Here is a 288,358-nt window from a genome sequence, read left to right as displayed (position 1 = left end):
CTTTGCACTGTGGGCTCCGATTATGGAGGAGAGAATGGCGGTCAACTCCCCTGAGCCACAGCGCAAGAACACCGGGCAAACCAAGTCGGTTAATGTTCCCCCCCGTGAACATTCTTTCGTGGGGACCCGCCTGGTAAAATTTCGCGGTACCCGCGGAGGTCGCAGAGGAGGTGGAGGTGGGCGGGAGGAGATCCCGTTCCATTACCCGTTCTGGCCGCACATCGATCCAGAGGTTTCCCCGCAGCAGGCTCCACCTAGTCCAGAGCCGTCCACTCACCATCAGAGACGGCGGAGGAGGAGGAAACCTCTCGGCCTCGACCACGGGTCCGAGATGATGCCCGTACAGCCTGCTGTCACGCCAGAGACTGTTCACGTCACATCTGCCCAGCCAGAGACGGTTCACGTCACGTCTGCCCAGCCAGAGACGGTTCACGTCACGTCTGCCCAGCCAGAGACTGTTCACGTCACGTCTGCCCAGCCAGAGACTGTTCACGTCACGTCTGCCCAGCCAGAGACTGTTCACGTCACGTCTGCCCAGCCAGAGACTGTTCACGTCACGTCTGCCCAGCCAGAGACTGTTCACGTCACGTCTGCCCAGCCAGAGACTGTTCACGTCACGTCTGCCCAGCCAGAGACTGTTCACGTCACGTCTGCTGAGCCGGTGTCTTCGGACAAGATGTCCGCCGCCGAAAGTGTTCCCGTCACGTTTACCGAGCCGGTGTCCATGGACAAGATGGCCGTACAGCCTGTGTCTGAGCCGGTGATGTCTGTTCCTGAGCCCTCAGTGACCGCGACACTGGCCATTATGGCCACAGCCATGTGGTGTGTGTGGGCTACGCACACACTTGAGCCGGTGGTGTCTGTTCCCGAGCCGGTGGTGTCTGTTCCTGAGCCGGTGACATCTATTCCTGAGCCCTCAGTGACCGCGACACTGGCCATTATGGCCACAGCCATGTGGTGTGTGTGGGCTACGCACACACTTGGACCGGTGGTGTCTGTTCCTGAGCTGGAGCCGGAGCCAGTGTCTGTGTCTGTGTCTGTTCCAGTTCCTGAGCCGGAGCCAGTGTCTGTGTCTGTTCCAGTTCCTGAGCCGGAGTCTGTGTCTGTTCCTGAACCTGAGTCGGTGGGGCCAGTTCCAGTGCCAGTTCCGGTGGTGCCAGTTCCAGTGCCTGAGCCGGTGGTGCCAGTTCCAGTGCCAGTTCCGGTGGTGCCAGTTCCAGTGGTGCCAGTTCCAGTGCCTGAGCCGGTGGTGCCAGTTCCAGTGGTGCCAGTTCCAGTGGTGCCAGTTCCAGTGGTGCCAGTGCCAGTTCCGGTGATGCCAGTTCCAGTGCCTGAGTCGATGGTGCCAGTTACTGTTTCTGAGTCGGTGGTGCCAGTTACTGTTTCTGAGTCGGTGGTGCCAGTTCCAGTTCCTGAGCCGGTGGTGTCTGTTCCGGTGCCATGGCCGCCCGAGGGAAAGTCTCCGCCCTGGCCGCCCGAGGGGTCTTCTCCGCCCTGGCCGCCCGAGGGGTCTTCTCCGCCCTGGCCGCCCGAGGGGTCTTCACCGCCCTGGCCGGCCGAGGGGTCTTCACCGCCGTGGCCGCCCGAGGGGTCTTCACCGCCCTGGCCGCCCGAGGGGTCTTCACCGCCGTGGCCGCCCGAGGGGTCTTCACCGCCGTGGCCGCCCAATGGACTGTTCGCTTTGCCCCGACCACCCGATGGACTGTTCGCTTTGCCCCGACCACCCGATGGATTGTTCGCTTGGCCCCGGCCACCTGAGAGACTTTTGGTTTTCCCCTGTTTCCCCATCCTATTGTCCATGTTTCCCTGGCCCCTGTCTTATCCTAGTTACCCCGTGTTTGTTCCCCTGCATGGACCTGGTCCCCCGTCCCTCCCCTGGATCCTCCACCGTGTTACCTCCCTCCTGATCTCTTGGTTTGTTCTGTGTTCCGTCTTGGAGTGTCTGGGAGCCACTCCGTAGAGAGGGGGTCATGTCACAGTGTCTGGTTGTGTTTCCCCGGGTACCCACTAGATGTCCTCCTTACCCCCACGGTGTCTTGCACTAGGAACTTCATCTCCCACAATTCTGTCTGTGATTTGCACCCAGGTGTCTGTATTTTGTATCACCAGCTGTCTCTTGTTATCCCCTTGTCATTCATGTATATAAGCCCTGTTTGTCTTGTGTTCTTTGTGAATCAATGTTTAACGTTACACCGCGTCTGTTGCCCGAGTTTTTGCCCTGCCTTGTCTGTTTCTGGTTTTTGTTATTTGCCTACCTGGATTCTGACCTTTGCCTGTTTTGGATTTCGCTTTTTGGATTACCCTTTTGATATTAAACACCTCACTTTGCTGCACTTTGGATCCTGTGCTTATTACCTTGGCGGTCGTGACATCCCCACCAGAGGCCAGACTTGTTTTTTCCAGAGGTGCATGAAGAGCTGACCAAGTCGTCAAATCTGTTGATGATTCATCCCTCATCCCTCTAAGCCCTGCAGGGCCACATCGCCCCTGGTAGCCAGGGCTTACACAACAGCCGGCCAAGCAGGATCCGCCCTCCATACGATGGCGGTCCAGCAGGTTTTACAGGCCAAACTCCTTCCAGTCTATGGACGAGTCAGGCCTGGATCCATCTGCCTTTAAGGTGCTGTGGAGCGCGACCGACCTTAATCTGCGTGCCAAGATGACGGCCCAAGCAATTGGCCACGCAATGAGCAGCCTGGTGGTCCTTGAGCGCCACCTTTGGCTGAACTTGACAGAGATCAATGTGGCCAACAAGACAGCCCTCCTTGACTCCCCGGTCTCTCTGATGTGCCTTTTTCGGCTTGGTAGTGGAGGGCTTCGCCCCAGGTCGACCTAGCAGCCCATCAATCTGATGCCAGCATCTGCTCAAGCCCAGCCCAAAGCAGAGCCTGAAGTCAGGCACTGCCTCCCGGAGCATTAAGCGCTATCCATTCCTCAAATGTCAGGGCCCTCGCCCCCAGGTAGTGCTGGACCCTGAGCAGCAGCCCGAGCAGTCCTCCTCACTGTCAAGGTCCTGGGCAGGGACGTCATTAGGCCTATTTTAGGGGGGCTGAAGCTACCCCAAAATGTTCCTAAGCCCCCCTAAATGATAATAAGAACAACAATAACAATTCGATTTATCAATAACCGATAATATATAACATAGCTGGAGAACAATTATGTCACATTTACCTCAGGAAAGCCATTTAATGAACATAATATAGGCTATAACACGTAGTTGGCAAGAAAAAAAAAAAGAGCTATAGAGAGTATTTTGCTAAATATGTGTTCTCTATTACATATTTATTATATTTTTACTTATATCATTAAATAAAGTTGTTATTATAAAAAAAACGAGAAAAATTAACGCCCATTTTGTGTACCTAATATTTATCCAAATGAGTGAATATTAAATCAAATCACAAGAATTGAATTGAAATAATAAAAAAGTGTAGCTTACCAGAAATTGTACCATGCACCATAAAATTTACATATAATTTTACACTTATGCTATACTAAAGCCTGAAATGGGCACTTTTTGTGACAGCAACCCTATAATTTTTGATCAAAGATGTGGCTTAACTTCAGAATTTGAACTAAAATCAGTATTCTTATGATTGCTCTGAACATTTCTGACTAAGTTCAACAAACATTAAATTACTTATTCATAAACTTAAAAAAAAAAAAAAAAAAAAATGTAGGTGTGACGGGGTTGAGACTAACCAGGTTGAAGATGGTAACGGGGTTGAAGAGACAAATACAGCTAAACATATACATAGTTGTTTTTTACTCAAATTCACTGTAAGATTTTCTATAAACGCAAGTTACAAATACCCTGGGGGCTAAGCCCCCCCGTCTTCCAATCCTAGTGACGTCCCTGGTCCTGGGAACAGAGCATTATCCCTGGACAAGGCTTGCAGGGCCTTTTCTCTGCCTTTTAGGCTAGGACAGTCCTGCGCTAATAACACAGCGCTGTTGGATTGCGTTCCTCATTGCGTCAGCTACTGACACAATGTCAAGTGAACCATTATTGAAAGATGAGATGGGACTGAGATGGACAGGAATGAGACATTGCATACCCTTGCCGTGTTATTATGCTTGCACTGTTAGCGGTCGCTTCTCCGCTTTCCTCAGTCGAAAAATTATGATGAAATGCCACTCAGCGGTGGCTTATATACCCATTGCGGTGCGCTAAAACGCCATTTGTCTGTGTTGTTACACAGAGGTGATTTAATCAGGCTTCAGTATTTTGGAGAAAGAGACTTTCCCCATAGCGTCAGCTACTGCGCAATGTCTCAGGGAACCAAGGTTATGTAAGTAACCAAAACGTTTTTACTGTATATTTGATCAAATACAATAAATGCTGCTTTGGGGAGCATAAAAGGTTTATTTAAAAATCTTACTGACCCTAAACTTTTGAATGGTATTTAACAAGATTTATTAAGACAGTTAATGTTTTAAGCATAAACCTTGATAAATATATTATATTTTATTTCTTATTTTATAGCCTTTTCTGTGGTGTGTGACTTAGGAGAGATGTTATATTTTCTATTTGATTTGTTTTTAATAATAAAGTAATTGTCTAAGTCTGGACTGTTGAGGAGAGTCATGAAATGGTTTTAGTATGTTTGTGAAGCTGAAACTGTGAAAGTGTAAATAAATGTCATTTAAATTACATACTCTCTGCATTCACTTCTTTCTGTTTACCAGCACTTCTTTGTTCACATAATTACAGGTACTTACAGAGAGAGAAAAAAAAAAAACAGAAAAAAAATCATGGTTCAATCCAAAGGAGAAGTTTTACAATAATGCAGTGCATTGTTGTGTCCTGTTGTTATTAGATCATGATTTGAAGACTGATACACAAATGGTACGAAACCATTAAGGAGAGGTTTTGCCACTGGTTTGTTTCATTAAAGGAGATCAGCAATGGTGCTTCTGTACCTTTTAGTTTTTCTTTGTCATATTGTGTCATTGTCTTATATGTCCTCAGCAGTGACACAATTGATTTGCTCTTCAGAAAGTGTTAGCGTTTGGGGCAGCTACGATGGTAAGATCTTTTTGTTTTTCAATGATTTACTTATTTACTCAGTTTGATCTACCTCAGATCCTTAGCTACCAGCAAAAGATAAATGATAATTATTAAAAACTCAATGGATGTTTTTTTAAATAGATTTTTTCCCCAAAAGGTTTCTTTTGTTTTTTTTATTTCAATTTACGTATTAATTACTGTTTATTTTACAAATGATGTTTATGAATCATGAGTTCATGAATCACCTCATGTGGGATTTGAATATCTTTTCATGATTCTGTTTGATGTCATTGTTATGTAAATTAAAACAGCCAATGCTCTCTTAAATCAGGGCCATTGTATTACCTGTCAGTGACTGCATCCCCCTGCTCTATAGGAATGACCTCATACAATGTAACATATACAGTAATTCCAAGTAAGTTGAAAAGATGAAAGATGAATGCTTTATATTGGTTACATTATGCATATAATAATGTTTACTTTATGAAACTGCCCTTCACAATTCAAAACTTATCCTGTTTAATATTTATAATAATAAGTACACTTAATAATAATAAAAAAGTTATTATTAATCATTATTATTATCAATAATTATATATTTTTTTATTAATCATTTATTTGCTTTGTTTTGTCCTTCAGTGTTCACAACCACACGTTTGGGGTTTCATGCTCTTATTTACTACAAAGGTCAGCTGTGGTTGGATCACATGCAGCCAGATATTATTTGTGAAGATTTTAAAATATGTGACATCATCAAAGGAGGTACTGCATATTAGACTGTTTTACTACATCCCTTACAGTGCCTAGTGTTTCAGCAGTGCATTAATACATCTCACTAATGAGACCACATTCTTGTTTTAGAAACACTTCATGAAACAATTCCAATTTATGTGAGGACATTTTATCCCCCTGAGGTGAGCAATCAACAGTAATGCTTTATCTTTTCCAATACAAATGACTTTTATGATTCGGATGTATAAAAATATATAGCAAAATTATATAATAATATATGTCATATAACAAATTTTCACCACAGGAAACATTTTTTTCCGGTCTAGGTTTCAACACTAACAATTTACTCTTTCCAAAATAAACAATGTGTTATATATTTATGATCAAGTCGAGAAAAAAAAAGAATTGATGTATTTTGCCTTCTAGGGTGAATTTCAGGTTTATGTGAATGTGACATTTGTTGATGACCTTGAAAACATGCAAACAGTCCATTTCAATATCACTGGGCAGGTGAAAAACCATGATGTTATGAGCAAAAGTTTTCAACAGATGGGAGGGATGTAGGACAAGCTAAATATGGTATGCTGTTTCTTTTTCTCTTTTTCTCCTTTTTTTTGAGCAGATATTCCATTCTGTGGTTTCTGATAAGATCAAGTGATTGTCAGTGGTTAATTCATATTCATAAATCATTAAAGCAAAGCCATCTCAAAGTATTGATAATGTTTTAATGGCATTTTGATGGCAGTAAAATTGACATGGGCACCGGCTTTGATCAGACTTGTAAAAACCCATTATACTCTGGTCGATGGTTCTAATGTCTTTGTGTTTCATATAAAACAACCTAATGACATTTATAAACTTTTTTTTCCCTATAGGTGAGAAGTGTTGACTAGTCCAGCAGTGTGATGCCACACTTCCTCATGTGAACAGCAAGGAGAAAGGAAATACCAATTTGTTGTTTCAGTGGACTATTGTAATACATTAAATATTTGCAGAAATTGTATGTCATGTACATCATGTTTGTGATGCTGAAGTATAAAACTGAATAAAGTCATGCACATACGGTACCCACTACATTGTTTTGTGATTTCATCTCATGGACAAACTTCCTTTTTTCAACAGTTCCTTGTTCACAACAAAAAACACTGCACTTAACAAAACACCTGCGGTGGGTTTCAAACCAAATGTGTTTTACAAAAGTACACTACAATGCATTGTTAAAAGCAAGAACTTTTTTTACAGAATAGTTGTTCTGTTTAAATCCCAGCCTCTCAACTTGTATATAACCATTCTGACCATGAGAGTTTTGGCCACTGGTGTTGTTCATGAAGGATAGCAGATATGGTGCTTTTGTGCCCTTCAACTTTTCTTTGTTTTATTGCATTATCTTGTGTGTCATCTGTGATTGCAGAGAGAAGATTATTATGCTCCTCAGAACATCTTACTATCTGGTACACATTTGATGGTAGGTGGAATTTCAAATATTTGTAAAAATCACACATTCTCTCACACACACGCACATATATATACAGTATGTACATATCAAAAGTACAGTAAAAACAGTAATATTGTGACATATTATTACAATTTAAAATAAATGTATTTCTGTGATGACAAAGCTGAATTTTCATTTAATCTTCAGTTTTACGTGATCCTTCAGAAATCATTCTAATGTGCTGATTTAGTGCTCAAGAAAGCTTTCTTATTATTATCAGTGTTGAAAACAGTGCTGCTTAATATTTTTGTGGAAACCATGATAGATTTATTCTTTGATGAATAGAAAGTTCAAAATAAATATAAATATTTTGTAACATTCTAAATGTCTTTAATGTCACTTATAGTCAATTTAATGTGTCCTGTCTGAAAAAATAAAAAATAAAAATAAAAATCAGATTTTCAAAAAGTTAAAAAAAATTACTGACCCCAAAGTTTTGACAGTTTAGTTTAAAAATATAATTGGAAACCTACATATTATTAATCCATAAAAATATATATATATTTCAACATTCAGTATTTGAGATGTATTTTCATTAAAACTCTCTCTTTCATCAGGACCGTTGTATTACCTGTCAATGACTGCTTCTCCCTGCTCTCTAGGAGTGAATTTGTTCTCTATAACTTATACAATAATCCCAAGTAAGTTTATGAAAGATTTATACTGATTATATTACATAATATGGAACAGCCCCTGTTTAATTTAATCTTTATAATTAAATTGATATAGCTTAACTAACTTTGATGTGAGCTGATGACATTTGACTGGTTTTGTGTTTCAGTGTTCACAATCAACCGTATTGGTTATCATGGCAGTGTTTACTACAAAGGTCAGCTGTGGTTGGATCACGAGGAGCCAGATGTTCCTTGTGAGGATTTCAAAATGTGTTACATCATCAAAGGAGGTACAACATGTTAGAATGTTTACTGTATTATCTTGCACTGTAGTGATGCAGCTGGGATATCAATGAGATTGCTTCCTTATTTTCAGAAACACTTCATGAAACCTTTCCATTGTACATAAAAAAGTTGAGTGGCCCTGAGGTGAGCAGTCAATATAATGCTTTATCTGCTCCAATTTAAATGTGATGTATTATTTTAATTTGATTCCTCAGAAATGAAGTATATTAAAATATGTGACCCTGGGCGACAAAACCAGTCACACGGGTAAAGTTTTTGAGATTGAGATTTATACATAATCTGAAAGCTGAATAAATAAGCTTTGCATTGACGTATGGTTTGTTATGATAGGACAATATTAAGCCGAGATACTACTATTTGTAAATCTGGAATCTGAGGGTGTAAAAAAAATCGAAACATTGAGAAAATCACCTTTAAAGTTGTCCATTTATGTTCGCGATTGTGCTGCATTCATTCACAAAAATAAATGTTTTATATATTTACGGTAGGAAATTTACAAAATTTCTTCATGGAACATGATCTTTACTTAATATCCTAATGATTTCTGGCATAAAAGAAAAATCTATAATTTTGATCCATACAATGTATTGGCTATTGCCACAAATATACCCGTGCGACTTATGACTGGTTTTGTGATCCAGGGTCACATATACACTATATTAATATAAATAATAATAATACAAAATAGAAATACGATTAAAAGCTAATTAAACAGATTGCCGTATTTTACTTTCCAGGGAGAGTATCAGATTTATCTGACTGTAAACGTTGTTGATGACCTTGGAAACAAAGTGACATTACAATTCAATGTCTCTATAGAAGCAAAAAATGATGGGAATAAGAATAATTTTTTTGTCCCACAGCTGGGAGGACTATAGGGCAAAATACATGGAGTATACAGCTTCTTCTTCTTCTCTTTTTTTTCTTCTTTTTTTGAAGTAGATGTCATTATTTATTCTGCATTTTCGGTTTTGTTTTCTGAGCAGATCAAGTCACTGGTTAATGCATATGAGCATCACTGTAATGATTGCTGGAGTTCTTAGTCATTCTAGTAAATTAATTAAAAAAAAATTGGCATGCACACTGTTTTGATACCTGGTAGTATCAAAGATTTGAATTCTAAATAACATTTAGATTCTGCCAAATAGGAAAGACTGCACCCCTTCAGCCCGCACAGCAGTCTGTCAATTAGGAACTTGATTCTCCTTCCTGAATGGCGCATTATCAGCTGCTGAGTATTATCATTAATTCAGAATCGCCGTCCTATTTGAAGTTTAGACAGACTGAAATAAAGGAGGTTAAAATAAGAGCCCTGGGCAGCTTCATTCACAGTGTCTGCCAGCAACCAAGAGTTGCTCTTACTCATTTCTTCTAAATATGTGATTTGTGAGACATTACCTTATGGCACTGGATCACAGAAACACGAGTCACCATATAATATATTAAGTTAAAAGTTATGGTTATGTTAATGAATGTAAATGAGAATAATTTGTTAGTATATCTTTTTGAAAGTGTTTCTGTGTGTATTGATTGATTGTCCAATATTCTAAAACAAACATTCCATAATAATAAAGTACTTTAATAATTATAAAAGCGTATACTAGTGTATATATGTACTGTGTGTGTGTGTCTGTCTGTCTGTTATGGGGACAAGGGTGGCAGTATCCAAAATCCTTGTCCTTGTGGGGAATTTATTTTTGGTAAATTATATATGTATATAACATGTGATGCTGGACCACAAAACCAGTCACATGGGTAAAATTTTTTGTAAATAAAGCCGAATAAATAAGCTTTCCATCGATGTATGGTTTGTTAGGATAGGACAATTTTTTGCCTGAGATTCAACTATTTGAAAATCTGGAATCTGAGGCTGCAAAAAAATTGAAACATTGATAAAATCACCTTTAAAGTTGTCCATTTATGTTTGCGATTGTGCTGCATTCACTCACAAAAATAAATGTTTGATATATTTACAGTAGAAAATGTACTAAATATCTTCATGGAACATGATCTTTACTTAATATAAAGATTTTTGGCATAAAAGAAAAATGTATAATTTTGACCCATTTGCCACAAATATACTTGTGCTATTTGTGACTGGTTTTGTAATCCAGGGTCACATATATAAATTATAAAATTAGTATTATTGCATATTATTATTATAACTTAACAACTAAGAAAATTGACTGTTTTCTATGTTAATATATTGTAAAATGTAATTTATTCCTGTGATGGCAAAGCTGAATTTTCAGCATCATTACTTCAGTCTTCAGTGTCACATGATCCTTCAGAAATCATTCTATGATTTTTGTGCTCAAGAATAATTTCTTATTATTATCGAAGTTAAAAATAATAATGCATACAATAATACATTTTTCAGGATTCTATCTGTAATGACTTTAATGTCATCTTTTTTTATTTATTTAATTTGTCCTTGCTGAATCAAAATATTGTCAAAAAGGTTTTTTTTTCCCCCAAATGTTTCTTTCGATTTTTAATTTCAATTTACGTATTAATTACTGTTTATTTTACAAATGATGTTTATGAATCATGAGTTCATGAATCACCTCATGTGGGATTTGAATCTCTTTTCATGATTCTGTTTGATGTCATTGTTATGTAAATTAAAACAGCCAATGCTCTCTTAAATCAGACATTGTATTACCTGTCAGTGACTGCATCCCCCTGCTCTATAGGAAGGACCTCACACAATTTAACATATACAGTAATTCCAAGTAAGTTGAAAAGATGAAAGATGAATGCTTTATATTGGTTACATTATGCATATAATAATGTTTACTTTATGGAACTGTCCTTCACAATTCAAAACTTATCCTGTTTAATATTATAATAATAAGTACACTTAATAATAATAAAAAACAATTATTATTAATCATTATTATTAGCAATAATTATATATATATATTTTTTTTTATTAATAATTTATTTACTTTGTTTTGTCCTTCAGTGTTCACAACCACACGTATGGGGTTTCATGCTCTTATTTACTACAAAGGTCAGCTGTGGTTGGATCACATGCAGCCAGATATTATTTGTGAATATTTAAAAATATGTGACATCATCAAAGGAGGTACTGCACTGCACACCACATTCTTGTTTTAGAAACACTTCATGAAACAATTCCAATTTATGTGAGGACATTTTATCCCCCTGAGGTGAGCAATCAACAGTAATGCTTTATCTTTTCCAATACAAATGACTTTTATGATTCGGATGTATAAAAATATATAGCAAAATTATATAATAATATATGTCATATAACAAATTTTCACCACAGGAAAATTTTTTTTTCCGGTCTAGGTTTCAACACTAACAATTTACTCTTTCCAAAATAAACAATGTGTTATATCTTTTGCCTTCTAGGGCGAATTTCAGGTTTTCAACAGATGTGAGGGATGTAGGACAAGCTAAATATGGTATGCTGTTTCTTTTTCTCCTTTTTTTGAGCAGATATTCCATTCTGTGTTTTCTGATAAGATCAAGTGATTGTCAGTGGTTAATTCATATCCATCCATCTTCTTCCGCTTATCCGGGGCCAGGTCACGGGGGCAGCAGTCTAAGCAGGGATGCCCAGACTTCCCTCTCCCTAGACACTTCCTCCAGCTCTTCCGGGGGGACACCGAGGCGTTCCCAGGCCAGCCGGGAGACATAGTCCCGCCAGTGTGTCCTAGGTCTTCCCCGGGGTCTCCTCCCGGTGGGGCATGCCCGGGAAGGCGTCCAGGAGGCATCCGGAAAAGATGCCCGAGCCACCTCAGCTGGCCCCTCTCAATATGGAGGAGCAGTGGCTCTACTCTGAGCTCCTCCCGAGTGACCGAGCTTCTCACCCTATCTCTAAAGGATCGCCCAGCCACCCTGCGGAGAAAGCTCATTTCGGCCGCCTGTATCTGGGATCTTGTCCTTTCCATAGGTGAGAGTAGGAACATAGATTGACCGGTAAATCGACCGCATTACTGCAGAAGCTGCACCGATCCGTCTGTCAATCTCCCGTTCCATCCTTCCCTCACTCGTGAACAAGACCCCAACATACTTGAACTCCTCCACTTAAGGCAGGAACTCTCCACCAACCTGAAGCGGGCAAACCACCTTTTTCCGACTGAGAACCATGGCCTCGGATTTGGAGGTGCTGATTCTCATCCCAGCTGCTTCACACTCGGCTGCAAACCGCCCCAGTGCATGCTGAAGGTCCTGGTCTGATGGGGCCAGCACAACAACATCATCCGCAAAGAGCAGAGATGAAATCGCGTGGTCCCCAAACCTGACACCCTCCGGCCCCTGGCTGCGCCTAGAAATTCTGTCCATAAAAATTATGAACAGATCCAGCAGCCCTGCCGGAGTCCAACATGCACCGGGAACAAGTCTGACTTACTGCCGGCAATGCGAACCAAGCTCCTGCTCCGGTCGTACAGGGACCGGATAGCCCTTAGCAAAGGGCCCCGAACCCCATACTCCCAGAGCACCCTCCACAAGATGCCACGAGGGACACAGTCAAATGCCTTCTCCAAATCCACAAAGCACATGTGGATTGGTTGGGCAAACTCCCATGAACCCTCCAGCACCCTGGAGAGGGTATAGAGCTGGTCCAGTGTTCCATGACCGGGACGAAAACCACACTGTTCCTCCTAAATCCAAGGTTCTACTATCGGCCGTATTCTCCTCTCCAGTACCCTGGCATAGACTTTCTCGGGGAGGCTGAGAAGTGTGATCCCCCTATAGTTGGAGCACACCCTCCGGTCCCCCTTCTTAAAAAGAGGGACCACCACCCCGGTCTGCCAGTCCAAAGGTACTGTCCCCGACCGCCACACGATGCTGCAGAGGCGTGTCAGCCAAGACAGCCCCACAGTCGAGGTCAACAGCTGCCCACCTCCACTGTAAACAGCGTTGGTAGGGCACTGCTTCCCCCTCCTGAGGCGCCAGACGGTTTGCCAGAATCTCTTCGAGGCCGACCGATAGTCCTTCTCCATGGCCTCACCGAACTCCTCCCAGGCCCGACTTTTGGCCTCCACAACCACCCGGGCTGCAGTCCGCTTGGCCTGTCGGTACCCGTCAGCTACCTCAGGAGTCCCACAAGCCAGCCAGGCCCGATAGGACTCCTTCTTCAGCTTGACGGCATCCCTTACTTCCGGTGTCCACCACCGGGTTCGGGGATTGCCGCCTCAACTGCACCGGAGACCTTACGGCCACAGCTCCGAGTGGCCGCGTTGACAATGGAGGTGGAGAACATGGTCCACTCGGACTCAATATCTCCAGACTCCCTCGGGATCTGGTCGAAGCTCTGCTGGAGGTGGAAGTTGAAGATCTCTCTGACAGGGGATTCGGCCAAACGTTCCCAACAGACCCTCACAGTATGTTTGGGTCTGCCGAGTCTGTCCAGCTTCCTCCCCCGCCATCGGATCCAACTCACCACCAGGTGGTGATCAGTTGACAGCGCCTCCCCTCTCTTCACCGGAGTGTCCAAGACATACGGCCGCAGGTCAGATGAAACAACCACAAAGTCGATCATCGACCTCCGGCCTAGGGTGTCCTGGTGCCATGTGCACTGATGGACACCCTTATGCTTGAACATGGTGTTCGTTATGGGCAAGCCGTAACTAGCACAGAAGTCCAATAACAGAACACCACTCGGGTTCAGATCAGGGGGGCCGTTCCTCCCAATCACGCCCCTCCAGGTGTCACTGTCGCTGCCCACGTGGGCGTTGAAGTCCCCCAGTAGAACGATGGAGTCCCCAGTCGGAGCACTTTCCAGCACTCCTCCCAGAGACCCCAAGAAGGCCGGGTACTCTGCACTGCCGTTTGGCCCATAGGCGCACACGACAGTGAGAGACCTATCCCCGACCCGAAGGCGCAGGGAAGCGACCCTCTCGTTCACCGGAGTGAACTCCAACACATGGCGGCTGAGCTGGGGGGCTATAAGCAAACCCACACCAGCCCGCCACCTCTCACCATGGGCAACTCCAGAGTGGTGAAGAGTCCATCCTCTCTCAAGGAGTGTGGTTCCAGAGCCCAAGCCGTGCGTGGAGGTGATCCCAACTATCTCTAGTGGAAGCTTAATTCATATTCATAAATCATTAAAGCAAAGCCATCTCAAAGTATTGATAATGTTTTAATGGCATTTTGATGGCAGTAAAATTGACATGGGCACCGGCTTTGATCAGACTTGTAAAAACCCATTATACTCTGGTCAATGGTTCTAATGTCTTTGTGTTTCATATAAAACAACCTAATGACATTTATAAACTTTTTTTCCCTATAGGTGAGAAGTTTTGACTAGTCCAGCAGTGTGATGCCACACTTCCTCATGTGAACAGCAAGGAGAAAGGAAATACCAATTTGTTGTTTCAGTGGACTATTTTAATACATTAAATATTTGCAGAAATTGTATGTCATCATGTTTGTGATGCTGAAGTATAAAACTGAATAAAGTCATGCACATACGGTACCCACTACATTCATTGTTTCGTGATTTCATCTCATGGACAAACTTCCTTTTTTCAACAGTTCCTTGTTCACAACAAAAAACACTACACTTAACAAAACACCTGCGGTGGGTTTCAAACCAAATGTGTTTTACAAAAGTACACTACAATGCATTGTTAAAAGCAAGAACTTTTTTTACAGAATAGTTGTTCTGTTTAAATCCCAGCCTCTCAACTTGTATATAACCATTCTGACCATGAGAGTTTTGGCCACTGGTGTTGTTCATGAAGGATAGCAGATATGGTGCTTTTGTGCCCTTCAATTTTTCTTTGTTTTATTGCATTATCTTGTGTGTCATCTGTGATTGCAGAGAGAAGATTATTATGCTCCTCAGAACATCTTACTATCTGGTACACATTTGATGGTAGGTGGAATATCAAATATTTGTAAAAATCACACATTCTCTCACACACACGCACATATATATACAGTATGTACATATCAAAAGTACAGTAAAAACAGTAATATTGTGACATATTATTACAATTTAAAATAAATGTATTTCTGTGATGACAAAGCTGAATTTTCATTTAATCTTCAGTTTTACGTGATCCTTCAGAAATCATTCTAATGTGCTGATTTAGTGCTCAAGAAAGCTTTCTTATTATTATCAGTGTTGAAAACAGTGCTGCTTAATATTTTTGTGGAAACCATGATAGATTTATTCTTTGATGAATAGAAAGTTCAAAATAAATATAAATATTTTGTAACATTCTAAATGTCTTTAATGTCACTTAGTCAATTTAATGTGTCCTGTCTGAAAAAATAAAAATCAGATTTTAAAAAAGTTTAAAAAAATTACTGACCCCAAAGTTTTGACAGTTTAGTTTAAAAATATAATTGGAAACCTACATATTATTAATCCATAAAAATATATATATATTTCAACATTCAGTATTTGAGATGTATTTTCATTAAAACTCTCTCTTTCATCAGGACCGTTGTATTACCTGTCAATGACTGCTTCTCCCTGCTCTCTAGGAGTGAATTTGTTCTCTATAACTTATACAGTAATCCCAAGTAAGTTTATGAAAGATTTATACTGATTATATTACATAATATGGAACAGCCCCTGTTTAATTTAATTAATTAAATTGATATAGCTTAACTAACTTTGATGTGAGCTGATGACATTTGACTGGTTTTGTGTTTCAGTGTATACAATCAACCGTATTGGTTTTCATGGCAGTGTTTACTACAAAGGTCAGCTGTGGTTTGTTCACGAGGAGCCAGATGTTCCTTGTGAGGATCTCAAAATGTGTTACATCATCAAAGGAGGTACAACATGTTAGAATGTTTACTCTATTATCTTGCACTGTAGTGATGCAGCTGGGATATCAATGAGATTGCTTCCTTTTTTTTCAGAAACACTTCATGCAACCGTTCCTTTGTACATAAAAAAGTTGATTTGCCCTGAGGTGAGCAGTCAATATAATGCTTTATCCGCTCCAATTTAAATGTGATGTATTATTTTAATTTGATTCCTCAGAAATGAAGTATATTAAAATGTGACCCTGGACGACAAAAGCAGTCACATGGGTAAATTTTATGAGATTGAGATTTATACATAATCTGAAAGCTGAATAAATAAGCTTTGCATTGACGTATGGTTTGTTATGATAGGACAATATTAAGCCGAGATACAACTATTTGGAAATCTGGAATCTGAGGGTGTAAAAAAAATCGAAACATTGAGAAAATCACCTTTAAAGTTGTCCATTTATGTTTGCGATTGTGCTGCATTCACTCACAAAAATAAATGTTTTATATATTTACGGTAGGAAATTTACGAAATTTCTTCATGGAACATGATCTTTACTTAATATCCTAATGATTTCTGGCATAAAAGAAAAATCTATAATTTTGATCCATACAATGTATTGGCTATTGCCACAAATATATCCGTGCGACTTATGACTGGTTTTGTGATCCAGGGTCACATATACAATATATTATAAATAATAATAATACAAAATAGAAATACGATTAAAAGCTAATTAAACAGATTGCTGTATCTTACTTTCCAGGGAGAGTATCAGATTTATCTGACTGTAAACGTTGTTGATGACCTTGGAAACAAAGTGACATTACAATTCAATGCCTCTATAGAAGCAAAAAATGATGGGAATAAGAATAATTTTTTTGTCCCACAGCTGGGAGGACTATAGGGCAAAATACATGGAGTATACAGCTTCTTCTTCTTCTCTTTTTTTTCTTCTTTTTTTGAAGTAGATGTCATTATTTATTCTGCATTTTCGGTTTTGTTTTCTGAGCAGATCAAGTCACTGGTTAATGCATATGAGCATCACTGTAATGATTTCTCTGGAGTTCTTAGTCATTCTAGTAAATTAATTTAAAAAAATTGGCATGCACACTGTTTTGATACCTGGTAGTATCAAAGATTTGAATTCTAAATAACATTTAGATTCTGCCAAATAGGAAAGACTGCACCCCTTCAGCCCGCACAGCAGTCTGTCAATTAGGAACTTGATTCTCCTTCCTGAATGGCGCATTATCAGCTGCTGAGTATTATCATTAATTCAGAATCGCCGTCCTATTTGAAGTTTAGACAGACTGAAATAAAGGAGGTTAAAATAAGAGCCCTGGGCAGCTTCATTCACAGTGTCTGCCAGCAACCAAGAGTTGCTCTTACTCATTTCTTCTAAATATGTGATTTGTGAGACATTACCTTATGGCACTGGATCACAGAAACACGAGTCACCATATAATATATTAAGTTAAAAGTTATGGTTATGTTAATGAATGTAAATGAGAATAATTTGTTAGTATATCTTTTTGAAAGTGTTTCTGTGTGTATTGATTGATTGTCCAATATTCTAAAACAAACATTCCATAATAATAAAGTACTTTAATAATTATAAAAGCGTATACTAGTGTATATATGTACTGTGTGTGTGTCTGTCTGTCTGTCTGTCTTAAACCCTATGTTATGGGGACATGGCAGTATCCAAAATCCTTGTCCTTGTGGGGACATTTTTTTGGTAAATTATATATATATAATATGTGACCCTGGAGCACAAAACCAGTCACATGGGTAAATGTATTGTTTGTAAATAAAGCCGAATACATATGTTTTCCATCAATGTATGGTTTGTTAGGATAGGACAATTTTTGCCTGAGATACAAGTATTTAAAAATCTGGAATCTGAGGGTGCAAAAAAATCGAAAAATTGAGAAAATCACCTTTAAAGTTTTCCGTTTATGTTTGCGATTGTGCTGCATTCACTCACAAAAATAAATGTTTGATATATTTACGGTAGGAAATATCTTCATGGAACATGATCTTTACTTAATATAATGATTTTTGGCATAAAAGAAAAATGTATAATTTTGACCCATTTGCCACAAATACACTCGTGCTACTTGTGACTGGTTTTGTGATCCAGGGTCACATATATAAATTATAAAATTAGTATTATTGCATATTATTATTACAACTTAACAACAAAGAAAATTGACTGTTTTCTATGTTAATATATTGTAAAATGTAATTTATTCCTGTGATGGCAAAGCTGAATTTTCAGCATCATTACTTCAGTCTTCAGTGTCACATGATCCTTCAGAAATCATTCTATGATTTTTGTGCTCAAGAATAATTTATTATTATTATCGAAGTTAAAAATAATAATGCATACAATAATACATTTTTCAGGATTCTATCTGTAATGACTTATGTCATCTTTTTTGTAATTTAATTTGTCCTTGCTGAATCAAAATATTCTGTCAAAAAGGTTTTTTTAGTAGAGAGAGAGAGAGAATTGCAGCCCTATATTCCTCATATGACAAAAGACAAGTGAAATCACCACATAGCAGACAGATGCTGTATTTGTCAGTGTAATATATACAGTATGTGTGCTGGAAACACTCTTGTCAAGAGGGTTGGGTGTGAGGTGGCATACTCACAGTGGGAGTGTGGGTGTTGCAGGCCTGACAAGAGAGAGCAGGTGTCTCAGGACGGGCTGACCTCACAGCTTTGACCCTTGGGACCTATCAATCTAGATCTAATGGCAGGGAGGGGGCAAGGAGGGTTAAGAGTACAGGGTTAATCAGGGAACTCCACTTTGTCCACTGTATGTTTCAAAAGGGAAGTTGAGGTGCAAAAATGTTTTCATTTGTCACATGTACATGTCATTTTGAACTAAGGAATGATCATCGTCTGTGCCCTCGAGCGTTTGTGATAGGACTTTAAGTTAATTACTTTAATAATTTAATAACTTTTTTTTGGGGGGGGGGGGGGGGGGGGGACATGTTGGAGCATATATAAATCTAAAACAATTTGCTTCTTGTTAGAATACCACTGAAAAAAATCCACTCCATTCATAAATGGCTCTTTACCGCAAGCCTTTTCTTTAGAAGTGATGACCTGTGAAATATGAGCCGGTGTATGTAGCTTGAGATGGTTGAGGTTTCTCACTCTCCCATTCGCATGCCACAAATGTTTAACCTTGGCAATTCCCACCAAAATATTTCTCAAACTACACAGGTTCTAAGTTTGTCTCAACCATTTGTGCGAGAGAACTTTTTCAAAAACGATGCAAACAATGACACGACCTACTGAAGTTGGAGGAAATACCAACGCGGCTGACTCTGATGTCATGTGACTACGTGACATACAGTACCTCTGTGTGATCCTCTTCCTGTTCGTGCGTCAGCGGGAGGTTTTTGAGGTAAAATGTCACGTGAGATTAGACGCTAATGGCTGTGGCTGATGAGCAACAGAACTTCCGAGTGTTATGCCTGTTGATCGAGCCTCTATTTAAGGTTCTTTCTATATTAACTGTAGTCCACTATGGGGTCCATGTTCATATACTAAAAGAGAGGAACAAAGCAGCTGGTGGGTGACCTTCCACTCGCTCCAGTGAGCTCAGAGGAGGAGAGCGACGACATAGGCTGGCGCAACTCTCATGGTGCTCAAATACGACCCTCTACCAGCCAACAGCAGCTGCTTCGCACTATTTTGGTCTTAGGATCACCAAAGCAATCCTCTAGACAAGGAACAATTTTCACACTCGAGGGGGAAGGACCGCTCTAAAATAAAGCATAGCCTACCTGCACTTAGAGAGGCAGTAATGGGAGCCCCCTGTCTGAGCTGTACTCTGTCTAATAATTTTATGTTTTAATCTGTATAATCATTTAAAACTCTTCTTTGACTTATAATAGGTTATTATATGATTTGGACTGGGTGCTGGTCAATGAAATGGGATAAAATAATGTCAGGACATGCATCAAGACTTTGCAAAGTCACCTTTTTAATTATAATTTTTATCAATAATTTCCAAAAAAAAAAAAAAAAAACATTTCTTCATATATACGTTTCAGTGTCATTAAGGTGTGTGGGACAGTTCATATCAAAACTTTCATCAACCTTTAAAATGAAAACAATACATTCAAATGAGTTTGAAAATGTGAAGATATTACATTGACATATTAAAGCCATTTCAAATGCCGCATTTAACCCTTCCGTGCTGTTGCAGATCCTTTTTTTTTTTTTTTTTACCCGGTTTATTCTTTAACAGATTTACTGCAACTTTTTAGCCTAAAACTTCAATGCAGCCTGGATTCTTCCGCTGTGAAGTTTTGTACGCTCAATTTGACCCAGTAAGAGCTACGCTGGATCTTCAGTCGTGACAGCACGAAAGAGTTAAATGCTGTTTTACACCAAAACATCTTAAATACTTGCTGGTTTTTTTTTTTTAAATACAGAAATTTTAACTTTGCTTGGTAAAAGAGATGCTTAGAAACAAAATGACAAAAATCTTTATTTGTTTAACAAATGCCAAATTTCATGGGGAACTTTGAATTACATCTAATATGCATCAGGTCAGGGTGGAATATAAACAGAAATAGAAAACAAACAAATTAAAAATAGCCATGTACATAGCCGATGAGTGTAAATCAATGGCGTTTTCCCCCTGCCACAAAAAGGAAAAAAGAAATAATTCTTTAAAAATAAGTCTGTTCTACATTTGAAGATTAATCTCTCTTGTCAAATGACAAGCCATCATCCATTCTGATGCTCTTCTCTTCCCTCCTCCTTCCCTCTCACATACTCTCGCAGTCTGACAAAACCTCTGTAAAAATAGTCAGCCTGTTACTGCTGAAATTCATTCTTCACACGACACATACAGCCCCACATCCGTGGCCACCAAATACAACGAGCATGCAGGATGTTCGAATCAATCAGCAAAAGATGCTGTGCTGTAATTTTAGTCAAGGCCATTAAGTGTCCAACTGTTGACTAAATATATTCTGACTTTGTATATAAAATATATCTATTTATATGTATACATTTGTCATTTAAATACTGGTGCAAACGCACCATGTGCACATTAATTGCAACCACATCCTCATGCACCACCAGACTAAAATAATGGAGAATAACAGCAGATTTCCACAAAATTCCTAATTAAGACAGCATTTCAGAAATCACATATTGTCTGAGGTAAACTATAACACTGTTATAAATTCTTTAAAGGCAGCCATCTCTACATTCGCATTTATAACCAGTGGGTCGACCTGAATGTATTCAACACAATTTCGCAGGCATAATATTGAGGCAGGTACCGCTCTGCACATGTCAAGTTAAGGGGTAGAGCGAGGGGGTGTAGTGGGGGTGTAGGGAGGGGGAAGGGAGGGGTGGGGTGGGGGTTAGAGGGCACAGTATATCAGGCCATGAAGATTAAAGGTGCAAAATGTAACATTTAGTCATTTCTCAAAAAATAAAAGCCATGCATTATACCCTACAGTAAGTACAATGTCAAACATACTACAAACATACCATTCTTTTTTTTCTTTTTAAGAAAAATACACACAATTTTAAAATAATACTTCAAATAAATATATATTTTTTTAATCAAACCACGCACTGTACTTGCATTTTTCAAAAGCCAATATTTAAATAAATAATATTTGATTTTGTTTTCTCAGTAGGTCATCTTAAAGTTACAACTGTAACGTGCTGTTATTTTCAAGTTTGATTTCTGAGAATGAGAATACAACAGGCTAGAGATATTTTCATCATCTTTAGCTACAGGTGCAGAAAAAAGAACACAACAGAAAGAAAAACGTCAAGACAAAGTTGTTAAACCAGTACCATGCACAGGCGTGTCATGGATGAATCTCCTAAAACAGGAGCAGATGTTAGACAAGGCTGTAGAGATGGGTAATGGAATAAGACTGGCAAGTGACCCTTTCAAAATGTGCATGGTGTTTTGAACCAAGTGGAAAGCGGACACTGGTACACACTCCTGCTGCCCAAACACACTGGCAACCCACTGCACATCTCCCCTTTAAAACGTCAGTTGGTAAAATAGTAAGGCAGCTGTTTGCTTCTGTCAACTAAAAGTGCATCTCCGAACATATCCAGTTAAGTCCCCCCATTCCACCCCTCCCCATAGCAGCGGGGGTGGACATGCACTTGACTGGGTACGGCTTGGATCAGCAGATTCTTTTTCTTTCCCAACGACTGCTTGCTTCAGCTTTCAGAGCCCAAGCGAGTAACAAATCATCGCCAGAGGAACTGGGTTGGCTCAGGTCGAATGGTCCGGGTTTCGTCTTTCTCCCATGATTTGCTCTAATTCCAGTCGTCCAGTCCTTTGCCTGTGTCTGAGTCTGACTGGCGTCATTTTGTTTTAAAGGCCATTGACGCAACTGCGGAGAATTAGGGGCCTATGCCGCTAGTTTTCATGAACTCACTGAAGGGTCGAAACAGTTAGAGGGTAAGTAATTATGTTGAATAACATTCAGGCACAGCTGCAATTACATGGCAAGAGTAAGGTAGACTACATTAGTTGGTGACTGACATGGGGCAAAGATCAGGTTCTATGGCAACCTGCAAAATCCTCCATTTGAGTGCGAGAGTCTTACCTGAGTTTAATGTTCCGTCAAGTGAGAAAATGGACAAAAATAATTGCCAGTCCAATATTTATCAGCATCACTAGAATGACCAATATTGAGTTGGGACCCTGAAGAACCAACAAGAGACAAAGCTGTAGATTAGCAATTGAACGCCACCTGCTCTCAAATAGCAACTGAAAATATTCTGGCCAATAATCATTTTCATTTTATGGTCGATAAATGGCCAATATTTAAATTCTATAATATTGTGTTTAAATAAATGTAAATGTAAAACTAACAACTAAATCATTTTATATACAACAGGTACAAAAGCTGTCACTGGGGAGCTACCCTTTCAAAAGGTACACCTTTGTACTTTATTTACCCCTAAAGGGTGCATATAAGTAGTGAAGGGATGAATGATATATCAGTACCATATTGATTTATTGGCCAAAATTAGATATTTTCTAATGTATTGGTATTAGCCAATATTGTATATTTAATAGCAGTATTACATTCTACTATTCATACCTTTACCGTCATGTAACTAATTTAAACTAATTTTAAACACTAAGGGCCCTACCTTGCACCCAGCGCAATTGACTTTGTACACCGACACATGTTTCATTCCTATTTTGCACTCGCGCACAGCGGACTTTTCCCTCGGCAGACGCACGTTGGTAAATTAGGAAATGAACTTGCGCTCCCGGGGGCGGTTCAGCGAAAAGAGGAGGCGTGTTCCAGCGCAAACGTTCCCTGGTGCTATTTTGCAGTTCCAGAAAACAATCCCGCCACTGACCAGGAAAAACCTAGTCTAAAGTCAGTGGCGCGTTTTCAGTGGCGCGTTCAGATGCTATTTTAAGGGCGCATGCTTGGCCATAATGTAGCGTGTGCACAACGCGCATACACTTTGCTTCTCTCATCTACACAGATGCAGCAGCTGACATTTTTGCAAACCATACATAATTACAAGGAAAAATATTCCACATGAGGGAAATCATTGTGGTGTCCATGAAGATGTGAAAAAATAGGCATAAATCTAGCTTACATATTTACCCAAATTATTATACGCCTGTTTAACCAAAGCTTATTTGGGTGGGTTTCTCCCATCCCCATACAATGTCACTAAATCTCTGTGTTTTACGGCCCTGGCGAGAACGTCGGTCTCCTCGGCTGTGAACCGCTCCTGGCATGCACCTGGCAAATCCGCCGTTATAATAGCAATCCGCCATGGAACAAACGCGTCTGCTCTTAAAGGGAATGTGAGATGATGCTCTGATTGGTTTATTTCACGTTACGCCCAAACCACACCTATGAATATTGAAGCTACTTCAGACCAACCCATTTTAGATTTGCGTTGGGCACAAGAGTCATTTATCCCGCCGTTATAATAGCAACAGCGCCCGAGATCCGCCCACAAAGTTACTTGCGTTTCGCGTTTGATACTTGCGTTTCAGATCGTTAAAATAGGGCCCTAACTCTTTAAAACATTAATAACGCAGCTAAATATAATCTTTAGGAAATCTCAAAAATCTATTTTTTTTTAATAAATAATATAGAATTTTAATATTGATTATATAGATATCATGCATCTGTGAAAAATAACATTTTCGACATACTGTGCAAAGAGCACAGTTATGTTATTCATTATGCAGTCAAGAATAGTCATTTTAGCAATAAATGTCATGCATATTGCAGCTACTTACTGATTCCTCCTCAACAATGTCAGTAGTAATTTCCATGCTGGCTTTCTTAGTTTCTGCTAGGCTCTTTGGCTTCAATGATTCTTGTTTCTTCAGTTTGGGCTCGGGTTTGCTCTCTTTGGCCATTACTGGTTTGGGTGTCGGTGCACGGTACTGCTTTGCGGGTGGGGGCATCCTGGCAAGAGCAGTCGGCATTACATGGTGTTCTTCATCCTCCAGATCATCAGGTGGCATCATCACCTCAGCCTTCACAAAGTATCCATGATACTGGGAGTGCAGCTCACCGTTCCCAGGGCTGGAGGCATTGGCGACCGGCGCCGGCGGCTTGGAGGGTTTGGCTACAGGTACTACATCCTGTTTTACTTCCTGTTTTTCTGATATCCTGGAAGTAGCCTTGGTGACGCCCGCTGCCAGGTTTTCGGCAGCAGGGGGCTTGTTTTCTTTGATGGCTTTAGGGGCACTTCTGTTAAAGAAGGGCTTTTTCTTGCTGAGGGGGGGTGAGGGAGGTGGTGTAGGACCGGGGCTTTGGGAAGGAGACTGGTTTGGTGTTGTGCCTTTGCGATAAAAGTGCGGACTTCCTGAAGGTGATTTCTCTTTCTTTTCTTCTGGTACTTCTTTAATCTCAATGGGCTCACTGGAGAATCTCTGCTTGATATAGTCAGGGCCTTAAAAAGGTATAAAGAAAGACAGAATTAGTTTTATATTTTATTACATTTTATTTTAGATATCAATATTATTTTTTTATTTAATATGTGTATTTTATATCAATTTAATATTTTGTTTTATTTTTATTACATTTTATATAGACTCAACATCTGAATCTTAATAAAACCCAAATGGAATAAGATCAAATTATTACTGTCTGACAAAAAGGCCTTGATAGATCTAAATGCGGCTCAAATGCTCAATACTCAAGAGTGCTGCTTGTGAATATCAAGCTCAGAATAAACTGCCAGCACAGATGCAATTTCACATTTTCAAAGTCTCAGTCTGTTAGTGTATATACAGGGATGGACATTAAGAACGTTGCCACTTGCTTTTATGATTCAAGTCTGAGCTTCCAGTCATTCTCCAGATTCTCTAGACCACGGGTATGGCCAGAGTGGCCTCACAGCTGACACAGATGGGCTTTCTAGAACTTGCACTGGATCGTGTCCAGGGCCAGGCTAAGACTGCGAATAAATCACACCGTTTATCAGCCTTTTTACAAAGCTGAAGTGTGGAACAGCTCATCTGCGGAGAGCCTTGACAACAAGCACTCTCAAAAAAAAAAAAAAAACTGTAAGTACATTTCAGGACCCTTTCAGTCCATGTTGTTCCCCTGAGAACATTATGTTGATGCTATGATGAGGCAAAGAAAATCATTTTAATATTTCTGGGAGAGCCTGCATGTCACATGAGAATTTATCAGCCTCACTGCATTGAATTAAGGTGATTTTTATTAAGTCTGTAAGATTCATAATGTGGCTTTCAAATGTACTTGCAGCAGCCTAATGTGAAAAACGTATTGTAAACTAAAATGAGTGTGTCTTACTAATATAAATATTTGTAATTTTTATCCCAATTTTTTTAAGACGTGATTTCTGCAGCAAGATTATATTGAAGAAAAATGAATGAGCCTGACTAGACCTGGACAATATTTACCTAAAACATGTCCGAAGAATCGTCTCCATTTCAATTCATGAGTTGGAATGTAGACTGAAAATGACGGAGCATATAAAGGGACATGGTGATGGGGGAAAACTCTTCATAGAGAATTTTTCCCCTAAACAGCAGATTTAATCCCACTGTGATTGTTCTGTCAAAACTGGCTATTGTGCAAATAACTGACTGCTGTAATAAACTTGTTTGACTGCAACGACTAATTTGTTTTTTAACAGCCGCTATTTTGAATCCTGGAAGTAGAGATCCAAAGTATTTCAGGAAGCAAGAATAGTTTTGAACAGCCGTATCCGTAGTGATCCACAAAATGTAAAATACATTTAACTTCATAAGAAAGATGTCACTGGCCAGCCATGCAGACCTGCAATTGAGTTGGGGGGTAGGGGATTTAAGGAGTCCACTTGGAGTGTTTGGGAATTATCCCGAAACCATTTGGTAATGTATGGACAAATGCCAAAGGCTTTTTGGCTTTAAAAAGGCTTTATATGAGCAGAAAGTGGTTGAAGAAACTCTGGCCTCCCTGAACTGAGGTTGATGTGATATTATTGATATGAATCATACATGCATGGGCCATGTTACATTAATCACATGCTAACGTACAGTGGTGGACACTGGACAGTAAAAAAACATTTTTACTTTGTTACTTTAAGTATATTTTTCTAGTATCTCTACTTTTTCGCAAAACTTTTAATTCACACTAAAGCATATTATTGTGCTTTTTACTATATTTCAAAAAAACATGTTCCTCATTTCGAACTGAAAAAAACACCACCCCCTCTGAGACATGAAAGCGATGCCTGATTCATAACCAAGCTGTTTCTTTCCAATGAACCTGATGAATTGTTTCACAAATCACACAGAACAATTCCTTTGTGAACCGGACTGATCTGCTTGCAGCTGTTCTTTAATCAACAACTCACTGATTTAATGATCCAGTCAAAATGAGCCAAGCACCAGGATATCTTCAGAGCTTGAATATGCGCGAGACTGATGGCGTGAAAAGTAAGTTATAATGCCGAATTTACTGTAAATTGATTACAATAAATGAAATCATAAAAAAAGCTTTCTTTTTTCACATTGAAATTCTTCAGTGTGGACATGTCACCATCTGTTTGATGGTTTTAGGTCAAATAACGAAAATTTATGTCCAAGCGTCTTCCCCACTGCTGTACAAGTTTCAAATGATATAAACTCATATGTTTGCAATTAAATTAAAATTAAATTTTAACATAGTTTGCCCTGTGTGTCGTCTGTACATTGTATTGTATTTGTGGCCACATGTTTAGCTACACAAATTAAGTTTTTCCTCATTTTTTAATTACTCTATGGTATATTATTTCACTTGCTTGCATACTCAAATTATCAGTAACTTATTTTAGTATACTGAAGTTTAATGTTTTGCTAGTGTATAAGTGGGTTTGGGTAAAATAATAAAAAGTTTGCTTATTTGCAAATCAATACATATTTTATAGTCTGCACTAATCTTTGTTGACTAATGACTATTCATACTAGTGCTGGCTAGAATAATTAATAAACATGGTTCATGGATCAGTACGTTTTACTTTTAATTCTTAAGTACATTTTACTCAAGTGAAATTGAAAGTGTGTACTCTTACTTGTACTAGAGTAATATTTTTTTAGGGTATCTGTACTTTTACTCAGGCACTTGATGTGTACTTTGTCCACCACTTCGTACCCAGTGGTTAGGATAAAAATGAAATGTTATATAATAAAATATACAGACAATGTCATGCATACACCTCTTGACCGTAATGTTTTCTTAAATAATCTGCAGGCATTAAAAGCAGTTGGAGCTGGGCTCAGAGAAGCAGTAGATAATTTATGCAAATGATATTCCTCCCCTTCACAACTCATTTGCAATTGCATCTGCTCTCTTTTTCTTTGCTTGACAGGGAGGCAAAAAAAGAGACACTTGACCCAGACACAAAGACAAGGACACAAAGGGAGTAATTAGGGAGGGGTGAAAGGGCATATAAAACGTGTGTGTATGCATGAGAGAAAGCGAATGTGTGCATGGATGGTGGGATACCTGGTTGATGGAAGTTGGGGGACAGTTCTCTGGCCACTGCTCTGGCGATATCAGAGTCCTGGCTGGCAGACAGACCGGCCTGGTCAGCTGCCTCTGCTTTGGCCCTGGCGTGTGCGGTTCTGGGTAAAGCAAAGACACAGAGCTGGAGTCAGACAGCTTGGAAGATAAGATATGGGAGAAGAGTGCATCATTTTAACACTGCCCCTGGCACTGTCAGTCACCACCACTGCAGTGGCTGCATGGCCAGAGTCCACAGAGCTGCTCACAACAAGCACACAAAGATGCATTCATTAACAAGCGAAGAATCAAGTTACTATTTATAAAAAGCGAATGATGCTACAAATTGAACTAATTGTTGGCATTAAACTTTGGAAAGAGTACAAGACTGTCCTCTGTCAATATACAAATATCTAGGGCTGAGCAATATATACATATTTATTTTAAAAGATCTTAAGCTTTTTCAGTCTTTTGATAATATTTGATAAACACTATTAAACAGTGTTCAACATACATTACCGTTTAAAAGTTTGGGATCAAAAAGATTTAATTTTTTTTTTAATACTTTTATTCTGCAAGGATCATTAAATTGATCAAAAGTGTCAGTAAAGACATAATGTGATGTTACAAAAGATTTATATTCCAAATAAATGCTAACTATTGAACTTCCTATTCATCAAAGAATCCTGAAAAAAAGTTATTACCGTTTCCACAAAAATATTAAGCAGCACAACTGTTTTCAACACTGATAATAAGAAATGTTTATTGAGCACTAAATTAGCATTTTAGAATAATTTGTAACGGATGATGTGACACTGAAGACTGAAATGATGCTGAAAATTCAGCTTAGCCATCACAGAAGATGTCAAAAACATTACAAATCTTACTGACCCCAAACTTTTGAACCGTAGTGTGTCTTAATATATTTATAGTCTTGTGATAATGTTTATATATAGGTATTTGCTATGAAATTTGAGTCTGTCAATTTAACGAATCAAACACTCTCTAAACTCTCAAACAACTCTAAACACTGGTTTTCCTACTAAAGCTCAAATCAAATAAATGATCAAACCGTCTCTGTATTAATGGTCTAGTACATAAGACTTATAAAAAAGACTTAAAAAATAAACTTTTTAGGACACTATAAGAGCAATCAATGTAATATGCACAAAGTTTTATGGTGCCTCCAAAGCCATTGTAAATATAGTGTCAATATTTAATATACAGCAAACTACTCCATATTTAATCCACAAAACGTTTAAATATAACTTAGTATTTTGTATCAGCCCAAAAATGTCTTAAATAACCCATCGGATTAACACCCGTTAAGAGGATGTATGCATGAGTAAGTCAGTTAAGACAGTTGTGTATACAGATGTATGTTACAGTATAATGCCTTCATATACAGATATGCAGTTCCATGAGCAATGAAAGGCCTCATGACATCAAACCTATTTTTAGTTGGTTTAAACATATCAGTCAAACTGGTCTGTTCTTCTTTTAGGCAGTGTCCTACTTAAAAATTCCCATCGCATATACAGAGTAAAATATGAATATTAATACCATCTTCTCTCTCATTGTAAAAAAATTGCATTAACCATTATTGTTTTTTGTATTCTTTGCACCAATATTTTACCAGGCCATGTAATCTTAACATGAATGAAGTCATAAAGTGTTACTTGAGTTGTCATGAAACATTCCAATCCAGACAAAGTATCTTTTGAAGTCCATCCACATTGCAACTGTTATGCTAAGCTTGCTTTTAAGGGATCATAGTCTTTAACTGTGGTGAGGAGCTTTCGGGACACATTCTAAGAAGAGCTGTGCGAGTAAATAATTGAATCTAAAGCTCTGGCTGAATGAATTAAACTAGCCAGCCTTCTATTTTCCTTCTAAAAAACAAAGCTTGAGTAATAAGGTCTGCACTGTATATACATGGCACAGTATAATTGAGACATATAACACTGGTCCTCTGCTGAGAATTGCAATAATGATGATAAATGAAACATTAAATAGGAGGAAGATATATAATGTAAGCTTGATTTAGAGAGTCATGTCATGGTGTGGTAGCACTAAAACAAATATACTGAGGGTCTGGCGCTTGTACAGAGCAAAAGCAGTTCTAATACTCTGTGAGAGCGAGATGAATGCTTTATTATGGTTCTGCCCAAACCATCCCAGCACAGATCAGCTCACATTCAAAGGTTGAACACAACATTCAAAGGTTTGGGGTCAGTTTTTTTTAAATGAAATTTAATCAGGGATGCATTAAATTGATCAAAAGTGACAGTAAAGGGGAAAAAAAAATACAGTTTTTTGCTTTTCTATTCAACTTTCTATTATTCAAAGAATACTGAGGAAAATGTATTACGGTTTCCACAATAACTTTAAGCCGCTTTCAACGTTGATAATAATAATGTTTCTCCAGAATTAAATCATCATATTAGAATGCTTTTCTGAAAGATCATGTGACCCTGAAGACTGAAGTGATGCTTAAAGAATAAATACAATTTTTAAATAAATATTAAAATAGGAATCAGTTATTTTAAATTGCAATATTCCACAATATTACTGTTTTTTGATCAAATAAATGCATCTTTGTTGAGCACAAGAGACTTCTTTCAAAAACAAAATCTTACAGACTTTATACAGTAGTGCATATTGTAAAAGGAATTTAAAAGGAATAGTTTACCCAAATATGAAATCTTCAAAAATCATTTATTTACTATTGTTGCCACATTTATGCATGTGGAAAGACATCAATAACATTTAGTGGTATAGATTCTCAGTGAAAATGTACTTCAGTTTTGGTATAACAATGCTACGGAGGCCCTAAAATGACATGCGGGTGGAAAAAAAGTATGAGATGGGAGGAAAAATAATAAGTCAATGTTCATGAATTTTCATTTTTGAGTGAACTGTCCCTTTAAATATGACTACTTACTACTGATTAGAATTCCAAACTATTTAAAATAAACAAGCATGGCTCCTTTAAACACACAAGACATGTATAACATTAATATAATATTAAGAGAGCATCTACACTCTATTTGTCAGCCAAGTAATAAGCAGTATCTTCTCTAGGCGTTAATAGACCTAATGTAATATTCTTTGGAGTTTGAGCCAGGGAACATCTCCTAGGCGACAGATGGAGCACTTGCAGAAATTCTGAGGGTTTTAATTTGGCAGTGTCTCCTCACATTCGCCCACTCTATCACACACAAGAGCTCAGATAAAGATGTGAAAAGGAGCACATCCTCCCAGCTTGAGCTCACAGCAACTCAACACGTGTCTCGGTTCTGATCTGTCCAGTTAGCTTTTGCAAACGTACATTTCTGTACATATTCTTATAGTAGGCCTACTAGTTTATAAGATATTCACATTGATGTGCCAGACTACATTGATAAGTTATTTTCACATTAGAGGGCTGCAAATAACTACAAATGTTTTATCGTGATTAATCTCATAATTCTTCTTCATTATATATAATGAACTGAATGTGTTAACTGAAGAAGAATTATATTATATTATATTATATTATATTATATTATATTACTATTTTTACTGTATTTTTGTTTAAATAAATGTGGCCTTGGTGAGTATAGGAGAATTCTTTCAAAAACATTTTAAAAAATCCTTCCTAAATTTTGGAATGGTAGCATATTTAATTAATCGCATATACAAAATGTTTGCCTTGGACAGACATCAAACAAGCATAAGTGTGCATATGGGAACTTTACAACATAAAATTAATTTTCGCAGTCATCAAACCACTACAAAACAGAGCATATAAAGTAGAAGAAAACATTTATCTACATAAACTGTTGTGGAGGACAAACTGAAGATTAAGAAAGATGGTTAATCTGTTCAGGTAATCCCGCCTGTTAAAGCCTTGACCAAATCTACAAATTTGCAGGATCTTTCATAAAATCAACTTTTTTTAAAAAATCACCTAAAAAAAAAAAAAATAATTAATAGTTTCCACCAAAATAATCTCCACAGTCTCCTCACCACTGTCGTTAACAAAAAGTATTGAATAAAATGAAACTAAATAACATACAGTATACAATAATAACTATTATATTTTGGCAGGAATTATGATTGCCAGGTTAAAAAGTAAGTCTGTGATGACAGGATAAACGCACACATACACACGGCTCTAAACCTGAGTGCTCTAACAGATGATAACAGGACGCAGACTGGCTACTGTATCAGTGACGGCTGCAAGAGCAAGACTATATTCTTGTCAGCGATTGAGAAGGCAGCTCCTGCCTTGCCTTATTTAGTCAGGCTCAGTGCTGACACAGTGTGCACATGTGTGAGAGAGCACAGGCCGGAGAGCCGGAGAACCCTCTCTCGCTCTTTTTTTCTAGACTCCTTCAAGGCAATCTGAAGCCTCAGACTCTCTGCACATTCCCTGAACCCTTACAGTGCTTATCACTTCTCTCCCTAACAATCTTCAAAGGCACTGAGATATTTTATTCATCCAGTAGCTCTGGGACATATTACTATTTCATTAGCTACATGGACTGTGCAAGCCTCATTACAGCAAATTTCATTAAAATTCATACTCTTTCAGCTATAAGAAAGAAGCCCATGGTAATGAATGAACAGGACATGGACACAGTTTTTGTGATGACAGAAAGAAGTAAATAACTGCATTAATAGAGCTAAGCAGAACGTTCAAGCTAGAAAACAATGAAAAATGCAATAAAGTAATACTAAATACTGTTAGTGAAGTACAAAAAAGAATAGTGTGTCATTACTTTCTTTCCTTCATAAATCAAAAAAGGAGAAATAATGCACTGGTCGCTCTTGAAATTACAAAGAATTAGGACTGGAGCCTTCAAGCTTTAAAAAGATCTGAAATCGAGAACCAGATCGGTCTGATTCATTGAACTGTATCATTCAGATCTGTTTTGTGAACTGAATCAACTGATTCACAGAAAAGCTCAGACTCAAAAGAATAATTCATTCACAAATCTGACATCCCCACTGAACTCTTTTGAACACAGCAAGGAAAGCTGGGGTGAGTGTAATGTTTTCCAGCATATAAGTAATATGGATAATTTTTATGATATTTATGGTGCTTTTTAACCATTTTAGAGCTTGACAGCCCCAGCCCTCATTCACCCATTAAAAAGAGAGCCGAGGATATTCTTAAAAGATTCACATATTGTGTTTCACTGATTTCAAACAGTACAAGTTTGGACCAACATGAGGGTTCAATGATGACAGAATGTCCATTTTTGGTTATGAGTTTTGAGTTATCACTCTAAGCATAACGTTGTCATTCTTACTACTATCTGGTGCCTTTCATGAGAGAGAAAAAAAATGTCTGAGGAAAAGAACAAAAATGAATAACTAAATGTGTGTCTCAAATTGAAGTGAAAAAACTTCCTAAACTTCAGAATCAACACCATGCCAGCACTAGCGCAAAGGCTCACATGTCCTAACATAAATCAGAAGTACCACTCAGCTCACACAACATTATTGAGTTCCTGTTTAATACACTCTGATCTTCACAACCTGCTTCAACTTGAAAAAATCGATCTGTGCCTTTAGCAAGCTTTGTCAATGAATTACAAGAGAAAAAATTAACTTTTAGTGGTTTTCTAAAGTGGGAAAATGCCATTTAGAAAACAGTAATGGATATTCCCTTAATCATTCCATGTGTGACTTAATTGATAATTAAGTGTTATGTATGATAGATATAAAAATAACTGATGGTAATTCAATCCCAGAGGTATGAAGCAGCGTCGCCTTTGAAAACGCATTTGCAATTTGATTTGCACATCCCACCACACCATGAAGTTACATAAGTATCTCCTCTGAGCTCGATACATCTGTGCTTAACTTCTCTTAGGAACATATATGCTTAATCGGCGTATGAGCAGTACCATGCAATTACTCCTCTAAACATTTTTTAAATGATTATAAATGTTACGACTGGCACCCCTGATTCCTCTGTGACTTCATTCAGTGCATCCATTCAGTACATCCTGTTGGCTCTGCATTGATTATGTGATCAGCATGAGAGCTATGGCCGGGAGGCATGTGATGGCACTCATGCAAACAGACTATTCATTGGGGCTCTTCTGCACAATAGCTGCCTGCCTGTTTGCCTGGTCACTTACCTGCTGCGTTTCACTCATTCACATGAGGGCGAATGAGCAGCATTTAGCTCCTTTACAGTTTGGGATAGAGCATGCATGTGCTATGTTGGTTGGAGGAATGTAATTATTGTGAGCAAAACTGTTAGTTAGATGTAGATACTTATGTCTTATGTGCAAGATGAAGGAAAAAAAGAGATCAGAAAGAGCTGAGATGTTTTCGTAAATAGATGCAATTGAAAGTGTGGTGTAGGATTAATCTGGAAGAAGTATTAACCTTGAGGTGGCAATTTCTACTTTTGTTCGGGAAATGGCAGACGCTCTTATGGCTCCCTCAACGGCACGGTCCACTTTCTGCTTTGTCTTGGTGTTTTTGAGGGGAATAAGCTGCTTCTTGATACCACGCACCAAAACGTTATTTTTGTACTTCCCCTCTTCTTTCGTCCCATCAGGGAACATTGTGCACCCATAGCCATGCCGCTTGTTGTTTATCCACTCCCCTTCGTATTTCATCCCATTGGAGCGCTCGCTGACACCGAAACCATTCCGCTTGTCATTCTTCCACTCGCCCATGTACGACTCGGTCGTGGTGGCATCGACGTTGTCCTCAGTTGGCAGGTACTCGTCTGCCACTTCTCCATCACCAAAACTAATGGTGGAGTTTGCGTCGCTAGAGCTTATGCGGCTCATGGTGGCGTCACTTCGCGCCGAACTGCGCTTGCTGGATATGGAGGAGCGGGAGTCGGACTTCCTAAGCTGCTTGAGGCTCCCGAACAGCGAACCCCGTCTGAAGAGGCCCTTTTTTTTGCCGGAGCCCACTTCGCTGTCGCTGTGGAAGTTCAGGACAAAGCCCCCGCGGGTGCCAGCGGGGCTGTCGGACATGTGGTCGTGCAGGACAGAGCCGTTACTCTGCTCGCTGCGGAGGGAGGCCAGTGAGGTGCGCAGCGGGGAGCGGATGACAGTGGCCATGCCGTAAGGCACGCTCTGACGTACGCCATAGCCGTGTCGCATGCCACCCATCCACTGGCCCTGGTATGTACCTGGCAAAGGGATTAGAGAGACTTTAGACTAGATATTGCATAACACATAATACAGGGATTACATACAAAAGAAAACACTAGAGAAACTAACATGTCTAGGTGCTTTGATATTTTGAAGGAATGTTTAGATTTTTTTGATTGAGGCATCACAATATTTCCAAGCTAATTAGATTAAAAAATGAACTAGATACATTTCAATGATTAAAAAATAAATAGATTTTTTTTTTATAAATAATTTATTCATTATTTATATTTTATTTATTTGCATTCCATGAATACTGAACACAGTATTAGTGAATGGTATTTCCATTTCCTATTTTAAGGAGTATTTTAAGGACTACACTGCAAGTACTAATCATAGACCTTCTTTTATTATTTCCTAAAATCTTTAAAAAAAAATCTATTAAAAGACTGAATTCAAGAATAAAGACAGCTTGCTGGACGTAAGCGTCCACTAATTGATAAATCATTTTAAGAACAATTTACCATAAGAAAAAGTGAATATAATCTTTCAAAACACACTAATGTTTAAAAGTTTTTAATGTTTTTGAAAGAAGGCTCTTATGCTCACCAAGGCTGCATTTATTTGATCAAAAATACAGTAAAACAGTAATATATTTTATTGCAATTTAAAATATCTGTTTTCTATATATTTTAATAGGTACTTTATTCCTGTGATGGCAAAGCTAATTTTTCAGCATCATTACTCTTAGTCTTCAGTGTGACATGATCTTTCAGAAATCATTTTCATATGCTAATTTACTAGTGCTAAGAAAATTGTATAATTACTATTATTAATGTTGAAAACAGTTGTCCTTTTTAATATTGAACTTTTTTAAGGATTCTTTGGTGAATAGAAAGTTCATAAGAACAGCAATTATTTGAAATATAAATCTTTTGTAGTATTATAAATATCTCAACTGTTACTTTTGATCAATTTAATGTGCCTATGCTGGATAAAACACTTACTGACCCCAAACTTTTGAACAGGTCATACATGTACACACTATTCAATATAAACATTAGGCATTTTTTTCTCTATTGCCACCATGTCTAGGAATGAGTTTTTGTTTTTTTATTTTTTATTTATTTTTTTATTCAGCAAACATGCAAAATGCTAAAATGCATAAATAAAAAAACATCAGATTATAACTGAAGAAATTATCATCAGGCAAGTAATATACAGATGTAATCTTATCCACGTTATGACGGTGAATTGACGAAGTGAACAGCTCTCCCTCCTATATCTCATACGCCAGGCTGTCAGACCTAACAGCTTCAACAGCAGAGCCAGCACTATTTTAAAACATGGGAGTAACCTGAGCTGTTGTGAAGTTTGTGGCTCCAGCCAACCATAACTCTTATTTATCCATTCATTCCTTATGATATGCGTATGTCTTTGAAGAATCAAAAATACAAAGGTGTGCACAGCCCACGCACCCTAACTGGTAGCAGCCATAACTCAGGTGCAGGACAACAAAATAACAATAATGAAAAAAAGAAGGATGTCATCGTCAAGAATGTCATTGTGTCTGATGAAGACCTTATAGTCGAAATGTTGCGCTTTCAATAAAAAGCTGTTTGGAGCTGTTACTTTCAGTGTGCGGACATCACACTTCTTTTTTCCATTCTGCGTATGTCATTGCCTCTAGAGAAGCAATGTTGAGAAGCTAATATTCAAATAACAGGTAAAATGGCAGAATGGAAGTGACTTATGGTATATATACTGTGCACAGCAGCACTCTGTCTCAGCAGCCTATAGCTGAGCTATCAGTTATTTCAGGACTTTTTGCAGAAGATGAAAGTGAGTTATGAGTAAGTGGTAATGTGTGACCCTGCCTAATAAATTCGACAGTAGGCCTAACTCTCTGACGCCACCACATTTCAAGAAAACTTCATGGTTCTTGCCAAAGTCTTGTCTAAATATCAAATTACCTTGGATTAAAATGTTCTTCTTTAAAGACTTAATAATGTACTGTGCAATGTTAAGTTATTTGAATAGTAATGTTGTTTATGCACTTTGTAACTTAGTTATATTTAATAAACCAATTTCTGAATGTAAGCAAATACATTTTGACTATATACATTTAGCTATTTTAAAGATGTTGCAATATCAGGTATTAATTTTATTCAGGTAACATACACTGTAAGTAATGTTATTAATTATAACATGTATATTATATATATGTATAACATGTATTATATATATATATATATATATATATATATATATATATATATATTTAATAGGACAATAATTATAGAGTGAAATTCTGAGAATAAAAAGTTTTAAAATATATACAGTGTAAAAAAAAAAATATTTTACAAGGCAATACACATGTATTTACAAAATAAATGCTAAAATTATGTTTTTGTTGTGATTTATAATATGTTGCTTGATTAATGTTATAGCATTATTTAATTAATTTCAGTTCATCTTATGGCCTTCTATTTTACCACCTATTTGTCTGTTTTTCAATACAAAGCACATTCAAGTACATTTGTAGATTAACATGATATTAGTTAACAATATATACAGTAGCCTATGCTTATGAACTGTAAAATATACACAGCCACCAAAATGCCACTTGTAATGTGTGAAACATTGTCACTGTATTTTTAGGTGTTTGAAGAAGTATAAATTAAATTAACTGGTGGACAATTCCACACTTAACTTCATTTTTAAATAAATGCCCATTTTACTATATTTAACTTCCAGCGACTGAAATGAGGGCACATAACTTTCATGTTACAATATGTTTTGCAAAAGGAATAAGTTGAGACAAGAGTTTGTCTGCTGGTCTACTAGTCTGGAAAACTTTCATTTGACATGTTGCAGATGTAACTATTATTAGCCATGACCTCTATGAGCAACTTCTGCTGACCAGTCCAGTTATACGCCATTCATCAACTCAACTGCATGGGCAAACTGCTTCATAAATCTGTAGACCGTGATTTATAGACAAAATCTAACAGTCAGGCAGTGGGAATAACTCAAGGCACAATCTTGCTTTGATCTTTCACAAAACGAGAAGAAGAAGAAAAAAAGAATCCTTATATTATACATAAGAGGCCTTAGTTTTATAATGATAGCCTATATTACAAAACAGAGACCTGATTTCACTCAGCAGCAGCAGCAGCAGCAGCATCATCACATACACGCAAGACTTTAAAGAACATTAAATAGGTCAAGTGATGTTTAGCTGAACTCACCCCCGTCCCCGTATGTCTCGACCCCATATCCATCTTGCAGTCCATTACTCCATGTGCCTTCATACCTGGCAGGTGTATTGAGACTCTGGCGAACCCCATACCGACCCTTAAATCCGTGACTCCACTCCCCGCGGTACAGCCACCTCCCCTTGGACTCCACGCCGAGCCCGTGCCGCTTCCCCTGAGCCCAGTAGCCCTTGTATGTATTCCCACTGGGCCAGGTGTACACCCCGACTACCTCAAACCCGTTGGACCAGGACCCGGAGTATTCGCCCTGGCCCTTGGGGCCGGTGCAGATGCCGTGTCCGTGGGCTTTTCCGTCATCCCATCCACCGCAGAAAGTGCCGCCATCGTCGAAGTCGAACCGTCCGCCCGTCATTCAGATGAAGGGTTGAAATTAAAGTGTTTGCGTCTCGATGGTTGGTTGGTCGTATGTCGGATGCTCAACAACAATAAAATGGGGGGTAAATATCAGACTGCGGGCGCAGTGGTGTGATGTGGTGGTGTCTGGTGGAGATGGGTGAGCGCGCGCATTGGTGCGAGTGTTGGAGGATCGCGCACAGGCGCCGGAGCCGGAGGCGCTGTCACTGTCGCCGTTCCTGGCTTTTTTTAATGATCCTCTCCCCCCTGTTCGCTTCACAGGGAGGGAGAGAGCGAGGAGACAAGAGCCCAAAGTCGGGCGAGAGACACCCAGCTGATGACGTCAGTACTACAAGCCCGCCCTCACGCTGTACCACATTCACATCGTTTCACATTATGGGTGGGTGAACGCTGCAAGTTTTAGTTTTTGATCAGAAATAGGACCAGGAATCGAATGTTTAACCATATTTAGTAAATATCTATTTCCCTAGTAAATAACATTATTTCCCTTTCCATATTTTTTCAGCTCGTCCCTTTTATTTTATTTCGCCTTTTTTTTTTTTTACCTTTGTTATATAATGTTTTTTTTTTTTCATTTATTATTTTCTATACACCGTGTTTTTGTAATTTGTACGATTTGTATACTGAATACTGTAATTGTAGATAGATAGATAGATAGATAGATAGATAGATAGATAGATAGATAGATAGATAGATAGATAGATAGATAGATAGATAGATAGATAGATTTGTTGTGACAAAATGGCCTGCAAGAGGACCTTCAGATTTATGGATCTGGCACAGACTTTTATGGTTTCTAAGTTCTCCCACCAACAGTCAGACCAGTTTAGTCCACAATTAAGTCTATAATTATGCAGCTTACCTTATTGTAACTACTAAAGAAAACATTGGTAATGTTGTCACAACAAAATAGTCGGCCACCGTTATGATCAGATGTGGCCCACGCTTGTCCTGGGTGGATTTATGGCAGCTTTAGTGGTGGAAGTGATTGGCAACTACACTCTTCTAGCCAAAAATAGATCCTGAAAATGTATCATTTATCTGTGGCATCAAAGTCATTTAGGTTACAGAACTGCCAAAACCTTAACCCACGTGTGCCATCTGAACACACTTCTGCAGTATGTCGCCATGCAGATTGCAATTTCTTTATAGAATGAGTGCTCAGATGATGTCAGACACTTGCTGAAAGATGAATGAACTTGTGCCATGCAAAAGGTGACAAAGAACGTCATCAGTCCTCAGAATAGAAACACTGATCCATGTGGACAGTATTTTACAACAACACTAAAACAATGAACGCAGAAGTACATAGCCTACTACCCCTGCTGTGGTAAGTTACTATCCTGGGGGATACAAACATTTGAGAGGCTGTGGGGAGAGGCAGTGAAAGTGTAGGTCTCATTTCTTGGTTTCATGTTGAAAGGGTGTTTGTTGTGAATATTTAGATCTGGTGTCTTCATTCATACATTCCTTGTTTAGCTAGTGGGTAGCATTTAAAAACAACATGGTCACTTGTAGTGGGAAATCTACTTACATTCAGATAAAAGTTGATATATTTCACATATAAACACATGCATATACAAGTGTGCATGTATTTTTGGTTGTGTATCAAATTTCATACACACGTGTGTGTGTGTGTGTGTGTGTGTGTGTGTGTGTGCCTGCTTAACTATGTTTTGGGCACAAATTTATACCCAGAAGTGACCAAAACCTTACAAAATCTCCAAAAATGAGGGATGTCCTCATTTGTAAAACTGGTAAAAAATATTAAAGGCTTTTTAAAAATGTAAAAATGCAGAAAGTTTTGTGTGAGGGTAGGTTTTGTAACACGCATTGCCAAACAAGCATTTTTTTTCAATTAATTTATACCACCAAATTGGCGATGTATCCTGGGGCAGGGACCCCTTTGTAATAACAAGAAAGAAAAAAAAAGGATGACATCTAGTCGAGAAGACTAGTAATAATATTCACTTTAATCAGATATTGGTTGTGTCAGAAATCGCCCCTACACCATCATATCAATATCAAATTTATTTCTAGAACACAGATCCAGTTGTGGGATTGAATGTGAGATTGAATAAGTGCACTCAATAATATCCACAATGGTTTCGGACACCCAAATGGCTGTTCCCTCAAATAGTGCCCTATATAAAGTCTCTATGAAAAGTTTTTTGGCTTTTAGAATGAATGTTAGCCTTACTGTTATCTTGTGTTCCCTTGGTCTCCACTAGAGGTCCTCTTTCCCCACGGTGTCATTCACTCATTTGACTACATTTCCCATCATCCTGTTCTGTCTATTCATTGATCATTGCACACAGCTGTTTCCCGTCACCTTGTTAGTTTCTGTCTATTTATACCCTGTCTGTTTCTGTGATTGTTGTGGATTCCTTGTTTTATGTCACCTGAGGGTTGTTCCATAAAAGACGCTTAGAAAAGCGGGGATTAAACTCCAAAACCGGACTTGAATGAGCCTAACAAATAAGTTGGGGCTAAAGTGGTTCCATAAAAGGTAATTGAAGTTCACGCAATCTCACTAATTTGATCCAGGTTTATCTAGTCTAGATAATTGTGTGTGCACGCGTTTCTTAAGCAGCCCTAGAGGTCGATCGTGGATCAGATCGATCCACCATCAAACAGCGTATATTTTGTGCTGTTTTATGCGTTTGTGACATGTTTTTTTTCCCCCTCAGTGCAAAACTTACATTTTACAGTTATATTCTGCATCTGTAAATGTTAGAAAGTCATGCAAATGTATCCATTTTGCTGCTAATCTTCATATTGAACGAGCGCTGCTGCGCGCATGCGCGCCAAATAGGAGCGCAATAATTCTGACTAAAATATACATTTTGCTTGGAAAATTAATATGCAATATTTTATAACACTAGAAATATCTTCTAATTATAATAATTTATCTTTAGGATGTTGGATAAGTTGCAGTGAACTTCTAGCGAACAGAAGTAGCCTAATTAGGGAAGATTTTTTTTAAGAAACTAAATATATAAAGATACAAAATATAGTTTTGGGTATAGGACCTATGCTACTTAATAAAGATGATGTATACTTATTTAGAATGCTGAGAATTACAGCTTTTAATGCAATATTTTTTTGGAGAAAGCAAGAATCCCCAGTTTTAAATGAGTAGATTTAATTTCTAAAGTACATTATAGAGAGGATAACATGAAATTAAGAGCAAATGTATACATTTTGAAAAGATATGTGCAACTCTAAAATCAAAGAATATTCCATAAAATAAAGGAATATATATTAGCCTACATTAACTACATTTTTATATAACCCTCCCTCCCTTTTATTTCTAGTTATTTGTTATTTTATTTATTTACTTATTTAATATTGAATATTTGATATTCAAATAATATTACTTGAATAACTATTAGGAATTATGTGTCATTATAAGAGTTTGATATAAATATGTGAATGTTAAATGTTTCTTAATATTTATTTATTGTTTTTTGTCTTTTCCCCCTTAAATCATTATGTAAATGTGTCTATGTACTTTTTGGTTATTGTTCTAATCATGTGTTTTTTAGGCTATGTGTTGGTGGGTATTATCACAAAAGAAAAATAGTAGAAGGAAAAATAAGGAATATTTATTGGGGGGAAATATGATGTCTTTAAAGGAACTGTCAATTTGTATAATTGTGTTAAATGTGTTTGAATTGAAAGACATAAAGTACAAACAAACAAACAAACAAACAAACAAACAAATAAATTTATAATATATATAAATTTATTTATATATATATTATGCGCTAATATTTTAGCGCATAATATATATATGCGCTAAAATATTTGTTATTTGGACATTAGATGTGCCTTATTTAGAATTTTAAACCTACAAGTGTATTTTTATGATAGCAATAACTGTAAAGGGACTATTGTAATGGGGTAAATCAAATGTAGGCTAATATACTGTCAATTACTAAGCTCAGATTCATCTTACCAGTTAAAATTTATACTGTGCTTTTGTAATTGTTTATTTTTAATTTTGTGATTTTAACTTCTGCTTTACAAAGCTTTTTTTTAGATTGTGTTCTAATGTTCTTCTAATCATAAACATGTACTACAGCTGCCAAACAAAACCAGAGAGAAATGTATTCATAAATCAAAATCTAATTAAATCTTGGGCACAAAACATTCAGCCAGGAAAAAAAGAAAACCTGTAGTATATATATTGTATTTAGGCCTATCTATCTATATATATATATATCTATATATATATATCTATATATGTGTGTGTCTATTTTGTCTAATTTATCATTGTAGCCTTATTTAAGTTGATTTTCTGTATACTGAGTATTTATTTTTGGATAGTGGTTAATAAAGTCCAATAATGGCATGAGAGAGTGTCAGTGGTAATATCATTGTGTTCCTATTGGTCAGTGTTAGAGGATCCGTGTAACAACTGAGGCTTAGCCTGACAGTTAGCCTGCCCTGGACCAGGCTAGTTTCCCAGCATAAGTTGCCAGGGTTTACTTTATGAAACAGAATCCACCGACAATAAGTCTGACTTACCAAAATAAGCCTGGCTTGTATTCTAATCTTGTTTTATGGAACAACCCTCTGCACTTCAGAGATCGTTTGCCTGTTTTGTTTCTTGTTTTGTTTCTTGTTTTGTTTCTTGTTTTTTCTTGTTTTGTTTCTTGTTTTGTTTCTTGTTTTGGACTGCCTTTGTATTGATTTTTGACCCTTTGCCTGGATGACTTACGATTACGGATTACCCTATTAAACTTGCGATTGGATCTTACCTTTTCCCTGTGTGTGTATCGTGACAGAAGGAATCCACCAATATAAAGATCCAGCAAGTACGGCGGAATTAGAGAACGGACTGACCAATATGTGGATACCGCGGAGTGAGGTTTTTCCATCTGGAGGAGATTCAGGGTCTCATATTTCCCTGTTTGAGTATTTTTCCATGTGTGCACGAAGGACCGCGGAGATTGTTGGGCCTCCAGAGGCGGTGGGCTCGATGCCACCATATTGCCGTCGTAGGCGGAGGAGAGGGAGGAAGCAGGCGTCCTCTGTTCCTCAAGACATGGAGGTCGTCACGACTGCCGATCCAGAGACAGTTCACGTCACGTCTGCCGATCCAGAGACAGTTCATGTCACGTCTGCCGATCCAGAGACAGTTCACGTCACGTCTGCCGATCCAGAGACCGTTTACGTCAGGTCTGCCGATCCAGAGACTGTTCAGGTCACGTCTGTTGATCCAGAGACTGTTCACGTCACATCTGTCGATCCAGAGACTGTTCACGTCATGTCTGTTGGTCCAGAGCTGTCCACCATCAGTCCTGTCATGGCCAAGAGGGCTGTTTTCACCTTCTATGCATTGGCTGTTGTGCATGCATGGAGGAAGCATATGAGTTCTGCCGATCCAGAGACTGTTCACGTCACGTCTGCCGATCCAGAGACTGTTCACGTCACGTCTGCCGATCCAGAGACTGTTCACGTCACGTCTGCCGATCCAGAGACTGTTCGCGTAACGTCTGTCGATGCAGAGACCGTTCCTGTGCCGGAGGCTGTACCCGTCAGCTCTGCCACGGCCAAGGGGGCTGTCTTCACTTTTTATATGGTTGCTGTCCTGCGTGCCTGGGCTGCACACACCACCAAGATGGCAGCCTCCAGTCCAGTTGGAACCACGGACACTGTGCTGGAGCCGGTGTCTGTGTATATTCCTGAGCCGGTGTCTGTGTATATTCCTGAGCCGGTGTCTGTATCTGTTCCTGAGCCGGTGTCTGTGTATATTCCTGAGCCGGTGTCTGTCCCTGAGCCGGTGTCTGTCCCTGAGCCGGTGTCTGTCCCTGAGCCGGTGTCTGTCCCTGAGCCGGTGTCTGTCCCTGAGCCGGTGTCTGTCCCTGAGCCGGTGTCTGTCCCTGAGCCGGTGTCTGTCCCTGAGCCGGTGTCTGTCCCTGAGCCGGTGTCTGTCCCTGAGCCGGTGTCTGTCCCTGAGCCGGTGTCTGTCCCTGTTCCTGATCGGGTGTCTGTTCCTGTTCTGTGGCCGCCCGAGGGGTCGCCTCCGCCCTGGCCGCCCGAGGGGTCGCCTCCGCCCTGGCCGCCCGAGGGGAGGTCTCCGCCCTGGCCGCCCGAGGGAAGGTCTCCGCCCTGGCCGCCCGAGGGAAGGTCTCCGCCCTGGCCGCCCGAGGGAAGGTCTCCGCCCTGGCCGCCCGATGGAAGGTCTCCGCCCTGGCCGCCCGATGGACTGTCTGTTTTGTCCTGGCTGCCGGCTAAGCTGTTCCCCCGTTCCTGTTCCCCTCCACGCCCCCTGATCCTCCACCATTTCACCTCCCGTCTGGACTCTTGTTTTGTTTATTGTTGGGTCTTGGAGCGTCTGGTAGCCGCTCCGTAGAGGGGTTGTTTTATGTCACCTGCACTTCAGAGATCGTTTGCCTGTTTTGTTTCTTGTTTTGGACTGCCTTTGTATGGATTTTTGACCCTTTGGCTGGATGACTTATGATTACGGATTACCCTATTAAACTTGCGATTGGATCTTACCTTTTCCCCGTGTGTGTATCGTGACATAAGCTAGTGTGCTCCAAAACAATGACAAAATTCGCATTTAGAAGACCAAACCCAGCGTTGAAAATGAAAATCAGGTTGATGTCAGAATCCAACATCAGATTGACGTTAATCTCCAGCGTTGGACAGACGTTATTGTATTGTGGTTGAAAATTAAAATCGGGTTGACGTCAGAAACCAACATCCGTCGGGTTCTGACGTCAACCCGACTTTCATTTCCAACCAAAATCCAACGTCTGTCCGTCGGGTTTTGACGTCAGTCCGACGTTGGGTTCTGATGTCAGATTAACGTTGGGTTCTGACGTCAGACTGACGTCGGGTTCTTGCGTCTTACGCCGACTTTCATTTCCAACCAAAATGCAACCCCTGCAACCAAAATCATCCCCTGACTGATCTTATACTTTCTACTCAAGGACCTTGATAGAAATTTAGTGGAGCAAAAAGTACAATATTTGTCTTTCAAATGTAGTGAAGTTAAAGTAAAAAGTTTCCAGGAAAAATAACACTCAAGTAAAGTACAGATACTCAAAAAGTGTACTTAAGTACAGTATATTCAAGTAAATGTACTTTGTTACTGTCCACCTCTGCCTGGGGGATACAAACATAAGAATCGTGAAATTCTATTATTTGTGTCCTAATAAGGATCCTAACAATAATAATAATAAATAATAATAATAAATCCTAACAATTTTCTGATGTCTCTTTATGGTCTTGCCCTTTTTAGCGTTAACTAAAGCTAAGTTTAGTTACAAGATTTGTGCGATACTTGTCAGATATAGGTCATAAAATAATGAATATATTGATTTTCATTTAATTTAACTTGAATCAGATTTTACCCAGTAGAATGCTATTGTATTTTCTGACGCCTCCTATCGCTGACATTTTGAATTCTTAGTAACAGGTGTTGTGAATGAGTAGGCTATGAAATTAGTCTCACAATGTATTTGAGCAACAAGGAATGCAAATAGCGACCCCTGGTATTCATCCATCATGTTTCTAAGCTCTCAATGCCTATGTATGCAGTACAGTATGTCCAAATTATTTAATCTAAGGAATTCAATCAAGATTCAGTTGTGTGACAAATATGACATCCATAATATAAAATATAGCCTATCGGAAGAAGCTAACTGCTATATAATATAGTTATATTATATGTAAAGATGTATTAATGTTTAAATGTGAGTAATGTGAGTTGCTTTGCTTAAGTTATTTAATTGTTAAAAATAATTGCTTTATGGCCAATTAAGAAAAGTAAAATCTTGCTTCAGGACATTTTCCCATAATCCACCACAAGGTGTCCCTGTGTGCTTGGTACATTTCCCATTGCGTGTGGAATACACTGAAAATGTCACTTGTTACATTACATCTATTTTATGAAGTATGAAAACCTATTAATACAGATTTCCTCTTTTATGCCTCATTTTGAACACAACCATTGGTTCTAAATACACATTTGGTTTATTGCCATGTCCGAATGACTGTTTCAATCATTTCAAAAAATTATATGAAGTGAAGTATAGGCCTCTTGCTGGTTTCATTTGGGCAAGCGTGGTTATGATGTCAGCGTCCTTTCCCCCACACAGCAGCTGTGTTTAAATAAACAAGCAGAGACAGAAGAACCACTCCCCAAAACAACAACGCATATTCTTATACCTAAAGCTGATGCGTTAAGCAAGAGAGAGTAAAGTTCAATTAACAACAAGAAAAAAATAAACTCTATTTTATAAGAACATTGTTTTATGCAATAGTCATATCTCTGTTTTGTTCTAACGGGAAGTTTTTGTGTGTTGTAGGTTACAGCAGAACAGCTGAATGATTCTTCCCTGCGTCATAAACCAAACATGACCATTTATAATCACTTGAAAAATTGATTGTTCGCACCAGGAGCTAATTTGGTTGCATCATGGTTATCCAATAGTTGCCAACATGGTTATCCAATACAATATTATTCTTATATACATGGCCACCTGACAAAATAAAGCACTTTGGGCACACCAGCTGGTCATTTAAAACCTGTTTCGTGCCTCTCGAGGCACTAGTTCATGGTGGTTCTCACAAAGGCTGGGCCCTCTGTATTTGTTTGGGGGCACTGCAGAGAGTTCAGGCCTCAAACGGGAGGGAAACGGAACAGCAAGCCAACAATAACACTTGCTAAGCACTTAGATGGAACAAAGACAAAACCAAGGCTGCCAGTATGTCCCAGAGTGCATTGCAAAGCCAGACTATTCCTATAGATAAAGCCATCAGTTCACTCTGTGTCTTTGTAGGCGCTTTGTTCCACAAAGTGCCTGTGCTCCTATGTGCCTAAAGAAATATTGCTGAAGATAACGCATATCAAATATATTTAAATTCTACTGTGCGTTAAGAAGTATAAAAAAAGTATTATCATGACATACTAAGACAATGCCATATTGCAGTGGATTTTCCACAGTAACCCCTCGTCAAAGATTGAGTGCTCAAATATCTCAGAAAAACAGTGAAAGTGCGCAAGTGGTTCTTTTTCTAACTTCGCTCGGTGTTTCACTATGGGAATCGCCTTGGGCATGACCAACTACGGAAGCTCCTATGCCACCACGTCTGTCTTTGACAGACAGGTCGACCTGAGTAATATAGGTGGGGGCGGAGCCTGATCTCAGGTCGACCTGTCTGTCAAAGACCTCTACGAAGTCATTCTCGCTTTCTTCCCGTGAGGGACTACAACAAGCTCTCTCAGCACGTCCGACCTTGTCGCTGATTTCGCTTAACTGTTCAACAGGCGGGCCGTCATTGGATTACGCCACCGAACGCGACATCAGTGGATTGGATTGGGGATGTGTTGAGTGTCACACCGAATAGTGTCCGCGTCAAGGCGAGCTATTCTGTTCGGAATATCGCGTTATCACGATGGTAGAATTTTCAGTGGTGTCAAGCCACCGTAGGCTTTACGCGTCAGGCGAGCCGCGAAAAGGGCTAACTACCCTGTGAACCATCGATCGGACTAACGTGTTGTGACGAGTCTTCGAATCACTCCTTCTCTCTCCAGCCGTTATGTCGACAGTCATTACCCCCGCCAAAGGGAATGAGTCGAAGAAGGAACCTGCACCCCGCCCGTGTCCATCATCATGTGGAGCAACCGTCTCGGGCAGGGACCCCCATCCCATGTGCATCGTGTGCATGGGCGCTAAGCACGCTCAAACGTCGCTTGCGGACCCACAAACGTGCGTTCACTGTGCGTCATTGCCAGTTAAAATTTTGGAGAGAAGGCTGAGAGTGGCGGTGGCTAGCCAGCAGGACCCATGTCTGGCCGGAGCCATCGCGAAACCTAAGGCTACCGATCATCAGCGAGCTACCACGACGAGCTGGGCTGATATGATGGAAGCCGAATCCCCGGATATGCCTCCTCTGTTCGATGGCCTTCTCGCACACGAGGAGGAGGAGCCGGGGGACGAGGACGCGGAGGGCGATGCTAACTCTGACCTCCTCGACTTGGACATGGACGACGAGGAGGAGGAAGACAACTCTCTCTTCCCTGTTCAGCAGTCTAGACCCCCTAGCGCGACTGACACTGGCTCTCAGGCAGACAGTAACCTGCACGAGGTATGCAAGCGAGCCGCGGCAAAACTGGGCCTAGCGTGGCCCGTGGCCCAGGATTCAGAAGGAGCAGAGAGGGACCTTTATGACGGGAAAAGGCTACCGCCTGCTCAAACCACAACGAGACAACTCCTACCCGCCGTGCCGGCGTGCATGAAGGAGATGTCCCGCCATTGGGGTAGCCCCTTTAAGAGCAAGCTCCCGACCAAGGGATGCTCTAAGCTTGAGATCCAAGGAATGGGAGCGCTGGGACTGGCCGACCCCCAGTCTTCAGTGGCCTATCACCTCCATCCGAATCGCCGATCTATTTCTGCCTCATCCCAAATTTCCGTCTATCAGAGGATGTACAAGTATGCGGCGCAGTCAGTGTGCTCGCTGAACGCGGTGACTTTACTGTCAGCGTACCAGGCAGAGATTTTGGAGGAGATGGGGCGACAACTAGATACAGGAGTGCCGAACCCAGCACTCAGGGACGAGATATGTGTGGTAAACGACCTAATTCTCCGCTCTTCTCATGTCGCGGTTCAGGGCTGTGGCCGTGTTATGGGCTTGGCCGTTTCAGGTGAGAGAGCGTTATGGCTGAACCTGTCTGGATTAAGCGACGCTCAAAAAGCAGAGGTCATGGACGCTGCGTTCGACCCAACTAAGGGCCTTTTCGGACCAGCTCTCGAGAAAATGAGCTCTCTTCAACTGCACCAGCTGGCAAAAGAGCTGATTGTGTGGCGCGACATAAGGCTTTTATCCATCAGGGCAACCCATGTTCCAGGGATATTGAACAGGGGGGCAGATTTATTGTCCAGAGGAAATCCCCTGTACGGAGAGTGGAAGCTTCATCCCCAGGTGGTGAAGCAGATATGGCAGAAATACGGCCAGGCGGTCGTAGATCTCTTCGCCTCGCAGGAAAACGCTCAATGTCCTCTGTATTTCTCTCTGGCAGACGGAAATGCACCATTGGGTGTGGATGCTTTAGCCCACCCATGGCCAAATGTCCTGCTGTATGCATTTCCCCCTCTGAGCCTGATTTCACCCACTCTAGCCAGGGTGAGGGAAATGGGGTTGTCGCTGATACTGATAGCTCCACGTTGGCCATCCAGACCTTGGGTGGCCGAGATAGTTCAACTACTGTCGGGTCAGCCGTGGCCCCTCCCTCCCTGGAGGGACCTCCTGTCACAAGCGGGGGGGGAAATCTACCATCCTCACCCAGACAGGATAGCTCTCTGGGCCTGGCCCGTGAGAGGTGGAATTTAAGTGCAGCAGGTCTGCCCCCATCAGTCGTACACACTATACAGAGTGCAAGAGCCTCTTCCACTCGTTCACTGTATAGTAATAAATGGCGAGTCTTTGAAGGATGGTGTGGACAGAGTCATATTGTCCCTTTTCAATGTTCAGTGAGGGACATATTATGTTTCCTCCAGGATCTGCTAGATAAAGGGAAAGCTTTTTCTACGATAAAGGTATACTTAGCGGCTATATCTGCTTGTCATGTGGGTTTTGGTGACAAGACAGCAGGTCAGCACCCTTTAATAAGTCGCTTTATGAAGGGGGCACAACGTAAGAGGCCAGTGGCCAGGCGAATGGTCCCATTGTGGGATTTGTCTACGGTTTTAGAGGCCCTTTCTCAACACCCTTTTGAGCCGTTGGAAGCTATAGGGTTAAAGTTTCTCTCTCTTAAGACAGCACTACTGTTAGCGCTGGTGTCAGCTAAGAGGGTGAGTGACTTACAGGCTCTGTCGGTCAGCCCGTCTTGTCTGCAGTTTTCTACAGGGTTTACAAGGGTTTCCTTTCGCCCTAACCCTGCTTTCATACCTAAAGTAGTGGATTCGTCATATAGATGTCAAACTACAGATCTTGCAGCTTTTCACCCTCCTCCGTTCTCTTCTCCGGAGGATAGGAGGTTGAATGCCTTGTGTCCTGTAAGGGCGCTTCGTGTGTATGTAGAAAGGACAGCAGGTTTCAGGAAAAATGACCAGCTGTTTGTGTCATGGGCTACTCCTCACAAAGGGAAGCCATTGTCACGTCAGCGACTGTCCCATTGGATTGTAGAAGCTATTTCCTTAGCATATGAATGCAGAGGTTCCCAACCTCCCGAGGGCTTAAGGGCCCACTCCACTAGGGGCATGGCTACATCATGGGCCTTACTTAGGGGCGTTTCGGTCCAGGAGATCTGTGCTGCAGCAAGCTGGGCCACACCACACACTTTTGTGCGATTTTATAGACTGAATGTGTCTGAGCCATCCTTAGCTCATGCAGTGTTAGGAGCCAGCACGTCAAGTCCCATATGATGAGGTATAGCGTACGTTGCAATCCGGGAGTGGTCTATATCTCCCATAGTGAAACACCGAGCGAAGTTAGAAAAAGAACGATGGGTTACTTAACGTAATCCCGGGTTCTTTGATAACAGAGTGAGGTGTTTCACCAACACTTCCCTCCTTGCACAGGAACGGGAAGAAATCTCTCTATAATGACTTCGTAGGGGTCGACCTGAGTAATATAGGTGGGGGCGGAGCCTGATCTCAGGTCGACCTGTCTGTCAAAGACAGACGTAGTGGCATAGGAGCTTCCGTAGTTGGTCACGCCCAAGGCGATTCCCATAGTGAAACACCTCACTCTGTTATCAAAGAACCCGGGATTACGTTAAGTAACCCATCGTTTTCTTTCCCTGCTAAAACAACGTAATTGTTACAGCACAGTTGGCATGGACTTTGCCATGTGTGAATGTGAGATTTGTTGTATACACATGTACTGTACTGTATGAATACATACAGATACAATAGGGCACATAAAATACTTGATGTATGCATCGGATGTTGACGTCAGTATGTCGTTGGGTAACTGACGTCAACCCAACTTTCGGCACAGACACCTAGAGTGCAACTTTTTTGCAAAGTACAACGTGAAAGTGCAAGGCTGATGCTCTGTAGTGGACACATACATGAGCGTCGCGAAGCAGTTTCATTTCGATTGAAAGGACGCAAAACACGCGAAACCGCACAGCACACTCCCAGAATCTGAATGGTGCGTTTCCACTAGCCTAGCGCGGAGCAGAGTGAGCGTTTTCAGTTCATAGCCTAAAGAAGTTTAGCTTCACGCTCACGTGCGAGCTTAAAGCTCAACTTCCATTGGAATTAATTGAAAACACTCGCTCTGCTCCGTGCTAGTGTAATATGGGCATTGAAATGAAACGCGCGTGCTCACGCAGTAGTGTGAATCTGGCGGTAGATCGCGCGTCCACAAAAAACAACAACAACAAAAAAAACTATAAAATAATGAAAATAAGAAGCTTTCAACAAAACATTCAGGGAATTTAGAACGTTCTGATGAAAGGGTGTATATAGGCCTAGGCTAGAAATACGTTTGAGAATGAATCACTTGTTTTAAAAGAGAAAAAAAATATTTGCGTGGTCCCTTTGGGCACTTGCCCAAATGGCCCATATGGTTAATCTGCCTAGGCTATGTGTCTTTGGTCTTTATCTCTCTGAGCTGTTTCTCTATACAGTTGGTCATTATCTAATTTAAGTCAAGTTTTACACTTATCCATCAAGTGCACAAAAATTATAACAGAACTGCACAATGTTTCCATAATTATACACAACACAAAGATAAAACAAAATCTGTCTGTGAAGTGTAGTCATAAATTGATGTTGTGCTGATGGATTGCATCATTCAGGTGGAGGGGAACATTTGATATGCTATTCCTTATCGGACCCCTTGTATCAACTTGAAAAACATGGTTGCATGACATCATGTCCTTTTTAAAACTATGATTTCAACCAGTACAACATGAGCTCTTGCCATTATGTCAGCTGTTATTGTTAAAACTAACCATTTTAAAAGTAAGGGTTGACTGTTACTGTTCTTTTCATTGATGGTCTCTGACGCATAAGAATGAAATGTATTGCTAGTATTAATATTTTAGTCATAGTTTCATTTTATAGGTTTTGCATGTCATCATATTGTGTCATTCCTATAAACAGTTGTAGTGGTGGATGATATAGTCATGCAATAATCTTCTGCATTAATAGTTTGAATGTTTTTAAATGCCGCCTGTTAGTTCTATTTTTGTAGTTTAATTCTATATATGGTACTGAGAGCTCTTTTCTTTTCTGGCATACATGTGAATTGAGGAAGAAAAAAGATGTTGGAATGCAGAAAGAACTGTTACACAAGCACAAGCACACTCATAGACACATACAGTTACCATGCTCTCATTGAAATTCATACCTACAGTGCAACCCATTTGTTATGATGTTTCCGAAGGCTCTGGAGATAGATTCAGACATTTGCATTTATATTAATGCATTTGGCATTAATCCAAAGCAATTTACAATGCATTTAAGTTTTCTTTTGGAGCAACACTTAAGATATGGAAACAATTCTACACTATAATTTTGGTTCAAATATGGTGTTGTAATGAATGGAAGATTTAAAACAAGTGTCCACATGTTCCTCCCACACTGAAAATGCGGCCCATTGCCACTTCCTGTCTAAACCAGACAACTGACCAGCCCAGTGCACCATCACTTTAATCACTGCAAAAAAAAAATACTCCTGTATTTTCGGTCAAGACCACATTAAAATTCCCTTTGATGCAACATGACATTTTACAACATTCAACATTAGTTTAGTCCATGCTGTACACTATAATTCACTTTTATTTAAAGTGCTTGCTGCTATGGTTTCTACTGTTTAATGTTCTGGCCAGAGCACCAACAATACAGTTTGTTATTCAATCTCACTTTGCTTTTAACAATAGGTTTAGGATGGGATCGTCCCAAAGGTCATTCAAAGACATTCAGTGCTTGACCGAGGCAGCTGGTCCTGCATGTCTTTTTCATGTACATGTCATTAACCTAATTTCATTTCAAGACTTTTAGTTTGCAGGGTTTTTGGTGATCTTGCCCTCTTGTTCTCTTTGATATGCTGGTTATAGTCTTTTAGTATTTTCCTTAAAGAGATCAAGTTGTACACGCTGCAGAGTCAAATGACGTCCAGCTCCTCCTCTCTGGACCTCTAATGGGGTGGAGGGACAGAGTTAGATAGGGTTAAGCAGTGGTTCTCAATTCCAGTCCTCGGGACCCCTTGCTCTGCACATTTTGTATGTCTCTCTTATCTGACACACTCAGTTCAGTTCATGGAGTCTCTCCTAATGAGCTGATGATCTGGTTCAGGTGTGTTAAATAAGGGAGACATACAAAATGTGCAGAGCAGCGGGTCCCGAGGACTGGAATTGAGAACCACTGGGTTAGGGTGTATTCTATCTCCACCCATTAGGACCAAATTACATTGGCTCCTCCTCACTGGATGTCTAGCTCCACCCATTTGTTCTGCAGCGAGCAGCCTCTCGAAGAGATTGGCGTTTTACACACACTGTGATTCAATTATTTAACTTCTGACATATTAAAGCAACAGACATATCACAAGAATGTAACTATGTAATTCAGTCACAACAAATGACCCAATGACTTACTTATAAAGCCACTTGTTTATTTCTGAATTAATCTGTTTTAAACAAATAGGTTGAATAGTAAATGATTCAATTGCTCATTCATAAAGACAGCGGCTGTGTCTGAAATTGCATATTCTCTGAGTAGGTAGGCCTACATCTTTTGAATAAGTGTTCTGCCTTGAATGAACCAGTGTTTTATAATGAATTGTTTGATAATTGAATAACTTACTCACTCATTGCTCATTCCTAAATTAATCTGTATTTTGAGGGAATCGTTTGAATGAATAATTCAATGACTACGTTTACAAGCTGTTAAAATTCGGGTTATGGTCGGGTTAAGGTCACTATTTGGGTTTCTGAAACATTCGGAATAACCCGTTTACATGCGTGAGTAGAGAGAGTTACTCCTGTATACATGGAATTTGTAATCAATTGGCAATATCCCGATGTAAACAGCGACGCACGGTTAGCGTCTGGACGTACGGACAACCTTAAGACGCAATATGCGTCATTTCCGATTCTTCTTCCTGTATCCAAAGACAACAACAACAGCAGCAGTACGCGGATAATGAATAGTTCGGGGCAGATAGCGATCGCCTTTGTTTGCGCTTTCCTCCTCGCTCCAAAAGTGTGGTGCTGTGCTGCGTCTCGCCATGTTTATCTCTAACGTTACTTCTTGTTTACTTCCGGTATACTGCACGCGGAGTTTTGTATGCGCCGTCTCTCCTCAAAAGACCAAGATTCCTTGCGAATAGAACATGCGCAGAACACAAATCAATGTTCCTTTTGATGGGGATATGCCGATACGCGTTTACATTACCAAATATTCGGGTTAGAAAAGGGGTACCCCAGGTATAATATCCGGGTTTTTAAAAACCGGGATATGAGCATATCCGGGTTTTTGCCGGTGTTTACATGGCCGTGCGCGACCGGGTTATTGCTAATATTCCGGTTTTGAACGGGTTATTGGCTGCATGTAAACGTAGTCAATGACTGTCACTTGTCACCACTAACCTGCAGTATCACTGAAAAATCCCCATCATAATGTTCAGTCCATAGGGCTCAGACTGACTCAAGTGAGTGAGTGATAGGCTACAAACAGCGAGTTACTCGACCATTTAGATTTGAAGACTGAAATTAACTGTTAGGCCTAGGCTATATAAACGATATTATAAAAAGTTAGGAGCATATACCGTTCATCATCATTGTTGGTGAATTTTCGCTGGCAAAATCCAGTCATTTCTAGCTCCTCTTCGCTAGATGTCCAGTGAGGAGGAGTGAATGTAATTTGGGCCTAATGGGTGGAGCTAGAATATACCCTAACCCAGTGATCTCAAACTCAATTCCTGGAGAGCCACAGCTCTGCACAGTTTTGCTCCAACCCTAATCAAACACACCTGATCCAGCTAATCAAGGTCTTCAGGATTACTAGAAACTTCCTTGCAGGTGTGAGTTGGAGCTGGTTGGAGCTAAACTGTGCAGAGCTGTGGCCCTCCAGGAATTGAGTTTGAGATCACTTCCCTAACCCTGTCCTAACCCTACCCACAACTCTATCCCTCCACCCCATTAGACGTCCAGAGAGGTGGAGCTGGACCAGGAGTTTTGCACGAGGACAAAAGTCTTTCCATCGCAGATTTCGGTTCAAGTCGGTCAAGTGGATTTGCAGCTTTGTGACCGCATCTTTGCTCGTTTGCACAGAAATATAATGTGCAGCAATTTTCCATGGCATCAGTTTTACAAACGGAAATATTCCGTTTTTAAAAGTAAGTAGAAAAGATGCTGTTTGTTCATTTGACCAATATCTGCGTTGTAGCCTAAAAATTGATTACACTTGGGGCCACTGGGTTTACAAAGAATGTCCTGTAAATAAATCTAATGTGTGAAATCCTTCTCCACATGATTAGACCACCATTATCTTGGTCTTGCCAAAGACACAAGATTGCCAAGCCACAAAATAACAATTTATTGCTTAAAAACCACATCATATTTAATTTTCTTCATTTAATTATAGATTCCCACATGTGGATGATTTTTGGAGGTTGTGTGGGATTCATCTCTGGGAGGTTTGGCCATCTAATTTGCCATTAAAATCCTGATGAGAAAAACATTGCACTGCATCATGGGGGTCACAAAATGATAGCCAATACAGGAGTCCATTATTGATATCAGCATGAACCGTAAGAAATTAAATCAAGGATTACATATGGACTAGAGAAACAAACAGATAGTTAATCACAGCATTAGTCTGAGCCAACGTCACTGAACCATATGACTCTTTTAAAGAAAAATATAATAGTGTTAATGAATTTCGGCATAGAGAACCCAGAGGTTGTTTAGTGATCTCCCAATAATGCTTTATGAGATTTGACCCCAGTTATAGACATTAATGTGCTTCATTTGAAATTGTTTTCATTACAGTGCTCATAAACCTCACACGTTAATAAATTGCCCCCCAAAAAAGTGTATCTTAGATGATGATGTGATCAAAAGCACTGCAGTTTATAGTTGATAGAAAGGGAGGTTTTCAATCTTTTTTTTGTTTCATATCTGAGCTATAGTCCAGTGCTTTTATGGAGTACTGAGAGAGTTGTTGTGCTTGGAGGTTCCCTTAAGGGGGAAATGGCTTTTCTCTCCCTACTCTGACATTTTAAAATGTCAATAAAATAAAAGCAAACATTTATTTTTACTTTGTATCGTAATTGCTAGTTTCACTGTCATCCTTGAGCATGAGTTTATTCTGAGCACAATTGTTAGCAAATAAACAATGAAGAACAAAAAATTATGTCAGAGATGTTTTGACATTCTGCAACAGAAGATTTTTCAGAGAATAGATGTATTTGATTAAGCAAATATCAGATACAGAAGAATGTTTGCCATGACTGACACACTGTTTGAGTGCATGTGACAAAGTTTTTTTTTTTTTTTTTTATGTTTTTTATTACAAGCTGTCATGTTTGTCATGGTACCCCCCCCACGGAAATCAAAAACTTGATTTCATTTTAATTTTACTTAATACGTTTTAATGTGAGAGGGAATGTTTAGCTGAACTTTAGCATGTTAAAGATGACCTAATATTGTATTTTTTGTGGTAACAAAAAAAATTGGTTTAGGATCAAACATCAATTGGTGGACTCCTAGAACTAGACAATGTTTTGGCACATCATCTACAGAAATGTTGCACAACTCCATTATGTCACAAATCATTGTAACATTATAAACACCCACCCTAACTGTATGCAATAAAGCTTGCTTAAGATATAGATGTATTTTGGATGATCTCTTCATTTTGTCAAGGAACGTATCACCCTGTTGCAGTGAGACATATTTCTTCATAACAAATGAAGTTGTAAATTTGTCTCTGATAACCATTCAAATTACCTGTTGCTGATCGATACCACACGTCCCTGTCTCTCAGATGTCTGTGAGCGCGCCAAATTTCTGTTCAAAATTTCAGTTTGTTAAAGAATCCTGATTTTTTTTTTTTATCTTGGTTTCCACAAAAATATTCATAATAAATGTTTAATAATAATAATTGTTTCTTGAGCAGCAATTCAGCATATTAAAATGATTTCTGAAGGATCATGTGACACTGAAGACTGGAGAGTAATGATGCTGAAAAATCAGCTTTGCCATCACAGAAATATATTACATTTTAATATATATTCAAATAGAAAACAGTTATTTTAAATTGTAATAATATTTCACAAAATTACTGTTTTTACTAGCATATTTTTATAATGCAGCCTTGGTGAACAGGAGATTTTCTTACCAACCATTACAGATCACACATATACCATCCCCAAACGTTTTAATGATAGTGCATGTTCGCAAATGCATTTGTTTGCATATACATTAATAATAGATGTTCTTTACTGAAATAATGTTGAGGACCCTTGTTACAACAAAAAAGTGACCGAACAATAAACTGTCAGTATATGAGCTGTTCAGTGATGGAAATGAGCAGATATCAGCGATTCAGCATGGTGAATAGGTGAATGAACACAATGTTCCTGTTTGAGATTTTCATAGGTCCCTAATGAATAATTCAATAGTATGTCTCTTTTTATCATTATAAGTTGTTGCTACAAATGTGTTTCTAGCCAAAAACTTTCAGTTCAAGATTTAAAGACTGAATGAATGGTGATGAACCATTCGACCTAATGACCTAAGATTTCCTCATGCTCACACCTGCATATTGAACTTGATCATTTGTTTCTTTAAATGTATTTATTGTGTTTTGACCATTATGGATTTTTTTAATTAAATAGGGTAGATTTAAGTGTGTGAATGAGTTTTGACTATAAAATAATGGTAAACAGTGGGAATGAAATGGATAATGGCTCCATGTAATGAAGATGCATATGCACAAAGCAGTCTTTCAGAATGCAAAGTAAGCATGGCTATATGTAGCTTTTCTGGGACTTTTTTTATTACTGCAGAATTCACAGAATACAAGGCACATAAGTAGGTTGCTCGAATAATCTTTTTAGAACAAAATAAACAATAGTTATATATAGAAGCCATTGGCTTTAGTGAACCTCTGATTACAGGTTTGTCATTTGGAAGTTTCACTGGGACAGTTTTTACCAATAAGGCACAGGGAAATGAAGTTGTTATGCTGTAACTACTGCCAGTTAGTAAGAACATCATTGGGTGGAGCACACAAATGCTAAGCAAGGATACTGATGGCTTGTTGGCAGTAGACCTTCTCTTTCCAGCTCCCACTCTTCGGCTAAACAGCACCAGTCCAAGAAGTGAATATGCACTGTAAAATTATCAAATATTAATTCATTATTAAATATGAATGAGGGGACATAGGGGTTTAATTAGCATAAGACTGGGTTAAGGCCAACATACAGAAGAACTGCAAAAGATTTCATTTCATATCATCTTACTGCATAGCTCAGTTTGTGTGAAATGTATTCTTAAACAGCCCGAATGGTTTCTCCATTAAAATCCAATACTCTGCACAGGTGAAAAGAAATCCATAAGATTACATTATTCATCTGGTTTCTTGCATATGCCGTTTTATCTTTTACCACAGATACACAGACACAGATATCCCATCTCAAATTATGCAGTTTATAATTATTTTTATATTCTTTAAACATGTTTTGTCCCTCATACAGTATATGACATACTTTGGTTATTCTGACTTATTGTAGGGTCTTTCTGCAAAGCTGAAAAAGAATGAGTCAAGCTATGAGTGTCACTCTATCTCTGCACTTGCTTCTGTTTTGCTGATTTATAGCAAATTACTATTTTGTGATACAGAAGGCAAAATAACATTTGTTCATTTTATAAAGGCTATCAGTGAGAGTTTTAAATAGGAAAATGTACCTGGGTCCTGTGAAAAGGGGGACCGAATAAGATCCTCTATCTATGGTATAATCCACTCATTTGGCCTGCAAGAGGAAGCAGCTGAAAAAGTTGCAATGAGATGAGATAATGTAATGCATTGCCTTCATTTAACCCAATTACCCAATTTCAAATTTTACCCAAAAACTTAACTTCTAACTTAGGGCTAATTACTTCTTGGACATAGTAAAAATCTCACTTCTGGACCAAAGAATGCATAAGTAGTAACACTCAGTTCCAAGAAAACCTGCAAATTCACTGTTCAGTGGAAAAGGGGAGGAGAGTTAACGGGGGAGTGGGGTCGTATGTGCGTCACGTTGCTCTTACTCAGCTTCCACCTGCCAAAGAAAACGATATGCTTCCAAAGGGCTTCTTAACTTGGCTCCACACACATGCTGGCAAATGGGCTCTTTGGACTCAAACACTGAACAAGTGTATCTGTATAATGAATAATAGAAGAAAATCATATATAATACAAAAAACATATCTCACTGACTTTCTAAGCTGTTAGCCATACTAAGAAAGGTTAATTGTGTCTATTAACAAGATTTTAGCCTCCGCAAAGGTTATGCTATACATTGATTTTGTAAAATTTGTCTTTTTTAAGGAGACAAAAAATGCATCCAGTAGCATGGTATATTTTCAGTGCAACTAATAGCAAACTATGATTAATTAGTTTTATTACAAGCATGGAATAGCCTACTTATATTTCCTTTAATACTTGTTTCTGAATGATTGCCTTTGTAGAACACTGTAGATCCACCCATCCGGGAATCCCGTCTTTCCCCGGTCTATATCCTAATAAGCTAATAAAAGTATTTATATTCAAAATATACAAAATATAATATAAAATATATTTCTAATGTCTATTTATGTGTTTATTAGTTAAGTAGCAGTGTAATAATGTAGCTACAGCCAGCACGTAATTATAAAAAAATAAAATAAAATAAAAAAAAGTTCACTATACTGCAATTAAAAAGTAGCATACAGAGTGTAAGATAGTGAGCTGGCCTCATTCTGGTGTTCAGGTGGCCGGTCGCAGTCAGAGCACCTTGCGCTTGCCTCCTGAATCCCAGCAGCACAGTATAAAAGCCAGAGGCAGCAGTGGACGGGATGAGAGATCTCCATCAGGATAACTGAGACTCACAGAGCTGCTCCGCACACTCATTCAGAAACGAACGATTCAACGGTACGATGTTGATGCAGGAATCTTACACACACTTTTTAAATAGCCTATAATTAAAATATCTTTGTCTCTCTTTGTATCAGTTATATTTCATGTAAATGTTCATGAGTATTATTTTACTTGCAGATAATCACTGATTAGTCACCAAAAGAGGGATGAAGACCATCAACTTTTTTACCGATTTGTTTCTTGTATTCGTAGCCAGTGATGCGAGCGCTTGGATTATCAGAAATGCGACTGAAACGCTCACCGGAACCAATCTCACTATCAATAAATCGGAAATGGGTGATGACGGATTGCCATCCATACCCAAATCAAGGCGAAAACGGTACATTTCTCAAGATGACATGATAGCAATTCTGGACTATCACAACAAGGTGCGCGCGAATGTTTTCCCACCTGCAGCAAACATGGAGTACATGGTAAGCATCCTACTCATTTCCAAAGAAACAATATGAAGCATTTTACCCCTCACTATCAACATTAAATGAAGCAGATTAGATTGAAATGCGGTGCTGCATTTAATTCATCCGACAGCTCCTCCTGCTGGATACAATAAAATATTATAATAGTTTATTATAATAGTCTCAAATCATTTAATCCCACCCGTAAATGTACTTTTGGGTTTAAAAGGTATTAAATACTCGTTGATTTATTTTACACAGAATTTGCGAGTATACAATATTGATTTAATGTAGCCTAAACATTTTTACGTGGGTGGTGTAAATAGTCACAAGACCAGAACAGGTTAATCCCAGCTTGTTTGCAATTACTACAATTAAGTAGCCAATTATAAAGTAAAACAAGTATGCCATTTACACACGCACGCGGGATTAAACATCTCTGGTCATGTGACTAAATGTTCACATGAAATCACACTAGGCTGCATCCAAAATCTCATACTTCCCTACTGTAGGTCACGTGATAATGACAACTTGTCGAATGTAGTACGTCCAGATTACATTCGTACACACTATATAGAACATAGGCCTACTTTTAGTAATCGTGAAATAATTACTTATTCAAAATAAGTAGGCCTAGCCTACTCAAGAGAATGTGATTTCGGACGCAGCCTAGGTGTGTTTGACTTGAAGTGGCACTGCGCAGACCGATCGGTGTATGACACCAAAGTACCACGAGAGCAATTAGAGAGCAGACATTAGCAGAAAGTAGGGCAGTTTAATCTTAGGTCTATTTGACATGGATTTTATATGCTTTCCTCCATGGTTTCAAATGTAAAAAATGTAAAATAATAAGAATAATTATAATATTTTTTATTGCACACAATTACCTCTGTTTTAATATATTTTTTTAGCTTTGGGATGAAGGCCTGGCCAGGTCAGCAGAAGCTTGGGCAGCCACCTGTATTTGGGAACATGGACCTCCTTACCTTCTCAGATATCTGGGTCAAAACCTCTCAGTCCGAACTGGCTAGTAAGTCTTGCAGGTGAACAGTTGTTTGCCATTGACAGAAAAACCTCTCATATCTTTAGTGTTCCTTGAATAAAGAAGAATGGTGCTCATTTAAGACTTAAAAATGTCACTTTGGCAGCATTATCAAATTACAAATGATGAACAAGACTCAAGGCATCAGGCCAGACCAGAATTGTGTTTTGGATACAGTCCAGTGTATAATACTGTCCCCCCACCCCCCACCCGCCCGCCCAAATTGTGCTCCTGCCAGTTACCGCTCCATTCTTCAGCTGGTTAAACCTTGGTATGATGAGGTCAGAGATTATGCGTTTCCATACCCGCGCGACTGCAATCCCCGCTGCCCGATGCGCTGTTATGGACCCATGTGCACACATTACACACAAGTGAGTTTGGTTGCAAGTCATAATTCAGATGAAGCAAACAGCAAAAACTTGCATGTCTGATGCTCTCTGAATGTTACAGATGGTGTGGGCGTCATCAAACAGAGTCGGATGTGCCATCCAAACCTGTTACAATATGGTAGTGTGGGGCGCCGTGTGGAGGGAGGCAACGTACTTGGTCTGCAATTATTCCCCAAAGTTAGTCATGTTTTTATCCTTTAACGTGACTCTAGCCAGACCTTACACTCTACAAGAGCACAGAGTGTGCCATTCTTAGTCTGATAATTCCAGAGCATGACTAAAGTGTTACGCATGCTTGTCTTTGTGGCATATTTTTAAAAGAATCCTATTTTTCAGGGGCAACTGGATTGGCGAAGCACCTTACAGAGTCGGTGTGCCATGCTCAGCCTGTCCTCCAAGCTATGGGGGTTCATGCAGCAACAACATGTGCTATCCTGCCATCAACTCAAACTTCATGTACTGGTTTAAATAAGCTGTCTGTCATATGTTTAATGCAATTTTACAGTAATATACTGTGTAATATATCTTTTAAATATGTATGCGTTTTGTACAGCAGATTTAGCTGCTTTTTTGTATGTGATACTATCGATTCCAGAAATGGTGCTAATGTTAATACAATCTTAACATGACTGTTTTAGGATCAGCCATCATATTGATGCTCATGGATAGTAGTTATAGTTTCTTCTGGTTCACAGATCAAGTCTGTACTGATCACTCTATATAAGAATGTTTATATATTCCACTTTTATACGCTTTTCTTTTTTTACATCCATTACGTCAGGGTTTTTCCAAGGTGCTTAGACATAAAACATTCAAGCTATTTTTTGTTTTTATAGCTGTACATGTATTTTCAGTAGCAAAAACCGCTCTGAGGTTTTTGTAATGATAACGTTGAATGTATTTTCAACATTTTTATTTGGTTATGTAAAGTTCTCATGTTTAGTTATATTATATGGTGTTTGTGCGCGTGTTACATTTAACTCTATCAACTGGCAATTCATGATAAATGATCATGGAATGGTGCTTTTCTGTGTCGAGGATTGCTACTCTGAATTTGATTCGCTTTTCTTTTTACGTAATGTTTGCTGAACAGTGATGTTGCCATGGTTACACTAACATGACCTCAGATTGTGACCTCTACCAAACTCCACATCCTAGCTTTTTAGTTCTCTGGGAGAGAGGAGGTGCATCTAAGCTATTAAATGTATGATTGTGTCATTTCATATACAATGATATATAGTGCATTATTTTGTGCCAGCATAAGAGCTCCTTCAATTGGTGGCTCACTGAGATTGAGAATTATTCGTTATACATTCCCAGCACATAGTAGCGGTATTGTTTTCTTCATGTTCTTCTTCTTTTTAAATGGGAGATATATATTGTATGCTCTTATGTTATTTTATCTCCCTAAACACAAGATACAGTAGCACTACTAGCACATATTGCACTGAGATTGTTAATATTTAGCCCAATATGCAGTTGGTGTAGTTTAAGTGTTTCTACAGTTTTGTGCTGAAAATATATACAAATAAAGAATTCTTTGCTACTTGTGAGTGTCTGTTTTGGGGTACAGTTTAAGGTGCTTTGTATGTGTGTGAAGTGTCATTCAAAGGTAGTTTTAAGTTTACTGAAAAATTGTATTTGCAAATGCACAGTGACATTCAAGAGATGTATTGGGTTCATATGGAAACACATTTCTAAGATTTTCCTGGCACATGTTACTTCACATTGTTTCAGTGTCTTTCAGAGACTGCTGCATTACTTTATGGATTGTGTAAACATGTGTCCATGAAGCTAAATGGTTCCAGTTTTCCTGGACAGTTCTTCAGCGATTCTCCTCATCCACTTTTCAGATTTAGTTTTGCATTATTTCTTCTTTTGTCAACCTCTTGTGTTACTTTGAGTGTAGGCCTATGCCTTTCTGTTCTGTTTCTGTTGAAAAATTCAGAGCTGTCTTCAAATCTGCAGGACTCGATTATAATAGTTTTGAGACACCTGAAAATATTCCTGATCACTGTGCAAGACTGATCTGGTGAAAACATTCTCAGCATTTCTGTATGTTGATAAAGCTGAAATACGAGACATGGTAAACCAATAGTATGTTTGCTTAGGAAAAAAACAATATACCCCTGTTTTTATAATTTTGCAGACCATCGATATTGGCTGTGGATGTGAGCACAAAAACAAAACAAAACTGAAAGACTTCCCCCTTTCTACCACCAAATAACAAACATAACAATCCAGCTCTCTCAGCAAAATATAGGTCAAAACCACTGCATACATTGCAGCTAGCAGAGAGGGCCTGCTAAAGGCAACAGATACATCAAAATAATCATTATTTTATTTATTTTCACACTAAAGAAAAATCATCCTTTACCAATTGCGTGACCTCTTCTACAGATGTGCTTATTTTAAAGAATACCCTTTAAATTACTAAGATAAAAGGAAAACGTATTATGTGACTTTGCCAGAAATACTAGATTATCATGAGACAAATTAGAAAGCCTCTCAAATTAAAATTCAAGCTGTGGAAATCAGTTTTGTATAGGCTAAATGTAATCAATATAATCATCCAGCCCAAATGTTTCATCATCCAATCATCCATGTCATGTTTATGGAGAGTTTCCACAGTTAGTTTTATCCATATAGCGAATGCTTAAAAAATCACTCCATGCTGCCATCTAGTGTTGGTTTGGGCTATTACACAGATACACAACACTGTACACAGTGTACAGCAAAGTCAAATAGATAGATAGATAGATAGATAGATAGATAGATAGATAGATAGATAGATAGATAGATAGATAGATAGATAGATAGATAGATAGATAGATAGATAGATAGATAGATAGATAGATAGATAGATAGATAGATAGATAGATAGATAGATCTTCATACGATTGGGCAGTCTTGATTTTTTTTAAAGCATTTATGGCAATCAAAAAAAACACACTAAAAAAACACAGAAACACAAATGAAAATAATTATTTTCCACTCTGACTAAATTACTAGAAATACAGGCAAATGCACCGGTATATATACCTAAACGCTTCTGTGCTGTGGGTGTGTTTGTGGGCGTGGCTTAAAAGTACACTATAAATGAGAAACGCAGAATCACAAATTTAAACATTTGAACGTTCATTATTTATCCGCACGATGACCCATGATGACTCATTCATAAAGAAACTTGCAAGCAGATCAAAACAGATGGGCTCGTGCATTTGAAATGCAAAAACTGCAGAGAAACATTATTTCAGTAGGCTAGGTCAACACCGGATCTAAACGTCCACGCGCAGAACCGCATAAGGTAAAATGCTGCTTACTTTCAGTATAAAGAACACTTAACATTTTTTCTGCAATATGTCAAAGGAATTGATGCTACTACAAACTTTATAAGGGTAACTCTAGTAAAGATAATAATATCATTATTTTAAGAGATAGCATTAGAGTTACTCATAATATATATAGGCTATGATATGCAGACTTCAAAGACTTGTGTGGTTGGTTTTAATGCAGGACACGACTGTATGAAATATTGCATGTGTGTGGCAAAAGGCGTACACAAGTCTTTGACAAGTTGTGAAAATGCTGAAACTGCACTTTTCAGTCAGGCTTGTGAACTGATCTATAGCTGAGCATCCATGCGAACCAATCCACATAATCAAATCTAATTATTATGTCATTCTGTTACACCGCATTATGTATAAATTTAATACAAAAATGTATATAAAAATATACATTTATGTGCGTTAAAATGTAGATCTGATTACAATCATTTTGATTTCACAGACAGAGGACAGATACCACTTTGGATTTTGTTGCTGACAGATGTGAAGGAAACATGAAGTGTGGACATGAAGATTTATTTAGTGGGTTTGTGCTGCTTGTGATTGTCCAAACGGTGGTTTCCATGGTCATTCCCAATGCCACCCACTTAGAAGCCATCCTGGAAAAATACATGGATAAGGATGAGGCTTGGTGGCAATCCAAGCCAAGGGGCAAGAGAGCAATTTCACAAAGTGATATGCAACTCATTCTTGACCTACATAATAAGCTTAGGGGTCAAGTGTACCCCCCTGCCTCAAACATGGAGTACATGGTAAGATCACATGATTCTCCCTCAGTCACAATCCTGCTGAATCATGTTCCTAACCTACACAGATTTATCATGATCCAATATATATTTACTGCAGAAGGACTTACAGAAATTGAGGGTCAGACTTTGTACCTGCTAAATAGTCAATAAAAATAAATTGTCTACTACCATTATAATTTTGTCTAAATAAATGAAGAACAAACCACTAAACTTAAAACAATTGGTTTCAATGGTACAAGTGATTTTAGACATATTTCCATTATAGTGTTGAAAATTTATATTTTAAGATTGCAGTGGTATTAAACTATTAGTGTTTTTGCAGATTAACTTTAACTGAGCATTAGATAATGGCAAAAGGAATGTACATGTAAATATACATTATCTGCTGATAAATATCAAATATTATTGGCAGATACCAATAAATTGAAAATCTCTCATATCGGCTTATAACTAATATGGTACTAATATATCGTTCATCCCTTCATTAAATCAAACTACCGGAATAAAATATCAAATGTAGGCATTTTCAAAAACTAGGCTACTGCAAATGTGAAAACCTTCTATAAGTTGTCTTGTGACTTTGAAAAGACTAAAAAGTGTGCTTAAGTGCAACTTTTCCTTTGAATTGGGAGTTAAAAGTCTATTTGAACATTGGTGGGGTCATGAGGGGGCTCATAAATTTATCAGATGGCTCTGCCAACCAGTATTGGGTAACCAACCATAACCGCACTTTGAACAAATGCATTCAAACACACTGAACTACAGTCAAGTTTGTGGTCTACAACAAATAGTTCATCAGGTCCATCAGGGAGGCCAAAATGCAGCTTCTCCTTCCCACGTTCTGTGGCTCACCTACTGTATATGGCACTCAGCCAGACCTCTCAATTGCTTTCTGGCCAAAAATGGCCTGATACTTCTTAGAACCGTCTATGGTTTGCTGCTGCTGCTGCTGCTTCTTCCCACTGCATTGCAGTTGGCAGCAATGGAGGCAAATATTGACTCGCACTTCAAAGACAGAATAGAATAGAACTCTCTAAATGTTCAATATATCATTAATTTCTCGGCACTGCGCATGGATCATTCCATATGACTGACACTTGCAATCAGCTGTAAGAGAACCGTTTCAAAACATTCTTAGTCAATTACTTTTGAGTTGATAACATCTGTGGCGCTCTGGGACTCTGAACAATTCAGAGTTAAATCTGTCAAATGCCTCCAGCCTGTATCCCTCAGCAAAGTTGAACAGAATGTGTCTTTGTGTGGGGCGCAGGTAGGGGAGGAGACATTAGCTACCTCCATTCTGTGCAGTCCTCTGGGTAATTACTCTGAAAAGGAAGTGGAGGGAGTCACAGAGGATGCATATCTCCCTTGGAATGCACCCAGATGGTCGCTGTAACAGCAAATTAGGCATCACAACAAATAAACAATGTCAAGATGGGTCTCAAAGGCCACATAAAATGCCAGCAGGCTTTGCATCTCTATGCTGGTTCTGCTCATATTCAGAAAGCTTGCTAGGCTTATATGCGCCTTAAAGACCGATATTACATTTACAATTATGGTAAACATTTCAAGTGCATGTTGACGACAAGACATATTTTATACAGCTCGCATTAACATCATAAACAGCAGGAATGCCATTTAAGTAGCATCTAAGTTAGATTAAAATGAAAAATATTTGATTTATTTATTGTGCAATATAAAAGAATGATCAAGGTGGTTCAGCAATAGCATTTGTTGAGGACTGCTGGAATGGAATGCACCAGCTCTGCACACATGGAACAGATTAGCGCACTGGCAGGGCAGCAAACGACGTATATGTCATTTTAAATGAAACTGCTGTGTATTGAAATAATCAGAGCCCTGTGCAGAACAGTACACTGTGTTTTCTTTCATACAAAACAGTTTAAACCTGTAGCAATCCTAATGGTAGGTTTAATGTCTTTTGTCCCAAGTTAGTGAAACAGAAATGCTTTATGGTTTTTAACTTCAACTGCCCCACTTGTAGATTTGTATCAATCTACTGGTCAGAAACAACCATGCATTGACGTACATAGGCAGAAGCAGGTTCAACCATATGCCAAAAATGTTATCAGAACATCTTTCTGAGGTGCTTTTTCTGCAAAAAATTACGACAGATTCAGCTGCTGTGTTACCTATATTCACACAGTCAGTGTTTGGGATCGGCAACCGCATTTCACAACAGGTGTTACTCAACCTGTACAATACATACAGTACAGTATTGAAGTCGCTACTAATAACCTATGTATTAGTATAAGTTATCACAAAACTGATGAGAGTAGCTCTGGTGGAAAACAGTGACACCTAGCTCATTCGGTCTCTGCAAAATACCAAAACCACACATGAAAACACGCAACACAAATTAGATGCGCGCGTATGTTGTACAGTTGTCCAGTACAGTTATATTCACTTGAAAATACCTTCACAGGTCGTCCATCTTGTAAATAACCAAACTGTTTTGAGCACTCAAATACAGGACAGATAATTATTTTATGTTGCTTTGTGAACGTGGCTTGTGTTTCTACGCTGTTACAGGTGTGGGACAATGAACTAGAAAGGAGTGCTGAGCACTGGGCACACACTTGTCTTTGGGAACATGGACCGTCTCACTTACTGACCCGGATTGGCCAGAACCTGGGAGCTCACTGGGGCAGGTGCTGTATTAAAAATGGATACAAACAATATTGAGGTCACATCAAATAACAATTGCATCTCATGCAGATCTTATACAGTGCATTAACTGTCATCTTTAAATATGATTTTCTTCAGAGACAGACCCCCGACATTTCATGTCCAAGCCTGGTATGATGAGGTGAGAGATTTCAGTTACCCCTATCCACAAGAGTGTAACCCTCACTGCCCCTACAGATGCTCTGGACCGGTCTGCACGCATTACACACAGGTAAAAACACATTCACGTTACCAAATCAACAATATCCGCAAAAAAACTGGCAGGAAAAATAGTCACCAGTTTACATTTAGTCAATTTTCTTTTCAAATGTATTTTCACAATATACATTGTTTCAAAGCACCTTTACAGAAACACATGATGTTAACTCTTTCTCTGCCAGCATTGTTACCATTTTATTCTAGCTTCATGCATTCTTTTTTTTAATCAACACTTGAATGTGGATAGGTTTCATAAAAAAAGCAACATTGGCGCCGATAGCCTTGTGGTTAGCGCCGACATAGTGCAACTGCGCCTCCTGCGACCCAAGTTCGATTCCCAGCTCGAGGTCCTTTCTCTACCCCTCGCTTTCCTGTTAAAATCTCTACTGTCCAATCCAATAAAGGCACAAAAAGGCCAAAAACATAACTTTAAAAAAAGCAACATTTTGAAAAAAAAGGGATTCATCTGGATCAGATTCAGAACAATGATTAAAATATAGTAGATCGAGTCCATCAAGCCCTCAAAGCTTGCACAGTCTATAACTCGTCCTGCGTCGACATTTCATTCAGTAACATTAGGCAGTTTTGGTTTATGCTGTTTAATGTTTGATGGCCTGTGTAAGCAATGCTTCTATTGCTTGTTTCTGATTCTTCTTCGCTGTGTTTTGATTGTACCGTATAAAAGTTAAAACATGGATTGCCGGAAATTTCTCATCAATAGCAGGGAAGCGTTGCGTTCTCAATTCTCTCAATGGCGGGGAAAGTTAATGTTTATAATATCTTAATATCTTCATGCCTTATAGTCGTATTTAGCAGATTAGAGCTGGGTGATAATATAGTTGACATTTTGTGACAATACAAGCAATCAAGCAGGTGAGATATGCAATGTAGTAAATGTTATATTATGATTTGTTCACAGCTGGTTTGGGCCACAAGCAGCAAAATTGGCTGTGCCATCAATGTGTGCTACAACATGAATGTATGGGGGATGATCTGGACCAAAGCCGTGTATCTGGTCTGCAATTACTCTCCCCCGTATGAACGTTCATCTTTTTTTCTTTTTTTTTTTGCAATATGACATAGTTCTAATAAAGCACTATTATTAGCTTTTGCCTTGTGCCATCCTTTTCTCAGAGGAAACTGGTGGGGACATGCACCATACAAGCACGGGACCCCTTGCTCTGCTTGCCCACCCAGCTATGGCGGCGGTTGCAGAAACAACCTCTGCTATAAAGGTACTAAACTGACTATATTATTCAATTGATGTTTAATGTTCCTTTTTTTGTTACGTATTTAAATATAGTAACATAATGTGTTAATTTAGCATGATTAAAAAACAATGAAAAGAAAGAAAGATAAACAAATTTCAATTCAATGTCAATTAATTATCTTGAATTATATTGGCAGCAAATTGATATGTGATTAATTGCGATCAATTTGATCCATTATCATGACGTACAGTAATGGCTGAAAGAGATGTCTGGAGGGGTTAAAATGAAAAATGAGGAAAACATTTTTTAAATATTTTAAATATGAGGGAAGAATAAAACACTAAACTTGGTTAAGGTATTTATCTGATAAAATTATTTGGCAAAAATCAGCTATTATTTTGACAGTTCTCTCTTGTTTTTGCCCGTGTGCCTAATTTCTTTGTATGACAGCCTGGCCAAAAATTATGTTTGCGCAATTTGGCATGTTTCATTGCGTTATCACAAATAAAACAATTGACGCAAAGCACAACTATGCAAAATGCTTACAAAATCTTTAACACGTTTTTTGAATAATACTTCAATAATAATAGGTCAATTTTCCTAGGCCAAACATCACTTTTGGCCACTACTGTATTATGCAGTTAAACTATTTTCATCCCTAAACTAGTTATGAAAACAATATTTAGCTAACATTTGTGAAGGCTGTAAGTCATTTTTTTTTTTAAAGTAATTAAATTGTGCTCTCTTCAGATGATGGCAGTCATTATCATTACACCCCTGAGGCAGAGGAAAACAACTATATCGAACCAGAGCCAGTCCGAAGCCACGACACTCACTACAGGGATGAGACCACGACTCCGTCTCCCAATGAGAACATTGAGAGGAATGAAGTCATCAGTACTTCCCAGATGTGTAAGCTACTTTAAGCTCATTGATTGACTTAAGATATTCAAAAGTGGGCGGGGCTGTAATGTCTTTGCTGGGTGACATCAGAAGGTATGTATGTTTCTATGTACATTCTCTTGGGGTATGTTTACAAGCAGTGCAATATTGAAGAAAGAGAATCATGTCATTCTCTTATTTAGCACATGAAAACCCATTACTTAAAGGTTAACCAGAAAATACATAACACATCTTTGTTTGTATATATTTTTCTGCAGCTCAGCAAGTAGCATGTGATACTAGATTACGTGATCAGTGCAAAGGAACTACTTGTAACAGGTATAATTCACACATCAGTTACTAAACAGTGTGGTTGGGTCATGCTACTATGAATTATTTTCATGACTGGTCAATCTTTAATCAGGTACGAGTGCCCGCCAGGCTGTTTGTACAACTATGGAAAAGTATTTGGATCAGGTCATTATGACATGGTAGGTGAATACATTTGCTTTGTATTACTTTTTATCTCAATGTGGCATCAACTGTCAAAGATTTTCAAGTTGATTTTTCCAGTTACACATTTATATACTGTATCAGCTCTGTATTTATATATTGTGGTCAGCTCAGGGTCTCTCTTATTAATGTTGCTGTTTTTCCAGCAATCCAGTATCTGTGGCAGCGGCTTGCATGCTGGAATAATAGATGATGATGGAGGCTGGCTGGATGTCACAAGGGTGGGCAGAAGGCAACGATTCTCAAAGTCCTTCAAAAACGGAGTTCAGACTCTGGCGTAAGTCATAGAACCCACATGCTTGTTTCATGCTGCTGGATGTAGGTTCAACATTGTTCTCACAATTTTTTTCCAATTAATGTTAATCCTCAGGAAAAATCAGAGTGCCAATGCCTTCACCGTATCAAATGTCCCAGGTCAGTGCACGGATGATCATTCATAATGAGATAAAGTTGCTAGAGTTTCAGAAAAGAAATTTAAAAACAAATATTTTGTGACTTCCAGTGAAAGCAGTTAATTGTGAAACTACGGTGGCACAATTCTGCCCTTTCAAGAAACCAGTTCAGCACTGTCCCAGGTGAATTTACTTTATAATAAAAAATATTATTGACCGATTACACAAGATACCATGTAGTAAATTTGGAAAAAGCATTTTGTCGTTAATAACGCAACAGCTAAGAAGATGTTTTTTTTTGTTTTTTTTTCAGGTTGTATTGTCCTCGTAATTGCTTGTATGGCAGCTATGCCCGAGTAATCGGAACCCGCTATTATTCAGATGTAAGTCTTAATGCCCATTTTCACACAGAACATGTTTTTGCATTCCATAGCACTGCTTTTCCATTGTTTTTCTATGTAAACATGCACTAGATGGTCATTTTTTGATTATAGCTCTCATATCTTTAAAAAAAACGTGCCACTTAAATTAAAAGCAGCATCTAGGGACACTGTGTTAGAAATGAAAAAAATAACACAATGTCCCTAGATGCTTTTAGGGCCTAGGCATTGTGTTTTTAAGCACAAAAATTATGTTATGTGAACAATTTTGATTCTGTGTTTTCTACAACTATCTGCCCTGCTATAAATATTAAGAAGTCACTGCTATCTTCTAATTACATTAGAACACCATTATATCATTGAAAAAAACATATGATAGATCTTTTTTAATATCTCAGTTGTCTCTCCTAGCCTGCAATGTTGAAATGGAGAGCAAATACAGACTTTTACCAACATTTTCTGCTTCTCAGATTCTACTTCTGAGAAACAAACCATAGCAATCTCACAAGTTGTAAACTATCAAAAACGATTTCAAATTGCTCAGATTTGCTCTGACACCAAAACTTAATTTGACTAAAACTATCCACATTATTTGTTATAGCTGTATACCAATATTATATGTAAAAAAGTTGTGTCTACTTTTAATTCCATTAAGGAACTTTTAAAGTTTATACTTAAACATAATTGATTACTCACATAGGTCTCCTGAGCTATAAAAGAACGATGTCTGAGCAATGAAATGTTCCTATGGGTCGCTATATAGCGGCTATTAAGTCACTGTTTTGTTACAACTGCAGTAGAAAATGGCCGTATTTCCTCTTTCTGTCCCACTGAGCAGAATTCCAGTATATGCAGGGCAGCTATCCACGCAGGGGTGATTCGAAGCGACTCGGGAGGTTATCTGGACGTAATGCCTGTAGACAAAAGGAGGCAGTACAAGGGCTCCTACCAGAATGGCATCACCTCAGAGAGGTACTGAGTGTGTTGAGTCAGCTTTTGAGCTACTACTTCTGTGTAGATGATCTTTCCTTCTTGGCTTCTGGTCTTCAGACTAATTATCTAATATCCCTGTATATGAGCTTGGTTGGATAATGTAATCATGTTATGGGTGGCTGAACCGTAATGTTATAAACCATCTGCAAAATAAAACCAGACCACCAACACAGCCTGGTTTTATTTTGCTTCATTACATAGCATGTTGAGGGTATCATGAGTATCTGAAGAAGTGATTAATGAATCATACTAGCATATAAACCATATATATTTCTATCCTGCTGGATCTGGATTAATATTGGCCATTATTCTTCCATTTAGCCTACAGAATCCCTCAGGAGGCAAAGCATTCAGAGTGTTTGCGGTCATTTGAAACCATCCTCCAAGGACGGATGCAAAGAAATAGAGCTCTTGGTAATGTAACAGCCGGTAATTACCGTGCATTTGGTTTGCTGGTCTTGCTGGGCTGGATTTAAGGCCAGGGCTGTCACGAAAAATATCCTCAACAGGAAAAAAAAGACATTGACTTTGACACCATCTGGTCCTGAGAAAACTGAGTCTCCATGATTTTGGTCTGCATGTAAATGTCATGTATATACGAGTTGTAAATACAGTTTTTATTCATTGCATTCATTCTTGTATGTTTTATATAGGTATATGTTGTTATTTTAAGCACATAAAGATATTAAGCATTCCTTAAAGTAACAAAATAGGCAATTGTGCATGCGAACACAACAGTGTTAATCTCTGAACATGTCAGATGTGTAGAAAAGGCCATATAATATTACAGTTTATATTTTTGTAAACATATTTTTTTAATCAGTGTTCAGAAGCTGCTCATTGGTGTATTGCGCTTTACAGTATATTATGCTGCGTATGTTCAGAATTTGATACTGTAACAACCTGGCAGGCCAGGAAATCATTATTGCTTTAGAAGAATTTGAAAAATGTACCACAAAAGGAGCAATATGGAAAAGAAGAGACTTTTTTTGTGTTATTTATTATCATGCAATCTAAAATAAAGATATTTAGACTCATAATTCTTCTGTTGCAAATATTACTATAATATCCTATTATGACTTTGACTGTGAACATTTTGAGTACATCTTATTGCGGAGAAAGTACATTGAAATATTTCACAATGGTCCCATCACAATGTCCAGTTTTGATGTATTATGTATTTGAATTTCTGTGATTGTTGGCTGAACACAGCTGTGAGGTTACTTCAAATTCAAGACTCTGAAAAGCACAGACGGAGCCTCTGCACCTTGAAGAATGAAAACCCAACGTGCCTCATGTGAAAATACTCAACTTCTGCTGGCAGTGCACCGGCACCACAGACAAAGAAGGACATTGTGTGTATGCTGGTGTGTGTGATGGTTTTAATCTCACTTCCTGGAGTGCATTTCCTCCATGTCAGGCACAGATGTGGTTGAGTGGTAGTAGCAGGCTCTCTGTCACTCACCTTGACCTCTCTCATTTCCTGTCTGCCCTCTCAGGCTCTCTCGAGATCGTTGCCTCCAGGCGTAGAACCCTAGTTTATCACAAAATCACAAGTATGTTCCTGCCTTGTTCATATAGAGGTGCACTCATTAAATGTCTCCTTATTAAAAAGTTTTACTCAGGAAGAAATGAGCAGTACACTACCATTCAAAAGTTTGGGGGCCGTAATATTTTCTTTTAGGAAATGAATGCTTTTATTCAGCAAGGAAGCATTAAACTGATTAAACAAAAGTGACAGTAAAGACATCTATAATGTTATAAAAGATGTCTGTTTCAAATATATGCTGTTCTTTTGAACTTTCTTTTCATCAAAGAATCATTATATATATATATATACACACAACTGCTTTCAACATTGATAATAAGAAGGAATGTGTATTGAGCACCGAATCAACAAGTTAGAATGATTTCTAAAGGATCATGTGACACTGAAGATTTGGAATAATGAATGTTAAAAATTCAGCTTTACCATAACATGAATATATTACATTTTAAAATACAGTAAAAAAAACAACAACTTTATTTTAAAATGTAATAATATATTTTAAAATATTACTGTTTTTATTGTATTTTGGATCAAATAAATGCAGTCTTAGTGAACATAAGATACTTCTTTAAAAATCTTACTGACCCCAATAGTGCGTGTTATGAAAAATTATGTACATTCATTATGAGAATAAGACTTAAGTCATAAAAGTAACCATAAAAAGCTGTTTTATTTTACATAGAGCAGGTCACCTCATGGAGGACACCATGTTGAAATCACATGACTAGCAAAACACTCTCTTTTCATCTCAGTAATCGTTATTGGAGACTTCTGATGGTAGAATAAAGTCATGATGACTGAACTATCTACAAAAGCATTTGTAACAGAAAACATAAAAAACAAGATCCATAGTCAAGAATCTTTGTGAGGTCACAAATGTTAAGCATACATCTTGCTTATATTTATCAGCTTTTGCAAAACAATTTGCTATAGAAGTTACACATTGCAGTAGTTATCCATCTTTTGTCAACCCACACTTTGAAGCAAGCTTTCTAAACAATAGTCACCAGCCTGTTGACAGTTACCTGGAGATGGAAGCTGTGTTGTGGAGGAACCAGAGCAGATCTGTATGATGGTATCCAGAGAGAAGAGGCATGCATCAGAGCTCTGTCAAAATTCACAGGCCAGTGTGGCAGAAGCTGGAGCTGGAACAGGATAAGGACACGTCTGTACTCAAGACACAGAGGATGGCACTCCAATCAGAGAACTGATTCTGCACAAACAGTGTATCATGAGTTTATCTACAAAAACACAATGGGATTGTTCCTGGAGGTTTTTTTCTATTTTTTTTCACATTGACAATCTAAGTCTCCCAAGTGTCAACCCCAGCAAACACATGCCTATATATCCTCAAGATATGTTGTGGACCTTTGAACGTGGGCAGCGAGTGTGAAGCAACACAGGTTTCACATGCTCATGTGTTCTTGGATTAGATCCAAGGTCTGAAAACAGTGTGACTTTATTTGCACCCAACAGACTATTGGCTGGATGCATATAAACTGTAATGAAAAATCAAAATGAATAATGATCAGTACGCCACCAAACACTATGAGCATACCCTGTTTTTTCCTAATAATGTGGTTCACTGCCATGAATTTAAGAAATATGATTTATCTTAAGCATTTATTAGACTGAGAAAGACCCTTAACTAAATTATATTCATGATTACGGTCTAGATCAGGGGTTTTCAAAGGGGTCTGGGGGCCACACGGGGGTGCTAGGGGGTCTACGGAAAATTTGAGAGAATTTTTGAGAGAAATTTGAGAGAACAACATGTATTGTTAGGACTGCCAAATTCACCATGTTAACTTAAAATATTAAATACACATGTGTAATGCAGTACTTTCTTTATTTGTAACATCTGATAGTCATGTTAATTAAGTTAAATAATATCAAACCCTTAAATGCATGAATGTTTCGCCAATTATTATTACATATTCGGGTCTTTAGTGACCCGGATTTATATCTAACACGGAAGGATCTCTACCTGTCGAGATAATATAAAACTCTCCTGATATTAGAGTAACAATTACAGAAGAATCAAATAAAGCATATTTTGTTACTTTTTGGAGCTTGGAAGGGTTCAGTTTGAGCAGAATCCTCGTCAGTGTCACGGTGTGGGTTTTGTCTTGTCTGTCACGTGATTCCCTGTTTGTCATGTGATCCTGCCATGTGTCTTGTCATTTTGTTAATTGTTTGCTCATTGTCTACAGGTGTCTCGGATTTACCACGCCCCCTTGTTATCTTGTTTTTAGCTTGTCTGCTTGTGTATTTATACCTCTGTGTTTCAGTTGTGGTTTGTTGGTCGTTGAAGTTGTTTGCTGTTGTAACTGTTCCTGAGTTCCTTGTTCTGAGTTCTGTTGTTCGCACTGTTTGTTTTCATTAAATTTAGTACTTGCATTTGGATTATCTCCGCTTTATTCCTGCCTCATTGTCACAGAACGACCGACCAAAATCATGAATCCAGCAGTATGGATCTCGCCTGATCTTCACAGCATGAGCCGGGAGTTCGCTGGACAGATCGCGGCCTTGGCCCTGGATAGCCTCGATCTGTTCCAGTACACCTGGGGGTTTGTTCCTCTCGCTGCCTCTTGCTCTCTGGGTGACGAGGCAATTAAGATGTGTTACCGGCTGGGGGCTAAGGAGGTCGACCCGAGGGAGCTCCCCGATCTCTCCGGTCTAGATTGGAGAGAGGCACTCTCCAGATGTCTGGAGAGCTTCCTCCCGTGGCACGCAAAGCCTGATCTTCACGTCCCGTCCAGTCCTGCCGAACCTTCACCACTGGTCCCATCCAGCACTGAGCCTTCATCGCTGATCCCGTCCAGTTCAGAGCCCTCTTTGCCGCTGGTCCTGCCCAGCGCTGAGCCCTCTTCGCCGCTGGTCCTACCCAGCTCAGAGCCCTCTTCACCGCTGGTCCTGCCCAGCGCTCAGCCTTCTTCGCCGCTGGTCCTGCCCAGCGCTCAGCCTTCTTCGCCGCTGGTCCTGCCCAGCGCTCAGCCTTCTTCGCCGCTGGTCCTAACCAGCTCAGTGTCCTCTTCGCCGCTGGTCCTGCCCAGCTCAAAGCCCTCGCCGCCGCTGGTCCCGTCAAGCTCAGAGCGCGCTGATCCTGAGCCAGAGACTGTTCACGTCACTTCTGCCGATCCAGAGACTGTTCACGTCACGTCTGCCGATCCAGAGACTGTTCACGTCACGTCTGCCAATCCAGAGACTGTTCACGTCACGTCTGCCAATCCAGAGACTGTTCACGTCACGTCTGCCAATCCAGAGACTGTTCACGTCACGTCTGCCAATCCAGAGACTGTTCACGTCACGTGTGCCGAGCCAGAGCTTCACGCCAGTCCAGCCGAGCCTGCACTTCACGCCAGTCCAGCCGAGCCTGGGACTGAGAGCGTCATGCCCGCCGAGCCTGAGACTGAGAGCGTCATGCCCGCCGAGCCTGAGCAGGAGTCTGTGAGCGTCGTGCCCGCTGACCCAGAGTTTCACAAGATGCTGGTCCCGTCCAGCCCAGAGTTTCACAAGATGCTGGTCCCATCCAGCCCAGAGTTTCACAAGATGCTGGTCCCGTCCAGCCCAGAGTGTCCGGACAAAATGGTCCCTGCCGAGCCAGTGTCTTCGGACAAGATGACCGCCGTTGAGCTGGTGTCTGTTCCTGTGCCTGAGTCGGTGTCGGTTCCTGTTCCTGAGCCGGTGTCTGTTCCTAAGCCGATATCCACTACTGTTCCTGAGCCATGGCCACCCGAAGGGACGTCTCCGCCCTGGCCGCCCGAGGGGTCTTCTCCGCCGTGGCCGCCCGAGGGGTCTTCACCGCCGTGGCCGCCCGAGGGGTCTATGTCACGGTGTGGGTTTTGTCTTGTCTGTCACGTGATTCCCTGTTTGTCATGTGATCCTGCCATGTGTCTTGTCATTTTGTTAATTGTTTGCTCATTGTCTACAGGTGTCTCGGATTTACCACGCCCCCTTGTTATCTTGTTTAGCTTGTCTGCTTGTGTATTTATACCTGTGTTTCAGTTGTGGTTTGTCGGTCGTTGAAGTTGTTTGCTGTTGTAACTGTTCCTTGTTCTGAGTTCTGCTGTTCGCCCTGTTTTTTTTCATTAAATTTAGTACTTGCATTTGGATTCTCTCCGCTTTATTCCTGCCTCATCGTCACAGTCAGAGCTTATTTCCCAGATCATTCAGCATCTGGCTCATATTTGCGATCTCGAACATATTCTCAACCTCTAATTTTCAACCTCTTCAAAATCAATATTTTGATCACTGACTGCTTCTCCACCAGATCCATCACCTGACAGTGACACTAATATTTTCTTGCGTTCAGTACTTGCTCTGCAGTAATTGGCTGAGCCATTTCAAGTTTTGCTCTCAATACTTCCTATTCTTTGTTTTCTGCCTGCGGTAACTGAGTGAAACGTCACTTCATCGTTGTGTATCAGACATTGCCACATTGTGGAATAAAGGTGATTGGCACTTATTCAGTCATCAAAGATTCAATTATTGTTGGCAGAAAAAATATACTTACATTGTTTTTTTGTTTTGTTTTTTACAAAAATGAATGATTTTTCTTGTTATATTAATAATTAATTGAGGAATACTAAGAAGGTTGATGTCTAACGTTAAAAAATGAATGAGGAGGAGGGTGGTGAATGACGTTCCGGGTCACTAAAGACCCAATGTATGCGTGTAAAGGTAAAAAATGTAAATACAATTTAACAGTTTTATTCTAAATATTAGACAGAAATCATGAGATTATTCAAGATTATTTTATTCTATTGACATAGTTTTTAACATTATGAAATATATAGGCTTTTGTAAAAAGCACTAAAAAAATAAATGTTACATTGACTTGAGAATTTTTTAGCAATATTATTTAGTAATAATATAGTTTTAGAATTAACATGTCTTTATAATATCAAACAATATTCATAGTATCAGTTAAATGTGTCTTTACACATAAAAAAATTATAATTTCCTTTATATTTTAGGAGAGTGAGCATCTGCTGACAACCTACCGAACAGTAGGCTACCAAAACTGTTTATTGCACAACATGTAATTTCAATGGTTTCATGCTCTCAGCAGCCAATAAATCACAGCGGAAAACACATTGTGGGTTTCACAAACCACATTAATCCAAGCCTGGGTCAAATATTCTGTTACCTTGTGTAATTGTGTTTATAGTTTTCAAAGATGAGGACATGTCACGCAGCCTGCCCTTGCTGCCCATCATATAGCCTTTAGATTTAATGGGCATTTTCCTCCATCTTAACTATGCATGATTATATGCATAGTTGCATTTCATTATTCGTATTTAGCGTTGGATTTTCCCTGCTACACACACAGTCCTTTCAGAACAAACCTGTGACCCACTAGTGGTCCAGAGAGAGATGACCACAGCATTGAATAGTGAGGATGTCTATTTGTGACCAATCCATTTTTGATATCCACAGCCTGCTCACTGTAAGCCAGTTTCTAGAAATGCCTCACACATTCATATGAATTCCTCAGAAGCCACTCTGTTGAGTGGACGTATATGATGTGTATGCGGTCGACAATAAGTACCTTCACATAAGAGCTTGCAGAGGCCGTGTGCGAGCTCACCACCACAGCAGATTTTAATGAGTATTATTCTAACATACTTACAGCAGGAACTTGGTGATGAGGGTGCTTTTCTTTGCATTGCTGGTTTGTATAATAATAATGGAATATTTTTAACAGTGCTTATATACATAAATATCCAGCTCCTAACCCACAGAAGTGTCATATCTGGTTCCAGATGTTTTCATTCTATACATGTAAGTGTATTTCTGAAAATAAGACATTGTGCATGGGCTTGCATGGGACAGAATTACAGGAAAACTGTTGTAACTTGATCTGAGAAACGTTATGATTCCAAAATGTTGGTTGCAGATGTTGATGCCCTTTCTGATGGGTGGAAATCATTTTGATTACATATAGTTTCTATACACAAAGAGGGAATTATTCTGAAAATCTTTCAAACTGAGGCCACACCATTTGCTGATATGCTGAAATATTATTCACCTTAGAGGATTGTGTGTGTGTGTGTTTTTCACCCACACACTCATCTTATGCCAACCCTCCCGTTTCTCACTACCCTAAATCTTTTGCGTTTCCCCCTCCCGGTTGCGATATTGGCTGTGTTCTAAGATGTATTTGTCAAGATCCCACACACACTGAGGTTGTGCCAGTGTGGTGGTTGTGCAAGTTTTCCCTATGTTCACACAGCAGTAGTAAAGCAAAGAGCTTTCTGCCCACTCCCTGTACCCCCACTGTATGTCCTCGAAGAACCTGAGGAAAATTTTCCGCCATGGCTAAAATAGGCATGCTAACGTTTGGCACGAGCCCTTGGTGCCCTCCTGTCGCTGACCTGAGCACACAACCGAGCCTATATTTTGATCTTAATATTTATGAATTTCATTAAATTGTATATTTTGCTTCATTAGGAGCACACACCATCTCTTGAAATCACGACAGAGGGTTCGTTTTTGTCAGCTTGTGTGAAGCCAACCGAAAGAGAGTGGTTTGTTTGGGTTGGATGCCTCAGTGGGTCATTTTGATGAGAATGTCCTGAATTAATTCAGGCACTGATTATGTGTTGTTTTATTCATCAATATTCTTACATTTATCAGCAGTACAAACATTGATGATCTAAATCAATGATCATCAATGTTAATTAATTAATTAATCAATGAATTAATCAATTAATTCAATCTCAACTTTGTTTCTTGTGACTCTGACTTTACAATGTGACTTTAGCCTAAATCTCAAAATTATAACTATATATCTCACAATATATATATATATATATATATATATATATATATATATATATATATATATATAATGTCACAATTAATAATTTATACTGTATCTCATAATTGTGACTTTATATCTAACAATGTCATGCTATATCTCACAATTCTGAATTTAAATCCAATAATTGCGACTTTATATCTCACAATTATGACTTTATATCTCACAATTGTGACTTTATATCATATAATTATGACTTTACATCTCACAATTATGACTTTATATATCATAAATTGTGATTATATCACAATTATGAATATATATCTCACAATTGTGACTTTATATCTCACATTTATGACTTTATCATAATTGTGACTTTATCTCACAATTGTGACTTTATATCCAACAACATGAGTATATATTACATATCTGTGACTTTATAACTCACAATGTAATGTTACATCTCACAATTCTGCATTTTAATGAACAATTATGACTTTATATCTCATTTAATTATGGCTTTATATATCACAATTGTGACTTTATCTCATATAATTATGGCTTTTTATCTCACAATTATGACTGTATATCTCATAAATAATGATGTATACATCACAATTATGAATTTATATCCACAATGTGACTTTCTTTCTCATTTTAAACTTATCACAATAACCTTTTTTCTTTTACTCTGAGGCAGAAACAGACATCCACAATATCCTATAGGAAACTAGCTTATAGTCAAAGTCAAACTGCTTATAACATTACTGGCACACAGGTTTCTCATGTATTTAATTAGTGAGGTCCTAAACCACTGGCAAAACATTACAGATTTTGTATGCAAGGGAGCATTTCAAACCACACTATCAATTATTCTACAGCAGAAGATTTACTAACCATTTCAGAAAACAAACTTTTTGCTGTGGATGTGTTGCTCTGTCTTCAAATATATGCCCTGTGACTGAATGCTTGCTGACTGTGCAATACTTACATAAGTGCACTGTGCAGTGTGTACACATGCGATGACATGATTTCATCCAAGTCGTGGTGTTTATATGGGTGCTGGGGTTTCTTTCGCCAAGGGTAAACAGCGAGAGGTGCTGCTTATAGAACTGGACTGCTTAATGATACGGTCAGGAGAGGTGCTAATCCTCACTCTCCACGTCATCTCTGACCTTTTTTCTGTTTGGAGGAGGTATTTGATTTCACCTTTTTTTTCTCACGTTCACACATAAACCATTGTGGACAGTGGGTGAGTGTAAAATAGTAGCTTTGTTTTGATCTGATGGAGGTGAAGCAGTCAAGGCATCAAAGCATAGCACACAACCAACAGGAACGCCAATAAAAATCAGTTTTAGATACAAAATGATTGTATCTTCTGATCTGTTCCTCTTAGAGTTTAAGACAACATACTGAGTGCATCATTCCAGTCCAGTCTTCATATTTAAATTGATGTAAATGCATGCTTTATGCATTCCCATTTAATATAACCTGAAATTATTTATTTTGTATTAAGTTGACAGAGTAGGCTATGATTAGGTCAGGATAAGGCTACCTGAACAGAAATAATTCAATAAAAATCTGATTTATATGTAAAGTGCTTCTCACAAGTAATATACTAATATTTGTATGTGTTTGGACATAAGATTTGGACATGTTTGTGTCATTCAGATCAGTTCTCCAGTGCTCGTTTCATCTAGCATAACGTGTTCACGCTACAATTGACAACATATGACGAAATATATGTTATATACAAGCACAAACTACCTGTTCGCCTAATCTATTAATGTTTTTTATTTTATTTTTATTTTTTTTTCATAATGTGGCCACCAAATTTTTTGTAAAACTCCTGATGGTCTGTCAGCATTCCCCATAATGGACGTATTAGCATTGCTATTCAGTTGCTTCCCAACCGCTGTTTAAAAGCAACACTGCCCTCTACTGGACTCTTTGACTTCATTTCCTCCTGTTGTCATTGCCATTTTCATTTCAATTAGCCTTAAGCACAAAAATCCTGTTGTTCTACAGATGTGATAATTCATTATCACAAGGAAACCCACTGGGTGGTTTGGAGCTATTCCATCTCAATCCCACAAGCAATATTTTATAAGCCGACCGTGACTGCACTACAGAAATGTTCAATCATTTCATAAAAGAAACCTTGCAACAGATATCTATTGCAGTGTGTTTCATATTATAAAGCCAAAGAGAACAGTCATAACCTGTTCTGCATTCACTCGTGCTTGTTCCGCAAAGGAATGTAATGAAAGTGCTCAAATTGTCGGGTCTACCTATACGCTTGACGAAACATTATGGTCTTTTTTTTTTCTTTTTTTTTTTGACCTGTTTTCAACCTTTAAATTTAGTCTCATCAAAGTCTTGGATAACAAGGGAACCCTTTATAAGGGGACACTGGGGGCACAGTCAAAGCTGGTCTGTGTGGAAGAAGCCAAATTTCGTTTCGCTTCAGGGAAGTTTGGCACAGTATATACTGCTTTCTTCCTGATAATCAAAGAAAGAGCAAATGCAGCAGAACTGTGAGTGTAGACCACAGGGAACCAGTGGGGTTAAGCTAAGCAGAAAGAAAATAAACCCCATTTCAACAGACTGGACGCCTATGGCCTCATAGACCCACTGTGGCACCTCAGATGTGCAGCTTCAGCTCCAAAATATATTCATTGTGGGTGCTGATTATATTTTTGCATACCTTTTGATACAAATGCATTTCCTAAATTTTCCAACAAGAAAACATATTAAGTTTAAATTTCTCAACTTTTCGTCATCTCTCAAGCATAGATGCAGTGTCTCTGTTCTTGCTTAGTCCACTATATCATATTAGGTAAATCAATTCTAGGCCAGCTATTGAAGATTAGAAAAATCTTGAGGTTTGCATACACAAACAGTCCATTAAATACAGCCAAAATAATCACACATGACTTGTGATTATTTACTCACTACCTGATTTTTGCATTCGTGGATGGCAATGCACCAGTGTGCCTATTAAACCTAGGGGGTAAATGTCTGGCAGGAGTCCCGCAGCGGTTGTTGACATGTTTTCCTGTCTGTAACCACCTGAACTAATGGCAGTTTCAGCATTTGTGACCCAAGCACATTTCCTCTGCATGTCTTATTTAAAAATGGCATGACCTGTAAAGATCTCAAACACTATTATTTACGGTCACTCATTTAGTCATACTTTCATGGATTGTGAGTAGATGTTAAATGTGCAATTAATGTCTTAATCTTTTTTTGACATGGATACATTGATGTTACCTTAATTGTATTATTTCTTAATGAATCTGTTGTTTATTAATTATTAATAGATAAAATAAAAATAAAAATATTCTTTAGAGACATAGTGTCACGAACTGCTCAGAGACACGAAGTAGGAGAACCAAATGCAGCTTTATTTTGTGGGGCAATCCAGAGGCGTAATCCAATGTACAGGCAAGGGTCATACACAGGCAGGCAGTCAAAACAAAGAAAGAAACAAACAAACAAACAGGCAGGGACCAGAGGCAAGAGAGTAATCCAGGGAACAGGGCAAGATAATCAGAACCAAGAAACACGAAAACTAGGAGAATAATCAGAACCAAGAAACACGAAAACTAGGAGAATGCTCAGAAATGCAGTGAGACACAAACAAGACTTCGCGGTGAGTGAATGAACAAGGTATATATAGACTGAGACTAACAGGATGATAAGACAAAGGTGAATGCAATCAGTGAATGAGGTACAGGTGAATGTGATCAGTGATAATGAGTCCAGGCAGTGAGTTCTGGGAAATGTAGTTTGAGAGTGATAATGGTCTTATGTGGAGTGCCCTCTGGTGGCTCTCAAGGGCAACTCCAGCTGGTGATCGTTACATAGCCCCCCCTTTAAGGAGCGGATTCCAGACGCTCCTAAAACTGTCCAGGAGGGAGGTGGAGCGGAGGCGGACCCGGGGGCGGGACGGAGGGCCAGGCCCGTGCAGCGGAAGGGGACCTGAAGACTCTGGCAGGGCGGCAGGCCAGGGCGGAGCAGGCTGTGCAGGCGGCCGGGGCGGAGCAGGCTGTGCAGGTGGCCGGGGCGGAGCAGGCTGTGCAGGCGGCCGGGGCGGAGCAGGCTGTGCAGGCGGCCGGGGCGGAGCAGGCTGTGCAGGCGGCCGGGGCGGAGACGACCCTTCAGGCGGCTGGGCCGGAGACGACCCTTCAGGCGGATCCAACGGTTCAGGAACATGAACGGGCTCAAGAACAGGAACGGGCTCAGGGGATGCGGTGGCCATCTTGTCCGAAGACACAGGCTTGGAGTCGGCCATCTTGTCCGAAGACACAGGCGTGGAGTCGGCCATCTTGTCCGAAGACACAGGCGTGGAGTCGGCCATCTTGTCCGAAGACACAGGCGTGGAGTCGGCCATCTTGTCCGAAGACACAGGCGTGGAGTCGGCCATCTTGTCCGAAGACACAGGCGTGGAGTCGGCCATCTTGTCCGAAGACACAGGCGTGGAGTCGGCCCTCTTGTCCGAAGACACAGGCGTGGAGTCGGCCCTCTTGTCCGAGGACACAGGCGCAGAAAGAGGAAGAGGAACAGATTCAGGCTCAGGATCAGATTCAGGCTCAGGAACAATTTCAGTCTCGGCGGGACGAGACTCTGGACGGGCAGACGTGACCTGAAGCTCTGGCTCTGGTTTGGCAGGACTGACGTGAAGCTCTGGCTCTGGCTCGGCAGGACTGACGTGAAGCTCTGGCTCTGGCTCGGCAGGACTGACGTGAAGCTCTGGCTCTGGCTCGGCAGGACTGACGTGAAGCTCTGGCTCTGGCTCGGCAGGACTGACGTGAAGCTCTGGCTCTGGCTCGGCAGGACTGACGTGAAGCTCTGGCTCGGCAGGACTGACGTGAAGCTCTGGCTCGGCAGGACTGACGGGAAGCTCTGGCTCGGCAGGACTGACGGGAAGCTCTGGCTCGGCAGGACTGACGGGAAGCTCTGGCTCGGCAGGACTGACGGGAAGCTCTGGCTCGGCAGGACTGACGGGAAGCTCTGGCTCGGCAGGACTGACGGGAAGCTCTGGCTCTGGCTCGGCAGGACTGACGGGAAGCTCTGGCTCTGGCTCGGCAGGACTGACGGGAAGCTCTGGCTCTGGCTCGGCAGGACTGACGGGAAGCTCTGGCTCTGGCTCGGCAGGACTGACGGGAAGCTCTGGCTCTGGCTCGGCAGGACTGACGGGAAGCTCTGGCTCTGGCTCGGCAGGACTGACGGGAAGCTCTGGCTCTGGCTCGGCAGGACTGACGGGAAGCTCTGGCTCTGGCTCGGCAGGACTGACGGGAAGCTCTGGCTCTGGCTCGGCAGGACTGACGGGAAGCTCTGGCTCTGGCTCGGCAGGACTGACGGGAAGCTCTGGCTCTGGCTCGGCAGGACTGACGGGAAGCTCTGGCTCTGGCTCGGCAGGACTGACGGGAAGCTCTGGCTCTGGCTCGGCAGGACTGACGGGAAGCTCTGGCTCTGGCTCGGCAGGACTGACGGGAAGCTCTGGCTCTGGCTCGGCAGGACTGACGGGAAGCTCTGGCTCTGGCTCGGCAGGACTGACGGGAAGCTCTGGCTCTGGCTCGGCAGGACTGACGGGAAGCTCTGGCTCTGGCTCGGCAGGACTGACGGGAAGCTCTGGCTCTGGCTCGGCAGGACTGACGGGAAGCTCTGGCTCTGGCTCGGCAGGACTGACGGGAAGCTCTGGCTCTGGCTCGGCAGGACTGACGGGAAGCTCTGGCTCTGGCTCGGCAGGACTGACGGGAAGCTCTGGCTCTGGCTCGGCAGGACTGACGGGAAGCTCTGGCTCTGGCTCGGCAGGACTGACGGGAAGCTCTGGCTCTGGCTCGGCAGGACTGACGGGAAGCTCTGGCTCTGGCTCGGCAGGACTGACGGGAAGCTCTGGCTCTGGCTCGGCAGGACTGACGGGAAGCTCTGGCTCTGGCTCGGCAGGACTGACGGGAAGCTCTGGCTCTGGCTCGGCAGGACTGACGGGAAGCTCTGGCTCTGGCTCGGCAGGACTGACGGGAAGCTCTGGCTCTGGCTCGGCAGGACTGACGGGAAGCTCTGGCTCTGGCTCGGCAGGACTGACGGGAAGCTCTGGCTCTGGCTCGGCAGGACTGACGGGAAGCTCTGGCTCTGGCTCGGCAGGACTGACGGGAAGCTCTGGCTCTGGCTCGGCAGGACTGACGGGAAGCTCTGGCTCTGGCTCGGCAGGACTGACGGGAAGCTCTGGCTCTGGCTCGGCAGGACTGACGGGAAGCTCTGGCTCTGGCTCGGCAGGACTGACGGGAAGCTCTGGCTCTGGCTCGGCAGGACTGACGGGAAGCTCTGGCTCTGGCTCGGCAGGACTGACGGGAAGCTCTGGCTCTGGCTCGGCAGGACTGACGGGAAGCTCTGGCTCTGGCTCGGCAGGACTGACGGGAAGCTCTGGCTCTGGCTCGGCAGGACTGACGGGAAGCTCTGGCTCTGGCTCGGCAGGACTGACGGGAAGCTCTGGCTCTGGCTCGGCAGGACTGACGGGAAGCTCTGGCTCTGGCTCGGCAGGACTGACGGGAAGCTCTGGCTCTGGCTCGGCAGGACTGACGGGAAGCTCTGGCTCTGGCTCGGCAGGACTGACGGGAAGCTCTGGCTCTGGCTCGGCAGGACTGACGGGAAGCTCTGGCTCTGGCTCGGCAGGACTGACGGGAAGCTCTGGCTCTGGCTCGGCAGGACTGACGGGAAGCTCTGGCTCTGGCTCGGCAGGACTGACGGGAAGCTCTGGCTCTGGCTCGGCAGGACTGACGGGAAGCTCTGGCTCTGGCTCGGCAGGACTGACGGGAAGCTCTGGCTCTGGCTCGGCAGGACTGACGGGAAGCTCTGGCTCTGGCTCGGCAGGACTGACGGGAAGCTCTGGCTCTGGCTCGGCAGGACTGACGGGAAGCTCTGGCTCTGGCTCGGCAGGACTGACGGGAAGCTCTGGCTCTGGCTCGGCAGGACTGACGGGAAGCTCTGGCTCTGGCTCGGCAGGACTGACGGGAAGCTCTGGCTCTGGCTCGGCAGGACTGACGGGAAGCTCTGGCTCTGGCTCGGCAGGACTGACGGGAAGCTCTGGCTCTGGCTCGGCAGGACTGACGGGAAGCTCTGGCTCTGGCTCGGCAGGACTGACGGGAAGCTCTGGCTCTGGCTCGGCAGGACTGACGGGAAGCTCTGGCTCTGGCTCGGCAGGACTGACGGGAAGCTCTGGCTCTGGCTCGGCAGGACTGACGGGAAGCTCTGGCTCTGGCTCGGCAGGACTGACGGGAAGCTCTGGCTCTGGCTCGGCAGGACTGACGGGAAGCTCTGGCTCTGGCTCGGCAGGACTGACGGGAAGCTCTGGCTCTGGCTCGGCAGGACTGACGGGAAGCTCTGGCTCTGGCTCGGCAGGACTGACGGGAAGCTCTGGCTCTGGCTCGGCAGGACTGACGGGAAGCTCTGGCTCTGGCTCGGCAGGACTGACGGGAAGCTCTGGCTCTGGCTCGGCAGGACTGACGGGAAGCTCTGGCTCTGGCTCGGCAGGACTGACGGGAAGCTCTGGCTCTGGCTCGGCAGGACTGACGGGAAGCTCTGGCTCTGGCTCGGCAGGACTGACGGGAAGCTCTGGCTCTGGCTCGGCAGGACTGACGGGAAGCTCTGGCTCTGGCTCGGCAGGACTGACGGGAAGCTCTGGCTCTGGCTCGGCAGGACTGACGGGAAGCTCTGGCTCTGGCTCGGCAGGACTGACGGGAAGCTCTGGCTCTGGCTCGGCAGGACTGACGGGAAGCTCTGGCTCTGGCTCGGCAGGACTGACGGGAAGCTCTGGCTCTGGCTCGGCAGGACTGACGGGAAGCTCTGGCTCTGGCTCGGCAGGACTGACGGGAAGCTCTGGCTCTGGCTCGGCAGGACTGACGGGAAGCTCTGGCTCTGGCTCGGCAGGACTGACGGGAAGCTCTGGCTCTGGCTCGGCAGGACTGACGGGAAGCTCTGGCTCTGGCTCGGCAGGACTGACGGGAAGCTCTGGCTCTGGCTCGGCAGGACTGACGGGAAGCTCTGGCTCTGGCTCGGCAGGACTGACGGGAAGCTCTGGCTCTGGCTCGGCAGGACTGACGGGAAGCTCTGGCTCTGGCTCGGCAGGACTGACGGGAAGCTCTGGCTCTGGCTCGGCAGGACTGACGGGAAGCTCTGGCTCTGGCTCGGCAGGACTGACGGGAAGCTCTGGCTCTGGCTCGGCAGGACTGACGGGAAGCTCTGGCTCTGGCTCGGCAGGACTGACGGGAAGCTCTGGCTCTGGCTCGGCAGGACTGACGGGAAGCTCTGGCTCTGGCTCGGCAGGACTGACGGGAAGCTCTGGCTCTGGCTCGGCAGGACTGACGGGAAGCTCTGGCTCGGCAGGACTGACGGGAAGCTCTGGCTCTGGCTCGGCAGGACTGACGGGAAGCTCTGGCTCCGAATCAGCGCGCTCTGAGCTTGACGGGACCAGCGGCGGCGAGGGCTTTGAACTGGGCAGGACCAACAGCGAAGAGGGCTTTGAGCTGGACAGGACCAGCGGCAAAGAGGGCTTGGAGCTGGGCAGCGATGAGGGCTCTGTGCTGGGCAGCAATGAGAGCTCTGTGCTGGGCAGCGATGAGAGCTCTGAACTGGACGGAACCAGCGGCGAAGAAGACTCTGAGCTGGGCGGGACCAGCGGTGAAGGCTCTGGGCTGGACGGGACCAGCGGTGAAGAGGACTCTGAGCTGGACGGGACCAGCGGTGAAGAGGGCCTTGAGCTGGGCGGGACCAGCGGTGAAGGAGACTCTGGACTGGACGGGACCAGTGGCGAAGGAGACTCTGGACTGGCGTGAAGTGCAGGCTCGGCTGGACTGGTGTGAAGCTCTGGATCGGCAGAAGTGACGTGAACAGTCTCTGGATCAGCAGAAGTGACGTGAACAGTCTCTGGATCAGCAGAAGCGACGTGAACGGTCTCTGGATCAGCAGAAGTGACGTGAACGGTCTCTGGATCAGCAGAAGCGACGTGAACGGTCTCTGGATCGGCAGAAGCGACGTGAAGTGCGGGCTCAACCTCGCCCACTATGAAGGGAGACCCACAAAATAGCAAAACAAAATCTATATATTGAACCAGAGTCCATCTGGGGTCAGTCTCAGGCAAATAAAAACTCACGTCCTGATCCAGTCCCATCCAAAAGCAATCCTTGAGTTCCCCGTCGTCCAGCGGGGCCAGGTGGCAACAAGCCACAAACTCACCCACATAGTCTTCTATGGGGCGACCATCCTGGAAGATGGAGCAGAGTCTAGTTACTGGGTCCATGTTGTCATTGCTGCTGGATCTGGGTATGGCGAAGTCTTCTGTCACGAACTGCTCAGAGACACGAAGTAGGAGATCCAAATGCAGCTTTATTTTGTGGGGCAATCCAGAGGCGTAATCCAATGTACAGGCAAGGGTCATACACAGGCAGGCAGTCAAAACAAAGAAAGAAACAAACAAACAAACAGGCAGGGACCAGAGGCAAGAGAGTAATCCAGGGAACAGGGCAAGATAATCAGAACCAAGAAACACGAAAACTAGGAGAATAATCAGAACCAAGAAACACGAAAACTAGGAGAATGCTCAGAAATGCAGTGAGACACAAACAAGACTTCGCGGTGAGTGAATGAATGAACAAGGTATATATAGACTGAGACTAACAGGATGATAAGACAAAGGTGAATGCAATCAGTGAATGAGGTACAGGTGAATGTGATCAGTGATAATGAGTCCAGGCAGTGAGTTCTGGGAAATGTAGTTTGAGAGTGATAATGGTCTTATGTGGAGTGCCCTCTGGTGGCTCTCAAGGGCAACTCCAGCTGGTGATCGTTACACATAGCAATAGACAGCTGTTCAGTGGCATATATTTAATTTGAACATTGCGTGCATGGACACTGTGAAATGAGTGTTAAGCAATATTTATATTTTTAATATTAATGCACACATATATCTATATAGTAATATTCACTATGATTATATATTTCATTTAATAATTTAATTTAATTTGATGTGATACAATCTTAGGCATTTGAGGGACTGATTTCATAGGCCTATGTTCTGTTTATTTCAGAAACATTGCACTATTACTATTACATTTTTACTAAGCAATCATCAAAAACACTGCAATGCTTCATGTAATAGGCTCCATATATATATATATATATATATATATATATATATATATATACAGTATATATATATATACAGTATATATATATATATATATATATATATATATATATATATATATATATATATATATATATATATATATATATATATATATATATACTGTATATATATATATATATATTTATGTTTATTTTTCAAAATAAACAATCATTTTTTCAAACATTTCCCCGACCTGCCCCAATGTCGACCACACATCGACAGAAAACCTGATTTCATTATTTAAAAATGAATTAAAGTTTGCTTAACAAGTTTGTCATTGTGGCATACAGTAAAGTTATGTCTGGAATATACTGACTGTGTGATATTTATAGTTGACTAACAACTGTGATATACATTTTATTAGCCCACACAGTTCTGCACATTTTCGTTCAGTTTGCATTTGCACAAACATATAGCACATTCTTCGCATAAGACTGTGCAGTTTGCAAAAGCGCTTCGGTCTCAGTCACAGCAGTGCATAACAGCTACGCAGTTTAAATATTTAATTCCTCCACGGAGGTGCTATCACACCTCTTGATGGCAGCATCCCCCTTTCCCTAGATATTTAAATATCACAAACAGACAGGCCCCAGGGTAACAGTGCCAGTCAGGAGGAAACGGATACACAAGGGGGGCAAAACAACAAACAAACCCTGGAACCGGTACAGGAAGCTATATGAAAATGAAGCTTGTCCATTCCTGCCGATGTTAGTTACTTTCAACTGTAGCCTAAAGCGTTGTGTTGGTATGAATAAAATAAGCAGAGGTACATCTGAAGGAGGCGATTGAGATACCGGTGTCTGGTGCAGATAATGAGGGGTACCAGAGAAATCTTAATTTCAGCATTATTTTCACTTGCAGACAAAGTGGAAAATGAGAAATCAAGCAAAGCTAGCAGTGGAGAGACATATCAAACAGTGAGTTTGAGAATGCATTTAATGCTTCGGCACATTTCAGGGGCGTGTCTGGGTGAGACATCGAAATGTGTTCTGCTTCTTACAGGCAAGATGCTGTTAAAATAGCTGTTAAACCAACAAAGAGCACTTTGCATTTGTTTACAATTTTGTTCTGCTTTGTTTGCTTGTAAAACCTTATTGTCATTCATTTTGTATTTATTGTTAGTAGATGATGTTTAATCAAATGACAATGACAAGTGCAGCACACACCAACAACTCTCAGTCCTATTATTTGAAATGTGCTTCAGCTCTTTAACTTACAATGGAAAAGCACTTGAAGAGAACCAATAGACCAAAATATCCTCTAAAGTAGACAGTTTATTGTATTAAACAATACAAATTCTGTGGAATTTTACAGGAAAATCATATATTTGTTTTGCAGTAGGCCTATATTTTCACAAGCACTGTGGTGTCTTTTATGATTCATCATTGTCATTTTCCGCAAGCAATCCACAAGTATTTCAGTCAAGTCACATTGATTTATTTAGCACATTACAATACATATGGTTTCAAAGCATACAAAAATAAACAGTATTAAATGTTGCAAAGTTCTTCAATTATGAAACAAATGGAATTTCAGCTGTAAAACAGCTATAAAAAGACAATAGTGTTATTATTCAGCTCTGCTCAATTTAGTTGATTCAATGTAGTTCAAATACAGTGTCAGTGTTGAAAAGTTCATTTTCAAATATAAAGCAGCTCCCAAGAAGATAAGTGTCATTATTCAGCTCAAGTCGGTTCAGTGTTGATTCAGTAAAGGAATCTAATATTTTAGCACCTCTCAAACTGGAGTCAAAGCTCTTTTCCTCCGATGTTAATGTCCTGTGCTGACGTGCGCCGCTTGAGCTGTAAAGGAGACTCGGGTCAGCTCTCTCAGTTGAAGAACGAAATGAAGCCTTATGTCGACAATCAGCCCTGATTTGCGATCCTTCATTCACATCACTCCATCACACAGGGAAGACTTTTGCAGTGAATGAGAACAGCCAGTTGGGTGAGTCATCACACGTACCCTCACACTGGGCTCCATCGCCCCCAATCAAACTCATTGTCCTGCTGCTCACCAGCCCTCTGCGTGCACCTGCTAAAGGATGGCCCGTCATGACTGCTTAATATGACCTTCGACCCTCGCGAGCATGTCAATCACTCTTGCTCATGTTTTCCATCTGGCCTCGCCGCCAATCGAGGCATGAAAACATGTCAGATGACATTGAGTCCGAGGCAGTTAATGCTATCACGGGAAAGTAATGCGAGCTGTCGTGGCGGTATTTGTCACGTCACTGTTCAAAACTACTGGAGATTATTCGTTTGACATACAGACAACGTAACGTATAATTCTGAATGGCCAAACAGTGTTTGTTTACAGATCACTTCATTCAATTAGTGAAAACTAAGCTTTATTGAGTGGATGATCAAAATACAGTTTTTGACATTTGTATTCAAACAAAAAACATTTTTTTGGGAAAGACTTTGGGAAATTTGGGAAAAAACTGCAATATCCTGTCAAATGACATCATCCGTAATTCTGTGCCAACAAGGCAGGGATTTATTGCATAAATAATAATACTAAAACAATGTTCTAAGTAGAAGTCATTTTCTCTAAAATGCATTACAGTAAGAGCAGAACCCATTGCGATGCCTATGAGAGAGGTGTTTGTTTAACTCTTATCACTGAAGGTAATTATCCCTCTGCAGAGTATCTGTCTCCTTGTTGTAGCTTTCAGTACACCTGACCACAACAGCCCACAGCTCTGTCAGTTAAACAGGGCGGAAAAAACAACACAGAGAAAGAGTATGACATCAATTAGCCTGGCCTTGGCATGCATAGGCGCCCTCTAAATATTACTGACACTAATTAGACCACACTTTAATCATCTAAAAGTCTGATGTGCAAAAGCACAGCAAAAGGTTTTTTTTTGTGTTTTTTTTGAGCAGCAGTTAAAAAGACTGGTTTGCTTTTCCTGGGTTTCTTAAAAGAAGTACCAGTAGCTTCATATATACAAATGATCAAAAATGACCTTAAGGTTTGATAGATTGAATCTGTTCCCAATAAAAGTAACCCTGAGAATATCTATATTTTGTTGTTTAAAATTGTACAATAAACAAATAACAGCTCTCCAATTATGATCACAATAATGTCACAAAAAAAGTATTTTTTGTTAAATATGAAAAACACATACATTTAAATAATTAAAGAAATAATTAAATTCAGAATCAAAGCTATATTCAGAATGAATCGATATTCATATAGGACTACACATAACCTTGTAAAATATGTTGGTAGTATTAAATCACCATGAAATAAAATTTTAGAATTCTTAGTTTTTTATAGTTGCAGTTGCAGTGATTATTATAAATGATTCATCCATGTAGGCTACATCATTAAAAAAAAAGAAATCATATGCCCTCGTAATCTTTAATCAAACACGTTAACCTTCTCTCCCCTTTAAAACGGCATCTGTTCTCTTCATGACATAGTCTATGTCTCAGCGGAGGGTGGGACTAAATAGCCTATCCTCCGTAACAGCAAACTGGCATTCAGATCTACATCCATTTAGTTAGAAATTATGATTTGAACAATTCCCGAAGAACTAAATCTTATCACGCCTTACATTTTTCTCATGCAGAAGCAGTTTCACTCTTATATAGCCTAGCCTAGGCTATGTCACAATAGGGGAGAAAGACAATCACAATTTCTGGTTCATGCCAACTTTAAACAGCTGAAAAATAATTTAATCCCTGTAATGATGAAAGCATTTACCTGTTGCCTTCTTCCATAATCAAGACTAAACATTGTAGGGGACTAAAGGGCTATATTTTTCACACTTTATAGCCTACACCAATGTAAAATTTGGAATGTGTTTATTTTTGTTTATATCTATGAACAGTCTTGAAATCTCAAACAGAAAAAAAAAATATTACCACCATTATCCATCCATCCATCCATGTTCCTTATTCCCGCTCATTTGCAGGGTCCGCTTCACACGCACATTTGATTTAGTAATACAACCACTGAGAGTTTTGGGACACTCACACACAATTTGGCATTATTGTTATCAACCAAGAAACAAGATACTGTTCATTTAAAAGGGCTATATGTAAAAAATTGTATGTATTAGGCCTACTCGCTTATGTGTGAACAGCTTATAAATAAACTTAAAAAATAAGACTTCCCCCGACTTCCTATAGGTTGTCTTAACTTGTCTATGAAAGCCTGTTGACTGATTTTTACGTGAAGGATTCAGGACATTTTTGATGGGAAAATCAAAAGGATGTGATGTTTACATGCGCTCCTAAGAGACTCTCTTCCATTCAATGATAGGCCTACATGAACTGAATGCTTATGCAATGTAAAGAAGTAAAGTGCTATTTTTTTTAAGCTGAAACCATAAAATGCAAGTCAACGGCTGCTGTCACTTTAAGAGTCAAATAAACATAGGCTACAGGCTAAACAAAATGAATACCTATGGCTCCTGTCCTGATGACATAGCCTATATGAGGTCTTATGAAGCGAAATATTACAAAAAATTACAAAAACATGATTGTGTTCGCCAAAATAAACTGGAATTACAACAAATAAACGTGACAACATATAAACGTGACAACTGACTTGGCATTTATATATATATAATAAATTAAATAATAGTATTTAAATAATATTTATGTGGTTTCTTGTGCTCACCAAGTAGACTGGTGTTCCGACGAGCATCAAAGGTCTCCTCCCCTCTTTCACATTCACTCCCATGATGCAACAGCAAACAAAGAGGGCAGAGGAAAGAGACATTATATGGAGAAACGGCAGCTAGCTAGAGAAAAGTTTCAAACGCCGAAAATAGACACAATTCAAAAAGTCCACAGCGTAAGGTGTCACTTCATCGCAAAACGCGGTCATAAACTGCCCATTATTAATCGTCTCTGTGAAAATTGAGTTCGTTTTTGCGCTGTTTTTGTAAGTGCAGGTATCAGCTAACGTTAGTCGTGAAGTAATAATGTCTCTTAATGTGATTTCATAACTCTCCGGACACTGATATGACCACTCCTGTTAGTTGACAGTGTATTCAAGGAACATCAGGTAATGTATAGTTAATATATGTGTGGAAATATTGATGGCTAGTGTTGTAGCATTAGATAGAAGTAATGTTTATTATACAGGGCCTGTACAGGTTAGCCTGAGTGCTAACTGCTCTTAAAGCGTTAGCTCGCTCATATTTATGAATTCAAGAAGTGTTTTATTTTGAACTTTGAAATGTATAACTTGTTAGCAGGGTGACAAATTCATATTATAGATCTATTATCAGCTGATTAATCACTTTGTTCACTTTACATACTAGATTTAATCCCTGTCAGACAGGCATCAATCAGACATAACTACTTAACCTACTGTAAAATAATGCCAGTATTTTGTGAACGTCAGCCTTCCTTGATAACAAGACATTTGCTTAGATTAAAAACGCTGTTTTGTGTGCAATATGGTTTCAGTTATTTTGAGTTAATCTGGTGAATCTCGACTGAATCTGTGCTCATCTATTGAAAAAATAGCCCTCAAAGTCAACATGAATTAAAAACCCTTGTAACCCTGTTTACTTTATTGGTTCATGTGTCTGATCTTAGTGTGTGTGTGTTTAATTTGTGCATGTTACGTCCATGTTATCTCTTTGGGTAGATGATTTGAAATACTTTCGTGAAGTTGACATGTCCTTCTGTGCTGTACTCCATCTAAATCTGTTGTGCAGTATTTAGATCCCATTCATAATTATGTGTGCAACTTCTATTAGAAAGAGACTGGTAATCGTGTTGAACAATTTTTTCATTTATTTTTGCTGATATTTCCGTTTCAGCTTTACCATTAACTCTACTTTATTACTGACTCTACCAATTTAGACTACGAATACCAGCCAACAGCAACATTCTTAAGGGTATTTTGATAAGTTTGGAAACTTCCCCTGCTCAATTTTTTAAATTTGTTTACCTATATTTTTTTCTGACGAAAGACAAACATAAATGTTGATGAAAGCCAAAATATTAAATGTCACAGATGTATATTGACTGAGTAATCCACTATTTTGTAGAGGCCTAGAGGGGGGTCAAAATGATAATTTATACCAGAGATTTGGAGCCAAATTACAGGGGGTAAAATTACTTTAGAAAGATGGCAGCATCACTATTTTATTTTTACACAGAGATTGCTAGGTCTTTTAGTTAAATCTGTTGACTTTAGCAAGCTTTGTTGCATTAGCCTATATGGCAACAGTGAACGTTAAAAAATGGGAAAAAGCACTTCTTGTGTTTTTTGCCCCAAGTTTGCATTACTGTAACTCAAGAAGTATTAAAGATATCTTAATATGATTTTAGATGCTGATTATTAACAAACTTTTCTTCTGAAATCTTCCAATCCCATAGATAAGGGGATCTCAATGCGGCTTAATGTTCAATTTGTTTTGGTTTTTTCCATTTTCATTGGTCAAAAACCAAATGTGGTTCCCTTTGCACACAGCTGATACTTTTTGCATTTAATGGGGAATGTTGTAAATAATAAATAATGTTGAAACTAGAAATGTATCTTGTTTCCCTCTATCAAAACAATTGCATAAAACACACCTCTCTGAGTGCTCCGGTGAAAATTGTCATTTTGTCCCCCCTCTACAAAATACAGTATTTTGGCTTTCTTCTTCATTTACGTATTTCTTTCACCAGAATTTTAGCCCGGGACCTCTGGTTTAGTTGACACGGAAAGACCTATAAGTTAAAGTAATATATTTGATCTATTGTTTAGATAATTACTCAACTAGCCTATTTAAATAAGTCATTTATTTTCAAGTGAGAATACACTATCGTTCAGAAGTTTGTTGTTTGTAAGATTTTGTAATGTCTCTTATTCTCACCAGCTTAATATTTTTGTAGCAACTTTTGTAAAAAATAAAAATTGTAACGATACAATTTTTTTTACTGTCACTATATTAATCAACTGAATGCATAGCCTACTTGCTGAAAAAAGTATTAGTTAAAAAAACATACTTACTCCAAACTTTTAAACCGTTGTGTATGTAACTTAACAATTGGACATGACCCAAAACAAAGACGAAAATGTGACCATTTAGACCAACCATTGATTGTAGTCTAATATTCATTTAATTATTACTTATTAATTTATTAGACACTTGACAGAATTGTTGTGCTTTTTTGTCACTGCGTAGGACCTCTCAAGATGAGCTAGTCTAGGCAAAAAGGTGTATAAACTGGTGAAAACCTTATACAATTGTATTGATTTTATAGTCTCATTGCGAAAGTAACATTAGTTGCGATCATCTTTTTATCCTAAATATATTGAATGTTTATGTAAGATTTCTCTGTGTTTTACTCTATATTAATGTCTTTTTCAATCCTCTCTGTTTTGTAGGTATGGCAGTTGTGGGCCTTATGTGATCAGCTATGTGTAAGTGTTCACAGTCATCTCCCTCATCCCAAGAACATCACGCGTAATCCCCCTCCAAATCATTAAGGGGGATCTTTCAGAATGAAGAAGATCAGTCTGAAAACAATAAGAAAGTCATTGAACATTAAAGGCAAAGAAGAGAACGAATATGCCGTATCGCAGCCGGACCTGGCAGCCAGTTTCTCTGCTGAAGACTCTCTGTTTGGAGGATGCTACAGCAAAGATTTCGTCAGCAGCGACCTGGATAACGAGGACGAAAAAAGATCCAAAGTCCGATCTAAGAGCGAGGGTCTCATGGGCACCTTGAAAAGAAGACTATCGGCGAAACAGAAACCAAAGGTCAAGAGTGGTTCTCCATCTGTATGCTCTATAGATGATGATACCTTCTCCTCCTCTTCGGCACCCATTACTCTAAGTGACATAAAATCCCAGCGTTCCTCCCGCTCCACATCCGTCCATAGTCATCATTACAGTCCCACCCCGTGGCCTCTCAGACCAGTGAACTCCGAGGAGATGTGTGTCAAAATGGACGTTAAGGCATTAATGAACTCCTCAGATCCAAGTCCTTCTTTCAACGGTGTGCGCCAAGACATCCTGAACCTCCAGAGAGAGTTTGAAGAATCTAGCAATTCGTTGAAAATCACCAGACGTGTGCCAGACCACCATTCTGGTGCTCAGAATGCTGATTTGCACCTTGAAATGGATGAACATGTGCCTGTTGTCATTGGTATCGCAGCTCAGGATTATATTCAGTACACAATGCCTTTAGATGATGTACTCTATCCTGACGACGAAGGTTCGCACTCCTTTTGCTTAGATGGCCCCACACCCATGGACGTTGTTCCGCAGTCAGAAGGATCTCTTCATGTGGATGAGGAGCCTATTGTCCAGGACCTCCTGTCACCAGACATCTTCATGGAGTCATCATCGGTGAACCAGCTCTTTTTAAACACTGCAAATGTCTTACTGCAGGGCTCCAGACTCGAAGCCCCTCTTTCCCCCATGCTACCTCCATTGCCCGATAGTTATCTCCAGAGAAGCTTCTCTCGGTTTGGTGGTACTCACGCTCAGGTTGCAGAGAGAGTGATGCAACATCTCAACTTTGACCCCAACTCTGCTCCAGGGGTGCAGCGGGTCTATGATGCTGTGCAGAACAGCGGACCCATGGTGGTTACTAGTCTCACAGCTGAACTGAAGAAGCTAGCCAAGCAGGGTTGGTATTGGGGTCCCATCACCAGATGGGAGGCAGAAGAAAAGCTGACAAATCTTCCAGACGGTTCTTTTTTAGTCCGCGACAGCTCCGATGATCGATATCTCCTAAGCTTGAGCTTTCGCTCACAGGGTAAGACGCTCCACACGCGGATTGAGCACTCGAACGGCAGTTTCAGCTTCTATGAGCAGCCTGACATTGAAGGCCACGTATCAATTGTGGATCTCATTGATAATTCGGTCAAGGATTCAGAGAACGGAGCGTTCTGCTACTCCAGATCCCGCTTACCGGGTTCCGCCACCTACCCTGTTAGACTGACCAATCCCGTTTCAAGGTTTATGCAAGTGCGTTCAATGCAGTACTTGTGCCGTTTTGTTATTCGCCAGTACACGCGGATAGATCTGATCCAGAAATTGCCTTTACCGAACAAAATGAAAGATTACCTGCAGGAAAAGCACTACTGAACGCAGTAAATCCGGACTTGCTACTTGCACTTTTTGGATAACACACCGAAGCAGGTTTCGCAAACATTTCAAGAGTTTTGTTACCATTCAATTACACGTTTTGTTGAAAGAAAAGATGTTTGTCGGTCTGGTAGAGTAGATAATTCAGTGGTTTGTGAAGAAACGCAGTGCCAGAATGTTGTTAGAGTGTTTGGATCTCAATGTCGGAGCATTTTTCGCATGTTCTCTTAGTACTGTAGCATGTGATTTTGTTACAGTCAAAGACAGTCCAGTAATTTTCTGCATATCCCACACTATGAAATATCAGCACACAACTCCAAGCTCCAGCTTATTGTAGGGCATTTAGAGATTCTTGGCAACAATGCACAGAGGTATAGATGCCTTAATAATGGCCGCATGTTTGTGAATGCATAGACTACATTCCTCCTCGCCCCTTTTTTGAACACACGACTTTTGTTGTACTAGCCATTGTTGTGTCATGACCTTATTCAAAGGGAAATGTACTATACAATATGCCAAATTATGTCCTCTCACCCTACATATGATCTTACCCTTCTGTGGAGTTACTCTAATAAGCTATATTAGCTGCTCATATTTGTCAGATCATATTGTCAGATCACCTTTTTTTTTGCATTTTTTAGCACATGTGATGCCAAGGTTGGGTGCCTTGCTGAAATTCGTCTTTGCTGTAGCTCAGTGGTTCTCAATTCCAGTCCTCGTGACCCACTGCTCTGCACATTTTGTATGTCTCCCTTATTTGACACACCTGAACCAGATCATCAGCTCATTAGGTGAGACTACATGAACTGAACTGAGTGTGTCAGATAAGAGAGACATACAAAATGTGCAGAGCAGTGGGTCACGAGGACTGGAATTGAGAACCACTGCTGTAGCTAATTGATTTTGGACTGTATGATTTGTTCTTTATAACAGTCATCTTTTAACAGGCATGCAGTTATGTTATAAACGCATCTGGACTTTTCCCCCTTGCATTGTTTAAGTGTTCATTAGAATAACTTATCATTGTTTTAAAACAGAAGGGTTTCCTTTTATGGACTATGTCAATGGTACAGTTTAAAATCATCTCTTTTTGGGAACATAATTTGCTTACTGATATGTTGTAACTTGAACTTGTTCTCCAGTTCAAAATAAAAGTTTTATATGGTTAATATCTGTCAATTCCTTCTAATGTAAAACTACTTGACTTGCATATAATCCATATCTTTAGAAATTCAGCGATCAACATTTGACTTATTTGGTGCACTAGAACAGAATTAAATGTGGTGGGTTTAGATTGATGGTCAGTTGTGCTCCATTGAGATGCTGCAGTGCTGTTAATTTACTGTTTTTGTATGTGAATTAATGGTCTTTTGTAAAAGTGGGTAGCGTGTGGGCTTTAATATTGGTTGCCAAAGAGGCTTTGCACTGTTTACTCCATCCAGCGCATATGCACATTTTTAATAATTTCTTACCCTTTTCTTTCTTAATTTATATTAATATTATTACTATTACCAAGCAATTTGAGCCAGGATAATTAAACTTTGTATGTTTTTGTTTTGTTGACCTCACAAGACCAACAACTCCTTTACAACAGCTTTTGGCTGAATCAAAACGTGCTTTTTGCAAACACAGCGTCACATTCCATCAAAAAGATATGTTGAACACAGAGATGCAGTTCTCTTCAGACTCCAAAGACATTTTTTTAAGTCAAATGTTTTGTTTTAGTAGTTGGACAAACCATCTCATTTTCATTTTTTTGACCCGCTCATAGTGATGAAAACGTTTAATTTGATGCCGCCATGAGAGAATCACAGTGTCTGTCCGTCACCATATGGTGTAATGTAGAAGAGCAAAGCAACATTTTGCTGATGCCAGCTTTTCTTTTAAACCATAAGACAGCTGTTAACTTTAAGTTTTGATAGTACATTTCACTGCCTTTAAAAGACCTGTGGTGGATGAAGAAAATCTTACTCCTGTAAAAGTATTAAGTACTCCTTTTTAACTTTACTTGAGTAAAAGTACAAAACTACTTCATTTTTAGTGTACTTAAAGGAGAACTCCGGTCAATTTTAACATTGAGCTAATTTTTTTGTAAATTTGGAGTGCTGTCAGTACAGAGAACAACGACAAAAATCGGTGTTGCCTACACCATGTTATCCTCTTTTTAAAATTAGCACCCTGTTGACTTCAATGGGGCAAGTTTTAAACCTGCTTTTAGCCTCTTAACATCCTTGATGTGTCATTACAAGTGCCCAGCCAATGTGAGTGATTCCTTCAGAGTGAACGCGGTGAATCTGACTGCAGTAGATGTGAAAGATAAGAATAAAAATGTTAAGTTAATTCGGCCAGCGCTCATACCTGTTTATTTCCTGTTTTCGGTCGAAGTCCACAGTAGTCGATTGTCGAGTTCTCCACTGTTGCTTAGTTACCTATGATCACGCGCGTGAACTCGTCAATCGACTACTATGGACTTTGACTGGGGTGGGGTGGGGGCTGTTATGGCTTATTTGGTTGCCCTATAGGCGAATTCAGCCATCACCCCAACCTCTCCACCCAAAATATGTATAAAGATGCAACAACATTGCATTGACATGCTTTTATTATAGAACTAAAAAAAAAAAAAAAAATGCACCAAATAAAATAATTTTGTAAATACCTATTTACAACTCAACTCTAATAACTATTAAATAATAAAATATAGAGAATTGACTCAAATCCGCTTGCTTCCATTTAGTGGGATTACACTTCACCTGAATTTAAAATGTAGCACTTCTGGTCTTCATTGATGCAAAGTCATCCATGACTTTATAATATGATAGCAGTTTGTATTATTCTAGGGAGGTGTTGCACAAGGAAACGTATTGAAAATGTTTGTTTAGTGAGTGGGGCAGTAATGACAAATGCTGAGAGCGGATTTCCTCATCTCGCACAAAATTGGACACTCAGCTCTCAAATATTAGACTAATCAGATATATATCAAATATCCGGAATATACTTCCACGATTGACCATTGAAATAGTGTACCTTTAAATTGTAAAGAAATGTGTAGGATCCATCTTTGTAAGTCCTGACCTAAATATATATTTTTTTTAGGCCTGCAATAATAAATCCTAAAATTCGGCATTAGTAACTTTTTGCGCCATCAGTTGGGAATGCACTCAAGCTCTGAGGATCTCCCCGTGGCTCATTTTCAGTCAGACTTGTGAACTGTTGAGATCTGGTCAGAGAGAGTCAACACTGTTGACTCTCTCTGACCAGATCTCTGTATTTTAAGTTATTAGGTGTGTTTGACCTAAAGCGGTGATGCGCAGACCGTTCGGTGTATGACATCAAAGTACCACGTGAGCGATTCGAAAGCATATGAGCTTCTTCTCTCTAATCGCTCTTGCGGTACTTTGATGTCGAGAACAGATGCAAACGGTCCATTTCATGTATGAATCGTTCAGTGCGGAGTAAAAAGTATGATATTAAGCTTTGGAATGTAGTGAAGTAAAAGCAAAAGTACAGATAGGCCTACTTGAAAAAAGTTACTTAAGTAGGCCTATGGTAATGAAGTAAAATATGTCCACCATTCATTTAATGAAAGCCAACATCTGCCCTGGTGGAGGTGATTGTTGCTCAGGGGGTGTGATATTTACATGCCCTGGACTTGAGAAAGCATAAGATCCTTAGTTAGTTGCCCTGTAATATCTTCTGAACAAGAAAGACATGAATCATTCAATACTATCTTAACCAGCATCCTTGCATATTGCTTTAACCCAACCAACTGTAATCCATTGTCAGTAAAGATTCACTTAGAAAGCTGCAGAAGTATTTTTTATCTCATTTCGTCATGTTGGCTATTATGTTGTCAATGCATGATTTGTCAATCCCCTACATCACTGTGACCCTATAGTAATCCATTCTGTTAAGGCTCTGGAGGACGCTTTATTACAGGTGGTGAAGGATTTCTGGCTCTGTTTAATACTCCCTCCCTTCTGTTTTAATTGGTTTCTTTGGAATTTCACATCAGACTCCTCTGAGAGCTTTCTCCACTCCACTTACCGGTGCAAATGCCTTCTATGTTTTAATCAAAATTACCACTTTGGATATGTTTGTCTATTGAGGTAACTCAGGTTGTTTGACATAAATTACACTACATACACTTGTCATTCACATAATCTGAGCATCAAATCACTGTATTTAAATGTACAAATATATAAAATAATTAATTGAGAGACAACACAAAATTCTCATATTTAATCATTTAGTCATATTGGGTTAGCTATATACTCCAAATACTATTTCTACTACTATTTCATTGTTCCTGTACACTTCATCCTCTTTTATTAATAACTTCGGTCTGACAATCAGTACAGCTTCTGGATGTTTTTGTAGTATACTCCACCACTCGCATTTCAACCTTTGACTGTTGTGCATGAAAAGCCCTGCTGACATGCATCCACCAAAGCTTATAACATCCACCATATACTTCTTTCAAAGTCACAATTCTTGCGCATTCATCCTTGAATTTCAAATATAATTCTCAGTTTACTCTCTACCTGCTGTAAATAATGTGGTCTGGGTACACGTACCCTGTTATTGACATTATCATCTGTTTGTTTTGTTTGTTTTGTTTGTTTCATTTAATGGCAATGGCACATGATAAGACTGAATGCTTCTTCGGTTCACTACTGATGTGCTCAATATTAGGGTATATTCGTTAACTTCAAATGCTACATTAGAGATTAAACACTAAATTAGGTTTTATCCTGTCTTCTCTGGAAAACTCATGTGAGTTTGACTGGCAAGGCCAAGTTTTTTTTGAAGTATATGAGTACATTTGAATATTTCACAGAGGAGCGAAATGTCACAGATGAAACAATCCAATCACATTTCCATATAGCCCGAGGTGGCGTTTCTCTCCTGGCTTGATGATGAGGAAACGTTATCTGGACCGACACCTACGAATGTCAAGTCAAGTCAAGTCAAGTTTATTTATATAGCGCTTTTCACAATACAGATTGTATCAAAGCAGCTTCACAGTATTAAATTAAAATAATACATCAATGCTTGTTTCTAGTGGAAAACGTCCACATTTGGTAATGCTGATCAATAGTATTGTTGATTGATTAATTTAATTAAATATCCCCAAATATACCCAACTGAGCAAGCCAAAGGCAACAGTGGCAAGGAACCGAAAAACTCCATCAGGTAACCTAATGGAGAAAAAAAAAAACCTTGGGAGAACCCAGGCTCAGTCGGGGGCCAGTTCTCCTCTGGCGTTTATGAACTAGAATGTTGTTTCACACTGAATAAATATTGTAGACCACCTGTTATGTATTCATTTGACCCTGTGGCCTGTGCAGTACCTTCAGCCTCAGCCTTTGTAGAAAAACAACTATAGTCCATGATTTTGTATTTCCTTTAAAGATCAGTAACACAGAAGAACTGCTCTTTAAAATTTGCTTCTTGAATTATTTTTATTTATTAGATATATGAACATCATATCTGCATTATTTTAATGCACTACACCTCAACATCTCAGATTCAGTCTCTTTAAGAGCATAAAGAGCAAAAATTGAGTCTGTAGTAAATCACAAAGGCATTTGCAGCCTTACAGTGGATCTCTACTAGAGACCTGCGGAGTTGAGCTTTTTGTCACATTGACGCTGTCTTTATCTGTGAGCCATGCCATCTGTCAGAAACCCCAGAAGACCTCTTTCTGAGCACACCATGTGTCTCCACATAAAAGGGTGGCTTAAACAAACAGTACTGCGCGGCACCATACCTCACTCGCTTGAAGATTCATTATTCTATGAGATTACCCTAAGGGCATTTCCAGATGTGGCTTTATATAACCCAGAATTCACCTGTTGTTCTCAGTCGTATACATCTAGCCGATATGACACTTTAAATCATTAACATCGAATTAAGTTAAGCTTAAGCTAAAATGTGAGAAGATCAGATGGTCTGCAAAGTTTTAGATGTGGTTTTCCAGCTGTGTTTTGGTTTCAGGTGAGCTGTTTTACTAGCATATTAATGGGATAGCCTGCAATCGTGTCCCATGAGGATTCTTGCTCAGTTTGATAGCATCTACAACACTCCAGCGTCACTTTTTCGTCACTTTCTGACATTCGTCAATATCCGACGCACAAAGCACCCTTTAGCGTCCATATGAGACGCATAACCCTACCACATACCTAAACCTACCCATAACCGAAGCGTCTCATATTGACGCTAAGGGTGCTTTGTGCGTCGGATATTGACGAACTTTCGAAAGCGTCAGTTACCTGACGCCTAAACCTACCCATAACCGAAGCGTCACATATGGACGCTAAAGGGTGCTTTGTGCGTCGGATATTGAAGCATGGTTGAAAGTGACGCTTTGGGGTGAGAATGTGTTGAACACTCTGCTTTGCTTGTTGCTAATTTTCTCAAAATTTACAGGAGGGGAACATTAAATGATCATGATCACAGTATGCCTTATCTGATTAAAGGATGCTGATTACAGGAAAATTCTCACTAGTAAACCTTCTTTCGCAGATGGAGATTCACTTTTCACAATTGTGCATCAGCTAAGTAAAATATATACTATATAAAATATATGAAGAGTTCAGATGCAAAAGCCTCTAAGTGCCATCTGAAATTTTCTTCTAGAATGATCATTTTTTTATCAAGCTCGTATATTTAAGTTCAGTAATTTCACTTAAATGACAATTAATAGGTAATCTTCATTGCCATTTAAGTGAAATTACTGAACTTATATATATGAGGTTGATAACAATTATCATTCTAGAAGAAAATTTCAGATGGCACTTAGAGGCTTTTGCATCTGAACTCTTCATATATATATATATATATATATATATATATATATATACTATATAAAAAAAATATATATATATAATTTATTTAGGTCCATAAAAATGGACTGATCTTTCAATAACTGATATTTTTATGACTTAAGGTGGATGTTTGTTGTCTCCTTTTCGGGTTTTTTTGTAGAGAAACCAGATTAAAAACAATTCCCACTGTACATCATGGAAGATCTATAGCAACAAACTTAAAATTTCAAACTCCTGAAAGCCCTCATTTTCATTCTTTTGATTTCTTTCTCTTTTTTAAATACATGCCTGCTTATTTAACAGCTAGTTGCTTGGTTTAAATATTTCATAATCTGCAACTGCAAACCTTCTCTGAATTATTAGCGGAGCAGGTTGCTTGTGATTTTGATGAAATAAGAATGTGCACCATCCATAATGCACTACACATTAAACAAAGTCTTTTATTGCTGGTGCAGCAGGTAGCCTCTTTGGGATCAACTTGGATGCAATCTCTCAATAAATAAAATATAAATGTGTAATTTCTCAGGAAACAAAATACTTAAATATCAAGCTAAATATGTATGTAAGTGCTAATAAATAAAGACAGTGGTGTGTGATTAAAAAAGAGGTCTGAAATGATCAATCATGACAAAGTTGTGAAAAAATCCTTTTTTTAAAAGATATTAATTTGGTGCTGCCACTTTTGCAGGTGTTTGAGATTCACACTTCTCGGCAATAATAAATGTGTGGTTTCATTAATTTAATGTGTCACCCAGGAGATCCTTCCTTAAGTCTGGCCTAAATTATGCCAGAATTAAAGAGGTTATCGTAATTCAAAAGATTTATTAAAACACTATTAATATTAAGCTGCAATTTTGTTTTTATCTAACACAATAATATAGCATTACAAAACAACTTAGCTGTTTAAAACAATCCGGTGATGGTGACTTAACAATATTGTCAATAGTTTCTTTGTTTTAGAGTAACAATAATTGAAAGCATAAAAATTAATAAATATCCTTGGTTATTGTTATATTAACTAATGTTAAAATATACAACCTGTAAAATGTTTAGTATATGAAGAAATGAACATTAAAGTCACCATGAAAAAATCAAATCAAAATAGATCATTCTTATTTTTTTATGGAATATTAAAGTATTAATGTTAAATTACTTAAATTAAATTATTTATCTGTCCACATCATTATTTAAAAAACATTCATGTGCCCTCGTAATCTTATCACTGAAGTGAGCTCCTCAGCAGACTTTTACCCGAGAGTCAAAGCGGCTCGTTGGAAGACTTCGAGTGTTGAGGGTGCCATTTGGGACAGGGCCTAATCTCTGCTGCCACGTCATCAAGCACCGCTGAGGGCCGGCTCAATTTGAAGGATCCTTGGAAGGCAGCCTTAAGGCCCTGTCCCAAATGGCACCCTAAACTTGTGCGGTGTTCTTACAAGTCGACATTTTCGGGACTTAATGCTGCTTTGACTGCGGAGCTCGCTTCAGTGCGGGCTCGACAAAAGTGGGCATCGAGGGTGCACACGAGCACCCTTCTGAAACCTAAAATGACAAATGGGACACCCTACAGTCTTGTAGACAGTCATTGTAAGTTCACAAGACCGAAAGTGCATAAGAAGTGTGCCATTTGGGACAGGGCCTTAGTTTCGCGTCCTTCATTCAGCTCATTCTGAAGGATGCATCGAGTGTATCATTCGCATCCTTCAATCACTCACTATATTTTGCTCACATTCCAATTCACGAAAAAGTAATGACGAAAAACGAGTCGGCACTGAGTTTGTCTGAGTTCATTATAAAATGTAAGAAAAAATAATAATTTTTTCGGAGATTAATGCATGTTATCTTTTGTAGACAGTTGTCATTCACTGTAATGCATTAATAAGAAGCCAGTTTATAAAGTTTTTTAAAGTCCCCCTGTTGTCAATAATTGTATCCCTTAAAACTCATCTTTGATCACCAAAATTACATATTTAAACGTTTTTGAAACAAGAAAAAAAACGTTTTTTTTTTTTTTTTCAAAAAAACTTGCCTTTTTCTCGTAAGGCAAGAAAAAAAAAGTCTTCATGCCTTAATATAGCTTGAATGTATCTCTACACCCTTGCTTCATTTAATATACGCAGATACATGAAAATGCAAATGAGCCCCGCCTCCACTCACTCACACCAGCTCAGAGATCCACTTGGTCGACTTAACTGATAAATGCGGCACAATCATGTCACTCTTTACAACGTTGGACACATAAAGGTAATTAATATGATTAGCCTTTTGCTTGATTATCAGACAGCTAATAATGTGTAGCTAATGTTTCACAAACCATGTTCCCGTTCGCCATCTCAGTCTGCCTTCTAAAAATCAGCATCCTTAGAAATGCTTTGTATAACTTAAGATCGTCAGTGGAGAAAGGCATACAGTTCACCATAACAACGTCATATACACAATTCACCTGTTATATTGATATATATTATGAATTTGCACATGGTTTGTCTTAAAGCATATTAAAAACAGCACATAGACATATGAACAACATTGAAAACATGATTTTAACCACAGGGGGTCTTTAATAAAAAAGTATTGTTTCCAACATTTAAGTTTTAATAGTATTTTCATGTTGTGACTATCGCAACTTCTATTATAGCTAAACACTCTCAAAGCATGCATGCCTATTGTTCATGTTAATATGTTAAGTATCGGCTGACTGCACATTAGCTCGCTAATATAAAAATATACTTAACGAATACTAATACATGGACATGAAATATTGATTTGAGTTTAAAGTATTTGATTTTACTTCTATATCCGTATCTTACCTCTATATCTATCACTTCCTCTACAAACAATGTATGAACACTGCAACAATATTACAGTATAGTAATACTGTAATACTTCTACACTAGTATTAATACTTATATTAAAATGTTCTTTAAGATCATTTTCTTTACAATCAACAACTGAGATGCATGAAAGAGATCCGAGTTTAAAGGAAACGTGAATCTGCAGTGTGATATGAGATGTGAAAATAGTGCCGGTTTCAGTTATCCAGATGAGCAGATTGACAGTTTTGCTGTAGAAGATGCTGAATATTAGAATATTATATGTAATCAGTGTTTTTAAGAGAGTAATAATAATATTAACATATTCAACCTTGATGTTACCGTGAATAGAAAAATCTATGGGCTAAACCGAAACTATGAGATTGTTCAAGCATCATCAGCACACCATGTGCTCATCATTGTGACAATAACTAGAAGTGAGGAGTGTGCTCTTCTCTCAGGCTCACTGACTTAATGAGAAGTAAGTAAAGGGTACATAACAGGAACCAGCAGATGCCCTTATTTATTATTTACATACAGCCACTGCCATCCTTTAGAGACAGCTTCTCAGTTGGCATCACGGTCTACAGCTTACAAGACAACCAGGAGGCTCTGAGAACAGAGGACAAATGCTCAAACTGGTCTCTTGTGCTGGTGATTGTGAGATTATTAAAGATTCGCTTTAATGCATTTGACAAAATAACTAAATTGCCAAGACACCAGACAAATTTTGTTTGTATTGTACTTGCATTCAAAACTGAAGTGCTCCTCTGAGGACTATTTTAAAAGATCCAACATTACTGATTTTTGGACATTACTCTTCTAGAATTGCTGTCCCACGCATTTCAAACCGGAGCAAATTTATGACCAACTTTTTTTCAACAGATTGGACATAAATTTTATGATAAGCCATACTCTGTTAAGCGATCTGAAAATCACAGCAGATGGGGTATGAAAAAAATGCTTTAGATGCAGAAAAATGAATGCTGTAATGTCAATATGCTCTGGCCAAGTTTGACACCATAAACCATTGTCTGCGACGGAGCCAGCATGCAAAGTGAACTATTGCATTCAAACAACCTGTTCAGAGGCCATAAAGTGAGAAACTGTTTGGGGCCACAGGACAAAGGATACACACTGATATATTCACACACTATATTTTACCTAAACGTTAATTAGTAGGCTATTAAAGTTCTTGAGGATTTAAAAGTATTGTCTTTGTTTATTATTATTATTAATACATTAAATTAAATATAAATTATATAAAATTATATGATTTTAAAATCCTACAAATGATGCTTATTTATTGACAATAATAATAAATTATATATATATTTTTTTAAACTATTAAAAATATATACATTTAATTTATTAAATATAATATAAACAAATAAAATATAATTAATTTTTCCATACAGATATTTAATCATTGGCATGTGCATTGTACAATTATTTACATATGTAAATAAATATATAGGCCTATATACAAATCGTATGTACATGTGAATATACATGTGTGTCTGTGTGTAGCATTGTTTAATATTTAACTTTAAATAAATGTATATTTAATATGTATATTTAAAAATACACACATATATGCATATATATATATATATATTTTTTTTTTTTTTTTTTTTTTTTTTTTTACAAAAAAATGTAAATGATTACAGCATATTATGTAAAAACACTGTTATATGGGAAACATCAGTACTGTACAGTAGCTTATTCAGCGGGTTAATGCAATGTCAGGGTGTAATGAAGATTGATGGTAGTGTTCCAGGTGTAATGGAGGCACAGAGGAGCCTAACATCTAATTATGTTTTAATTACTACAACTGTAAGCATCGTGCCATCAGCACAATATCTGCCTCTTGCAAGCAGAGTTGCATTCTTTTTTATTTTATCATCATCTTTACAGTAAAATCATTCTGATTCAAAGACAATATCTAGTGTCTCAAACTATTTTGTTCCATTTCAATTGTCTAATATCTTGCTTGGGCTATGCGTGCTCCAGCACAGGAAGCAGCAGGCTGAGAGTTGATATCCTGATGCAGCTAAATGCCCGGTAGAGATGGCCGTGGGTTCTTCTGTCCCTCATGTCTGTAAAGGCCAGCTTGGCGTGAGTCTGCAGTGCTCGGGCTGATTATGGAGCTGCGTATGCCATGTGTCAGTGGGTCACAGATTGGACCAATGCTTTGCCACTCGGGCTCTCCCAGCATGCATCCCACAAGGGGTACGGACATCAAAAGGCCCCGTGTTGCACTCATGCTGGAAAGATGAGGAGGCTGTGCCTTTACCATCTGAACGGGGACGGAGGACACTAACACACATTACAGCCCAAAGATAGATGCAGCGACATGAAATATGTTCCTGTTGATGGCGAGAGAGAGGGACAATGGGAGAGCTTGAAAATTGATTTGCATTTGCTTGATAGGTCATTTAGGATTTTTCACCCTAGACAAGAGAGGTAACACGTTTAACTGAGATAACAAATGAGAATGTGTTTTTCAATGGGGTGTTAAGCGTAGAATCTGGTCAATAAATCATTCATTGCACAACTCCCTGCTCTGCTGGGTTCTGGTCTGTCACTAAACCATCTGATCAAATCTATTTCAGTAGATCAATGCAAACACACAATCAGACAATATTCATTTGGGCAGCTACACTATCACTGTCAGTAAGATTTTTCTTTAAAGAAATCATACTTTTATTGATCAAGGATGCATTAAATTGGTCAAAAAGTGATAGTGAAGACATTTATAATGTAAAAACTTTTGAAAATCTTTTGAACTTTCTATTTATCAAAGAATCCTGAAAAAAAAATGCTTCACTGTTTCCACAAAAATATTAAGCGACACAACTGTTTCAGGATTATAATAAGAAAAAACGTTTCTTGAGCACCAAATCAGCATTTTATAATGATTTCTGAAGGATCATGTGACACTGAAGACTGGAGTAATGAAACTGAAAAATCAGCTTTGCCATCACAGGAATAGATTACATTTTAAAATAGAACATTTTAAATCGTAAAATTGTATTTATTTTTTATTTCATATTTTTTAATGAAATAAATGCAGTCTTGGCGAGCATAAGAGACTTCTTTCAAATACATTGAAAAATCGTGGACTCCAAACGTTAGTGTATGTAGACAGTTCTATGGTCAAAAGACTGAATTTCTATTTTGCATTCTTATAAATTGTATTTCAAGGAGCTTGGTTTTGTCTTTACAAAGCTAACAAAATAATTCAATAAATAAAATGGAGTTGGACCAGATGATGGGGCAACAGCCAACAAGTGTCCAGCTTACCAGGCCAAATGCTGCTTAACACGCATCCCAGGATGCACCTCAGGGAGTTGGTGGAGAGAAGCCCAGATTTGTAATCTAGACAAAGGGTGGCTACTTTAGAAACTAAAATAGTTTTGATTTATTGAGCATTTTTAAGTCACTGCAGATTTCTTATTCTTCCATTGGTTAGCTCTGGTTCACATAATTGGCCATAGGTCTATGATATTGATAGCATAAACAAGTGAATGATAAAGTAGACAAAGTATTCTTCAGCAGTAGTACAAGCCATGAGTAAAGCGTGCACTATGTCTATGAAATCATGATATTTCATTCAACATAATTATTACAGTAATTAAATCATGACTGTTGGGAGAGACATATATACATATAAGAATTCAGTATGTTTTAGAAACAAGATTTATGTTCTTAAAGGACAAATGAAAGAATTATGCATAAAAACATTTTCTGCATTTTGTCCCCCAAAACCAAAGTCATGTTTAGTGACCTAGCAGCGACATGTGCTGTTGAGTCATGCTTTCATTCTTAATCATCTTTATGAAAAGGAAAGGTCAGATAGAGACATTAGACAGCTTTTAGCCTTTGGGCAATGTTTACTTCCAAGCCAAATCAAACAACAATTCCAAGACAGACAAGAGAGAGAGAAATTGTTTTTTCTTTCTTACTTTTTAAAGGTTCACGGTCTCATCATGAGGTGAAACATAAAATAAAATGTTTAATTATTATCTAACATAACCACTCGTTACCCCCTGAAGCACTCCACACTGTATATACTGATACAATAAAATGTGACGGTCTTGATCAGTGAAAATATGTGCAAGTGTCTTTTTAAGCTCTACTCTTGGAAGGAATATTTCACTGTTTAACACTTAACGCCCACATCATTCTCATACCTCATCACATTTGCATTTCACCTCCAAAAATTGCTGTCTTCACAGATTTTAATTGTGCCCTTGGTAATAAATTACCTAATTTCCATCCCATTTCCCAGCCATGCTTTGAAATATACAGTATATAAAGCTATAAATGTTAAATCTTTAAAGTTCACTGTTGCGTAAGACATAATCTTGAAACACATGCTATGCCATTGCCCTGCCCTCAATAAAGAGACAACAAATCTGCATGGTGTCTATATCTTTCTAGTTTGTGCACATATTGATCTCTGTAGGTGGGTGTTGCTTTCATCCTTCCTAAAACTGCCCCGTTGATAGACTTAATCGGGTATTTTTTAAGAGTTTTATAAATATGTTTACACTCTTGGTACAAAATTACTCTTAAATGCAACTTTTAAGATTATAAAATCACCACTTGAATCTGTAGATCTAGTCTACCTGGTAGCCACTGAAGGTATACGCTGTTCTCAAATTGTGACGTACTGTCTGTATTCAAAACAAATGTAACTGATAAATGTTGCACTGCGTGTTTCTAAGTAATAATTAAATAAATAATTCATACGTGTACTGGACAAGATTGCAGTTTTTGACGGACAGCTGTTTTCAGCACCACGGACAGCGTTGATTTCTTCTTTCCTCCACTCTCTTAAATTACTTTATTGCCTTTTTGCAAAATAAAACTTTCAAGCCCTAAATGAGTTTTTAAATACATTCCTTCTGTTTATGATATGGTATATTTACATTCAAGTAATATAAAATGCAAGATATCATTGCTTATCTATGCATTAAACCAAACAACAACGATTAAAGAGAAATATCTGTTTTTGTACTTACTTCGTTCATATTGAACATCAAATTTATAAGGGCTATACAAAAAAATACAATGACGAGCACATTACAAAACACAATTCGTGCAAAATATGCTCCTGAATGCAAAAATGTCATTGACAACATACCGCTCTTTTCCAAAGCAATACGCAGACATCAACTGGTCCAAATACTGTCACTATCCTACTTGCTTTTAAATCTCACAAATAGTTAAACACACACACATACAAACTCATTACATTTCTTCAGATCCTAACAATAAATAAAATAAACTAGAACGCATTCCATGTTCTCTCTGCTACCTTTATTTTTGAAAGCAGATATGGATATGTCCCTTGGTCTTCAGTCTGGGCCATTTAAAGTGGGCTATATTCAATCAGAGAGGAAAAACAAGGAAGCCAGAGAATGTGGAGTACTTCCACCCGCCCATGAGGTTCCCTCTCTCTAGTTTGAGATAGAGTTTGTCTTCACGCTCCAGGTGAAGAAGAACACTGTTACTCGCTGCCTCCCGGGTCACGTCTTGATCACCGGCAAACGCAGATATTATTGGGTATTCATTATGCATCAGATTGACCTAATGGCATGGAAACACAAGATGCGATCAGATGCATTACAACAAGCCAGATTAACCTTTACTTCATAGAACGAAACTGTTTATGGCATATATAAAGCCATCATTTAAATTTCACTTGTAACTGTTCATTAGTACTAGTTAGATAGTCCTTATTCCAATAGTGGCTAGTCTCAATTTAATAAGCCACTAGTAGCCTATTATTCATTACATTCATACATGTCTTTCCTTTGCTACTAGTCACTATTCCAACAGTGAAAATTGGAACACACAGTAACTATTAAATTAAAGAATGAATAGTAGTGTCAAATAAATGTATTAGTAAAACTGTAAACAGTACCAGCAGCAATTGCAATAGCCAGAAATGAATAATTAATATATGCAATGATATAAAAAGCCGATGTAAAAAGAAGCAAATGTAAACATAGACTCGCCTGGATTGTCTGTCGGTTGTACACCTTCACAACGTGAAAGCTGAAGCTGTAAATGCCTCGACGAGGAGCTTGAAATACACTCGCCTTAAGATCGAAATGATTTCCAATGTTCACTAGTACCTGCAAAGAGGTGTGTGTTCACTTAGTTAAAATGTTTTTAATGTTACAGCCAACTTAACTCACAGATATGCGTAAATGAAAAAAAAAAAAAAAAAAAAAAAAGGGTCTGACCTGATCAAAGTAGATTGTCATGGACTTGTTACTCATTTCTGATGGTTCGTGGTTAGTTCCTCTGACAGCAGAAAAGGCCACTTTAGCACCAGCAGCCCGGACAGATATCCCAAACGACGAGGTCACTCCTCCTTCGGCGGACGGGTTCGAGTCACACACCACTAAACATTTTCCTTCCAAAACTACCGGTTCTGTGTCATTCTGTCCGAGGGAAAACGCAACGCCGCATCCCAAAAGAAGGGTGGAAGCCAGCACGGCCAAAGAGCCCTGTTCCCTGGCTCTCAACATGACTGAAGACCTCTGAGCAAAAAATACTAACGGCCACTCTTAGGAGATCAGTGAAGACGACAGCAACCCTCTCTCTCTCTCTCTCTCTCTCTCTCTCAATCTCTCTCTCTCTCTCATCCACACAGCGCGCGCACGCCTTATTTGAAAACAACGCCCTAAATTTTCACCATGTGCTAAAGTTTTTAAATTGCGCAATAATTTCCAATCAAGTTCAAATTCAAAACTGATGCATCACAGCTAAACTACACATATAATTAGAATAACCTTATTACTAATCGGTGCTTTGAAAACCATCACGATACAAATACGACAAATCTGTAGAAGGATAAACGTTAAGGATTTGTGCGTTGAATGAATTGCCTAGTCCAAACATCTCCTTAAAAGTAGGCTACTGTATCCAATTTACTGTAAATAAATGTCTTATTATACCACTTTATTAACTTTAACAGGTCTGCTCAGCATTTATGGCCAAATTAATTTCAATGTAATGCTGTAAGAGGACAATGGCTGTACACTGGTGACATCCCATTGTTTGTGAGTGTTTAAAAAAAGGAATATGATGTGCTATTGCTCCATCCAGTGGTTGTAAAAAGATATTAAATCATTACAGTTTTTCTGTTGTTTAAGTTGTCATTACTATACTTTTTTTACGTAGTTGCAAAATTTGTTTACTTTGTTACAATATACTTTTTTTTTTCTGTAACTGCATGCTTTGGATTCAGGGTTCTCCATTTTTTGATGTAGTGTCTAATGAATGATCTGTAGCCTAGTGTTTATAATTTTTCCTTGCTGTGTGTATGATCTGAAAGCATTGTTTGATTTTGAGCACAGATAAAATGGTTTTGAGGCAATTGTTTGATTTTGCCATAAGAGTCAGAGGTTCTTTGAATGTGGTTTGAAAATTTGGTTTTGTGTTTAAGGTTTTGAGAAAGTGAGTGATAGTTTCAAAAAAATGTGTTTTAGCTATTCAGAAAAACTGTAATACTTCGCTAGTTTTAATTTACAGTTTTTCTGAATTGCTAAAACACATTTCTTGAAACCATCACTCACTTTCTCAAAACATTAAACACAAAACCAAATTTTCAAACCACATTCAGAGAACCGCTGACTCTTCTGGCAAAATCAAACTTTCAGATCATACACACAGCAAGCAAAAATTATAAACACTACAGATCATTCGTTAGACACTACATGGAGAACTAAAATGGAGAACACTGAATCCAAAGCATGCAGTTACAGGGAAAAAAGCATATTGTAACAAAGTAAACTAATTTTCCAATTATGTAAAGTATGACAACGTACAGTAGTAAGGTGAATAAATGGTATACTGTATGCACTGCAAGTGTATAATGGATATTGTATAGTAGGCCCATCGAATGTCTGTATATTCATCTCTTGCATACTGTGAAAATACAGTGACCCAATTGCAAAAGCCAAAAAGGTTTCAGTTTTATAACTCTAAAAAAGCATGTTATAGTCACTCAGAAGATTTGTGCAACTGCAGAATCAAGGTCAATGAGAGACTGATTCTGCTTCAGCATCATGTCTTCATGTTGGGTCCGGCCAGAGGACTTTGCCCACATCACATACAATATCATCTTTGCAGGCAAAGGGAAAAATCCTAAAGCCAGATCCAGCCTTGACAACATTCTCCACACCTTGTTCTTCCTTGTCCTCATCCTCTTCCTCCTTGTTCACAACCTCTTTTACACATACTCTTCCTTCTCTCCCTCTTATATTGTTACCATCCATTATTGGTTTCAACATTCAGTGCAACATTCAGAAAAACTGTAAGCTCTTCAAATTTGAATTCACACATGCAGAGACTGTTCATCAAATGAAAGATGTAGGCTAGCCGATAAACCTATAGGCTGTAAATCATAACATAAACGTGCAAAAGACCGCAGTCTGCATGGCTGACGCGCATAACAAGTCATTTGGCCTTTTCTTTTAGCAACATCAATATTTTAGGTTAAAAGCAGTTTTAGTAGGCCTATTTAAAATTGCTTATACTAATTACTTTCTGAATCCCATATCAACCTTGACCATTTGAACAATACATGAAACCGCTCTATTAAAAATCTAAATTCAATCAATTTTATTTTCAAATAAATAATATGAAAAAAAAATTATTAATAAATTATTATTGAACTGACCAAAGTATTTAAAGGGATAAATACTTTTTAACATTATTAGATGTTACATTTTGATGTTAAATCCACTATTGTTTTATATAGAGTTATTTTATACACAGTATTTTATGATTTATAATTAATGAGTAATAATTACATCAGAAGTAACTGTAATTAGATTACAGAAAAATTAAGAATAATCCCTTACTTTACTTTTAAGGGAAAAATAATTAAATTACTGTTATTAATTACATAGTAATGCATTGCACCCATCACTGGTTAAAATCTTTAGGCTATATGAATGTATTATAGAAACTGTACATCTTAGATCATCTGACTAGTCCCCATTTTTGCCTTCACCTTTTCATTGATCTTGCAGTGCACAAATTAGTTTTTTAATACACGTATACAAATATTATATTATAACTTGTTCACACATAACCTTATGAAAATAAAATATGATTTAGTAGTCAGAACTGTTAATTCATTTTTATGAGACATATTTTGTAGAGTTACCTTTTGCAGTAACTATAGTTACAGATTTAAATCAGTTGGGGTGTATATGCACCAGTTTTACTTGCTGTTAAAGTGTGATTATGGGCTATTCTTAAATGCACATTTACTGCAGATTATTTATATTAATCGTCTTTCACACCACTAATTTCAGTGCCATACCATTTCAATTAATAGTTTTGTTCTTATGACACAGTGTGCTAATTAAATTACTTTCCAGCTAAAAGATGAGAGATTTAGCCGACTGAAGCGGGTTCTTTTGCAGTATTTCCCAGTTCTGGAGCATCCATTATTTCTTGTTTACAAGATGCTAATGAAAAGCACTCCCACAGAGAATGCCAGTTTAGAAAGCATTTGGGACCATATTAGTGTCTTATTTTTCACTTTTTCCTCCACATTACTGTACATCTAGTTTCTTGAACACAGTCTTATCGTTAGGTGCATCTAATAGCCTATGCTGCTACAGGAACTTGACAAAACTTTTCATTTGGCACACGACAATCAAACAACCATATTTCAAAGTGCACAAAGTAGTAGGCCAACTTTAATCAGCAAATCATTAGTTAACAGTGGGCTACTTGGACAAACTTCATCTGAGGCAGGGTAGCCTACTGCATTTAGAATATATTCACGACGTTGTTAGCCAAGTCTGTCCACGTATGAGAGAAGGGATCTCGTTAATCCACTCTTCATGTCCGCAGGTCTTCTGTGCACTGAGGCGGATTACGCAGATATTTGTGTTCAACCTGTTCCATCAATCAGTCTTCAACTACACCGCGAGTTCTGGGAATAGCCGCAACAATTTTTGCAATGAATCTCACATAATTTGGGTCGCGTCCTTCAAGCAGCCTCTTCTAATTACGGACTTTTATATATTGTAGTTATATTATCTCTAAAATTTATCCTTCGCTTCGTCACTACAATTCGCATTTCATGGAATTCAAAGTTGAAACCCTTGGGGAGAATCATGGTGCCGCGGGTAAAACTGCTTCTTGGTGAGTAAATATCAAAACAGTGCGTTAGCCTATGAAAACGAACATAAATGTTATGTTGCATTTATTGCTATCGACCTAGTAACCTTTTGGGAACAATACATGCATGATTCCCTTTAAGTTTAAGCCATATTCTTATATTTAATGTGTAATTCTGTTTGCAACGTTCACACGAAAGCAAGTAGGCTATATCACTAAACCTCAAGTGGCAGTTAGAACATACACTTGCAAAAGTGGTTATAAAGTTGTAAAACGTTGATTAACATGTCGTTGTACATTGGATAATTATTTGTTATTTAGCCTAGTCTTTATTTATGTACGGGACATACAGAAACCTTAATGTCACAATTGACTGAGAAAACATCGAAGTATGTCGTCCTCAATTTTGACAATGCAGTGATAAAAGCCAGATAGATAGATAGATAGGAATTAGTAACAAAAACACTTACACAGTATAAACATTAAATGCAAAGACAGTGTACATGTTGTGCATTAGAGTTGTATTGGCACATTTAAGAACTTTTTAAGCATGAAGCAAGCTATTCTTGACCATCATTATTTCTGATCATTATTATTTATTTTAGCAGTCGTTGCAAGTCTCGTCAATCTTGGACTTTCTGGAGCACCAACAGCACCACCGAAGAAAGCTGTAGGTAATTATCTCTTATTAACAATGACCTATTAAGTGGGCAAGAAGGGCATTGTGATCTTGTGCAAAATCAGGATTGACTCATTCTAACAATGCACATTGTAGTTGTTTAATCCAAGTAGTTTTAATCTCATGGCAGTCTTCTTAATGCTTTGTCTCTTCAGTTGAAAACAACTCAGGTGTGACACCGGCGGGATTGTGCGGTTCTTGGGTCAAAGATTCTGATGGAGGAATTTTTACATCTCCTAACTATCCTGAGAAATATCCTCCTGACCGAGAATGCATATACATAATTGAAGGTTATTCAGCTTACATTTTGATCATTGTTAATGAGTCATATTTCTATATCTAACTAGAAGTTTTAATTGTGCCATAGCTTCTCAAAGGCAATGCATCGACCTGTATTTTGATGAAAAGTATGCTATTGAGCCATCGTGGGAGTGTAAGTTTGACCACATTGAAGTCAGGGATGGACCCTTCAGCTTTTCTCCTATCATCGGCCGTTTCTGTGGACAAGAGAGCCCGAATTATGTTAGGTCCAGTGGACGATACCTTTGGTTAAAATTTGTGGCAGATGGTGAACTAGAATCCACTGGATTTTCAGCTCGGTACAATTTCACCCAAGGTAAGTGTTCTGTTTATGTCATGAGTATATGCAGGTCCGGGGTTCTGGTCCCGCGCCAGGGAGGGTTGTTGTGGGGGGTTTGGGGGTTTGGGGGGCCTGGTCCGGAAGGGGGGCACAGGGATATCCATGGCGCCAGGCCTGAGAATATGCATTTGTCTCTATCAACCAATTATTTATCCATTTCTTTATACAAGTTTTTGTAAAACCTGATGATCATGTTGTCCAGATCATGATTTGAGATTGAACCAAGGAGCATCTTGTTCTTCAGTGGAAGAACATCTGACCGTCTGTACAAAGAGTGAGATGATCCATGTCACAAATTAACTTTTTTTTAATTATTTATAAAGTGCAAAATCTGAAATATTTTTTCAGCATGTTACAGGCTTAAATTACTTATTGAATAGCAGATTTTGTGACTTTTGGACTATTGCAAAACAAAACGCATACACAGTTCTAATGTTGTTTTGGTACTGATGGTTTATTCTTAGTAAGAATCCTACTTGTTTTGGTAAATGCTGTGTTCAGTGCTCAGGTCTGATGGCCCTGCATTTGTAGTGCAGGCACACATGCAGCAGCTGAGTGGGGGAGGTTTGTGATTTCTCTGATCCCAGTTAATGAAAGCTTGTCTTCAGAGAAGCACACTCAGTCTGCTCCATGCCCTGAGCTCTGTCCTCCTACTTCAGCTTCACCAAATCCTATTGAAAATCTACACTCTAAAAAATTAAAGGTTACAAAAGATTCCAAATGAAGGTTTTTTGCAGTGATGCCCTAGAAGAACCATTTTGGGTTCCCCAAAGAACCTTCTAGCGAACAGTTCTTAAAATAACCTTTTTTTTTTCTTAGTGTGAAGAACATTTTGTAATCTAAAGAACCTATGTCCAATGAAAAGGTTTCATTGATGATGAAGTTTCTTCATTGAATCCATCAATGCCAATGAGAAGTCTTTATTTTTAAGAGTGTATGGGATGGCCAAAATAATTTGTTATAGAGTATGCATTACTGTTGGGTTGCAAAGGGGTCATAAATGTTTTGTCAGAATATTTTTGAATTCATAGTCACATCATTCAAAGTAAAAATGAAAATGTGAGTGTTTTTTGACTGTATTCGACTGAGGTTCGAGACAGATATGATGTGCGTCTTGACTAAATTGGGCTGGTCTCCCTAATTATGTGATGTTAGGCTAAACTTAAATTCTGATTACACCAGTGTTCATCGCAGCGGCCTAATAAACAGTGAACAGATAGGTAAGCAGTATTTAGGTAATGAAGCAGGGACATGAGGGAGAACCTGTGACAGGTCCTGGTGGAGGGAGACCTGCAATAACGTCTTTGTCCTGAGCCCTGTGAATTTTGAGAGCCCTGAAATAAAGGAAACCCAAAATTCATGCATCACAGCCAAACACCATGACATCCACACACTGCGGAAACCAGAAGAAAAAAAGATTATAAATTTTTTTTAAACAAAAGCTAAAAAATGAAAGGCAAACTTATTTTAGTTTTACAATCAATGATTTTTGGTTATATGTACACCTGGAATACTGTAAAATACAATCCTGCACATCATAAATCATAGATTTATCAGAGACCTACATCCATATGTCCTGTTACATCATCATAAGAATAATCTTAGCCAAGCTGTACCAGAGGTAAGAAAACATGAGAGGATTATGGCGAATCCCTGAATGATTTTTAGATTGAAACCCTAAAGGACTCTGAAATATCCCAGTGAGTTTTTTGGAAATGATAGATTAGATCTAGTTGATCTACATTATAAACTGTCCAAAGTCTATTAACTGTTTAAGCCTGAAATACTGTGCAAAAATATATTAAATAAAAACAGGCTTCTGTAAACACACATATGTCTTATTACTTTGCTTTCTCACGCTGTGCAGCCTAATCTGTGTGAGTCTGGTGCAGGGATTATTAATCCACGTACAATCTTGACTCAAGCCCCAGGACATCATTCTCATTCCCTAATCCTACGTGTTTCAGTTATTAAGCAAAAAGAAAATAAATGATTGTGCTGGGATATAAGTTTTTCAAGGTCAGGGAGAGAAGTAAACCATGTGTTTCATTTATCTGTGTTAGTCTTTGAAACCATCAGGGAAATGAAATAACATCTTTTTAAAATAGCTCCCATGTTCTGAGGAAGAAATCTTGTGAAATATTATTACAATGTGACAAATGTGATTTATTCCTGTGAAGGCAAAGCTGAATTTTTCGAATCATTACTCCAGTCTTAAGTGTCACATGATCCTTCAGAAATCATTCTGCTGATTTGGTGCTCAAAAAACATCTCGTATTATTATCTATGTTGAAAACAGTTGTTCAAAACAAAATCTTACAAATCTTACACCTTTGGACGGTAGTGTATGTACACCGTTTTGCATGCTAGTCCTCGCCAGGCTTCGTAACCAGCATGACTTTCCTTGCTAGACCAACTTTTGCAGAAAGATAATTGGGGAGAACTAAAAAAACGGTGTAGTTTTTTGAAGATAAACAGCATGACATAAACCTTTAAATTAATGCTGCTCTGCAGAGATCTTTACAACAACAACCACTCATTTTGATATTTAGGACAATATTTTGTGAAAAGCTACTAATCTGAATATGAAATCACTTGTGATTTTGACCTTGTAAACAGATCAAGGCCTTGTTCAAATCCTTAATCACTCACTCTCTGTATATATTTGCAGATCCTGATTTCAAAGACATTGGAGTTCCACCACCTCTTCCACGTAAGTGTAGTGTTTTTTTAAGTTTACCCTCTGCATATCAAAACCAGTTCACGATTCATTGCTGTGTTTTCATGGTGTAGTTTGTGAGTTTGAGATGAGCGGGCCAGAGGGCTATGTGGAGTCTGTAATGGTTGCGAAAGAGGGCAAAGCATTGCAAACAGAGGCTGTAGACTGCAGGTGGTTCATAAGAGCTCCTCCTGGCTCTAAGGTAAACCCCCATTCACAACTGTATTCAATTCAATTAAAACCCAACATATTGGTCTAAGCTAGTCTTTTCAGTACTCTGAAAGTTTACATACCCTTGATTCTTAATACTGTGTCTCATAACCTGGATGATCCACGACTTTTTTTTAATGTTTTGTGATGCTTGTTCTTGAGTCCATTGTTTATCCTGAGCAGTTAAACTGCCCGATGTTCTTCAGAAAAGTCCTCCAGGTCCTGCCAATTCTTCAATTTTCCAGCATCTTTTGCATATTTGAACCCTTTCCAGCAGAGAATGTATGATTTCGAGATCCATCTTTTCACCCTGAGGACAACTGAAAACTTTTTGAATTTAAAGATCAAGGTAAATTGTACTTAATTTGTCTTCCGGGAAACATGTAAGTATCTTCAGTTGCTTCCTAAGGGCATTTGATATTTAAATAAAATAAGAAAAAAATTGACATCATCCTGTTCAAAAGTTTTCACCCCCTGCTCTTAATGCATCGCATTTCCTTCTGAAGCATCAGTGCATGTTTTCACCTTTGCAAAATATGCTGGAAAACTGAATAATTTGTCTCGTGGACTATATGTAAACATCTTTTATGTAAAATATCTTATTCAGGACAGTACTAAATAAAATAATAATTACAATTTTGCAGATTCTGCAAGGTGTCTGTAAACTTTTGAGCATGACTGTAAATGTGTCTCTTGCACAGATCTATTTGCGCTTTCTGGATTATGAGATGCAGAACTCGAACGAGTGCAAGCGTAACTTTGTGGCGGTGTATGATGGGAGCAGCTCAGTGGAGCATCTGAAGAATAAATTCTGCAGCACGGTGGCCAATGACGTGATGCTGCTGACTTCATTAGGTGTGATTCGCATGTGGGCCGATGAGACCAGCCGCAGGAGCCGATTCCGTATCCTCTTCACCACCTTCCACGAGCGTGAGTCATTAAATCAGTTTTTTTTTATCTTAACACATTTCAGTAGCACATATAGCTTGCTTTTTGGATATTTGGATTAACACATTATGAGTGCTGTACTGAGTCACTTTAGCAGTTTTAACTGTATGATATGGTATTGTCTCATGTGGTTTCTATTATTATCATTTTGCTCTTCAGCTCCATGTGATGGAGATGCATTCTTCTGCCATAGCAACATGTGTATTAACCGCACATTGGTGTGCAATGGTATCCAAAACTGTGTTTATCCTTGGGATGAGAATGGTTGCAAAGGTATATAATCACATATTCCGAAATTAAATACTTGCAAATGTATTTACTAAGCTAATGTAAATAATCCACTTATTAAGTAAAAAGTTAAGGGATATTCGTCCAAAAAAAATGAAAACGTCATAATTTACTCCTCCCGTCATTCCAAACCTATATGACTGTTCTTTCTTCTGTGGAATATGAAAGAAAATATTTTGAAAAACAGTTTTTGTCCATGCAATGAAAGTCAATTGGGGTCCAAAACAAAATTGAATAAAACAACTTTTTTGAACTTTTTTTTTAAGTATCTTCTTTTACTTTCCACAAAAGAATGAAAGTCATGCAGGTAAATGATGACAGCATTTTCATTTTTGAGTGAACTATCCCTTTTTTTAGTAGGCTACACCACTTGTATACTCCATAAATTGTAATAATGTTTCAAAATATTACTGTTTATACTGTACTTTTGATCAAATAGATGCAGCCTTGATGAGCATAAAAGACAACTTTCAAAAAAATTTTTTTTTTTAATATTACCGACCCCAAACTTTTGAATGTTAGTGTATATTCATTTAATTATTTGTCATTTAATTATTTTCTAAATTCCAAACACTATACCACATAAAGTTTTAATGCCCCTCTCACACAGAGAAAAGAAAAGCCACCATCCTGGACAGCCTTGACAATACCAATGTAACCATTATTGGAGTGACCTGTGGAGTGGTGATTATCCTGCTTACCGTGTCGATAATCATTCAAGTAAAACAGCCACGGAAAAAGTACATAATCCGCAGGGATGAATTTGACCCCACCTTGCTTCACGAGGCCTTTGAACCCCCGCACTACGAGCTGTGCACGTTACGGCAAGCAACCTCATCCGATGATGAGGTGTTACCTGAGGATTTCCCCAAATTGCAGCGCACCTCCTCCAAATGCGTCCACGGCCACCACTGTGGCTCCGGGATGTCCAGCACTCGAGGCAGCCGCAGCGACCTCAGCCTGCGAGATGCTACTGCCATTCTCTCAGAGATGGAGGCGTCAGCACAACCCCAGTTCCCTATGCAAGCCACCCCTACTGGCCGCAGGAATATTCTGGTGATGAAGCACAGCTACTCGCACGATGGGGCTGAAGAGTGCGACCTGGATGATGAACTTTATGATGGGCCCACCACCAGCCACGGGCGATCTGCAATGGACAGAACTGTGCATCGGTCAATATCCAATGACTTTTAATGGTTTTCCATGCACATCAGCCCAGCTGTCGGATAGATTGTTTCTTTATTGTCTTTTGTCTTGGTTTTATTTGTAGTGTTTTGTTTGTTGACAGACACAATTCCTTGTCTAGTCACTCCATTTTCATCATTTTGCATCTATAAAGGAATATCAATCAACAAATATGGCTGTATGCATTAAATGAACCATTGAACTGTATTACTGTCAGTTTTCTTTCCCTGTTTTGCCTAGAACAGTGTGCTTGCTGTCTATTCCATATAATTTGATGACTGTTGTGCACTTTTGTTTTACTCCTAGTATCGAGAAATTATATTAGGACAGAGGATCATTGCATATGTTTGTGAATACTTTAGATTCATACTGTTTCGTTTGGGTCGGGTATTATTTAAAACATGACATAAAATCCTGTCATTACTGTTATGGTTATATTTACCATTGTTTTGTTTTTTTTGTGATCTGTAACAGGCTTCTCTCTTGAACTGTGTGGTTTAATTTAATTGTGTTTTAATTTTTACTTCATTTATTTGTATATGCATTGATTTTATGCCTGTGTGAGAACATATGTGCTTCTTTTATACTTTGTTACCCTTCATACTCCAATTTTCATTCTCATATCACATTACTGATAAAATTACGAACAAGCACAGTTGTTATGCAGTCTGATTTTATTGCATTATTATTATAAAATGTCATGTACCGTAGAACAAAATGCTCTTTTTCACTGCATGCCTCCACTTTCCTCGCCTATTGGTAGCAGTTTAATGTGGACATAAGCGCCACATGTAAACATTTCTAAAAATGTGTAATCCTCGTCATAACAACATTTAAATAAGATTTAAAAGTGATGTTTTATTACAAATGCCATAAAGGTTGAAAAAACAGCAGCCGCCAGAAGATGCTGTGATGAGTAATGAGCCGCATAATAGTGCCTCCCACTGGTTTACAAAAGTAATTGCAGGGGAGGAACTTTCATCACTCGCCACTCAAAATACAAATAGAAAATGACTGTAAATTAACAGGTGGAAAGTTTTTAAGCAAAAATGTGTTGGGTTTCTGCATGTCTCCCTTTTTATTATGTCTTGAATTAACAGTATTTGTCCATCTGATCATCTGTACGGACTACGAAGTGACACAGAGAGTGGAACTAATGTCGACGCTCCAGTCTGTTGTCGGACAAATAAGTAGATGCACAGATTCTCATGCCTCTCGTCTGTGAAAGTTATGTGGTTGTTGTACACATAGGCATAGCTATATAATATGTGGACTTATATACTAGTCTGTATATTTTTTTTAGGCCAACGTTATTAATTTATTGAAATGTTTAGCTCATTGCGTATCTGACCTCACAGCTGTCAAAAGCTGCGTGCTGTCATTGGGCATTCAGTAAGGAGGTCAGTGAATTCATTTCAGGATGTCTGACTTTGGCACAGAATCAAGTCTGCGCTCAGAGACTTATAAACAGGGATCAGCGGGTGAAGGTACTTTTAAAAAACGACTCGGTATTATTGCAACTTGTGTCGTCGGTGGGTCATTGGTTGCTCTGTATGGAGTCACCGGGCCGTTTATTGCTCCAGCATTGAGGAAAGTTTGTCTGCCATTCGTACCTGCAACAAGGACACAAATTGAAAACGTTCTAACGGTTTTGAAAAATAGATCAGGGTCCCTGGTGGATATCGGCAGCGGAGATGGACGGATAGTGAGTTTCCTGATCTTTTAATTTGGAGTTTGCACTAACAAAGAGTACCATTCAGTACCGTGGCATATCATTACCATTCAACTAAATTTATAACAGCATTGATGTGATGTTAGTTAATCACAGTAACCTGTTGAACCATTATCCCAAAATCTCCTAAAAATCTTATTCCTGCATGGTTTGGTGTAGGTTATCGCTGCAGCAAAAAGAGGCTTCAAGGCAGTTGGCTTTGAGCTGAACCCATGGCTGGTCTGGTACTCCCGTTACAAAGCCTGGAGGGAAGGTGTTCATCACAGCACATCGTTTTATATTTCAGACCTTTGGAAGGTAAGAACAGGTCAATCATAATCTAAATGTGGATCTCCTTTTGTATTTTTAATCAGTTGATTAAGCAGCTACAGCTCAATATGATCTCTTAAAAAATAGTGCATGTGCTATAGATGTCATGTAAGCATCCCTATGCCTCACACACTCTCTGAAGGGCAGAGCCCTTCAAATGGGGATTTTGGAGGGAGCATGGCACTTGAGGGTCATAATGTATCCTATTGTGACATATAATATATAAGTGATTGTGAAACAGCTTCTTGAACAAAAAACAAAAACAAAAAAAGAAAGTAGGACAGGACCTGATTTTGTCCATCCAATTAGGTGTCCACAACTTTGTGATCTGCTATTGCTGTAAATTATGTGGGCACATGACTTTTACAAAAATAAAGCTGTGCACGGATAAATCATTTATCATAAATACTGCTTTATCCATAAAAATACGAACTGTCCATTTTGATTCCATGGTGACTTTAAACTCCTTTCATAGGTCAGTTTTTCAGAGTACTCCAATGTGGTCATCTTTGGGGTTCCTCAAATGGTAATATGATGTATATTTAATATCTATGTGTGTTTCCCTGATAATGCATCTAATCTAAGATCAGACAAACATTCTTTATAATTATTATTTTTTTTATCCACAGATGGAGCAGCTTGAAGTCAAGCTCCAAACAGAGCTCCAGAGTTCAGCTAAAGTGGTAGCTTGTCGCTTTCCATTTCCCACTTGGACTCCTGATGATGTAGCTGGAGAAGGAATTGACACAGTGTGGGTTTACAATGCCAAGACATTCAAACCACACATCAGAAATGATAAAGATAGTGAAAGACAAGAGATGCCATAAGTCTTCAGCAGCGATGACCTAGGAAAACAAATACTACTTTCTTTACAATATTGACAAACATTTTGTCTCTGTAATATCATTGTAAAATTCAGACTATTTTGGTGTCATTATGTTCATAATAAAATATCCCTTTGTTTTAGTACAAAAAAAAGAATCTATTCTTTCAGCTTTTTTATTATGTGACACAGAAAAGGATTTTATATAAAGATTTATAAATCTTTCAGAGCCTTATTCACACACCACCAAATAAACTTGTTTGCTTTGTAGGGACCAAATGCACCCATGCAACCCTGACTGAAAAAGGTGTGTTTGTGTGTTTTGCACATGCCATGGTGTGATAATTCAAAGTTCTATCCCTTACCTCCTTAACATACATGAAAACCACAAAGCCTCTAGTATTTTATGCTCGCATTGTGCCCTGTATTCATAATAATAATTACTGATTAAGGGTGGTAACATAATGATGCATAACGAGTAGTCCGTATGAATATTTTCTACAATCCAGCGCAGTCACCACCGGAAAACGCTAAAAAGTGTCGTCGTGTTCTCTGCGCATGCGCGCTGCCCTGTCGTAAATCGAAACCGTAGCACTAGCAGCACACTCGGATCTAGAGGCCACAAACATGTTCATCCGAGCGTAAAATAGTCGACCAACAAGTATCTTGATCAGCGCTGTTTGTGCACTACACGAATAAATAGTGTCCGGTCTGAGATTATGCGGCGTTCATGCTTGGATCGATTTTGTCATGTTTAATTTTTGCGTAATTGTGAGCTGATACTGTGTTTTGCTCCGCGGTGTGTGTTATGTGTTGACTGTAAAGAGGACAGTGCGTCACCGTACAAGATGGACACTGCCGAAGAAGGTAAGCTGTCTAGACACCGAGGTTCTCTGTCTGCTGTCTATTTGTAGTTGATTTTTAAATGCGCTTTGACAGAAGATTGTTTATCATTATGTGATTATTTAGCCGGGGCGCTCAACCAAATATGCATATTGCAAATATGCAATTGATGAGGCCTTTGCAAGCTAACGAGCTATATGCTTCCCTGCCAGCTTGGTCTTTAGCACAGCTGTCATCCTCCGAGCACGTCCAAATAAAGATGGCTTTAATATGAGTTTGACTTTACAGGATGTCATGGAAATGTTTTAAAGCACATTAATCATAATACCATAGTTTTAGCTTTTATCATAACAACTGTAACGTTAACTCACGCATATTTTGGCCAGGTTTAAACGCACATGAAATATGACAAATTCAACTTAGTAGGTCAGTCAAATCACGTAACGTTATTCCATCTTTGAAACACTGCAATGAGTGCACATTCATTTTTTTGAACTTTATGTGTGGAAGAGTGATAGTTGTCTCATGTTATTCATTACTATCGAGTCAAGGTTTCTACAGTTATAACAAGAGGGGAAAGAGATTGATTGGCAAGATAGCAAGTCATAATCGTGCTTGCATTGACCTAGTTTTGTTTTCAGTGAAAATAATAAAATCGAATAAAGTCTTCTCTCATGTTGATGTAGATTCTGGGTTTGTTCTAACATTCATATCCTGTTCATCCTCATTTAAATTGATGTGTTATTTAAAGTTATTCTGCCCTTTTTTCTGGCAGCTGATATATGTAGGGTGTGTCGATCTGAGGGAACTCAAGACAAACCCCTCTACCATCCCTGTGTGTGTACTGGAAGTATTAAGTTCATCCACCAAGAATGGTAAGAGCTTTGTTTGTTCAGCGATGTATTCCCTTTGCGATAACATTAGGTTCAAACAATGTGAAATGTCTTCCAAAGTGTCATATTTACATATTTCATTGTTAATTGACTTAGAAATGCGATATTAGAAGTAACATTCAATGACGAAACCTGGTTCATCATGACTAAAGTCACTTTGTTATTAGTTTATTGTGAGTGCAATAAAATTCAGAAGATGTAATTTGAGCAGTTAACTACACTGAACTTTATGTCCTGCAGTAATAATTCTAGGTCTCCTACTCAAGGATGAGTCAGTAATGGCAAAAAAATGGGACTGTGTGAAATTGAAAACCACTTGCAATGTAAGAAGGGGTTCAAAGCTCTGATTTGACAAAGGCATTGCTGTTCATTATTAAGCTTACAAGTCAACAAGAGCAGGCATTAAGCATGGTTAGGATGATTTTGATTATTAGAAAGCTCAAAAGAACAGCATTTATTTGAAATGTCTTTAACTGTCACTTTTGATCAATATAATGCATCCTTGCTGACCAATATTATTAATTCGATTTTTATTTTTTTATTTTTTATGAAAAAAATTTCAATGGCAATAGAAAAACAAACCTGAAACCAGTGTTTTAGGTGTATTGCACTGAATGAGAACCAGTTGAGGAATTTTTGTAACAGAAATCGCACAATTTTGGCATTTCTCTCTAGAACAGAACAACTGTCAGTAGATCATTGCCTCTGATAGCGATATATAGGTTATCCTTTCTATTGGGGCTAGTTAATTTTGTTAGGCTTTGTGTTCAAAAGTTGTTGTTTTTTGTGTTCTTTTTGGTTACTGAATATAGAAAGAGCCAGCAACACTCATTTGTCTAAATGACAAGCTGTAACTTCTGAGCTCAGGGGGCCTCATCAATGTAACGCTAAACCCAGCTATGGAGTTCCAGCTGTTGTTATTCTTCCCCTGTGTAAATGGGAAATGAAGCTGGATTTCCAGTGCTTTTTCACACACGTCAGATCATCACCCTCATGCCTGCTTCCTTTTGTGTTTTCACAGCTTGGTGCAGTGGCTTAAACACAGCAGAAAAGAGTACTGCGAATTATGCAAGCACAGATTTGCTTTCACACCAAGTAAGTAAACCCCTCTCATTACATTCTTCAGGGGAGTTAAAGCCAAAGCTCTATATAGTCACAACGGCCTCAAATGGCCTGTTCAATAGCAGTGATTGTGTGCTTCAGAGCGATAGGGTTCTATGGGTTGAGTCATGTGATTTAAAAGCACGGCACTCGTGTTGTCTGACGTAGATATTTGCTGAGGTGAAACAAGGTTTTTATACCCAGGCCCCAGAGTGAGTCATTGTTGCGTGGCTTTTGGGCTTTACTACAATGAAGATGTCATAATTGAGTTTTGGGCTATGTTTTACAAAAGCATTTCAAATTTAAACACGGGCACTTTGGGAACCATTAGTTCCAGTTTCTTGCACTGTGTTATTTTACACACATACAGCTCATGATCCAGTGTTTTCAGTGTGTAAGAGCGGCTGAGTTTACAGAAAATGATGCTCCCCATGAACTCATCTCTGCATGTGCTCTGAGTTTAGGTTGCTTATAACACGCATTTGGGGTCACAAAATGCTTCTATCTTCCTAAATTCGTAATGAAAAGTGCTGTTGTCAATTAAAGAGAAGCTTTTTGGGGTCTGTGTGGTTTACTGCCGAAAAGCTTGATGGTTTAATGTTCGGAAATTAAGAAAACCATAAAAACAGTTTGGAAAATGGATTCACGGTGTACTTGCTCATTATATACATTTTGTACATTTTGAACACAAAAAAACAAACTTTAATAAAAAAATTAAATTATTATTATTAAGAAAAAATATTTTTCTTCAATGCTCTTTTATATTACTGTGAAATATTACAATGGTAGTATTTCTTTTTTTTAAATTATTTTTTATTTTTTATTAGGGACCATGTACAATTTCCAACATAAATATTACCATTTGATGCATTGTACCAGAGTTAGCCACAGGCTAATTTACATCTGCAGTCCATTAAAAAAAACATACAAATAACACTCCCCCACTCTTACTTTGTTTATTATTATTTGGTAATAATAATACTAAAAAAATGTTTTATTATTATTATGTTATTGTCATTAATATATAACATTTTTGGACAAGCCCTACAAAAAAGCAATAAAAAAAATGTCTCCCCCAAAATCGTGCAGCCCATGCTCAAGTGATACATAACCTTAGATGCTGTATCCTTGTTAACATTTTTTGTCTGCTCTCAAATGTTCCCATCTGTGTTTATGTAGACATCATTTATGTAGACATAATTGTTGTTTTGATTCTCAAGTTTTTGATTACATACTTGAGACACTTCTGCTTCTTCTGTACTTCTATTTGTAGAGTTATGGTTTTGAGGCATTTCAGAGACATGATCTGAGAGCAAGATGTGTGTTAAACATCTGTGAAAATAACCTAGTAATCAAAACAAGCAAAGGATTTGGAGCATCTTAAATTTATATAAAATCAGTTTAAAATCCATATTTCTCAGTACCAATTTATGAAAAACCTTTACAATGTTTATCTATGATAGATATATAAAATGTATTAAAGTCTTGATCTCTTTTCCTTTCAGTTTACTCTCCAGACATGCCTTCACGGCTGCCAGTGCAAGACATTTTCGCAGGACTGGTCACCAGTATAGGGACGGCAATCCGATACTGGTTTCATTACACGCTTGTTGCCTTCGCTTGGCTGGGGGTTGTACCTCTAACAGCATGTAAGTGATGCCCATAGATCACAGTCTGTTACGTTGTGAGTAGTACGTTGTCTTTTTCCATATGTTGTGCATTATTTGCTATGTTGCTCATATAATGCTCTCCTTTTCCTGTAGGTCGCATCTATAAGTGTCTGTTCACTGGATCCGTAAGCTCCCTCCTGACTCTGCCATTAGACATGCTCTCCACGTACGTACCAGACAGGAAAGCTCAAGTTTTCTTCTTAAAATATTCATTTACATTGCGGATTGGCTCATTGTGAACTCTGAGCATGATGGGTTATTTCAATCCTCGCCGCGGTCTCGGGTTTAGCTCTGGATGTGGTTGCGTGGTGAATTGTAATGGTTGGATATTTCAGAAGTGATGATCAGCGAATGTCCATCCTCTGCAGAGAGAACTTGCTGGCTGACTGCCTGCAGGGCTGCTTTGTTGTGACCTGCACCCTCTGCGCCTTCATCAGTCTGGTGTGGCTGCGGGAGCAGATTGTTCATGGTGGAGCCCCTTTATGGTTGGAGCAGAACCAGCAGCAACCTGCCAATGCAGCGGGACCGCCCAATGAGGTAGAAAATCCACACCGCTTTTCATCAGACTGAATGCAGATCACCCTCAAATCTAAATGATTAGAAAATACAATAGTAATACACTAATAAAATTGTTATATAATAAAATAAAAACTTTTTACTTTAGTTGTCATTATTACATTACCATCTATTCTACACTACCGTTCAAAAGTTTGGGTCGTATGATTTTTTTAAAAATGTTTTTGAAAGGACATCATGGCTAATATTACAATAAAATTAAATAAAAATAAATATAATATATATTTATCTCTGAGCAAGGAAAAGACAAAAACTTTCATCTTAGTGAGGAGACCCTGTTGCTACGTATGACACAATCTTTTGAAGACTGTGATTGGTTGGTTGTCCAAGAAGGAAAAAAGAGAGCGATTTTAAGTATAGGGTCTACACACACACACACACACACACACACACACACACACACACACACACATATATATATTATATATATGTATATAAATCCTTTTTTTTTTTTTTTTTTTTACTATGCTGTTAATTTCCTATAAGGTATTTGATTGGCTTAAGCCCTATTCGGACGGGACTAGTTTAACATGGAGAGGTGGGGTAAAGTAATTATTACCAGAGCTTCTCAGTGATTTTAGTCCCGTCCGAATGTGCCATGTCAGTAATCATTACGGACAGTGTCTGTAAAGATTACAGCGACTTTTACCTTCAGTAAAAAGGTCCGGAAAAATTACCTCAGGTAATACTAATCCCGTGTGAACAGAACCGCTGTTAATATGTAGGTAAATATTCCATCATTTCCTATTTAAAAGTAGTTTTCCACGGTTTTTCAAGCATGGAGACACTTGAAAAAGCATTCAGTTGTGTTCTAGGCAGTGGGACTAATCTGTGTCAAAACTCAAGTGTTTTCCACACACCATTCAAATCAAAAAGAAGGTCAAACGTACTTTTTAGAGGCACAAAACTTCTTTTAGCATTAGATAAGTGCCTATTACCAACATATACAATCTGATTTTATTATACATCTGACCGAACCTAACTGTTTTATTTATACAAAGGTGATAGATAGATAGATAGATAGATAGATAGATAGATAGATAGATATGTTTGCGCACATGATGATGATCAGGAAGCAACTTTCTACTCGCATGATGACAGGGAGGTGACGGCGGTGCGTAAATTGAGTTACCCTTCCCACTTCTTCTAGTTTTACTGATATATCTCATCCCGTGTGAATTGCCCATTATTATCACAGACGTCCTGTAGTAAAATTACATTACCCCACCTCTCCATGTTAAACTAGTCCCCTCCGAATAGGGCTTTAGAATGATAAAAATTGTTCCACTCTTTCCTATATTCATAAATGCAGTTTTTTGAGCCTGCAAGGTGGGAATGTCCAGTGAAAACGAAATGAACTGCGACACAATAAGAGGTTCTGAAATTGTTTGTGTGATCACTCCGCTTACAGAAGGTTGTGACAAACCCAAATCATCACTGCTGCATTGTTGCATTTTCCCAGTTGCCAAATATCTTACATTTACATTTAGTCATTTAGCAGATGCTTTTATCCAAAGCGACTTACAAATTAGGACTAAATTAAGCGAGTCATCATGAAGAGGCAAAAACAACGCAAGAAGTGCTCAAAATACGAAGTTCAGGCATTATTCAGAGTAGCATAAGCCCGATAAGTGAGGTTTTAAAGGGAAAGGGAAGGTTTAATGTAGTGATTAATTTCTGGCGCTATGGCATTTCTGCGCTGTGTCGGAGATGTTAGCGTGTCTCTAATAAGATCTGTCACAAACATGATCCCTGCACGATCTAATCTATAGTGTCTTATTAACTCACTGTCATCCATTGTCTGCAATAGAGGTCGACCGATTCATCGGTTTTGCCGATATATCGTACCGATAGTTGATTGGTGGAACTATCAAAAATCCACACCGATAGTTTTTCCGGGTTGCGTCCGTTGCTGGATTGGCTGACCCCTAATTTCCACCAACTGTGGAACGGTGGCGGAGTCAATAGGTTTCCATTAAAGTCAATGTGTGTATTTTCACTGACTGCGGAACGGCTGCGATCCGCACCCCTCCGGAGCAGATTCATAGAGCTTCTATTTTTGCCAGATGCCGGAGAGCTCTGGCAAAAATTAGGGGTTATATCGCGCGATCATACGTGAATTTCATACGTATCATACGCAACAAATCCAGACCTGGTGGGTATTGAAAGACGGCGGAGCACGGAGCCGACACGCAGTGGAGCCGTTCCGCAGCCGTTCCGCAGTTGGTGGAAATCCGGGGTGAGAAGTGTGCGCAGTCATTACACTGTATGAGAGCGCTGAGAAGAGACTGCTGGCATTATACAGAGCGAGAGCAGCCTCTAAAAACTATCACTGGCTGAGTTGTTTACGTTAACACGTGAGGCTGCGCGCTGCACGAAGATCACACATCATACGGAGAGCGCTGACACTTCAGATGCGCATTTAAAACACAGACAGTGAAATGGTATGAATACAGAACACTAAAGTACATATTGCCATGTCATTTATAAAGTAATAAATTTTTTGACTAAATGCTGCATTAGCAGAGAAAGAACAGAAGTATGTTTGCCGTCGAGTCTGAAGCCTCTGTTATACTCCAGTTTGGACGCGTACACGACAGCTGCGCACAGCTCGGACGCGGACTACTTGTATTTATACTTTCTGCTGAGGTCCGCTCGGTAAACGCGTTCAACGCATGCGCAGTAGATCGGTCTGGCCAGTATAATCGATAATATTTTAAATATTTATAGTTTATATTTGCATTTATGTCAAAACCTAGACACTTTCAAACATCAAAATGACATTTATTAATATGTATTCGTGTCAAAATGACATATAAACATCTTTTCCTATTCTATTTTGCCTGGAAACGCTTCCAACAGGCTTGCGTGAAAAATAGGCATTGGTTCTATTTCTAGCATGCACGCGTTTTCCGTTTGTTCAAATTCGGCGTCCATGTTATTTCCATCTCTTTCGCGGTTTTAACCTAATGAACGCGCGCCCTTGGTCCGCGCGGTCACAAAAAATGGGAGGCACGCGCCAGTCCGCAACGAGCCTCCGCATGCACCCCCGATGACGATTTTTACGTCACGCGGACCCTTGCGGACCCTCGCGCCATCGCGGTCGCGTAAAGTATAACAGAGGCTTGAGAGGAATAACAGTAGTGACTACCTCAAGCGGTTAAAACAATGTGACAAAAACACACGCAAACCTGACCCAAATGTTTTGTCGCAATTGTTACCATCTATTTGCATTCGCTTATATCCTGATGGTCACTTTTATGCATTCATTAGCCAGCGAAGTTTAATATTTAAAGCTAGTGACGTGATTGCTTTCTCAACATTGAAATGTTCATGTAGCCGACAGAAACATGAACAAATCAGAAACGCATTCGATTTCAGTTATTGTTTTTATCACTACAATACATATTGTTATTTTGATTAGATAATCATCAAGTGTTCTAAAATAGGCGCAAATAAACTGAGAGACTATACATGTAATATAGGTCTACATTAATGTAAAGACACATTTGACCTGTAATATTTTAATGTTTAAATTATTTTCTGTAGAGTTCGTTCTGTTGAACTTCTCATTTTAATATATTCATATTTATATATTTATTTCATTTAGCACATTTCAGTTCAGCACTGTTTTACTTGGAGTGTTGTGTTTGTTTTTAATCCCAATATCCATTAAAAAAAAGATCAGTTGAATAATCGGTTATTGGCATGTACGGTCAAACCTAAATATCGGTATCGGTAAAATCCACTATCGGTCGACCTCTAGTCTGCAACACATTTCTTCTCCTTCATCTTTCTGCCATTATCTCCTCTGCTAAAGAAACTCTTAAGCCTCTTAAAAGTCCTCATCCGTACTCCTAATAATTTTGACCTCTTTTTAAGGGTTAAGATAATTTCTGAATTACTTTTTTCTTTACTAGGATTTTTATTTAATTTTAAGAGTAAACACATTTCTAAGAATTTTCTTAGAATTTTGTGACTTGGAGCTGCTCTTTGCATTAATTTTTTTTATGAATACGGGCCCAGATTATTTGGCACGCTATTATGAGGTGCAGAAAACATATTATCTCAAAATATAAATGTAAATATTTTCACAGGTTCAGCCTTTTTTTTTTTTTTGGGGCAATTTTTTTTATTGCCATTTTGTCATTTAATTTCCACCTAAATTTCCACACAGGCAAGTTCTGTTTATGAACGTATATTCTCTTAGAGCAAAAATGACATTCCTTTTGTGGTTTATGTCAGTGAAACTTTCTGAAGCTTGATATTCTTCAGAGACCAATTATGCAGGTTGTGCCATGACCCTCTTTGTTTACTTTGCTTCCTACTTACTGTAATTATCCTTTTGTTTTGAGCACAGCACATTAGCCTGTCTGATCTTCTGTCATCTTCAAATCCCACATTATCCCCTGAAGCTCTAGAGATTGCTCTCTTACCAGAATAGTTGCTTGTTCTTTCTTGAATTGAACCAGATGCAGTTTACTTCTTTACAAATCCTCTTATTTAGATACTATATCATCGTTGCCTCCAGTCAGCGGGTCGATTTTCTTCATTATCGATATATAATATCTTATCCATTAGGCTCCAGGCCAGGGTAATGGAGGTGCTGAACAGCCCATGCCCGCCCCGGCTGAACCTCCAGGAGAGAACGCTGCAGCTGCTGAGGCTCCTGACCTCCCCGCTGATCCTGCGGAAGAGATGGAGCTAGATAATGAAGATGAGGAGGATGGAGGAGCTGAAGATGCGGCAGATGCTAACAATGGAGCACAGGGTACGAACGCTTTAATTAAACAAGTTAGAAACTCTCAAGTGGGTATAATTGTTGACTGGTGGTGAACTGTAGTTATAGAGTTTTGTGTGTATTCTGTACAGATGATATGAACTGGAATGCTCTGGAATGGGATCGGGCAGCTGAAGAGCTCACTTGGGAAAGGGTGAGACTGGTGTGTCATATATTGTACGTCATACCAAAATCTTTCAGAGAAACATTAAACCTGTTCTTCCCCCTTTTTTCCAGATGCTTGGGCTTGATGGGTCCCTGGTTTTTCTGGTAAGTCATTATACATGTGTCTCAATAAACATCTCATTCAAGAGAGCAAAAAAATCAATGGATTTTTTTTTGTTGCTATAGGAGCATGTGTTCTGGGTGGTCTCACTCAACACACTCTTCATCCTGGTGTTTGGTAAGCATAGCTGCATTTTTGTTTCAATCAAATTATAACATGCATTCAATAATGTTCAGAAATATGAAAACTATTACTGTATGTTCTCCAATTACAAACTTCAACTCTTAAAATCAACTCTTTTTAAGCTTTCTGTCCTTACCACATTGGCCACTTCTCAGTGGTTGGACTTGGTTTTGAAGAATATGTGAGTATCAGATTCATTTTAGGTCCTTTTTTCCAGCTTGATTGAAAGATTTTAATGTAAACACGGTTTCAACATTGACAACAATCTCTCATCTGTTTACAGGTTCGTGCCTCACACTTTGAGGGTCTCATCACCACTATAGTTGGATATGTCCTTTTAGCCATCACACTCATCGTGTGTCATGTATCCTTTCACACTCAGAAACACCTGGAATAAAACAATCCCAATCAACATACCTAGCCTGCACTGGTTTACATAGTCTTTAAGACCAGGAAATTACACAACAATTTAGTTAAATCAACTTTCAAGACATAAAATTTCAGTTTATAGTCAGTAAATTTCAGTAATATTAAAGGTGTGGTCACATTTACCACTGTTCGGCAAATCTTTGTGGGCAGAATCCAGTCATTTTTATAGGAATAATGCAGTTTGGAATTTCCCAAGCAGATTCTGCATTGGGTTAAATTTCATCATATGAATTTGCAGAAAGCTGCTAGGTTTGAAAGTGACTTCTGTGTGAGCTGTTCTGCGTACATCACTACACTATTGACAGTGGACCTTTTTGCTTGCAATATTTGACTGAAATTTCGCTAATGTGACCGCACATTAACTCAGAATCATATCTGTTTAGTAACCATAGTGATTTCAGTTAGGGTCTTGTTTACAACATTGAACTTCTCATATCTTAAGATGGGAAGTCTCTGTAATACGGCCCTTGATGTTCCTTTCCTTAATTCAGATCTCAGGGATTAGCAGCGCTGGTGAGATTTCAAAGATCACGCCGCTTGTTAGGAGTCTGCTACATTGTGGTAAAGGTCAGTTATATCAGCTGTTTGCATGTGTTGTTTGCTAAACTTGAGTCATTTGAAAGGGCGAGAACAATGACTTAATCTTAGTGCGCAACACTGGTTGCAACAACTGGTTTTGAATAAGCTCTTTGGGTTTTACCTTAATGCTTTGTTTTCAGTCATGCTAATGCTATAATTAGTTCACATTATCTAAGCTTAGATTACAGGCTTGGGCCTAATACACCTACAGTATGTATGCAACTATGTGTGTGTTCATATGTCTTAAATTAGCTTACTGGTTTAATAGCAGTACTTGAGTCTAATATTAAATTATCTTTCTTCCAGGTCTCTCTTCTAGTAGTTGTAGAGATTGGCGTGTTCCCCCTCATCTGTGGATGGTGGCTTGATATCTGCTCTCTGGTATTTAGTTTCATTTTATCGTACTAATTTAAGGTGCACTCAGTCATTTTTGTTTATGTTGGCCCAATGTAACCAGACCATGTTGGTCTGTAATAACTGGAGAAAGTCAGTTATCATTCCCATGCATTCATCTTCAGTGTCAGTGATCTGCTTAATTTCTTCAAGTTTAGTTTAGGAACCTTAACCGGCTTAGTGTGTGTCATACAGTAAAGGAAATGTTTTTTTTATCTACCTGTTTTGTAGGAAATGTTTGATGCCTCATTGAAAGACAGAGAGTTGAGTTTTGAATCCGCACCAGGAACCACCATGTTCCTTCACTGGCTGGTGGGGATGGTCTACGTCTTCTATTTCGCCTCTTTTATCCTCCTGCTCAGAGAGGTGAGCATTTCTGTATCAGTTTAACCATAGAGTAGATATTTCAGGAAATGTTTGGGAAATTTAGATGCTGTTCCTTTATCTCTCAGGTTCTAAGGCCTGGAGTCTTGTGGTTTCTCAGAAATCTGAACGATCCTGATTTTAACCCAGTGCAGGAAATGATTCACCTACCAATATACAGACACCTGAGACGATTCATACTATCAGTGGTGAGTAAATGTTGCACTTTTTTTTTTTAGACTGCATCCTATGGAGCCCTTAAATTAGGTGGAAACCATGTTTAACTGCTTTTGCAAAATTTCTCGAGGGAACACAATAGTTTTGCAAGTAAAGGTAAAAGTTTTGCGAGCAAACGAAATATATTAATTTAAATATTTTTCCTCCTGTATAATATTTTTTTTCCCCATTACCATCGTCTCCTTAGACGTTCTGTACTTTTGTGGATTCCATGGTCTTGAATGAAAAGTCTTTGCTCTCTTTTCAGGTTGTGTTTGGCTCAATCGTTCTTCTCATGTTGTGGCTTCCTATCCGGATAATCAAACACATCTTCCCTTCATTTCTTCCCTACAATGTGATGCTTTACAGGTAAATGAGATATATTTCCACCTCAGTAGTCTTTAACTTGAATTTTCCTTGTGATAATTGCCTAAACTTTGGGGGGAAACAGATTCAGAGTTCGAGGACAAGTGTCGTTTGGTGCTTTTGCTTGTTTTACTGTATACATTTGGTCAGAGATTATAAGTTATAAATGTACTGATATTTAGGTCAGAAGCAAAGTTCTCTCTTGATGTGACATGTTTAAAAGAAAGGGCCATAAATATGTAGTGATAATTATTGCTGTCATCATGGCAGACCTTTGCTTTGTTACCTAATGAGTGCCAGGACTCTCTGTAGTGTCAGGTGGGCCTGTTTCATCATTTGGAAGGTGTATTACACCTGATGTCATCATTCCCAGAATCCCAGCTGACCTTACTTCAGTCTGATCTTGCAGAGAGCTGTTAATAATGGTGTCCACAACAATAATGCCATTAAAAGTCCCTTCACTCTGTATTTGTGTATTTTACCTTATTTAACCTTTCTGTTCTCATAGCAACGCTGAGCTTTACATTTGTCACTATGAGAGTACTTTGAACAGCTGTAGTGTTTGTTGGGGCACTGACTCTGACTTATGTGGAAAGAGGCCATTGGGTTTTTTTAAATATTGTCTGAATGACTGAGGAAGCTGATGTTTGGATTTCTAAATCTGCATGACTTTTTTTCTTCTGTGGAACACAAAGAAGATATTTTGATTTAAGGTTTCAACTTGTTTTTTTGTATGCGTGTATGTGAATATCAGCGCATTCCAAAACAGCATTGTACCGCACAGACTTTTATTGTATTGACAAAAAACAACAACACAGACATTCTTCAAAATATCCTCTTGTGTTTCACAGAAGAAAAAGTGTCATACAAATTTGCAGTGGTGTTTTTAGTTTTAATGCTACATAACATCCTGTACCCTCTTTGTCCTATACAAGCAGTTTAACTCCTCAGGTTACCTCTGGAATATCTAATAAGTTTTTAGAATGGTTTTCGATTTATGAGTAGAATAAAAGGCTGTATCCTAGTTCTGACCAAAAACAGTTACTATATTGATAACTGTAATTTTAAAGTTTTAATAATCATTCTAATTCTATGAGAATAGGGAAGCCCACACCAAATCTATAATGATAACGGACATTCACGGTTCATCTTCGGAACACAAATTAAGATATTTTTGATGAAATCTGAGTGCTGGATCACTTCTCCATAGGCTGCTAGGTGACCGAAACTTGCTGGCCCAGAAAAGTTATTAAAGAGATCGTTAGTATAGTCCAAGTGACTACAGTGGCTCAATCTTAAGTATATCAAGCGACGAAAATACTTTTTGTGCGCAAAAACAAACAAAAATAACGACTTTATTCCACTATTCATTTCCTTCTCTCTGGGCCTCTAGTTGGTTCACGTAGTGTTTTTGCGCAGCACGTCTGTGTTGCACGTCACCACGTAGGCTCACTATTGGCCGACGCTGGTCATGTGTGTGATGCGTGTTGACGTGCAACACAGACGCGCAGCGCAAAAACACTACGAGGCCCAGAGAGAAGGAAATGAATAGTGGAATAAAGTCGTTATTTTTGTTTGTTTTTGCGCACAAAAAGTATTCTCGTCGCTTGATATACTTAAGATTGAGCCACTGTAGTCACTTGGACTATATTAACGATCTCTTTAATAACTTTTCTGGGCCAGCAAGTTTCGGTCACCTAGCAGCCTATGGAGAAGTGATCCAGCACTCAGATTTCATCAAAAATATCTTAATTTGTGTTCCGAAGATGAGCGAAGGTCTTACGGGGTTGGAACAACATGAGGGTGAGTAATTACTGACAGAATTTTCATTTTTGGGTGAACTAACCCTTTAAAGTATGTGGTTAACCATTACTTGAAAAAAACATTTTGTTCTACAAAACAAATGACACTGTTATACCTCAATTTTGAAATTGTGTGCTTTAAAAGCAGCAACAAGTTGCTACATAAAGAACACAGCGTTTATTGAATGAATTACACAACAACGAGCTCATGCGCACATAAAAGGGGCAGTAGTCTAGGTTCTATTTTTAAATGTTTATATTCAAGAATTGAAAGGATTAAATTGAATAACTATTTCACCATGACTTTTAGACAAGTTTATTTTAAGGCAACCAAATGAGTGTTGTAAGGGGTGAAAAATGCCACAGATCTAGAAAGATGACTCCCAGGGTATTTTATTCTTAAAACCAATTAGATATTCCATTGGGAAGGGTTTAGCCTTATTGGTGGCCTACAAATTGATGCCATTCCTGAACAGCACTATTGCTGAGTGAAAACAGTGATGCCAGTATTTTATATAGAATTGTTCTGACTTCCTCTCTCTCTCTCTCTTTCAGCGATGCTCCAGTGAGTGAGCTGTCTCTGGAGTTGCTGTTATTACAGGTTGTTCTTCCTGCACTGTTGGAACAGGGACATACACGACAGTGGCTCAAAGGTCTGGTACGAGCCTGGACCGTGACCGCTGGCTACTTGCTGTGAGTCTCACATACGTATTTACCCTGTTGCCCATTACGTCCGATAACCTAGTGAACTGAAATGACTTTTCCTGATTCTCTCTGTTGACCTAAAAAAAATCACTGGAGCTGAACTTTGTGTTAGGGCAGCACGATTATGACATTCTAATTGTTGAATATTTCTGTTGATGTTATAATAGCAGTTATTACTTCATGGAAAGTCATTCCATTATAATGAACTCTTTCCCTGCCATTGACAAGTTATCTCGTCATTCATGGTATAACGCTTCCCTGCCAATGGCTGCCAATGAGTTTTTACAGCTTTCTGTGTTATCACTGTTATAAAGTAGGGGGCACTATTACGCATCTCCAGTACAGTATCTCCAGATAGAAACGAGTGATCTCATATGTAAGCAGATGCATGTGAAAATAAACTGCATAAAAATCTAAATGGCCTAATGTTACTGAATGAAATGTCGACCCAGGAAGTGCTGTAGGACTGTGAAGCTTTGGGGGTGTTGATGGACACTCGATCCACCCCATCTATGTTTTGATCTTCATTTTTTTTTTTTTTTTAAAGCAGAGGGTCTGTTGTTTCTTTTGATATATTGTATGTTCAGATATTCATACAACAAAATATTCTGGTGGCCATGAAACTTTTGTGAAAATGACCAAAAATGCTGGCGGTGGCTGGCAACTTTAAAAAAAAAATATATATATATGCTGGCGGGGAAAGAGTTGATGAAACTGTCACTTAAATATTCACTCAACTGTTTGAGCCACGCAGTTCAGCATGAGTTCACTAACAGTCCATGTGCAGAGTTATGCACTTTACAAATCCAAAATAAGTTAAGCTGTCCACATCGCAGAATAAATCTCTAATTTACATTGTGCCTACATTATTGATAATCTCGATCAACTTGGTGCCACACCTTTTAGAGACTTGCACTCTTACTTGCTGGGAGACCAGGAAGACAATGAGAACAATGCCAACCAGCAAGCCAACAACATCAACCAGCAGGCCCGTAACAATGCCATTCCTGTGGTGGGAGAAGGTCTGCACGCTGCCCACCAGGCCATACTGCAGCAGGGCGGCCCAGTGGGCTTCCAGCCCTATCACCGGCCTATGAAATTCCCTCTGAGGGTACGCCAACTCTGTCTTGTATACTTTATATTTTTTAGTGTATGTCATGATTTTTTTAGATTAATGGTGTTTAATGTTTATTTTCCTCTTTGTGCCCCCTATAGATTGTGTTGCTGATTTTGTTCATGTGCTTGACGCTGCTTTTGGCCAGCTTGGTGTGTCTCACATTACCAGGTGAGAATGAGATCCAAACAAATTGGGGTTTCTGATCATTTACTCACCCTAATTTTTTTCCAAACTTGTGTGACTTGCTTTCTTCCATGTGACAAAAGGAAGTTTAAAGAATTGTTTGCACTTTAGTTTGTCCTAAAGTGGACATTAATTACAATGAGCTTTGATGAAAAAGGACTAGTGAATAAGACTTAAAGCACATTAGTCTTATAGACCTTTTTAATGAGCAGTTTGTGAAGTATGAAGATTCAGTCCCTATTACTTGTAATTGCATGGAAAACTGTGATCAGCATGGAATAATGACAGATTTCATATTACTGATTAACTGCATTTTTGATCAAATATATAATTAGCTCTTATTAAATAGCTCTTTATTTATTCATCTTCTTTTCATATTGATATTTTTTATGCTTTCAGAGAGGGAGCATAGGTACATTTTGTCTTACTGATTTCCTCCGTGTTTATGGCAGTGTTCACTGGACGCTGGCTGATGTCTTTCTGGACGGGCAGTGCCAAGATCCATGAGCTGTACACTGCAGCATGTGGGCTGTATGTGTGCTGGCTCTCCATCAGAGCGATCACAGTGCTGTTGGCCTGGATGCCTCAGGGGCGTAGAGTAATCCTTCTCAAGGTTCAGGAGTGGACCCTCATGGTACTTAATTCATTGGTCTCATTGTGGGATAATGTGCCCCTTTTATGTCATGTAGTGTGTAATTTACAAATACTTTTTTGTGAATATTTGTCATACACTTTGATCTTTGAAACTTTTACAAAGTTATTGTGGTATTCTGAACTGCCTGACAGTAATTTCAGTTTGACACCAATCTGTAACAAATTTGCATAATGCCTGCCCGTGTACAATGTCTACTTTGACCCGCCAACAAAAAAACTGTAGTTGTAGCTGAGGCCTGGAAGAGTTTGGATTGTGTTGAGAAGACGCTGTTTTCTACGCTGCGAAAGCAAAACCACTTTGTGTGCACTTACCAGGGAAGTGTACTGTGGCTGTAGACTAGGTAAACCCAGCCTGATCTGCTGGCGATTTGATTTCGCCCTGCAGCTCAGGCTGGAAACCTGTACATTTATTTCTCCTGCTTTGGTTACAAATTTGCAGGAACCAATCACAAACTGGCTTATCCACCTGGCGCGCTATTGGCGGGTTTAACCCAATGATGATAGAGAAGCGCACACTCTATATGGTTTACCACGACCGTCAATCCAATTCCGTTTAACCTCTCGACGATGCTCAATGGCTTATTTAGTTTAGCAAACAAATCACTCGAGTGGGTGTAAATAGCATTCACCTTCATGTTTTTTTTTTTGCACAACCTGCTAAAATCGCTCTATACCATTGCTGCTTCTGCAAACCGCTGATCAATGCTACAAACCAACACGTTTGTTGACACGTTTCCTGCCTGGAGTTTTTGCAACGCTGATTGGTTGAAGGACTATCTAATTGCGGACAGACTCATTTGACTCTTGTGCAGTAGAAATACAGAGCAGACTCCCCAGACCAACGTTCAATCTTAAAAGATTGAGCTTGGTCTGATGATAGCCAGGCTACTGTGGCTGGAGTTGAAATGGTAAAACTGACTCCATCGGTACTAATCCTTGACCGAACCATTTCACATTTCAGACACTGAGAAAAGAGGTGATGCTGCAATGTATATTGAAAAAAGTAAAGTGTTTTTTTTTTTAATTCTTTTTATACCTTGGATATATGTAAACCTGTTGTAGGAGACCTCCAAAACAAAGTTAGGAGACTTTAAAATAGAATAATAGGGGTACTTTAAATGTTTCCTTAAAAATGTGGGCTTATTTTACTATAACATACAGGAATTAAAAACTATTAATATTACAAGTAAAGCAAACCAAAGACACAGATGATTCCATAATTAAGCGTGCTGGTGATTTTGTATTTTCTGTGTGGATTCAGATTTTAAAGACACTGATTGTGGCTGTGCTGTTGGCTGGAGTGATCCCTCTGCTCTTGGGACTGCTGTTCGAGCTGGTGATTGTAGCTCCTCTCAGAGTGCCGCTGGATCAGACACCTCTGTTTTACCCCTGGCAGGTAAAGCATGATTAGGGGTGCTGCTCTTAAAGACACAGGTCACCCAAAAATGACAAATGTATCATTTAGTCACCATGTTGTTTTAGACCCGTATAACTTTCTTCTGTGGAACACAAAAGGTTAATTTGTAAAGAATTTTCTTTTTTTCCCTTCACCCCCAGTATCAAAAGCAATTTGTATGACATTGTTGACATTTGGTCACAAATAACCAATGGCCTTTTAAAGGATATTCTTTTTTTTATTCTCTTTAAAGACAAAACTTTAAAGACATTTGAAACAGGGGTGAATAAATGACAGAATTCTCAGTTTTGAGTGTTTTTAGTCAAATGCCACTTGAGAAAAAGTTTTGATGATCCCAGTGCATAAAGTTTCACCAGTTCCACCATGTGCATTAATGTTGTTAGATCTTTATACACAAATAGAGTTTAAAAATAACATTAAATGAGCGACATTATTCTCATCTGACATGTCAGTATTGATCTGACCCAGCTTTTCTTTGTGCTTCTACTGTTCTCTGTTTGAGCTAATGAGCTGTGCCACTGATGAACAGGAAAACAGATTTTTGGTTGGATTTATGCCAGTAGCAGGCAGTTTTTTTAAACAAGATTCTTTTTGCCCTACTAATCTAATCCATCCTGTTTGGATAACTTAATTTCCACAGGCACAAAGTTGGGCACAGAGGTATATTGACTCTTATTTGTTTTTCTATATCATCAAGGACTGGGCTTTAGGAGTGCTGCATGCCAAAATCATTGCTGCCATCACCCTCATGGGTCCCCAGTGGTGGTTGAAGACCGTTATTGAGCAGGTTAGTGGCTGTTGTTTGTCCATGATCTCTTTGGTGCCGTTACGTCTCGAGATGCTTTATTGTAGATTAGAGCTGCGTGATTAATCGTTAAATTCATTCAAGCACCCATGCGATCTTAAAACGACAACGATTCGCCTGTGACTATTAAACCTTGGACAAAATCACACCGGAACATTCAAATCTGTTTTTGCGCCGCTGATGAGCCAGAGAGAGTCATGTATAGGTATATTCACAGCAATTCACTTTTTGTCAGAACATCTAGTAAATTACTCTTTTTTGTTAAGTTGTCTTTTTAGAATCGTGGGAGAATCATGATCTCTGCTTAAATCGCGATTCTCAATTTATCCATAATCGTGCCGCTCTACTGTATATGGATACACACACTAACTGAATGATTTACCACTCTTTAGGTGTATGCCAATGGAATCAGGAACATTGACCTTCATTTCATCATCAGGAAGTTAGCGGCCCCGGTCATCGCTGTATTGCTGCTTTCTCTCTGCATCCCCTACGTGATTTCTGTAGGCATCGTCCCCCTTCTTGGTGGGTAGAAGCAAGACTTGTTAGTCAAAGCTCTGTTTCTCATATAAAATTTTGTATTAGACATTGTTGTATTTCGTGTACAATTTATCTGTTATTTATCCAAGTTTCATAAGTTTGGTGCAGTCACTGTAAATAAGATTAATTCATTCAAAAAACGAACACTTTTTATGGCATATTCCCATTTAAATGTTGGGGTCAGTAAGATTTCTCATTTATTTTATTTGGGTTTTTTTACTTTTTAACTAGGACATATTAAATTGACACTTACAATGTTACAAAAGATTTTCATTTTTATTTGAAAATAAAAGCAGCTTTGGTGAGATAAGAGACTTCTTTCAAAAACATGAAAATAATACTGACCCTGAACTATTGATCTGTATCATATATTTAAATTTATTTCTTAAATAAGTCTCTATATTTGTTAAAATAATTTAATTATTTTTTAATTCATTTGCTTATTAATAATTTATCCATGTATGTTTACGTTTTTTTCACCACATTTATTTATTCATTCAAATGACCCCTACATACAGTGCAATGCATAAGTGAATACACCCATGCTAAAGTTGACTAAAAAGAGGAATAAAAAATCATATTTTGGAAATTGAACTTAATGCCTTAATTAAAAAAATTAGGAAAAATCCAACCTTTAAGGACACCAATTTTCTTTGTGAATGAATAATGTATCGTAAATAAATAAATGTTCTTCCTTAAAATACATGGTGCATAAGTGAGTACACCCCTATGTTAAATTCCCATAGAGGCAGGCAGATTTTTATTTTTAAGTATTTTTTTTAATTTTTTTTTTAGGATACTATGCATCCTGATAAAGTTCCCTTGGCCTTTGGAATTAAAATAGCCCCACATCATCACATAGCCTTCACCATACCTAGAGATTGGCATGATTTTATTTCAGTTAGCCTAAAAGCTAGTTTGATTTGCATTGAGAGATGATCTTATGGAAAGTACCCCATGCCAATCTCTAGGTATGGTGAAGGCTATGTGATGATGTGGGGCTATTTTAATTCCAAAGGCCAAGGGAACTTTATCAGGATGCATAGTATCCTAAAAAATTTTTTTTAAAAATACTTAAAAATAAAAATCTGCCTGTCTCTATGGGAATTTAACATAGGGGTGTACTCACTTATGCACCATGTATTTTAAGGAAGAACATTTATTTATTTACGATACATTATTCATTCACAAAGAAAATTGGTGTCCTTAAAGGTTGGATTTTTCCTAATTTTTTAAATTAAGGCATTAAGTTCAATTTCCAAAATATGATTTTTTATTCCTCTTTTTAGTCAACTTTAGCATGGGTGTATTCACTTATGCATTGCACTGTATATAAAGTATAAGTTCTTCGTTTTCATTCACCCTCAATTTCACAGAACAAATGACTCGGTTGTTGCAGTTGAACATTGTTTGATTCTCATAGTTTAAAGAGATTTCAGTGTGGCTTCATCTCGTGGGGCTCTGAGTATCTTTAATCAATGTGGAAAAAGTTTAGTTTTGACAGATGCATTGTAAACGACTACTTGAGCTCAAGTACAAAATTCCGATGATGTCTGAACAGTTAGATGCCCTTCATACTGCATATTGAAGTTGTGTAGTGGCGTTTACCATGAAGTTTGCAATAAATACCAGTTTCTTCAGGTCGAGACCTCTCTTTAGGGTTAATAGATCAAATCAAATCCTCATTGGCGGAGCTACCGAACATTGAGAATACACCTGGCCTTCTTGACCTCAGCCATCCAAAATAAATCTTATTTTCTGTTTGTCTGCCTGAAAACCTAATTAAATCAATCAAAAACCAGTTTGATTGTTCCATGGGTTTTCTCTCATGCTCTCATTAACCGCTCTTACCTATTCTAACCAGCTCTTGTCTCTCTGAATAGGGGTCACTATGGAGATGCAGAATTTGGTGCAGAGGAGAATCTACCCCTTCCTTCTGATGGTAGTGGTGCTGATGGGTATCCTCTCTTTCCAAATCCGACAATTCAAGCGCCTTTATGAGCACATCAAGAATGACAAGTGAGTCCTGAGCAGTAATTAACTGTTTTCAGAGCCAATACTTGCTTAGTGGATTACATTTTCAGGGACATTTTGTACCTTTTTCATTGGTGTATCACTCATTTACTCTACCATTCAGAAGTGACAGAAAAGACGTAATGTTACAAAAAATCTTTCTACATCAAACCATTCTGGGGGGAAAATGTATCACACTTTCAACACATAAATTCTAGACATTCTACTAACTATAAGTAACTTTGCAACTACATGTCAACTAACTTTCCTTGAAGTATTAGTAGACTGTCTGCTTAATATCTGCTAACTTTATTTTGATGGTCCCCAACAGACATTCTACTAACTAAGTAACTTTGCAACTTCGTTGACTAAACCAAACCAAACCCTAACCTAACAGTCTACTGCAGTCTACTAATACACTAATGAGAGTTAGCTGACATGTAGTTACAAAGTTACTAATAGTTAGCAGACTGTCTAAACTATCGAAATGGTGTAACCTTAACTGTTTTCAACATTGATAAGAAATATTCCTGAGCAGCAAATCATCATATAATGTGAGACACTGAAGACTGGAGTAATGATACTGAAAATTCAGCTTTGCGTCACAGGATTAAATTACATTTTATAATGTATTTTCATAGGAAACAGTTATTTTAAATTAAAATATATTTTGTAACATTCAGAAACATTAAAACCCCCAAATTACCGACCCCAAATGTTTGACCTAATGTAATTGAATGATTTAATTGAAATAATCTGATTAATGATTTAATTTAATCTGTATATTCTGGCTGTTACAAAGAAAATCGAATTAATACAGAAGTAAATATTATAGTATTGTATTATAATTTGAATAATAATACAATTTTGGTAGCATTTTTGTCTCCGTTTTGAATAAATAATACTTACAGCTTTGTTTATCTGGGCTTTGTTTTGTTCTGATTTGACTTTTACTCTTTATTCGTCCATGCAGGTACCTTGTTGGACAGAGACTTGTGAACTATGAACGAAAAGCTGGCAAGGCCAGCACTACCACACACAGCAGTTCAGTGCAGGAGTAAAGAGCCTGGGATTGCTTTGGAGTCACGGTTTTGTGTGTGTGTGTGTAAGTGAGCGAGCATGTTGTGAGCATGCGTGAACGACTGAATGAAACTTCCTGCTCCCTCTGCTTACCCGTGATGTGTGCGTCTATACAACCATCACGTCCGCTAAGACTCTAAAAACTGACCTCTGGCCTCTCTGACTCTGCCAGCAAAAAAAGGGGCGAAAGAGCCATGTACATAAATGGGGCGAAAGAGGGGAAACCCTACAGCCAACCAACCGTGGATTAAAAAGAATGTCTCACTTCTAAAAGGAAAAGAAAACCCAGAGAGAAAAAAAAAAAACAGATTAAGTATGTGTATTAATTTATTAAATCTTGTTGTTACCTTATTTGTGGAGATTTGTTTGTGGTGGGACTCGACCCACATGGTTCCTTTCATCAATCTCATGGAGAGGCCAGTCAGACTCCAGAGCTGAAACGTCTGGGTCATAATGGAGCTGGACTGTCACATTAGTACCTTTTTTATTTATTAGTTTTGAATTTGCAATGAAATATGATCTTGAAGTTTTTGAATGAGAGGGTCTCGTTTGATTTGGTGCAATTGGCAGTGTGTCTTGCCTTCATTTCTCAATGCTTTAACCTCCCTAGTTTTAAGTGCGAAGCAGAAGTGGATGGAGGCGGATTTAAAGGTTACGCAACGCCCGTCCGCTTCCCGTCATGTGGAAAAGAGGGAATTTCGTTTCGCCGACAGTTTGCGCGCGACTGTTGTTCAAGAAGCAGAGTCCGTATCTAGCAGACGAAGCGTAGTTTGACGGTAGTGTTTATGGCTCACAGTGAGCCGCAAAGCCTACCTCTGCCTGCTAGCTCTTAACTCAACTCTGAAAAAGCCTTTCGAGTAGCTTAGAAGACCGTATAGAGTGCTAATTGCGTCAGTGGTTGAGCTAGCATATTTGTCGACCGTTGTATGTCTGTCTTGTGCTCAGCATGGCCTAGCAACACTTCCTCATAGATGTAACTGGCACGTACACAGGTTGTTGCACTTTTTTAATTAAAAAAGCATTTTTTTAAGAGCAGCAATAGTTCAGAAACCCTTTAGACCAAAATGTTAAGTCCTTACTCTAGAATTCATCAAACTGATCGGATTTCAGTCGAAACGTGTGGTTTATGATTCTTGCTTCGATTTGTTAGAAGAGAAGTCTTTTTCGTGTCTAGGTAAGGAGGAGATCCTCAACAACACATTTGTAAATAGTGTAACTTTTCAATTCTTTGTGTATGTTTTTCTCCATTTCAGATTTGCCGCGTCTGTTACAGGTTCACGATTCCCGCAGAATTTGTCTCAGACGGCTTTAGAGATAGTGTTAATCAGCGCTGAGATTCTATAAGTGACCTTATAGTATCTTATTACACTGAAACTGGATACTGTATGCTTCTTGATAGCTTGCGCTCCTCTGAAAGGAAAATGTTCTATTTTTATATGTGCAACTAGTGACACCGTTTTCATGTTTGATCAGCCATTGATTTGATATCCTCTTTAAGTTTTCTGAGGTCAGCTAGAATCCAGGGAAAAAAGGGTAGTGGTCCAGCACTAAACACTGTCGTGTCTGGTTTACTAAGCCTTTTCATAGCATGTTTGTGTGAGAAGTATTCAGTATTTCTGAATGTTTTCAAACCTCCTGCTAGGAGGCTCTCGCTGTAACAATTACTTTCTCATAATGGCAGACAATTGTTTTTTTTGTTTTTTTTTTTTTTTTTGTTGAAAACTTTTATTACAAATATTAAATCACAAAGTGTGGTACTCGCAGTGCTTTTGTGTCTTTAATCAAACTTGGAATCATTCGCATAGTTGATTTTTGAGATGTCTGTTTATTACAAAGTGTGATATAAAGATGTTTATTATACAAATGACTCGGTTAACCAGGTTTAATGTATAACAGTAATGGGGTTTACAACATCTGGATTTATAAGACTGACTGCTCACACATTGAGAACTGCACTAAAAGCTAACAAACCTGGTGGGTGTTTGTGGTACAAAAACAACAATGCAGGACAAGACCACAAGTATTTCTGTATTTGTAATATATTGAGACATATGATATGTCTAATGATACATTATTTCTATATGTATCATAACCATTATTAGCTGAGCATAATTTCTCATACATTCAGTACAAACTGTAAACTTGTCCTGTCCTAGTCATCTGTAGAATATTGGCATCAACCTTGTTGTGAAACAATGGTGCATATAAGTAGATCGACAGATTACTAGGACTCTTGGTTCATTACCAGTGCTTTTACTTGCTATGGTTTCCCGTTATTGTATTAGGCTAGTTTGTTTGATGTGGGCATTAACATTTTGTTAGGTGAACTTCTTGTCATATATGTTGTTTGGCATGATGTACAGAACATTTTGTATTCCTAAATTCCTTTAAAATGGAATTTTACACAGCAAAATAAAAGTAACCTTTTGTAAATACAAGCATGTGAGTGACCAGTAAACAATCTGGATGCTCAATCAAAGTTCATAACCTTCAGCCTTAATATGCCTTGTGGGTCAGTCACATAATCTTTTACAGTCTACGGTTATGTAACAGATGTGTCATGTCTGAGTTACAGAATGACCTGCCTTAATGCCACAATACAGTGCTGGTAAGTTGTAAAGGTCTTATGAATCAGCGTTTTTGTTGTAACTGAAACGTTTTCAGTAATTGAACTAAAGCTTAAATAAAATACAAACACTAGATGAAAAAAATGCAACTTAAAATATATAAATTAGAAATGTCGCCTTGACTATTAACAAGTTTAAGCATTACTAAAACAGATATAAATTAAAGCTAAAAGCTTTAAAAGCACCAAAACAAAATTACTAAAGCAAATTAAATTAAAATGAACACTACAAATAAATAAATAATATATACTATAATAATACTAAAACACTAAAAAAGTTAAATATATATTTGAAATGTAAACTTTGCATCCTCAATTATTCAACTCACCTCTTGACATGACAGTTTATCCCCATGTAAGGCAAGCTATCACTGTGCCACTTTTTTGGAGAAGTCATATTTCTCTGTTGTAGATGATTTCTTCTAAGTTTAGTTTAGTTTTTAGTTTCCTGTGAAGAGATGACTCCAACTCATACGAGGACTTCAGATGACGCAAACTCTGAATCAACATGAACCAATGCAAAATTTTCTATATATTGGTATCACAACTTGTAATAATTAGCCTACTTGAATGAGCTCATTGTTTCTGCCTTAAATGAATACATTGTTAGCTAACTGTGTGATTGTATATGTACATTTCTGAAATACAAAACTTGGACACAGTCACCTCTGATAACAGATCGCTAAATTGTAATGTAGACGCATGCATTTTCTGTAAAGCTGCTTTGAAACAATATGTATTGTGAAAAGCGCTATACAAATACATGTGAAATGAATTTAATCGAATTTTAAGTTTAGTTGATAGCTGGCATTATGAAATATTACCTTTATTCTCTAGATAGAAAATATTAGATCATGTGAGCTTTTGTGAAGATATTAAAGTGACATGAGCAGGTTTAGCTAGTAGATAAATTTTCTGGGATAATTTACCCAAAACGGCCTCTACGATGTGCCGTCACCAGAAATATCAGTACAAAACATGCCTTTATATATCATCCTAAAGCCCAAAGCCCAAAAATGTTGCTGCCTTAAATTTTTAAGTACAATCAACTTGGATGTTTAAGTCATTTCAACATAAATTACATTATACAAATTTTTTACGTATTTTTGATGTGTTAAAGCAATTCAAAAACATATGTTGTCATAACTTATTGATCATATCATTTTTTTACAGAGTAGTTAGAAAACAACAGTTTTAGTACAACCAAAAACATTGAAAGTGACGGCATGTGTTAATGTGTTATTGTTTTTTTAGAATGCAAATGAGAGAACAGCTTATCCACAACAAAATGTTATTTCTGCTGCATCCAATTAACCTTCCACTAATCTATCGAGGAGGCTTGTGCGGCCAACAGTTGATCTCAGTCAAATACAGGCTATCAAAGTGTCGCTCTGGATGTGCTTGTGAGTATCCAAGTCGGCTAAAAATAGAAGCGATAAGAGTAATAATGGGACAGCAGGTCTACTCGTATCCTGAAAGATATAAAAGTCCTCCGCACATTAACAGGCATCAGTTGTGTTGAGAACTGTTTTGTGTAATTGATGCAAATTTGTGTTGACAGAAAGAGACTAAGGCGATTAGGAGGCTTCTCTTGAAACAGTGCCCGTGCCAGTCAGAGCATTTCCGATGGAAGTCCTTCATCCTCACTGTGTAAATACTCATTCTCCACCAAGAGTCAGATTGGTCCACAGAGCAAGTCAAGTGAAGAAAAAATGGGATAGTTTTGGTGAAAAAAAACAAGCGGTATGTAAGGGTGGACATAAGTACAACTGGTTCTTGAAGAGCAGCGCATATGATATTATTCTAAAAGGTCTATGACTTCTGGTTCTTCATTTCTTGTGTCAATAACTGGAGTTTAGGATTGCCATTCATTATGTGACGGTCTCATTCTGGATCCTACAAGATTTTCGTTTTTGTGTTCCACCTGTCGGACAGTTAAATGGTGCTAATAACTGAGAATGGTGTTGCAGGAGGTGTACTTCTGGTCAAAGAGCACCAAAATGGCACCATTGTCAACCAAACAAGAGGCTGGAACAATGAGGAGTCCTCCGTACAGAGTTCCAATATTGCGGAGCCAACAGAGGACTCTTATTATGCAGATGATGAAGACCACCATATTTCTGATGATGATGATGACGACGACGACATCTACCAAGAATTTGAGGAGTTGGACTTTTCAAAACTACCGGATAGCAAGAGCATTGTGTCGGACGATTCCTTCTACCCACCTGATGATTCTCTCAACTTGGAAAAATGTCTGAGTCCTGAGAGCCCCGAGCCACTCAGCTTCTTCAAAGCATGCTGCACTAACAATGCCATCATTGTCAAAATCCTGATAAGACAAGGTGTGACGGAGGAGGAGGTGCGAGAGGTGGACAAAAATAACAGAGTAAGTTCACTTTTGAATGTTTTAAAAGGGAAATGTGTCATTTCTATGCCACCAAACTGAATCACAGAAATTACTGTTTGTTTTTTTTTAAACAAGTTTCCCAAACACTCCCACCCCCTATCATTGGTCAGATAAACAGAGGCCCGCCCCCAAACTCAAGCTATTGGTTGAATCAGTGTTGATGGTTGGGGTGCTCAAACATGTTTTTAAAAGCCTCTCAGTGTTTACACTTTTCTAGGGAAGTCAAGCTACAAATGGCTTACTTATAGTTCTACAAAAAATAACACATTTCAGCTTTAAATATTGTAGTGCTCTTTTATTATTTGCAATTTTGCAAGTTTAACTTTAGTCTTTTTCATTTTAGCAGCACAGGCAGTTGAAACATTCTCAGTTAAAAGAATTAAATTGCAGGAACATGCTCATGCAGTGTAGGAACATCTCTATCATTACCATCCTTGCTTTGATTTTTCTGAATACTGGAATAATGAACATATTACTTTCCAGGATTCATTCAGCTAAATCATGGGTTTTAAGAATGCCATTCTTGACTGGGAGTCGGGCTTTCACTCCCCTTAGCCCTGAGAAGCTTACAATTATGACAATGTGGGTGATAACAGTGTCATGTTTATGCAAGGCTATTACCATATCAAAGAGCCTTTAAACATGCATGATCCACACAGTGCTCCTCAGGGAATGAGCTCAGGCGGCTGTCTCCTTCCTCCATAAATATCGATGCTGCGCAAAAGTGAGGCTGAGACTTTCATCCATATATAACATTAAAGGCAGGATCTATAAGAAAATAAATCTGGCTGGATGGCAGCTGTCAGCAAAACATGTGCCTTCTTGACATGATGGAATTGCATTGAGTCTAAAAATATTATATTGTAGTTAGGTTTTCACTGACATGACAACCACCATTTATTCGATATATGTAAATGAATGGGTCATTATCAAGTCCAGGAGTTTAAAACTGGGTGGCCAGGGGGCTACAAGTGTGCTAAGGGGTCCATGGAAAAGTTAGAAAAAGCACATATGAAATGTAATAGTATATAATAAAGCTAAAATAACACTTTTGTGTGTCCAAATTGGGACAAAAAATTAATGACATTTCTAAGTCAAATCTATGTCTTGACTTGATGTCCAGTTGTGCTGTGACGCTGTGATCTGCAGCTGAAGTCTCATGGGTGCACCAGCCAGCTAAGCCCTGGAACAGATTGGAGTTTGAATTGCAGTCTGAGATGCAGCCCAAGCAGATCGTAATCATGACTGAGCTTTTTAAAGGCTCTCCAAGATGTCAAAATACTGCAGGGCTCTGCCTAGACAGTAGACAGGGCATGTCTTTTCGGCATGTCATATGAGCAGAGAACCCCTAATTTGTCCATTAAGCAGAGACCTTATAATGTAAGTGTAATTCCACTGAAAGGAGTCTAGCTGCAGACCATAAAAGTCTAAATTTGACTCTGCCACCTATTGTCATGCTAAATTATGTGTGAGAATTGAGATGACTTCCTTCCTCAGTGAATCATTTGAACTCAAATTGCATTGACTACTGCCAAATGTGTCTGTCTTCCTAAAAATAGAGCCTATAATAAATGAATCATCACCTATTGTCCTTCTATTTTGTGCTGCTGCTACTGAGACCATATTGAAAAGGATACTCTGGTGCTCTTTGCCGCTTGGTACGAGCATTGGATTTGTAAATAAATATCTTATTTAACTATTCATCATTGCTGACTAGGACTGTACGCTTGGTCTGTCACTCACTCTTAACTTAGACAATACAGTTTGAAAACTCAATGTTCTGAACGCAAACAGAAAATGCACATGCATAGAAACAAACGGTTACTCACACAGAGATAAAAAAAAGTCTCGTTTTCCCCAAAGCAGCAGGCTGTGTGTGGCAGTTAAAGACACGCAGTCGTCCTTTAAGACTCTACGACTCATTTGCATGTAAATGTCTCTCAACTAACACAATCCCTGATCATTTGTTTAATACAAATCTTATTCTACCACCATTAGCACAGGGGAAATTATATGTGCAGCACAGTTAAACAGCACCATTAAGCACTAATATTTAATGATCCTGTTTATCAGTCTCGGCAATGTTCAACCTTTTTGCAGTAGGCCTACTGATAATTAAACAGATATGATATTCTCAAATATGAGATTTTAGGTTCAGGAAACCTGCTGACTGTGGGGATGCACATTTGATAGCTTAAAGTTTATATTTCACCTTAAGAGTTTGTGTTCACCTTCACAGCTGAACTTCTGTTGGGAGCTTTAGGAGGTTAGAGAGGCTTTTCTTCACAATCATCTTACGACAGCATGACATTTCGCTTCCCTGTAAGTCTATGCATGTGTAACCTGATGTGATCCCTATGAAGTGTCATTGGGATCTACCACTAGGTAGAAATTGCTGCCTCATGCTATTGCATATCGTTAGCCTGTTAATAACCTTTATATTAAGAGATCAATTTAAAAATATATATATATATATATATATTTGCAAAAGAGCCTTAATGACGGCTAAGAGAGATAGACAACTAGACCTAAATTATATATACAAATATATATTTTAATTTAGCTGCATATCGATTATAGCATTGATCATTTTCAGTTTCTTGCTATTCTGGAGCTTAGCACCATAAATGCCAGTAGACAAGCGCTCTGAGCCTAGAGGGAACTCCATACTAAATCTTAGCTAATAGTCTTTATGGGTCTTACCATCTGCCTGTAGTGCTCTATAATCACTCACAATCTGGAGACACACAAGAAAAGGAAGATGCTTTGTACTATTCAAGCCTCATGCCTCTGACCTCACGCATTTGTTTTTATTTCCTCGCAACCCTCACTCATCTGTGCCTTTAATATTTGCTGAATTTTACATATGCTGCGTTCAAGGAGCAGGCCTCCCCATGTCTGCACTGCATTTGTCTCTGTGCTCATTTGTGCAGTTTGTTATGCTTAACTGTTAGACATTACAACAAACAATTATTCTCCATTTATAGCATATTTAGATAACTGTCATTTAGTCTGAATGTGTAATATTTCTATTTAATACATTAGTTGTTTCTGAATATTAAGCAAGTCATTACCCAGAAGAGTTCCAAGAAAAGTGAAAACACTGTGGCTCATGTGGTGCATTCAAAACATTGCTTGTTTGATTGTTTGAGCAACACTTGCACATTAGTTTATCTTGACTTTGGGTGAGGCTATCTGATGTCCAACCAATGGAAAAAATGACACATTTCACCCATATAAATGCACAGTGGTGACATTGCAGTAATACTGACTGACCTAACTAGAGTATAGGCTACACTTGCCAGTCTAATTATGCTTCTGCAAAACACCAATTGACACATTTACTCTAAAAATCAAGAGCTCATCGACCTCATAAATAAGACCACCAAACCCATGTGTCTCTGACCTCCAGAAATGGATCTGGAAACTCACCCTGCAACAATCCCTGCCCTTAAATGAACTGCTATATTGCAGGGTTCAATGCCTCTGCAGTTTGCACGTTAAACACCTTCTTCTGCAGTAATGATGGACATTCAGGAAAATGACTGTGGAGATAACTCATATTTTTCCTCTCCACTGCTTAACAGACAGGTCTGATAGTGGCGTGTTACCAGGGCTACGTGGATGTGGTCATTGCACTTTCTCAGTGTCCACATGTGGACGTGAACTGGCAGGATAATGAAGGGAATACGGCTCTCATGATTGCTGCACAAGCAGGTAAGGGAAGTGACACCAAATCATCTATTAAAGGCAATAAAATTACGATCAATAACTCTCAGTATATCCCCCTGGGCCTTCATTTACTTGTATTATCACTTATCTGTGAACAGAAGTAGCGAGAGATCCTTTCTTTAGTATTATGGCATATCCGAGTGAAACAGATTACTGGGAAAAAAAACTGTAAGACGGGGGTTCGTTCACTTCGATGGTTGTTGATTGGATTGAGGCAGATTTAAATGTGAGCTTGCAAGAAAGGGTCTAAATAGCTGCTTTTCCACTGTCGGGCCCGTGCGAACCAGGGCTAACAACGTGCCGGGCAGGGCCAATAGCCTCAGACCTCAAGCACCGAGCCCAAAATCAAGTTACGCTTCCACTGTCGGGCCGGTAGCCCAGCGGCGCTACCCCATAAAACCCTAAAGCCTCCATAGAACGACGTCACACACCCACACCATTTCAGCAGCTGACTGAAAACTAGATACTAGATCGCAAAATGAGCATGACAGAAGAGAACGTTTGGTCTTTACTTAAAGACTTAAGATTCCAACATCAATATTTGACTGTTTTACAATAAATGTTACAGTGACAGTAATTTATTAATTTGTGTCAGAAGTGCACATCAAACAGGCTGAATCAAACTGGTATTTATCATTTCACATTTAAAAAAAAACATACCTATTCAGTTGCACCTGCTTCCATTTAATTGCAATCACAGGAATGCCCAAAACAACTCCATTAAGGCTTTTAAGTCCAAAGGCTTACACATTTAGACAAATATTGATAAAATATCATATGTTTGTCACATTTCTTTAGAAAGAAAGAGTGAGCATTTCTACAGTAGTCAACATTTGAAGTGGATCAAAAAAAGTTCATCAAAGTTGTCCTAAGACAAGGAAGGGTATTGTTCAAAATTCATGTATAACTTTGATGAAAGGTTTTGATCCACTTCAAATGTTGACTACTGTATTAATTTTCCATGAAATTATGTGATCTGAGTAGGTTTGAGCGATATCTTCTGTCTCACTATACTGTTATCCTTTCAACCAGAGCAAGAGGGAGCTCATGAGAAGAAAACGGGAGTTATTAGTTATACGAGTTAACCGGAGTGCATGTTTTTTGAACATGCACTTGAAAAAAAAAATCCCCCTATACACAGAACGAATGAAGCACCCTGTATAGGGACCAGAATATTATGAACTTGTTCTAGTAAGCAGACACCTAGAAACCTCATTGAAGGACATGTTCAAAAATCGACTTTATATAAAGAGTATTAACCAGTTCTAACCATCTTAGTGTCTGTATTCTTGTAGCTCAAAAAGTAGAGCATATTGCTAGCAACGTCAAGCTCATGGGTTTGATTACCAGAGAATGCATGAACTCATAAAATGTTGCTTTGGATAAAGGCATCTGCCAAATGCATAAACGTAAATGTATTATATATCTTCATCTGAATTATAGGCCACAGTATGATTACCAACTACCTGCTGAACTATTTTCCCGGGCTCGACACTGAACGCAGGAACTGCCATGGCTTCACTGCGATGATGAAAGCGGCCATTCAGGGTCGAGCCGAATGCGTGCGGTCTCTCGTGATGACAGGTACAGTATCATCAGCTGAAAAATTTATATGAATTCCTAATTTAGTTCATGCATAATAATCTTCCATTTTGTTCCTTCATGTGGGCATTCATTTTCCCTTTGTCTGATGTTTTTCTTTATAAAGGAGGAGACATTGAAGCAAGGGACTTTGGCCGTAAGCTGACCCCACATGAATGGGCCACGTTCACGGGCCGCTACGAGACCGCCAAACTGATGTCCCGACTGATGGAACAGCCTTGTGCTGAACAGTTCTGTGACTCTTATCACATGGAGTGGCCTATGCTAAGCGAACTGGTGTCTCAATCAAAAGAGCCCAAGTCCTGCTTGAGGAAGTTCTCAGAGTGTGTCAGTAACTTGCTCTCCATCAGCATGAAGACCGACCCCGTAGACGAAGGTGTCATGGATTATATGGTGCGCATGACCACGGCGCTGGCCAGCCCGCTCATATCCACCGCCTGCCACACTGTGTGCCCGGGCAGCCCTCCGTGTGTTGGAAAACGCCGCCCTGCCGTACAGGACATCCTCCGCAGACAGCGTCTGGCTGAGCTGAAGAACCTAGGGCCCGAGCGCCTCAACAACTACAAGCGGCTCTTCCAGAACTCCAGGGTCCTGCTGTTGCCGAAGAAGCAGGAGCGGCGCGCCAGTCTGCAGCCACAGATACTGCAAAGTGTAGCGATGGCCTCCACCTTGGCCCTGAGGAGAAGTAGCCTTCTGCCCCTACACATGATGCGCAGAAGTAGTGTACGTCCTGGAGTAGTGGTGCCTAAAGTCATGCTGTGTAAAGCTCCTGCCCCTGGATTCGTGCCGGAGCGTCCGCCTAGCAGGACTTCAAAAGACCCATTACACCTACAGATCCCTAAATGGAGGTACAAAGCTCTGAAGGAGGAGAAGAAGAAAGCTGAACAGATGGATAGGTTGAGATTGCCTATCGGGAGGAAAAAGTGATGTGGCTTTTGATGCCTTTGTGTTTTTTAAGGATGTTTTCCTCTGTGAAGGCTTGTGGCCTGTGAGAGGGTCAGCAGTACAAATCGTACACTATACTCTTTTAGACTGCCATGTACTTCACTCCTCAGTTCTATAATCTTTAGTCCGATACGTTATTTTTAAGTGATAATTCTAATTTACAAAATCACCAAACATAATTAATGTGTAGTTTGTTTTCGCTCATCATCTTTGAGCCATGTCTTACTTGAAATTTGACGCACACTAATTTCTATTTTTTTATACTGCTCTGACAGACTGAATTTATGAAAGGGAGTGTTATAAAGAAGCTGCTAAAACAAACAACATATTTAACAATGACAGTTCTAACACCGAAATAATGTAATAGACCATAGTCAGGTTAGACGACATATAGGCCTATTGAATTTAACGCAGATGAAAGCGAGGCTGTGAAGATAGGCACAGTTTTTGCAATGGCACGCGCTGTATTAAGGTCGTAGATCAGGTAATTTTCGCAACTCGTAACTTTTAAAACTACTATAGTTTTTTTTTTCGAAAAGACGTTTCGTCAGCTGAACAATGTTGTTGTAAAATCCATTGAATGAGCTGTATTCATCCCTCAAAGACTAGTTTTCATTCCTGTCAGTAAAAATGGCGCTACCCTGACTAGGTCGGCAGGTTATAATAATAATTATAACAATAATGATAACATTTGAATTAAATTTACAAGATGCAACTCCAGATTTTCAGTGAAGTGTGCATTGCCTTGAGCATATTTTGCACTGCCGGTGAGCGTTGCAAGTGGAGAGAGAGCCTTCAGTAAACTTAACCGGGTAGAAAACTACCTCAGATCAACATTGTCTCAGGAAAGACTGAATGGTCTGGCATTGCTGTCTATTGAACAAGATTTAGAAAGACGGCTTGATTTCAAAGATCTGATCAAAGTTTTTGCTGTGAGAAAAACACGTCGTTTGGCGCTTGGAATAGGAAATTGCAAGTTGACAGCTTATTTTTATAAAACAGCTTATAAGACATCCAGACAGAGTTTAAATAGTGTCTGTGTATGAGATGGTACAATGGTGTTGTACTGCAGTATGCAATTATTTGTATAGTTATACATGCATAATTTACTAATTTAATAAACTTTCAAATTTAGTTCTTTATTGTCTCTTATTGAATGCATTAATTGCTATGCTTATAGATAATGACTGTTGTTATATGTGGCAAAAAGATAAGATGGTTGGGGCCTTGGGGCCCGGATTACAAATTAGCCAGGGGCCCCAGAAAACACTATGGCGCCCCTGGAACTGGCCTTAATGTCTATAAACCTAGAAAAGCTCTCTTCTCTTAAGTATTTTTTTTTTTTTTTTGTAGGGTTAGTCCAGTTCGTTTACTTTGATGACACAGAACACATTCTTAACAGATGCAGCGCCTTTTATAAAAGTTTCACTTTTTAAAAAAACGTGGCGTGCATACATGTGCAAAACGCACTACTAGCCTACTGTTGAGAGCCAAAATACCTTATTTAGAGCAGCGCCATGCCAGGTATGAAAGCAAGGCTGTGAGGGGTATACTTACCGTGTTTTCAATGGCGTCCGCTGTAAAAAAAAAAAAGAAAAGAAAAAGGTGTATAAAGCTCATAGGTATATCAAACTCGTCGAGTTTTTTTGTCTAGTGAAATTTCATGGAAAGATACTTTTGCTGTGTTTCGTCATTCGAACATTTGAAAAGCCGATTAAATGACAGTACAACCCACTGAAGAGATGTATGTCTAACCCTCACAGCATCACTTTCATTACCGTTAAAAATAAAAGTGCGGTGCTAGAGAGAGCTACGTTGTCACATATTGGTGAAGATTTGAAATATAATGTTTGTTATCAGGTAGGCCTAATGTTTCCTTTAGACATGTCAATGATAAAGATGTCAAACTATAGCGTTGAAATCATTTAATAACAAAACAAAGCAGTCAAAGTTACAAGGGGTGCACCTGTACCAGCAATGCAGAGTGGCAGTAAACTTCCAACAGGGGTCAGTATTAGGCCTACATTCTAGTCAGTCAAGGTAAGGCTTCATGTTCTCAAAACACACAATCCAGACATTGAGAGCCATTTCAGCTCTCAAAATGCATTTCTTTAATATTCGTATCTAACGACACGTTCTTACACACTTACATTAGCAATAAAATTCAACACTCAGTTCACAGCATCACCACATTTTTATGCATCAAATTGAACTGTAGATGGATTAATGCTCTATTACGCATTAGCATTGATGAAATTGAAATGAATGGACGTGAAGGGCTTGGTGTTTCAGAGCTGTAGGCATGAGATGTCGTTTAGCACCTGCCACACTTTTTTATACTGCAGAGTGGTTCTCAGGACAAAGTGAGAAGCACATACCCTGTCAATGTCAAAATGCTTCTCTGTGGGGAAAATGGTAATGAAACAGTCGTGATGAAACCCTAACAGGAGCTCGCAGCTTGCCCGCCTGGCCTCTGATAGCTATCTAGGAATTCTATCAAAAATACAATAAATTGAAAAGTCACGCCTGTACAAGGTAACAGAAATCTCTTATGTGTTAATGCTGATGTCTGGAACAAAATAAATGCTGTTGACTAAATCAATAGCCTACAAAATACACGGAACAATCAGTTCTGTTAAAGTGTTGAAAGCATCATTCTAGATAAAAAGTGGTTTGGATGTAATACAAGTGTATTTTAAAACAAATATGGCAATATAGTGCATGCCAATGTCAGATCTGCCCTAAGAAAACCTCAATATAGGATAGAAATAACTCAGACACAGACGAAATAAATCACAAAACAGTGATTCTCCATTAGTTTATATAGCAGTTGCAACCTGGCATTAAAAAGGTTCACAATTCTCTCAAACACTTTGTCTAGCAACAGAAAAAAAAAAAAAGTTTTACTTACATCTTCAATACAGGTTGTCTGATATGTCTACTTTTTCACAGATATTTTGCTTGTTCTCAGACGTTCACTATCGATGGTGCTGAAGATATGTGAGTTTGGGGATCATCCTTAATCCTTGCATCTGACAATTACCTCTAAGTGTAAATTGACATGAAGGGAAGACCAGGGCTTGCTTCATACCTTCCTTAAATCCGCCAGATTTGAAGTTTAAGGTTGGAAAAATCACCAAAAAATTATAGGGTAGTGTCATTCTTTGTTCTCCATTCAGTCAACAGAGGAATGATCACCCATCTTCTCCTGCAATAAGATGACCTGAGATTAGGTATAGGCAATTACCTAAGAGAGAAAAAAAATGAAAATCAAGAGGCGTGTCTATACGCACAGCTCTCCTTCTAGATCAAAGCTATTCATTTTAGTGGCATCCATTTTACTAAGGACATGAAACATTCAAAAGGCATTAATAAAAGGTAGCAACATAGGCCAAAAAATGTTAGAGCATTGTTTTAACACCTTTTCAAGTCAATATTAGAAGCTTTCTCACATCTGCCCTCACTGAGCCCTGGTCTCACCTCTTTGAAACAGCAACATGACAACAGGAGGTCAACATCTGGTTAGAAATTAAAGTGAACAAAACCCTATGCTTTTTTTTTTAACTAGCATTTTTTCCTTGCAATGTTTCTGCGTTAGGTGACATCCACATCTGCACATAAAAAGTATATATATATTTTGTAATTATATAATATATATCCATATTCTATTGACAGATATGTCTACGATGAGCTTAAGAACCACTGATTTTTCCGGAAGAAAAAAAGCAGATTTTGCAAATGTCTATTTTACAACACAGCGTCAACTAATTGTACATCTTTGGAGGGGAAGTAGCTGTAAAAGACCGTGTCCCTCCGTTTTTCGTTACAGTGTGAATACTGTTGAAACACATTTAAAAAAAAAAAAAAAAAGCATTTACAAACAGGCGTCGATAGAACCAGTGACTTGTCGTTAAATGTAACTTAAACGGCAGATCTACAGCACCCCTTGGGTCAGGGATTACCACATTTGGCACATAACTTAGCACAGATCACTCGACGGCTTGAGGAATGACCAGTCTTCATGTCAGTACAGTTGGGGAAAAAAGAAAACAAACTGACAGATAGGCCTGAAAATGTTCTTGTTATTGGTGGAAACCCTGTCCAGGCAGTGATGCTCTGTCGTCAGTTATTATTTCTGTATTTCCTCATAGAAAAACGGGGAAAAAACACATTAGAGCAAACGACACCTCTGAATTATATGCTTTTCTTACCCATAGAACAGGACGCTGGAGTTCAGTTGAGTGTATTTTTCCTCTCTCTTTTAAAATACAGGAAAATAAAATGATATATTGAGCCACATGGGAGGACACAGTAGTCTTTGCGTAATATACACAATGCACCTTGTATCTACATCTGTAATATACAACAAGTACTTTACACCAGACTTAAGAAGTTAAAAAGGAGGTACAAAAACAAGCAAATAATAAAAAGAAACAAAATAAAATATACAAAGGCTAAGAGTGTAACAGAGCACTCCATAAAAGCATGGTTTAACATAAAGAAATGTCCAAAATAATTTGTGAAAACTACTTCCTTAGCTTGTGTCGAATGTCGATTTCTTGTGCTTCACGTAACTGTCCCATCTCTGCGCCACATACAGTATCTTCCACTTTCCTGTTTACATTTCGATTCCCTCCACTGCTTCGAAAAACACCAAAGTTCAAGTGGTCCATTCGGTAAAACGCATTCCTCGAGCTTCTCTAAAATCCTCTCTCGTCAAGCACTTTCCCAACCTCGCTCACTGGCCGAGTGGCAGCCCACTGTGGTGCGAGCAGTGAACCGAACTGAAGGTTTACGTGTGTGAGATGTCTACTAGTGTTCATGCACATGCTGGGCTGGTCTCAGTGTATGGTGTTCGTAGGCCAGCCTCCAGCCTGCCTCTGTGCCTCTACACCCACGAGTCTGGCGAGGCAGGGTAGTGGCTCGTCTCGTAGTTGAGTTCACTGTACGGGCGGGATGCCGAATAAAAGTCCACGTAGTTCCCCGTGGACTTCAGTCCCAGGTGCATGGTGCCGTCGGCCGCAGGTTGGGGGCGTTTATGCGCTTGGTCCTCGTAGTACGGCTCCTCGAAGTTGGCTCCTGGGGGAGTCTGGAAGGGAGGGTAGGCCTCTGGAGGGTTGCCTTGAGCGGAGACCTGACGGAAATAATGAGAGCGTGAGGGCTGTTTTGGGAAGTGACATAAATGTGTTATGCGCTAGTTCAGAAACTAAGAATATAATTTACAATTCAAATCAAGAACATTCCTTGCTGCTGTGTAATAAAGTTATATAAAAGGTGCTTCATGTAAACCAGTGTTTCCCAACATTCTTTTTTGTGTCTTCGGTACCCCCACAATGCAATCAAAAAGACTCAAGTACTTCATCCACACTGAAAAAATCAAATTAGCTGGCTATATATATAGATCTATTTTATTTTAATATTATTATATAGTTATTAAAACATATATATATATATATATATGTAACAGTTCCTGACTGAGTGAGTACATTGTTGTTGTTTCTACCCCCTTTTTTGACATGAAAATATCAGTAAAACATTACAATAAGGTTCTGTTTCTTTACATTAGTTAACTACATATTAGTTAACATGAAATAACAATACTACAAACAATAGCATTTATTAATCTTAGTTAATGTTAATTTCAATATTTACTAATACATTAAAATCAGAAGTTGTATCTGTTAATATTTTTTAATGGACCTGAGCTAACGAACAATGAACAGTTGTATTTTTACTAACTAATGTTAGCAAAGATGAATAAATATTGTAAGAATCGTATTGCTCATTGTTGGTTAATGTTAGCTGATACATTAACTAACGTTGAGTAATGAGACCTTATTGTATAGTATTACCAAAATATCAGTATGTATTATTACAATGCTGCGTGATCTGTGGTGACCTCACCTGGTTATGTTTGATGTCATCACCAGGAGACATGTAAGCACCTCTGAACAGTGTAGATGTTCCACTTGAGATTTGAGCTGCGGAGACAGTGAATTATAAAGATTCTCAGAGGACTTTTCTACCTGAAACAGGTGAGCAGATATATGAAATGCAGTTCATGACTTTTGTTGAGGTAAAGGACTTGCAAGGGTGAGATATCAGACATCTTTCTGTGAAATAAAAGTGTTACACTGTTACTAATACTGTACTAATTACAGCACTCGGGTGTAATTCATTGCCTTTGTTATTGGTATATTTGACGGTTTGCCTGAAAATCATTGTCGACTCTGTCGGTCATTTGATGGCGGTTATATGAAAGCTTTAAACTCTCGCTGGAGGACTCCAAACTGCGGCCTTACCTGCCATCGCATCTTTTCTGGAGGTGTGCTCGCCCTTGTTTCCATGGTAACCAGAATTGGTTCCAGTTGTCTCATAGTCTATCTTCCTCTCCTTCAAGCTCATCATTTCTCGAGGGGAGGTGGGGGCACTTGCTAAAAAACACGGCAAGTCAACCGATAATGAGTGAGGGGGGAAAACAACCTGTTTGTTCAGAAGAAAGTGTCTTGACGCATTTGAAAGTACAATAAGATCTCATTCCATCAAGGGATCTTTTATTTTACATAAAAAACTCATTTACTGTAATGAAGCAATTCTCTTGTTGCCTTTTGAGGCAAACAAGCGTCAGTGTTCTGCTCCTAATTGCTAAATGGAATTGGCCAGGTAATTGATTGGTTTTGTCTGGGCTTCTTACTTGTTCCTTCGGCAATCATTTATTTCACCTTTCTAGTCACTTTTGTGTTCAGAAAAGCTTTCTGTCAGGAGATGTGATTTATAGAATGTAAAACACTTCATAAAAACACTTTATAAAAGGGATTAACTTAAAATATTATATGAACACATTCAAAGTGAAAACACGAATCACAGTTTAATGACATTAAATTATGATGTTTTATATTATAAATATATACATTTGTTGCAGAGAAAATGTGACGACACAAAATACAACATAACTGCCGTAATTTCAGTAAAAATTGCTATAATTCACCCAATAAATACTGAGATGGTTTTTCAGTATTTATTCTTTTCTTTTTTTAATGTAACAATTAGTATTTTTGTGATGGTTTTTCATATAATTTTCAAGTCAGGAAAGGGTAAAACAATAACGTTTACTTTATACATAAAAGGCTTTTGAAAAGTATCAAAAATTAATAATAATAAAAAGTTTCCAGAGTTTTAATGTGACCTTCATACAGTATAACAAAAAGTCAAATTAAATCTTAATAAAACCCTTGGGATATACAAGTGCACACAGTTGAAGAAACCCCCCAATAATGTCCTGAGCTATTAAAAGAAAAGATTCTTTTACAACAAAATAATTTTATTATATCAGGAAAAAAAGTTACTTATGTGCCATTATCTATTTAATTATTTGGATGTTAATGAATCGGCTCTTGGGGACAGATTCAGTGCTCTTGCTCTTTTCAGCATGACTTTGTCAGTCGGGACACAGTCTATTCCTCTGGATGGCCATCTTACTTGCAAATGTACTTATTTAAATTTCCCTGACAATTATAACTTGAGATTGTGAGATTCTCATTTGGGATAGTTCCCCACCACACCCTCCCAAGCAGCAGGGAGAATAAATATGCCCCCTCTTTGTTTTTCCCATGATACGTGAGGACATTATAAGCACTTAATATTCAGGTTGCCCTGAATAAACATAATGAGCATGAACATGAATTGTAAATACAGATTTCTCACAGACTGGAAATGATGTAACACTATTAAACATAAAATGAGTGCAAAAGCAGAATCTACTAAATAATCTTTGATATTTGAAACAACTAGAGAACAGACAGTGCCTGCTAAACAAAGTGTGTTAATTAAGCAGAACAGACTCTTCTGTAGTGCTGTGTAATTAGGATACACATGGCGCCCTGACAGACAGTACTGCATTCTCCTTCCTGCCATCAGCTGGAAATAGAAGAATATCAGGATGTACCCTGATCATGACAGCTCTGTTCCCTCTATGATCACATAACGGCATGGCCACATTTTTTATTGTCCTTTTAATGTACTACTTTGGGATTAGTCATTATGATTGACTAGTTGACTAAGGCCTTGTCCACACTAATATGTTTTCGTTTGAAAACGCATCTTTGTCTCTCCATTTTGGCCTTCCGTCCACACTGAGACGGTGGTTTTGTCCTGCGGTGCTTCTTGAAAATGCTTTCCCAAGTGGATAATTTTGAAAACGCCGTTTTCGTATTGTAGTGTGGACTGTGAAAACGGAGGTATTTGAAAATGATGACGCGTGTTTAGTCATGTGACGCGTATTAAGCCCATAGTTATGCATGTTTGTGCCGCTGTTGCGCCTGTTATGTGCTATTCACTTTCACACTGTTGCTAAAGATATGTTACTTTGTACACTCTTCATATCGCAATCCAGCAAAGATGACAGAAAATTTACTCGCAGTTGCTGTCCTGTGGCAAGACATGAGAGCAGTTGCGTTTGTGAGAGCAGACCAAACATATAATGGTGACTGAGTGCTTCCTGGATGCATCAGTGAATGATGAGATATTTTGCTAAATAAAATAATTCTGCCAGAAGAATAGCATGCAAACTTGATGAAGTTCCTAAACGTAAGTTAGGGAGGAGTGAGCCCATCTAATCTTTCAATCAACAGCCTGAGTATATAAGCAGCCGCTTACCTCTCTCTAGTATCAGCTGTTCCAGTATCCCTCCACCTCCCCAAACTCCACCTTCATCTCAGGTTCCTTGCCCTTCAATTATTATATCCTACATTTAGCCACTGGGGGGGTATATCAGAGCTCGAGTTGAAGCTGCTTCATCGAGCCCCTCTTCAGTGGACAGCAAGCCAAATAAGTTTAACCTAATATCTTAAAGATTTTATGGGCAAACAAACTCGTTAAATGTCTGTTAGAGCTAAATATGTCTTTTCCGTCTGTATCCTCTCAGTGAGCTTTTATGAGGTATTACACATGTGCAGTAAGGTGAATTTAGCATTTTCTGATGTTTCAATGTGAATGAGAAACTTTTGGACACGCTTGAAACGCTAGTGTGAAGCGTTTTGAAACGAAAATGGCGTTTTCAAATTTATCCGGATTAATGTAGCTTAGCTTAATTCTCCAACAAATGACTAGTTGATTAGTGAGGTCAACTTGTTTTAGATGCTTTACTTAGTGTGCTCTCTGACAAATGTCATGCCTTTTTTGAGCACCTTGAGAATTGTGGTTATTAAATAGTTCTGTGTGTCTCGAGACCCTGGTGTTTTGTTCCATCCTGATACACACCGTCCACCTTACACCATCCTATTATACAAACTGATTGCATGTTGTATAATGTATAATAAGTTAACTAGATGTTCATGCAACATGAACAGGGTGTTGAAGCAACACACTGGCTATGCAACCAACTGATTTAGAAAAGAAGTAGTTTTGATCATCCCAAGTACTTTTTTTATTCCTCTAATCTACTCCCGACAAGGAGATAAAGACAAATGAAATATCAATGATATCACTTTTTGTCAAAATGGAGAAACGTGGAGCGTCTCTCACCTGATCGATTATTGGGCGAAGTCCGCACAGGAGAGATAGATGGGGTGCGAGAGGAGGAATAGGGTCGTTGTCTGTCTCTCTCAATTGTAGATGAAGAGCCAATGAAGTGATACTGAGAATAGCCATCCTGTCATAAAAATAAGAAGAACATGATCATTGATTCATCCTGAAGCAACACTCATCAAAACCTCCTTTTTTCAAGTATGTGACAGACACAGATGAAAAAAAAATATATATATATATATTTTCATGCAAAATTGAATTCCTTTAAAATAATTTAGATACACCAAGTGGTCAGAATGGGCCAGTTAGCGCCTACAGTTAGATGCTACAGCTACACCACTAGGCAGTAAAAAGCCTCTCTCTCCTCTGATGCCTATTCAAAAGTATATAGGTGCAAATGTAATAGATGTGAGAACAGTGAGTTCTTCAGAATTCATTACCTTCTTATAGAGGCTTCGCAAATCTCTGTACTGCCACATGCTGTTGAGGACTTGAGAAGCTGCTTTCACCACCTTCGGTGTGTGTCTGCAGGGAAACATAGAAGAGAAAATGGATACAATACATAGCCTTATCTGCAATAATATAAACAATACAATGTTTGGTTTCGAATCCATTTCTGGGTCTTCTAGTATAATGGATTGCTTCATTATTATGAGTATTATTATTTTGCATTTTGTGCAAACTAACTTAATAAAACCCTGTATTACAATAAATAAACTTTTTTCAAAAAAAAAAAAAAAAACATCTCAGCAATATAAACAAACAGTGTATTCATCTGCTGGCTAGACATAGATTATAAATATCTCAGTGAAAATGCGTTTGAGTTCAGATCAATTTGTGAAAAGATTTCTCTACTGATGATGTATTCAAAGGCACAAAAACTCAAAAAAAAAAAGAGAATGATAAACACAATAACATCTACAGTAAATGCCAAGGAGATTCATTTAAATTACATTATTGTTCAAAACTTTTGGGTCTGTAAAACTTTTGAAAGAAGTCTCTTAGTCTCCAAGGCTACATTTATTTGATTAAAAATACATGTCTGTTTTAATATATTTAAAAATATTCTTGTGATGGCAAAGCTGAATTTTCAGCACCATTTCTCCAGTCTTCAGTGCCACACAATCCTTCAGAAATCATTCGAATATGCTGATTTGGTGCTCAAAAAATATTTCTTATTATTAGTAATGTTGAAAACAGCTGTGCTACTTAATATTTACGTGAAAACCATGTTGCATTTTTTCAGAATTCAGAAAAAAAGAACAGCATTTATTTGAAATAGAAATCTTTTTGTAACATTAGAAATGTATTAACTGTCACTTTTGATCACTTTAAAACATCCTTGCTGAATAAAAGTATTAATTTATTTTTAAAAAAAATCTTTTCAATGGCATTGAATGTTAACCATAAGAACTAAAAGGAAACATTATCTTGCAATGCACTTTCAGAGTAAACTGATCCAGTACAATAGCTCACAAAAACCAATAGAGTTACTGGACTTCCATCTATCCTAATATCTCCTGAGAGGAGGCTTGGCTTCCTTTAAGGCAAGTGCTGTTTTTCACACTGTCACAAGTTTTCATTATTCATAATAAACAATCCAGTCCAGCATGTCCTCTTCCTTTATCAGCTAATTTTCTGTCCATTTAAATATGCCTACAGTAATTCTGTAGGATATAATAGGGTAAAATCTGGTTTGCCTATTGATCATGATAATTTTACAGAGCACCAAGATACTAACTTGTCTCCTTTGCTGCGGGCAATGCCGATGAGTTTCTCAATGCCGCCGGCGTCACGAAGGGCCTTGGTGTTCTCCATGTTCTTGGTGATGACTTCATGCAGAGCGCAGCAGATCGCTGTAATGGTGTCATCGGACATGCTCTTGCTGGTGCCGGTGCTGTTGTTATTGTTGCCGCCCGGTAGCCGATGGACCAGATCCCTCATGGCATACTTGCCTTTGGGTTGCGTGGATGAGATGAACAGAAAAGAAAAGTCAGAGAGGAGGTGTGACAACCAGAAGCCTTTTCAGAGATGCAGATTTTGAATTCAGATTCTACCGTGGGCACGCAAAGCTCTTTTTAAATGTGCTGAACCTCAAGGCTGTAACAACTGCAGCATTGGAAATGCCAAAGCGTCCGATATACCCAGCAGCTCGCTTACACTTAACGTGACCGCGAAATACCCATTCCCACTGGGAAGCTAATTCTCTCTGCAACAACCTGTGCTACAAAACTGCTTTCAACCGGTATGCATTGAAGTTACATGAAAGAAAGGTTCCCATGTGCACTTGCAGCTTTGCCCATTTCATTACTGATCTCCTTAAATAATGGAGGACATTTGAACAGTTCTATCCACAAAGAACCCGCAGTATTCCGCAAAGAACCCGCAGTATTCCGAGTCTCGACATTTGTACATTTTACGCCGTTCCTCTTGCCCTATATTCCATAAGAGATTCACACGCCTTCGAAATCACTTAGGGCCGAGACCAGACTGAAAGAGTGCGAGCGGTTGCCATGGAGACAAGGGGGCCCATCAGAATACACAAACTATTAAAAAGATCAATAGTCTGTTAGTGGCGTGAGCAGCCTTTCAAACAATGCCACCTCGTCTCACTGCAATACCTGACTAGAAACGCTACACTGATACACACATAACAAATACACACACTTACACACAAAAAGAAATAGATCTTGAAAGGCCTCTGCCTTAAAAGTAATTTAGGAGTACACATACCTCTGCGGCATTCGGCTCTGCTGAAGTCAAAGAGAAAATGTTAGCTTGAGGCAAATACACTTTCATGTCCCGAACCTACCTATGAGCTCCTTGTTCCTGACATCAAGGGCCATGTTTCGGAGAGCTGTGGCCACAGCACACACCACCCGGTCATTGTCTATTCTCAGCAACTCCACCAGAATGGGCAGCCCTTTCTCTTTCCGAACAGCAGCACGGATGTACACCGACCACTACAGGCACAGAAAACGGACAAAAAAGTGCCGCAAAATGATTATCAATACATCAACCGAAAAGATGCGTTCAAATGAGATTTGTGTCAACTTTGCATAATGTCACACCACTGTTTGTTTTCCCTTTTCTGTAACAAATGAGCAGAAAATGAGGAGATTTGAATGAGGAGAATCAGAAGATTTGAAGTGCAGAATTCGACAGAATATTTGAGTCACTGTCTACACTTTCAAGACTTTGAGAGAGAATTCAGCTCTTTTCTTACGTTGTATCCATTTGAAGATATCTTACACGGTTTGTGTACTCTCAAAAGAGACTTTGTTCTTGATAAAGTTCATCATGTTCTCTAACTCCATGACCTTGAGGTATGAATGTGTATTTGTGTCAGTCATTCATAATGGTGGTGTGTGTGCCAGAGACAGTCTGGTTGGTTCGTGGCTCTTCAGGTGCAGGGCTACTCACAGGTTTTAAGGTGGGGCCTACCTTCCAGCTACCCGCTGCCAGGTTCTGTAGAGCCCCAGCCGCTCCCTCCAGTGTGTCCGGGTTCGAGCACTCAGACAGCAGAGTGAGGTATGGTTTAACTATGGACGGGTGCCACAGCATCTGTAGTCCCTTTGGAGGATCACTGGAGTCTGGGAAAGGCCCAACACCATCCCACTGAAAGCAAAGACGCAAGTGTCATTACACGAGACAAAATATCTGTAAGTGGTACTACTGAGAAAGACATCATGTACAGAAACCTTCCACAAATAAGGTACAAAATAGAGCTTGAACCAAAAAAGAATGGTCAAAGAAAGTAGGTGCTCAACCTCCAGAAAATATTGATCATCAACTGTGATTTAGTTGTTTTATTTTCTATGTGGTTTTGCAACTCTGTTAGCAATATATGACATGTCTGAATGAAGTTCTTCAAAAAATCAGATTTTTGTGATTTTATAGCAATAAATATTAAATAAGCAATAAATAAAAATAAAACTTTATACCAGAAAGGGTAACAGGGTTTTTAATTGTCACATGGCAGGGACACATAAGTTTGGGACCATAGGTTGGGTAGTAATTACTGACAAACTTGTATTTCTCAAAAAAAAATGGTAAAAGAGTTGAGCACAAACAGTGGGACAAAGCTTAAAAATGGTTGTTGTTTTTTTTTTTTATCAAAACAAATAATACTTATTAAAAAAGTTTAAATATGATTATAATTTAAAATAACTGTCTTCTATTTCAGCATATTTTTGAAATGTCTTCAGTGTCATGAATCTTCAGAAATCATTATAATATGCTGATTTGCTGCTCATGAAACATTTCTTATTATTATCAATGTGTGTTGCTTAACATTTTTGTGGAAACTGTGATTATTATTTTTTCTAGATTCTGTGATGAATAGAAAGTCCAAAAAAATGGCATTTATTTGAAATAGTAAAGACATTACAACATATTTCTGTCACTTTTGACCAATTTAATGCATCCTTGCTGAATAAAAGTATTAATTACTTTAAAAATATCTTACTGACCCCAAGCTTTTAAACATTAGTGTGTTTTTACAACAATGAACTGGATATCAGTTCAGCAAAAATTATGACACTGTTGTATGATTTTACTTGCTAGATACAGTGCAGATGGGACAGGACAAAAATCATTATTTAAAGAGGATGGAGAGTGTTTCACAACAAAAAACATGGGATTTTGTGCCAAAGTGTAATAGGACCCCAAATTGTACCCTATTCATGGAAAGTGCCAGATGCGATTTTATTTTTGTCCACTTTTATTTGTAAAGACATCAGGCATCAGGCAATGATGGGGAGAAGAGAGGGAAACAGGACTGGGTAATGTTATGTGACTCAAGCTTAATGTATATTGCATGCTTTAGCACAACAGCTCAATGAGACATGTGCACTGATGAGATAAGATGATCATACCACTGTACGAAATGATTATACATAAACTATAGTATTTACAAGGCACTCCAAGATAATTAAAGTGGCCAAGGCAAAGGGAAATAACACTGTACTTTTGTTGTGTACTAGTGAAATTTGTGAAGATAACGCTCACTAAGGAGATTGTTTAAGATACAGAGCAATTGAATAGACAGGCAAACTGTCACACAGCCAGATGTGCATTTGCATCGTTGTTAAAGGAACAGATGACTCACAGACAATTTAGTTATTTAAAAGGCACAATGCAAAGTAATGCCACCTTTTACCTCGCTATTCATCCCATGCAAATGCTGAACAAACACTCCCGATGCCCCTATCTTCATCTGTTTTCAGAAACTAAATGAAATCAGCCTGGAAAATACGTAATTATGCACTGGAGGAGGACGAGTGTCGACGCAGGCGACCCGTACACGAATGCTGCTAAGTGATGCTAATTGCCAGCAGCTGCAGGGATAAAAACCCCGGCCCACCTGATCGTGGCTCTTCTTTTTCTTCTTCTTCTTGCCCCAGCAGCCGGAGCTCTCTGCATCCTTCCCGCTGGCATCGGTGCACAGAACCCCGTCCAGTTCCTCCGATCCCATCTGCTGCCCCTGAGACGTCTCTGCCGCCAACCTGTACGACAGGTTCCGCAGAATGCACACGCAGTTCTCGATGGTCTAGAAGGGGGCACGTTTGACGCGCAAAGAGTGGGGGGGGGGAGTTTACAGATTAAAACACCTCCAGAACACACCTTTAACACACCTCCAGAAGTTTGACTTTACTTGACACAGTAAATATCGAAATGTCTTTTTCTATTTGCAAGACAATCTGTCTTCTTTGTGAAGGCTGTGCATTTTTGTGCTCTGAACTCTTAATAGTCTCTTGTTAGATTAGTCTTTTGGACGGACTCCAGTGGAGAACTGGAGAACTAATCCTATTGTGATGAGCAGTGAGGCAGGAAAAACAAAGAGGACGACTTTGATCTTGTAAATGCTTTCAGAGGGATTAAAGTGTGACACTCTTTTTTTTTCCTCATTCAAACTTGTTCTCACAAAGTATTATGCTGGTAACAGAGACCCCTTGAAAATCAAACAAAACATGGACTCAAAATAGAGAGGTGTGTCACTGCATTACTTTATCTGCATAATTACCATAAACCTCTCTTAATAGCAACTGCAGCTTGTTTTGTACAAAATTGTTGGTGGTAAAAGCAATTAAAGGAGCTGAAACTAAACCTAAACTGTCTGTCTGATACAATATTGCCCCTGCTGAAAAAAAAAAAAAAAAAAAACTACTGGTTTGGACCCTGTTTAAAAGCATCCAAAATAGTTTTTAATTAGATTTAGGTGGGCTATGCTAGACTGTAAACTGCACAAGCTGGTTAAAACATATTTCTGCAGGCAAACCTGCTTGACCAGTGTAGTGATGTAGCTAAATCATCATGGAAGATTTAAGGATGGGTTTATCTGAAATATTATACCACAATAATATTAAACAGCATGTAAACAACTTGTTTAAATCTGCGTCCTGCAGTCTCGATGAACGGCTGTTTAGAAAACATCAGAAAAAATTAAATATACTTTGTGATCAGAATTCCTGCCCATCCAAAAGGAAAAAATTCAGCCTTTATCACAGACATAAACTGTAATATAAAGTTCTGCTCAGTTAACTAGAGGACGAGTTAACTTGCTATTAAGAGCCTTAAACAAAACTCAAAACTGAATTAATGGCTTAACTGAATATTGTTCAAAGATTGCCATTAACTTGTCAAACTTTGGAAAATCCAATTATTTATTGAGTATTTCATACTCAAAAGTAATCATTGTTTTACTCCGATGCCTTGTGAATCTGTATTTACAGGCAGACTGATAAAAAAAACGTATGTGCACTCACTTCTAAAAGCTACGGATAGTCAGCCAATCAGAAATGTGTCATATTAACATTTCTGATTACCTATTCAATCTGACTTCTGACCTGTAATGCTGCTTGAATCATAAACATATACTGTTTGTTCGTTGGCCAGAGGAGAACTGACACTATTTTCTTCTAGATCTGCTGTACAGCCAAGACAAACTTGTTGAATTATTTTCCTGTTATCACTGTAAAGCTGCTTTGAAACAAAATGTATTAAAGCGCTGTATAAATAAAGGTGAACAAAAAACTATGCTTCGAACTACAGGTTGAGAGCTCTAGATCCAACCACAAAACTTGCATTGCTGAATGTTTGTTGGAACTATGGTCTTGGGAAACACATAATCGCTTAACTATGTTGGTCACTTGCAGCCATAGTTGGCTTTTGGGAATTGCATCCCAGATTAGGGAAAGTGATTTCTAGTTTTGTGAGCGAAATTCATCAGATGGTGAGTGAACGGACCGTGGGTGTGCCGTCCGAGACTAAGCTGGTCTAGACGGGCCTTTTTTCAGCAGAACTGGCTTTTTTCACTGAGGAATTTGTGCATATTCTGCATTGTGTTTTCAATCTCATCTAACATTTAACAGTGAAGAAGTACTCTAGTGCTGTGTTGAAAATGGTTGGGGAGCGAAAAACACTCAACTAAACCTGATAGAACTCTCTGTGGTGCTCCGTTGAATGCATAAAACTTCGGTAGAAAGGCAGGGGAGGAAAAGGTCAAACCTTGCTGTCGATCTCACTGGTGCCCAGGGCTGTCTGGATGACATAAAGCAGCGCATCAGTCAGACCCTCACACTCTCTCATCCTGCGGCGGGCTTCTTCTCCGGCTGAGCTCACATTCCTGTAGAGAACACAAGAACGCACACATGCATACAATGTCACGCATTTTGTATTATCGACACCATTGATTATGTTTTTGCAGTTCTGAGCTTCAAGTCAATACTAAACCAAGCAAAGTGGTCTTCAACATCAATAAGCTTTTCATGGAAATGAGTAAAAACTCACTTTTCCCCCTCAAGTTCTTTTCACACAGAACAATATTTGGATAGCACTGTTTCAATGCTTTCTGAGAAGTCAACTCTGTGATACGAGAAAGTAATTTAACAAAGAAAAATTTCACATCAGCTTTATGAATCACCAGCAACATGCCTCAAAGCAACAAGCCTAGAATCCCAAGAGCTGGAGCCTCGGGAGACCTGAATCAGGAAGTCTGATCTGAGAAGGTGCTTGTGAGAAATCAAAGACCACATCCTGTCCTCTCTCTCTCTCTCTCTCCAAGAAGCTTCTAAGAGATCTGTGTGTCTCAGGCAGCTGCAGGTGGTGTGGCAACTGTGTCCAACCATTAAATATTCAATCAGACTTCTAGTTCCTCAGCCATCCATGAAGAGGATTAATTATCACGCTGGGCGTAGGGAGCTTAGTCCAGCCATCCAAGAGTGACTCAGCACTTTCTACAATCCCGCTGCTTCAGACCTGAACGCTGATGCGTAAAGGGAGAGAGCACAGTATATGCATATAGTGTGTGCTATAAATGTAAAGTGTTGTTAATGTCAAGCTGAGTTTTAAAGTAAAAAAGTTTCTGCACTCCGAAAGTATCTGCAGATTTTTTGATGTTTCCAGCGAGCTCTAGCTTAAGTGATATCAAAATGCACATTTCCGTTTAGTAAGCAAAATATAGAAAGCAACTGGAAAATATGATATTAAGATAATCAACACAATATCAACAGCATTACGATGGAAAAGCTTAAACGTGCAAATAATGTGACCATCACATAGATAAAAATGACAAAGCCACAACATACAGCAGTCAAACATATTGACAGAATAGACAGGCAAAAGAGAATTGGACATGGGCAAGGTTTTGGCATGCCACCAGGTCCACAGTCACAGTGGACAGAATCCTATTGTTGAATCAGATCAATCCTGGCCAGAATATAATCCTAGTAAAGTGGCAGAACGAGCTCCATCACAAAATGGTTTTATGCACAGAGTGTGAGACCAGCCAAATTCATCAAAAGCAACTGAATCTATTTATTCAAATCAATTAACTTAAGTTATCAGTTGAAGGGCTCCAAGAAAAGCCTCAAAGCTAATTCACAAATGTGTTTGGTTGACACACAGAAGCACAGAGCCATTATCCAGCTATGTACTTTTGCTCACTGAGACCCCAATATACTGTGACATTTCTGAAGGCACACAAATTCATCATATCATTTTGAAAGATGGAAATTTACATAATATTTGCATAATTCTTACTTGAATAATCACCTAATAAAACAATGAATTGCTTCTAAGTGAAGATTAAGCCTCTTAAACTGTGCCTGTATATAAATGAAAAAAATATATTTTGAATAAATACTTTAGATTGACATTAATTAGGAGCTGTACCTGAGGCACCCAGTAGCATTGCGGAGCACCTGTGAGGAATGCAGGTGCAGCTTGCGGTCGTCCTGGTGGGGTGATGTGTCCCAGCCCGAGTGAGGAATAATGACCGTGTTGGTCAGCACTGCCAGAGCATCCTGAATTATGGGCATCTTCAGAGCATCGCAAGAGGACAAGTTCCACAGCACACCTGTTTACAAGAACAACATCTATGAACCAAAAAGCGTTTCATCCAGTGGTGAAGAATACACCCATTATATTGATACAGAGATTACAATTTCCCTTCTTCACCTTGAGTTTTTGTTGTGAAAAAAAAAAAAAAAAAAAATATATATATATATATATATATATAATTAAAATGACTGATTGCAGGAGGCTAAGAACATGCATTTGAATATTGCATGAGGTCTTGGTTAAGAGCCCTCAAGTGAAATAATTTCTGAAGTTTCACTAGTGTCCTCATCAGCTCTTGTTAGTATGAACGTTAGATTGTGTGGTCCAAGCCACATCACAATCAAGACTGAACTGTGAACTGCTAGAATGTAGAATATGGCTAAACTGTGTCTAATTTTGCATACTATTTGTCCTTTCACAAGACCCCTACTGCTCTGATTCAGTGTACAAGGGAGCGCTTTTGCACGTTCTTCCTCCCTGCTGCTAGGGTATAAAACTCTGTCCCCGCTAATTGTATCTTATGTTATTTGTTAAATATCACAGACTTCCAGTCTTCCAGTTACAATAATAAGAAATGTTTCTTGAGCACCAAATCAGCATATTAGAATGATTTCTGCAGGATCATGTGACATTGAAGAAAAAGAAAAAATCAGTTTTGCCATCACAGGAATAAATAACAGTTTAAATAGAAATAGATATTTTGAATTGTAACAATATTTCAAAATATTTCAAACTATAATTTTTGATCAAATAAAAGCAGCTTTGGTGAGCATAAAATACTTCTTTCATTTTTTTTTTTGAAATATCTTATCGACCCAAAACATTTGAACGGTAGTGTATGTTTGTTCCAAAATGTTCACTACTATTTTGTAACACAAAGACCTTATTATAAACACCAAGGAATAGCAGGTAGATATTGACATGCGGCTACACCATAGATGTGTCCTCATTCACATTCTATCACATACTAGTATCCACCCAAATTGTACACAAAAAATAGTATGCCAAATGGCAGTGTGCATCAATACTTTAAGTAACAATGCATTTGAATAAATTATTATAGATTAAATATTATATAAATAAACTATAATTAAATACATTTCATTAAATATAATCACTATATTATTTAATCACTATTTAATTAAATAAACACTATTATTTTAATTCATTTAGGTAGATGCTAACACTCAGAAGCAAGCTTAAACAGAATGCAATGGGGGACTGTGGTATTAAAAAGTAATTTTATGACATGCTAGTACATCCGAAGAGTCCAAATACATCTAATGATGTTGCTACATATTCAAAAGCATGTACTTTGGCATCACGAGTGAAGTACATACTTTTATTACATTGTAGAAGTATGCAGACTGGAATACTGCCTATGGATGTTTTCCTGCCATTTGTTTGGTACCCTCCATTGATGCGAATTTGCCGTGTGGCATCCCCCAAAATGACTGAATGTTTATGTGGGACTATAATAGCTTAGAATTACTAGAGTTAGTAGTGGCAAGAAACATCTTCCTTACTAGTGTTTCTCGATCCAACTCCTGGGGGCTCCTTTTTGGGTGTCTCACTGCTGTTTAGGTCATTAAATCCAAGGGCTCAAAGTAACTTACTAACTACATTGTAACTAAACCATCTGGTTCTAAAAAGCATCTTTCACGATTGACAGCCCCTTCAAAATTGGCCATGCATTCTCACAAAATAAACTTTTTGCAAGCAACACATATATCAATATTATTTCTCATGACATTTCATTTGAAAAGCATGCTACAGTATACAAGGGAGCACTTTTGGAGGCCCTTCATCTGTATTGCTAGCATGGTGTACAGCTCTGCCCCAGCCAATTTAAACTTATCTTATCCTATCCAATCTTGTTTGTTAAACATCAAAGACCTATTTTTTTTTTATGCAGCCTTTTTTTATGCCGAACCAAGAGTTCTGAGCTCAAACAGGCCCCAGCAGTCGTGACAGGCCCTTGTCTGGCTTCAGCAATCAGCAGGCGACCGGGGTCTGCGTAGATGTAGCTTGAGGGAGTTGTTACGGAGTGACGAGAGGACTCTTTGTCTTCTGTTTAGAACCGCTCTCTAACTTAAACATTAATTGTCTTTGAAAAAGCACAAATGGCTTCTCCCCTCTTTCCAAATGTTTCATCTAAAGTGATTACATACACAGAGACATAGAGCTGTAATAAGCAAGTGCCACTCAGCTTCGTTCTTCCTATATTCAATTTGAAACATTTTAGATGTTTCTCCGAGCTCTGGATTCAGGGGGATGGAGATTTTTCAATTGATGGACATTTAGATTGCCCACCAGGCTGAAACACAAGGGAGCCGCAACGTCTTATTGAAGCGTCTCCCAACAATTCAGCATCTGACATTTATTAAATGCCTCAAAAAGCAAATTGCCGCCCAATTTTTCCGACATCTCTCAGGAACTGTCTCTGTACCATGAATATTTCTATAGGGGATTTAGAAGAGCCTTTGTCTTTTGTCAACGCGTCAAGACTCATTATTCACAATTCCCTAAAGAGGCTATGCCAAGCACTGGTATTATCCTTAATTATTATAGCCCTAACCAATTAGGAGATCATTAACAAATCATTTAATGGGTAGAGGGGTCCACAGTAACAAGTGGATGATTCTAGGAGAGCTGATTAACAAATTGGGCCCAATTATAAGGAAGCCAGAGATAGTGACAGAAAGGTCATATGCAATGTATTTGTATGCTGAACATGCAAAAAAAGGTGGTGAGGGAGGAAATAAAGATAAAGCGCATTCAAAGATAGGGCCAGACACCACGTCCTAATCAGGTGCCATACAAAAAAGACAGGATGTTTTGTTCACGCCCACTGTGAAATCTCATTGGTCCAATATCTCTTTTCATATAACTGCAAAATATACTTGAAATGAAGTGCCCTTCAGGTGGAGCTGGAAATATTGCAATTACAATTTCTGAGCATATGAATGATCAAACGGAGTCGTATTTAAAGGTGGGAAACTTGCAATTCTAGATGATACCCAAGTTGTCAAGTTGTGATGTTGGAAGAGGTGTGTCAATCTGAAGTATAGTGGAAACTCTCATCTATATAATATAATATAATATAATATAATATAATATAATATAATATAATATAATATAATATAATATAATATAATATAATATAATACTATATAATACTATATAATATAATATAATATAATATAATATAATATAATATAATGTGCAGTGCTGGGGGTGCTCCAGGACAGGTTTGAAAACCACAGGTTTAGGTGACTTCCGTGTTATGTTTCCAATTTGAATGTGTGGCATGTTGGTAATGGAGAATGCCCGACTCAAAGGTACAAGTTTCCCAGGTGCACTTAAAGGCAGCATAAGTCCTGCAGCATTTCCTCTTTCAGTGCGGACAAACAAATTACAAATTACTTCTCGCCAGTATCCCGTCACATCAGAGAACAAAGGAGAAGGAATGAGAAATAAATGTGCTTAATATGTCCTGAGCACCTGTGAGTAGCTCTCTGATCTCCACATCTGTCGTCTTGCGCAGGAGTCGCACGAGTGCAGGGATCCCACCGCAGTTCTTCAGGGCGATCTTGTTGTCGTCATTGGCCTTGCCATAAACCAGGTTCCTAAGTGCGCCGCAGGCACTCCTGTGCACGTCAGTCATACGGTGATCCAGCAAGTCCACCAGCAGCTGAATCCCACCCTGCCTTCGTATCTGATACACAGAGCCACACAAATATTAAACACATTGTAGACATTTTTATAAAAGTCTGCTTATCTAGTATATCTAGCCACCAGTCTGCTTATCTATCTTAATCAACAAGACTTCTTTTGTCAACCATCTACATATACATATACATATACAGCATTCTTTAAAAGTTTGGTGTCAGTAAGATTAAAAAATAAATAATAATAATACTTTTATGCAGCAATGGTGCATTAAATTAATCAAAAGTGACAGTAAAAACACATCAAAATAAATGACAATTTTCACAATTTTTTAAAATGTTTTAAAGTTTTGAACATTTATTAAATTAATATAATTTATTAACATAATAGGTTTTGGAGGAAGGCAGCATGTCACACAACCTGTCTATGTTGGCATCTGCCTAGTTTGGCTAGTTTCCACCAAGTGATGGATAAAGCGTTTTCTCCTTATTAAAAGTATCCTAATTATGGGTTATAGTTGGCTGTATATAATTTTTTGGTAACACTTTATAATATGTATACGGTAGTAAAGTACTTACAAATCATTTGCAAACAATTATAGTAAATTCATAGTTAATATATTGTCGTCTTTACATTGACAATATATTAATAGGCTATATACAAATACTGAGTCCATTATTCATTGTCACTGTAATTAACCAAATTATTATTGTGCGTGCTTAATGTATTTGTAAACAATTTAAGGAACACTGAATATGAATGCAATTAATTTCTAATAAAGGTTGGTTTAAAGCACTTAATTAATGACATTTTCCCAACCTGTGAGAATTATTTACTCCTAATAACCAATTAACAGTTCCTTTACTACAAGCTAATTAAACAATAATAATTGTGTTAACGTGATAATGAATTAAGAACTCACTATTTGTTTATAGCCTACTAATATATTAACAATGTAGAGACTATAATTTATTAACTATGAATTAACTATAAACTAATAGTTTGTTAATGATTTGTAATTACTTTATTAATGTATACTTATTATAAAGTGTTTTTGGGTCACCAGTTGAAAACCACTGAGCTAGAATGACACTAACCAACATAAAACAACAGCCTGAACCACCATGGAAATTCAAATGAAGCTGAAATCCCCACTGCAAGGATTTATTAGTCCATAGCCTATGTAAAACATGCAGAATGTGTTTGATGTTGGTATGCAGGAGTTACCTCTGATTTGATCTTGTTGTCTCCAAAGCACAAGTGCTGGAGGTAGGCGGCAGCGTTGGACTGTACCGATGGAAACTGGTGCTGCAGCATTTGGATAACCTCCGGCAGTTCGGGATCCCTCCAGCCAAATTCCCTGAAGAGGCAAATATACACACAAAAGTGAACATCGAGAAGCTTTCACATAAAGAAACAATATAACATAAAAAAAAAACGTGTTTGTGAAGGTGTCTATCATAAAATATAGCAGCATGTTTCTCTTCTATGGTGTGTAAACATCTTTTTCTTTTTTTTTTCTCCTCTCTGGAGTCTCTGAATGTTTCTCTTCACAATAAATCAAACCGAATTCAACATACTCTAACTTTCTGCCAACATCTGTGATCTCCCTCTGTTACTTTTCTCCTTTGAAAATAGTTGAGTAATACTAATTAACATAGAAACGAATGCCACTAAACAACGGAAACAAATTAACCTCAAAATATGATGTATGACAGTGCTTGTAAGGAGAAAAAAAATAATGCATGAGAAACAAAGGTTTTACAGCTACCACACGTCAGCAATCATTTTTTAAATTCTGATTTTCATGCTTTCTGCAGAGGAACGTCAGATCACGAGTAATCTATACAGACAATAGCATTCTCCCAGAAATGTTGGCTTTATCATGGGTATCAGTGACAGCTGTGCTATTGCCTGGAGCAGTCCTAAGGTGCCTGGAACCCCATAGGAGAATATCTGCATTTCCTAAACCCCCGAGTCTGTCGACTCTGAATATCATTCAACACCATGATTTAGGTAAGCAGCAAAAACAAATTCAACATACCATCCTGATGTCTGCTGTGAAAAAACCATGAATACCGCATGTAGGCAAGAGAGGAGAACATTGTGTTTGACATTCAAGTCTTTTTCTCCCTCTCTTTCTCAGACCAGCAAACTCTGTCTCTATGCTACTACCATTTCAGAGGCTGTCAAACAAGAGGAATCGATTCAAATGATACGATCCTGTATGAAAGAGATGGGGTGGTAATGATAGAAAGAGAACAAAAGGAAGGATGGAAGAGAAGAGAGGAAAAAACAAGACATTGGTGGAGGCAGAGAGAAAATGCAATGCTGCCAAAAAGCAACATGATGGACAAACATTTCTGGGTAAGAGGCACCATGGGAAACATTTATTGTAGCATGTCCCATTTCTCTCTAGCACAACCAGTAAACCTGAGAGTGCAATTGCGGTCATGAAAAGAAGAATGGGATCCATTGGAAAAAGGTCAAAAAGGAGATAAACCTGAGAGATTGGCACTTTGTTTTCTCTCACTGTATCTTTGTTGCTTTTTATCATTGTTCAACCTTGAAATGAAGGCATGTTTAAATCACATCTCACTAAGCTCCTATGTTGAGGGCTTTATTCACAAAAATAGGGAACCAAGTACATTACAGAGGGTCGGAATTGGCCAACAGCCCACAAACTCTCCAATGCATTAGATGCAATGACAGCAAGCTGTCATTAATCACAGGAGCGGGCTAATTGATAATGTTTGCGTAAATCAGTAATTAGAGCGTAACACAAAAATGGCTGTAAAATGGATGAAGTTTATATGGTAATCAATGTGGCGCTGTCACGCAAGTCAACTCTGGGTTAATTAGCGTAAGTAAATTTTTTGACAGAGGCTCTAAAAAGACTGTTAATTAACTAGTGCACTAAAGTGAAATTATTCACTCAATGTTTACCCCATGTATTTACAGACAGCAATAAAGCAAAAGGCATGGCCCCAATGCGTTGCCAGCTTCTGAGTTCTTCAAGAAGTGACATTTGTGTTTAGCAAAACAAAAAGCTAAAGCTAGATGCTTTGACAGTAAGCAGCTAAAGATAATATTGATAACACAACCAATAACATAATCCAACCATAAAAACCAAGCACCTTGTGAATGTGGTAGCAGTTCAATAAACAATAAGTTACTGCTGTGTAACTTGCATATAAGAGACTGTCAATATTTTTGCTCTGCATATTTTTGCTTCATCATTTAAAATGGTTCCAAGTGAAGCCACTGCAGAATTATATGTTGCATCTCTGATGAACACATATTAACTCAATGTTTTGAAAGAATTGGAACAAAACAAAAATTGATTCAAAAGCATAATTTGCCATTTTTAACGTGAGTGGGAAAGGCCATTTTTAGCTTTAAAGTCAGCTGCGGCCAGTTATTTTAGCGGTTCCAAAATAGCCTGTTATGCTGCTTGCTGTTGCACACAGGTTTTTGTTATCATATTATTTTAATTATTATTGTAATCATTAACACACTAGTTTGTACCGCAAATAGTTTACTGTTTACTGCACTTCTAGTTATTCTTCTAATTGTTTACCTATAGTGGCTAATGAATTGTAAATTCACAGAAAATAGCTTACTTGCGCATTGAAAAATAAGCTGGATACACAGTCTTGTACCTGTCTTTTTCCCGATTTCCAACTGCGAGCGAGTTGGTTGTGTCATTGAAGACTTTTTATTAACGTAGAAAAGGAATGGGGAAATATCTTTGGTACCAAGGCCGTTGAAGAAGTGGGCAGTCACAGTTTTGCTCTACACCCATAGATAATGCAGCATCACAGCATGAAGGAATGCATAAGTGATGAGGACTAAACGTGTAGTAATGATTTAAATGTGCATAGCAGGGCACTCAGATTTATTAGATATTTGCTGCTCTAGAAACAGACTACATCATTTATGATTAAAGTCAGAATAGTAATGGCACCCTGCTCGTCCTCGTTCGCATCATTAAACCTGAATCATTCCCCAGCAGGCCAGTCCTACAGGGACACGCACATATGCAGAGTGCAAGCTGCTGCACCCTGGTGACACTCCCTCCTCTCTGTCAGGTCTGTCACTGGCAGCCAAATCCTTAACCTCCCCATTATGACAATTAATGCCTGGGTGAAGCCACTCCCCCCACCACAGCTCCAGTCATTGTGACAGGCTGCTGAAGCAGGGATGAACCTACCATTAATCACCAAAAATGAATAATCAAACGTCTGCTCAGAGCCCAGGCCTGCAAAAAAGCGTCATCCCTTGCCAAAGCCGGAGAAGGATTTGGCTGGGAAGTGACTCATTCACGCTACAGAGAACAGAGAGCTCTTTCGTTATGTGCGCTCTCAGACTTGTGATTTCACCCCTCAAGGTCTGATATGGAGAGATGCTGTGGGTGGGTGGCTGGTCTACTAATAAACCGTTTGTCCCTTAAACTTCACCTGCAGGATCAACCCCCTACAATTAAACTAAGCATTGACCTTAATTTTAACAGTCAGAAACGAAAGAGGCTCTGTTCCAAATACCTAGTATTCTGCCTACGTAGACAGTATTTTAAGGTATGCACACAGACTTTAACAAAAAGCAGGAGCATTAACATGTGTCCTTCTATATAGGATGGGAAATTCATTGCTCAGTGAAAAAAATGAATCCAAAATGGTGGACGAGAAATTCATTTAATACTGAAAAGTATAGATAAAAATGAAAAATTTATTTATTTTACCAAATATTTGTGCATGTGATGTATTTTTAGGCTTATTAGAGTATTATCCTAGCCTAGAAATCTAGACGCATCCTAGCGGCAGCAAATTTTATTTTGCAAAAGTTTGCCAGTGTCGTCTAGCAACTCTCCGTTGGCTTGCGAGCTGGAAAAACCAAACTCTAGACAGGCCAATCACATCGTGTATAGAGTCGGTGGGCGGGCTTAACATCATGACGGCAGAGTTGCGACAGTTCCGCGTGAATTCCCTGCTACTTGAAAACAAAGAAGAATTTCGAATCGGCTTTGGCCGCGACTCTGGAGGACTTGGAGTTAAGCTTTTCTTTGAGAAAAGAACAAAGAACAGCACTGAAGTCATTCTTAAAAAAGGAAGATGTGTTTTGCCGACCGGATACGGCAAAAGTTTAATCTATCAACTAGCTTCGCTGGTGGGAAAATGCTCTGGTTGGTTGTAGCACTATCCTATTACATGGAGAGGGGATTTGAAAGACAACAGTTTATCCCGCCCTCAGATTGAGCCCTGCCAATGGTGTGTTCCCAGAACCAACATCTTGATGTGGGTCTGGCTTGTCAGGCTAGTATTATGGAGTTAGCTTAACAAAATGCAAATATAGAGTGTTGCAGATATGAGAAACCCAGAAACAAGTAAACATTTTTCCCAAAAGGTTTTTTGAATGGATTTTTGGTAGGGATGCACCGATATTCAGTATCGGTATCGGCTCCGATACTGCCATTCTTTGCCGGATCGGGTATCGGTCAGAAGAGGCCTACTATTTTTTGTTATTATTAAGCCCCACAAAAGGCACACAAACATTATAAAGCATCATAAAGTTTTTGTGCACTATATCATAAGTGTTCTGAAGCCATTCTATAGTATAACGTGAGGTAGAAATGAATATTTAAGTCGTTACATTCAAGTTCACGTAAACTCTTCCCTCCGCTGCGGCTGTCAGTCATTCTCCATTCAGCATCAAACAGCGCGTTGCGCTCGGTCACGACAGTCAACACGATGAAACTCTCTCCAAGATGATTCAATGTTACTATTATTATACTTGATGTGTAGATAAAGGTCTATGGTTTCGCATAAAATGACTGTATTGCTGTACCTGAATCATGTTACTTTCTACCGGGTGTCTGTTCACAACACTGGAGTAGAGAGCACTATAATTGTTCTTCACACGCACAGTAACTGAAATTTAATGCGGGATGCACATTAGTGCTTTGTGCCGCACTGTATTGGAGCCTTTCATATCATAATCAGTTCAAGGCATTGACGCTTGCTTACAGATCTATCACAGGCTCAGCTCCCTCCTACTTTCACTCGCTCCTACGAGTCTACATCCCTACCAGAACCCTACGATCAGCCAATGAGCAACGTCTCGTGGTTCCATCACAGAGAGCCAAAAAATCACTCTCCAGAACATTCTCATTCACGGTTCCATGTTGGTGGAATGATCTCCCCACCCTCATCCGGAATGTAGAATCCCTGACAACATTCAAAAGACAAATTAAAACTCATCTCTTCTGTGAGCGCTTTAAAAAAAAAAATCCTTTCCTTTTCCCTTAATCCTTCCTTGTCTGGCTTATGCTACTCTGAACAATGCCTGCACTTTGTATTTTGAGCACTTCTTGCATTGTTTTTGCCTCTTCATGATGACTCGCTTAATTTAGTCCTAATTTGTAAGTCGCTTTGGATAAAAGTGTCTGCTAAATGACTAAATGTAAATGTAAATAATACTTTTGCGCAATGAAAGATTATTAATAGCCTTTCTTGTTCTGTCCTATCTGTCTTATTCTCTCCAGTCATCATCCTACCACTTGCCCTCTAGACCCCATCCCCTCACACCTTCTACAAGCCATCTCTCCCACACTTCTACCAGCACTCACACACATCATCAACTCATCCCTTCATACTGGCATTTTCCCTACTGCATTCAAGCAGGCTCGGGTAACTCCACTGCTTAAAAAAACAACATTAAACACATCACTTCTAGAGAATTACCGACCTATCTCTCTCCTACCATTCATTGCGAAATCACTTTAACAAGCTGTTTTCAAACAAGTAACATCCTTCTTGTCTCTGAACAACCAGCTGGATGTCAACCAATCCGGCTTCAAGAAAGGGCATTCAACTGAGACTGCATTACTGTCGGTCACAGAAGCCCTACGGATCGCAAAAGCTGCTTCCAAATCTTCAGTTCTCATTCTCCTGGATCTGTCTGCTGCCTTCGACACTGTGAATCATCAGATCCTTATGTTCACCCTCTCATCACTGGGCATCACAGGAACTTCCCTCCACTGGTTTGAATCCTATCTCACAGGTAGGTCCTTCAGGGTCGCATGGAGAGGCGAGGTATCCAGAGCACATCAACTGACCACAGGGGTTCCTCAGGGTTCAGTTCTTGGACCCCTCCTCTTCTCCATCTACACCACATCACTGGGACACATCACACAGGCACATGGTTTCTCTTACCATTGCTATGCTGATGACACACAGCTCTTCCTCTCATTTCAACCAGATGATCCCACAATAGCTCCACGGATCTCAAATTGTCTGGCGGACATCTCGGCATGGATGAAGGAACATCACCTGCAGCTCAACCTGGCAAAGACTGAGCTTCTCGTCCTCCCTGCCAATCCGTCTCTACAGCACGACTTCACTATCCAGCTAAATTCAGGATCAATCACCCCATCAAGGTCGGTCAGAAATCTTGGAGTAATATTGGATGACCAGCTGACCTTCACAGACCACATTTCAAAGACAGCTCGATCATGCAGGTTTGCACTGCACAACATCAGGAAGATCAGGCCTTTCTTAACTGAGCATGCAACACAACTTCTCGTCCAGGCCCTGGTCATTTCTAGGCTTGACTACTGCAATGCTCTTCTGGCTGGACTTCCATCATGTGCAACTAAACCTCTACAAATGATTCAGAATGCTGCAGCTCGTCTTGTCTTCAACGAGCCCAAGAGGGCCCACGTCACTCCTCTGTTCATCTCTCTGCACTGGCTACCTCTCGCTGCTCGCATCAAGTTCAAGGTATTGACGCTTGCTTACAGATCTATCACAGGCTCAGCTCCCTCCTACTTTCACTCGCTCCTACGAGTCTACATCCCTACCAGAAGCCTACGATCAGTCAACGAGTGACGTCTCATGGTTCCATCACAGAGAGCCACAAAATCACTTTCCAGAACATTCTCATTCACGGTTCCATGTTGGTGGAATGATCTCCCCACCCTCATCCGGAATGCAGAATCCCTGACAACATTCAAAAGACAGCTGAAAACCCATCTCTTCTGTGAGCACTTAACCTCATAAAAAATATATATATATATTTGGCCTTTTCCTTTAATCCTCCCTTATCAGACTTATGCTACTCTGAACAATGCCTGAACTTCGTATTTTGAGCACTTCTTGCGTTGTTTTTGCCTCTTCACGATGACTCGCTTAATTTAGTCCTAATTTGTAAGTCGCTTTTTATCTATCATTTGTTGCTGCCTCATTAATCAGCTGTGCTATACATTTAAAAAATGTCTTTTTATAGTATATATAGCCTAAATGTTTTTTTTATCTTTTTGATTTTTTTTATCTTGTTTTTCATGAATGTATTTTACAACAATACAAAGAGTGTATAACGTTTTACCAGATTTAGTGCTACACTTATTGTCTCTTATTTGTTACCCACTAAATAATGTTTTTTTTTTAACTAAATGTTCAGATTTTATAAAATTATTGTGCACTCGTGATTTTTCTAGAGTAAATTTTACTGCTGAATTATCCACTTATCTTTATAATAGCATTTTTGTCATAGATTATGATCAAATATTTTTTGGATTTGTTGTTTTTCTTTATAATGAAGTTGTCTGTATTAAGTAGATTGTATTTAACACACAAAATGGTGATTATCAGTTCAACACACAGAGTTATAGAAATTCTACTTAATTAAAAAAATAACTGTGCTGGTATCGGATCGCTATTGGTATCGGTCGATACTCAGTTTTTTTGGTATTGGATCGGATCAATTCTGAAAAAATGGTATTGGTGCATCCTTAATTTTTGGTTAAATGCCTGAATTAAGGTCTGTGGTGAACACAATCTCAAGATATTTACACATTTTACACAACTACATAAAATACACCAGAATACACCACTTTTTTTAAAAATTCATCTTCTCACTAGTCTGCTTTTATAGCCTTGTCATGTTTACTCACACTCCTGCAAATTATTCTAAATCAGACTTTCCAACTTGAAGATTTTATATAGAGATTGAAATAATTGTCAGAAGCATAGTAATGGTGACATTAAAGCCACGCCAGCTGTGGTGCATTTCTCTCATAGCTTCACTTAAGCTTTTTACTTCTGGCAATTGTATTTAGGCTTCAAAATTCCTAAAAGTTGTGTTCATTTGAGAAGATTACCTTACAAAACATGTAAGAAGCCACAGAGCTTATTTTCTGCAATAACACAAAAATCCAATGGAAAAATCCTATTGGGAAGCAAGATGATGCTGGGTTGGCTTACACAATTACATCTATTAAACTCTATTGAGATCAACTTAGTCTTCTGTAGGAGGCTCTATTGTGTGGTGCACAGAGTTGCTGCCTATGGAGAGTGTTCGAATTTGTGAGGTTCTATGACTTTTAGGATGCTGCCTATATTTGCAGTGAGAAATGGGTCTTGTTGTCCATGGATTTATAAAAGGTTTGCTAGGCATGCAGCCTGAAAACCCTTCAGCAGAGCTTGATGTAACATTTGAGCACTCACTGGATTGAGACAAACTCTCCTGTTTGTGACAGGTCTTTGTTTGAGCTTTTGTTCTGGTTCAGTCAGGTGAGCCTATCTTTCATCCCCATAGCTGAAACATTAACACCACAAAACCCAGCTTCATGCTGCAGCGTAAAAGCTGAAATAACCCACGGGGCCAGAGGAAGAAGAGGATAAGCCCCTTGTGGACCACTGAATGTTTTGTGGCATAAAAAACAGCCAAATAAAAGCATCATAAATTATGCATTCAAGATGCTTGACTGAGCATGATTATTAGAAATAGAGCGAATGGATTGATATTTTGAAAGGGATGCAGCAGAGGTAAATCTAATATAGTCTTTATGTGAGATGTACACGGATCCTCTTCAAAAAAGTAAATGTCAGTTTATCGGTAACAGTCAACAGTATGTTTTTTGTTATATGTCGATATTGAAATTCTGGCCTATACAATAAGACAATAATTATTTTCATATTATGGGCAATAACCAATAAATGGCTAATATAATAAATGTATAGTACTACTATGTAGTATAAAACAACTAAAATAAATAGTTTGAATGTTGTATCGTAACATTATAATGTACAGTATTATAGAATAATACATAATATTAAAGAAATAAAGAATGAAACTAAAAAAATTCAACAAATGATAGAGAAATCATAGAGACATTTTGCATTGTTATATGATTTAACTACAATTGTTTAATTATCATCACGGTATATTTTCATCTAATCTCCATTATGCTTTTCTTTATGAGTAAAAATGTTTTTGTCAGTGATTTCATTAGCAAGGTAAAAGGGGCTCTATTCAGAAACCTCTATTGCTCACGCTTGTGCACACGTAAACGTACAGGAGACCGAACGTGATTCAATGCCTGGATATACTCATGGGAAAGTTCTTTATCGTTCTTTGCTTAGAAGTAAAATGAAGTTGGAAATACCTTTGCAGCGATATACTGTTAACAAACATCCAGACGCTGCTGAGAGCGACGTTTAAATATGTAAATATGTTCTGCAAGCTTTCCTCTCAGTCTCAATAACAAAAATGACAGAGGTGAGAAAACAGCAGTTAAACTGTTATGCTAGTATGATTATAAAGTAGGCCTATGTTTGAGACTATAGACTATCTAGATCTGGCTATTAATCCCTTTTCTTTGCATGACACATTCACATTACAGTACAGAATAGCTCTTTTGGCATTATCCTGAACATTGTGTAAGCTTTCCTTTCCTGTGTCATTGAACGGAACCCTCTATAGTCTCTCTACAGGCTTTCATAGACAACCTAAGAAATCAGGCAAGGCCTAGTTTAATTACAAGTTGTTTGCAATAAAAATGTGATTAATACATGAAAATTCTTGCAAATAGCCCCTTTAACAATGAACTCAATTAGTCCGTTCTCTATCATGTCTTGCTCATAGACAGAAGTGGCATTACTAAGTGCCACATGTTCAAAGTGTGTGCAGCCCAACACAACTGCCACACTGCAGGCCTGTTTGTATGTCATACAACTAGCTTCTGGCATTACAGGCAGATGAATAAAGAACTTACACATGCTGAGCAGAGTAAATAAGACCAGTCACCAGCCCATGTAATCACTGCAGCTCTAGCTTGTGGCTTAGCCGCTGAAGCGTGCGCACTGTTAAAACAAACACTCTAATGAGCATAGAGCTCCTCTGTCCTTTCGGCTTGCTCCCTGGCTTTCCTATTCAAACACGAGCAAAGCGCTGAATAAGCTTCACGCACATGAAACATGCACTTCATGCACTTCCATTCTGGTGCGTGCTTTTGTCTGAAAGAAAACGAGCGCTGTAACAACAACATGTGACAGCTCGGTTAAAGACGGTGCGCATACAAAATAGATTCAACAAGAATTGCGGGGTCATGGATAAAGGCAATGTTGAAATACCTCTTTTCTATCCCAACTTAAAGGGATAGTCCAGCCAAAAATGAAAAATTCTGTCATAATTTACTCAACTTATGTTGTTTCAAACCTGTGACTTTCTTTCTTCTGTGGAACATTCCATTTTGAGGAATTTTATAACTGTTTTGGTTGATACAATGAAAGTCAACTGGGTCCAAAACAACATTGTTTTTAGTCATTTATATTATGGACAAAAAAAATAAAAAAATAAACGGGTTTGAAGGAGATGATCGAGAGTAAATGTTGACAGAATCTTTACGATTCCCATCACTGACTGCCACAACACAGCAATACCGGTTTGACCGTGAGGTTGGAGCGGTATTATCTGCTTGTCCAACCAACGGAAGATAGGGGGAATGTTTGGGAAAAAATATTTGTAATTGTTTAGCAACTCTGTTTATGGATGTTAGTTGCATATAAGTTACGTAATATTTTTATTATAAATGATTTATCCTTGGACATCATTATTTCCCCCAGTAGGCCCTTTGATTAACATTATTCTTTGGTCATACACAACACTCCTGAGATAAATTTAGGGGGCTGAACAATGTTTGTATAAATATATAATTTTCTTTTGATTTTTTTAGGGCAGGTTATGGGTTAGGTAATATTGTTCCAGAACCAGATTTACTTCAGTAAATCATGTTGTGTGGGGCAACTAACCAGCAGTCAGTTTGAGATTACAGATGGCTAATTCTGACAGCTCTCACCCTACAGTAGAACAAACCCATAATATACTGTTTTGACAGCCGCAAGAGGAACTGGGGGGCTCAGAGCTGCTAACGGTCACATAAATATGATTTGTGCAGCCAGGAGAGGTAAGCTCTATTAAGGTGTGAACATGCGACCTGCAGTTGACCCCTTATTTAGGAAATAGTGTTCAGCAGTGTTGTGGATTCAGCACACACATGCTTGAATGGTCCTGAGAGGCGGCTTGAACTGTCTGCAATGAGAGAGGTCAGGAAATGTCTCTGTCACATTCAGTGACCACTTCATCTCCTGCCACCCACTCAGAGCACAGATCAGAGAATCAACACTGCACTTCTCAGCATTAGACTATATTAATGCTTCCACATGCCTGAACGAGGCAAATGCCTCAGACATTTTTAAACAAACAGTCACATAAATTTGATTTCCACAAAATGGTCAAATAAATCTTATATTACTAGTATTATACTGGAATCAAAAGATTCCAGTGATGGCAACCCTGAATTTTCAGCAGCCGTTATTCCAGTCTTCAGTGTCACATGATCCTTCAGAATATGCTGATTTTGTGCTCAAGAAACATTTATTGTTATTATCAATGTTGAAAACAGTTGTGCTGCTTAATATTTTTGTGGAAATCGTGATACTTTTTCGAAGTTCAAAAGAAAAGTATTTATTTGAAATATTATTAGGTAATAATATAGTAAAAGCAGAAACCTCTGCTAACCAGTTGCATCGGTTGTGGACTGACTGAATGAATTCCATTTCATAACATTCATAAGGTTTATAATGTGTCTTATCTTGTTTTGCTCATGTCAGTGCTGTCCAATGCCACTTTTACTGTAGTTTTACTGTACTAAAACTGTGGCTACTATAGTAAATGTTTGTAAGAGATGTTGCAAGTGTAGTCTCACTGAGTACACTTAAAAATTTCAACCTGAACTATATCCATATCCTTGTTAACAAGTTTGGTTGCCAATACAGTGATTCAATTATGCACAATGTGGTAGACAACAATACAATCATGGCTGTTGCTTGCATTGAAAAGAAGACAATGGTGTTAATAAAAGTAAAAAAGGATAATAAGCATGCTTGAACATAAAATGATAACAAAACAATGAATAACAACACAACAGGAGACACGCACACACGCACACACACAATGTGATGCTTTGCAGCAATGAACAAACTCTGGTTACCTATGAAGTCACCTATCACTCCTTCTGGAAAAGCCAACAGAGATCAGAACATATGTTCTTCATGTAACTATTTGATTTCTATCACTCCATTAATCTGATCAATCAAAAATGACTTTAGACTTGACCACAAATTAACCTTTCTGTGGATGAATAAAGGCCTAGCGCTCTTCTTGTAAACACAATGCGGAAATGTTGGAAGGAAATCCATAAAAACATATTCTGACATCTTCTGTAAAGCAAAGCTTGTCTCAACACAGTCATGCTGCCCAGGCATATGATGTTGAGTAGAGAGGAGAACAGTGCTTTTGTGGATGAGTAGAAATGTAAATAAATGTTGGATTACTTTGTCATTCTTTGCTCGGCTTGATTTTGATTCCAGACAAGGAATTCAGGGTCGTACCTATCAGGAGACAGGCAGAGAGAGAGACAGGGTAGGTGTCTAGCACAAAGGGATTTGACATTTTTAAAATAATATTTTTTACGTTTAGCTGTCTTCTTGCTGCTGCATGAACATATTACACATTTGACTGTCAACATGCACTATAAAGCTTATTTGTTGCTGGTTTTTATTAAAGAGGGGTCTCACATAATGGAAAATAACTCCCATCCATTTAATTCCAGTGTGAACCAGACAGTATAGACTGCAATAGCTTATTTTTGGGTGAGTTCAGGTTTCACATTTCCAGTCAGTGCAAATACTGATATTTGTTAATTCCTCTGCATTCTACTTTTAGAAGAAAAAAAAAATCCAATACATCTCTCAAGACAATCATCTAGATCAGGGGTTTTCAACCTTAAGTTATTACTTGAACACTACAACAATAAATAAATTGTCATTATCACAATGTGTCATTATTACTTTTCATTCTGCTTTCTAAAGACTGATTCAAATGTTTCCATTGAGGGGAAAAAACTGAACATTAATTTAAATTGAACTGAAAATGTTTTTGTAAGGTTTATATGTCCAATATTAATCTAACAGTGAGTAGAAAAAATGCTGCCAACTCAATACGAAGTAAATACTGTCCAAATAATTTGTTTTGGCTTTAGAACAATGACAATATAAAATCTATTTAATTTTGGAAACATGTTTCTTGTGTAATAGCACTAATATTCCTGTACAAATATTTCACACATTAAAAACTGTTATTTATATGAAAATGTATTGCAGCGATTATCATATTTATGGGTCCTTTGTGTCGTTAAAAAGTTTGAATGCCTCTGATCTAGATGTTCCTGTTTCTTCATAAGATGTACAATATGTTATAATGCAGTGTCTTGTGTATACACAATATTTTGAAACAAATATTTTTTTTAGTTAAACAAATGCTGTTTCACATATAATTTGCAATGATTTTGGTGATAAACTGCGGCCGGTATGGTTGCCAGACCCACCCTTTAATATACCAAACACTATTAGTGAACCAAAGATAACAGACGACATTGTTTGACATGTTCTGAAACAGTTTGAAATTGTCTGTGCATATCTGTGCATTTGTTTGCAGCCAGTAAATGCAATGCATCACACGTCATACCACCTCTACCATAACCACTAGCAGTGAGAAGACATGGGAGAAAAACAAAAGAATGAGGGGTCAACAGAAGGGATGGCAAAAATCAACTAAAACAAGGTCAAATCAGCAGAAAAAGCAAGCAAACAAAAAAAGAGAGAAGTCATACAGTACTTTAGTTCACAAGAGATGATCGTCAATGGCCTCTCAGCACATCAAATTAATGTCACAGGATAAAACCAAAAATATGCTTAATACCAATATAAAGATAGAGTGAAAAGGTGGAACTGACTACCTCTCTATAAAATCATGCGCTATCATTCTTGAAGGATGTTTACTTTTGTGACAAATGTGCAGTAGGTTTTTGTGATTTTGGATTTTGTTAGTATACAGTACACAGGCAATCTGAGGTACTACAGGAAGTGAGGTCATGTGAAGTCTGATTCATGCTGTAGAGGAGAGTGGAAAAAGATGCGTCACCCCGTTAATCATGCAAACTAAACATTTATTTATTTATTTTTACATGTGACCATATATTTGAAAAGAGCCAATCATATACAGCTGATGGTGATTGAAAGATGAAGATAAATAGTGAGGATTTTCATTTTAAAATATATTTAATATGGATTCATTTTAATTGTAAAAAACTATGAAATTTCTTTATTAAAAGATTCATTAGGTACACTACCGTTCAAAAGTTTGGGTCAGTCATTTTTTTTATTTTTTTTTATTTACTTTCATTCAGCAAGGATGCATTAAATTGATAAAAAGAGAAAAAGATATTCAAATGTTACAAAAGTAACATTTCTGTTTCAGAAATTTCTATTTTATTAAGAATCATCAAAGAATCCTCAAAAAATCATGGTTTACACAAAAGTATTCAGCAGCACAACTGTTTTCAACATTGATAATAAGAAAGAGTCACAAAGCACCATAATATAATAATTTTCGAAGTACTGGAATAATCTCTGTTGAAATGTAGCTAATTTAATTTTTGCTATCGCAGGAATACATTACATTTTAAAATAGAAAACAGTTATTTTAATCATAATAATATTTCACTATATTGTTTTTACCGTATTTATGATCAAATAAATGTAGCCTTGGTAAGCATAAGAGACTTCTTTCAAAAACATAAACAATTCCTACAAACCCTACACCTTTGAACGGTACCATATCTCTGGGACAAAGTCTGTCAGATGCTTTGTAATACTGATAGTGAACATACAATACATTATAAAATGTTGAAAATTATTTCACAAAATTCAAATATGTAGTGACAGTCCTGGCCGTTTTATGAAAATGCAAATGGTTCACATATTTACCCCTAACAGACTTTTTTTTTTTTTAAATTTATATAAAGTCATGTTACCATGGCTCTGTTACAGATGGTTTATTTTGTTGACATTAGACATTCTGAAATGTCATTAGCTGTATTAGTTCTCTTTTGTCCTTGCCCAAGCACAAATTAAACTTAACAGTGGCACAGCTTACACCACTCTCCCCAACAATGTCTTCATTGACAACTTGTGCATGTGAAGCTCTATCTGATTTGTAAATCACACAGCACGTCAATTCGGCTCTAATTCTCACTAACTGGGTCAGATCTCCGTGTGCTGTTCTTTCAAGATGTGTTAGACAAAGATAGGACTCACCTGGGGTCCTTCTGGATGCTGTCCACAGAGGGCGACCTGACCAGGGTAGCTTCCGGGGGCAAAGCAGGCCCCGATTTGCTGTAGGGTGAGTCTGTGGAGGGGCAGAATTGTAGTGTACGGTAGGGGTTGGCATAGTCGGCGGTGGAGGCACCAGGGCCAGTAGCGTAGCCGGAACGGGGGAATGTTCCCGTGGCGTTCTGGCTTCCAGTGCGCTGCAAGGGTATGGAGTCAACACCGGGAGAGGAAGGGGCTACAACAGGAGAGTAGGGACAGAGCAGAAAGTTCAGGACCTGGTCACAAAACTGGTTCATTGGATCTTTGGGTGCAGCAAAAGGTGGAAAAACGTTACATGTTGACCAGGTATTACAATCAAAAGAGAGAAGGAGGCGGAGGAGGACAGAAGGAGCAAAACAAAACAGAAAGGATGTTAAACCATTAAAATAACAAACTGGCCCATAATGATAGCTCTTCAGTCGGTGCTTCATTACTGTAGCTTGTCTGAGTGTCAATGCAAAACAGTTTTTTTCTCTCTGGCCTGCTTTTGTTCAGATTTGAATAGCTACCCAGAAACCACCACTGAGGGCTGTTCTTCCTGACGGCAGAGTTTTCCAGCTGACTGGAGGTCAGAGCCGTGCTGGAAACATTCCCGCTTTAAAGTCAACACGAACATTTACTATTCATCTATTCACAATTTTAATAAATAAAAAAGTAATCTTTTCTCTCTTTTTTTCATTTAATTAATTTATGTCAGCACCAAAGGCTATTATCATAGCAAAACCTGTGTAGTTCAAAACACAATGACAAGCAATAAACAAACTCTTACACCATACAAATTTGTATAAGATACATTTGATATCTGAAAATTTCACACACAAAAAAAATCATCAAATCATTAAAAAACATCTTGTAAATCTTTTACATGATGTCACCATTCCCTTTTATTTTTAATGTCCACTTTTCACAACCAATCAATTCTGAATTCATACCCTATCCCATTGATTGCAAAGGTTCAAGTTATAGTTCACCCAAAATTTAAAATGCTACCATTTACTCGCCCTCATGTCATGCTTAACCTGTATAACTTTCTTTCATCTGTGGAACATAAAAGCAGATATTTTGAAAAGCGTTGGGGTCAAAAACAAACATGGACCCCACTGACTATCTTTGTACACATTTTTTTTTCCAAAATAGTTTCCTTTATGTTCCACAGAAGAAAGAAAGTCATGCAGGTTTGAAACAACATGAGGGTGAGTAAATGAGTCAATTATTTTTGACTGAACTGCTCCTTTTCCTTGCATACCTGCTTGTTATGGTTGTACAAGTAGAAACCCATTTAGCCTGCAAAAGTGTATAATTGTAGGGACGTCTGTGCTTTTATAGTTTATAGTTTTAATGATATATTACATTCAGCTCAACAGATAAAACAAAATGTGAACGCAATTACATTTACTTTAAAACCTTTAAAGCAAAACTTGTTACTATCTGATACTGTTAAAGTGATGATGTATGGTTGCTCACAGCTATTAATTGGGCACTTGGGAAAAAACTTCTATTCTGAACAAAAATAAAGCTGAAACAAGCCTCTTATTTCATAAATGCACAGTCTGTAGAAGAGCCATTATGTTCTAGATGAAAAGATTTTGTTGTTGACTTTAAATTGTAAGAGAACCTGATGTCTGCCATCTTACCCTGGCCTTGATTGAAGTTTCTCAGGGGGGCTTTCTGATAGACTCTGTCCTCATAAATGGGGTCGATGTGGTGCTCAGGAGACTGCAGGGGTCTGAGCTCTGAGCCCAGGTGACTGTGCTGACTGCTGTACGAACCCCTAGAACCTAAATCATGGACAAAGGCAGATTCTCAAGCACAAAGATGCTATAAATGTACAATAGTGTCAAATTCTTATCCCCGTCTGATGATATCAAACACCCGCTAAGAGTGAAAATAGCCAGTGCTTATGTGTTTTTGGTAGTGCTACTACTAAACGGAAAGGCTGTATCCGACAAAGAGCACTGACCTGCTAGACTGCCAGGTCTCTGGAGTGTGGCGTTGGCGTACAGATCATGAGAGATTTTGTACTGATCGGTGGTGTGCATCATTCTCTTGGTGGGGGACAGAGTGGCGTAGCTTCCTACTGCAGCGCTGAGCTGGTGTAGCGGAGACGAGCTGGAGCCATTGCCCGGTCCGACCATGTGCAGCGGTGAAGAGGACGACCCACCTCCCACCGCCATGTTGATGGGAGAGCTGGTGCTGTAGGACTTGGCTAGCCGGCTCGGGGACTGCTTGGGCGACGACACCCGCGCCAGAGTGGCGTAGCTGGGCATGTCGGAGGCTGAGCCCAGCCTCTGCAGTTTGGAGGGGGAGCCCAAAGCCTGCATGGAAAAGGGAGAGCTCACTCGCTGGGCTGGTAGAGTGGAGCAGGAATAGTTTACAGGGGCTGTTGGCGGATCGTCAGGCATGTGGAATGCACTGCCATGACTCTGGGCAAAGGAGTCTCGAGAATGGGCCCGGGCGGCTGTCTCTCTGGCAGCCAGCTGGGCAACACGATTAGACGTCACCTGGAGGTAAGTGACATGTAAAGAGCTAGAATTTCACTCATCTAGGAGCTAAGAGCTAAGTGATGGTGACCGACATGACATTTTCAAAGGGAAAAAGGGGTGAATTCGCTAAATGCTTGAGCCACTTTTTAGCATGTGGTAATTCAGTAGAAAAACACCTCGCAGTCTAGTATAAATGCAAATGAGTATTTCAATTAAGTCACTGTCATTCTTTTGAATTCATCTGAATTCACTGCACTGTTAATCTTGTCATCTTTTAACAAAAAAATTAAAAATGCAGTGTTATTTTTATAAATAAAATGACTAAAATGGATGAATATGACATAATGAAATTTTGACTAAATTTAAAGGATGTTTTCATCAAAAGACAAAGGCCATGACTGAACAAAAGGTGTGAAAATGAAGGCAGCACATGCACATAAACGGCACTATTAGCAGACGTAATTCTTAGTGAATTCCCCCAGAGGGCCTTCTCATAAAAACAGGTGGCAAAGTTTAAGACAAAAGGGTCAAAATCAGAGTTTTTAAAAAGAGATGAATCCCCACCTGATTATAGCTATGTAAGGCTCCTCCCACCTGACCACTGCGCGGGGGCTGGGAGGCCGACAGGTCGCCAAGGGCCAGGGTCTGGTTGCTATGGTAACTGACTGGATAGGGAAAGGTGCCCTCTTGATTATTGAGCTGCAAAGCACTCTGAGAGAGGATGCCTGGTCCTGTGAAGGGGGAATTTGGGAGAAAGAGAAATACTATTAGTTTGACAATCACTTTTTTATATCCAACAGAGATGAAGAATTCCAGTTGGTCGTCTTTATTTGCATACTGAATTGTCTGTGGTTTTGTCATCTTTGCATATATTTAACCATGTTTAACTTCCTTTACAGTGACTGTTGATTCTTGTGTGCAGCCAACAGAAAACAAGATACATGATGATTGCCATGACAAAGTCTAATCGGCATGAATCAGCATTACATTTACATAGATTCAAAGCCTAAAATCTAAACTTGCATAAAACGTTATTTCTTTTGCAGCCTTGCAAGCTCAGGTATTTCCTTCAGGAGATGCAAATCTTGTTATCCTCTCTTCTCTGTCCATTTAATTCCCCTCACCTCATTTTACCTTCGTAAAATTGGTTAATTGCTTTACCATTTCATCTCATATTCTTTCATTGTCTTCCAGCCTCCATCCCCAGTACTTCTCTTCTGTTTTACTTTCTTTTATACTGCTCATTATTTCAAGCCTCACAGTGAGTAGATGGACAGAAAAGGCATGCATAATTAATCACTGCTCGAAGACACTCAATGAGCACACATTCAGGAAAATGGGGTCAGCATGAACAGAAATCGCAGTCCCTTCTCTTTACTCGGCCCTCCTGTGCTGACAGCCTGACACTGTACCAAATAGCAGTGATTCCCAGACCTGTTTAGCCTTACAATATGTCACCCACAGTCACATTAATAAGGCACAGGTACTCTTAAAAAGGTGTTCCTTTGAACTCATCATTCAGAATTATCATAATACATTTTTAAACTGGACACTATAAACATGATTCACTTTGAAACAAAGAAATCATACTGTTGGGGAAAAACCAACTGATGTTTGACTCACCAACTGAAGTAGTTTGAGAAGCTGTAGAAACTTGCTTTATAAATGTATTTATTGTATTTTGATTGGCTGAGATATTTAATAAGATGAAAGTGTAAGTGAAACAAGAAAAACTGTTGGAGAAATAATAATAGAGAAGCGTGTTATATTATATTCAAAGAAGGGGCTAAGCATATGAGTATTTCCACTTTGCTAAAAGTCTCATTCACAAGCAAATAAAAATGTTAATAAAATATTTGTAGTTGGAAGTTAAATGTAGCTTTTGACCATATTCACTTAAAATCCTATATAGTATAGTGTACATTCATATATTTATATTTTAAATTCATATACTGTATACACTACTGTTCAAAAGTGTGAGGTATTTATCTTTTTAAGAAATTAATACTTTTCTTTTCCATGGATCGATTAAACTGATCAAAATTGACAGTAAAGACTAATAATGTTAAAAAAAAAATCTTAATGACCCCAAACTTCTGAAAATAGTGCACATTATTAAAAACTTTTTTTGATTGAATAATCGATTAATAAATCAATCATCAAAATTATTGTTAGTTTCAGTCATATTTTAAAGCACAAAGCACAATCCAAATTCCTGTACCCTTGTGGTTTGTACCCGTTTGGCAATCACTGCCATATAGCAGCACATATCACCTGTGTGCACAGACATGAATTTAAATGCTGTTTAATCTCCGACAGCCTGCAAAGTCGATCATGATGGTGTGTGGGTTTTGTGTCGTGTTAACCGAAGCTTATTGCTACACTGTCAGGGCATGTTTCTCCTCTTCTGAGGATGTCTGACAGCACCAAAAGATGTTGCATCTTTTAAAGAGATGGCAAGTTGAAATGGCCTGACAGAAGCATTAATCTCTGTTTACGAAACATCTACATGCCACAACATGCTGTAAGATGAATCAAAATTATAAAACAGCTTATTTTAGTGATATTCACATGCTATATTTTCATCTGTGATGCTGTTTCAAACAAAAGCGGGCCACAAGTATGAAGATTAAAATAAAACCAATAAAGGCCTGTGGTCTATGAAAAGATTTCCCATAAATGGAGACACAAACACACCTAGACTATGTGACAGTGCGACTTCACAACCATTGAAGATGATAACTGGGTCACTTGAGATGGGTCATTTCAAATGACCCAGTAATATCAGAAACTGGCTGACTGCGGTTATTGAAAATGGCTGGAGTTTACTATAACCACTTTAGCCACTATCAGATTCAAAAGAGGCACATTTACAGTAAGAGCTGAAAGTTTCATAAATGCAGTCTCAACCCAAGCGTCTCAGACATCTTAAGATGCCATTTGCTGCCATACAGAGTGGTAGTGCGGTGGAAGATCTGTGTCCAGGTGGCTGGTCACTTATCTTTTTGGGTGTGGGGTTTTATCTGCACACTATATGACCTGCATTTTAGATCAGAGCTAATAAATATTTCAGCTGAATTCTATTTATAACTCACAGCTAGAGAGAGTGAAACCACTACAAGCAAGTAAATAAATACAAAATATACTGTCTTGTAAGATGGCTCATTAAAAACCATTAAGGGTCCATGTACACTGATTTATTGAGCAGTTTGCTCAATATTTCATGTTCTATGATACTTTGGTTGAAGTTTCCTGTAGTTTAGTTTGCTTACTTAAAGCTATGTCAAACATTACTTAAAGTTGTATTACACGGAAAGATCACAGACGGCCCAAGATTATTGTTGTTCAACATTCATTACTCGTTAAAACATCACACTCTTACTTGATCTGGACAAACTGAGCATCATTAGAAAGGTTTAAGACTCCAGCTGCGATATTTGACCACTGTTTATGATTAAACTGGTTTGCAGTGACATTAATTTCTTAATTGATGCCATGAGTGCAAAATAATTAATCTGTAACGTTCGTTATTTTGAATAGAAATCATCACTCATAAATAGGGCTGGGAAAAAAATCCAATAATGTCAAACATTTTGTTAAAAATTATAACACCCCGTTTGCAAAGCAAACAACTCTTCAAAAAAAAAAAAAAAAAAAATAGAATCGAATCGAATCGAATCGTAAATCGAGGTTTTTATTAAAAAAAATCACAGATATTTTTAGGGGAAAAAATTGCCCAGCTCTACTCATAAAGCATTAATTCATGTCTTCTCCGGTTTATTAAATATAAGTATAGTGCACTTTTTAACTTTTAGAAGTACACTAGCATACTGATTGATTCAAAGTACATGAACATGGATAAAAGCCTCTTATGCTTTGGTGAGTTTTAACCCCAAAGTTTTGAAAGGTAGTGTATTTCTACCTGATCTAACCCCTTCAGAAATTATTTTTGTATGTATAACATTATATATTGATGCTAAATCTGTAATTTTAAATAATATTTAATGTTAATGTAACCAATTAATTAAGATGTCACCACAATGACAAACCAAACGTTGGGCTAAAAATGTAATTAAAAAATGTAACCCAACGTCAGGGTTTGTCCATATTTGACACAACCCAGCATTTTTTAGAGTGTATGGACACCTTTTTTACAATATATCAACCTCCTTTAAACACTGAGAAACTGAGCCTTTGAAAAATATCATATTTAATCAGTTCAGATGAAGTCTGATATTCTCAGCAGGGTGAATATACTTGTTTCCTTGAAAACTCTGTTGAGAAATCACCCGTAATTCATGCATTAAGCTACTAGCATGCATAATACGGGAGATAGGGAGGTTAACTGATGAATTTCACAAAGCTGGAGAATATAGCAAGCTCATGTGAATACACTCTACAAAGCAACACCTGCAAGCTCATATTATGGGCTGTTACACATGCATTTCTGACTAAGAACCCTCAGAGAATGTAAATTATCAATCATTTCAGCTTAAGATCACAACTCTGCAGGATCAGAACATTTAGGAGCCATTAACATACTTCAGTCTCAGTAATTTCTTAATTGTGTTAAACTTCCAGCATTTGAAAGTGCTCCTTACTTTCGCCTGTAGTGAATTCCTGTGCATCCAGAATACCAGACTCTTGAAGAGATCGGATGCAGGAATCTACAAGTTCCAGACCTGTGGTGAGCTCCTCCTCTATATCCTTCTGTCCGTCTGTGAACAAAGACATAAGAGGTAACTTCATCTAGCAGGTGTTTGATAAAACTAATAGAATTACCTAAGGCAAAAAATAAAGCAGCTCCCTCCCTACAATAATGAGTGTTTCAATATTCTGGTAGTTACCCAGCAAGGACAAAATGTTTTACAATGCTGATTGCAGTTAGGTTAAGCTGAAATAAAATGCTTTAAAAAAAAAAGCATTTTACCTGTAATTTAAAAATGTGCATTATGCAAATGTGTAGTTTACATTCAAATCAACGTTTTATTTAGGTTCTGAAATCTGTACATCTGAATGAGACATTTAAAAAATGCAGTGAAAATATTTGTATTTACAGAATGAAGGTTTATGACCAAAAACCAACCATATGCTAGTTATTCAGATTACTTGATTCATATAGGGTAGCTTGTGAACATTTATATAAAAACTGGATTTAAAAAAATAATTTTAAAGAAATATGAAAAAAAAGACACGACTTGAGTCTTGTATTTGATCTCTGATCCGACAAAGTGTCTGTTGCCATTGGTCGGCGTCTGTCGGTTCGGTGTGAATTGGCCTTAAATTATACTGAATAAAATGATATCACAGCCTTTTCACAACAGTTTTATAATGTAGTTGTAATAGTCCTATTTTGAAGGCCAAAACTGGCATGAACTAAAACCATAGAAATTTACAGTACAAAACCAACCACTGAGGAATCTACTAAATCATTTTCTATTTGAACTAGCCTGCATGAAAATGAGATGCTTAATCTGGTTTTGTTTTGATTCTTCATCAAGAACCCAGTATTTTAAGAGTGTGGCGTGACCGCAAGCTCATGAATCATTTATGTGCTGCACTGCTCCTGCTCTTCAATCTCAGCCTCTCCTCTATGTTTTATGTTCTGGAAGGCAGAGGTTGTCATCTTGGGCTAACGTTTTGCTGTTGCACAATCAATACAGTCAAAAGTCAACATGTTTCACTCTGACATGCACGGTTTACCACGTGGGCAGCTAGATTATGACAACTGTCGAAACGCATTTCAGAAGGTCCTCTTAATACAACATTCACCTTCTTGTAAGGTTTCAAATCATTGATTTCAAAAACGATGGGCTGAAGAGCAAGAAAATTCTCATTTTAGCAAGAAAACAGTTCAGTTACCTTGGTTGTTCCAGCGAAACTTCTCATCTGCAGAACTGTAGGATTAAGGATAGAATAGATTTAGATGCATCGTCAACACAAACACTGAAGTGATGATAATATTTTTTATGGTAAAGCAGACACAAGAGCATCAGTAAGGTCAGGCATGATGGGGCCTAGTTTGCATTTTATCCCAACTGTGTTCAATGGTTCAGACTCAGTGAACAATTCCTTCATGGACCTTGCTTTCTGCACAGGATCATGTCACACTGGAAGGGCCCAATTTTACAGTAAATGTTTGTCTAAGGAGATTGTACGGCTGTATGCGTGATTTTATGCACCTGTTATTAAGGGATATAAGTGAAATAGACATCTGCCATAACTTTGGAATCAGTAACAGAAAATGTAATAATATTTCGCAATATTACTGTTTTTACTGTATTTTTATTACATTAATGCAGCCTTGGTGAGAGTAAGAAACTTAATAAAAAAATATTACCGACCCCAAAATACTTTTGGCTATGTGGTTTTACTAAATAAATACTTTGGCTTCCATAAACTACTTGTATAGCTGTTTTCCCATCAAGTACATAAATCTATTTGCACACTTTCTGAATCACATAACTCGATCAATGAAGTATCATCTCAGTTGTAGAACACACAAACAGAAGCTATGATGATTATGGATTGGGTGGAAATAAAGGCTTGAGGATGAACGTCGAGTCACATACCCCTAATCAATGTCCGGGTTTGTCACCACACGGTATATAGTGGTCTGCTTTACCCTTACGCTATCAGTAGGCTAAACGCTCACCCATTGTCCTTGGATCCTTACAGCAGCTGCTAAATCACTCTATTGATTTTCTTCCGGCGAGTGTGTAAGGATTCATTTTGTGAGGCAGTCTGTGTTTGTGCGGGGGGTGACTGATCGCAGAAGAAAACAAAACGCCATGTTAATAGGGCCATGGCGTTGTTCTCCTAAAACTCATTCATCACCGTTTCTTCCGCGAACAATGCTATAGACAGAGACAGGCTCCCTGAGAGTGAGTAACAGAAATGAGCCTCAAGGCATTTTTTGCCAAACCCCCGTTTTAATGAGTGTGTTGACCTGCTTTCAAACAAGCATTAACTGTTTTCATCCTAATAGCTCCCTATAAAAGACAATTACTGGCTAAATATGTCAGGTAATTACAGTACAAGCAAAATGAAATAAATAAGTCCTCTAAGGTAGATGAACACTGATTCAGTTGTGAGATATGATTATGAGTGCCTACAGCACAAAATAAATAAATAAATAAAAAACAACTAATTGTTCCCATTGGCTGGAAATTGTCGTTCAATTTCCAGTATGCTATAAGACTGACAATGGTGATATCACTCTCGAAGACATCTGGCTAGATAACATCACATTGATGGCACAGAATGAGTCTGTCTTCATGGGGATCATTAAAGCCTTTTGGGATGAAGATATTTTTCTCTCCCAAGATAATTACCTTGAGAATAATGACATGACAGATGAGGCAATCACAGCTGTGGGTCATTGTGTGGTCAGTAGTTAATCACTGTTCTTTATGTGCTCCATTTCCATATTGACTCAACATATTAGCTGAAACACTTGGAGCAATGTGATTTTCGACCATTACAATTAGCACTCTGATTTAGTGTTCTTTGCCTCCATTCTGGCTAATTGTCTACTGTCACCATTATGTTCAGTTTGTTTAGTAATCATGGACTTTTAGTTTGCATTCACTAAGTTTCTGTCTCCCTTTGTTCCTGCCACTCCTTGGTTGTCATGGTTTCTGACATTATGAGTTTGTTTGTATCAGCTGTGTGTCATTGAGTGCCTTGTTTGAGTTCCTATTTAAGTCATACCTTTTCTTCATTCAGTGTCCGGTACCGTTTGCGTTTAGTGTGTTTTGCTCAGCCTGATGCCAGTTATTTGGATTATTATTAAACTTTGTGTTGGATCTCTATTGTTCTTCTTTGTCTGTTCTACAATTATTCATAAGATATAAATATCTTATTGGTTTGTAAACAACAAACAAAGCGACGTGAACTGCAAACTAATGCTAAATTGATGAATAATGTCACTTGACAGTGTGTGTGTGTGTGTGTGTGTGTGTATGTGTGTGTGTGTGTGTGTGTGTGTGTGTATTATAATATCAAATTAGGTAAATCATTAACTGCATTAAATACAACATTTAACAGCATTAAATCCAATTTGTTTTCAAATACATTTGTTTTAAAAACATTTATGTTTATTTTAGGGCTGTCAAAAAAAACTATTTCTGCGATTAATATTTTCTTTATTATGTGTTAAAATATTTAACGCAATGAATGCAGCATCCATTCATACATAGAACTTGGTAAAAAGATGGCATTAAAATATACTGTACCATGTTTATATTGTTTCTACATTAATTTGGAGATTCAGTGAGAAATTGTGTATTACAATATAAAATATATAACAAATTTGAATGTTAGGTGCGATTAATTACAGAAAAATATGTGATTATTAATTAGTGATTTTATTTATTCAATTGACAGCACTAAATATATATATACACACACACACACACACTTTAGATTAGGGAACACATGCTCACTACTAGGAGTTTTTCCTCAATAAACTCCAAATTACTGCTTATTGATAGTTATAAGGTCGTTGTTGTAGTGGCTATGTTTAGGTATTGGGTAGGGTAAAGGGATGTAGAATATGGTTATGCAGAATAAGGCATCAATATGTCCTTTATAAGTATATAATTATGTGCTTTATATGTATATAAGTACTCATAAACAAACAATATGCTAGTATTATGCATGCTAATAAACAACTAGATAATAGTGAATAGTGTTCCCTAATCTAAACTGTTACAGTATACAGTATATATATGGTAAAAGCAAAAGATGAAAACTTTATTTATTTTTATCATTTGTGCTGTGGAACAAAACCTAGCTGCCCTATACTGCAGTAATACAAAATGTTTGTGTGTGCGTGTGTGTTTACAGTGTGTGTGTTTGTTACAGCCTGTTTGCTTTGGTTTGTCATGATAGGAGAAAGAAAGTTGAGATTGTGTTGTGAAAGAGTGAAAGTGTGCTATGAAAAGCTGGAACAAAGCTGAGAGCAGCTTTTGTTCACTGCTAACGTATGTGAAAAGAGTGAAAGAGGGAGGGAGAGAAAAAGGCCGTCCCTAAACCGCTGGGGGTCAATGAGTGCCTCCCAAATGACAGACAGAAAGATAGATGCAAGCCATCAAGAAAGAGAGCTATTTTAAGCTAAATATATATAATATATAGAGAAGAAGGAATTTAAATGTAAAGTAAACACAGCTTAAAAAGAAGAATATCACCCCAAATAGTCTTGAAATTTAAAAGTAAGATTACACGCATGAAACAAACTGGTGAGTTTGATCGAGGGGGTGGGGCTAACTACTTTCCCATGTCTTCAGTGTGGTGCACAGGCCATGCTGTCAGACAAAGCATGTGAAAGGGCTTCACGTGATTGTATTAATGAGTGCGGAGCAGAGGCACTCATCTGTAAGAGCTAGGCCACCCATTATTAAACTCTACATGAGTCTGACTAAAATAGTGCTTGTTAGTTCTGGTACTGTATGTGAGATATATAACATGGAGAGTGATTTATCATGAAACATTTCAGCTTGAGATTGAAAAGATTGAATCTATTTAATCCATTTAGTCATTAGGGCTCCAAGATTAGTCCACCTAAAAAGAAAATAAATCTTTAAATTGTAAATTCAGACTTTCTTTCTTCCATAGAACACAAACTGTGAATTTAAGACTATCCTGCTCACTCCTTTCTTTATAATGAACGATAATGTGAGCTGTCAGTGTTGAGCTTCAAAATGACTATAAAAGTATCATAAAGTACCATTTTCCAAGTCTTCTAAAGCCATATGATATCTTTCTGTGAGGAACAGGCTGAAATTCATGTCATTTTGCCAAAAGAAGCACTCCTACAGTCCTTAAAAAGTCAGTTTAGCAAAAACATGAGAAAAACAGAAACAATGCTGTGTGGACTTTTGGACTCGTCATGGAATGATATACGCTACAAATCAAGAGAGATGTAACACAGTCCTTAGATAGGAATACATTTCAATCCCAGTGCGAGAGAGCATCCCGTAATGAGAGAGCCCCTCTTGAAGTGCTGAATCATGGCCGTCTTTCTCACAGCAGAGTTGTTTTAGAGGATATGAAAGCAATGGATGGTGTTGCACAGATGCTGTACAGCTGCTTTGTGATGGTGAACACTCTTTTACAGTGTATTACTATGAATGACATGAAAGTAAAATACTTTCACTACAAATCACAGTAACATAAACACGAGTCCCCAGACACCTCTGCTGCCCTGGCTGCCACAAAATGGCTCTCGTCTGGAAACTGACTCATGAAAATTTAGCAGTAGTTTTAATATAGTAACACTCACTGTGGTAACTTGTTTACAAAAATGTAGTACTTATGTACATGGAATACCATTGTAATTAAAAGAAAACATTAATATTGTGAAATATTACTAGAATTCATCATCTTTTTTCATATATTTTTTAAATGTAATTTATTGATTGCAAAGTTGAATTTTCAGCATCATTACTCCAGTCTTCAGTGTCAAATTATCCTTTGGAAATCATTCTAATATACTCATTTGGTGCTCAAATAACATTACTTATTATTATAAATGTTGAAAACAGTTAATATTTTTGTGGAAAAAATACACTTTTTTTCAGAATGCTTTCATTAATTGAAAGTTCAAAAGAACAATCATTGTATTTTGTGTTATTAGTACTAAGCAATCCAGTATTATGCAGTCCATGGTTTTGAATAAGTTACTACAAACACCACAGTTACACTATGGGTACTATTCAGTAACAAGGATAAATTCAGGTAAAGTCACTGCATTTCTACTTTAAATGTTTCAAAAGGAGTTTCCAGACTGATTTGGACTTTAAAAAAATAGATCCCAGTGTCACAACACTGGGATCCCACAACAGCAGTTAGCCTGAACAATTACAAGATCAATCACACATTTCCTATTGTAATTGTGCTTTCTAAAAGGACGGAATGTTATTTCGACTGCATCTGAGGACATGGTGGCTCATTAGCCTGACAGTGTGAATGATGTCACATGTAGGGAGCTCAGTGGTTGAGATCTGCGCTATGCTAGGCCGGTTTATTTAAAGGGGCTATGAACTGCATTGTTGTATAGTTTTATAATGTTTCCTGGGGTGCACTTATAATGTTGGTATGATTTTTATATAAAAAATGGTCATAATTTAGAAATAAAAGGCATTTTTCCTACCTTGATTTCAGCCCTCTGATTTGAACGCTCTGTTTTAAGGGGCGTGTCTGCTGTGAGACTTCAGTGTAAACGCCCACTGCTGTGATTGGCTAACATCTTTGCATATGAAATGGCTAGTACTACATGTGGAACTCTCTCGAAAACGTTCACATTTTTACTATTACAGCAGTCAAGGTTAACTAATCTTGAAAAGTGTTGATTATTGCATTATATTTAGATCTATAGCACTATATTTAGATCATGGCATGAAAGGTTGCATTGATCTTGTCTCGAAATGTTTCTCTAACTCGATTTCTGCACACTAACGAATGCTTTCATCATAACTAACAGTGCAAACACAATGTAAATAAGAGATTTGTTGATTATACCGAGAGTTTTGGCGAGACTCCAGAACTCAGTCAAAATTGCGACTGATTTACCAAAGAATCCACCGTGAAATGTACAGAATTCAAATAAATAATGTTCAACTGAGACATTCACATTGTTGAAAATAAATAACCCCATTCCTAGCATTAGGATTCTTTGGAAGGTAATGTTATTTTTAGTCCAGTGATCCTGTATCGCTCTTCTCTCCTCGTCATCTCACTAAAACGCCAGTGGTCGGGGCCAAAGTTGCGATGATGAAGTAGGAGTTTATCGTCTTCTTCAGTGTTCTTTCACCTACCTATGATGTCATAAATAGGTACATTCTACAACGAGTCGTTCTCTGGGCTTGGTTACAATAAAAGCTGTTTTTGGTCTAACAAGGAAGTTTTCAGTTCTGAAACTTACAGGATATTCTTATAGTATGATGACCTCTTGTGATATGTCAAAAGCTCAAGGAAAAATGTATTTCTCAGTTCATGACCCATTTAAGCTAGGCAGCAGTGTGCCGCTTTGTCACAAGGCAGATCGAATATGTGAGAGACATAGTGGTATCTAGCTGTCTAGTGGTGACACTTCCACTGGCATGGACAGCCATGTAATGTTGTCAAAATACATTTTCCACTCCTTCCTCGGAGTAAAAATATACTAGAAAACATATTAAGACCTAAAACATTAGCATTAGATAATAAAACAAGAACTGATGAAAATACTATGATAAATGCCACAGTACTACTATTTACATGTCTTTTTAGAAATGTTAATAAGTTAGCTATATCTGAATCAAAATCTGTTATACAATATCTCTTCCAAAGAGTTATTTTATACAACTAATGAGAATGATTGTTTTTATTAAATGTCATTCAGCATAATCTGGTTATTGAAAGCTACATGCAGTATAATAATAGCTGGGTCACCCCAGTAATTGAGATGCAGACAGTATCCTTGTCTCTCAGTCACCAGACTGGGTTTAAGTCTACATGGTTAGGCTAAAGTCAAACAGTCCGTGCTTAAAACTGAACTTGGGCAGCAGAAGAAGCTTTCATCACCTCTTAAGCCAGACATATTGCCTGCTAAATCAATACGCTCTGTATTCCCTGTACTGTATGGGGAGACACTTAGCGTGAGTCAGCCAGTGCACTAGACACCCTTAATATGCTTAATATCCTGTAAGAATGGAGAGGGATTGTCTGAGCACAGACACCCTGGGTGCACAGGCAGATGGGAAGGTTTCTTACTGCCAGTGTCCTCAACCCTGTCCCTTCGAGAAGGGTTCAACAGGATGAATTTCAATGGGTGATTGTTGAAAAATATTTTGAAGAATATTTGGTAACACTTTGCAATAAGGTTTCATTTGTTAACATTATTGAACTACATTAATTAACATTAACAGTGAACAATACTTCTAAAGCATTTATTAATCTTAGTAAATGTTCATTTCAACCTTTACTAATACATTATTAACATCAAAAGTTCTAGGCTATCTGTTAATATTAGTTGGTGCACTGTGAACTAGCATAAACATTTTTGTTAACTAACATTAACAAAGGTTAAGAAATGTTGTAAGAATATATTGTTCAATGTTAGTTATTGCATTAACTAATGTTAACAAATGAGAGCTTCTTGTAAAGTTTTACAGAATGTTACAGAACTGCTTTCGTCCATATGATAAAAGTCAGTGGGGTCCAAAACAACATTGGACCCCACTGACTTGTGTTGTATGGACCAAAAACAAAAAACAAAAAAAAACACTAGCACTGTGTCTGAATATGCCTACTTCCATACTATATCCTATGCCAAAAAAAGGGTGTAGTGTGCATAAAGTGCACTCTTCTACGCAGCATGCCTGGATTTAAAGAACAACAATAACTAACGATATACTCATGACTTAACTTACACATGCACCGCTATTTCAGCTCACTTAAAAGCCTAGTTATAGTAGATTACTGGTGGTAGCAGATTTTTGCGCCCAATTACTGTAGACACACACACACACTCACACACACACAAAACTGTTTAGTGAATTCAGCCCGCCATCTTTCTTTCCGTCAATTTATCCTCTGCAATAGAGGGTGAAGAGAAATTTAATGCATTTCAGTACAGTCTCAATGGAAAAGCCTTTCAATGTTTTCTTTTCTTTTCATGTGCAATTTCAAGCAAAGTGGGTATCTAATACTAGACGTACATTCATGCATTTTCTTTTTATATTTAGGCAGATGCTTTTATTCAAAGCAGATTACATTGTACAATCAAGGTACACGCTTTACCCATTCCCATAATGTTGCTAGCATCAACTCTACCAATTGAGCTGTAGGAACAGACAAAAAGATTGTTGCTACATATAGCAAATGCTGAAATAATGTACATACTTTACGAATTGAATACTAACAATACTATTTTGCCATTGCCAACTGTATGGCCAGAAGCTCTCGCTTGCCGTTTTACTATAGTGAGATTAGAGATGTCAAACACATTGTCTCCTCAATACAACTTATTTACACCACATGCCAACAGAGCATTATCTCTCCTCGAGGCACACATTGTAGACACGTACACAGTGCCAGCGCAGTCCAAGCTCATAAGAGACTGGTGGACTAATCTGGCAGGAAAACAGTCAAACAGCTTTGGCTTAATACTTCCTCGCTGTGCTCGACAGACAGCGTTTAGCAAGACAACTCCATGCTACCGGATAGGGCTCGACAGTGAACGTCTAGTCAAAGTCAAAGGCCTCACTCAGAGCAGCAGATGTTTGACGCTGTGCCTAGGTTCGGTCCGACCAGAGACAATAAGACAACTTCACGTGGCATTTCCACTGTTGCCGCAGAGGCATTTTGCACATCGGTTAATCAGAGATTTGTTTTTGCTGAGTATCAGATAGTTAGTTGAAGAACTAGGCCAGCATTATGTTTGTTCAAAATGGAGTGCTATTTGAAAAGCTCCATGTTTCATTAAACAAGTGGGTCATGGGCTGAAAGTGCTCTCTTTAGCCCACGGTGCTTCTCCTGATGCTGACTTTCAGCTTGTTGCCTTATAAAAAAAAGAAACAAATAATAGTGCAGTGTTTTGTATCTGTATTGTAATGCAATTGAAATTGAACACCATTTAGTAACACCATCACTGAAAGTATATGTCTGTTGAAGTGAACAGCAGAAAAAAAAGTACACAAAGTAAAATAACCATGAACTGAGAGCAATCAAGATCCATGCAAACCTTGATTAGATACTTGAGTACCGTGTTATTTGACAAGCAGATTATATTTTGGCCTTGAGCTGCTTGTTTGTCTGTAAGCTGTATTTGTCTTGAGAAGAGATCTGACCTAGCCTGACTCTTTAAGTCTAACCATACTGACAGCCAGCAAAAAAATGCAAGAACATTCAAAGATCGAGCTTGTTCAAAAATGAAAGACAAGTACAATCACCAACACTGAAGTCATTATAAATTTCTTAATTTTACCTATATATATATATATATATATATATATATATATATATATATATATATATATATATGGGCATATCGATGGGCCAAAATGGGCATAAATTCTAAAAATGCTCATAAAAAAACTTAAGCGCTCAACTGAGTCAGATAAACTTTTTATCCGATAAGAAAACATGCGCATATTTTATCCGATAAGAAACACATTTACAGAATAAATTCTTCGATGTACGTCAAAAAAGACATGTGATTTGCGACAACATAACTTGACTAACCAACTGACGGATCTTGTTGCACAGCATCTGAAATGCTGTTTTGGTTGTTCCGAAATGCCTGAGCAAAGTCTGTCGTCAAAGTGGTTCGGTATAATTTAAGATAACTTTATTGCGTTTCGTCTGCACACTCTGAGGCACAAGTAATTTATTATGTACGAAATTATTATATATAGTGGCTTCTCCTTCTGCAGCAACTTCCATTTTTTAGTGATATTTAGAGCCATTTTATCAGGAAGTGACAATTTTGCTCTCATCGGCTCACTGGATGGAAACGGTGCTTTATTTGCAAAAGTTTTATGCAATATTCCAACTTTGTGCATAAGTTAAATTCACAAATTTTGATGGGAAAATAGCTACTGAAAGTAGTGATACTAACACTAATGATACAAACAGGGCTAGTGGCTACTGTGGCAAGTGGTTTCTAAAGTTACTAGCTACTCAGCATTTTCACTGGCCACAATTCTGGCATCGATACCATGGGGAAAAAATACATTTTTAATATCATCTCATTATTTGGCAGCCGGTATATTAGGCTGCTGTCACTTTAAGATCTGACGCACGGACCCATTATACTGTTTTATATAGCTAATGTACTTGGTTTTATGTGTACACACTTTGGGTGTGAGCACAGAATCTGCAGGAATGATTAAAATTATGCATAATACGCGAAATTCCAGACCAAAATTCAAGCCCTGTATAAGCAACAATATTCATTCGGAGGCGGAGCAAATGAAAGTGAGTGAGTGAAGGGAGGCGGGTGTATCCGTCAACTTGCTGTTGGAGAGATGAGATGAGAGCGAGAAAACGGAATACTCAACGGAATATGAGTATGGGGAGCATTTCAGATATTTCAGTATCGATATGTATGGAAAAATCTATATTTTTGACAACACTACATTGCACTTAGCCTATTATTTCAGAAGCCTTTTTAAAAGATTACTATTGAAAAATGTATATTTTATAAAATTCACTAATAGAAGGGACTGCATTACACGCCACTGCTGAAATCCACCCGCATTTGGCGGGTGTTAATGTCAAGTCCTGGATACAAATATATAACTTTAAACCTGATATCATCCTGTACAATAGAATCTCACTGACAAAGCAAGCAACGTGGGAGTCTTATTGACTGAACAGCTGAAGGACATTTGATTTATTGAGTTTTCAGGCTTGATGAATAAACTCAAAATATTCTCCACATCAACAAGAGGATAATACAATGGGGCCATTCAATTAAATTTGAACATTCGCTGTAAACAGTGATTAGAAGCACTTATGAGCCTCTGAAGGGTCAAACTGATTGCATATAATCCATAGTCTGTTGTATTATAGTATCTGTTCTCGTTTACTGTTGAGATTTTAATTACAGGCTGAATTCAAAGCTTGTGACAACTTAACCCTTTGTTTACTTAGCAGTCTTGAAAGAGTTTACTTAAAGAAAGAGAGTTAAGATCTCCTCTGAATGTGGTTACATTAAAATATGCATGATGGAATAAGCTGGGAAAGGACATCAAGATATTTTCACAGAATAATAAAAACATGATTTTAATTGCATTTCATGGACATGTTTGATGGTGTAGATCTAGGGGAGGATGAGGGATGTGAAAGATAGATGGTTTTAGCTGGTTTAAGTGGTGATTGTGGGGTGAGACAGATTGGGTAAATGAGAGGTGTCCCTCCACTAGACCCACCTGATGCTGCTCATGCTTCCGGTCTCAGATCCCAGCTTGCATCTCTCCAGCTGGGTGGCAACAATCTGCCTCTCAGCCTCCAACTCTCTCGTCAGTCGCTCAAATTGCAGCTCCTGCACACATAAAGCAGTCAGAGCATATGGGTAAAGCCCTAAAGGAATTATTGAATTGATTCTGTCTATAGAATGTATCACACATGCACTAACACATGCTCCAGTAACTACTACACACAGAGATAGATAGAGTGTGCAAGTGTGTGTGTGTGTGTGTGTGTGTGTGTGTGTGTGTGTGTGTGGTGTGGTGTGGGGTGGTGAGGATGTAGAGAGACTTTGAGGCTGTTCAGCCACTCAGGGCTTTTCTTTCCATATTGATAAACATTTGTTTGCATTCATTCAAAAATTTTGGCATACACAAAACTTTTGTCTCCAAAAACTTTTAGGAACTGCAATTTAAAACACAGTCAAACTGTAAGAATGACTGCCAGACCCTCGCTGACATAAGAAACGCAGGCAATTGTAATCAAAAACATACAACACCCACTAAAGAAAACATCTTTCATGACTTGTGCACCTTTTATTTTTCTTCTCCAGGAATCGATATGGAGAAATGAATGTGGAATGCTCCTTGTAAAACCAATAAAACAAATACAAAATCTTGATGTGTCATCTTTTGTGACAGGTACAGTTTCACAAAGAGACTAAAACTAGCTTTTATATGATGTTGCAATGATAAAAGTTTTGCATTATTTTTAATTCAAAAGGCTGGGGTCCATACGTTTTGTTCTTAAGATTATGAAAGCTCATAAGCACTTAAGCTCATCAAGGCTTCATTTCAGTAATAGTAATATTGTCAAATATTATGGTTTCTATTTTAATATATTTTAAAATGTAATTTAATCATGTGATGGCAAAGCTGAATTTTCAGCTTCAGAAATCATTCTAATTTGCTGATTTGGTGCTCAAAAAACATTTATTTTATAATGTAACAAAACTGGTGTGTTGCTTAATATTTTTGTGGAAACCATGATAGGCTACATTTTTCAGGATTCTTTGATGAATAAAAAGTTAAAAACAACAGCATTATTTGAAATAGAAATCTTTTGTAACATAATAAATGTCTCACCTTTGATCACTTTAATGTGTCCTTGATGAATGAAAGTAATAGTAACTTGCTGACCTCAAACTTTTGAACAGTGGTGTATATACTTAATTATGGGACCTGGTCATAATGAGTTAATTGATTGCAAAGTACAGTAATTTAAAAATGAAACTACTCTACAGTTTCTCCAGATATCCAATGGTAGTATTCTGAACTTTGATAGTCACTGGACCATTCCAGCACTATGCACCACTTCTTCTCCACTCAATTAGATATGCACTGCTTAACATTTAATGACAAACTTGTCAATGCTAAATCAGAGATGAAATCCCAGAGCTCCTCTTTAAAGTAATCACTGTGAAAATCCAGTCAGAAACACTGCACTATGTGCCTGCGCCCGGGGCTACGACAGTCAATGCAACGTTCCCACTTCTTTTGTGACAAGGCTGAAATGAGTTCACTCAGCCACAAGGTCAAAGACTCTCTCCCTAGAGCGGTTAATGCTAAGAGGGCTCCAGAACACATCACCTGCTATTTTGGGCACAAACCCAGATGAAGGCTACAAAAATACCCATTCAGAGTGTTGAAGAGAGCTCTATGGACCATGACGACTAAAGAGGCGCTAGCAGCATTTTCAACAATCATCATACACGTCTAGGGTCTCAATTAATGACGATATGGCAGACGCATCTCTGTGCATTTGCATCAAACAGGCAAGCCGCTTAGCGCCAGCTCTTCCGCTGAAAAAGCATGCTCATTTCAACTCTGCAGTTACGATTCTAACAAGCATAATCTCTGACCTTTCTTATTTCACGTCAACAAGTTCATGATGGAGCCACCAACAACTGATTAGACTAAAAATCTACAACAACAACAACAACAAAACTGCTCCAGCTTTCCATCTACCCACAACAAAACACCTGTTGTCTTCCCAAATAAAATAACACTGTTCTTACCGGCACATGTACCATACTCCAGAGGCCGTCTGCGCTGAGAACAAGCAGTGTTGGCGCATCACTATCCCACTAGACTGCGTTCATCTCTGCTTATCAAGAGAGTGAAGTCATTAGAGAAACTACAAGAGTGGTAGTGACTGCCTTCCAGCGGGAAAGCAAAAAGTGGAGTGCAGTCAGGCACAAAGGTCGTCATGGCAACAGTGAATTTAGAGCCCCTTTGGCATTATTTATGCAACATTGCATCACAAAGGGTCCCTCCCACCAGCCAGCCAGCCAAATACCACTGCCCTCCAGTCACTCTTCCGCCTCCTCCTAAACTCTTCCCCTCTTTCTGACGCCATCTGTGCTCCACTCTGAAGAGGAGAAGGGGGGAGAAGCGGGGTCTCATTGAAAGGGTCGTAGAACGCCAGAGAGAAAGAGGTGTTTTTTGCGGGTCCTGGCAGTAAAAAAGCACAGTTCCACTGAGCAATGCTAAGCTTTGTGCTTCCTCTAGGGATCCTAACAGGCTGTTCTGCCTCAGTAGCCTGCAATGGACAGGCTCCCTGAGCGGGGAGTAGCCTCCACTTTCCACTTGTCACAAAAGTTGGTTAAATATAGCACTCCGTACAGACAGGAAAGCACTCAGCGAGTCACCTGGACCAAAAAATGGTTATTCTATAGCATTTAATGCATTGTTGTTGTTTTTTCAGCTCCTACACTATACTACTTATTTCATCAGTTAAAAAACTGCAAGACTAGAAATGCAAACAGGAACTTATTCCCATTATCTTGCATATTAACTCCATAAAATGCCATTAAACCTATTTGGCTAGAAAATAAACATCCAAGGGACAGAGAAATTGATTTGAATGCCTAATTGCGCCCTGTGGACAAAGACTGACATTTAAGTTTCTTCATTGGTCCGTTTGATTGCAAAATGTCACTTGGGGTTCGCCTCGCGAGTTCTTTTAAGGATTTAACCCAATTTCTATAATTTCATGGGGTTTAATGAGTCCAGACTCACTCCAAAGCCTGACCAAACTGACTGAGCACCATACAGTGTTAAACAGGCAGGAATGACTCAAATGAATGTACACGTATTCCTGGTTGCAAATTACAGCAAAAATGAAGATATTCAAAAGACCTCATAAACTTCAAATAAACTTAAACCATCTTTTTGCTGATAATTTGTTCATTTCTCAAAACAAACTCAACACATTTATGAATATTACAAGTAATTAAAAGAACGGCTTTATTTGATTGAATATGCGATATTAATTATGTGACTGAGGAAATTCTAAATTACTTCACTTCTGGCTAAAGTAAATCACTCCTATCGGGCGGAGATATAATGAGCTGATTAACATACTTTCCCTAAAATAATGACCAAAAATACAGAGTTAGAATTAAATGGGAAGAAATATTCAACCTTAGCTGTACCCCTTACAAACACTGACACTTTCCCCAAAGAATCCTTGCCAAGCTCATAATAAAACTTTACATGCCTGTGGCTTTTTTGAGTAGTTAACGTGTCAATTTAACAACACTAAGATAAATTTCTTTAATTAACACCACATTAAAGGGATAAAAAGAGAGAAAAACTGCTTTACAGCAGCTCTTCTGAAAATTAATTAAACAGAATGTCTGTACTTTATAAATATGACTAATATAATCACTATATCAACATAGTCTGAGAAAGAAACACTCAAAGGGAAATAATAAAATAAAGTGTTCATTATATAGAAGAAATCACACTCATTAATCTTATACTGCCAATGCAGGACCTACTGTTCTTACCATACAGTGTGAGCATTGCATATAAGTCCAAGTTGTTAAACATGCTCTCCCTTGCTGATTGACCATTGCATGTGATTCTGTTTAGCACAAGTGATACAGGAGAATTTTAATGGGAGAGAGTCGTCGTACACAGGAGAGACTGTGTTCTGCTTGCACGTGCAACCTTGAAAACTGCACACAAAGCACACATACAAGAGACCTGGACATTTTGCCAGACATTTTGCTACATTGTTTTTATACAACGCAGAGGGGAGACAGGTCTTCAGTGCTACAGAGAATCCTTTGTCTTTATAATCTACATTGGTTTTAGATCAACAGTTCAGTTTATTCTGTGAATTTTGCATCATGACCTCTGTCTAAACCACTTTTACCAAATGCCTCCAAAATCGGAGATTGCCATCTAGTGGAGGACATAAAAAAATTGGGTGATTTATCATAATTTGAGCGAGTAGACAAGCAGTGGCAGAATGATAAACATTTATTTTCAGTGTATTTTGAAATGGACATCATGCCAGCTGCACTTGATAACAGTATCATGAATCAGAGATACTTAAATATGACTATAATAAAAAGCAGACTAAGAAATTTCTGAAAAACACACACAAGGTCATACTGAAACATGGATGTGGTTTATGCATACAGACCACATGAAATCATGAAAATATGAGTTATAGTTTATGGCTTTTATGCTAGTTTTGGGGTCTTCTTGATGCTAATGTACTCCTAAATGTTGACAAAACACTTTTAGAACATGTAAAATATTTCTCTTTTGGCAAATGGACCAGAAATAATGATGCTTTTTCTTGTACTACAAATTTTTGTCCAATAAAATATACACAAAATATAAAATGAACGCCCTGCCTGCTAACATAACCTACCACTGATTAGCAATAGCAAGGAAGGTCTGTTTGTCTAAATATATGAAAAATAAATACAATTGATCAGAACAAGCAAAAACAACTAATTTTGAATGGCAATTGATGGAGAAATATATTTTTTAAAGCCAAATGGTGTAGTTACAGTATCTACCAGCTGGGGCTAAAATACTATCCCTTGATAGAGAGTAGCAATTTATGGTTCAAAAGTTTGGGATTGGAAAGATTTCTTTCTTTTTTTAAAGAAATTAATACTTTTATTGAGAAAGGAAGGACGCGTTAAATTGATCAAAAGTGACAGTAAAGATATTTATAATGTTACGAAAGATTTCAATTAAAAATACTAAGTGAAAATAGCATATTTTCTTAGCGATAGATGCTATATACACTAAGTGCAAATAGTGATAGATTCTATATAGCCTACACTATGTAAAAATAGCAGTATTTTCTTTGCAACAAGTATAGTTAGATACTATTTGTACCTCAGTCTGCTGCCTTATTAGGACAATAAAGCGCTCCCTACACCTACCCCTAACCATACCCGATAAACACTTTATTATTAAATAACTGGTAGGCACTTAAATTCCACTTTTCACATATTTGCTTCATATCTATTAAAAATAAATGCCTTTCCAATCTGATATGTGATGGAGAAATGCGTCTGCCATCTTCTACTCACCTTACTCCCTACGCCACACTGCAGCTGACAAATTACAGGCGTTTTTTGTACTGGTCTAGCCCAACCAGACATTAGTGGGCTGAGTTAGTGTAATTAGCTTCTACCAACAAGGTGGGCTATTTGCATTGATAATAATAAGAAATGTTTCTTGAGCTCCAAATCAGCATATTGGAATTATTTCTGAAGGATCATGTGAGACTGAAGACTGGAATAATGACTGCTAAAAAATAAGCTTTGACTTCACAGAAATAAATGACATTGTAAAATATATTAAAATACAAAACAGATATTTTACATTGCAATAATATTTCACAATATTAATGCATTTTTGATAAAATAAAAGCCTTGTTGAGCATAAGACACTTCTTTCAAAAAAATCACACAGACCCAAACTTTTGAACAGTAGTGTAACTAAAGCCCTTCTATATGTCCCAAGCAATCATTCAATCATTTAGTTTAAAAAATAAGAAAAATGTGATATGCGATAACTTGTTAAATAATAGGATTTTCGATATGCCTGTAAAATTTATTTTGATTATATTTAAAAAACATAAAGCACCATTAAAATTCTGAAAGTGAACAGCAGTGTTTTAGCATTACATAAACAGTAATGTCACAAATCTGACAATGTAATTTTAACATTAATGCAAAAAATACAAATAAAACTATTTAAATACCAAAAACTCTTTGCTCAACTGGTAATATATATAGTTAGGCCTATATTAACCTGAAAACTTAACATTAAGAACATCCAGGTAAACAAAAACACCTGAAACTAGTGGCGGACTATTAGTTATTTTAATTTATCTTTGTTATCAAAAATAAGAACAAAGAGGCAAATTACAAACAATTGGGCAAATATAACAAAACAAAGATACGAATGAAATTAACAGTGCTTTAAGTTTTTCAGGTAGGCCTACATTAGATCTAATTAACAGTAGCATTCAAGTAAGAAACAATACAGAAACTCAATAATCAAATGTAAAACTAAAACACTAGATAGTCTTCACATGAATTAAATATGTATTGATTCATAATAAAGCTACAAGAGTTATTCAGTCAAGAGCAGTGAGTGATTTTCTCTTTATCTTTTGTTGTTTGACAGACAGCAGCAGCAGGTTTACTGTATTAGGCTGCTGTCACTTTAAGACCTAATGCGCGGATCCCATTTTTCCGAATCCAATTTCTTTCCCAACTGTTTACGTTCACTTAAAACATAACCAACTGTGTTTACATGAATACTTAATAAATCTTTTTAAAGGCAAGCAAGTCACACGTAAGTAACAGTTGCATGTTCAGTCTATTCTCTGCTATATGCGTTGACCTAAAACTTTTACTTTTTGAAGTAGCCTATTAAAATCATTCAGATATGGCAAGCCATAACGTGAAATGTACATTTGTGATATTTTGATATATCGTGCACTTACGTGCAGCCCTATTTTTTAATTTTCTCTCAGAGAGAAACACTGCATGCGACATAGAGTCATGGACCCTGTCCACTAGTACCCTCTAGTGAAAAGCATCAAAAAACGATGGCAGACAGTTTTTCTCGCTCTGATAGGAGAGCTATTAGACTGGCCCACAGCAGCCTATGGCTGTGGCCTACTTTAACACTCCCCGTGTAGATTTCCAACCCTGAGAGCATGTCGCTTTTTTTCTGCCCCATAGTTAAAAGCAGGAGTGTGAGCTAAACGCTAGCAGAAATCGAAGGGCTTGTCACAATCCATTTTTATCTACACATAGTCTTGACTCAAAAATGGCCTCCAGCCAAGATAGACATATATATATATATATATGCAAAGTGAAAGTGAGAAATACTATACATTATTGCACACTCAGTTCTGACATGCAATAATCCTATAAATCATTTCATAAACGACAGAATTTTTTTATGACAGGAGGGCATAAGCAATTACAATCACCTGTCATTATTCCTGAGAGATCAAGCCAGTTTATCATAAGGTTGTGCCAACGTCTGTGAAGCTGTCCATCTGCTGACAAGCAGGTGACCAGTCTTATTAAAGATAAGCTGCGGTGTTGTAACTAGCATAGCATGAAGACCTGATTGCATCATGCCGTGTCAAATATTTCAAATTTCTTACACCACACAGCACAAAAACCTACATCCACTACTCCCACTCGTCCGCAAAACCATGTGATACTGAGGCGCAACGGCACATTTGCAGTGTGGTGACCATCAAAAACCATTTGTATCTGTGAATTTAGACACAAGGCGCTAAATGAAACCGGTAGCACGAGATGATGGAAATGACTCACGCGAAAACCCATCAAACCTTGCGGCTCCTTAACCCAGATGGCATATGCAGTTCATCTGAGGGCTGGTATGGCTCTGTGTAATTACTGTTTACGGTATATAAAGATTCAGAGAGTTTCTAATTAAACTGTTGGAAAATGAATGTTTCAATATAGCTTCAGACTATGAGTGTGAGGGGAAACATAACCTTCTATTAGAGACAAACTGTAAGAATAAAGAAATTTACAGTAGTTTGGCATGAAGTACCCACCTGTTCTTTAACAGAGGCCAAGATGGCAGAGGTGGTCTCAGTCTCTGATCCATCTCCGTTGGAGGCGTTCAGTACCGGGCTCAACATGCTGGAGTTTTCTGTGTCAAAGGGCTGGTCTGGTACTGGCATTACTTCTGTGAACCAAAACAATAGCATCCATAGTTATTCAAGACAAACTCTGCAAGGCTTTTGTCATGCTTCAGTGTACTAGAGCAATCAGTTCAGATCCAGATTCAGTAAACAGATCCTTTACAAAGACAGATTGTCAGTTAAAATTACATTAAAAGTTGTGGTTCAGCACTTTTCAGCTGTCATAATACTAATCAAAGTGCTTTATCTACACTTTGATTGTTTGTCGTGATGTAATAATTGTTAGACATATTTAATTAACAGTCTCTGTTTCTTTCAGTCTCTCTCTCTTCTTTGACCTACTTTTGTCTCCTTATCTCTCGAGGTTTGTGATTCAAAACACAATTTCTCAGCTTGTCGCTGACATGCTTTGATTTGTATACATAAGCTTCAGAAAAGCCTCAAAAACTAATTTTTCAGTTTTGTGGCTTTTAGTTCATGTGTGTTAGCTTTGATGTCATCTATACACTAATGTACTCCATAATAAAACTGTTTTCTATAAATATATTTTAAAATGTAATTTATTCCTGTGATTTTAGCAGCCGTTATTCTAGTCTTCAGTGTCACACGATCCTTCAGAAATCATTCTTATATGCTGATTTGGTGCTAAAAAAAAACATTTCTTACTATTAGCAATGTTGTGAAACAATGAAACAGTTTTCTATTTTTGTGGAAATTATGATTCATCTTTTTCAGGACTCTTTGAATAGAAACTTCAAATAAACAACATTTATTTGAAAAAAATTGTTGTATGTCTTTACTGTCGCTTTTGATCAATCCAATGTCTCCTAGCTAAATAAAGGTATCAATTTCTTTCAAAAAAGAAAAAAATACTGATCCCAAACTTTGAACAACCAGAAATATTTGACCCAACCTGCACATATTTTCCCATTCAGATGCTCTCTAAAATGAGTAAGCCCCACCACTAATACAACCTACTGTAGCAACAGTGATGCAACTAAAGACTAGTAGCTTTTTTAAAAGAGGGACAAGCCCATAAAAAAATCCTGTTTCAAAGGAAAATGTCTGTACTTCACCAAGTGAATTAGTGGGTTTTTAAAAAAGATTTTGAGTAATGAAATCCCACTATAACGCTCTGGCTCTCTCAGATCAGATCACTCTCTTCATCCTCAGCTTCCTCCTTGGCAGTTGCCTCCCCTCTCAAAATCAACCACCCAAATGTTTGCTTCCCCAGAGAACGGTCTTCACACAGCAGGAACAGAGAGAAAATGGCTGCTCACGTGCGAATGTGTACCTATGAGCACCAGAACACAGAGCCTTTTTACACAACATCAGGTACAACTATGAACACATCTGTTCTGTGTGAAAGAGAGAATATACAACACAGATCGTACTGGCAGAACAGTAAGATCTGTGAAAACAAATGCTAGTCGCTGGTGAGATACATGGCGAAATGGGAAAAGTAGGGGTGGGTGATATACCGGTAGACGCAATTAACCGGTAGAGATTTGTTGACTGGTAGAGATTTTGGACTATCATCTCTATCATGAGAACTTTTCATTTCATTTGCATGTCTGAGAGACGCTCGCACATGAAGCCGCTGCTCATACAGCGCTTGAGTACTGAACTGAGTTCTTTTTGCCATCTAATTGGGCTTGTACGATATACTGACGTGTCAAAATGCCTGTCTATGCGAGTATCCTAATAAACACAGTAATTTATGTCTTAAGTAAATGTAAACAGTTGAGGCAGAATCTACTTTGAGTGAAACTAAACGAGCCAATGCACATTGGCATGTGATAATTGCACAGTGCGTCACATCCTTGTTTTTCCGCTGAGGAGCCGGACCTGTGACTCGGTCGTACAGCGGAAGCCCAGCAACTGTGGGGAGGGGACTTACGTCTCCGTTCCCTCCTCGGGGAACGAGGGTTACCATATGTAACCGAGACTTTCCCCTTCGTCAGTCACTACTACGCAAGTAAAGATTGACAAATGGGGATATCTACCAAAACGCCACGGCTGCTGGCCCTTCCAGCGCTCCGCTTGAGCCTCCTGGCCTGACCGCAGTGTTGGGCAGAAAGTAGGAGATCTCAGCAGAGAAGGTCAGTCACTGCTGTTCCGGATAACGGATAACGCTGGGAAAGCGTGCCCTTGGGGAAGGGAACGCTGCGGAAGCCACATCCTACCCCGGAGGGAGGCACTGTGATGGTTACACATATGGACTAGCCAAGCAGGGTAGTACAACATATGTCAGTCTCTGGGGTGGTTCCAGCCTAGTTATAGGGGGGAAAGAACACCAGCAGAGACGACAGAGCGGGCTCTGTCGAGGTTAAGACACGGGCTCGTCCGCAGAGGAGCTGATCGTGGTGGAATACACATATGGGGTCGCCACAGGGACCGCTATATATGGACACCCAGACTATCACAGGTTCCACAATGCATACGAGTGTAGGCCTGGCGTCAGACGCTCCGCAACATCTGACTGCCGCAGGGGTGACGGAGGAACTCACAGGGTTAGCCATTTCTGGGGAACACTACTGGAGCAAACAGATGTACGTATCCGGCCCATGGGGCGTTGCAAGCCGACACTAAGAACGGGTCCTTCGCGCTACTGGCCACTGGGGGCGAGTATACGGGAAGATACTGGCTCTACACGGAGGCTATAGAATCTAGCGAACCTCTTAGCTGCTCCGCCGTCGAGGGTAGTGAGGGAGGAAGAGGCACCAGAACGGTTTCGGGCAGAAAAAGGTGCTGTCCATGCTCTGGTAACCTCTTCATGCACTTCCAGAAAGAAAGCATTACTTATAATGGGCTGAATATTACATATTCATTTTGGTTTATGATTTCATAACTGTCAAAAAGTCACATTACAGCCAAATCCAGCTATAATCACTAATGAAAAACCTAATCATTTTTGTTTGCTTGTTTTTGTAAAGAAAAAATGTTATTAAAAAAAATTGACAGGAGTAATGGCTGTAATTTCACATTTGCAATTTTCTGCAATGGGTGTCATTTCACAATATTACTGTTTTCACAGTATCATTTGATCAAATAAATGTTCCTAAGTGAGCTGAGCAGAGACTTTTTTTTTATAAAACATTAAAAAATCTTGCCAACCAACTTTTGAACAACAGTGTATAAAAATGTATTGCCGTTCCAGGGAGTCTTTACATGTTTTACTATAAGAAATTCTCTGCATATAATAATCACTGAATGAAATCTGAATGTTCAACATTCCAAGTAAACACTATTTCACCACTGGCTTGCCCTGTCAACATTAAAATGAAATAGTGTCCATCTCTTTTTTATGCTGCCATTATACAAAATAATGATGCAATATTCATGTAATTTTGATCATAATCAACTTGTGTACATATCATATATCATTAAAATCAAGCACATTGTTGTCTTTCTTTGAAGTGGTGTTTTTATCGGAATATTGAAAATTAAAATTTTATTCAGCGATGTTATTATATGTGGAGAATTTCTCATAAAAAAACATGTAAAGACTGAAACATGCTGAAACTGGATGGAGCACTAAGAACGGGCTGTGCCTTGGAAGCACAATACATCAGCTAGGGGAGTTATAGGATGCATTAATCCAAATGAACATTTACTATATAATAAGTACTCTGATTTCTGACTCACAAGCATATTACACGTTAAAAGGAAATGGCAAAACTCTTAACATACTGAATAGACCATACAGAAGCTAACTGGCTGAACACACCCTGTGTGTTTAATGGAAAAAGAAAGAAAAAGAAAAAGGCATTACTGAGAAACAGGTAAAAGAGTCTAATTGTATTAAGTCACATGATTGCTACAATCACTCCAAGGCCACAGTTACCTTAGAAACAGGCCTGCGCTGCTCAGTGAATGTTTTCTGTAATTTTACTAAAACACCTTTCACAACGGCCCCTGACCTATCAGATAAGGCTCGAGACAGCATACGGGAGAGTCCCGTAACACAACCTCAATTTCATTGTCAAACACTAAACAAATTGAACAGTGGAAGAGCCAGAGCCATTGTTCCCAACAAGCGGTTATATCCCATTTCACTTCCTCAGTGGCACTTTTTCATTTAAAGTGACAAAAGCTACATTTTTGGATTAACGTACTTGAATGTGCTTCCACAATGACTTCTGTCTGAAACCACTGAGTGAATGTAGACATTTTAAGCCTTTCCACTGAATTGGCTGCAGATATCAAATAGCCAAAAAGGGGAAATTGATATAAATTGATCAAATTTGTGAAATGTTCATAATTAATGTCAGCCAAGAATCGCTGAAAGCCCTACAACAAAGGAGGATCTCTCTATTGGGGCTCATGTCTGAATGCCTAATTTGTCTATGACATCATGCTTGTGCCTGCTAACAGGCTCCCGTTTCCATAGAGATATCAATCCATTATGACAGTCTCTCTCCAAGAAGGCAACCGTGAGGCTTACAGTGGATCATTTCAGTGATGCTGCACACGGCAACTAATTCTTCTCAAGATGCTTTGCACTGATGATTCAAGGTGGTTTTGGATGGCAAAAAACTAGGCTATTTTTGACTGGATCTGCATGAACATAAAATAGTGTCTACGCTGTGCTCCATATCTATCTTTCAGCATGAGTTTGTGTTTGCTGCATGTGTAGGTTCATATATGATGATGTAAGAGTCTCGCGATTGCACCCAATGGAATTGCTGCATCTTCCGTCCTTTGGGTTTATATACAACTCATAGCAACAGTATCTACAAAAACAGAAACCAGCAGAAATGAACCAAAAATCATAACTGCAGAAACCTCAGTCCAAACATCTGATCAAACTTTAAATAATATAATTTTTTTCCTGCATTAAACATCTCATTCAAGACATCTGCCCTGCCTTTGCATTTTCATCCCCATTACATCCCAGTAAGACTCTGTCCATATGCTTTTGACAACGGTTTACTCCCCTCGGACGTTCCCCGTTTTGTTTTTCCGCAAGATTCAGAAGACTTACTCTCCCAAGATCTGATCACCAGGTGAAACGCCAGATGTTCCAGAAAAAAAGGATCTACCTAAACCCTCAGGACATGATGGTGTTCGTTCGGCTGATGTTGCTATTGGCAGACATCACGGTTGTGATCCCAGGTACACAATTAAGTCATGTGATCCCGCAGGATACTAAAGTATCAAAATACACAAACAAACGGCACATATTGTGTTTACAGTTTTACACATTCACACGCTTTTGCACACCCAGTAGTATTTGCAGTGTAAAATCAGGCTTGATTAGTTGCTGGAATTAATGAGACAAAGAAAACAAGGGCGGTTCATTAAGAACTAGCATTTGGAGGATAAATATTTATGTGAAATCTCATGCGAAATCATTCAAATAAAATTTGAATTATTACAAAGTATTTTAGTTATATAACTTATATGCTGGAGGATGGGAAAACAAATATTTTACAGCTTCATTAATCACACAGACATTAATCAGTCCTTTGTATTCTGACTGCAGACATATTTGTTTATTTATTGTCTCGACACACGACTGACAAGGTTGGGAATGAAACAGCAATAAAATTCTGAGCACACTGCAAGATTAAAATGTTCAATAAGGTCTTAAAGGAAACTAATCTCTTTTTCTGTGAGGCTGGCACACTGGGAGATGACGTTATGCTCTCCTGCACAAAGCACCGAAATGAGACTGGAGATAATGTGTCTTTTATATTGCAATAGGTATATTTAATTAACCGTGTTTTTGCTGTAAACATTTTTAGTGGACTAGAAGTGTATGATACATGTATGATACGCATTCATTTAAATTTAAATAAGAGTGACCACTACAAAAACTTGGTTATGCCATCATCACTATATCACTGCACATTCTAGAGCTAATTAACTATCGGAAAGTCTTGGTGGAGAATTGTATAGTTTTTCCAAGACATGTCTCCTTGCCTAAAATGTCAACGATACATTGAGAAGCAGCGCAAATGTGAGGCAATTAAAATGCTCCTCAGATCATGTTCTCAAAGGACAGCTGAGCGTGACATCGATGATAAAGAGTAATTATGTGAGACTTGCTGTGATCAAACAGGCCCCACTGCTTATTAGGGCTTTTTCTCCTCTATAGTCTCTGGTGATGATGTTTGGGTGCATTTCATTTTTTTTCAATGGCCACCTCTTCCACTCTTTCCCCAGCATATTAAAGGTAAAGCCTGTGTGCATTAAGAACTATAATTGAAACAATTATCCCTTTGGTGTCCGTTTACTGACTTTTTCAGTCTCTAGTTGGAAAAAAAGAGAAAAAAGCTCTCTGTTTAGCTCTTTTCTAACTCACTGATAAAAAATGTTTGTTTACATGTCACTGTATGATTAACTTTTCAAATATGTCTGCAACCTTCAACTTCCATGAAGGAAACTACTTGATGATTTGTGACATGCCAGGGAACTGACATATATTTGTAATTCTGCTGTACGCCTGCCTGGAAAATGCATCATGGGATATCAGTATAAGGCATGGATTTTTCAAGCGTGGCACGAGGACATTGCTGCCATGCCTGTGTAGCTCTGGGTGGAAGCGGTTGGCTCAGTAAGAGCCCTGACCTAGTATGGGATTAATGACTTTGCTGCTGGAGAGAGTTGGCATTGCTGAAAGCTGTGCTTACTAGTGTTATCTATGTACAAGTGGTAACAGTGGAAATGTAATACACCCACCGAGGTCTCCAAGACAAAGCAGTGTGTTATTCCTTAAGGATGAAGAAAATGAATCTAATGGAGACCTGAACTTGCAAATGTTCACTGTGTCATTTCAGCCTATTTGCTGTGTTTGTTTATGAAAAGCTAATTTAAGACCACATTCTGCATTTGTTTCAGATTATTTTCACCGACATGCTGGGACCCTCTATAATTGGCTGCTGAATGATGGCTAAGAGGACCCCTACTGGTCAAACAATAGCAGGACTCAAACCTCTCACTAATACAAAAATGTTCAATCATCTTACTTGGAGATGTCAAAATCAAAAACCAAATATTTTCATTCTAACCAGTGATAAAGCTTGTCGTCACAGGTCTGTGACAACTACAACATCTTAATTATGCATTCTGAAAAAAATAAGGTTATAAGATCAAATACAAAATATTTGTGGATAAGAAGTAATATTAAGTATTTTTAAAGCTGCAGTCGGCAAGTCTGGCAGATTGAGGGGACTTTTGAAATGTTTACAACTCTCATGCCCCTCCCCCACTACCACCGAGCACCCTCCCATCGAGTTTTTCTGTGAACGTGCCCATCTCTTCAGCATCGAAGCATCATTTTCTTTTCCTTGGCTGTTTTGGACCCCCTAGCTCTGGTTAACCGAGGAATTGGAAGCTTGTTAGTAGATTTTCTCTCCGCCATCACACTTCGTACAATCCAACACACCTGCGAACTTCAGGCGTGTGCTTGTGATATTGTAATGTGCGCGAGAGGGGAGGGCGGATCTGTGGCGTGTGCACGAACTGTGATTGACAGTCAGATATCACACAGCCCTGCGCTGATTGGACCAGAAGAACCGGGAGCGGTGGATTTTTGCAAAACAAATAACAGGCTAATTTGTTATTTGACAAAATACATCAATAACAAAGGCAAACAATTTCCATGTTTAACTAAATTATTATCATTCACTATGGAAAGGTCTCTCTCTAAAACATCTGAACAATGTCTTGAGGTGTGGTAACCATGGTATAAGCATCAAAATTGTCTCATGAATTATTGAAAAATAATGCACACCAGGTGTAACTCCGCTTAATATTTTTCAATACTTTAATGGCCAGTTGCCTAGTATTCTGTGCATAATGGATGGTTGGCTGTACATGGATGCCTAACAAATAAATGAATAATTGAATTGAAGTTTAAATTATATTATTTAATTTTTATTTTATTTTATTGTAACAATAAAGGTTGCCAGTGGTCAGTTGTCCAGTTGAATGGTCACTATGCAAAAGCATGAAGTATTCCATCTAATAATAATAATATACCATAGTATAATGGCATATCGCATAAAGAACACTTTTTGCAAAAGTTAGTTCATAACACAATGGCTAGTTGACTGTCAAGTTATCTTATACCACTGACCTCTAAAAATATATACTAAACGATCATTCAGATAAATTGACATTGCATAAATAATCTCACAATTCTTATTTAGCAAATCCAAGATATCTCAAATGATTCCAGTTAAAAAGTAAAAAGCAAACTACTCCGGTTTAGGTTGGGAATGGGAACTTTAAACTATCCTTAAAACAAAACAATAATGACATCTGCAAAAACAACACTAACCTTCCTTTTGAATTTATTTTGGTTGGCAAATCTAAAAATAGGTACCCAGGGCCCTGCTGTCTCTCATATTTCATATTTCATGTGTCAGTGGATTCCTTAATCATAAGTGCAAATGCTCAGTGAGCACAGCTTGTCTCTCCTCACTCCAGGTCTGCATAATCCAGGCAGTCAGGTAAGAATGTTTTTCTGCCCTCCTATCAAGTCTTTTCTGGAGCATTGACAGTGGGAACATAAGCAAGGCAGCTCCCCGGTGCATTGGCACTGTGCATATAAGAAGATGTTTTTATGGTGCACTGGCTAAATGAAGTTGGGTAAAGATCGCTCACTTAAGCACTTGATCTGTGAGGAAGGCAATGCTGGGAAATGAGGCCCCACAATAACAGTAAGACAACTTAATGCACACAGGAATTTAAAAAGGGGGGGCTATGCGATTTCAAAATCATACCTACAGTAAAGGATTCTGTATGGTCATAATTGCAAAATAAACAAAAACATGACTACAAACTGAATAAATTTGTGGGCATGAAATAATGATTTGAGTGGAAATTATAATCTTACCTGTATATTATCTTAAAGCTTCCACTAGAGAAAAAAATAGTCTATTACAATGTACAAAACAATAGGCCTAGCCACAAGACGGGCAATGTTATATTAATATTATTTCAATAGTGAATCATCTGAGGTTATTTTCACTAAATAACCAAGACGCAAGATGCCGTGGTGTAATACAAGACGTAAAAATAGTAGAGTTTGTTTAACAATCAAGAATTTCAAAGACTGAATTACAAATACTGTAAATGATCACAGTGTGATTCCCAATACAGTAGTAATACATTTGTTGTGTTATGAAGGAAAATGTGCTAGTCTGCAATGATTTCACAGTAAAATTCTGAATACAGTATTTAGTAGTAAGAAATTTCTGCTAAATCTCATAAACTCCCGTGATATTGACTGCCCTATTTTACAGTGGCCCTCTAAAGCGGATTTATCACTGTAAAAAAATATTTTCATGATTTGTTATTACAACTTTTTATCTTTTGTCAAATCAACTTAGAAAATTAATGTGGTTCAGATAACATAATATTTTGAGTTTCTATCTTACCAATTTCCCTAATTCTATTAACTTAAATTTTTAACTTCAATGAACTCAAAATGTTAAGGCAACGAGGTAACTTACTTTTTTAAGTTCATTTTTTTTACAGTGAGATATTAATCTTCAAAAATGACAGGCAAATAAGCTAATAATATGCATGTACACATCATCTGTACTCACAAACTCTTAACTAATCTGCTCTCTTGCACATCCTTTGAGTTTAACTTCTATAATATTGGCATATCTAGCTAATTAAGTGTACACCTCAAGCCTCAAAACGAGTCATCAAAAATTCATCAAATTTCAAGTCACTATTCTGGAGATCTTCTTAGGGAAAAAATTTAATATAAAATAAATGTATGACTCTGCACTCTCATATCCTCCTGTATGACAGCTATATAACTACATATCAGCCAGTGAGTGTCGGCTCAGATGACAACAATGGCAAGCGTCTGTGTCATCAACAGCTTTATCTCTGGGGTCATTATCAGAAGAGGAGACTGAGTCAGTCCATACCAAGTGGCTGGAGTCAAGTCTGATATTTATCAATAGGTCTATTACTTTCACCTGAGCAGAACACTGAATGCTTAATGAGCATGATATAGTCTTCCTCCGTTCCCCTATGACAAAACGGTTTAAAAAATAAGGTTGATAAACACTGTTTCCTCAAAAAAGGTTTAAAAATGTTAGCATTTATAACAACATTTGTGGCAAAGAAAACAAGAATACAAAAACTGTAAAGGTTACTGCAACTTCAAAATAAATCTAAAGAAACTGCAGTAAACCTGTTAGATCATAGAGTATATGAATATGAAATGAGGCATATAAAAACTACCTCTATAGGTGAACAACGATCAAATAGAACAGAAAAATGCTAAAAACCTAAAACTGATGGTTTTGAGATAATGACAAAAGATAACAAATTGTTGTTAAATTGCCTATTATAAGCACCACTGCACTCAATGTGCTGAAAGTGCACCATTTTAATAATTAATCATTAATACCAGCACTTTGCTTTTGCACATTTTGATGTCTTCGCACCAAGTTTAAGCTATAGATTACCTGTCCATTATCCTGAAATTGCAGGGCAATTGATGGGCAAAGTCAGGTCATAATCAAGTCATGTCATTTTCTCGTATCTGTATAGAACATTTGAACCAAACATATAACTGCAAACATTATAATGTTATATGTTTTGAATGTATATTGCACTAATTTTCTTGCTTTCAGCTGCCCGTCTGTTCCTCCTGTGAGATACCTCAGCGAGGTCTTCAAGAGTACGTGATCTGTTACAAAATGCATACACAGCTCCTGCATTCTAGATCATATGCAGCCATATAGCAAGCAGGTTAATACTAGTATGCATACAATATTTCACAGTCATGCACTGTTGCTCCCTGAGAGCACACTCTTATGCATCAGTACATTAAAATGGTGAATACCAGGGCCAGGGTGCTGAAACCTTTCTGCACAGAAAAAAAAAATTCCATGTGCAATGTATAATTTATGATCAACCTGAGAATGTCCGATCCCTTGAACAATCAATATTCTCTCTTTCAATATCTCTCCATTTCTCTCTCTCTCTCTCTTGCATTATATATCTCAGAAAAGTACTTGTGTGAATTATGGCATCAGTAAATCAAACCCTTGCAACTACACTTTGCCACTAGTACTTATTGTTGCTGCAAAAAAGAAAGAAAAAATAGCTGCAAATAAAAAGTTACAGTAAACCTGGGGATTCCCAGAATTCTGCAGAATTCCCAGTGTGAAACATCCCAGTATTTTTACAGTAAAGTTCTTGCAACCACAGCAGCCAGGTTCGTATAGTGAATTTGACAAACCAAGAATAAATCAAGAATAAAATCCATCAATGTCATAACTCTATCCATTAACAACTGCTTGCATATTGAGCACCAACAACCAACTGATAACATACAATGTGCCATGTGTGGGAAAAGATAGCACATTATTCAAAATTCAATAAATAAACACATGAGGGCCTAAAAGCTACTATGATCTGAATTATTGTTTATTCTCTTCCAAGACGGCCTCACCTTAGCAAGTGCAGAGAAAGGCGGCCAGTCTAGCACACCAGCACATCAGCACACCTAAACTAATAGGCTTTATTCATCTTTCATACTCAAAATCTATTTAAACAATGTTTTATAAAAGATTTGCCAATATTAGCCGGTCAAAAATGCAAATTTTCAGCAGTAATGCTAGAAAAAACGAGGCTACACGAGCTGGTAAATCAGGAAATTCAAAATGAATGGACACAAATGAAAACGGTTCTTCACAAGCAAAAGGCACTGACAGTTGGGTTTTTATAACGATTTGAGAGAACATGCTGTAAAACTACACAAAGAAGCAGCGGTCATATCCGTGGACTAGTGTAATCTTATAAATACATCATTGAAATTTAGGTCAATAGGGAAGTAATAGGTTTTGTGTGCTCTCGCCCCCCTCCCCATCCGTCTTGGATGGAGAATGATGCTCTAATGGATTCCATTTTCAGTTCCCAGCCTGCGCTCATAGCGCTGTGAATACGAGCATTAAATGCGATAAAATAACGCTAAACACAAACTCGGCGACATCCACAAGCAAATAAACACACATAACATGCGCTGTTAATACGCGTACCGAGGGTTTCGCAACTGTTTCGAGCTTTTTCTTGGCAGATATCGTGGTTGTAGGTGGGGAATGTGACAACTGGAAATGCAACTGGAATGACATTGCGCTTACCGTGTAATATCCAGAGGAACAACGCTCTTCTCGCTTCCCCTCCCCGATTAATGCCGACAATTCACAGCGAGCGACACACGGAAATCATTCCAAACGGATGGCATGGAAAGCAGAAGAGATGCTGGTGTGCCGAGGAAAGGATAGCATCCGCTAGGTATCCAAGGAAAATCGTGTGGATAGAAGGAGACCGGAAAACTGCGGTGGGTACGTTAGCCACAGACACAGCAGCAGCAGCGCCTGCTCTCTCTCTCTCTCTCTCTCTCTCTCTCTCTCTCTCTCTCTCTCTCTCTCTCTCTCTCCTCCTCCTCTTCCCTGCTGGACCATCCCCATACAAGCACCTTGCTGCAGTGATGACGACGCGTCCCACAGCGACATCTCGCGGTCACGTGTGGAATTGCACATCTATGCTCCCGTTTGAACGCCAAACAGAGCGTCAGAACAGGTTTAGGCTACGTGCAATTTCCAAGTTGACAATTATGGCTTTATATAATCGGCTAAATTTCTTTATACGATTCATTCAAGTTTTTGAACGCTTATACAAAAACAGAAAAAATCCTGAAAAATATCCAACCTAAAGGAATACTGATTATTTCACAGATATAAAAAAGTAGCCTAGCCTATTGGCAGATATGACTCTAGAAAACTAGCAAATCCATTTATTAGTTCTTCTTCTTCAAAAAAAGGTGATTGTTTCACGTAAATAAACCCTGGTTTTCAGGCGGACTGAGAAAAAAAACGTGTTCTGTTATTCCTGAAAGCTGTCAGTCAATCAGATTAGAGCTTGCCATACTGAGAAGTGCTTTTCAGTTTTGTGTGCAATATCCTTCAGACTGTCATTTCAGAGAATATGGGCAGTTGGTGGACATGCCGTGTGCAGCTAATGTCTACACATTTGTTTTTTAAGAGACTTTTTTAAGAATGTTTTGTTGTAAACTAACATATTTGTAATAACATGAGTCATGATTGGATGATGATTTGTCTTTTCAGCATGGGGAGTTAATGGAGGTAATGGGCAATCAGATAAAGGACATTTTCTGTTTGATCAGTTTAGATCGCCTTTGTATGCCCAGACCAAAATATCAGCATGATGTCATGTGAGAGGCACCACTGTATGAAAAGACGGTTAATCCCATTTCTGCCTGCCATCAGCCAAAGCAACACACAGAGAGACAGCGTGTCTGGACGGGGTACTTCCGCTCTGAAGCAGTGGACACAGGCATGCATTCACTCCAGTGGCATTGAGTGGATGAGGATGAAAAGGCATCGACTTAGTTCCTTTATCAATTAGCTCCAATTCCGATACAATTTGTCATTTGAATATGAATGTTCTGTTTGAATACACAGTCAGAATCATAGAAATTAAAAAATTAATAATAATAATAATAATTCTGGGACTGCCAGACAACAGATACTTCTGCAGTAATGAATTACACTGAAAATTTCAGCAATAATAATCTAAAATATCAAAAAGTATAGACTACTCAGAATTTAAAGAGGGTAAACTATAAATCTAAACTTTACAAGTATTTCAAAGTTCAAACTACAAGCTAACAAAACCAGCAACAATAAAGCTATAATTTTATTTATAGAGAAGCAATTAAATGACACAAAATAATATGGATCTCCATTAGACGTACAGTATTAAGCTAGAATAAATAAAGTTTTTTTTAAAAAGCACACGAAAGAGCTTTAGGCTATTGCCAAGTGTGCTTGCATATACACAGGGAATTTACTTTGGTATTGAAGCTTCCAGGACACAAATATAAATATAACAAGACATATAATAACATTTAAGTTTTAAAAAAAGTATAAAGACAGAGATAGGTTTAGTCAGAATAAACATTTACAGACAATGAACATACATTATTGTGAAGTAATATGAATAAATATGACTTTTTATAAGGATACTGCACAGAAAAGTGGGGTATCGCACTTGGAAGGCGTTTAACTGTTCAAGAGGGAAATAGCCAGTGGGAAGAAACTGTTCCTGTAGATGTTCTAGTGGTGCCTTTAATCTGAGGTGCCGTCCAGACTTCAACAGTTCAAATAGGTTGTGGCCGGTGTGAGTGGAGTCTGTGATGATTTTACCTGCCCTTTTCCTCACTCTGGAAGAGTACATGTTCTGGAGGGTGGAGGGCACCAATTTTCCTCTCTGCAGTCCGGATAAGTTCCTCATCAGTCTCCTGATGTCCGATTTGGTGGCTGAACCAACCAGACAGTAATAGATGAACACAGGACAGACTCAATGACGGATGAGTAGAACTGTGTCAGCAGCTTCAGCTGGCGAACAAAGTACAACCTCTGCTGGGCCTTTTTTTATTTTTATTTTTTTTTACAATGGAGTCAATGTGATTGTCCCACTTCAGGTCCTGAGAAATGGTGATACCCAGGAACCTGAGTGGGGGGAGTGCTGGGGTGTTCCTCCTGAAGTCCACTATCATCTCCACTGTTTTAAACGTGTTCAGCTCCAGGTTGTTATGACTACACCAGACACCCAGCTGCTCAACCTCTTGTCTGTATGCAGACTCGTCACCATCCTGGATGAGGCAGATGACTGTGGTGTTGTCTGCAATAGGACTGAGTTGAAAACATTGTGACAAACAGTAGGCCTGTGTCATACTTAAATTAATTTCCCATCGTTTATTGATACAAGTAGATGTTTTACAACACATTTTAAGGCATTTCAGTTAGGGGCGTTAATAAGTGTGCAGTGAAATGTGACACGATTAGCCTAGTTATACCTACTGCATCTTCCACTATTTTAGGGAAAAATCGGGTCCATCAGAGACATGTCTCAAATGCCGTGCGCTGCCACTTTTCTATATTTCTGTTTCCAGGGTCACAGCCAGATCTCAGGACCGTTATTTCAGTTACAAGTCAAGTCAAGTCACATTTATTTATATAGCACTTTTTACAATACAGATTGTTTCAAAGCAGCTTTACAGAGATAACAGGAAAATAATGCAAAAAAGTTTGTTTCCAGAAGAAAACAGCATCACAGTCCAGCTTAAGTAAGTTCAGTGATGTGTAATTTTTGTTTTAAAAAAAGTTATCAATTTAGTTCATTTATATATATAGCCGCTCTGGAGTAAACCGTGAAGTCATCGCCCAGCTTTCGTTCCATCGTTCTGCATGCCTTTAAAAAATCACTACAGCAATACAGGCGAGTTTCGGTGATGGTTTATTTTACATTAATTTGTGTTATGTTGCAAGCATTTTTTATGAGAAGACAAAAAAAAAATCGCTGACCACTAGCCACCAGAGTACCAAGAAAGACCATATCTGCTGTGTGTTTTGCAGTTTATATCAGGTGCTGCTGATCGGTCCCACATGATAATGTTTTGATGGTATAACAGCATATATAATTAGACATATTTACTGGAAGTGGCTTCTGGGTTCGCCAAGTGTTCAGTGCAAGAATGTCATTTTTAGTCGCCACCAACTATGGGTGTCAGGACAGTGTGTGTCATATATTTGTTTTTTCAAAAAGTATCGGTTACTAAGTTTATAATAAGTAGGCCTAAATAATAAGTAGAATACTTGTCTGTCAGAAACAATCATAGCCAATAGGAAGGGGGTCTTTCTGTTCACCATAAAAGGAACACATTTCAAGTAAGAGGAGGAAGAAGAAGTGTTTAATATCCTAACATACAGTCAGGGATCATCACCACTCAATCACAAAGATCGCTATCACCTGAGTATTTATCCCCTGCACCTACTTCATCTGCTCATCATAACAGACACATATAAGCACACACCTCACTCTGGCACTTTGTCTGGTCTCGTTCATGAGTAAGGACTCACCTAACCGTCTTCACTTACCTCCTATGAAGTGTATGCCACATCTATTCATCTCCCATCCTGTTTCTCCAAGTCTCCATCGTCTTCCTGGTCTCTATCGTTTTTTCCCTCCAGTCCAGTCTCTAGTAGATCTACTCACCTCTCTTCCAGCATCAGTGTGTGTGCTTCTGCCATCTACCTCCTTGTCATCCACGATCTCCTCAACCATCTGCAACGAAAATAACTGTCAGTATCTCCATTTACCACTTCTCAAAGACATTCTCTATAAATCTTGTTGTGAGTCTCTATTCCGTAACACATACATGGTTACTTTTGACATGAAGCAGGTCTGAAAAGTAGTTATCTATACGAAGTTTTAAAAAGTCAATTGAGGATGTAGTTAGAACACTCATGCTAGTTTTTGATCGACCTCTAGAGGGTCCTAAAACACAAAAGGATTTCTTCCTTTGTAGAAATTAGTATGAACGTAGCAGTTGTTGAACTCTATCAACCCTGGGTCTGGCTATTCCCAACACACATAGCCTACTGTCAGTGTCATGCGCTGTATTGCTTTGACTTATTTAATAGTGTTATTTTATTTACAAAGATTCAACACAAAGTGTGCACATCTAACAGGCAAAAAGCTCCAGAGTGTGCTCAACCTCAAAACATTTTTTAGAAAAGGAAATAAAATTTGCCACACCACAGCTCCAAACATAGAAAACCACAGGTGACGTTTCGAGCCAAATGGGTCAAAGTCATTGTCTAATGAAGAGCCATTGGGCTCAAAACGTCACCTGTGGTGAGAACATGAAATAGACCTAAATATTTTGCTATGTCTGAAGCTGTGGTGTGCCAACTTTTCCTTTCTTTTCTTTTATTATTTGAAATGGCTTACTTTATTACACCTTAAAGTCATGGCCTCCACTAAACAGTAATGGATTTGTTGTAAACTTTATGGTTAGCAAATGATGAGGAACTCACACCCAAACCGTATCACTCTATTTAACAGTTTTATTCCAGATTCAGTTCTCCATAAGTACAAAAAAAAAATCTATACAAAACTAAACACACATGCATGTTGCTTCATGCGATACATATACAGTATATAGTTTATTTTCCAAACATTCTGTCATGCAAGACAATTGTTTTAAGCTTATAAGGCACAAAACCATCAAAAACAAATAAAAGAAAATGGAAATAAATTCACTATATCAATAACAATATAGAAACTAAATAAAGTAAACATAGTTGTTATAAACTGCAAAACCATCCACTTGAATTTATACGTTTGCATATATCCCTACCAGCAAAAACAATCATATCACAGCAGCTGAAAGCAGTGATAGCAAGAAAAATTTCATTTATATGAATAATTTCTTCAGTATTGCCATATTCACTGACATAATATACTCTGAATCCTTGATAGGGCACAAAACAAAAAAACATAATGGACAGGAATACAATGTTTTTCAATTGTGCCCAGAACTCTTGACGTTCACACATGGCCTTTCCAAATTTCTTTCTCACGACCAGCAGAAAGTAAACTTGGAAAAGTGCCAGCACACTCCAACCCATTATCACTAGAATGCAAATAACATAGTTTAACGTCTTCACAGCAGGCTTCTGGAGAGCCTGTCCGAAATTAAAGCACTGAGTGGAATCATTATGCGCAATTCCATAGTTAGCCATAGTTGCTGGGAACATAGAGCCAAATATGACCAACCAGACGACTGCACTTGCAATCGTGGCATGAAGGATGCGATGAAACTCTAGCCTGTGCTGTTGATCACATTGCTCCACATAACGCACAATAAGAAGAAAGACATAAAAGATGAATGCAAGATACATGTGAGCATGGATCATAAGACTGACAATTTTGCAGAAATACAAGCCCAGAATCCAGGTTTCATCTAAAGCATAATAGTAAATGCGAAAGGGCACCGTGAGAAGGAAAATGGAGTGCACTGCTATTAAGTTTATCACAGACACATTGGTGAAAGAGAGACGTCTTTGGCGCTGTAGCATACAGGACATTAGCAAAACATTAAGAGTCCCAGAAAGAAAGATGAATGTGTATAAGACCAGAAGAGCGATTCTGAAGTCCTCCGGCAGGCCAGTGTGGTTTGTGGTGTTGTTTATGATCATGCCTGACACTGCTGAAAAAGAGACATTTTTGGATTTACTTGCTCTCAAAAAATTATTAATTCAATGCTAAACATATATTTTTTAAAAAAGAGTCTAAGAAAAGAATCTTAGTAAATGTATTATTATGAGATTTAGGGTGAAATATAACATAAACTCACTTTTTTCAACTCTTTTCCTGGTAAAAGGTTTTTGCCCTGAAAAATAGATATATTCATCACATTTCTTTTTATCAATGTTTATTTATTTTTTTACTCTACAATTTTTAAATACATGTTGGTACATCCAATAGCCTGTTCATTTCATACCTGTCAAGGTGAAAAAGGACTTGAAGATCTGTCCTTCTATGGTGTTTTAACTTAGCTGAACTTGACAGTTCTTTCACACACGGTAATATTAGCAGAAGTTTCAAAACACTTCCCTTGTAATTCTTCTAAACACCTTTCAATTTTAAAGGAAGCACAAAAAAGAGAGAAAAAATTTTTTAGTCAAGGTAGCCAGCCTGTACCTATATTTGTAAAACAGACCTACTACATCTATATTGCAATAACCATTGTTTTAACATGTTTTTCGTTTTTAACGAAATAACGTATAACTTCGTATAACTTGAGGATTATTCTGCAAAATTATACTGAAACAACTATTTTGAATAATTCCACTGATAAAGAGTTTGGCACATCAAGAAAATGGTTGCAGATACTTACCCATTTACCCTAGTATCAATCATATACTGAATATCAATAGTACTTCAGCAGACAGCAGACAGACAGTTTGATGTAACAGAAGCAGTTTATCCATTCACTGTAGGTGTCAAGAGAGCTGAAGATGAAGTGATGTCAGCTTGTCAGTTCATGTGTAAATCTTCTGTCAGTGTCAAACAGCCAGCCTCCAGAGCCTTCAGGAAACACCCTTTGACCGTTATTTGCCACAGTAGAGGTTAAAGATTTACAAATCTCGACAGCACATATGAGGAAGTTTCTCTACATTGCAATGTTTTCTTTCTCAATCTGGCCTTCCTGCTCTCTTTTTCTCTCTACCTTTCAATAATGCACTCATCTAGTAACCGGAACATTTTTAAAAATGATGTTTTACAAAGTTCGGGAGGATAGATAGATAGCACTTTATTGTCCGTGTACACGGAAATATGTCTTACAATACAAGCTCCAACAATTACAACACAACAACCTAAAAAAGCTAAAAACATAGAAGCATCAGTAAAAACATAAATAGATACTTAATTAATATGATGGGGGACCTGCCCTGCAAGAGTGGTCAGAAATATATAGCCAGAAATATATAGATGAAAGTGAAAGTAGGGGGGAAGTATCACTTCTTTACCCTCCTGTATTGATTCAGAAGAGATATTGACAGAGGAACAAATGAGTGTTTATATTTGTTCTTTCTGCATTCTGGGACCCTATAGCGCCTCCCGGAGGGCAGGAGTTGATACTCCCGCTGCAACACATGGGAAGAGTCCTGGGAGATTTTGTCAGCCAGTCTGACGGTGTGCAGTACATGGCTTTCAGTGAACGAGTTTAGCAGCATCCCTCCACCACCCCTTCTCCACACTTCTAGTCCTAACCATTTACATACGGGGGGGGGGAGTACTCTGGGTTCGGGCTGAACTCCGAGCTCGGAGCCCTCCCCCGGACAGCACGCCAAATACGCATTAAACTTTACTCCCTCTAATTGTATGTAAGTGTGAACTCGTGAAGTACAAGAAGTCGTTTTTTTTCCTTGAAACATTGAATATTTTATTTAATATAGGTCATGCACTGCATTTGATTTTATCACAAAACATTGGTGTTGTTGTAAAGTTTTCTTTCATCGAAGCAGAGACCAGGAGACAGTTGGGATCGCGTTCAACGGAAGTTATTCTTTATTGAGAACTCCGCTGTACGTTGCTGTAGTACTTCCAACATGATCTGACTCTAATACAGTATGCATTGTAGTTATATACATTCCAAGGGGGAGGGATTACATAGAGGCGGGAACTCTGAATAAAGCATGCAAATGAAGTGGGAACACACCCTACTCTGAGTCCAATTGAATCAGCATAACTATTCACATGCTGATACTGGCCAGGAACTCCAATTCCAAGAGCCATCCGAGAGCCATTAAAGGGATAGTTCGCCCAAAAATGATATTTAAGCCATGATTTACTCACCCTCAAGCCGTTCGAGATGCATATTTCAATCTTTTTTCAGACGAACACATTTTCAGTTATTTTAGAAAATGTCTTAGATCTTTCAGTGGTTATTATGTGAAGCAATGGGGTCCAGCAGATTCAAGTCGCAAAATGTGCATGCATCCTTCACAAAAATAATCCATCCGGCTCCAGGGGGATAAACGAAGGCCTTCTGAGGGTAATCCGTGCAGTTTTGTCGTAAAAATATACATATTTAAAACTTTATAAACAAAAATAACTGGCTTCCGGTGGCGGTCGGCGCGCGTTCATGGAGATGAATGACGTCGTGACGTAGAGCGAACGTAGAGTTTTGTTTTGCTCTGCTCTCTGGCTGCGCTGTCACGCTCGGTCTACGTCACGACGCTTCCTGCGTTACGTCCTACGTCATATGCCAGCAATCATCTCCATGAACGCGCACCGACCGCCACCGGAAGCCAGTTATTTTCGTTTATAAAGTTTTAAATATGTATATTTTTACGACAAAACTGCACGGATTACCCTCAGAAGGCCTTCGTTTATCCCCCTGGAGCCGGATGGATTATTTTTGTGAAGGATGCATGCACATTTTGCGACTTGAATCAGCTGGACCCCATTGCTTCACATTATAACCACTGAAAGATCTAAGACATTTTCTAAAATAACTGAAAATGTGTTCGTCTGAAAAAAGATTGACATATGCATCTCGAACGGCTTGAGGGTGAGTAAATCATGGCTTAAATATCATTTTTGGGCGAACTATCCCTTTAAAGACAAAAGGTGAAAGTCAATCAACCTAATGATTCAACGTCTGGGCTCCGAAAGGTGAGAATTTCAGTGATCTGACTCATTTAAAACACAATAGAGAAAAACAGGACTGGCAGGACTTACCTAGTTTTACTACGATATATTGTCAAAATAACATAGTCTTATGAGAATATACTAGGTATATTCTGAGACTATGCTAGTAAAGACAAGACAAAGACTTGCACCTGCACCTGCACAGACAAATGGCTTTTCAGCCCGCCAAAACAGACGGGGCCGTGTGCCTATTTAAGTCGCGCTGAAAGCCATTTTCATTAGAATTTTTTGACTGAGGAGCAGCAGAATTGTGTCGCGTGCAGGCAGAGTAGCGTCAGGGAACCAAGTTTACATTAGAAACCGGAACGCTCCCTTTCAACACAGTTCACTCGCATGGTGTCAGTGATGCTTATGGGGAACACAATTCAATAGCGCCATGCTTCTAGCGCAGAACGGAAGACCGCCCTGCGAACCCGTAGCCCAGGGGTGCTTGGTGACATGGCAGGCAACATGAGAGAAAGGGACTTGAAAGGTTTGTCCAACAAGACGGGCTCAAGTCAGGACCATGGGGCATGATGCCACCGAAAAAAAACAGAGGTTAAGCAAACAATATCTCCGCCTGAAGAGCAGAAATGTCTAAGTTGTAGAACCTGGCAAAGGAGCACGGCGAGGACCAGCCAGCCACCGCACAGATGTCGGCAATGGACACTCTGCTAGACCAAGCCCAAAAAGAGGCCATTCCCCTGGTAGAGTGGACCCCAAGCCCAAGGACGCCTGCATGCAAACTGGAGTGAGTAACCCCGTTTGATTATTTATAAAACCTAATCCGACATGGCGGGAATGGCTTCCCAAGCCTGGCTTCAGGTGGCGAGGGGTTGAAGAGTTACAGATGCTCTTTGCACTGTGGCGGGGGGCTGACGCTTGGAATAGGATAATGAAGAGGAGGATTGCTCTGTTTGTGAAGGTGTTTGTTTTTTTATTTGATTCACTATAATAGTGGAAGGAGGTCTGGGTGCGCATACCACTGGTGAGGTTGAGTCGACGACAACTTAGGGTGACTAGAAGCAGTGGAAGAACTGGCAGGAAGCTTCCTACCGCTTCGGCAGGAAGTGGTGCATTGCCTGCGCTGACTTCGGGGCCCCTGTAACACTCTCAGCGAAGTCGTCCTGCTGGCGGCGCCCCGGCTCTAGGAACCACTTATCGAGGTGTCAGCTGTCAGCTGTCAGCTGTTTCTTACATCTTGGCTCGACAGAGGAAGAGAACAGGAGAGCATGCGAGGCAAGCGATGCACTCGGTGTGCTCGTCCGAGGGAAGCAGGGTAGCCCTGCTTTATCCACACTCGTGACGTGCCATTTTGCAACAAACGTCACTCAAATTTGCTCTTTTAATAAGTCTTCACTGCATACATTTTAAATTTAATATAGATGAATCCTTATTAAAGTTATTCAGTCAAGATTTACATTAATGTCAGACATCTCAGCAGCAGGGTTTATTGGCTGCTGTCACTTTAAGATCTGAAGCTCATGATGCGTAGATCTTTAAGACTTTATTTAAGTCATTTAAAACTGTGCTTACGAGGATAAAAGCGGGCATACTTTTGTGTGTATCTGTCCATTCAAGTGTGAAAGAGAACTCAGCGCGGTCTGGAGAGGCTTTCTATGCTGTTGTGCATCATATCTGTCACACAGACAGGAAATTCACAGACATGCTAGTACAGATTTTAAAAAAAAGTTTTTGCATCTTATCATGCTTGAATGATTTGATAGAACTTGAATGAATGATAGCGCGCATGTGTGTGTGTGGTCCCCTTTGGTTCCTTTACAAGAGAATGAATATAATCCCACTCAGCTGTTTGTAATTTCATATTTCTAAATTAATTGTTTTGTGTACTCCACACTACTGAGCATTTAGATGTATATTTTAGGTTGTTCAAATTCAACATAAATAGGTTCAAAACATGCAGCAAGTTCCCAGAATCTAGTGAGGAATGCATTCAAGCTGAGTTAACAGTAGATCAGGGATTTAAACTGATTAGCTTTGGATTAGTTCAACTTCTAATCCAAACCAATGTACTGCATGTGGCTCATGCTAAACAATGCATTGTCTTTCATTGCAGTTTCTGTGAACAACTCCAGAGGGAAGTCATGTGTTGTCTTTAGAGCATCTTTGCATTGAGCAAGATGTCCAACATATACACTCTGAGGTAGGTTTATCATTTCTGTCTTTTTAATTAAACGTACAAATGTTATAACTAAAACTGCATAACAGTAAAGATGTAAGCCTATACTCTTAGTTGCTATCACACAACTTTTATTTATTCTGCTACAGTAATTCATATTTTGGTTTAGTTCAGAAATATTTTAAAAGGTTATTGTTTATTTTACATACTCATTAAGACAAAAAAGTTTAGATATGCCACTGTTTATATACTTTTTTTTTTCATTGAGTCATTTACTCATTCACTTATTTTGATTCCCCTTTCTTATTCACTATTTGTTGTATCTCTTGTTAATAAATGATCCTTGAAGGAAGTTCACATTTGTACACTGCCCTTTAAATTATATTTACAATGCTTTTACATAGAGAACTTTTCAGTGGCCAGTGGTCATCTACTACACGACTTGATGGCAAAACAGTCATTATCACTGGAGCAAATACTGGCATTGGAAAAGAAACCACAAGAGACCTTGCAAAACGCGGTACCACATTTATCTTATTCTTGTCTTCTCTATTGCGGTTACCAAACAACTAAAAAACATGAAATGTATAGTAGACAAATTTATCTTTCTAGGACACCAATGATAAAAGTCATGGTTTTTTGGAGTTGTTCCACAGGGGCCAGGATAATAATGGCTTGCAGAGACCTTGAAAAAGCAGAAAGAGCACATAAAGAGATCATGGAGGACTCAGGGAATCAAAACATAGTGATAAAAAAACTAAACTTATCTGACACAAAGTCAATCAGAGAATTTGCTGAGGTAATCATCAATGGTAAGAGTTTTACAGTTACACTCAAATTTGAAAAATACAGAAAAAAAATATATAATTAAAGTCCTCTTTTTTTCCTCTTGTTTTCAGAGGAGAGAGTACTCAACATACTCATTAACAATGCTGGGATCATGATGTGTCCTTACTCTAAAACAGCAGATGGTTTTGAGATGCAGTTTGGTGTCAACCACTTGGGTAAAGTGTATTTCTTGTTCATTCAGACCTCTGTGCACTTCTTTAATGTTATCTTTTAACATTATTATGCATGATTGAACAATATTGTGCCTTTGCATATCCTAACTATCTCGTTCCAACTTTAAAATCCTGTCTTGCTGCATGTTTAATATTGCAAACTCATAAATGTGTAGTAAATATAAATGTAAGTGACATAATTGATGTCACCTAGGTCACTTCCTGTTAACCTTCCTGCTGATTGATCTGCTGAAGAGATCCGCCCCCTCAAGAATCATCAACCTTTCCTCCATGGCTCATAGTTGGGGCACTATAACACTTGATGATATCAATAGTGAAAGGAATTACCACAGTAGGAGGGCATATGGTCAGAGTAAATTGGCCAACATCCTTTTCACCCGTTCCTTGGCTAAGAAACTCAAGGGTAAGTGTTCATTGAAAGTACTGAAGATAAAAATAAATGGGAAAATTAAAGGGTAATAGGGGAAATTTTGGAGTACTTTTTGAGCTATCATTAAATTTTATCCGCAGACACAGGTGTCACAGCATATGCAGTCCATCCAGGAATTGTGCGAACAGAACTTAAAAGACACATGAATCTTGGACTTCTAATCATGTGGAAAGTTGTCAGGCCCTTCACAAAGACCCCAGTGCAGGGAGCACAAACTACCATTTACTGCGCAGTACAACCAGAATTAGACACAGAAAGTGGTGGTTACTACAGGTAATAAAGTTGCAGAGGCCTCATCACATATAAATCGACTGGCGCCCAAATTAAATTTGTTTTTTTGTTTGTCCTCTCTATTCCTTACTCATTTTCTAAAGCAACTGCAGACCTTCAAGATGCACCAGAGCTGCTAGAGATGATGAAATGGCTGAGAAACTTTGGGAGCTCAGCTGCAAGATGCTGGGAATTGTCTGGGATGGAGAGCAATGAGTGGAATTTTCTTTGTTTCCCATGAACAACTCAGTATACCCATCAAGATGTATCAATTTTTATTATTTATATTATTATTAATTACAATTAATTTCAACATGCACGTCCAAGCAAAAAAGTCCATGACATAAACCTCATCAACAAATATTTATTGTTCAGTAGCATGTTTTTATTTCAAAGTTATATGTCAACAAATTTGTCCAAATAGAATAATAATGATTTTCCATTCTTGCAAAAAAAGAAAAAGAAACAAAAAAGTAGCTCACCATTTGCATTATAAAATCAAAACCTTTTGGATAGCAGCCAAAATGGTCTAGGTTCTGATATAGGCAATCACATTATATGGCAAGCATGTAACATTTCCCATACACTGACATTAAAGTCAATATGAGCTGTTCGATTTTTCCTTAAACCCCACATTACTTAACAACACAGTTTTGTGGGAACCAAGCTAATTTGTCCCCTTATCCAGGAACCCTCAGAATGAGTCCTGTCTATATACCCTTATATTTTTATTCTGTCTATCTCTTTTTAATGTGTTTGGGTGATTTCTGGTCTAGTTTATCTGATCTGTTTGTATTACATATATTTGTTAAATTTGATCTGTGTGCAGCTACATTAAGTTTCAATTAGCCTATGTCAATCAGTTGAGGACGTCTGCATGTATATTTAACAACAGCTTTTGTGTTGAAGGAAATAAATATATAAGACCTACATCAATGTAATTGCTGCATTCCATTTAATAAGATAGATCCTTTGTAGAGGTGCTTAATGTATATTTTATTTGATTTCTGAGTTATCAGCACAATAAAAATAATCACATTTAATGTGATAATGCTGACAGCTGCTATGAACAATCAGATTTTTTAAATTGTGCTCTTTCCCAGGATATTGTGCTATATTAATTCTGCATTAAAAAATAACAAACTATATACAAAACATAAATATTTGTTTCGTCAGTTTGACATTTTTGTGCAAAAAACAAAACAGAAAACTGAGCATTGTTCACACTCTTCCTATTCTAACCACATGACGTTAATTAAAGTAACAGCAATCACTTTTCTAAAAATAATTTAGGGATTTCATTCAAAGCCACTTTGAAATGTGGCTCAAAGAGTGAGGCAACGCATCTTGAGAGATTATTCAGCAGACCACCCTTCAAAAAGGGTATTTTGCATGCTGTTTTAAACTTGCACATTACCTGTTTTTTTATTTATAATTATTATTATTATTATATGCCAGAGTCCCTACATCTCTGAAACAAAAACAAAAAAATCTAATATATTTTGGGGCTGAATGTGATTACATTAAAATAAGATACAGGTCCAAATTAGGAAAAGCAACAACAAATACCACTTAGGAAGTTCAATAAATTCAAGTAAATCATTTCAGTTGTGCAATATATTCCCTGTGAAATGAAAAGACATGTTTGAAATAGCCCAAAACCGTTTAAAACAATCAAATGTTTACAACTGAAAGCTTAATATCCAGCAGGCACCCAAGTGTGAAAATTAAAGTCTTATTACTGCAGTTATTTACATTATATGTGCTGTTCAAACAGTTTAAGCATATAAACCTCTATAAATAACTGACAATCTGACAATACCAGAAGCTCTTGTATCTGGTACATTTTCCCTTTTGAACTATAGTATTGGGCAGTGCTGCCCACACCTGAGACTTATTCCCTCCCTCGACTCCTCTTCTTGTACTGTCCGACTGTCTTGATTCTGAGATCTGTTAGTACCAGATCCTGACCCCTCCTGAGGATAAACTTTTCCATCAGGCAGTTTGAACTCAACAGATGCAAATGAAGACATACTTCCATTTTTCTTTGCCCACATTTTAGAAGACTCCCCCATTGGAGATACCTTAAGTTCCTTGTTCCTCCTAGCATCCCCTCCACTGCTGCCACTGTCGTCATCCAAGAGAGGATCAGAGTCACTGCAATGTGAAATATTGAAGTATGTACACTTTGGTGTAGGGGGTTTAGCCATGTCCTCCAGCTCTGAAGAGGATATTACCGCCAGAGGCGAGGCTTGGTTCTCACAATACTGGTTGGGTGAATCCTCACTCCTGTTGTCTTGAGCTGTGTCAGCTGATGTGGTGTCTCCATTCCCATACATTCCCATGGACACAGGAGGTGAGTTTCGGATGAGGTGGTTTTCTTTGAGAAGCCACCTTCCTTTATCAATCAGCACTCCGTCTCCAGAGTCCACATTATCTTTTAAAGCCATGCGCTGTACAGACTCTACATTAAGTGAACTTTTATCACTAGGCGATCTACTGTGGCAAAGTGGTTCTTGTATTACACTTTTAGCATCCTGAAAAGAAGCAAGACTACTGCTTTTTAAACTTGTACAAGGAGTATGTTTTGTTGTCATCCATGTAGATGATTTCATCAAACCGTTCTCTTTTACATTTTTTCTTTTTGGCTTCTCTGTGCTTTGTTTTATAATATCTCTAAAGATACGTAACCTCTCCACCTCCTCTTCTCCACTCTCGGTAAAAAGCTCCTGCGACTGGTACCCACCATTGTCAGATGTCTCAGGCCTGTAATCAGAAAGATCTGATGTATTAGGGCTTGGGAGATGTTTTTGACCGTACTGATCATCTGTCTTTTGGCAAGCCATGAATATCTCCCTCATTTTGCATTTGTCTGGCTCTATTCTGAGGTTACCATTTGAATCACATGTGACAGTCAGGGTAGAGGACAACAAAGCTGAATTGATTAAGTCTAACAGCTCTTGTGAGATCTCAGTTGGATGCATTAGATAATTATATCCATGTTCCATTCCCAAATTCTCAAACTGGTGCTCACTTTTACTAGTACTGCTGCATGACTCACTTTCCAGTGAATCTTTAGTATCAGTATATGCAATAGAGTATTGAACACCATTCACATTATGAGTATCAAGCAAACCGCCATAATAGTCCTCTTCATCCTCCTCAGAATTGCACTCTTCAGTGGAAATGTCCTTTTTATCGGTGGGTCTACCTTTCTCTAAAGTCTGAACTTTGTAGGGTTCAGAATCACTTGTGCATGACTTTTTTTCTGTCACATTCTCATCCACAGCCTCAGGATCTGTTACTGTACAAGAGTCTGGTTCAGCATCTGGATCAGTTTCTTCACAGACTTCAGAGCTCTCATTATCCACCTCATTAATGTCATGTTCTTCTTCAATTTGTGTTTTCTCATATTCAGCTTCAGGGGTCATACTATTATCGTCATTACTACCTTGTTGAGGGCTGCCGTTATTGTAGTGTGGATCAGGATCTTCATCTTCTGAGACCACAGATCCTCGTTGATCCGCATTTGGAGACATCACCTGATCATCTTCTTGATTAGATGATTCTAATGTTTGATCTCTACATTCACTCTTTGTATCATGGTGAGGCAATGACGTCTCTGAGGGCTCTGAGTGAAGGGACTCACGTTCTGATAAGATGTACTTGGTTTCCTGTTCCAGTCCTCCATCACCAATCGTTTCCTCAAAATCAGAATGATCAGCTTGCTCTCTGACACAGTTCTCAACTGTACTGTACTGATTTTCCTCATTTAGCTCAGCTAATTCTCTGTCTGGAAATGGCACACACTCAGTTTCTGATGCTGAACATAAGCATTTGGCATCTGTGTCATCAGGTTCTGAAGCATCTGATTGTTCTTTTATGTTCTGGATTATGTCCTCCTCCTCAATATCAGTGTCTTCTATGTTCTCTGGAGTTATATTGTCCTCACTTTCAGAAATATTGTCTTGGTCATCAGAGAACTCAGAAACTTTTTCTTCAACTACATCTATCATCTTTTGTTCTGATGTGGGAGAACAGTTTTCTTTCGCATCTTTGTTTTCAGATTCTGGGTCTTCATACATTATCCTTTCTTGCATGTTCTCTGCATTCATCTGGTTGTTATCAGACATTTCTAAAACCTCTGCTTTACTTGAATCTCTACCATTACCCTCAGGTGATTGATTGGGTACTGCTATGCCAGAATCTTCATTACCAAGGTCCTTTTCTATAGTTTCTGAGTCAGGGGAATGAGGTTGAATTAAATGTAATTCCTGAGACTCAGGATTTTTTGGATCATTGGTTATGTCATCATTGGTTGTGTCACTGACTTGGCCATTATGGTCCTTTTCCTCTTCCATGTCAGCAGCTTTCTCTAAACTACCACTCAACGAGCCACAGTCATTTTTCTTTTCTTTACCTGAGATTTCGCTGGTGTTATCAGCATCGTTGATTAAGTCTGTTTGATTAAAATAAGTTATTTCTCCTTCAACAAGTGAGGAAATCTCTCTGTGAAGATCTCCAGGCATGTTCAGTTCATCCAGTAACTGTTCTATACTAAAATTGTTCTGTTTGTCTTGATCCTCCGTTTCTCCTTCTAAGTCTACTTCTACAGCAAACTCCTGCTCTGATAGTCTTGGTGAGAGTGGTGGACTCTCTCCAAAGCCATTTTGCTCTTGGAAATCTCTCCAGCTTTGTTTTAATTTGGATGAAGTTGAACTTTGAAGACTGGTTAAGCTGGCCTTTAGTTCATCTTCATCTTTAATATTGGATATTTTTTCCAAGGACTGCATTACCTGCAGGGCCTCTGGGCAGATGTTGGGGTTGCTGGCCTGTGATTCATCTTTGTAGAGGACTGAAAGGCCATCTCTCAGAGTCATCAGTGACAAGAAGGACAGAAAAGCTCTGGATGGAGAACCAAAGGCAGAGGCCACCTGAGATGAGAAGTCTGGGAGGCTACTGGACTTTTCCTTTTCCACAGGTGTTAAGCGGGTCTGACTCAATACCCGCTTGATGGACTGAACAGATGAACACAACTGTTGCAAAACTGGTTTCATGCCTGACCTAATACTGATTTCTGTACTTTGTGATGTCCCAGAAGGGTCTGGGGGAACCAAGTTCTCAGATGACTTGTGCATTCTTACAAGACCCTCCTCTTCAAAATGTACTGTCAAAACTGGCATCGACTTACAAAAGCCTATTGGCCTTTGTGGCTCGGTTGACTCTCCCTCACTACTTATTTGTACACGTGGGTGAGGCATTGGCCTCTCTTCAGCATTATGTTCTAGAGCAGGGTCTTCATCCTCTACACTATTTTTTTCAGGGTCACTTTTAATCTCAGAGCCATCAGTGGAGTCATTCCCTATATGGAATACCGCCCTTATCTCAGGATGGTCCGTCTCATCATTATAGGGCACAGATTCTGGTTCCATTTTTTTCAGCCAGTTTTCAACATATTGATTTACACTAGAGGAAGAGGACTTTAGCACAGGCAATGACACACTTTCACTCAACTCCTGTTTTTGTTTAGAGGATTTTGATCTGACACCATTCACTGACCTTTGTTTCTGTAACCTCTTTATCAGTGGAGCTGGATGGGCTGGTGATCGAATGTCTAAACTATTCTTCTTTAGTTTAGGCCCTTGAGAGTCACTGTCATTTTTATTTACTTTGTGGGAGATGCCTTTGATGGTTTTATCTTTTAACTTGAGCTCTTTATCTGACCATCTTTGATTCCCAATATCAAGATCCAAGTTTCTACTCTTCGGAGAACTAGCCAATGTTTTACTCTTCTTATTTTTGTCTCTTACAGCTTTGTGTTCACGTTTGTCACTTTCCGCTGAGCTAGTCTTTTTCTCTGATCCTGTGTGGCTCAGTGTGTCAGACGTCATTTGGATGTCTTTTGAAGAGCCTGGAGCACTGACCTTTATTTTTTTCCCAAGCCCAGATGATTCAGAAGTAGTACTTTTCTTTGATTTTTTGGACTTTGGTGTATTTTTATTACCAACAATGCTTTTATCGTCCGACTCTTGTTCCATTGCTGCTGCTGGATGCATACTTTTCTTTGCATTTATTTCAGTTGTGCACCCAACCAAGGTTTGTTTTTTATCATTAGTGAGGATGGATGGATTGTTGTTTATCTTTTTTGGAGGTGTTGAACAGGCAGAAGACAATGACAGCATATTAGTTTTTCTACCATCCTGGGAGTTGGAGCTTGTGGATTGTCTAGTGAGATCTACATCCCAATCGTTACTTGACGAAGAGGGTCCAGAGTCTGTTGAGCCTGGCTTACATTGAGGCAAAGCTTTTGTGTGGTATCCAGGCTTGTTGTCCACATCCACCTGTGTATTTGCATAGTAATTGTCACACATACCCTGTGATTCATATATGTGCACCACAGTCTCTGTTATTCCCATTGTCCCATTGTTTTGTATCTGGAGAACCTCTGCCATGCCTGAGGATCTGAAGGAGGTGTGAGACTTCTTCTGCTTAACTTCTCCGGATTCACTCCTCCCGGGTTTTGACACGGTTCTTGTGCTGCTGCTACTGCTGCGACTGACCACACAGTAACCTTCCGTCAGCTCTCCCTGTGCAGTTCGCTCCAAGTATGAGTATGCACCCACTGAGTTCTCCTGAACGTCAGTCTCTGAAACTGTTTTGATGTTTTCGACTGAGGCCTCTTTTCTTTGTTGTCTGGGGCCTGGAGTGGGCGGCCTTCTAAAGATGGGCTTAGGCTTCTCAGATGATGTATCACTGCCATAATTTTCTCTTTTTTCTTTGATGAATCCTACAGATTTGTTAGCGAATGTATTGATTTCTTTTGAATCTAGGCTGTGAGGTCCATTCGACTCTTTGCCTGAGTCATTGGTTACATCTAATGAGTTTTTACTTGATTCTGGCTTAGAATTGCACACTGCTCTCTGCTGGCTATTAATGGAGGTGCGACTCAGTGTGGTTGTCCAGTGGATCATTTCCTCTTGTTTTATAGTAAGATGCACCTTCATCTCCACTGTCATGCTGCCATCCTCATTGACCCGGAATGATTTTTCAATGTCGTCTTCGGTAGGCATGATGGGGTTATTCCTTTCCTCCACACCCTCCATACAGTCACAGGTCTCCACCTCATCTGATCCCACTGGCTGACTACCTTCGGTCTCTATTGATTCATTCTTTGTCCCATTGTGCTCTGTCAGATTTCCATGTAGTGACTTATTGATCTGCTCTACAAGGAACCTCTCAGAAGATAAAGAGAAATTCCTTGATCTTGAAAAAGTCCTTGCTGAAATATTTTTTTCTTCTAATGGACGAATGGAAGCAGAAAATGGTTTGGGGGGGGGGGGGGGGGGGGAACATAATCAATTAAACTTGAAAATCAAAATGTAAGATCAAAATCGTTTTATCACTAAAGAAAAGTGCTAAATAAATCAATATTTTAAAAAAGTAATTTAGGCTTACGTAGTAGTGTCTCAGTTTGTGTTGGACCCAATGATTCAGATATCCTTGACTGAACTTTTGTGGGAGCTTGGAGATTGTAGTTTCCTATTCTGAAGGGTTCGTTACCAGCTGCCACAACAATCCCAGAGCACAAAATGAGGGCAGGAAGTCCTTCAACCTATAAATAAATAAGAAACGTAATGTTTCCAGTAAATATCTGGGTTTTTTTCAAACATTAAGACATAAGTTTGACAGCTCACTAATATGTTTAAAATAACTAATATGTTCTTGATAATGCAAAACAAAACAAAAAACAAAACAAAACAAAATTATCTAAAATATGTTTCAGGACAAATATTGTAAAACAGTTGTTTAACAGTACTTTTGTACAAACCAAAACATAATGGTATAATATCACATTATTTTTGTTTTTTCCTGTTAATCAAAGATATAGGAGCTAAAACTTAATTGGGAGATTGTGTTTTCACTAACTCCTTAGACTGAGATTAAACTAACCTTAATGTTAGAAGTTCAGATCCTTAACTATCTGGTTGTCACCAACTTTTATTTAACCCTCTGATACATGTTGTCCAATATGGTGTACAGATCTTTACAAGCTATTATAACCATTGAGTTACATCCAAACTACCATAGTGATTATCTTCAATTCTTTTTGACTGCTGTATGTGTGTGTGTGTGTGTGTGTGTGTGTGTGTACTATAAATATTTGTATACTATATACTTACTCTTCTGCCATCTTCTGTGTAAAGCTTCACAACTGGGAACTGCATCACTTGAGAAAGATAATCCATAAGCGTTTCAAAATTTGGTGCTGTTCTTCTATGAACTACAATAACTCGCTTCATGCTCGGATCCCTGTTTTTATACACCGTTAGTCTTTTTGGTGTCCGCACCACAACAGTGTTTTCTGCCATTTTTACTGTCCTTGTGGTCACTTCATTTTTCTTTGCTATCTGCCGGACCAGTTCTCTGCGTGCTCTGCGTCCCGCGCTGACAGCTCTGGTAGTATTCCAAGGGACCTGTCTCTTGTGGACCTCATCCAAGTAAAAAGGCTTGACTTTCTTCTGATCTGAGCACAGATAAGAACCTCCATCCTGCACATCATCAAGATTACGAACATAATGTGTTCCCCTTGGTGTTGTGATGGTCCTTACCCCAAATGGCAGAGGCACTTTCTTGGAGAGGGCATCTAGAAGAGCATCAAAGGTCTTAAAAGTGCGACTGTTGATGACCATCCGGTGCCCCGTGAACTGAGGGTCCCCGCTTTTGTAGAAGCATACCCTCTTAGTGGTAATGGGGTCTGGGTGGGGGGGCAGGGGCCTGGAGACCAATGTTTGCATGCTCCCCAGGGACACGTCAGGATGAGTTGCATCATTAAGGGGCGGTGTGCTCATATTAAAAGATACTGTAAAAAAAAATGAAAGAACCAACAGTTATTTAACAAAACATTTTTTTTCTGTTTAATATGACTTTTTTTCAACATCACAAGGTTTTTATTTTTTGTGCATAATAACAACATAAATCCTGCATTACATGCCATAATATTGTTCCCATTAGGTCTCATTAGATTCTACCGTACTGAAATAGCTTCCGCATCCACTTTGTGTCACCCATAAAGCAAGTGTTTTTGTAAATGAGTGTACTCTGGGGGTCTTTCAGCTGATGACAACAAAACAAAATCTTAAAATTATGTGATATGATCTTTTTAATGGAGTCTTATTGGGCAATTCTTACAACAACAAATGCATTAAAAGAATCAGTCTGTAGTTCATTAGCAGCAGCAACTACATACGTCTTTTAGGTATTGGTTTAAATTTTTCATTACAGTCATTAACAAAATGGCTTCTTGCAGTCAACAGTGAAATGGCCTCTCTAAAGGACTAAAATAATGCACAGGACGGGTCGCTTTCCATGGCCAGGTATAAGAATGGAAGTCAAATGCAATAAACAAATGCTTAAGCCAATATTTATTGAACACAACTTAAACTAAATAGAGATAAAACAAATGACGTAAATTTTATATAGCCTACACATTAAAACAACCTGAAAAATGTTTGTTGATCTGAAAAAGGACTCCAGAAAACTGAAGAAATACTGAAACGGGTCACTAGTCCTAAAATGTACAGTATGCTATCTGAAAACATAATTTTATACAGATTGCCTTGCCGTGTGGCACAGACACCCTCATTCAACTGACAAATGATGCTCCACATATATTTTTCAGTGCAGTAAACCACTTCATAACAGCCACAAGACCATGATTCAAAAACACAAATATATAAAGCTCAAAACATGAAAATCTCCTTTTAATCTCCTGCATATGCCATTGCATAAAACAGTCCATACAGTGTATCTTAAAACAAAAACCAAATTGAATAATATTTGATAATTAGCATACATTTTCTGTAGGCAGGTTAATCTATCAATATAAACATTGGAAAATATCTGGAATATGCTACTAGTTTTAGATGCTACTATTTTAAATAATATAAATCATTTGAAGTTTCTCATCTTACCTTATTTCACATTTTCAGGAGGGGTGAGTTGGCGAGTTTGCTGTCCATCTACTGAAGAGATTATGAACAACGCTCATGGCTATTTTGGGACGGCAGGCATCAGGGTCGATTTGTGTAATCTTTGGTCATGGTTAAACAGCATTTTAGAGAAAGAGAGTTTCAAGATTTTTTTTTTTTTTCCTTTTAGGCCTCTATATATTAAAATAAATATGAAAAGAATATAAGAAAAATAAAAGAATAAACTGGTTATTTTTATAATCTGTATTTTCAGTCATTTAATTGTAGGCTAAATATAAATAATTTAACTGTATATTTAGCATATGACGTGTCTAACAATAAAGTATTGATAATCATTATAACAGCAAGTGTGATCATGAATGATATCACACAAAACATTGTAATTCAGTTTTGCAACAACCTCCATGTAAACCTTTTGGTTGATCTCAACTGTTTATAAAATATCTGCTTCTTTTTCTCTTCTGGTTGTATAACCAGCAAACCGGATTGCAATTGTTATGTTTTTTAAGAGGTTTTCACTTAAACATAACAAGACCTGAAGTATTTTTCTGCTGAGTGTGATATCCAGCAGATGGCTGAAGGTGTTTCTAATTTCTTGCAGAGATATAAGCAGATTTAAGGGCTCTGTTAATAGGGATTAGAGTGGGGTGAAGTAGAGAGGTTTTATGCTGTAGCTGAATATAAGGGAAAGGAAGTCTCAGCTGGTAAAGCATGTGACTCTCAGTGGGAACATAACTGTGACTACGGAAGCACAGCAGGAATATTGTGATTGTGATTGATATACAGCAAGGCAACACTAGTTCTACTAGTTACATCTGGGATTATGTTAATCTTGGATCATGATAATCAATCAGCACCAGATATGGATTTGAACTGCATAGCCTAATAAGCATGAATTTAGTCTTGCAATGACTTGCCTGACGAACTTATTCATTCTTTTATTTGTATTAATTTGTTTTATGAGACGCTGATGTCTGTTCAGTGATACTTAGCGGTTTTTAGTAATCTCAATGCCTTCCTGTCATGTCTCTGATAGTTTTATAGGATTTCCTTATCAGCATGGGGTGGAGATTAGCCGTGCTCAGTGTTTCTAGGGAAAATTCAAGATTGATTTGTGCAGAACGGTTTCACTCACTGATCAAGCTCTTACTCTATTCTATAACTGCTTGAGTCAAGTTTTAGAGCAGTATAAGGTAGCCTACATTCTTGCTGTCATTATTAAACGTGAAAATTTTTGATATTTTTGCTCATGTAGGTGATTTACTGGATGTGCGAATCATGTTGTCTTGATCTCTAAGGATTAGAGGCTTGGACACACGCAGGGCCCTGAGTAAGACAAACATGGGATTTTTTATTTAGTAACAAGAAAGCACTGTCAAAGAGTGACAAAACGCATTTACTGTATATTCCCCATAAAAAATATTACAGTTTTTTAACATTTAGTATGAATATGTTAGCCCTAAGGTTATCTATAAGCTAGTGTGCTCCAAAAAGATGAAAAATATGCATTTAGAAGATATAAGTTTTCAAAACTTACAGTCTCTCACTTCCGCCAATATAGATCAACGATTTTGATGACATCACTCTGCACTTCAGCTTCTCATCAGAATCTAAAGCGTCCCGCTCCCTATAATATGAATATATGCTGACGCTGCAGATAAAAATCGATCACTTGTTCACACAATTATTATTTTCTATATGGAGAATGGCACATTGTGCACTATATAGGGAATGATTTAGACAGTGTAAATATGCTTTACATTGGGGCGAATTAATTCTGGTTTCGAGTCAACGTCACTCGAACCGCTGTAGCGCGCACACAGTCTGCTCTGGTTCAGAAACATGATAACACAGAGCTATTAGGGCTGCCAACACTCACGCAATTGACACTTTTCACACGCTCTCACGCCACACATCCATTTTCTCACGCACAGAAAAATTGCGGAGCAAAGAGGTACTTTTAATATTAAACTAATTCTCAGCTCTTAGATTCCGTCAATTTTATTACGAAATTCAGACAAAAATACGTTTGGCGCTTGTAAATGTGACGTGACAGATCGCTGAGCGCCTCAGTTCAAGTGCACGTGAACCGATCATCTGTTACTTTTTTATTTTAAGATGCAGTACAACTTACCGAAAGTATACATAATATCGACCAAGTGTTTTTCAACCACGGAAAGAGGTCAATATAACAGCAGGAGAACAATTGTCACATAACGTTACATTTACCTCTGGAAAACCATTTGACCATAGCATGTTAATTGAATAGAAAAAATAGCTAGAGAGGAGATTTTGCTGAGCACTATATTACATATTTATTATATTTTTACTTATGTCATTAAATAGCCTAAATTAAATATTTAATTTAATTTGTTATTTTTAACCTTTAATAATACCAGCAGATTGGGCCCTCTATGTTTACAGCATTAGGTGAGATTATTTTTTTAAATAAAATTTAAAATAAACATGTATCCAAATTAGTCGATATTGAATCAACATCGGAATCAAATCACAAGAATGGAATTGAAATCTTGAAATTTTTGTCAAGCAATAATAAAAACTGTATCCTACAGTCATTGTACAATGTAAACATTGTAACATGTTGTCACTAAACTTCATAAAATTCTATTTAGTTACCAAATGTTTTGACAATCACAATTACACTTATTAATATAATAAATAAATATTTGTTTTTACATAATATGTAAACATTATTTTTTCTATTTTTAAAAGGGGGAGGAGCTGCTCGATATGTCCCACCCTTCCTGTCTCAGTGTTAATTACGTCAACACACTGATTCAACATTTGAATCCTTGGAATATATAAATTGTAAGTTTAAATAACTTTAGAATGATGTAGGCATACTTTCCATCTATTTATTCATTTGATTATCTCCCTTAATTAGGGGGTAGAATTAAATGAACGCAGAACTCAGCATTTTGTTTGCGTAGCCTAACTTACCCCCAGGAATAGGGGAGAGCGGGGCACAACCTAACGCGGGGCTAGTTAACACCCTTGTTTTAAATACTTCCACACATAGTTTATTTACTAGATGCCATATCAACACTATAGAGAAAAAAAATGCTTCGAGCATAATAGCTCATTAGCTCCACAACGGATCAAGTCCAGACCGACCTAAAAATGTTGTGGGCGGGCCTAAGTTCGGCTGGCATCCTGGCTAGTCTTCAGCCATTTTTATGTTTGAATTTACATTGTGAAAAACAAGGTTCTGTATTTTAACATAGTATCGTCATCATATCAGTGTAGATGTAGATGGACCAAAATAAAACCATTAAAATATCAAGAAAATAAGTATTGTGATATTGCGTGCCACAGTGACACTTGTCCCAAAAAGTATTGCTATACCACAAAGTCATTTTCCCCTGTTGCACCTACACAAAATTTGAGGGTTCCCCCACCTGCCAAATCTCACTTTAACCACACTGAGTGTGTGTCAGCCACCTCATTCCCAACATGTGAAGACACAACATAAAATAAACCACTAAGTTACATTAACATCCTTTAAACTACAACAAAGAATTCATTCAGAGTGATATATCCTCACTAACTTATCTTGAAGACAATATATGCAAGGCAGAAGAATCTGAGGCCATTACCGCCTCATCCGACATCAAACCGTTTTCATGTCACGTTGTCCGCGGCTGTGTTGATCATTGTAAAATAAAGCACGAGCGCACTCTAGTGTTGCATATAGAGGTTGCTGGGATCTCACCACTGTACTTTCAACAAAAAATCGATACCATATGAATAAAACTGTTTTACAAGCAATGTGCATAACATTTTAGACACTTATGTGTGTAACTTTCATGTGGCTCAAATGATAAGCTTGAAGCAATTCAATAATTCAGAACGCTTCGTTCAGAACGGGCGTTAGTGCTGCCTGGGCTTTACGTCGAAGAGTAGTCAATGGGTTGATTAGTGATGTCTGGGCTTTTCATAGAAACGCCTTCCTGCCAGAGCTGTGCTGGTTTCGCCGCCGGTTGAGTGGTGTGTTCCTGTGTGGTTCTACGTTTTGAACATACTTAGTTTAAATTTAATATATACTAATCATAAATAATGGGTAAGAAAGAAGAGGAAGAGATCATCCGGATTGCAAAGAAGATGGATAAAATGGCACAGAAGAAGAACGGGGTGAGGTGTTTTGTCATGAATGAATTCCCTGCCCCGTACTAGACGAGGCTAACGTTACATTGATACATAGCAAGCTAACCGCTACATATTAAGAATAACTAATTTCATTATCTATAGCGAAACTGGCGAACTGTCTTGTGGATAGATTTAGTGGTTAATGTTCAAGTGTGTGCAGCATATAGTGGTTTAGTTTACTGGTTAAGAAACTCAACGCTTAGCGGGAAAGTTAGCAACATTAGCCGCTGTTAGCACGGATAAATACACGGGGTCAGTCAGCGGGAGGCAGTAATGCAACTGCTTTCATATCGAATACAAACTGGATAAAGACTCTTGTTTTATTATATACTTGTATAAACCAATTGAACGCAAGGTTTTATCCAGACCGCGGCAGTGAAGTGAGTAAAAGTGGGATAATTCTCAAAAGTTCGGCTACAAAGTGACTAACGTTACTGTTGACGTCTACGTAAACATGCGCATGTGTTGTTAAAGTTCCCATACATTTTATTGTGTCTATTAAAGCATCATAATGAAGTGCATATTGGTAAGTCGTATTTTTATTATTATTAGGTTGGTGCACTGGACTTACTAAAGGAATTAAAGAATATACCCATGACCCTGGAGCTTCTGCAGGTATGTTTACCTTGTTTACTGCACGCCGTTCTCGCTTCAGTACTCAAGTATATGTAACGAGAGATTTCCTCTGCTTTTCTTATTAACAGTCAACGAGGATCGGGATGTCGGTCAATGCCATCCGCAAACAGAGCACAGATGATGAAGTGACCTCACTGGCCAAGTCCTTGATCAAGTCCTGGAAGAAGTTGCTCGGTAAATAACATTTGACATTTTAATGTGAAAGTATGTATGTATGAAGTTACGCTGAGGTTCACACAGGTGAGTAAATAAACAAGTGTATTTTATCACATAAATTATGATCATCATCTACTAATGTTTGACAACCAGACAATTTCCAAATATTGTATGGCTTAATTTACAACCTAACACATCATTTTACAAATATATATATTTTTTTTTTTGCTATTTAAAAAACACTTGACACTTGGTTTGATATTGTTATATAATGTAATGACATAAATGATTATGTGTCCAAATACTTTTGGTGGCTTGTGTGTATAATATAATGTATAACAGTGTGTAAGCATACATTGTGTATAATTCAAACTTCTCATTCAGTTATTTAACAATAATATAAGTTACTATGGGTTTTTGTTGTTGTAATACCACTAATTGCCTGTATGTGGTAGCAACTGCAGGTTTCCTTTTGTACAATGTCCCAGATATATATAAATTATTTCTGATCATTTGTAGCACTACACTTATGAAATGACTAAAGAGTGGTTTTGACATCCAGATGAACCTGCTGCGGATAAGAATTCTGAGGAGAAAAAGAAGGAACGCACAACACCGGTAGTCTCACCATCGCAAGCCAGTCCGGAGCCCAGAGAAGAGAGGTACCAACTACAAGATTGTGTTAATGGTCTTGAGATTATCATAAAATTAAGTAATCATATATTAATCTTTTGATCTTTGGTCCTAAATAAGGCTTTATAATTCTAACTCTGGCTTGCTCTTTATTCATTTTTCCTCTATCTCTTTATTCTCTTTATTTCTTATCTTCTCTCTCAGCTCAAGCAGTAATTCTAGCAGTAAGAGCGAGTCTGTCGATGTTACACCGAACACATTGATAGCCACTTTCCCACGAGCTCCAGGCACATCTGACTCAGTCCGTATCAAGTGCAGAGAGATGCTGTCAAGTGCTTTGCAAACAGGAGGCAAGTCATGGCAGACAATTCTTCCGCACACACATTTTTCTCCTTACTAAGTTAGCATATGGTGTCTTGCCAAGAGTATTTAGACTTGTTACTAATTTTGATATCTTTCTGAATTATAAGTCATACATTTAGACTTGAATGAATGGTGCAAAATACATAGAATACTTTGATTAACAGTTATTCAATAGTTATTGGTGATTGATGATAATTGATTTTTTATATATATATATATATATATATATATATATATATATATATATATATATATTATTAGGGGTGTAATGGTACACAAACATGATGGTTCGGTACGTACCTCGTTTTTTAAGTTACGATTCGGTACGGGTTTGGTACAGCAGGTGGAAGTAAACTAAACACAAAATTGCTTCTTTTATCTTTTTTTGTATTTAACCTTTTTTTTAAAATAAATTCAATTATTATTAATTTTCTTAAGGATAAAAAAAATCTATCTTGGCTAATGCTGTAAACTACATAGAGAGCCCAAGTTAATTACATATTTATTTAAATATACATTGAATAATCAAGACATTTACTAGCAGGTTAAATAAATATAATGATGCTAATATAGTGCATATATGAAATGCTTCTTTCTAGAGTTAACCTGCTGTCGACACTAAATGCCTGAAGTAAATGTAATGCTACGTGAGATATTCTCAAGCAGTTTTTGCACACACACACATACATGCATTGTGTAAAGTTCAGAGTTTTCTTGTTTTTAAATGTTTGAAGTGTTTTTGTCTTCTTTTTTTTCTCAGATGATCACATTGCGATTGGCGCTGATTGCGATGAACTTGGAGCTCAGATTGAAGAATATATCCTTTTAGTATTCACCCTAAAAGTTATTATTGCTATTGAAATGTGTAAAGTCTGATTATTAATATATAAAAATCCTCCACATATTATATATATTATATTTTATATTTCATTTTACTTGCATTTCCTTGACCAACTTACACGTATTTTTTCGGAGTTTAAAAATACTGACATGAAATACAAGAATCGCGTACGAAGCCGAATCTCCAATCTTAAGGATGCAAAGAACCCCAACCTGAGAAGGAACGTGCTGTGTGGGAATGTGAGCCCAGACCGCATAGCAAAAATGACAGCAGAGGTGAGTAAACAGTGACACGGTAGTCTATTCACTTTGCCGTTTTATAATAGTCATAGGAACATGTTCTCTCAGAGGTGACCGTGTGGAAATCTAAATCCAACAGGAAATGGCAAGCGATGAGCTGAAGGAGATGCGTAAGAATCTGACCAAAGAGGCCATCAGGGACCACCAGGTGGCCACTTCTGGGGGCACCCAGACTGACCTGTTCACTTGCGGGAAATGCAAAAAGAAGAAGTGTACATACACCCAGGTAACCAGACAGTGTTTTATAATTATCTGTGTAGTTGATTTTTATAAATACGTTTTATAAACACAAATCTTTTTTATTAGGTTCAAACTCGAAGTGCTGATGAACCGATGACAACTTTCGTCTTCTGCACTGAATGTGGAAATAGGTGGAAGGTATGCGTTTCTTTTGATGTTTTCTATTGTTGTGCCCATTGATAACTTTATATTACCTACAAACATTATGTAATTAACTAACGGTGTCTCTATTAAATCTGTTTCCACAGTTCTGCTGAAGTTGGGGGTTGTTCTCTTTGTTTGGAGATGTAGCTGAATTCCAGGACCACGTTTCTGTATCATTGATGACAATTCAATGGCGCACCTGATGTACAAAGGCCACAATAGTTCCCATCAACTGTTTGTTTTATTATAATGGTCCACAAACTCATGTCCTGTGTTTTAACTTGACGTATAGCTAGGCCGTAGGCCTTTGGACTATGATCAATGTTGTCGGATTTCTGTTTTCTTTTACCATCATTTTTTATATTCGTAGATAAACATTTTGACAACATTCATGTTTAGATAGTTTTGCTTTTCCCTTATGAAAACCAGTCAAAACTATTTAATTTTCCTTGACAAACCTACCCATTTTAAAATAAAATACTTTTAGCGTATGTTTGCTTTTGGTAACGGCTCAAGAATTATTATTATTTTTTACCTTGTTTATTTGGAAGATACTTTTGAGTCTCTTTGTCATTCACTCTTTGAATTATACATATTTATATGCATGATCTACAAATTTTTACTGTGTACATGGCTTTTACTTTAAGGAGTAAAATGTTTTAAAGATTGAGGGCGAGTGTGATTTATACATCATTTTAACAAGACAGCACATTACACATCTGAGACGATTGTCAATTTTTTTTTTTATTACTCTTCACAAAAATAATTTATTAGCAAATGGATAGTCTTAGATTAACGTCACCATATTGGTTCTTATTGGGTGTTGTTATTTTGAGGTTTTTGCAGTTACATTTAATGTAAAGATCCTTATGTTTCCTTTTAAGATTTAATGATAACAGGTCGGCGCCAATAGCCTCGTGGGCAGCGCGCCAACATATAGCGCAGTTGCGCTTCAGGCGTCCCAAGATCCTGTCCCCCTCTCTCTCCCTCCAACTTCGCTTCCTGTCAATTAACTGTCCTATCATAATAAAAGGTAAAAAAGCCAAAAAACTAATTTTTTAAAAATATAAAAGATTTAATTATAACAGAATTTTTCACTTTTAAAAAAAGTAAATAAAACAAATGCTTTTGGATCCATTTTTGGTTACACTTTATTTTAAGGTGTCTGTGTTACAGTGTAATTGTACATTATGTACTGAGTAATAATAATTAACTACATGTACTTACTATAGGGTTAGGGTTAAGATTGGGGTTTGGTTTAGGGTTAGTTGCATGTAATCATGTAGTAACTTATGTAATAAGGACACTACAAATAAAGTGTTACCATTTATTTGTTTAACAAACTATTTAGTTTGGTAGAGGTCATGTTTGCTCTTTTTTTTTTTTCTGAGGACAATTTCTCAAAAGAAAAAACTAGGCAGGTTAAAGTCTTGCATTCTCCATTAACAAATTAATGATAATGTGTTGTAAAGAAAAACAGCTTCATATCTGATCAGTCATGGCAATGTTACTTATGACGTCGGCAATCAATACAAAGTGGATAGTACTTGCCATTTGATGGTAGATCATATCGCTCAGTTTTGTGAATTTCTACCGCTCTCTTCTCAAATGATTTTGCTGTAATACCCACTGCCGCCTTGATGTCATAACAAGCCCCTTGCATTAGCAATGTCTCATCTGAATAACAAACAACCCTTTGGTGGTTGTTCTTGACGTCCTTTTGTGCATATGGAAAACAGGACGTGATGGTTTAGCTCATTCTAAGACCACTGCATCTTTGCTCATCATTTACAGTAATTTAAGATGTTAAGGAGAGCAGCTCACCCATTCTTTAATTGGAAAAGATGTTTACATTATGAATGCTCTTTATGGATACACAAACTTTGCTCTTAGAAATGGCTAAATGGCGAGGACACTTGCTTCTAGGCTCTTTTGTAAGGTTCCCAGGTGCATCCTCTCCAGAGCAGAGAGTGAGTGGGCAGCACTGTTACACTCCACTGTAAATGGAGACCAAACAGAACCCCCTGGGGTTATTCTGAACATTTTGATTCATTATTGACATGTTAAATGGCAAATAAAGCCTGAAATACTGTCATTGTCTGTATACTTTATTTAATGTATATATTGTATACATATCTAATGATTATTTACAAAAAAAAATAGTCTTGGACAAATAAGGGCACTGCATTTTTGTATAATTTTATTGGTAACACTACAATACAGTTTCATTTGTTAACGTTAGTTAATGTGTTAACTAACATGAACTACCTTGAGCAATACATTTGTTACTGTATTTGTTAATCTTTGTTAACGTTAGTTAAAACCAGAGGTGGACAGTAAAAAAGTACATTTACTTGAGTGCTGTACTTAAAGGTCCCATGACATGGATTATTTTATTATTTTATAATGTTTCCTGGGGTGCCCTTATAATGTTAGTATGTTTTTAAGATCAAAAATTGTAATAATTTAGAAATAAAAGGCATTTTTCCTAGCCTGATTTTAGTCTCTGATTTGAACACTCTGTTTGAAGGGGCGTGTCTGTGTGAGACTTCAGTGTAAACGCCCACTGCTGTGATTGGCTGACATGCTTGCATATGAAATAGCTAGCATTACATGTGGAACTCTCTCGAATACTTTTACTATTACAGCTATTATACGTTTTTACTATTACAGCTATCGAGATTAACAAATCGTGAGAAGTTTTTTTAAGTATTTAGATCTATTCCCATCACATAAAAGGTTGCAGTGATGAGCATTGAGCAGATGACAGCCTGTTGATCTCGTGAATGAAGATCTTATCATTGCAACGCAGTTTCTGCAATCTCACTAATGATTTCACCAATGCAAACATGAGGTAAGTACAGTAAGAGCTTCGTTGTGCAGCGTAACAGCGTCATTGATTTCATAACAAGTTTTGGCAAGTGTCCAGATAAACTCGCGCTGTGTGATTGACAGCTTGGGCGATTGGAAAGGGATTGTTCTTTGATCGCTTTCTGTATATATTTTAATCAGTTTAAATAAGATTATTTTCATCCTACCAAGAGAAACGATGTGAAGTTGATATTTTAGTCACTGGCTTGATTTACTGATGCATAAACAGTATTGAACGATTTTGAGAGAAAGATTATCTGTCTGAACTTGAACAATTACACATCAGACATTCACATAACCCACTGGTTCTTCAGAGGCTCGGATGAAGGAACTAAAAAAATACCTTTGTGTTCATTTGTACATCCAAACACTGAGCAACTGCCATGCTTTGCTCATTTGCAAGCTATGAAGTCTCTTGAAGAAAAACCAATATCGCGCTTGCGCAGCTCATTTTCCCATGGGCGGGCCAAATTCTCTTTGCGGGCAAAGAAGAGAAAGGGGCGGTGATCTTTCCCCTTATGACGACATAAAGGGAAGATTCTAGATTCGCCCCGTCTGAGCTTTAATTTTCTCAAAAAAACCCAGGGCTTGGTTTACACCTATCAAAATGTCTAGCCACTGGGGGACCATAGGCTAGCTAGGGGAACTCATATTAATGTTAAAAAACCTCATAAAGTGAAATTTTCATGTCATGGGACCTTTAAGTACACTTTTTGAGTATCTGTACTTTACTTGAGTATTATTTTTTCTTAAGTAATAATAAGTACTGTAGAAATGTTGTTTATTCTTAGTTCATGTTAACTAACTAATGAAACATTACTGTAAAGTGTTAACATTGTATTTTTGGAATTTTCTGGCTTTATTTACTGAACAATATTGGTCAGTTTCACAGACAAGGCTTAAACTAGTCCCAGACTAAAATGCATGTTTGAGCTGTTTTAACTGAAAGCAACTTAAAATATGTCAATGCCATCGATTTGTCACAAGATGCACAACAGTAATTATTTTTTTTTTTTTTTTTCTCAGGCACGTTTATTTAAGCTACTTAAATGTCCTCCTATTGAACCAAGGCCTAATCCTTGTCTGTAAAACCGGGTCTATGAGTAGGGGTGAGAGACCCCGGATGGATTCGAACCTGAGTTCCCATGATCCCACAAGTTTATATATGGCATATACTTCAATCTGCTATTCCGCAGCTTTGACAACAACCACGCGTTTTAAAATTATTGTGCTTTATTGTATCTTAAAGATTCCAAATGCCCACAAATCATTATTTTTCTCAATTCAATAAAACAGAAAAAAAAAAAAAATCTGATTACTGTAAACATTCACATATTATTAATCAAAAAAGTATTATAATCGTTATGTAAACTGATTGGAAAATAACACTTTTTTGTATACTTTACAGAACAACAACAAAAAAGAGAGAAAGAAAGAAAGATTTATAGGCAGTATAACTCCAAACCATTGGTTTAGATTGTGTTTGAGGTTGATCTATGTGGTGAATCCATTAGCTCAAATTGCACGTATCAATTGCACATTTCATATTAAGTTAGTCTAAGACAAGTAGAAGCACCACCATGAAATACATGTTGGTAAATGTACATCTGGACTCAGATCAACAATCTTAATGAATTGTCCCGGACTAACCGACAAACAGACCTACTTCCTTAGATGTGCGACTTCAGCACTTGACAAAACCAATGGTGTTTTTCGCTCCAAAACTACAGGCAACTGAAGTGCAATAGTTCAGTTCAGGACAAGTCATCTCATGAATTGATCAAAGGCCCAGAGTCTACGTACTGTGTGCGGCAAGAGTTTAAATCAACTATTGCCAAAAAAGAGATGCCACAAAATTGAATGTCAAGGCACTTCCCCGAGTGAGGATCTTGTCTTTGAGCGACATGAAAGTCAGGCAACAACGTAATTCACAGAACTAAAAGTAAAAACTTGGCAGCTCCAATTCTAGTCAGTTGTATTGGAGAGAAAACTAATCACACAGTTTTACTGGACTTGGCTGCTTTGGTGTCATCTACTTATGAGGGTCCTAACAATAAAACCTGCACCTTTCCATTCAGGACACATGTTTAGATCTAAAACACATTTGATACTGTAGTAAAATGCCTGAATGTTAAATCTCTTCTATTAGAGGTCATTCGTAAAAATATTACTACCTCTAGATACTGTACACAAATGAGTTGAGTACATGCAAGGAATACTTGACATGTCCAACCATTTCTTAGCTGCTCATTTTGGGCGCAGCATGGGAATACATTAATGCAATGATACACAAAAACACTTATGGGTAAATAATATTTCTGTAAATAAATTCTTGATATTTTCTAGCAGTACAAAAAGCAGAGCAAATAATAATATTAAGCTGTCTGAGATATGCTATTTGATTTTAAATACTGATTTTTTTTTTTATATCTATTATGATATTATCTTTTTCTTATCCATGACATTTGTACATTTTCACCTTTTTTAAACTAATATATTTCCCCCTTATAATAATTATCACTTTATTTAATATGAATAATTTTTGATAATTGTGATTTTTCATTGGAGATGCCAAGTCATTGTAACAGGGAGTAGTTAGAAAACAATACTGTGTACAACAGGGTATCCCGTGAGTAGAGCCGAAGTGTTGCCTTGACTTGAGCTTTGATTCTCATACGCATTTTCATTAACGGGCAATACTTGTTACCCATAATTCCCTTTTCTTTAAATATTGTAACACAACAAATGTAATACAAATTCATAAATATATCTACTGTATATACTGTCTATAGCCCACAATTTGTATCACATCTTCCTTCAAACATTGATACAAAAAAAGAATTCGAAAGAATAAATAAAAACTTCAAATAGACTGTTTTCTTAAAAACATCGAAACGCACTGGTAATCCTTTGGAGCATCTTTTTCTATGCTGATCTGTAGCAGTACTTGTGGTGTTGAGCCCTCAGGAAATTTGAGACTTTTTTTTTTTTTAAATCCAGTGACCTGGAGACCTGAGCGTCTTTTTTCAGGTACAGATCGATATAGCAGTAAAATCCCTGCAAGGACCCACGCTGAGGTCCTTTTAAACATATTCTACACAAGAAAAGCTAACAAACAAAAAGATAGGGAGGGGGCATTTAACCGGGATCACAGAGATCTATGATTCCACCGACAGCTCAGAGACTGTCTTAAGCATGTTTTTGTAGGCTGGGGAGTTCATGAATCGCGGATACGAGTCTCTTTGCATTAGAGTGTATATCTGGAGCTGGGCGTCGTCAAACGTGTGGGATGTTGGCTCCAGCATATTCCTGTTTATAACCTCCCGAACTCTAGAGTCGAGGCTCACCTGAAAAAAAGCACACACAAAAATGAATCATTCTGATTATACAGGAAATGTGATTAGGCTCTTCCTACACGTGCTGATGCGTTCACACACCTCTTTGGGTGAGAGAATAGAAATGTAGTCTTCATAAATTATCCGCGCCTTCTCCTCGATGGAGCTTTTATTGGTTTCCTTAGTAAATTCCTCGCAGGCCAACCAGAAGAGCATGTTTTCCTCACTGAACTCGGTGCGCAGAAACTGCCGGAAGGCACTTCTTCCAGTGGGGCATTGCATTAGTTTGTCGAAGGACTGCCCCCACAAGTGTATCTCCTCCGCAGTCGGTTTCGGACTGCCAAAAAAACAGAGAGGTCTTAGTCAGTTTTGCCAACAAATATCTCAGTAACAGTTTTTGCTCTCTTCTTGATGTTTTCTCTAAGGAAATACTCATGTAATACAAATATTTTAGGTGTAATTTCTCAGAAAGTTGTATGTTGCAGAACTAAAGTAATAACTTTTTATTTTAGGTTTAATTTCTCAGACAGTTGCATCTTGCCGAACTGTAGTAATTTATTTAAATAAAAATAAAGAATATTTTAGGTGTAATTTCTCTGAAAGTTGCATATTAGAACTTATAGTAATTCATTCAAATAAAATAAAATAATGTTTTAGGTGTAATTTCTCGGAAAGTTTGAATCTTGTAGAACTATAGTAATTCATTTAAATAAAAATAAAGAATATTTTAGGTGTAATTTCTCTGAAAGTTGCATCTTAGAACTATAGTAATTCATTCAAATAAAATAAAATAATGTTTTAGGTGTAATTTCTCGGAAAGTTTGAATCTTGTAGAACTATAGTAATTCATTTAAATAAAAATAAAGAATATTTTAGGTGTAATTTCTCTGAAAGTTGCATCTTAGAACTATAGTAATTCATTCAAATAAAATAAAATAATGTTTTAGGTGTAATTTCTCGGAAAGTTTGAATCTTGTAGAACTATAGTAATTCATTTAAATAAAAATAAAGAATATTTTAGGTGTAATTTCTCTGAAAGTTGCATCTTAGAACTATAGTAATTCATTCAAATAAAATAAAATAATGTTTTAGGTGTAATTTCTCGGAAAGTTTGAATCTTGTAGAACTATAGTAATTCATTTAAATAAAAATAAAGAATATTTTAGGTGTAATTTCTCTGAAAGTTGCATCTTAGAACTATAGTAATTCATTCAAATAAAATAAAATAATGTTTTAGGTGTAATTTCTCGGAAAGTTTGAATCTTGTAGAACTATAGTAATTCATTTAAATAAAAATAAAGAATATTTTAGGTGTAATTTCTCTGAAAGTTGCATCTTAGAACTATAGTAATTCATTCAAATAAAATAAAATAATGTTTTAGGTGTAATTTCTCGGAAAGTTTGAATCTTGTAGAACTATAGTAATTCATTTAAATAAAAATAAAGAATATTTTAGGTGTAATTTCTCTGAAAGTTGCATCTTAGAACTATAGTAATTCATTCAAATAAAATAAAATAATGTTTTAGGTGTAATTTCTCGGAAAGTTTGAATCTTGTAGAACTATAGTAATTCATTTAAATAAAAATAAAGAATATTTTAGGCGTAATTTCTTAGAAAGTTGCATTTCGCTGAACTATAGTAATCAATTTAAATAAAAATAAAGAATATTTTAGGTGTATATATTTCTCTTTATTTCTCAGAAAGTTACATCTTGAAGAACATGTAAATAAAAATAAAGAATATTTTAGGTGTAATTTCTTAGAAAGTTTCATTTTGCTGAACTATAGTAATCAATTTAAATAAAAATAAAGAATATTTTAGGTATAATTTTACAGAACTTGTATCTCACAGAACTATAGTAATTCATTTAAATATAAATAAAAATCTAAAACGCAACTTGGCAAACAATTTGGATTATGAAGCTATAAAAGCCTTTTTGGTTTCAATTTTTAAATATTTAACAGAAAATACTTGTTTTTTTTGGTTTTTTTTACAGATAAATATCATATTACACCCATTTAACAACATTGTAGCTATCAAAGATGTCAGTTTTTGTTTTGTTTTTTTTTAACATAAAAATAAAGTGTAAGTTACATTTCTTTTGTAGTTTTACTCAACCTCTTCCAATAAAAAGCAGGAATGACTGACCTTTCCTCGAAGTCTGCATTCTCCTCTGTTTTAAAATCATACGAGGCTCTCCGGTTCCTCTCTTCTCTGTCTTCATTCCTAACAGTGAGACTGCAAGGTAGTAAACATATCATGATCCCAAGACACCTAACAGTCAGCATTAGGAAGCTTTGGAGTAGCTTTCACTTGCTCAATATTCAGTTAAGCACTGTTACTGGTGCTCATTGTAAGCTCGCAGCCAGGACGCCATGAGTTCTGCTGATTTGCAAAGCAGATGTCTTGGGATCTCTTACACCTCAGTGAAAATTGCATCATACTACATACAAGCACAATGAGCAAAAATAGCATTTAAATCATATATGAGCCATATTCCAGGTGCATTTACTGGCGTAAACGTAAGTAACAGTCTTGTCAGATGCAGTTATTGTCTTATAATAAGGTGATTTCCTGGCCCAAAACTAACCTTGTTAGATAAGATCTCACATTAGCAGTGTAAATTATGAAAAAAACTCATACCAGGAGCAGCTGCAGCAACAGCACCAACAGAAGCAGCAGGCATTGGATCCACGGTTCCCCTGGCCGGGCAGCTCGCTCTGCGCCGGTGCTGTGGTGCCCGCCACCGACTCCTGCTGCACCGACATCTGCCTCTTTCGCATCTCCATCCGCTCTGATCCCATGGGCTGCAGGAAACAGGATGCAACTGAGACGGAGCCAATACAACTGCAGCCACAGAGATCAACGGGACGATTTAATGGTTCAACAAGCAATTGTAGGGTGTAGATATCAAAGGAAGTTATTTTCCTCAAGTCCACTTAAACATTTTGTGGTTTCCAATGGAGAAAATAATGCTTTTAAACAAGCTGCGCAGAAGAAAAACAAAGGTCGATCAACCAAATACGCACAAAAGTGGTTTCCATTAACTGACTATGCTGGAAAATAAAAGGATGGAGCGGCAACCGTTAAATGCGCACATAGATTAGGTGAACAAGACATGCTTTAACTTGAAACCAAAATGTCCTAACATGTCACAAACACCAACATGACCTAACATGTTATGTCATTCTTATCTCAGAATGCTCTCTGCATCTGATTTGAATACATCCATAAACATTGGCCATAATGTAAAATTACGCACCAGTGGCAACATTTTTTTGCAACGAAAAAAAAAACTTTTCTGTGTGGGAAAAGTACAAGTGTTTTTTTTTTTTGTTTTTTTTTAAGTTCATACTTTACATCTAATAACTAATGTATTCCAGTTTCTTCCATATCTGAATCATAAGCATGTTGATGAAATAGCTTATTATCACAAGATGGGCTAATTATCACATTCAGTGTTACAGTGCTTCTCATTCTGCAAACATGCTTAAGCCAACAGCACAATAAATTTAGACGTGTTGCCATGTGGGTGGGTTTTCTCTATTTCTTCAAGCTTTGGTGTATGTACTGATTTAAATAACATTACTTTGGGGCTCAAACAAACCACGCCGTTCATGGATAACAAGTGAAGGTTATTTGAAGCAAATGTATAGGGTCCTGAATTGAGTTATCTTTATAAATGCATGCTAATGAGAGTTATAATTATTAACGGAGATTACGGATCTATTGTTTTAATCTTACTAGATCTTGCTGTGTTATTTCCAAAGAATTTGTGGCATCAAATTCTGAGCTGGAAGATGTTGGAATATTTGGGGGTAGGAGGAGGGGGCGCATCACGCTTTCTAGCTGCAGTCGGATCTCACAGCCGCGGTGCATAAGAAATGCTCGAGCCGTGATTGATGATAATAAACACGGGTTTAAAGCACACAGACACACACATTTACGGAGTATTTCATCTCCTTCATTTAACGACTGGCCAACGTTGATGATTAGATTGGCTGACAGAAAAAAAGCCTGATATGGTCTGCTTCATTTCATCGAAGCAGAATTGACGAAACAATGAATATTATAGTTTTAAATATGAATCGCATCCTTAAAGATGAGGCACACGCGGAAAATAAAAAGACACCGCGCATTCTACTCTTGTGAAAAGCGCAAAAAAACCGTAAAGGACTAAGAGAATTTCCATCGCATATCCTCGCATTGCAAAAGTGCCACCATGAAGCACAGCTCCAATATCTCTTTATCGCCCAGGACAACCATCGAAAGACATTTCTGTCAAATATGACATGCCATCTTTAACAATCAAACTCAGATATCGTTTTATCCACAGACACCTTGTATATTTAAAAACAACTTATGATCTCCATACTTACAATTTCACCATGTATGCCCAGAGATAAGAGATAGCTATTCTTTGCCTTGATTACATCCGTTGGCATAAGGATTTTTTAAAGACCGGCTGTTTGTGTCAATGCGCATGCGTGTTTCTCGCGAGCTGTGGCGAAGGTAGCGTAAATCCTCTGGATGTCACTGATTCATGATGCACATCTAACACAGTGAAATATTGTCATACACTCCTGGAAGACTAAATGCGATTACTGACTTTCAAATTATTTATAAATCCAACGCGAAGCATTCGCATGTGGTTTAAAAAAACGATAGCCTACGCAATGTCGCAAACGTTAGGTCAATAATAAGTAAACGTTTAATGCAGATGGATAGCTAGGTTTAACACTGCCACCAATGAAATTATTGGTCATCAAATGCAGACCGATTTTGTCCCTGTGTGCCTCACTTGAGATGTCAATAACGTGTCGTATAATGTGAATGACAGGGTTATGATGGACCATGGGCTTGAAAATGTGAGGAAGATCCCCGCCCTAAGCACAGTAACATACATCACACGGAGGTTCCCTTTCTCGCCAGGAACCAGGACTTCCTAAGATTCACTTATGTGTGGTCGCCTGGTCGGGGTGACATAATAGATTAGGCTATAGCCTCTTGGATCGAATTAGTGTATCTGAATGTCACAATAATAAGCATTCACCAAATTCTCCAAAGAAAAACCCTATTCCCTAGAAGTAAATTATGTTAAGTCTGTTAGGTTTAAAAAGCCAGAGAGGTAAATTTTAAAACAATGTATAATACATATCGTGTGTGTATTCTTGTTTAGCTATAGCCTATGGAGATTAGAAAACGTTAACATTATTTGGTTGGATCAAATCCTGACAGCAGAATGAAGGCGGATAGCAGCACCGGTGACTCTGTCCATGGTCCTGAAATTGCGTTTTCTAGCAACCAAAAGCACAAATACTCCTCGTACAATGAAATCTCACATATCTAATTGTAACTCGTTACGTTATAAGTTCGAGGACCATCGGCTGATCCTGATGAAAACGACTTTAACCGAACAACGTGACGTATTAATTTTCTGACATAATTAGCAATTGCACACAGTCGTGATTACCATCTTTGCTGGTCTAGGGCCTTTATTTGGGATATAAGTGCATTACTGACATCTGCTGGAGCAGTGCGAGGAACTGCTGGAAATAAAAAAACTAATTTGAGCTAGACGAGCCTGCATTGCATATCAGAAATGTCGTATATTTAAAGCGCATGATGTGCGATGAAACTAATTCATATCCATCGGAAATGCTTAGAGACGTGAAACTGTAGCTGGATAGATATAGCCTATATATATAGACATAAGAGTGTAATGACATCCGACCACTGTGTGGAAAAGAGAGTGGGAGAGGCACAGCTCAATGCAAACGCTAGGTGGTAGTGTTTGAGCGCTTAGATCTATAGCCTGTTCCTTTCCCTCAAATAACATTTTACAGTGTTTAATTGCTATGCCTTCTTATCATTTGCATCACGAAATACCATAAAATATGTTAATTATTTTAGTTTGCTCTATATATTTTAAATTACTACCTGTTTTTAAATAAAGTTGGAAAAATATGTTCAAGTCTGAGACTAATATAAAAAAAATGTCTCTTCCTCTCACCACACTGAGAAACAGAGAATGATAGGCCAAACAAGCACCAAGCACAGTTTGTACACCTTCCAAAAATGCAAACAGTGGCTCAGGCTGCTGTATCCATGACAGATGAAAAGTTTTAATGCTTTAACAAACATTAGGTATCCGGAATTATACTTAAAATGTGTGTGTGTGTGTGTGTGTGTGTGTGTGTGTGTGTGTGTGTGTGTGTGTGTGTGTGTGTGTGTGTGCAAACAGTAAGCTAGCCTTCCTGATGGAAATTGTAATATATAGACAAGAGAACATATAGCCTAACTGCTTATTTTAAAATGTGCTCACAGGTAGGGTAGGCAATTTTCGGAGTGGCTAGCAATAGCAAGTTAGCTTTGAAAGCATGAGATCCCACCCTTCCTTCAGAGTGTTTCCAAAGCCCCGCCTTCTTCAAAACACATGAACAGTAAACAACACACACAGCAGAGTTTGCAAAGCCAAAGCTCACAATTTATGTCCTCACACTCAGGGGCGTTGGACTGGGGGTAAAACCAGTACTGATTACCAGGGCCCCAAGGGGAGAGAGGGCCCTTGAAAAGTCTGGAATATTTTTTATTTGGAACATGGGGGCCCATCAGGACTGCCTATACATAGGGCCCGGGATCTTGTGCTACGCCCCTGCTCACACTATACGGTCGTCGAGCTGCGACTTGACTACTCAAGGCCTGCATATATGAGCATCGTCAAAAGCATCAGCTATTGATATCCAGAGGATTTAGCATTTCCAATTTATGTATTAAATTATAATAATGATCATTTTTGGGGGGTTAGGCCTACTTTTATTCTTAAATTAATATTACTATTCATTTGCCCCGCAATAATTTCACAGCGCATCACGGCATAACCGATGTGCTGCGAGAAAACCCTGGTAGCACAAGTACATCTCGGAGACGTCTTGACGATTGATGTCTTCATTTATTTATAAAGAGTGTGTGTGTGTGTGTGTGTGTGTGTGTGTGTGTGTGTGTGTGTGTGTGTGTGTGTGTGTTTTAGCAGCTCCAATTACCTCACACAGACAAGCACTAAAATGTCAGAAACTGTTCTGCCTTTTATGTTTAACCTGGAGTCGGACAATGATGGAGAGGCTAGGGTGACCACCTGCTAATAAGCCCAAGGGGGGACAAGGGGTATGTTTCTGAGGGACAATGTGGGACACTGCCTGGTGCGACTCACTGATAGTGGTTTACCCATTTCTAGCACATACCACCTTGCATAGTATTAATAATGCCCTATTCTCCTAAACGTGTAATTTTTGATGTATGCTCATGAATAGGCCAACCAATGTGTATTTTTTTCTAAATAAAGACTCATAATATTTTGAACATTCAATGAATTGACAGATGTACTTCCACTTAAGATTTACTATTTAATTTTATTTATTTTTCATTACAATTTATTTACTTTAAATAAATTAATAAATTATAATATAAATGTATAGGATTAACAGGAATTGTAGTTGCTCAACACCACAGGAACAGTTAAAAAAAAAGTATTTAAAAAAAATACGATTGACCTCGTATTCCCCTCCCTCCATGTCCGATTGAGAAGGACGTTTTGCATAGGTCACAAAAAGCCCTCTCGGTATCCCCCTCAACACCTTTCAGCCACAAATATTCATTTCCCATTTCTTGTTTCTTGTACTCACACCTTCTCTTTTTAATTGATGATGGCGTTGCCTCTCAGACAGTCTCTTTCTCGAATTTTTCGAATTGGAAAGCGCGCATCTAAAAGTTCCTTCCTTCCCAGTGTGTCTGGTATGCGCGTGCGTGCGCTGTCATGACAAACGAAAAAGTTGACAACAACCTAGTCAGCAGGGGTTTGTGTGGCAACAATAGCGTGCTGAAATGTCAAGTAATGTTCGTTTGTCTGCTTGGGGCTCGAGTATATAGAGCGACCAACTTTTTTTTGAGCAAGCATAGATTATGCGTGACACGGTCTCAATTTGCGTGACGCGTGAATTGGGCTTCAAACGCTGTGCGCGCACGCGCTACGCGGGACGGGTGGTCACCCTAGGAGAGGCTCAAGAAGAAGTGACAACATGTAGAATGCAGCAGGACGTTTCTGAATGGTTAGTTGATGAATTTATGTTTCTGATGTGTAATTAACTATCTTCAAGTCATTGAT

General features: G+C 38.5%; 18 protein-coding genes across 31 annotated transcripts in view; 12 read left to right on the top strand and 6 right to left on the bottom strand.

Annotated features, from left to right (window-relative positions):
- The first annotated feature begins 4,815 nt into the window (after positions 1 to 4,815).
- LOC311087105 (uncharacterized protein) lies at positions 4,816 to 7,606 on the top strand. The gene is made up of 6 exons (XM_084120348.1): positions 4,816 to 5,029; positions 5,343 to 5,426; positions 5,651 to 5,773; positions 5,873 to 5,925; positions 6,170 to 6,322; positions 6,619 to 7,606. Exons 1-5 carry the CDS (start codon positions 4,909 to 4,911, stop codon positions 6,305 to 6,307), a joined length of 519 nt encoding a protein of 172 aa, XP_083976474.1. The 5' UTR covers positions 4,816 to 4,908; the 3' UTR covers positions 6,308 to 6,322; positions 6,619 to 7,606.
- On the top strand, positions 7,052 to 9,747 carry LOC311087103 (uncharacterized protein). The gene is made up of 5 exons (XM_084120346.1): positions 7,052 to 7,208; positions 7,796 to 7,879; positions 8,020 to 8,142; positions 8,229 to 8,281; positions 8,896 to 9,747. The coding sequence occupies exons 1-5, from the start codon at positions 7,085 to 7,087 to the stop codon at positions 9,034 to 9,036; spliced, it is 525 nt and encodes a 174-aa protein (XP_083976472.1). The 5' UTR covers positions 7,052 to 7,084; the 3' UTR covers positions 9,037 to 9,747.
- A 4,678-nt stretch (positions 9,748 to 14,425) lies between these two features.
- On the top strand, positions 14,426 to 17,533 carry LOC311087102 (uncharacterized protein). Its single transcript, XM_084120345.1, has 5 exons — positions 14,426 to 15,017; positions 15,590 to 15,673; positions 15,809 to 15,931; positions 16,019 to 16,071; positions 16,681 to 17,533. Exons 1-5 carry the CDS (start codon positions 14,894 to 14,896, stop codon positions 16,819 to 16,821), a joined length of 525 nt encoding a protein of 174 aa, XP_083976471.1. The 5' UTR covers positions 14,426 to 14,893; the 3' UTR covers positions 16,822 to 17,533.
- A 2,882-nt stretch (positions 17,534 to 20,415) lies between these two features.
- Positions 20,416 to 38,975, bottom strand: jph1b (junctophilin 1b). Of its 2 annotated transcripts, none has more exons than XM_084120773.1 (6): positions 38,289 to 38,975; positions 34,313 to 35,075; positions 27,926 to 28,044; positions 24,217 to 24,878; positions 22,541 to 22,638; positions 20,416 to 22,368 (listed from the first exon to the last, which is right to left on the bottom strand). In XM_084120773.1, the coding sequence occupies exons 1-5, from the start codon at positions 38,665 to 38,667 to the stop codon at positions 22,558 to 22,560; spliced, it is 2,004 nt and encodes a 667-aa protein (XP_083976899.1). In that variant the 5' UTR covers positions 38,668 to 38,975; the 3' UTR covers positions 20,416 to 22,368; positions 22,541 to 22,557. The 2 variants fall into 2 exon arrangements, with proteins under 2 accessions (XP_083976899.1, XP_083976900.1); XM_084120774.1 differs by having other exon boundaries at positions 20,416 to 20,745.
- Positions 38,976 to 60,547: 21,572 nt separating this feature from the next.
- Positions 60,548 to 64,143, top strand: pi15b (peptidase inhibitor 15b). 2 transcript variants are annotated; one of them, XM_084118584.1, is made up of 6 exons: positions 60,548 to 60,766; positions 60,890 to 61,185; positions 62,079 to 62,197; positions 62,448 to 62,580; positions 62,660 to 62,775; positions 62,935 to 64,143. In XM_084118584.1, the coding sequence occupies exons 2-6, from the start codon at positions 60,919 to 60,921 to the stop codon at positions 63,068 to 63,070; spliced, it is 771 nt and encodes a 256-aa protein (XP_083974710.1). In that variant the 5' UTR covers positions 60,548 to 60,766; positions 60,890 to 60,918; the 3' UTR covers positions 63,071 to 64,143. The 2 variants fall into 2 exon arrangements, with proteins under 2 accessions (XP_083974710.1, XP_083974711.1); XM_084118585.1 differs by having other exon boundaries at positions 60,693 to 60,766; positions 60,965 to 61,185.
- A 1,579-nt stretch (positions 64,144 to 65,722) lies between these two features.
- On the top strand, positions 65,723 to 75,011 carry crispld1b (cysteine-rich secretory protein LCCL domain containing 1b). The gene is made up of 15 exons (XM_084120715.1): positions 65,723 to 65,905; positions 66,388 to 66,697; positions 69,248 to 69,366; positions 69,482 to 69,614; positions 70,521 to 70,636; positions 70,736 to 70,836; positions 71,563 to 71,724; positions 71,973 to 72,033; positions 72,119 to 72,185; positions 72,354 to 72,484; positions 72,578 to 72,621; positions 72,710 to 72,782; positions 72,913 to 72,982; positions 73,818 to 73,951; positions 74,294 to 75,011. Exons 2-15 carry the CDS (start codon positions 66,440 to 66,442, stop codon positions 74,343 to 74,345), a joined length of 1,521 nt encoding a protein of 506 aa, XP_083976841.1. The 5' UTR covers positions 65,723 to 65,905; positions 66,388 to 66,439; the 3' UTR covers positions 74,346 to 75,011.
- A 22,149-nt stretch (positions 75,012 to 97,160) lies between these two features.
- On the top strand, positions 97,161 to 102,705 carry socs6b (suppressor of cytokine signaling 6b). Its single transcript, XM_084120781.1, has 3 exons — positions 97,161 to 97,501; positions 99,827 to 102,232; positions 102,392 to 102,705. The coding sequence occupies exon 2, from the start codon at positions 99,944 to 99,946 to the stop codon at positions 101,534 to 101,536; it is 1,593 nt and encodes a 530-aa protein (XP_083976907.1). The 5' UTR covers positions 97,161 to 97,501; positions 99,827 to 99,943; the 3' UTR covers positions 101,537 to 102,232; positions 102,392 to 102,705.
- A 12,337-nt stretch (positions 102,706 to 115,042) lies between these two features.
- On the bottom strand, positions 115,043 to 117,815 carry cbln2a (cerebellin 2a precursor). Its single transcript, XM_084119100.1, has 3 exons — positions 117,431 to 117,815; positions 117,200 to 117,319; positions 115,043 to 116,768 (listed from the first exon to the last, which is right to left on the bottom strand). The coding sequence occupies exons 1-3, from the start codon at positions 117,716 to 117,718 to the stop codon at positions 116,571 to 116,573; spliced, it is 606 nt and encodes a 201-aa protein (XP_083975226.1). The 5' UTR covers positions 117,719 to 117,815; the 3' UTR covers positions 115,043 to 116,570.
- A 3,232-nt stretch (positions 117,816 to 121,047) lies between these two features.
- LOC311086514 (neuropilin and tolloid-like protein 1) lies at positions 121,048 to 128,656 on the top strand. 4 transcript variants are annotated; one of them, XM_084119430.1, is made up of 9 exons: positions 121,048 to 121,358; positions 121,943 to 122,008; positions 122,169 to 122,303; positions 122,381 to 122,629; positions 125,325 to 125,366; positions 125,447 to 125,574; positions 126,284 to 126,512; positions 126,690 to 126,803; positions 127,429 to 128,656. In XM_084119430.1, exons 1-9 carry the CDS (start codon positions 121,331 to 121,333, stop codon positions 128,010 to 128,012), a joined length of 1,575 nt encoding a protein of 524 aa, XP_083975556.1. In that variant the 5' UTR covers positions 121,048 to 121,330; the 3' UTR covers positions 128,013 to 128,656. The 4 variants fall into 4 exon arrangements, with proteins under 4 accessions (XP_083975556.1, XP_083975558.1, XP_083975555.1 ...); XM_084119429.1 differs by having other exon boundaries at positions 121,081 to 121,358; positions 121,940 to 122,008; XM_084119432.1 differs by lacking the exon at positions 122,381 to 122,629.
- A 516-nt stretch (positions 128,657 to 129,172) lies between these two features.
- atpsckmt (fATP synthase c subunit lysine N-methyltransferase) lies at positions 129,173 to 131,014 on the top strand. Its single transcript, XM_084119428.1, has 4 exons — positions 129,173 to 129,708; positions 129,895 to 130,032; positions 130,520 to 130,570; positions 130,674 to 131,014. The coding sequence occupies exons 1-4, from the start codon at positions 129,424 to 129,426 to the stop codon at positions 130,869 to 130,871; spliced, it is 672 nt and encodes a 223-aa protein (XP_083975554.1). The 5' UTR covers positions 129,173 to 129,423; the 3' UTR covers positions 130,872 to 131,014.
- A 420-nt stretch (positions 131,015 to 131,434) lies between these two features.
- On the top strand, positions 131,435 to 155,558 carry marchf6 (membrane-associated ring finger (C3HC4) 6). The gene is made up of 26 exons (XM_084119427.1): positions 131,435 to 131,734; positions 132,486 to 132,585; positions 133,625 to 133,698; positions 135,210 to 135,353; positions 135,468 to 135,540; positions 135,743 to 135,911; positions 140,532 to 140,721; positions 140,823 to 140,884; positions 140,968 to 141,000; positions 141,082 to 141,133; positions 141,262 to 141,320; positions 141,423 to 141,503; positions 142,067 to 142,135; positions 142,454 to 142,528; positions 142,772 to 142,906; positions 142,993 to 143,112; positions 143,388 to 143,488; positions 145,843 to 145,980; positions 146,899 to 147,103; positions 147,208 to 147,277; positions 147,745 to 147,926; positions 149,208 to 149,342; positions 150,061 to 150,150; positions 150,561 to 150,693; positions 152,592 to 152,727; positions 153,695 to 155,558. The coding sequence occupies exons 1-26, from the start codon at positions 131,716 to 131,718 to the stop codon at positions 153,780 to 153,782; spliced, it is 2,733 nt and encodes a 910-aa protein (XP_083975553.1). The 5' UTR covers positions 131,435 to 131,715; the 3' UTR covers positions 153,783 to 155,558.
- A 2,227-nt stretch (positions 155,559 to 157,785) lies between these two features.
- ankrd33bb (ankyrin repeat domain 33Bb) lies at positions 157,786 to 166,253 on the top strand. Its single transcript, XM_084120924.1, has 4 exons — positions 157,786 to 158,816; positions 162,425 to 162,554; positions 164,013 to 164,153; positions 164,278 to 166,253. The coding sequence occupies exons 1-4, from the start codon at positions 158,367 to 158,369 to the stop codon at positions 165,096 to 165,098; spliced, it is 1,542 nt and encodes a 513-aa protein (XP_083977050.1). The 5' UTR covers positions 157,786 to 158,366; the 3' UTR covers positions 165,099 to 166,253.
- A 3,074-nt stretch (positions 166,254 to 169,327) lies between these two features.
- On the bottom strand, positions 169,328 to 243,870 carry ctnnd2b (catenin (cadherin-associated protein), delta 2b). 2 transcript variants are annotated; one of them, XM_084120919.1, is made up of 23 exons: positions 243,732 to 243,870; positions 231,517 to 231,650; positions 223,608 to 223,720; positions 212,551 to 212,585; positions 211,290 to 211,406; positions 207,253 to 207,419; positions 206,166 to 206,706; positions 205,840 to 205,983; positions 204,152 to 204,401; positions 201,329 to 201,385; positions 188,883 to 189,015; positions 187,488 to 187,701; positions 183,816 to 183,999; positions 182,151 to 182,268; positions 180,007 to 180,192; positions 178,065 to 178,259; positions 177,454 to 177,604; positions 176,383 to 176,596; positions 175,082 to 175,166; positions 174,639 to 174,765; positions 171,419 to 171,550; positions 171,021 to 171,097; positions 169,328 to 170,250 (listed from the first exon to the last, which is right to left on the bottom strand). In XM_084120919.1, the coding sequence occupies exons 2-23, from the start codon at positions 231,643 to 231,645 to the stop codon at positions 170,005 to 170,007; spliced, it is 3,615 nt and encodes a 1,204-aa protein (XP_083977045.1). In that variant the 5' UTR covers positions 231,646 to 231,650; positions 243,732 to 243,870; the 3' UTR covers positions 169,328 to 170,004. The 2 variants fall into 2 exon arrangements, with proteins under 2 accessions (XP_083977045.1, XP_083977046.1); XM_084120920.1 differs by having other exon boundaries at positions 178,086 to 178,259.
- Positions 243,871 to 248,510: 4,640 nt separating this feature from the next.
- Positions 248,511 to 250,102, bottom strand: LOC311087596 (putative G-protein coupled receptor 141). 2 transcript variants are annotated; one of them, XM_084120933.1, is made up of 3 exons: positions 249,965 to 250,102; positions 249,818 to 249,853; positions 248,511 to 249,670 (listed from the first exon to the last, which is right to left on the bottom strand). In XM_084120933.1, exon 3 carries the CDS (start codon positions 249,657 to 249,659, stop codon positions 248,766 to 248,768), a length of 894 nt encoding a protein of 297 aa, XP_083977059.1. In that variant the 5' UTR covers positions 249,660 to 249,670; positions 249,818 to 249,853; positions 249,965 to 250,102; the 3' UTR covers positions 248,511 to 248,765. The 2 variants fall into 2 exon arrangements, with proteins under 2 accessions (XP_083977059.1, XP_083977058.1); XM_084120932.1 differs by having other exon boundaries at positions 248,511 to 249,667.
- A 4,614-nt stretch (positions 250,103 to 254,716) lies between these two features.
- Positions 254,717 to 257,456, top strand: LOC311087594 (retinol dehydrogenase 12). Of its 3 annotated transcripts, XM_084120929.1 has the most exons (7): positions 254,717 to 254,824; positions 255,205 to 255,320; positions 255,457 to 255,612; positions 255,700 to 255,804; positions 256,016 to 256,225; positions 256,333 to 256,525; positions 256,627 to 257,456. In XM_084120929.1, exons 1-7 carry the CDS (start codon positions 254,802 to 254,804, stop codon positions 256,736 to 256,738), a joined length of 915 nt encoding a protein of 304 aa, XP_083977055.1. In that variant the 5' UTR covers positions 254,717 to 254,801; the 3' UTR covers positions 256,739 to 257,456. The 3 variants fall into 3 exon arrangements, with proteins under 3 accessions (XP_083977055.1, XP_083977054.1, XP_083977056.1); XM_084120928.1 differs by having other exon boundaries at positions 254,734 to 254,824; positions 255,205 to 255,612; XM_084120930.1 differs by lacking the exon at positions 254,717 to 254,824 and having other exon boundaries at positions 255,207 to 255,320; positions 255,446 to 255,612.
- Positions 257,457 to 258,236: 780 nt separating this feature from the next.
- LOC311087585 (uncharacterized protein) lies at positions 258,237 to 266,604 on the bottom strand. Of its 2 annotated transcripts, XM_084120915.1 has the most exons (4): positions 266,494 to 266,604; positions 264,703 to 265,382; positions 263,978 to 264,134; positions 258,237 to 263,819 (listed from the first exon to the last, which is right to left on the bottom strand). In XM_084120915.1, the coding sequence occupies exons 2-4, from the start codon at positions 265,369 to 265,371 to the stop codon at positions 258,382 to 258,384; spliced, it is 6,264 nt and encodes a 2,087-aa protein (XP_083977041.1). In that variant the 5' UTR covers positions 265,372 to 265,382; positions 266,494 to 266,604; the 3' UTR covers positions 258,237 to 258,381. The 2 variants fall into 2 exon arrangements, with proteins under 2 accessions (XP_083977041.1, XP_083977042.1); XM_084120916.1 differs by lacking the exon at positions 266,494 to 266,604 and having other exon boundaries at positions 264,703 to 265,474.
- A 3,817-nt stretch (positions 266,605 to 270,421) lies between these two features.
- On the top strand, positions 270,422 to 274,660 carry tcea1 (transcription elongation factor A (SII), 1). Its single transcript, XM_084120931.1, has 10 exons — positions 270,422 to 270,663; positions 271,231 to 271,293; positions 271,383 to 271,488; positions 272,033 to 272,132; positions 272,308 to 272,453; positions 273,227 to 273,283; positions 273,428 to 273,582; positions 273,686 to 273,832; positions 273,913 to 273,984; positions 274,095 to 274,660. Exons 1-10 carry the CDS (start codon positions 270,589 to 270,591, stop codon positions 274,101 to 274,103), a joined length of 930 nt encoding a protein of 309 aa, XP_083977057.1. The 5' UTR covers positions 270,422 to 270,588; the 3' UTR covers positions 274,104 to 274,660.
- A 3,420-nt stretch (positions 274,661 to 278,080) lies between these two features.
- The window catches only part of rgs20 (regulator of G protein signaling 20), a 19,313-nt gene continuing 9,035 nt past the window's right edge, over positions 278,081 to 288,358 (bottom strand). The window contains exons 1-5 of one of the 4 annotated variants that reach the window (XM_084120937.1): positions 284,577 to 284,702; positions 282,841 to 283,004; positions 282,346 to 282,423; positions 280,299 to 280,533; positions 278,081 to 280,208 (exon numbers count right to left, since the gene is read on the bottom strand). In XM_084120937.1, coding sequence (XP_083977063.1) covers positions 280,020 to 280,208; positions 280,299 to 280,533; positions 282,346 to 282,423; positions 282,841 to 283,004; positions 284,577 to 284,642 — 732 coding nt within the window. In that variant the 5' untranslated portion in view covers positions 284,643 to 284,702 and the 3' untranslated portion in view covers positions 278,081 to 280,019. Of the gene's footprint in view, positions 280,209 to 280,298; positions 280,534 to 282,345; positions 282,436 to 282,840; positions 283,005 to 284,576; positions 284,703 to 288,358 lie in introns of those variants that run through there. The other 3 variants (XM_084120936.1, XM_084120934.1, XM_084120935.1) reach the window with 3 other exon arrangements.

Source organism: Abramis brama (genome assembly GCF_963993115.1).
Source record: "Abramis brama genome assembly, chromosome: 7".
In the NCBI taxonomy this organism is placed as follows: Eukaryota; Metazoa; Chordata; class Actinopteri; order Cypriniformes; family Leuciscidae; genus Abramis; species Abramis brama.
This window is presented reverse-complemented; position numbering and strand designations above follow the sequence as displayed.

Coding starts and splice junctions, on each gene's coding strand:
- LOC311086514 (XM_084119429.1), top strand. CDS start 121,331: ATGGTGCCGCGGGTAAAACTGCTTCTTG. Junction 125,367..125,446: donor AGTTCCACCACCTCTTCCAC/GTAAGTGTAGTG, acceptor TTCATGGTGTAG/TTTGTGAGTTTGAGATGAGC. Junction 126,513..126,689: donor CTTCACCACCTTCCACGAGC/GTGAGTCATTAA, acceptor TTTGCTCTTCAG/CTCCATGTGATGGAGATGCA.
- cbln2a (XM_084119100.1), bottom strand. CDS start 117,718: ATGTTGAGAGCCAGGGAACAGGGCTCTTTGGCCGTGCTGGCTTCCACC. Junction 117,320..117,430: donor TGACAATCTACTTTGATCAG/GTCAGACCCTTT, acceptor ACCTCTTTGCAG/GTACTAGTGAACATTGGAAA. Junction 116,769..117,199: donor ACAACCGACAGACAATCCAG/GCGAGTCTATGT, acceptor CCATGCCATTAG/GTCAATCTGATGCATAATGA.
- LOC311087585 (XM_084120915.1), bottom strand. CDS start 265,371: ATGAGCACACCGCCCCTTAATGATGCAACTCATCCTGACGTGTCCCTG. Junction 264,135..264,702: donor ACACAGAAGATGGCAGAAGA/GTAAGTATATAG, acceptor ATTTATTTATAG/GTTGAAGGACTTCCTGCCCT. Junction 263,820..263,977: donor ACAAACTGAGACACTACTAC/GTAAGCCTAAAT, acceptor TTCGTCCATTAG/AAGAAAAAAATATTTCAGCA.
- jph1b (XM_084120773.1), bottom strand. CDS start 38,667: ATGACGGGCGGACGGTTCGACTTCGACGATGGCGGCACTTTCTGCGGT. Junction 24,879..27,925: donor CCCCAACTTCCATCAACCAG/GTATCCCACCAT, acceptor TACCTTTTTAAG/GCCCTGACTATATCAAGCAG. Junction 22,639..24,216: donor ACATTGTTGAGGAGGAATCA/GTAAGTAGCTGC, acceptor TTGGTTCTTCAG/GGTCCCAACTCAATATTGGT.
- crispld1b (XM_084120715.1), top strand. CDS start 66,440: ATGAAGTGTGGACATGAAGATTTATTTAGTGGGTTTGTGCTGCTTGTG. Junction 71,725..71,972: donor CATCAGTACTTCCCAGATGT/GTAAGCTACTTT, acceptor ATTTTTCTGCAG/CTCAGCAAGTAGCATGTGAT. Junction 72,034..72,118: donor AAAGGAACTACTTGTAACAG/GTATAATTCACA, acceptor ATCTTTAATCAG/GTACGAGTGCCCGCCAGGCT.
- pi15b (XM_084118584.1), top strand. CDS start 60,919: ATGAAGACCATCAACTTTTTTACCGATTTGTTTCTTGTATTCGTAGCC. Junction 61,186..62,078: donor CAGCAAACATGGAGTACATG/GTAAGCATCCTA, acceptor ATATTTTTTTAG/CTTTGGGATGAAGGCCTGGC. Junction 62,776..62,934: donor GTCTGCAATTATTCCCCAAA/GTTAGTCATGTT, acceptor CCTATTTTTCAG/GGGCAACTGGATTGGCGAAG.
- socs6b (XM_084120781.1), top strand. CDS start 99,944: ATGAAGAAGATCAGTCTGAAAACAATAAGAAAGTCATTGAACATTAAA.
- LOC311087594 (XM_084120928.1), top strand. CDS start 255,246: ATGGCAAAACAGTCATTATCACTGGAGCAAATACTGGCATTGGAAAAG. Junction 256,226..256,332: donor CTTGGCTAAGAAACTCAAGG/GTAAGTGTTCAT, acceptor TTTTATCCGCAG/ACACAGGTGTCACAGCATAT. Junction 256,526..256,626: donor GAAAGTGGTGGTTACTACAG/GTAATAAAGTTG, acceptor CATTTTCTAAAG/CAACTGCAGACCTTCAAGAT.
- marchf6 (XM_084119427.1), top strand. Junction 143,489..145,842: donor TACAATGTGATGCTTTACAG/GTAAATGAGATA, acceptor TCTCTCTTTCAG/CGATGCTCCAGTGAGTGAGC. Junction 152,728..153,694: donor GAGCACATCAAGAATGACAA/GTGAGTCCTGAG, acceptor TCGTCCATGCAG/GTACCTTGTTGGACAGAGAC.
- ctnnd2b (XM_084120919.1), bottom strand. CDS start 231,645: ATGCCAGTACCAGACCAGCCCTTTGACACAGAAAACTCCAGCATGTTG. Junction 205,984..206,165: donor GAGACCTGGCAGTCTAGCAG/GTCAGTGCTCTT, acceptor TCCATGATTTAG/GTTCTAGGGGTTCGTACAGC. Junction 189,016..201,328: donor GCCGAGCAAAGAATGACAAA/GTAATCCAACAT, acceptor TTGCCTCTTCAG/GGAATTTGGCTGGAGGGATC.
- LOC311087103 (XM_084120346.1), top strand. CDS start 7,085: ATGGTGCTTTTGTGCCCTTCAACTTTTCTTTGTTTTATTGCATTATCT. Junction 7,880..8,019: donor AACTTATACAATAATCCCAA/GTAAGTTTATGA, acceptor TTTGTGTTTCAG/TGTTCACAATCAACCGTATT. Junction 8,143..8,228: donor GTGTTACATCATCAAAGGAG/GTACAACATGTT, acceptor CCTTATTTTCAG/AAACACTTCATGAAACCTTT.
- ankrd33bb (XM_084120924.1), top strand. CDS start 158,367: ATGGTGCTAATAACTGAGAATGGTGTTGCAGGAGGTGTACTTCTGGTC. Junction 162,555..164,012: donor CATGATTGCTGCACAAGCAG/GTAAGGGAAGTG, acceptor TCTGAATTATAG/GCCACAGTATGATTACCAAC. Junction 164,154..164,277: donor GCGGTCTCTCGTGATGACAG/GTACAGTATCAT, acceptor TTCTTTATAAAG/GAGGAGACATTGAAGCAAGG.
- atpsckmt (XM_084119428.1), top strand. CDS start 129,424: ATGTCTGACTTTGGCACAGAATCAAGTCTGCGCTCAGAGACTTATAAA. Junction 129,709..129,894: donor GCAGCGGAGATGGACGGATA/GTGAGTTTCCTG, acceptor GGTTTGGTGTAG/GTTATCGCTGCAGCAAAAAG. Junction 130,033..130,519: donor ATATTTCAGACCTTTGGAAG/GTAAGAACAGGT, acceptor CTCCTTTCATAG/GTCAGTTTTTCAGAGTACTC.
- LOC311087102 (XM_084120345.1), top strand. CDS start 14,894: ATGGTGCTTTTGTGCCCTTCAATTTTTCTTTGTTTTATTGCATTATCT. Junction 15,018..15,589: donor TATCTGGTACACATTTGATG/GTAGGTGGAATA, acceptor CTCTTTCATCAG/GACCGTTGTATTACCTGTCA. Junction 15,932..16,018: donor GTGTTACATCATCAAAGGAG/GTACAACATGTT, acceptor CTTTTTTTTCAG/AAACACTTCATGCAACCGTT.
- tcea1 (XM_084120931.1), top strand. CDS start 270,589: ATGGGTAAGAAAGAAGAGGAAGAGATCATCCGGATTGCAAAGAAGATG. Junction 271,294..271,382: donor TGACCCTGGAGCTTCTGCAG/GTATGTTTACCT, acceptor TCTTATTAACAG/TCAACGAGGATCGGGATGTC. Junction 272,454..273,226: donor AAGTGCTTTGCAAACAGGAG/GCAAGTCATGGC, acceptor TTTTTTTCTCAG/ATGATCACATTGCGATTGGC.
- LOC311087105 (XM_084120348.1), top strand. CDS start 4,909: ATGGTGCTTCTGTACCTTTTAGTTTTTCTTTGTCATATTGTGTCATTG. Junction 5,427..5,650: donor AACATATACAGTAATTCCAA/GTAAGTTGAAAA, acceptor TTTGTCCTTCAG/TGTTCACAACCACACGTTTG. Junction 5,774..5,872: donor ATGTGACATCATCAAAGGAG/GTACTGCATATT, acceptor TTCTTGTTTTAG/AAACACTTCATGAAACAATT.